Source organism: Notechis scutatus, chromosome 1, assembly GCF_049901735.1.
Source record: "Notechis scutatus isolate UNSWTSFEM ecotype Mainland chromosome 1, rNotScu1.2, whole genome shotgun sequence".
In the NCBI taxonomy this organism is placed as follows: Eukaryota; Metazoa; Chordata; class Lepidosauria; order Squamata; family Elapidae; genus Notechis; species Notechis scutatus.
The window spans coordinates 135709111-135997468 of NC_142009.1; the positions used below are offsets into that span (position 1 = coordinate 135709111).

Below are 288358 nucleotides of genomic sequence, written 5' to 3' on the forward strand. Positions count from 1 at the left end.
AGTAGCCACTGCCTCACTCACATCTGGCATTCAGGAGGTTAAAACTTCCCTTTCTAAGCAAGCTTTTCATATATAGCTCTATTAGGAGACCTTATTGTAATATTATCCATTTATCTTTAATTGCAGCAATTTTGGGATGCTCCCATTATGCTGTAGACTGCCCAGAAATTCTAGATTAGGCAGTATGAAAATCATTGCAATATATAATACATGTGGACTAATTTTTTTATTTCAAAAATAAAAGTTTACTGATGTGACTTATCCATTGAATGTTAGCCAGACCATATTCACTACTGATAGTCATGATAGCTCCCCCATCCCTAGCTGTGGACGCTATCATGTCTATCATTAAAGCAGTTTGCAGTTTTGTCTTAATTGCAGAGATTTCTTGGGCAAACATGAAATATAAATGATCACAATACAAATTTTTAAAAATCTTGGCTTATAAATCTATCAGATATTATGTAAAATAACAATGCCAAAATTTATCTATGGGGAACCAACATTATTAACTGTTGCTTATGGAATTGAATAGCAGACTATTCTGAAAATGGTATTTGGGAGAAACATGGCCAAAGTAGTTTACTGAACATTTCTGCACTAGCAATTTATAGAGTCACTCAGCCTTTCTGGTATAAAACCTGTCTTCATTGGTGATATATCTCCACAGTGATAACTGGATGATGCTATAAATTGCCAGTGAGGAAATGTTCACTGATTGCAACAGCAGTAGGAAAAACCTTAAAGATAAGGGAGAAAATAGTAGCAATTACAATTGGAACTATTTTTCCAAGGAAACCTCTGGTTTTAAAGATTAATAATTTCCTCAGTTCTGAAAAGTATTTCCAGAATCTCCAGCTCAATTCAAATGGGCATTTAAAATCACATTCTTGTTTGGGATATGAATCTGAACTAGCCATGAACTAGCCATGTTGATATGGCATCACATTCAACTTTTCAGGCTAATATATTGGAGACTTTATTGTGAACAGAATCCTCAAGAACTGAAGTCCCCTGGAGTCAAGTTTCCTACATGGACAAGAACGTGCAGACATTCTGTGGGTTTTCCATAGATTTCCAATTTCCAGGTTGTCTTTTCTTAATTTGGGAATAGCAGAAGCACAGCTGTACTGAGAAGTGAGCTCCTTTTCTAAAATAGGTTGCCCATAATCAATCCACCAATTCTAATAAAATATGCAGTGGGCAAAACTAACAATAACAAAGAATCATTATACCAAAAGAAACCAACAGGCAGTCTGAGTTGAAAACACAAGGGTAAAGCAACCCATAAGCAACAAATGTGAATTCCAGGAAACAACTGCTTTCAAACTGAGAGACTAGTACTAGGTATTTCACACTTCTGCAACTGATACCTTTTAAGCCTGATCTGGCTACAAGGCCATCCAAGTGTTAAATTAAGAGTTAAATTAATTCAGCTGGGACTGGCCAAACTTGATTTGCCTGCCAAGACATTCAATATGCTGGTGCCTTCTGTGAGTTTTGTGTCTATGTTCCCTTCTTTAGACACTTAGCTGTTTTTTAAAATATTCACCCTAGTGCCATTCTGGCTGTTTCTTGGCACCACTGAAGGATAAATACAGTGTATAAGATCCATATATTACAGGGTGTCGATGATGATTCCTAACAACAGTTTGGACTAGTTCCTGAAATTTTCTTAGCGAGATTTTGAAAAATATTTGCTGGTTAATTCAATTATTATCTCAAACAAGCCACCTATCAAACAAATGACTCTGGGGTATTTAATTTTGTACGATATTGTAATTGTTATTCATTGTTTTTTCCATTGTCTTATTATTGTTCAACCCCTGAGTTTCATATATAGGACTGAGAGAGACAGAGACTGGACCTAGCTGGCTATGTGCCTCAGGTGGGACTGGAACTCATAATCATCCAATTTCTAGTCTGGTGAACTAAACTAGACTGGCTCTCTAAACCCTAAAGCAGAGGTCTACAAACAGCATAGCATAGATGGCTGGAGAATTCTGGGAGTTGAAGTCCACAAGTCTTGAAGTTGCCAAGTTTGGGGACCCCCTGCCCTAAAGCCTATGTCTATTGAATCGTGTATATAGGGCATGCAAATCTCTATTGCATTCACTCTCTGTTTATCACATTTTAACTTTTCATAGTTTTATCATTTCCATTTAGTCACACTTTGAAGCTCAATTTCTTTGCATTCTAACTTTTTTTAAAATATTGCATTCTCTAAGAGTCACAATATGTATTCTTGGCTTGTCTGATCCTTTCCCCATTAACAGTGAAATGTTTAAGAATAGATGGATCAACAGCAGTACATTTATCTTAAGGATTGTATGATACTGTTGGCATCGGTGTTAATTGAGCTTATGTGAAGAAACACAATGGCATTCATAACCCTTGAAAAGATTCTCCATGGAGCAGGAAGCTATGTCAAATATGTTTGCCATATGGAAGGATCGCCTAAATGTCTTTGGAAGAATTTTGCTCCAGCAAAGATTCTATACAAAATGTTTGAGATTAGCATTACTAATACGAACTCTGTTGCTTTTATAACAATAGGGCATCAGGTTATATTTCTGGAAATTTATGTTACAAATCACTGTTTCTTGATTTCCCCTAACATCAGAGGTATAAATAAATGATTTTTATTGTGTTTGTATGTGTGTTTTAGTTTGATTTTGTTTGATTATTACAAATGGATATATGTCTTCTTAGTCAAAATAATATTCCAGTGTTGAAAATAATCAGTCATTGCAATTACTTTTTCACAGGTTTTCCATTACACCTATAACTTTAAGTTCTTGACATGCTAATTGCATTATTAAAAAAGCAATTGTTAATATCATGCCTTATTAGAACACTGTTTTAATTAACTAATGGGAGGGAATATATTGGCAACCTACTTTAAAGCCACCTAGGCCTGTGTTTGAAAGTTGAATTATTTCAATTATGAATGGGATACAAACCTTTTTGAGAGGCTTGATAAGTTTCAGTTCAGTGAACAAATAGTCCAAGTTCATAGTTCAGTGAAGAACATTCCAATTTTAGAAAAATAAACTGACTTTTTTTTATATAATCAAAGCATTGGAAAGGAAGGTATCTAAGATGAATTCATGGAATCTTCCAGAATTTGAAATGAGCAATAAAAGTCACCTTACTTTGGATAATTATTATTTTTTATCTCTTCGTTTTTTTAAAAAATCTCTTTAGATCAATTCACTTGCATCAGCCTCTGGAATTCTCCTTAGCTTAACCAAATAATTTGACTTTTCTAGGAAAAAAGAAGTAAAACTGAAGGAAAGTATGCTGATGGTTTTTAAACTGACATGAAGAGTGTATTGGGTTGTTTCCCCCCTATTTTATTTTTTAGTACTGCCTTAGGAAAACTATATTCTGAAATGAATGCTAACATGGATTTTAAAAAATCAATAACAAAAACATCTCACTGGATTTTGAATAATTCTGTTTTCCTCCCTTTTCTTTCCCTCCAGAAGTATTTAAATTCATTAGCAAGAATTAACAGCATTGTGCTGAGTAAACCAAAGTGATGAATGTTTAGGTGGTTTCAGTATAGATCCATGGTTTTATAATATTTTTATATGCACAGTTTTCCTAGCACATCAAGAAATTCTGGAACCATTATATCTAAACAAATCTGACAGGACATTGATTGTGTAGTCTTTCCCGTCATTTTATAACTGAAATGTGTGGCATTTATGTGGAGTGAAAGCCACCAAGCTGCTGAACTGCCAAACACCAGTTAATGTCTCTAGCAATCTAATTAGCAGTCTCTCTATGGGCACAATTTATGCCACAGCTCTGAAGCCTATTCCCCATTAACAGATACTCTGTTACTAAGAGGGTGAAAAAAGACATCTATAATTAAAAGTGGAGAGCTTTGGGAAGGCCTGGGTCATAACATTCCCTCTCTCTCATTTCATAGATAATTTACTCGCTCTCAAAAGAAGAGAAAGCTGTGATTTTTCTTGGTACCCAAATGTTCTCATTATGATGGAATTAGCCCAGAAAAAGCTAGGAGAATAAAGAGCCAAAATAAAATTTTAAAAAGCTTAACGGATACATATAGCTTAACATACTGTATATTTGTCTGTCTGATTAATAACACTGCTTTTTGCAAACGTCACCACAAACTTGACCTATTTCTTTGATTATTTACCATGTTACACTTACACAACATAATATATTCATAATTCAAGTCATAAAGCTTTCAACCTACAGCAATTTCAGTGAAGCATAAATGTATGTATATTATATTGCATTTCAAATATGATCTTTATTGGGAAAAAGTGGCCCAGAAACTCCCTAGTCAGCTAATAGCTCTTTTATGCATTACAACAGATTCTAGCTAAAATGGATATCAGCTCACAGAATCTTCAACCAAATGGCCAATTGCTATATTAGCTAGACATCATGGAAGTTGTAGTCCAGCATGGCAAGAAATCTCACAAATGAATGATGCATTATAGCATTCCCAGGGAGAACAAACTATAAATTACCAGATAGACAAAATACATCATGATATACTTTTTTGGGCCCCAGAGATTGCTCCTGTTGTACACCTGGATTTTGGTTACCATACACTGTTACCACCCCTGGAACGCTTCAAATCAATGGAGAAAACCTAAAGAAGATAGACATTTTTCAATATCAGGGATCCCATCTCCAAGGCAATGGTGACATCAGTGGTGAGTTGTGAGCAAAGGTGAATGCAGCCTGGATGTGTTGGCGAGAATTCACCAGTGTGTTATGTGACAGACGAATGCCAACCCATCTAAATCTAAGATTTACAAGACAACCATTCGCCCTGTTGCACTGTATGGCACTGAATGCTGGGCAGCAACAATAGGGACCGAAAGCTATCTCCATGCCAGGGAAATGTGAATGCTCTGTTGTATATCAGGGATCTCCCTTCTTGGAATGGTGACATCACAAATGACACCATTTGACAACATTTTGGTGTGGCACCAATTATAGAGAAGATGAGAGAAGGCTGGCTTCACTGGTATGGACATATCCAGCACCTGCCTACCAACTAGAAGTCCATAGCTGTCGACCTCGCAGGCATCCAAAACAGAGATGGCAAGACACTATCCACAAAGATATGCAAGCCATGGGGATGCATTTGACCATGCAAAGTGGCGTTCAGTGATCCAGAAAGTGGATCCTGCACCTGTGCAAATATGCTAGGAAGAAGAAGAACAACTGGATTTGGGTGGGACATTTTGTTACCAAAATTATAATTTTAAAGTAGCAACAAAACTTTCACTGGTTGAGGGGGCAATTATTAACTATGATAACTTTGAGAAACTAGGGAGTTAATGTTTTTATTTAAAAAATAAACAAAGCTATGTATAATTATCCCATAAAATGTCAACCAGTCAAACATCATCTATCTCTAAGGTGTCAATCAATAGTTTTAACATGGAGCTGATAAGTAGGAAGAGGGCCTATAGAACAGGGGTCCCCAACCACCGGTCCGCGGACCGGTACCGGTCCGCGGAACAACTCCTACCGGGCCGTGGCTTGCTGGGCGCCGCCATCTTTTTCATGAAAAAGTGCTTCCGGTGAGCTTTTCCGGGTAGAAAGCTCACCGGAAGCACGTTTTCATCAAAAAGATGGCGGCGCCACTGCGATGAGCTTTTCCGGGTGAAAGCCATTTCTACCCGGAAAAGCTCACCAGAGGCGCCGCCATCTTTTTGATGAAAACGCAGCTTCGGTGAGGTCACCGGAAGCACTTTTTCATCAAAAAGATGGCGGCGCCCAGCTGATGCCGTACCGGGCCGCGGCGCCCAGCTGATGCCGGTACCGGGCCGCGGCGTCAAAAAGGTTTGGGATCATTGCTATAGAACATTATTTCACCACAATCAGGAAGATGACCATGAGGATCAACTTTCATATCAACTTAATAATTCCTCAATTTTTTTTAAAAAAAAAGATAGGCATGGTTTTCAGTTATGTTTTATTGTTTCACCATGAAAATGTGCTTGTCTTAACCAAGTTCCACTGAACTGAAGAGCATATCTGCTTTATCCAATTATTCTTTCACCAGAATGGGCAGGTAACCATTTCTGGACAACAAAACCAGATGTGAGCTTTTCTCCTCTACTTGCAAAGATGCTTCTTCCTGCTAATGTTATGTATGTTGATGTAAAGCACTCCTCTAAGGGATGCGGTGGCTCAGTGGCTAAGACGCTGAGTTTGTTGATCAGAAAGGTTGGCAGTTCGAGCGGTTGGTTTGAATCCCTAGCACCATATAACGGATTGAGCTCCCATTACTTGTCCCAGCTTCTGCCAAGCAGTTCGAAAAATGCAAGTAGAAAAATAGGGACCACTTTGGTGGAAAGGCAACAGTGTTCTGTGTGCCTTTGGTGTTTAGTCATGCTGGCCACATGACCATGGAGACGTTTTTGGACAGCGCTGGCTCTTTGGCTTTGTAACGTTGATGAGCACTGCCCCCTAGAGCTGGGAAGGACTAGCATGTATGTGTGAGAGGAACCTTTATCTTTAAATCACTCCTGTCTGTTTGGGGTATAACATTTCAGCTTTACTGAAGGCTAATTTCATTGCTTACTTTGCAGACAAAGGACTTACTATAAAGGTTTGACACTTCCTTTTTCTCAATGGAACTGGAATACAGGTACCTTGAGGAATAGTCTGTTTTGCTGGAGTGGCTACTGGCTTGTCTGTAAGGGTTTGCCTAGTTCAATGATATGTATCCATGATAGTTTCTTTGAAAATGTTGAAAAGGCAATTCACTGAGTCCTAATAAACATCTGATCACGTCCTATATTACAGAAGATATCTGGCATGAATCTATATTAATCTTCCTGAGTTTTTTTTCTTTCATATTAAAACAGAATCTTCAAATGTTTCATCCAAAAATAGGAGCAATCACTACCTAGCAATTTTGCTTCCCCATCACCTTTACATGGATAGTAATTGAAAAACATCTCATAAAGGACTTCTTCAGAATCAATCCCTTTCTTCTTATTACACTTGGATAGGTTGAGTTCTTAAAAAAAAAAGAACCACATGTACATCAAGTAAAAATGTACATTCTTTATATTTATTTGTGACTGCAATCTTGGAAGGCAGAATTAGTTCCCATCAGTTGTTACTCATGCAGTTCTGCTAGAAGTATCTGTGACAGTCTTGAGACACATTATTGGGTAACTTATCTAAAATCATATTAAAGTCAGAAGCAAAGTCAGAGATACAGCCATTTGCTTTCTTTGCTGACTTTGGGAGGCAGGATTATCTATTTGGTCTACTGCAGAAGTTCAAATATCGATAAGGTAACAGATAATAGTAGTTTCCTGTTATTGCCCAGTAAATGGTGTTTGTTTTTTTTTTTTTTTTGGGGGGCTGCTTCCCACAGAATGCCAAGCAGGAATTTCCTACTGCTTCACCATTTTCACTGATGTGCCAGGAACTAATAAACTTATGTAAAATTCTGCTTATCAAATATTAATTATCAATATTTTCATATTTCTGTATAGGAAGAAATTAGAATGAACAATATTACCTTTTATGCCTTTTGGCACACCAAAATAATATTTAAAATAATAGTTTTACCCATGTGTCTTTCTTGTGCCTTCCTGCATTCTCCCATAATACTTTATTTCAAAATTGTTAGAAGCATTAGGCAAATAAAGGGAATATGAAGCAGTAAAAATACTTCTAGTCATATGATTTTTCTGTTCTATTTATTTCATCATTTATATATCAGGAAGTGTCATCTTTCTTTAAACAATAGACTGTCATAAGAATCTGAAATTTCTCAGTTGATCTGCTCCAACATAGTGCTACTTGCAAATTCAAGATATGTTATTTCCATTTATGTTATTAACATAAAGCAAATTGCAATAGGATTTAGCTGTAAGCGAATACACTGAGCTAGCATTTTCTCCTCCCCTCCAGAATCTTTCTGAGCTTTTCAGAAGATTCAAAACAGTGGTATTTCCTAGCATTTTCACCGGTTTTGAGGTCTGTTCTTCCTGCCTGAGAGAGCATTTCCCCTCCCTACATGGAGAAGAGGAAAATCCCTAGGAAAATGGACCTCAAATCCAAATGCCTTGGACATTCTCAGAGCTGATGACCTTGGGGATGGAACTGTCTCAGGCTTTGAAATGGCACACTTGCATTCTAGAATTTCCCTCCCAAACCATCCTCACACTCTGATGCCTTCCCTCCCCCCTCCGGTTATTTTTGTCTGGTTGTGAGCAGGCTGCGTAGTGAGTCAACCATGACAGTCCCCTCTACTTGCAACCTTTCCTATGGGCTTCCCCATTGACTTTCTGGGGGAAGCTGGCAGACATGATTGCAACCATCTGAATTCAGGGCACTTGGCAACTGGTTGTAAATATGAGCAAGTTGCCCAGTGTCTGAAATGTAATCTTGTGTTTCAGTGATGGTGGTTGGCCTGACATTGTATGACGGATGTGTTTTCCAGGCCACAAAGCACCCATTCCAAGGCCATTGTGACTGCTTGAATAACCTGTTATAAATCAAGGACTACATACATAAATCAGACAGGAAACACAAGCAGCTAAATTAATTCTACTTCCTCGTAAAGTTACACTAACAGAATCTTGCAATCTTGAAAGTAAAATTCTCCTGCTTTCACCTTTATTGATTGAGTATATAGGAAGGATCTTTTCTGAATTTCTTGCTCTGTCTACTGTACAGCTGCAGGTTATGGTGTCTCTTATTTGACTGTTCCCTAGGCAGCATCTCCTCGCCTCTTCTCCCAATGTCTTTCCCACATAGGTGTCTTAGGTCTTAGCAACCAGTATTATGACAACAGATTTTCAGTCTTGGTCTCTTTGTGATGTCAGTGCGCTAAGTCAATGGGAGCCAAAGAAACATCATTTCCCCCTCTCTACATTGTTCATTCCATTCTGATGCAAAATCAGAACAGCCATGCACTGTAATTTCAGAGAAGATTGTAGTTATCAATATATCTCTGTGGGGTTTCCACTATGTTGATTTTTTTTTCTCATTATTCCCTATTTTACCCCGTGAAATTCTTAAGTTTAGCTGAATAATTCAGAAATTCAGATTAAAAAAAATAGGAGTGGATGTGGAATGGATATGTTTGGGAGGAATAAATCAACATACTAAAAGCTCCCTAGATGTTTGTTTTAATGGTGGCTTGGTCTTTATTCTTCCTAAAAGGAATGGAGAAAATGAACCATAGCAGTATTACAGGTTGGGGGAAAAAGAGGTGTAACTTCTATCACAGTAACAATATAAAATACGAGAACCATATATCATAGGGATGACAAGAAAACAGAATCTGTGCAGGGAAAAAAGAATGAATCTGCTATCCAGCAGAGAGGTCAGGCAAAGATATCAGAAATGATGGAATCTGAAAAATATATGCTGACACTTTTCAGTCCCAGGGTACCAGAAGTATATTAAAAGACTGAGGATATCACCCCCTCTCAAGTGGTGCTTAAATGAAGCCAAATGAGGAAGATGCTAAATGAAACACCTGTGGTCTTGCCAGCTGAACTAATCTGAAAGCAGAGATGATAGGTGGGTGGATGGATGGATGGATGGATGGATGTTAGTGTGTGTGTCTGCATGTGTGTGTGCACCAAGGTAAAATAAAATGCTCTTGTAAAATAAAGACATACAGGAGATACCATAAGCTAAAAGTACAACATTATTAATATCTAATAAGGATGGATTATTTAAATAAAGAAACATTGGGGACTGTGATATTTCTTTTGGCCACAAGACTTCAGAGACAGCTTTCTAAAAGGCACCAATAAATTGTTCATTGTGTGTTTATAGAATCTTAATATTTCTCCAAATTAATGTGAGTTTTAAAAATGGATCAAGCATATAAAGGTACATTGAAATTTGGGATATCTTTGTGTTCCTTCAGAGAGCTTTTAAATACAAAGTAATTATTTTCACATCAAAAAGCCAAAGAGGGATCAATGGCAAGATAGATGACAGATGGATGATAGACAGACAGACAGACAGACAGACAGACATATATAAGACTTGCCTATATTTATCAGATATCATATTGGAGTCTCCACTCTCATTTTTAACCATTCCAGTATTCATGTTAGCAAAAACCCTTTAAGAATTTTATGTCATTGGGAAATTACATTTGACATTTCTTTAAATCTGGATTTTCTCCCAAATTTGTGTTATTATCAGTTTACTCCCTAATGTGATTTTCCATTACTCACATGTGCACACATGTCCTTATGTTTTTCAGCTATTATACAGATGGGTTCTGTTTGTTTTCGAAAACCTACTCCAAAGTGCCAATGTAATTAGCTGAAATTCTGTGAAGAATGTTTCAAAATACGGTTATTGATTCTGATTAAAATAAAAATAATTACATTGTGGGAAATTCTGGTGTTTTCATTTTTGTAATGTTTAATATTGGGAAGCTTTTCTTCTTCTTTTGTTTCCTACCTTGTTTGAGTGCTTATATTTAAGTGTCTGCTTGCTTATCTATTGTTCTCCTGTAAAATAGATACATAGGCAAATAAACCACAGCAATAAAAATCTACTTTACTACTTATCTACTTTAAGTCCTTGACATTTTCAAAGTAATGTTAAAATATCAACTTAGTTATAATTTGTAAAGAAAATAAATGCAACTATTTCCTACCTAGAAAATGGAAAGTATAGTAATGAATCTCAAGAAGACGTCTTAACCATCACAAATGAATCAGTGTGATGCACAAGATTTTCCACTTCTTTGCTTAAATCTGGGCCCCAGAAGACAAAGCTGAGGTTTTGTAATTGTAATTCTATTTGATAATAGCTGTCATGCAGGCAGAATGTATTAACCTCCAGTCATCTGCTGTACTATGCTTATGGGCCAGGATACTGATGCTGCTTTGACCTTCAACTTTCAATAGTCTGTTTAAGAAAGCTTTTCTTAATTTTGTAAATGGGGTCTGCTGGCAAAATATTCTCCTCATGGATCCCTTCTTTTGCATATATGTAGCATTGCTTCAGTTAAAGAAAGGGGCACAAAAATTTGTACAGTTAGCTTACTGATTTAAGAAGGCTGTAGGTTAAAATTAAGCAAAATTAAAGGTCTTGATTTACAAATATCATAGAACTCAAAGAGGTCAGTGTGTCAACAAATTCAGTCTCCTTCCCAGTGCAGAAAACTAGGTTAAAGCATTCCTGGCAGATAGATGTCTAGTCTCTATTTGAATATCTATAACTTACCTAAATAATCAGTTCCATGTTAAACTGCTCTTACGATTCAGAAGTTTCTCCTAACATTCAACTGGAATCTGATTTCCTGTAACTTTAATCCATTATTTCACCTTTTGAATTGTGGAATGAATGACCTTTTCTGTGATATCCTTTTCAGTATTTAACTGTGGTGGTCTCCCATGGAAAGAATGAGACACAAGCGTGTGTACTCAGGATGGGAGTCTAGAGCAAATTCCAGTGCTCCCTTTTATTGAGAATTTTGTACATAATAAGCATTCACATTGTGGATTACAATAATTAGATATAGTACAAAGAATTGTTTACAGTTGTCTGAGCTGCTTAATTGTTTCTGGTGTTCGCTTTTAATTTCCTTGCTTTATCTCAGTGACCTTTAGGCAGACATGTATGTATAAGGTTTTAGACTAATCATTATCCAATACCCAAGTCAAGGTTTTATTCCCACAATTTGACAACTGCTACTACAATCTCCCATCAGCCATCTCTTTTCTAAAAGCTAAACATATAGTATAAAGTCTCTTCAGTCTCCTTATAAGTCTTATTTTCTAGTTCCCGAAGTATCTTCACTGCCTTTCTCTTCAACTTTTTAAGTTTTTTTCAGTCCTTATTAAGGCGTGGTACTTAGAACCACATACAGTACTTGAAGTAGAGTCTGAGCAAAGGACACTATTATGCAGTAATTACTTCTCATTATTTTGAAATTAGTCTTCCTGCAGCTTATACTGACATTTTTCTTTGCAGCTCTACCATACACTGCTGACACCAAAAAGAGGACAAAAAAGCAATCTCATATGCATATGTTAATTAATAAATATGTCTGGATATTGGGTGGTTCCGGTTTGCAGCGCTTCGGCGGCAGGCAGGAATCCGCGATCATGCGCGGTTTCTGCCTGTGCTCGCCGCTGGAGTACCCCGAGCCAGCCGGCTTTGGGGCTAAGCCTGTAGAAGTGGTGAAGACAGGGGAGACCTGGCAGGGTCGAGGGGAGCCACACCTCTCCTCCTCAGCTGGCTAAATTCCCTTTCCCAAAGGCGGTAAGAGTGGCGGTCAGAAATGGCCGCCTCAAAGAAGCACTCAGCTGGAAAAGAAAGTGCAGGAGGAAGTTAAGAAGTGAAAGTTTTGGCTGACCAGGATAAGAAGCAACAACTACGGTATCCTGGAATTTAAATTTTTAAAAAAGATACATCGCTGCCAAGGAAGATTCGGAAGCAGCAAATGAAAGTGAAAAGGGAAAGGTTTTTTTTTTTTTCACTCTCCTTCCTAACATTGACAGCGAACAGAAATGAATGAGAAATCAGAAAAACCCTCTTTGGCATCAATAGGTAATTAAACTGGATAATTAAATGTCAAGGGGATAATAAGGATTTCTGAACACTAAAAAAAACAACACATTTTTTTCTTGCTGTAAGTGGGAAGGGAGAGGAAAAGAATAAAAGCAGGATTCAGAAGGAGGAGACTGCCTAGAATTTAAAAGAATCTGTTCAAATCCTAACAAGACTTCTAAAAGATACATTTTAACTGGAATTTTGTAACTAAACAGTAACCCCAGGAAGAGAAAGTGAAAAAAGAAAAAAGTGTCAAAAGAAACAGCTTGTATGTATCTGGATTGCTTGGTGACTTTGGGACTTTTGGAAATTATATTTGAATGACTAAAAACACTTGGGTGGTTGTTTGAAAAAAAAATTTTTGACAATGGCATCACTAGTGGATGAACTGAAAATGGAATTTAAAAAATATAAAGAAGAGGAACAAGAAGGAAAGGGCTCTCTTGGCTCTCTTTTTCAATTCTTAGAAATGGCGATCTGTACCTATGAAAAACTACAAGAAAGAACTGCGCAACAAGAGGATTGGGACAAAGAAGAAGTCATCTTTAACGAACAAGTAATTTTACTTGGGGAAGAAAGGGGAAAGGAGGGAAAGAAAATAGAGACTTTAAGATCTAAAAAAACAACCAAAAAAGGGAAAATAAGGTGAAAAGTGGATATAATGCTAGAAAGCAACAGAAATGGGGAATACAAAAGAGAGAAATGGAGGTGGAGAGACAAGGGGGTAAAAAGGGCAGAGAGAAGAAGCAAGGGAGGAAGGAAGGGAAGAGAAACTTCAAAGGTGTGGAGCAAGAGGTAAAGAAACAGGACTTATTTAGAGATAATGGGTAAAAACTTAACTGAAAAAGTGATTCTGCAAAGGTACATAAGATTGTATTGTTATATTTGTATTAGAAATAATGTTAGAAAATTGGAAACAACGTGTGATTGAAAAGTGGGATAAAATATTCAGTGTAATTCAGTGAAACTTTTGAGAACAAAATAAATGAAATGAAATAAATGAGAAATTGAATTAGGAAGGAATGGGAACATTTTAATGACACAATGTTTTAAAATACAAGTGAAGTGGGGGGGGGGGGGAATAATTATGGAAAGTTTATAAGTGTTCCCATAGAAGTATGATACTTATTTGAAAAGTAATGTGTAAAATGTTTAAGATTTAAATGAATATTAATATTAATGATAGATTTGAATTGGTATGGATTGTTGTTTTAATTATATTATATATTTATAATTTTTTCTCTTTTTAAAATATAGTGTGTAACTTTAGAATGTACTAAGCAGAATCCAAATGGAAGTTTATGTATTATACTAAGTGTTATAAATTTAGGGGAAAGAGATAAAGGCGTCATACTTCAATCAGTGATTACAGGAGAAATTTTGTTTAATGAGAAAAGATAATAGACAGCGGGAAATAGGACAGACAAAGAATATAAGTATAATGATCTGAACTGAGATGAGATAAATAAAATAAAACTAAGAAAGTTAAAAGAGGGGAGAAGCTATATAGAAAATGTAGAATGGCAATAAGATATGGAATAGTATATAAAATGAGCATGAATTTGAATTTGTGTCTGTACGAAGAGATGTAACCCGGGATCAAGCTGCTTTCAAAAAAGATGTTTTATGTTTTTATGTTTTATGTTTTGTTTGTTTGTGGGTTTTTTTGAAAATCAATAAAATTTGTTTAAAAAAATATGTCTGGACATTTAAAAATAATTGTAGTTCAATAATATTTATATTTACTATATTAACTATAATGGTAATAGAAATATGTTGTATCTCAGTACCATACCAAGAAAGACTATGAACAGGTGATGATCTGTGTGCTTATCAGTTTTTAGTCTAAGGTTCAGTGCCCAGAGACAATTTCAAGATCTTTGACCTCTCTTCTTGCTACTGGCAACTCAGGTGACTTCAAATAGTGACTTGCCAGCTACTATATCACCAGATTTGATTTAACCTGTCAAGTCATGGGCTTCAGATTTCTAGACTGAATATATGTGGGAAATTAAATAAATGCATTTAGCTTTGTTTAGAAACCATATTAGGTATCAACACAATCCAAGGAAATTGTTTTATGTTGCTTTTGCTAGTTCAGGGAGGCATGATGGCTCAGCGGTTAAAGATGATGAGCTTGTCAGATGATAAGCTGACAGCCCAGGTTTGAGACCTGAGCTTCACATGACAGAGGGAGCTCCCGTTACTTACCCCAACTCCTGGCCACCTAGCAGTTTGAAAGCATGTAAAATGCAAATAGATAAATAGGCACTACTTAGATGGAAAGGTAACAGCATTCTGTGAGCCTTGGTATATAATCATGCTGGTTATATGGAAGCATCTTTGGACAACACTGGATCCTTCAGCTAAGAAAAGGAGATGAGCACAGTTCCCTAGAGTCAGAAACGACAGGATAGGGGAATGAGATGCTTTGAAAGAGCAACCTCTGCCTATATGGCATATGGCCTCTCAAAACAACTCTTATTCCAGACCACTGCACCTGTCCAGTCTCGTGACTCGGAAGAAGCAGTCCCAGTATACCAGCCCATTCAGCAGGTGTGGTGACTTTTCTTAAGCATGTTCTGATTTGTCACTAACAGGCAGATAAAATAAAACTCTTTCATCTGGGTACATTTGATCTCAAATGCTGTAGTTAAAGAAAATGGGTCCCATTCTTAATTGACATAGTGGGTAGCTATGCTTAATAACCATTTATTGGAGACAAAAAGTCCCATCTGGCTGCAAGATGGTGAGGGGGAAAAGTCAACGTTGGGGAAGGATTTGCTGTGGGCTAGCATGCAGGAGTGAATAATCCTTGGTTTCTCCAGGGCTATTTTGGTACTGACTTCACTAGGAGCTTAGAATATATAATATAGACTAATATGGTTAGAAGGGTTTTTGGAGGTCTTCTAGTCCAACCGCTTGCTCAAGCAAGAGACCCTACACCATTCCAGACAAACAGCTGTCCAATCTCTTCCTGAAAATCTTCAGTGTTGGATCACCCACAACTTCTGGAGACAAGCTGTTCCACTGACTAATTGTTCTCACTTTCAGGAAATTTCTCCTTAGTTCTATCTTGGATCTCCCTTTAATGATCTTCCATCGATTATTTCTTGTCTTGCTTAAGACTGTCAACATTCTCCTTCCCTCTCTTCTGCCTCTTGCTGAGAAGGAAAAACCTTATTTTGGCAAGGCTCAACAAACACAGAATTTTCTCATGGAAAGGAAGGCCTCTAATTCAAGAGCCAAGAATAAAAACATCTATCTACAATACTACCAGGAATAAAGAGCTTGCTGCAGATAATAAAAGCTGTATTTAAAATGGTCTCTGCCAGCCTGCAAGACTGAGAATTGGAAAACAGGATTATTCCATGAACAAATACTAAAGACTAGCTGCCTTTGATTTCCTCCTCTCCCTATAGTATATTCATACCGGCTCATCATTATTAAGAATTTTGTAACGTTAAGAATTGATGTCTGAGCTTTTCTTCTGTCCTTCCCGTCTGTTTCCTTTTATGTCGTCTTCTGTATTGTAAGAATATTGGCCAGGATTATAATGATTGATGTATAAGCCCCTCAGGAGCTTTTTCAGTCGAAGAGAAGAGTAAAAACATTTTATAATCATTTTTGTTAATAAATAAATGAAAGCTGTGCAAAAGTATGTGAGAAGAAGACTATCACTCCTGAGTAACTTTTACCCTATAATGATATCTAACATTATCTGCTTGAGTGAATACAGATTCATTATAATTATGCAATATCATTGAATTTTAAGCAGAAATAATTCTACTGTACATGGAAAGAGAAGGTTTTAAGCCTATTATGAAGGAAAGAGAGGGGAAAAAAGATTATGTAATAAAACACAGGAGAAAATGGGCAAAATGAACAATTTGCTTGTTTTTGCTACAGAAGTGTGCCAAGTAAAAATTGTCACCCATCATATTTATGGCATTCATTAAGTGATTTGGTGGCAAAAGAATTCTGCCAAGAAGGACAAAATAAAATAAAACAAAATAACGTCTTGGCAAGATTAGCAGAGTAAACATAACACTGTTGTGTTGAAAAAGAAAGCCAACGCAAAAGCAGCAGTGTAACTCATGTATGCCAACTGGCCAGCTGAACAGTGCAATCCTAAATTTCTTTATTGCTTTTCACATAGTTCAGTGAGACTTAATCTTTGCAAGTGTCTATGTAGAAGTTATTTTTGGGGGGTACATGACAGTGGTGGGATTCAAATTTTTTTACTCCTGGTTCTGTGGGCGTGGCTTGGTGGGTGTAGCAGGGGAAGGATGCTGTAAAATCTCCAATCAAAAGATGGTATTTGCCGGTTCTCCGAACTACTCAAAATTTCTGCTACCGGTTCTCTAGAACTGGTCAGAACCTGCTGAATACCACCTCTGGTGCATGAATATAGTAATTGCTGGTTTTGCTTATACCAGCATGGGGGAAGGTAGAAAGGGTTTTGGTTTTTTTTTTTTCTGTTTTGGGGGGAAGCATAATATAGAAAAGCTTTTCTTTCTTTCTGATTTTAATGGAGAGAACATAAGCAATTGCAGTTCTTAGTTTGGTTAGGCTCTTCCATTGTAGAGATATACTTAGGAAATGGGGAAAAATATAATTAAATGCTGCCTGACAATGATTCTTACATTTTTAAAAGGTAAAAAGCAGCAAAAGACAAAGGAAACTGGATATGGACATGATAAACTACAATATACCCGACAAGATCTCAAAATTACTTTATTTCAAATCCTGGGGAAGACTCAGGTTTTTAAATGCTTCCAGAACATCATTAAAAGCCAATTTGGTCTAATAGTTAAGGCATCAAGCTAGAAACTAGGAGACTGTGAATTCTAGTCCTGCCTTTGACAAAAAAAAACTACCTCGGTGACCTTGGAGTCACTTTCTCTCAACCCTAGGAAGGAGGCAATGCCAAACCACTTCTGAAAAGGAAGGAAGGAAGGAAGGAAGGAAGGAAGGAAGGAAGGAAGGAAGGAAGGAAGGAAGGAAGGAAGGAAGGAAGGAAGGAAGGAAGGGCAAAATCAGGATAGGAGCTATGTAAATCTTATTTGGGGTGTGGGGAAATCCTATAGCGGGTAGAAGGTGCTATGATACAGAAGGCACATTTCCTGGGTCCAAGTGGACGCCATTCTTGAATAGATGTGACTTGCAGTGCATTGTTTCTGACCAATCTTACTGGATGGGCAGAAACCATGAGAGATTCTGATGCTACAGATTCAGAGATTCCACTCATTCTCTCCTCCCCACCTTCTTATTCTACCAAAGAGCTCTCCAGGCAAATGTGACCACTATTTTTTAAAGGAGATATTTCAAATTTCTCTCTCCAAGGGTGGACTTGCTCACACTGTCATGCAAGGGGGGGGGGGGCACCATGAAAAAATCTTACAATTCCTGGGACACCCTCCAGGGAACGAGGCTATCTAAAAAAATTAAGAAACCTCTTTTTGAGTCATAATTCAAATTATAGCCCTGTTAGTAGATCTAAAGAAAAGTCAAGGGTAATTTACGTTCCTACTACCTGAAATGTGTGGTGTCAGATAGATACAGATGGTAATGTAAATAATTATAGGCACTCTGTGCTTGAAAAGTTGGCTCAGCTTTTCTTGTCCTCCAAGGTGACATTCATCAGTTTCTCTTTTTCTGACAGTTTATGGACCCAAGAATTTTCCCCTGCTTTACAAATCTCCTTAAGAGAAAAAAAGATACATAAAAATGACCTAAGAAAGAAACTTTGAAATAGCATATAAAACATTTTAACATCTTTACTTTACCCTTGTTCTTAATTCTGTCTTTATTACTGTTTCTTTAATGGTGCTTTTTGTACTTCTGTATGTTTTATTTGAAAACTGCCCAGAGTCACTTTGGTGAAATGGACAGTGCAGAAATTTGATAAATAAATAAACAAATTTGATAAATAAAAAGATTTACCTAATCCTTCTACTATCAGAATATTGATGCTTTGTTCCCCTGCTCCTTTTCCTACCCAGTTTCATCTGCTGTTACTTAATTACTATTTTGGTCTTTGCATCTTCCTTTTTAATTCATGTCAGATTCCAGCAAATCATGCATCTTAAATGTACAGTAGTATCTTAGTACTCAACTGCTTTGAAACTCATCAAATTTGGTACGCAATGCTCTTTGGTACAAAGGTTTTGTCCTGATACTCATCATTTGTTTGATACTCAACAAACCAGCTAGAACTTGTTGATGTTTGCTGCCTTGTGACTCACTACATTATTCCTTATGGGAAAAATATGTTTGATACTCACCATTTTTGATAATCATCACGAGATACCACTGTATTTAATTGGCTTGGGGGTAGGGGAAGTGTATTCACCAACACAGCAAGAAGCTAGACCTTCAGTGTACACATATCTCTTAGAACAAGCATAGTTGACTGTCAGGGAATTGCACAGCCGGTGTCCAAATGGAGTCAGAAATGCTGACACAAACTTGTAGTTTTATATAAAGAAATACATTTTACAACTATATACAAAGTAAACAAGATAGTCAGGCAAACAGGAGCATCATGAGGTACAGAAGAAAAAGGTAGGGGTGGGGAATGGAAACTCCCCCTCCATACCGAAAGAAACCAATCATAGCAGAGATTGCCTCAGACAGGAGCCAGTAGTCTGGTACCAATCAACCACAACTGTGTGTTCTGGCTGACTGCACAACTCCATTGCTCCAGCTACTAAATTTAAATACCTTAACACCAACCTCCATCCATTCCACTGAGAGAAGTAGAATTCAGCAACAATAAAACTAATTTTTGGCACTATTTTGGTTTTGTGAAATAAGCATGAAATGGAAGTGAGAAGCTTTTAACAGACAAACCTTTACTTTACCCTTGCACTCCTTTCTAAAATGGCAGTTTTAGAATACTCCACCATTTCATCACTGAATGTTGACAGTACAATGGGTAATTGTGAAATTCAGAAGGTTTTTAAGATCAGTTTAGTTTATTTATTTATTACATTTTATGCTGTCCATCTCCTCTAGAAAGTCACTCTAATTAAAATACCAAAACATTAAAATGCTAGTGATTCACTTCTCAGTGGCTTGTAGTTATTTTTTGTACCCTTAAAAACCCAGTACAACACAAAAAGGAGTGAAAACCCTGGGAAGCTGCCATCATTCCATTGGAATTTAGATATGTACAGCCATATACAAATATAATTATGAGTATGTAAGTAACCAGGAACTACTGTTTTTATTTGCCTCAGACTGAGGCCAGCCCTCCCTACATGCTGTAAATCTGGTGCCCTCCATGTACCTATTTATTGGACTGGTTTATAGGAGTGAGATTTCCGATTATTCTTAACAGTGGCAACCCCTCATAAAATTAAAACCAGAAGACTGACAGTGATGTAGCTTCCTCCCACTCAGACATGATTGAATTACCATGGCACAAAGCAGAGACTTTTGGATGCTATGGAACACATTGTGGTGAGAAAGAAGTTTCCTGCGTTCCAAGTACAAGTCCGAAATCTCAGAAGACTAAACTTCTGGTCACCGTGACTGATCCAGACTGGATCGTGCTATGGAAGATGTTTGGAGACAAATAGACAGAAGCCTAATGAACATTCCTACCCTGACAATCTGAAAGTCCTTAACAGAGTATTTCTGATAGTCATAAAAGTGCTTGGCACTTCAGTGTTAACTGAGTACAAACACAAAGCTGAGTTTATTTCAAGGGTTCATTGTAGAACTTCTCAGGAAACCAATTTAACTTAATAAACATTCCCATAATGGCTAAGGCTAAATTATTATTTTTAAAAGAAACTATATAGAAGTATTTAATCAATTTTGACCATTGGAAGCCAATTAAGTGGTGACTTAACCAGGTATGACATGTGGAAAATATTACATTTTGGTTTTCCTGTTTTCCTCCCTTCTTTTTAATGGAAGATTAAAAACAAATGGAAAGTTAAATGAGGAGTGGTATGGAATACAGTTTTCATAGTTTATAGTGCCATCAATGTGCATACATTAGCACCATCAAGAAGTTTGATTTTAATGGCAGACTTATTACTTCTCACAATAAGATCATTTTAACACCTTGGTAGTTAAAATAAACAAAACACATAACAACAAAAGTCCCTTGCTGGTCAATTTGCTTGTTGTCTATTTGAATAGCAAATTACAAAAATGTAGCATTAACCAAAAGAATAGGAAGAGAGGAATGAAAATCAAGGCATGACTTATCTATTTGGTTTAAAATATTGTAATACAGTCAAAAAGTAGAATAAATATCAGGCTGTTTAAAGAAATTAGAATATGTAGAAAAATCTGTGGTGCTTTGTGTAAGAACAAAAAAATAACTAAGAAAAAAGTTTTTCTTCACGTAAGTTATATATCTGATTTTTCCCCCCTCTTTCAACCAAAACCATAAAGTGTCATTTATCTCCAACTAGTGAAATAGGCATATGCACGTGCTACATTCACCACAGGTGTTGGTAATGAGTTTATTATTTTTAATTATAATAATTTCCATATCATGGCCAGAGCCAAATAGCATTTTAACATCTCTGCTTGAAAAAAATATGGTAAGTGGAAAAGCTATCATTATAGCTTAGCAAGATAATCAAGTTTCTTTGCTCACATGTGGGGAAAAAAATCATTAAGTGCCTTTTGTGAGGGCTCAATATAAACCAAAATGCAACCTGGGCATTTATAGGGAGGGAATGTCCTCCAAGGTCAAGTTATTATAAAACACAGCAGGTATAGGATCATGGTTGTGGATCCCTAATGTTTGGAGATATGCACATCCCAGTATCTTTACACGAAAGTACAGGTAGAAGTGGGTAATTCATTTCATCTCCATTTCAACATGAGTTGATCTAATTTTGCATTTTGAAATAAAATGCAGATTCAAGTTTTTTAATGTTTGCAGTTCTGCCAAGTCAGTGCACCGGCAGTAATAACAAAAATGTATCCTAGAGGAAAGTCTTTTAAAATGCATATGTTCCTAAAAAATGTATAGGAAGGAAACATTTAGTAAAGTTATTGCAAAATATGTAAACATTGGGCAAAGGTGTACTAAAATACATAAGAAATATAAATATGAGTGAACATTTTTTTTACAAAAATATTCCAAATTTTACAGTTGATATTTTTTAAAGAATGAAAAACTGAAAAACAGAATTGACAGGTGTGCTCTAGAACAGAAGTATTGGACAGCTGTGAAACAGTCATTTATCACGTAGCCTGGATTTTTATGCAAAGATACCTCAGTAGGGCCAGCTGATAATCATTTGGGCCCAGGATCAAAACAGTATTTGTGTTTTTCTTATTGATATGGAATATTTATACCCACCAAATAAAGGCAGGACTAGAGATGATGGCTTGTTACAGACTGCAGATTTAACAATGCTCAACAGTTTCTGGGAAAAACAAACGTGATAGTCCTTGTTTAGTGACTGCCTTGTTTAACAACTGTTCAGTTTTAGCAATAGCACTTAGCACTTAGACATATATACCACTTTACAGTGCTTTACAGCCCTCTCTAGGCGGTTTACAGAGTCAGCATATTGCCCCCCATAATCTGGGTCCTCGTTTTACCCACCTTGGAAGGATGGAAGGCTAAGTCAACCTTGAGCCTGGTGAGATTTGAACTGCCAAATTGCAGGCAGCTGGCAGTCAGCAGAAGTAGCCTGCAGTACTGCATTCTAACCACTGCACCATCATGGCTCATTTTAATAGTGAGGTAATGATTCTCACATTTATGATCTTTACAGGTCTGTAAAATGAAGAAAAGAAGTAAAATCATAAGCATTGCCAATTTCACTTAGCAAACACTTTCTTTAATAATTTAGTTACCAATCCCAATTGCATATCTTCCCCCAAATCTTCAGAAAGAGCAAGATTTCTGTTGTCAACATCTCTTACAGTCTTGACTCTTCCTTGCTACCTGTCACTCCTTCTTGCTTCTTACTGCACCTGTTCTGTATCTTTGGCCATTATACTTTAAACACAGGCTGAATGCTCTTTCAAAAGATTGCTAGACTTGCATTTAGAAATAACTCAAGAGATATGTAGCAGGTGCCAAGGAGGAGTCATGAGAAACACTTCAAGAATTCCCTTCCCTTAGTGCAAGGGTCTTCAAACTTGGCAAATTTAAGACTTGTGGACTTCAACTCCCATAATTCTGGGCAACATGCAATAAAGCTTAAAAACAATAGTAAGAAGGGTCACCACTTAGGGCCTCCCAAATTTACCTCCTTAAATGACAGAATCTACATCATGACCTTTCTACTAGATCTAGTACAGGGGTGTCAAATTCATATCGTCACAGCGTCATCACGTGACGTATCATGACTTTTTCCCCCTTCGCTGAACCAGGCGTGGCCGTGGCCAGCATGAGACACATCCGGCCCATGGGCCATGAGTTTGACAGCCCTGATCTAGCAGGACAGGAAGATGTATTTGAGGAAAGACAATCCTTCAATCCAGTCTCAAACTATGTAGGGCAGGAGTATCAAACTCATGGCATCACAGTGGCATCACATGATATATCACAGCTTTTTTTCCCTTCGCTAAACCGGGTGTGGGTGTAGCCAGCATATGATGCATCTGGCTCATGGGCCACCAGTTTGTCAGCCCTGATGTAGGGCTTTAAAGTTCAAACCCAGTAAAGGTCAAAACCAGACCTGAAAATGAACTGGTAAGCAATGCAACTTTCCCTGGAGCTACAACAAGGTCAGGCTCCAACTGTGTGTACCAAGGCTCCAGAGTGAAGAGTAAAGACAAGTTGCTGCTAAGGGGTTGTGCTCTTTATTGCTGACACATGTGCTGTGGTTCTTCCCAGGGTCTGGCCTTGGACCTTTGAGAATAAGCCTTAAACATGGTTCTACGTTGTGTCTGGTTGAGTTTGTCCCCAGAACATCAGCAACATTCTAGATGTCCCTTTAACAACCTCAGTTCCTCCATACACCATAGGGTTCCATGAAAGCTGAAAGGCTGTGTAGAGAGAATCCAACCAGATCATATATATCTAAACTCATTTCATCTCACACTACTCCTCATTAAGGAGCATGATTGATATTTCCTTTTCTGTCCAGCAGGTGATCACATGTGTGTGTGTGTGTGTGTGTGTGTGTAAATTAGTAAATACAGTTACATTCTCCAGCTTTACCACTAAGGAAAGGTTGGGATTGGCAAAGGGTAACATAATTTATAATTGCATAACTTTCTGTTGGCTGAAGGACTGGCCGATAGCACTTTAACTTGGTTTTTGGGGAAAGCCTTACATCTCCTTGGTTGAACTTTGAAAATAATGTAAAGCAAAATGTCTCCATTAGTCCCAAGATGTGCCTGCATACTAAGAAGAGAGTAATTGTTCAGTCTTCCAAATATCTGTCAACTTTCTTTCTTTTCTAATTAGCCATTTATATGAAGCAACTAGTGCTATTGAAAGAATGTATTGTTACTGATAAGTGCTTGTGATTACCTCATCAGTAGTCATAATGAATCATCCCAGAAAGAGTACAGTTGTGCTCCCCTGGCTTCACGTTTGAATAATAGCATATTATAAGCACCTCTATTTGTAAAAGAGTGAAATGACTCTATAGAAACTTAAAAATATGAATGAGAGCTCTTTGACAATCAACTTTTCCCTTCTCAAAAATGATGGTGGCATAGGCTATCTATGGGTGAAGTTCTCTCAACATATATTGATTTCTTTCACAGGGTTATTCCTCTCTATAATCCCTCTGCCTCCAATAGAACATAGAAGAACCCAGAACCTTCAAAAAGCTGATTTTGAAGGCATGCTAAATTCTGCAGAGTAGTGAAGGAATTAGCCACATCAAAGGTAAATTGCACATGCATTTTGTCCTCTGTGCATTTTGCTGCAAGCCTGGTAAGAGTCTGGTAGTTTTGAGGTGAGGGACAATGCCAGGGTTGAAAAAAAAAAAGATGTGTCCAAACCTGTATCCCAAGCTTTGGACTAAAACAGGGATTCACAAACTACTTTTGTGTCATTCCCCAGCATAATACCAGTACAGGTAGTCCTCAAGCTTACATCCAAAGTAACCATTCAAATTTACAATGGTGCTGAAAAAATGGACGTATAGCCGATCCTTGGAATTGTGGTCATTGCGATACCCTTGAAGTCACATGATTGCAATCTGGACATGTGGGTCCCTGGCTCATCATTATGATGGTGCAGAGAGCTGCCGTCATTTGATTGCCATTTGTGACCTTCCTTGCCATGTTCCCACAAGCAAAGTCAATGGAGAAGCCAGCAAATTGTTCCAGTAAGTCCACCCTCCACCCAGCTTTCTTGCATTTGTTCAGCACCATGCCTTCCATTCCATGGCTTTATTGCACTTGTGCAGTATTGCAACTCCTGCTCTTCCAACCTCCCCAACTTGCATACAGATTGTGCGCTGGTCCCTTCAACCTACCACAGCACCTGGCACTCTTCACCTGGAACTCTCACCGCTTCCTGCTTAATGACGCATGCATCTTGTGGTTGCGACCATTTTCTGGGATTTGTCATTGCTAAATGATGGGGTCACCTGACATTGTGCATTACTTAGTGATGGCAATCCAGGTCTCAATTGCCATCATAAACCCAAGGACTACCTGTGCTACTACTAATATTTAGATAGATATCAAACGGAAGAATTAAGCTTTCTGTAGTTGAGTGGGGCTTTTTCACTGCTCTCTGAAAGCTGAAGAGGTCATTTCCCATCACTTCCAGTCAGTCCATTTGGGATGATAAAGCAGGAATTATTCCACACACCTAGAAGGGGGGGGGGGAATCTAATGCTGAAGTTCAGGGTGGGCCATTCCCAACATCTTGTGAGATATTCCCTCAAAAGCAGCACTTCACTAGCCTGCAACCTGCTGAGAATGAAAGAAAACAGGGGAAAGTGTTCTGTATTTGTATTCTTGTAATACTGTATTCCGATTGGCTAGGACGCACAGCATTCGGATTGGTTGAGTGTACAGCACTGATTGGCCGTTACGAATCGACCGCAATTGGTCTAGCCGATCGCGGGAGATTCGAACGGCTGTCATTGGCCGCGGTGCCTAGTGCAAGATCTATATAAGCCGCCGCCGATCCGAAGCCAGGTAAGCCGATCTACCGTATAATAAAAAGAGCTTGAAAATCACTAGTCTCACGTCTCTCCTTGGGACTGATCTACCAACATAACAGAAAGGGACCAAGGGAGGCGAAGCAGATGAACTGCATCCCTCCGCCCCCCCAGTCACTCCTGAGATTCAAATCATATTGTGGCTGTTTTCCTGGGTGGAATAGATTTCAGAAGGGCCCTGCAGTCCCATTTCAGGATAATCACTTCAGCATACAAGTAGGAAAGTATTTTGGAAATATAACTTGCTAACTCCCTTTAGAAACTCAGCTGGAGTTCTTCACTAAGGAGAACTTCAAAGACAGATAAGTACTTTTAAGAGCTTTCCTTGCCAATGTTATCAGCCTCCTCGGGAATGCACAGTTACTATTGGTATATTTTAATGTAAGCTTTCATGTCAATTTAGAATCAGGTAAAGCCGGCAATATTGTTGGGCAGATTCCCAAGAATGCTTTGCAACATATCAACGTATCAGTCATGGAGAACACACTGCAATTCGTTGGCAATAAATTTGATTGCAGCTCATCAAAGTACCCTTTTGAAGAGATGCTGTGAAGTATTGAGACTCTGTGTATCTATAGGATGAAACAGCTGCCATGCATTGTGTCAACAGTAGTGGTTTCTGAACATACACAAGGATTTTCATACATAAACAAGTGTATTGTTTATTGAATTAAAGCAGATCATTCAACTGGATAAGCAGCGCCTTGATCCTTTGTGGTAACAACAGAGTGGATTATAAAACACAGAGGCCTAGGAAAAAAAGACAATGTCACGTGAGTAAAACTAGTTTTATTATGGATTATACCATAGTAAGTTTCTATGTTAAAGAGACAGTTTTCATAAGATACAGCTGATCACAATCTCAAAAAACAGGTGAATGCAAGTGTTTAGCAATGGAAATCTATACAAACAGAGCTAAGATAAGTGTGGAAAACAGTTCCCAGTGCTGCCTTTTAAGCTTCTTGTGAAGAATTAAATCCACAGAGCATTACATCCCTTATTATTAATAAAGGAATCAATTATCACACACCATCAATTTACTATTCATATTCACTGTAGAATGCTTCACAGGTTTAATAACCATAAAGGTATGTGTGAGGAATTTAAAAAAAGAATAACTGTTTTTTAATTCCATGGTGTTTCAGTTATCTAACAAAACCAATTTTTTCATAACAAAAATTAACATAAATTCAAATGAAGGTTTTTGTCCCAATTCTTTTTAGGTTCTGCCTAAAGAGATTTTATCAGTTAATAGAGAAACCTCTTGAGCTTATACGTTTCATTTAATTTTATTTGTGGCATTTATGTCCTGCCTTGAATAAAATAGGGAGACTGTAAAATATATAAATTGAAAAATGTATGAGTTGATTTTGTTTCTCTATATTTTTAAATATGCAGACAAAACAAGCTAAAGTGATATATAATCAGGGGCAGACAGAAGATAAATCAGGATCTGTTGGCAGTCCTTTGGGTGATTTGCAGTAATTGGCAAGGATTTTTGAATTTGAATTTTCTTTTAGTAACAGTAGCAACTGCTTAATTTTAAAATCCATTAATTATATTTCTGGAAGCTCAACATAGCTAGGAACAGATCCTTGTACAGCCCTTTCTGCTAAAGGGGCACCAGTCCTGTTCAGAACTGCAATGCCCTCTTTCTATATATGTTCATTTCCATTATTAAATGCTTTAATTATGTTGCTATTTAAATCACAATTTTCATTGCTTCTATCTGTCCATCCATCTGTCTATCTATCTGTCATTCCTGCTATCTTATAATAATTAAAGAATTATTTTTATTCTAAAATAATAAAATTATTACTGTATTGTTTTCTTATTACTTATTTTGACAGCTAATTTGTTATGGAAACTAGTGTATAATCCCAGAAGAGCAATAGCATTTAGACCTATATACCGCTTCACAGTGCTTTGCAGGCCTCTCTAAGCAGTTTGCAAAGTCAGCATTTTGCCCCCAACAATGTGGGTCCTTGTTTTAGCCACCTCAGAAGGATGGAAAGTTGAGTTAACCTTGAGCCTGGTGGGAATAAAACTCCAGGCAATGAGCTGAATTAGCCTGCAATACTGCACTCTAACCACTGTGCCACCACGGCTCTGGATTTTGCATCATCTGACACTGTTGCAACTTACAGACGTATAAAGAAAAAGAAAATATCATTATTTTACTTTTGTTGCCCTTAAATCAATTTAGCTGCTGCTATAGAATATAATGCTGCCTTCTAAATAAATGGTGAATAGAAGATGAATTGCTTATTAAACAAACAACAGTACAAACCCCAGGAGATTAAACAATGATAGAGAACACTCCACTCTTGTAGATACCAAGTATATTAGAAGAGATAACCTCAGGTTAACATCGTAACATTTATTTGCTTATATCTTTAAATTGGTGATGAGAGAGCCAGTTTGATATAGTGTTAAGGCGCAAGACTTGCACTTGAATAGGGGGAGTTTGAGTTTCTCCTTAGGCACAAACCCAGCTGTGGGCCAGTTGCTGTCTCAGGTCAGGGAAGGATACAATGGCAAACCACCTCTGAAAATCTTGCCAAGAAAACTCCAGGAATTAGTCCACCTAATCACTAGGCGTGAAGACAAACTTATAAGCGCTACTCCCCCTCCCTAAACCCTCTAAATCAGAGTTCCTCAACCTTTCTGGCTTTGTGGACCACCCGGGAGCAAGTGAACAAGCATGCGTACCAGTGGTGGGATTCAATTTTTTTTACTACCGGTTCTGTGGGCGTGGCTTGGTGGGCGTGGCAAGGGAAGGATACTGTAAAATCTCCAGTCAGAGGTGGGATTTGCTGGTTCTCTGAACTACTCAAAATTTCCACTACCGGTTCTCCAGAACTGGTCAGAACCTGCTGAATACCCACCTCTGATGCACACATGCAGCTCCATTTGTGCATGCAGTAGCACATGCGCCCAGTGCTCGTGCAAATGGAAAACATCTGATGGGGATGTGCACATGCACTCACCCACCACTTCTGTGGCCCAGTTCCAAATGGCTCAAGGCCCGGAAGTGGGCTGCGGCATGAGGATTGGAGACCCCTGTTCTAAATATTCTTTTGACACTTAGCCATCTTCTTTCTTTTGAGGTATGGATTTGAAATGGATAAGGTAAAAAAAAAAAATCTCCTGAACAGGTTATGTAATAGCATTTCCAAATGACCTCATATTGAATTGTTAGAGTACAGTGCCCACTATCCCCAACACATTTAGAAGGTACAGATTGTGGCATAACGTTGCATTTTCTTGACATAATCTATGGTTAATATATTTGTCTTAAGACTGAAAACGTGTCGAGAATTTGTGAACTTCTGGATATTTTTGATCCCCATCTCTCAGGTTTTTTTAGTCTCTTCTACCAGTAATTGGGAATAAAAAGATTTTACTGCAAGGCCACCTAGAGGCCCATCGGTTCTCCAGTTCTAAAACAGTTTTGTTGCACTTGTGATTTCAGGTACCAATTTTATATTTTTTACTGGCACTGCCTGCCAGAAATGCATATTGACTGTGGTAGTTAACAAAGCAAACAAATAAACAATAGAATTGCATTAAAATTATATACAATAGGAAAATATTTTGTATATGAGGGTGGGGGAAATTCTTTTCTTATTATACATTAGCTGTCTTTTGTTAAATTCTAAAATAGCTTGCTGACTGAATGTCAAAATTTCTGAGGTCATCAGCACACAACTGAGTCAACATGTATTACAAGTCTTCCACACCTCTGCAAGCAGTCAGGTTCAGAAACCAAATAAATAACAAACAAAATGCATGTTAAAAAATGAAAACCAAACTCCTTCCAAATATGTTGAAGCAGCAGCCATGAAGTGCCTTGATATTCACTGTGTGCTTCTGTTGAAGTTATGTACTGGTCTTTATCTTGTAGTTAAAGATTAAAGGGTAGTGAAGTGAATTGTAGCATAGGACACATTAATTTTATCTTGCATTCATAGTTGACCTGCCTACATTTGCTTTCATTGAGTTTATTGAACTCTGAAGTGCTTGAAGATAGTATTGGCCAGCTGAAAAAAATAAGTTGCTCGTATTTAAGATTCTCCTCTTTCCTCCCAACAAATATACCATGTTTCCCCGAAAATAAGACCCTGTCTTATATATATTTTTGCCACAAAAAAGTCACCAGGTCTTATTTTCGGGCATGTCATCCACTGACTAACCTCACTTGTGTGCATCTCCCCAGCCTCCTTTTCACTATCAGAGGCCTTCAGGAACTAATTTTTCTGTGGCCGGCAAGACTTTCCTGAAGGCCTCTGCAGCTTTGTTATCAGCTACAGAGGCCTTCAGGAAAGCCTTGCCAGCCTTGCCAGCTGCAGAAGAAATAGTCAGGGTGTGTGAGGCCTGGCTACAACTGTTCAAAGGTAAGTAGTAGGGCAGCTCCACTCTCCCATCCCCACTCTAGCTTAATTTTTACCCATGGACTCTGGAGTGGGTGGGATCTTAATTAGGGCTTTTTGGGGGGGGGGGTAGGGCTTATATTGGGCTTGTATTACTTTCAGGATAGGTTGTATTTTTGGGGGAACAGTTTACTTGCTAAGGAGACATTGGGAAAGGAGAGAAGGTATAGTAGTGTAAATATGGATGTGTCAATGAGGTCACAAAATAAAATAGCGTTCATTAATTCTTCCAGCATGTGAGAAAGGAAATATGTATTTAATATATTAAAAATGAAGCAGGGCTTAATTCGTATCATTAAGATAAGTGGGAGCACTGCAAAAGTGAAACTGGCCAGAAGTTTGTCATTGTAGATGAATATTCTATAACTTGGATAATATGTCACTTAATCCTACTATCTAGTAGACACATGGCAATTGCTGGAAGGTCTTCTCTTCTAATTAAAAAACTCCTCTTAACTCTGTTGGGATTGTACAAGGCAGCTTCAGCCCCAGTGTCAAAAACTGGACTGTCACTTGGCTTGATGTTGGGTTGAGTCCATGCTGTTGTGTTGAAAAAAAAAATCTGCAGTTTCTATTGTTTACAGATTAATGCAATAGAATCTGCTTTAATTTCTTTTTTTCTGAGCAAAGATTTTTTTTCTAAGTGGGTGCCCAGTTCTTGCACCTACCTTATTTATGATTTGACCAAGGGGATTGAGAGAGTGTACAATCTTTCACTGAAAAATTATCTACAGATTGTCTGTCTTCTCCTGATAAGATATGGAAAGGAAGAATATGAAGCATTGTTCCCATTGTTCCCAAGTCCCATGGGACTTGAAACAAGTTTGGTAAACATGTGTGGCTTGTGTGAGGAAGCCTGGGATTTAGTTTTTGTCTAGGGAGGCAAAATGATCTGATGTAAATGTGATGTACCTCTTTTCATCAAGGTCTCATGTTCCACAAAGCACTTTGTTTCTCTACAAAGACAGGTTCCGACACAGCATTTATCTATCTCCCCTTCCTGGTAAGAACTCCCGCAGTGAAGGGAAAGATTACATCTCTCTGTCAAATTCTACAAGACTGACAGCTGTCATGTACTTGGGCCTTTTCCTGCCAAGTCCTAGCCAAATGTCTCAATTGCTTAGGCAGGAGCAAATGGCTTTAGTAACTCTTTTAGTGCCTTTAGTGCAATTAATAAGGACAAGCCTCCGTTCCCTACAATAGAAAATCCTTAAATCATGTTATTATTGGGCAAAACACTGCAGCTAGCATTTGAATGAATATATAAAAGGAAAAAATAATTTTGTGCACTAGTAACAGAAAGAAATGGAAGTGAAAATGAGCTTCTTAGAGATGATTAGATGGTGCTTGCAAATTTAAATTGGCTCCTTTCCACTTCTTCCATTTAATGCAGTATATCCACAAAGATACAGAATGCTTTCCTGCTAAATATTGTTAAAAAGAGCCTAGAAAGTTAGCAGCTTTATCAAAGAAGCCTAGTACCAAAAATAAATAAAAGTTCTTTCATGGACTTCTATTTTATTACATAATGTAATTCCATCAGGTTGACTTTTGGCATTAGATTGTTGAAAAAATTGCCTTGACAACCCACCTAGATATAATATGTAAGTACACTGCAACTGGAGGTATAAAATATTTCTAAGCCACCCTGTGCAAAGTGTTATGAACTAACAAAAACCATTTAATAACACTTATTAACATTATGTTAAGCAGGCTTGAAATCCTGCACTTTGGATTGGCCCTTGGATAGCGAACTGGGATTGGTCCTCACGGAGCAACCTGATTGGCTATTAGTTTAACATCTTTCATTGGGCAAAAGTTAAGCATGTGGACACAGGTCATTGGTTAACAGGTCATTAGATAGCTCTATAAAAGGGCTACTGCTGCCCAAGGGTTTTGCTCTCTGTTTCTGATCCTTAATAAAGAGTTGAAGTTCACTAAGTCACTGACTCGTCTCAGTTACTTGCACCCATGCCCAGAATATAACACTGGCGACGAGGGTGGGATGCAAGAGACGATAGAGCTGACTGAACACTAAAGAGCGCCAAACAGAGCACGTGGCTGAACACGCACCAACGACGGCAACATGGCCAGCGGTGCTATACCACCCGCTCCATTTGACCCGGCAAATGAAGACTGGGACTCATATATGGATCGGTTCCAGATGTTTTTGGAGACCAATAACTTAAAGGACGCGACACCAGGCAAGAAATGAGCAATATTCCTGACCCATTGCAGGCCAGCCGTATTTAAAATGGCGAAATCACTTGCAAAACCGGCTGAAGTGAAATCAATGGACTGGGACGCCCTCGCTCCTCTCCTAAAGGCCCACTATGCACCCGCAGTGCCCACACTTGTCTGAAGACATGAATTTTACCAGAGGGACCAACGGAAAAGCTAAAGTCTCACAGACTACATCGCTGACCTCCGGAATTTGGGAGGCCTCTGTGGGTTTTCCAACCTCGAAGAAGCTTTGCGAGACCGCATAGTTCTGGGATTAGATGACCAGACGGTGCAAAGCAAAATCATGGCCAAAGGGGACATTGATCTTGCCGATGCCATCGCAGACGCTACTGCAGCAGAAGCAACCAGGAAGTCAGCCGCTCGAATGCGCCGCACCAACGCACTGCTCCGTCAACTCGTGAATTACACCTCGCCTCGCCCCGAGAGGCACTCAACAACGGCGCATCATGAAGACCTGGAATCCCCATCAGAAAGTGATGAGGAAGAGGTCAACTGACTCCGGTCCGAACAAGACCAACAAAACCAACGATTCCCGCGACAATGCGCAGGTCGTGGGGCAAACCACCCACGATCCGATTGCAAATTCCTCGACGCACTCTGCCGTTCCTGTGGAAAAAGAGGCCACATTGCAAATGTCTGCAGAAGCACGCGAGGGTCCAGTCCCAAGCGCAGGGAGAATAACTGCAGCCAGTCTTCGGGATTTGCACCCGCGAATCGGAACCACCCGAACCACCAATGGAACAACCACTCCTACAGAAATAAAGCACCTGCCTCTTCAACGAGACGGGAAGAGGCACACCAAACCATTACCATCGGCCACGCTACATCCTTAGATGCAAGGAAGATCCGAGTGAAGGTCGCCATCGAGAACCAACCTTGCGTGATGGAAGTCGACTCGGGGTCGTCCCTCTCAATGGTTTCCTGGAAAACCTTCAAGCAACTAATCCCGGCCATCTGTCGACAGGACCTCAGCCCCCAAAGGATCATACTCAACGATTACCAGGGCAACAGAATCCCGGTCGTGGGTTCCAGCCAAGTCCAAGTCTCCTTCAAGAACCGTATCGCATCACTACCGCTGACTGTCGTCGATCGTGATCGGCCTAGCTTATTAGGCCTACAATGGTTCGCCCGCTCGGAATCGAGGTAGCCGGCGTCCACCGAGCTGAGAGCAACGACTGGGAGGAGTCTCTCATCCAAGAATTCCAGGACATTTTTTCAGATGGACTAGGCAAGTACAAGGGGACCCCAATATCGTTTAACCTCAACCCTGAAGTAGCTCCCATCCGCCTTAAGCCTCGTCAGGTGCCTTTTGCACTAAAACCAAAGATCGACGAGCAACTCGATAAATTAATAGCCCAGGGCGTTTTAGAACCAACCGACCACACCCGTTGGGAAACCCCAATTGTAACACCCATTAAACCAGATGGATTGTTAAGAATTTGTGGGGATTATCGGGCCACTTTGAACCACGCACTTCAGCAAAGTGCTTACCCAGTACCGGTGGTTCAACACCTTCTCCACTCCCTGGGTGGTGGGAAGATATTCGCTAAATTGGATTTGGCACAAGCGTACCAACAGTTGCCCGTTGATGCAGAAACTGCGGAAGCACAAACTATCGTTACGCATAGAGGCGCTTTTAAGTGCAATAGACTCCAATTCGGAGTGAGCGTAGCTCCGGGAATTTTTCAAAGTTTAATGGAGAGACTCTTACAAGGCATAAAAGGGGTCGTACCATATTTTGATGATGTGTTAATCACCGCCCCTAATAGAGACATCTTAGAAAAGCATCTCAGAATGGTTCTAAAGAAATTTAAAGACGCCGGCCTGAAGGTTAAAAAAAATAAATGTCAACTGTGTACCGAGAGGGTTGAGTTCCTGGGATACCTTCTCGATAGTCAAGGAATCCACCCCACTGATAACAAGCTAAAAGCGATTAAAAATGCCCCAACGCCCAAGAATAGAACAGACCTCCAAGCCTTTCTGGGGCTCATTAACTTCTACAACATTTTCTTGCCCCAGAAGGCGACTGTAGCGGAGCCCTTACACAGACTTCTTGATAAAAGAGCTACCTGGGTCTGGGGACGTCGAGAGCCTTCCAACAAGTGAAAGACTTGCTAACCTCCGACGCTGTTTTGATGCAGTACAACGAGACTTTACCTTTAACTATTACTTGCGACGCTTCACCGTTTGGAGTGGGAGCAATCTTAAGCCATGTACTTCCAAACGGAAACGAAGCACCTATTGCGTTTTTCTCACGAACATTATCAAAGGCCGAAAGGAACTATAGCCAACTCGATAAGGAGGCCCTTGCTGTTGTGTCTGCTGTGAAGCGCTTTCACGAGTACGTGTATGGACGAGCATTTACAATAGTTACAGATCACAAACCATTGCTTGGTATTATAGCGGGAGACAAGCCAACCCCCTATATATTATCGCCAAGAATGACTCGATGGTCTGAGTTCCTAGCTGCCTACAATTACGTGTTGCAACATCGCCCAGGGAAAGCCATTCCCCACGCTGATGCGTTGAGTCGTTCTCCACTTCCAGAAGCCGTCGACGACCCAGCTCCAACCCTCACGACGCTCCAAATCGAAACGCTGCACTCACCGCCACTAACAGCGAGAGACATCGCAATCGAGACAAAACGGGATCCTGTCCTGGCACGAGTCCTCAGCTGGGTCGAACGAGGATGGCCAGTCAACCAAATCCACGACGATTTCGCACCATTCAAGAATCGGCAGACAGAGCTTTTCTCCCAGAGAGGTTTCGTTCTCTGGGGGGATAGAGTAGTCGTCCCAGAGAGGCTACAACAGACTGTTTTAAAAGTATTACACGAGGGACATCCAGGCATCGTGTGCATGAAGGCGCTCGCACAAAGCTACGCATGGTGGCCAGGCATTGATAAGCAGATTGCAGCCTGGGTAACCACGTGCCAGAAGTGCCAAGACGTTAGCAACGCCCCACCTAAAGCGACGCCAACCGAGTGGGAAACCCCTCGGGGTCCGTGGTCCCGTATCCACGTTGATTTTGCGGGACCCACCAAAGGACACACGTTTTAATTAACAGTTGACGCCTATTCAAACTGGCTAGAAATCCAAAAGATGAAGACAACCACAACAGAGTCAGTCATTAATAAACTGAATAAATTATTCGCAACGCATGGGTTACCAGTCGTTTTAGTTTCTGATAACGGGCCCCAGTTCACGGCCCTAGCTTTTGAACAGTATCTAGTGGACCGGGGCATCCGCCACGCACTCACCTCGCCAGCGCACCCTGCGGCTAACGGAAGGGCAGAGCGAATGGTACAGTTCATCAAGAAAACCCTACATAAAATGGACTATGGGGACATCGACGACAAGCTCAACCGAATACTCCTGCTCCAACACATCACCCCACACAGCATCACGAATAAGACGCCTGCCGAACTGCTAATGGGGCGGAGACTTCGCTCTCACCTCGACCGCCTCCATCCCTCTTATTCACCAGAAAAACCCTTTGGATCCAGCGGGAAGTGCCGCGAATTCAAGGTAGGCGACTTGGTGTTTGCTAAAAACTTTTCAGGTGACCCATTATGGGTCCCTGCAACTATCACCCAACCCACCGGCCCCAGATCCTACCACCTACAGACTAACGACGGGAGACTTTGGAAACGCCATATAGATCAACTTCGATCCAGAATGGCACCCACTTCCCGTGACTTCCATAATTCACAAACTAAGGGGGGAGGAGATATCGAGGAGGCTGAAAACGAGATAGATGACGACGTAATCATGGGGACCCAGCAACCTAACCAAAGAAACGCGCAACCTGAAGAAGAATCAGGGAGCGGGGCGATATCTCCGCCCAGAAATAGCACGAGGGAGGCAAGCCCACGGGACCCGGAAGAAAGCCTAGGAGACTGGGATAACACCAACGAGAGCCGCGCCGAGTCCTCCCGCGCGGAAACGGAACTAGCCGCACCAGAAACCCTTGATAGCGTTCCACCGGAATCGGACTGCAGACAAAAACCGGTGGAACTGCAAAAATCAAACAGGCAGGTGAAACGACCTGCATATCTACGCGAATATGTTACCGCACCCCTCAAACGGAACCTAGAGGGGAGGGGTGTTATGAACTAACAAAAACCATTTAATAAAACTTATTAACATTATGTTAAGCAGACTTGAAATCCTGCACTTTGGATTGGCCCTTGGATAGTGAACTGGGATTGGTCTTCACGGAGCAACCTGATTGGCTATTAGTTTAACATCTTTCATTGGGCAAAAGTTAAGCATGTGGACACAGGTCATTGGTTAACAGGTCAGTAGCTAGCTCTATAAAAGGGCTACTGCTGCCCCATGGTTTTTGCTCTCTGTTTCTGATCCTTAATAAAGAGTTGAAGTTCACTAAGTCACTGACTCATCTCAGTTACTTGCACCCATGCCCAGAATATAACACAAAGTATTACTTGAATGCCTTGTGTCACCTTGTTTTAGAATAGTGAAGCTGATATACCTGTAGATGGTATGTTTTCCAGAAAATCTAGGAAGTATATTGAATTTTTTTTTACAGACCCTGAACAATGTTAATGATCCTTATGCACCAGCATTATATCCTCAGATCCCAGGCCTCTTTGGGCCTAATAAATATTTTTATTTAGTTTTAGCAAGAGATTACCCCAGCACACTAGAACAGTGGTCACCAACCAGTGGGCCGGGGAATCACTGGTGGTCTGCGAGAAAATTTTGGTGGTCCACAGAGAAATGTCACCCCCAAAGCTCCCCGCAAAGCAATTATTCCAGGCTGTGTGGGAATACAAGGCTGCACCACCCACATGGCATGCGGGAACACAAGGCTTGCGTTGCTTGCATTGTGAACAACATGAGGTAGTGAGTGGAGGGGGGAAAGGGCAGGGAGGGAACTTGCCCCACTCGCCCCACACACCTCGCCTGGCCACTGGGCTGCTTCTTTCCACTTCTTTCTTCTTCTGCTTTTGGCTGCACGCAAGGAAAGCAGCAAAAGTCTTTCTTTTTCTCCCCAAACTCCATCAAAAATGAGTCTTTGGGATCCTGCAAGGCATCCTGCTCCAAGAGGCTGCACCAGCATCTCATTTCTGGTGAAGTTTGAAGGAGAGAAAGAAAGACTTCTGCTGCTTTCCTTGCATGAAACCAAAAGTCTCTCTCTCTCTCTCTCTCTCTCTCTCTCTCTCTCTCTCTCTCTCTCTCCCCCTGAGAAAGGAGATGGAGACAGTATCCTGCGATCCCAAATAAAAAATGATTGATCAGTAGGAAAACGGGGTAGGGAATTTTCTTGCAGACTTTTTTCCTGCAGCCACCGTCAGTCAAAATTCATATTAGTGGTCCTCAGGATTTAAAATTATGAGTTTGGTGGTCCCTGAGGTCCAAAGGGTTGGTGACTGCTGCACTAGAAGTCAGAGTTTAAATGCATTCAGATTCATCAGCAAGATGGTGATTGGATTCTCCTCAAATGTATTTTTCAATTATTGAGATTTTTCAGAATGCATTTTAATTGCTTGCTTTTCTAAACAAACTTGATGTCTTCCTCAGTATGAATGCTGATCTGGATGGCTGGATCTTGGTTGATATATAAATTGTGGAGTGAGATGGGGAATCAATTTGCATTCTGCCTTTCCTCAGTCATATATAGCACCCCTTTGTTTAAATTTACCTTACCATAACAACCTTAAGAGGCAGGCTAGACTGAAAAAAAATCACAGGCCCAAATTGTCCCCAATCCCAGTCCAATACCTTAATCTTAATAATCAGATAATTGATTCCCATCTAAAAATGTCCAGGAATCAACAAAAAAAAGGCTGGATCAGAGTAAAGACTTACTTAGTTCTGCTTTCTCTTCCAGAAGTGCAGCTGCAGGCAGTATATTGGTGGCAGAGATGGGATCCGACCGGTATAACTACCGGTTCTGTCGCACTGCATCGTGCACGCAAGTGCAATTTACGACCTGCTGAGCTGCCTGGACAGCTGAGCAGCGCTGTATGCAAGTGCGCAGTGGTTGGAAAAGCCGTTTTTCCCTGCTTTTTCAACCGCAGCTGTGTCGCGCAAAGCAGCTGTGGTTGAAAACGCAGGAAATAAAGGTCAGCTAAGAGCCCGGGCGGACGGGCAGGCCAAAACAGCAGCAAACATAGAACCGGTTCTATGCATTCTCTCTGTTTGCTGCTGTTCAGAACAACCAGTTCTACAGAAGCGGACAGAACCGGTAGAATCCCACCCCTGATTGGTGGCCAGGAGGTATAGTTAATATAGGCAGCGGGGGAGGGGAGGAGGTTATGAAAAGTTTGATAGCTAGGAAGATAATATGTAGTTGGAGGCACTGCATGTGAGCAAGGTCAGAATCTTTCGCTTTTTCTCTTTATTTTTTTCAAGGGGACTTTTTAAAAACAAAGTTAGGCATCTTTTTTGAGCTTGCACTGGAGACTCCATGGACTTCCAAAATGGCAGAAAATCATGGGGCTCATATTTAGGCAGAAGAGGTTCTGGGGCACACAAATAACTCCAGATCACTCCTATTACAATAGTCAACCAAAAAGCCTCTGGAAATCCCACAAGAACAGAAGGCAGGAGCATGCATGCTGCCTTCAATAGGGAACATGCCATATCGACATCATAACTAATTGGCAGCTAGTGAAGCCTTATTCTTTGCTGAATATGTCTAAATGCGGTGCCCTTTTCAAATCATCAGCCCTCATTCCCCCCCCTTTTTTTGGCAGGGCATTTTGTAAATTAACTGGGTATTCTGTGAAATGCATTTGATTGCCTGCCAATAGTGTTCTGTAGGGGACACCTACAATCTATTATTCGTTTATGAGACAAGAAAACCCTTTCCTATCTATTTTCTCCACATCCTATTGAAGTTTATGTAGTTTTCTCAACCTTGCACATCCGTCTTTTTCTTAATTAAAAGAATTAAAAAACCCAAATGCTATAATTTGTGAGGAAAAGAATACCAAAACTGAACCCTATATTCTCATTCCTTATGGCCTACAGAATTGGAGGTTTGAAAGAAAAGTTTGGACATTTCTTGATATAAGTACCAGTCACAATTTTTTTTTTTTTAAAAAAATTCTTCTCAGAGATATGGAAAGAATAGGAGTCAAGACTGGCAGGGGTGGGAATCTAGAGGAGGGAAACAAGCGACAAAATCTGTATTGTGACATTTTAAGGCGAATTTTGCCTCTTACATGATGTGTGACATCATAGCCCAGGTACAAAGAGGCAGAGCTCTTGCATCACATCAAAACAGACATTTCCTCATTGTGGAAACTGATGCCTTTGCTAGGAATATGATCGGGGTGGGATTCAAAATTTTTAACAACCAGATCTGTGGGCATGGCTTAGGTGATGGACATGGCTTAGTGGTCATGTTATTGGCTGGGTGTGGCCAACTCAATATCCCTCACATCAAGGCACACATCTCCTCGCCTGGCCTCTCATGACTGTGGGGATGCTGCAACAGTCGTAAGTGTGAAAAACGGTCATAAGTCACTTTTTTCAGTGCCACTGTAACTTTAAATGGTCACTCCACACAAGCAAAGTACCAGCAAAGGAGGGGGAAAAAACTCCAGAGACGTTTCTGAGACAGGAAGTCTAGTCCTGCCAAGAATGTAATAAGGGTTAACGGAGAGGCAGTTTCTGTAAGCAACACCAGAATGTTTCCTTCTTGCCTTCCTTACAGGATTAGGCCAGTAATTTCTTCTAACAACCGGTTCTCCAAACTGCTTAGAATGTTAACAACCGGTTCTAACGAATAGGTGCGAACTGGTAGAATCCCACCCCTGAATATGACTTGAGATTGTATCTAGAGACCACAATCTGTCTCTTTTTCCATCAAGTCATTTATTTTCAATTATTCCCGTCTGTCCTACAGGATTTGAGGAAGGAACCTTAAACCGTTCAAAAGAAAGGCAGGATACTGATGTATATGGTGAAGAAATCCAAAAATAAAACTGCATTGCTAAAATGAGTATTACATGAATTGTTTTTCACATCTCACAAAAGGGTTGTGCAAACCTGGACATAAGTTGCAATAGTGGGGCTTTTTCTCCAAAATTGGATTGGACTGTAAATGAATGTTTATTATTCTAATTGAGTTTTATTGCCTAGGATTCATATGTTCACAGATCAGATCACTTAAATCTACAGTGGTTGTTACATTACATTGATTTCAGCAAACTATTTGTCCAAACATACAGGGCAGAACAATTCCACATTGTCCTCTGGAGTCCTCCAAGCTTGAATGCTCCAAGAAATCCAATGGCAAGATGACAATAGAAAGACAGGATGGAAAAATGCTAATTCACAGCTCTATCTTTTTACTGGCATCTCAGATTCTAATATAGGAAAGAACCAGCTTTGAAGGGGTTGCTAGAGGGTGAACAAAGGATTTCTATCTGTCTTACATTTGCTATAGCAGATCCACCCACTGCAAAGTTGCAAGCAATTTTTTTTCTTGCAAAATATTCGTGGCAACAGGTGTAGTTTTTCATTTGTTCTTCTAATATAGATTATTAATGCACAATAAGGGCTGGGGAATCTCTGATATGCCAAATTCCTTGAATTAAACTCCCACAATCCCTAATAGAGTGGAATGCTGAGAATGATTGTTCAGCAGCACCTAAAATGTCACACGTCATCTAATTCTAAATACAGCATTCTTAAAAAGGATTCCCCAAATAGATGCAAAGAAGTTGGCAGCCATTTCATAAAATTGAATTCTGAAATCATGTAGGAGTTGCCTGTCTGTTGAAGTGAAAATAGAGAAATCATAACTATGGGGAAGTTGCTTCAATCAGAGCAGACACCACTACTTTAGGCATTATTAAGTGAATGTAATAAAATATTCCATCAAGCATGTGCAACTGTGTGTGTATGTATGGATGTAGGCATAGGTGTAGGTGTAGAAAAATAAATAGATGATAGATTAGAAGATAGATAGATAAATAGATAGATAGATAGATAGATAGATAGATAGATAGATAATCTGGTTATGTTAGTTGTCAGTTTCCTATTTTGATAAATCTAAACTACCCAGGATCAGACATGCTAGCACTTGATTTCCTGAATCAAATTGTTCCAATGGACTGAAAATATTTTTCTAAATATCACTCAGCACAGAGGTTTGTGTAGTTCCATTTTTATTTGAAGATGAAAAGTGGGCATTCTTGAAATTCAGAGTTTAAGGTACTATTGTACATATTGAAGCTCTGTAAAAAATAACTTGGGCTGATTTTCATTTTTATATTATTTTATTATATTATTTATTAATAGTACAGAGTCACCTAGGTGAGATGGGTGGTATAGAAATTTGATCAATACATAAATTTATCACACAATGGGGCTTGATGATGTTATGAAGACAATTTGTTAAAACCATACTATATTTTCTTCATTTAGTGGAGGAATCCTTTTAAAAATTCTACCTTTTTCTTAGTTAATGAAGTATAATTTAAGTAAATGGCAGGTTTAGAATTATCCCTATATTCCTTCCAAATATCTACTTTATCCCATCTATATGTGTCTGTCAGTCTGTCTATATCAGAGAGAGAGAGAGAGAGACAGAGACAGAGAGACAGAAAGACAGAGAGAGACAGAGAGAGAGAGAGAGAGAGAGAGAGAGAGAGAGAACACACACTAGAAAGACAATTATAAGTCTTCCCTCTTTTCCTGCCCTGTCTGTGACTACCTCTGTAACTATTGATGGATTTATCTATATACTGTATAGGAAATCAGGAACAAGGAGAGAAGCATGCATTGAAATTCTCACCAGATCAGATTTCTGTCCTTTCATCTTGGAAGAAGACACTCACACATACCACACACACCATGTATGTGGTATGTCATTGATAAGACCCTTGTGCTAACATGGGTATCTTTGAGAGTTCCATAAAAATGTCCTATTGATATCAGCTGTTGAAGTTTACCTCTGTTGTAGATTTGGAGTTACAGTAATTCTACAGTAGGCATCTATCCTTCCGTCTGTATTCATAACAGCTCCTCTATTATCCGCAAAGCATTAGAGAAAAGGCAGGAAGAACCATCCTAAACTATCCTCTGACTCTTATTTCAAATCAGCTTGTAAAATGTAGCAATTTTATGAAATACCCTGCTCATGAAGCCAAATCAGCATGAATGTAAGCTTCAAGTGCTTAAATTAGGATTTAGTGGTGGGAATAAAAATTATCTCATCACCAGGACAATGCACAGAGAGAGATCAGCAGAAGGCATACATGGAAGTACTTGTGCATATACTTTAGGCTTCTTTACTGAGTGAAGAAGACAAATCTCATATGCACATAATCACGGTTTGCTTTTTGAATTCTTATCAGCAAAATAAAACATTCAAAAGTCAACTGACACTAATACCTATCTGATCAAAAAGTTATAGGACAATCCAAATTAAATAGTCCTGCTAAGTCTATGCTAACTTTGTTAAAAATAAATGAAAAAGAAAGCTCTGGAGAGGAATGCAGAAAGAAAGAAATTCACAAACGGTTATCTTAACTGAGAAAAAAAAATCTGGATTACAAAATACAACACCCACATTGTTATTATTTTATTGATTCTCTTGGAAACCTTGTGCAAACAGAATGGATAGATTCACCTTGATGAGTTTCCAGGTCAGTTTGCAATAAACAGCCCAGTACAAATCATTCTGCATGATAATCCTCACAATTTTCCTTTCTTTTTCTTTTTTGATTTGGAAAAAAGATTTGGGGCCCTTTTTCCTTGGGTTCCAAAACAAAAAGTTAATGTTCCACAAAATCAAAATGTATGTATTTATTCCTTTATTTATTTATCTATTATCTACCCCACACAATCAAATAACTCTCATGGCTTACACAGAATATAAAATAAATTAAAACAGCCATAATATTAAAATCCCAACAGTGTTCAAATTCAAATGTGTTGTTGCCCTAAAAGATTGCCAAGCTTTGACTCAAAATATACAACTAAATTAAATAAAAAGCAGTATTGAATAATTGACCATCTAGTTTAATAGCTAATGTAATTATTATAGGCAGGGCTGCCATCAGTGAGTTTTTGAGCCACCAAGTTGATGTCTACAGTAGTTTGTGATCCCTTAACTCAGCTACAGTGATGTCAAAATAGTTTTCAAATAAATTGGCCTTGTGTTTGAAAAAAATCTTTTGGGGAAACTGGAGAGTTGGGATCAGAGGTGGTTTTCAGCAGGTTCTGACCAGTTCTGGAGAACCGGTGGCGGAAATTTTGAGTAGTTCAGAGAACCGGTAGCGGAAATTTTGAGTAGTTTGGAATACCACCTCTGACTGTCCCCGCCCCCATCTATTCTCTGCCTCCTGAGTCCCAGTTGATCAGCTGGGTCTTCTTTTGTTGCCTAGCACAGGAGAATGGAGCCGGAAAGCAGGCTAGTGGGGTGGGTAGAGAATGGGGATTTTACAGTATCTTTCCCCTGGAGTGGGGTGGGAATGGAGATTTTAGAGTATCCTTCCCATGCCATGCCCACCAAGCCACGCCCACAGAACCGGTAGTAAAAAATTTGAATCCCACCACTGGTTGGGATGTCCTCTGACAGAACTTTACATTTCTTTTTTTTTTTCTTCACATCTTGAGGTATGAGAAGATGAGTGTGACTTCCGGTTTGTCGGCTTCGCCAGCGGCAGGGATTCGCGATCCTGCGCGATACCTGCAGCGCTATCCGTCTTGGTGCCTCCGATCCTGACGGATCTAGAGGCTAAGGCTGCCCCGCAGAGGCAGCCGAAGACAGGGGGGAGCTGGTGAGGGGTTTGGGGGTGTTGTAGACCCCCCTCTCCAGCTGGCAAAACCCCCTTTTCTCAAGGCGGTCGAGCGGCGGTCTGTAATGGCTGTCACAAAGAAGCCGGCAGCTGGGTAAGACTGAGCAGGAGGAAGAGGGGAGAAAGTTTCCAAGAGAAAGTTTTTTTGGCTGACCCAGGACTTTAGGAGACGTCTAATCCTGAAAACTATGACTCCTTGAATGATGCTTTGTTTCCAGAGGAGAGTTTCAAGTGGCAAAACTGAGGTGCTGAAAGGGAAAGTTTACTCTCCTTCCCTATGGAATCAACAAATTGCTATTGAGAAACCTGTTGTTTTTTATAAAAGGTAAAAACTTGGCTTCATGTTATGGGTGGGAAGGGAGAGGACAATATATATATGAAAGACATATATATGTCTTTCGAGACATGTTGGATAAGTTTGTTGTCATATATTTGGACGACATTTTGATTTATTCAAAATCTAAAGAGCAACATCTTCAGCAGGTGCGTCAAGTGCTTCAGCGTCTTCGGGAACATAAACTTTATGCTAAATTAGAAAAATGTTTCTTTTTTCAGTCGTCTATCGAATTCTTGGGACACATTATTTCTCCTGTGGGCATTGCTATGGACCCCAAAAAGGTTGAGGCGTTGTGTAGTTGGGAAGTTCCTCGTCGGGTTAAAGATGTGCAACGACTTTTAGGATTTGCCAACTATTATCGGACTTTCATTCCAGGTTTTGCGAAGATAATGGATCCCATAACCCAGCTTCTTTGCAAGAAGGTTCCATATGTGTGGGGGCTTCCACAACAACAGGCTTTTGACACTTTGAAAAAAGCATTTATAACTGAACCCATATTGAAGCATCCTGATCCGGATCACCCATTTGGGGTCGAGACAGATGCTTCTAATGTCGCTATCGGAGCAGTGCTGTTACAAGCTTCGGAGGATGGCGCTCTTTTCTTTCCTTGCGCTTATTATTCTAGGAAGCTTACAGCTTTGGAACGCAACTATACCATTTGGGAAAAAGAGTTGTTAGCTATTAAGGTTGCTTTTGAGACTTGGAGACATCATTTGGAGGGAGCTCGACACAAGGTGGAGGTTCGGACAGATCATAGGAACCTGGAACATTTGACCACGGCTAGGAAATTGAATCAAAGGCAGATTCGTTGGTCGTTATTTTTTTGCCAGATTTAATTTCTCGGTTACTTACGTTCCAAGTGGTCAGAACCGGAGGCGGATGCATTATCTCGAAACCGGAGTATACTTGTGCCGAAGATCCTCTTCCTTTACGGACAGTGTTACCACCGGAATCTCTAGCCGTACTGCAGGAACCGGTAGATTTACGGGCCCAACTACGAGAGGCGCAACGTTTGGATGCGTGGGCGCAGCAGAGACGGGAGGACATTGGCCCAACTTCTCCATGGTCTTTTGAAGACGATCTGCTTCGATATCGGGTTTATTATATGTGCCTACCAGACCGTTGAGGGCTCTCATCATGACACAATGTCATGATAACCCAGCCGCTGGTCATTTTGGATTACACAAGACCTTGCATTTGGTCACTCGGACTTTTTGGTGGCCTCGAGTTCGTCATGATGTGTCTTCTTATGTCGCTTCTTGCGTTCAATGTAGGCAAGCGAAAGCAGCATCCGGTGCACCTCCTGGACTTTTGCAACCCTTGCCGACTCCAAGTAGACCATGGGGAGCGATCTCTATGGACTTTCTGACACATTTACCGTCTTCATCGGGGTTCACAACAGTGCTTGTGGTAGTGGATATGTTGACTAAAATGGCCCATTTCATTCCCTGTCGGAAATTACCATCGTCCCGCACTCACGGCTCAGTTATTTTTGCAACATATCTTCCGTCTACATGGACTGCCTGATAGACTGGTTTCTGATCGTGGGGTCCAGTTTACGGCAGAATTTTGGAAACAGTTAATGGCGGCTTTACAAGTGAAAGTATGTTTAGCGTCAGCGCACCATCCGGAAACTGATGGCGGGACGGAGAAGGTGATTGGGATTCTTACTCAATATTTGAGATGTTTTGTTAATTTGCGACAAAACGATTGGGTGAAATACCTCCCGTTAGCAGAATTCGCGTTTAACAACTCGCAGCATACCTCCACCCGTGTCACGCCATTTTTTGCAAATATGGGTTATCATCCGCGTTTCTTCCCATTAACTATGATGGATTCCCCGGTTCCTGAGACCCGAGAGTTTTTGGAAGAACTACACGCAGTTCGCCGTCTACTGATACAACAATTGAACAAGGCAAAAGAAGATTATAAGCGGTTTGCAGATCGGTCCCGTCCGAGATACCCTCCGTTAGTTGTGGGTGATAAAGTGTGGCTATCTACAAAACATCTGAAGGTCGATCGCCCTATTAGAAAACTTGATCATCGGTTTATTGGTCCGTTCCCGATTGAGGCAGTTATTAATCCCGTGGCATACCGCCTCACTTTGCCACGATCCATGCGTATTCACCCGTCTTTCATCGATCTCTTTTGATTCCTGATTCTTCTGTTTGTCGATTACGTGATTCTGCTGAACCGGGTCCGTTATCATTGCCTTCTGAGGAGCCTGCTGTTGACGATACGGTGGTCGACGCCTTGATTCCCGTTGGCTCAAAGGTCGCTTCCAGTATTTGGTCAGGAGGAGGGTAGATGACTCGGAGGTTTGTTCCTGGACGGATGCGTCTACACTTCATGCTTCGGATCTGCTTCGAGACTTTCATGCACGCTTCCCTTCGAAACCGCATCCGGATCGCCAGACCCGGGGAAGGGCCCTGCGGTGAGGATAGTGTTGTGATTCCGGCATCTGCTACAGGTTTTTTGAATGACAGCTCCAGCGAGGAGGACTTATATGAATCAGCAAGTTCTAACGATGAGGAGGAGATGAATGCATTTGATTTGCAAGATCGGCTTGAACCTTCAAACTCCTCCACCCTTCAATTAGGTGGTCAGCCGGGAACGGGTGATAATGAGGAACCAATGATATCTTCAGGTGAAGAAGATGATAATTTGGATGATTGCTGGGTAGATGTCAGGACAAGACGTCTCCTGACAAGGAGGAACCAACGAGGATACAGTAGGAGAGCAGACCAGCAATTAGACTAATTAGTTACTCTATAAAGGGAGAGATATGACTTTGCACTTTGTCCGGAACAAAGTGTCTATTTGCAAGGAGAACTGAAGAGCACAGTTTGGAGGATTTTGATCTGAAATATCTTGTTGGGATTTGGATTTAATTCGTTGGAACTTCTACTTATTGGAATTACTTTGTGAAGGATTTTGATCTGAAGAATCTTGTTGAGTCTTGGATTTAGTTCGTTGGAACTTTTACTTATTGGAGCTATCTGTGAAAATTCCTGTTTGCTGCCTTTCTTTACAAGGACTGTTGCTTTCAGCCTTATCTGTTTACTTTAAAAGGTGGGACATAACATTTTCCTGTTTGCTGCCTTTCTTTACAAGGACTGCTGCTTTCAGCCTTAACTGTTTATTTTAGAAGGTGGGACATAACATATATATATAAAGATTTTGCTGGAGGAGATGTCTTGAAGATTTTGAGACTAAGAATTAGTTGCAACAAGGCTCTAAAATACAGATTGGGCTTTTTTTCTTTTCCTTGTTACTGATACCACCCCAAGGAGAAAGTGAGAACTTTGTGCTTTGTCTGGACTGATTGATGTCTCTGGGACTTTGGGGAATTGTTTTAACTTTTGAAACATCTTGGTTGCTTTAAGAAGAAGAACAAAGAAAAGATTTATAATGGCTTTACCTGTTGATGAACTTAGAAAGGAATATGAGAAAATAAAGAAAGAAAGCAAGGACGCTGTGAAAGAAGCCTTCCTTTTTTTAGAAATGGTGCTTGCTATTTATCAGCAAACACAACAACAGATGGAGGAAATAGAAGAAGAAGAAGAAGAAGAAGAAGAAGAAGAAGAAGAAGAAGAAGAAGAAGAAGAAGAAGAAGAAGAAGAAGAAGAAGAAGAAGAAGAAGAAGAAGACGCCATCTTCAATGAATTTAAAAATTTAATTAAGAAAGAAAGGAGAAAGAGAGGAAAGAAAATGAAGGACTTAAGACTTAAAAAAACATTCAAGAAAGAGAAAAATAAGATGCAAAATCAACACAATGTTATTAAGCAAAAGGAAAAAGGAATACAACAGAGAGAGGAAGCTAAAAAGGCGGAGGTTAGTAGAGGAGGGGGTAAAAAGGCCAGGTGGGATAAGAAAGGAAGGGAAAAGGGAGCAAAAAGCCACAAAGGTATGAAACAAGATGGGAAAAAATGAATTTTTTTTAGGGATAAAGGGTAATGTATAATTTCTTTAAAAAAGAAGATTCTGCAAGGTACATAAGATGGTATTGTAGTATTTGTATTAGAAATAGAAAACTAGAAGGTTATAAGAATTAATAAAAGGCTAAAATATTGAAATGTTTAGCAATGACAGATTTTAAAATCTAACAAAATATTAAAAGGAATGTTTAAAATATTGAGTTTAATTAAAAGGTTTAATTGACTATTGTCTTGATTCTACTATAAACTTATTATTGTAGCATTTGTTCTTTGAAATAGATAATTGGAATGTTATAAGATTCAACATTTAGATTTATTACCTAATTATATTAATTAGTATGGACTTATTTTTTTTTCCTCTTTTTAAAGGTTAGCAGGTAGAATGTACTAAGCAGAATCAGATTGGGTACTAGGCATTATTTTAAATATTAACTTAGGGGGAGGATAGAAAGGCATCATACTCTGATCAGTGATTTCAGGAGAAATCCTTTTTTTTCTTACTGTAGGGAATGAGATAAATGGATAATTTGGAAAGAATGGACAAAAAATACAAATATAATGATTTAAATTAAAATGAATTAAATAAAATAGAATTAAGAAGAATGAAAAGTGGTGAGAAGTTATATAGAAGATATAGAATGGTAAATAAGATAGGTAATGGTATATAAGATGAGCACGAATTTAATTGAAGTCCATATAAAGAGAGGTAATCTGGGGCCAAACTACTTTCTTAAAAGAAGTTTTATATTTTTGTGTTTTGTGTGTTCACGTTTGTTTGAGAATTAATAAAACCTCAGAGGAATGTTGGATGAGAATAATGGTAATTAAATCAGAGAGAAATGTAGATGATGATTATAAACTGGATAAATATAGAAAATAATAATAATAATAATGAAATTGAATACGAAAAGAGAAATAATGAGAAATTTGCTAAGAGATATTTATATGTCCATATCGAAATGGTGTAAAACAGAATTATGCTGTATAAAATAATATTTTACTTGATTTGTAAAATTAATAATGGAAAGAGGTTTTATGTATTCAATGGTTAATGATGGTTTGTTTGTCTTTAAAATCAATAAAAATTTGTTCCAAAAAAAAAAAAAAAGAGAAGAGAAGATGAGTGTATGTTTTTAGGGTACAGTGGAATCTTCACTGTACCCGTAAAAATGAACAAAACTGAGTTCATGAACATTTGCAATCATGGAAATTAATTTTCTGAGGCAATGATTAAATTATTTTTCAAAAGGAGGAGAACTGAGCAAGTCAAACATTAATAACAAAAACAATCTGGAAAACAGCATTATTTTGCTTTATATAAGAGCTCTCCTAGGGGAAGGGGGAGAAGGGTCTCAGGTGCCAAGGGAATAAACTGGAATTACTTGCCAGTTTCTTGTGTCTTAACTGAAAGCACAGCTGGCTACATGCTTTTAAGTTCCTGTCATTATGAAAGCTTTTTCTTAAAAGAATCTATCCACCCACATTTTTATGATTTTGTCTCACACATGCATTTCAGATTTTTATGCTTTCCATAAAAGAAAACAGGGGAGGTCAAGATCAAAAGCTTTGCTTATGCTTGGGTGGCACAGGTAAAATTTAACACATTTTCCACTTAAAATCCAGTGTACAACAATTCACTATCTCCACGTCTCTTTGTGATGATGGTTGATCTCCCAAGCTATAGCCATTACATTTTGCACTAAATCATGTTTTATTAGTCTATTTTTATGAAATGTTAACAGAAGATAGACAGGCATAATTCACACACACACACAAACACAGAGAGAGGGAGGTAGGGAGGGAGGGAGGGAGGGAGGGAGAGAGAGAGAGAGAGAGAGAGAGAGAGAGAGAGAGAGAGAGAGATGATTGAATGAAAAGTAACTAATGTTATAAATCTCCAATAGATGGCAGTGCTGACAGGCTAGAAATTCTGCCACCTTCTTTAGCATCTGATTTTTCACTCCTGTTGGTGGGAAATTGCTGTGAGAAAGGTTGGCTTGCTATTGTTCATGAAATTGAGGCCTGCAGTGAATATTCATCAATGCATTTTAAGCAACACACCATGATTGAATTTTGCCAGCCAAAAGAGTCCCTCCAATTGAAATTTACCACTGAATGCCAGCTGTTTTTGGTGGCAACTTGTTGATAAGAATACTGAGCCAAAAAAATGTAAAGATGGTGAAGCCCGAAGCAGTGATTTGTGCAGTTAAGCTTGGAGTTTCACTGGAACACATGGATTACATTATTGATGTTTTTCAAGGTTGGAAGATTTGTGGTAAGAGAAGTTGGCAGAGATTAAAGTTTCAAGAATTGAAATTTGACAGTAATTATTATCATACTATGAGAATATTAGAAATTTCTTCACAGCATTGTGACATGGGCTCATCTTTCTGGCTCAGAAATGACACATCACTGCATAACAAAGATTTACTTGTGGGGGGAAAATTTGAAACCTCTGCAGGAAATCTCATGGTTACAGATTTGGAACATGGAGAGGTACTGATGGTGTTATGGATTTTTTTGAACTAAAAGAACTCAGAGCTCTACAAGGCAACACACAAAACTTTAAAACAATGTTTAAACAAAGCACAAGAAGGCAATTTGGCCACACTGTGTCTCACCCATCATGAGACACCCAAAAGACAATTGCAAAGTTGGATTGCACTGTCTTAGCTCATTCACTTTACAGTGCAGGCTTGGTACCGTGAACCTACTTTTTTATCAATTGAAGGAACATTTTTGTGGGCATCTGCTTGACCTAAATGAACAATTAGCAGAATTCTGGTGATTATATGGAGAAATAGACATAAGTAACCTAAGAGCTCATTTCAAGGATTATTCTTGTTTTGTGTATTAAAATATTCTTATTTAAACTAATGAAAATGGAAGCAATACTTTTCATTCAATCCTCATGTCAGTGTATGTGTATAATGGTGCTTTTCCTCCCTTTCTCTTGTTTTTGACCTACAGAGATATAGATTCACATTCTCTGTATCTATAATCAGTATTTTTAATGAGTAACAGCACTCTCCTACATCAGACTGTTCAGAAATTATATTATTGATACTGCTACAAAGAAAATCATTTCATAAGTGAAATGATGGTAAGAATATACTGCATATCCGACTGTGGTGTTAATTCTAGGAATTATTTTCATAAGAGAAACTCAGATGGGTTACATGTTACCTTTGCTTTGCTTATTACCCTTTGCCTCTACATGGCTATGTGACAAATTCCACTGACGGTGTGCTCTCATGTTCACAGCTGCGTGCTCAGTTGTTAAATGCGCCAATTAAGAAAATGAAAAATCCTGCTTGCAATGCGCGTGTGTGGGATTATTTTATCTCATCCTCTTAGATATAGTCTGCCAAAGCAAATGTTAGTTTACTTGCTTTGAAATAATGCAACAGAGAAGATCAAGCAGCCATTTTTGTGTACAAACCCCCAACATTATTATATATACTCTCTCTCTCCCTCTCTCCCTCTCTCCCTTTCTCCCTCCCTCCTTCTCCTACTGCCCTCTCTCTTTCTTTCCCCCATCTCTCTCTGTCCTTCTCTGTGTGTGTGAGAGAGAGGGGGGGGAGAGAGGGGGGAGGGAGAGGGGAAAGAGGAGAGAGAGGGAAAGGGGAGGGGAGAGAGAAAGAGAGAAGGAGGAGGAGGAGGAATACAAGTCAGATTTTATTTGTGAATCATTTGAGGTGCCACAAATTGCCCACAGGTAAAAATCTGTAATCTCATCAAAGAGGAAATCCAAACATAATTCTTTTCTCTCACTACAAGCTACATTTTCAGACAAAACCCACCATGAATATAATTGGAATTCCATTAATATAAATGTTCAGAGGCTTTATTTCCTCAAATTACTGCAAATTATGGAAGTATTAGCTTGAGTGAAAGTAGAGGCAAAGGCCTTTTACCTCCCACTAGCTGATGTAAGCAATTGGGCATGTCTGTAAAATAGTTTGTGGCATGTGCTTACTCTTAATAACATTACTTTCAGCAAAGAGCAAACTCTTTCTAATTGCTCAAGTCTCAGCCCATTTAATCTTCATAAGCACTTGCTGACATTCAGCACGTTGTCTTTCCAAACAATAGTCAAATATGTTAATTAAAAATTACTTCAGGTATTCTGGAATAGGTTCCGTTTCCTCACTTAAGCTTTTCTTAAAGTTGGGATAGGAATTCAAAGGCTGGCTAATATATGCCTGTTACAACACAAGATTTAAAACCTTCAGAATGATTTCTTCCCACCCTTTCACCTAGCCCTCAAAGTCCACAATGTAAAAGATAATTGCAATAGGTTGCACAGTCAGACTGAAAATCCTACCTCATTTGTAGAGTTTTTAGCATTTCTACTTAAGACTTTTCCGCTCAGCCCAACTCTGGGAAAATTGAAAGAAAGGTGCCGGGAAATTTCCTGCCCTGAATTTAACAACTTTTGTTTCAATACACAACACAAAAATCAGTTGGATAACTGTGCGGTTCTGCATAGGGGGAATATGTGAATGAGAAATTTCCTTAGTGAACCAATGAAGCCCAATCTCAAGATGCAAAAAGGAGGTTGTTGGGAAAAGTGAAATATGATAAAAGCAAGAAGAGTGACCACCATCACTCATATGGAATCCCAGCCAAAACCAATACAGTGAGTCTAACTAAACTACTGTGTTTCCCCAAAAATAAGACTCAACTGGAAAATAAGTCCTAGCATGATTTTTCAGGAGGCTCGTATCCCAAAAATAAGCTCCAGTTAAGATCGTCATACATTTAGTCTCATATTTTCCAGAAAATAAGCCCTAACATGTCTATTGGAGCAAAAATTAATACAAGACCCAGTCTTATTTACAGGGAAACATGGGTAGATAGATTGAATAAATTGTTGAGTTTCAACACATATTCCTTGCAGTGAGGAAAGTTGAAGAGAGATTAATTATTTTTTTAATTGCAAAAACCTATGTTCTACTGTCCATTCGACCAGATTCTGGGCCTCTTGTTGGGATGTTGAAGGAAGACTTTTTGATTCCTATTCTTCCTTCCTTCTCCTTTTCCTAAACACAAGATCCTCAATTTGTTAGAAAATGGCAATTAAATGAGAGCCAGTTCCTTTGATGTCTTTTTCATATGAGGGCAATAAAGGCAGTCCTTGACTTATGGCCATATTTGAGCCCAAAATTTCTGTTACTAAGCCAGACTGTTGTGGAGTTTTGTTCCATTTTACAACCTTTCTTGCCACAGTTGTTAGGTGAATCACTGCAGTTGTTAAGTCACTAACACAGTTGTTAAGTGAATCTGGCTTCCCCATTGGCTTTGCTTCTCAGAAGGTTGCAAAAAGCGATCACATGACCCCGGAACATTGCAACGGTCATGAGTACAGGGCAGTTGCCAAGCTTCTGAATTTTGACCATGGGGATACTGTGAAAAACAGTCATAAGTCACTTTTTTCAGTGCCGTTGTAACTTGGAATGGTCACTAAATGAACTGCTGTAAATCGAGGACTACCTTATGCAGAATCAGAGGGGCATTTCCCTCTTTGCTTTTTTGCTTTTTTTAAAAAAATCGCTTAGTATTTTGCCACAGCTTTTTTAGCTTCCTGAGCCTAACTTCTATTTTCTAAAAGTTTTCTTGGTAAAAGTCTTCAGAAACAAATGAAATATGTCAGCTTCAATAGCAGGTCAACAAAAAGGGACTAGTGTGAACAGCTCCCAAACTCTGTCAATCATGTTGCATTTTCACTTGATAATAAATAATAGAACTGTGTGAAGTTAACCTTTTCCTGCATAAAAATGTCCTGATAAATATAAATCCTGCCCTAAATTTAAATCAGAGTATAACAAATCCTCGGCATCTCCTATCCAGGTATGGAGAGGATCCAAATCTGTTTTGCTTTAGGAAGGGTATAATTTCATATCCTTTTAAACTGTGTCCTCATATAATTCCCTGATTGGAGAGTCTCTGTACAAAAAAACAAAAACAGAATATTTACAGTACATTTTGCAGTGATAATGTTAAAAAAAAGTTGAATCGATAACTAAGCTTTAAACTCGGGCATGTCATCTATTTTTTTTTAGAGGAAGGGAACCTGTTTGTGGCCCAGTAGTGTTTCAAATTTATCAAGCAATTATGAACATTCAGGATATTGTAGTCATGTGATGCCTGAATTTGTTTTCTCCCTCTGAGGTTTTTCTACTTTGTTCTTATTCACAATGATGTCTTTGTCTCTCTGTCTGTCTCTGTCTCTGTCTCTGTTCTCTCTCTGGGTATGTATATGTTGTAGATTTCCTTGTTCTTCCAAGAGGAGTAAGGGGTATCTTCCTTCATGACACATCTCTCAGGGTCGACTACAAGTCCCTGGTTGACCTCTTTTTTCAGTGCAGAAAGGCCCCATTGATCTTGCTCCTGCATGATAATTTAATGGAAATATGAGCCACCACAAACAATATAGGGGTGTTCCTGGATTCCCACAGGTACTAGAGATATTTTAAAGGTAGACAATTTTCCCCAAATGATAATCAAAACAATTAGAAATTGGTGCCTTTTCTAAGAAGAAAAAAAAAGAAAAGAAAACCAGAACAATCCAAAGCATTCATTATTACACTTATGATGCAGAGGTGGTATTCAGCAGGTTCTAACCAGTTCTGGAGAACCGGTAACGGAAATTTTGAGTAGTTCAGAGAACCGGCAAATACCAGCTTTGACTGGAGATTTTACAGTATCCTTCCCCTGCCATGCCCACCAAGCCATACCCACAGAACTGGTAGTACAAAAATTTGAATCCCACCACTGTTATGATGTAACTAATATGAAGATGGATCAAGGTGTTACATTTATGAAGACAGGAGAAGATCCCTAGCTGAATGTTATTCTATTAATATATGCATAGATTCCGTTTTTTACCCAAATACTATTATAGATGTATAATTATGCATTTTATTTCTATTTACTTCTTCAGTGAGATTTATTTATCCATGAACTTGATGATTGGAGAAGACTGTGCTGACTATTCAAACTTTCTTCCAATTTATTAAACACTGATGCAAAAATATTTTTGGCATGAAGTTTAAAAATGATTATCCATGCTCTTAAATCTGGTTTCATAACGCTTTGCTAGAAGTCCACTCAAAGATCAGCCAAAGATCAGGCATCTCTCCCTGACTCCATTACCACAGTAAGAGACTATCATATTTACCGATCAGATCATGAAATTCGTAGAGGAGGTGGTGTTGCTATCTTCTATAAAAAGTCCTTACATCTAAAAAAAACATCCAAGTTACCCGGGAGCTTGCTCTTCCTGAAACCATCATCTGTGAACTATCCTTAAGTATCACATTTCGATTCTTACTATGTTACAGAGCACCTGATTATGACATCAAACATGTAAACAATCTAAATACACTACTAACATGGGCAGCATCCTGCCCACACACTTTTATCTTTCTTGGTGACTTCAATCTACCTCATATTGACTGGACCCTAAATGAATGTACAACTGAACCCATACACGCAACCTTCTACAATGCTGTTAAAAATCTGGGACTGGAACAACTAGTAACCAACAGCACTAGTCTAAACAACTGCCTCGATCTCATCTTCTGCAATAGTTTGAATTTAATTTACGGAATACAAACTAAAGAACCCTTTTCCAGCAGTTACCACAATATGATTGACTTTTGTCTCAACATACGCCCACACAAAAATCATCACAATGACGTAATCCCCAATTATAACTTCAAAAAAGGCAACTATGATCTTATAGACAACGATCTCTCATCCCTTGATTGGCAATTTCTATTCACTGGATGCAATACTGTTGAAGACCATTACAACATATTTTTACTTGAAGTCAAAAGAGTCATCAAACTATATGTACCAACAACAACTCCCAAAACAAAACAAAAAACAGATTCCCCATAACAATAAGAAAACTTCAATCCAAAAAGAGATCACTCTGGCGGAAAAACAAATTTGGTCACGTTGCCAATTTCAAAAACCGATACAAAAATTTATGCCTGAAGACTGAATGCACCAATTATCACATTACACAAGAGGAAATCCTTCTATGCACCAATTCCAGCCGTGCTTTTTACAATTTTGTAAACAACAAACTAAAAGACTCAAGGTCCATCCCACCCCTGATAGGACCTAATGGTAAAGACTGCAACGACGACACCATTAAAGCCAACATCTTTAACACATTCTTCGGCTCAGTATTTGTAAACAGCAATGGATCATGCCCAGTATTTCCTAGCCGAACCACAGACAACTACAATGATCTAATACATATTGATTTTACAGAAGACAATGTTGAAAATGCACTACGCAATCTAAAACCATCTCTATCCATTGGACCGGACGGAATATGTGCCTACTTCTTATAAAAGCTATCCACTGCCATAGCCGAACCTCTATGCATAATCTTCGAAAAATCTTTCAGGACCAGCTCCTTGCCTAACCTATGGTCACAAGCCACGGTCATCCCCATCTTCAAAAAGGGAGACCCCAGCCTAGTTGAAAATTACAGACCAATCTCTTTATGCTGCGTCACCTATAAAGTCATGGAATCAATTATTAACCAATCCATTATCCTCCACTTAGAGACAAAGAACCTACTCTCCAATAAACAATTTGGTTTCAGGAAAAAAAACTATCCTGTAATCTGCAACTCTTACACTGCAAAAACATATGGATTACACAACTCGATCAGGGCAAAGCAATAGACGCAATCTACATAGACTTCTGTAAAGCCTTTGATTCAGTGGTACACAACAAACTACTCCTAAAACTAAAATCTTATGGTATCTCTGGACAACTGCATAACAGCATTCCTGTCAAACAGACAACAAATGGTCAAAATTGGGAGTGTCCAATCAAATTCTGTACCTGTCAATAGTGGTGTCCCCCAAAGCAGTGTTCTAGGACCAACTCTCTTCATACTCTACATAAATGACCTCTGTGATCATATTAAGAGCAACTGCGTTCTTTTCGCTGATGATGTAAAGCTGTTCAATACCACAGACAATACTGCTACCCTTCAAAAAGATCTTGATTATGTATCAGAATGGTCAAACAAATGGCAACTTCAAATCTCAACAAATAAATGCTCTGTCTTACATATTGGCAAAAAAAAATCAGAAAATAAAATACAAGCTGAATAGTCAAGATCTTGTTGATGATCCAAGCTCTGTAAAGGACCTTTGAATACTCATCTCTAATGATCTAAGTGCTAGAGCCCACTGTAACTACATAGCCAAAAAGGCATTGAGTTGTTAACCTAATCCTACGTAGCTTTTTCTCTGGTAATATCACACTACTAACTAGAGCATACAAAACATTTGCTAGACCAATACTCGAATACAGCTCATCGGTCTGGAACCCACATTACGTATCTGATATTAGCACAGTTGAGAAAGTCCAGAAATATTTCACAAGAAGAATTCTCCACTCCTCTACTCATTGTAGAATACCTTATGCCACCAGACTTGAAATTGTAGACCTAGAAAACCTTGAATTATGCCATCTTCGGTCTGATCTAAGTATGGTATATAAAATCATACATTGCAATGTCCTACCTGTCAATGAATACTTCAGCTTCAACCATAACAATACAAGAGCAAGCAATAGATACAAACTCAAGGTTAACCGCACCAAATTTGATTGCAGGAAATACGACTTCAGCAACAGAGTGGTCAATGTCTGGAATACTCTACCTGACTCTGAAGTTTCTTCCCCAAACCCCAAAAACTTTAACCTTAGACTGTCTACTATTGACCTCACCCCTTTCCTAAGAGGTCTGTAGGGGGTGTGCATAAGCGCACCAAAGTGCCTACCGTCCCTGTCTTATTGTTTCTTTTATTTTTCTTATATGTACCCATTTCATGTATTCATAACTATGTATATACTTATACCTATTATCTTGTAAGCAATTGACAAATCAAATAAATAAAATAAAAATAAATATTCTGGATATTCTTTAGGAAATAGGAAAGTCAGTGCCGTTGGTTTCATTACATGCCAAAAGGGGCTTTGATATCATTGATTTGAAAAAAATTGAAGTAAGTTTTGTTTTGATACATAAATCTCCCTTTTTAAATAACTGGATCCATATTCTACTCCCCTTAACTGGATCCGTATTCTACTCCCCTTGCTACAATTATATTTTCATCTATTACTCTGTCAATGATGTATTTTATCTGTGCTTATTTTTAATTTAATACTGGAACAACTGACCTATTTTGTTTTTTAAAAATGTGGATATTTCAAGTGTAAAAATGGAATTGAACACAATATGTTATTATATGCTGATGATATATTCTGCCTTCTTGATAATTATATAGATATATTGACATTGTTCAAAATTATGATAATTTATAAAATTATTCAATTCATTGAAGTAACTCCTATACTTCTTAAATGTTATAATGTTTTTTGAAAACATATTACACATTTTTCTATTTTTTTGTTTGCATTATTTAAATATTTGGGTGTAATTATTCTAAGGGCACTTTCTTCATCTCCAGATGTATATTGTAAATTTGTACATTTATTATAATTGCTCTAATTCATAGACTAACAATACATCATTTCCTAAAAAGTATCTTAAATTATGACACAGTGAGAATTTAATACCTGTTACCCATGTTCTCTCCCAATTTTCCATCTCTGTTTTATATCTGAAAGTAATCGACCATCTTGTCATGCAATCTTTAACCTATTCTTCTTCTGTTTCAAATCATAACAAAGGTTTTTGCTACTGCATGTTCATCAGTTGTACATAATTTAATTTCAAATTCTGTTTTGTGTTTTACAATTCCAATTATCTTTTTATCCATATTAAATCTTTCTTTTAACTGAGCATATGAAAACTGTTGAAAACTATGTCCTTTTGCAGTCTATCATTCTTTGACTTCCTCTTAACCTCCATCCTTCTGTCTTGATATATTAGCCATTTTTGCTAAGGTGCTGTTTCTCTTCTATAAAGTTTGAAGGTCAATAAAGGTATCTTCAGACATATCCTGGGCTTATATATATTCCATACTTTCAGTATGGCACTTCTCAAATAATAATTTTAAAAATCTACATTAATTTTAATTTTATAGTACCATCAGAACTTGCCAACAAAAGCTCAGGATATTTTTCTCCAATTCTAATATTCTTTTATTTCCCAGCAAGATGCATTCTTTCATCCAAATTAAACAGCCAGTTGCAAAATACAACTTAAAGTCAGACAGTACTAGGGGACTTCCGGTTTGTCGGCTTCAAGCGAGCGGCAGGATTTGCGGTTGCTGCGATCCCTGCCGCGCTAGCGTTTTGGGGCTCCGACCCACACGGGTACGGAGCTAGCCAGCTGCCCTGCAGGGGCAGCTGAAGGTAGGGGGGGATCCGGAGAAGGGACTGGGGGTGTTTCAGACCCCCTCCCTGGCCAGCAGAACCCCCTTTTCCCAGGACGGTGCAGCGGCGGTCCGTAATGGCCGCCACAAAGAAGCTGGCAGCCGGGTAAGAATGCGCAGGAGGAAGTGGAGAAAGTGATTGAGAGGAGAAAGTTTTTCTTGGCTCCTAGGACTCTAAGACATATTTAATAAAATTCCTGAAAAGTATGACTTTCTGAATAATACCTGCCAGAAGAGGAAAAAAGCGGCTGCTGGAAGGTGCTGAAAGGATAGCTTTCCTCTTTTCCTACGGAATAAATAACTGGATATTAAGAAACCTATTTTTTTAGGTGGAAATTGGTTTTAAGCGATGAGTGGGAAGAGAGAGGATTAAAAAGAAAATATTTGTATGCTAAGATTTTGTTGGAGCAGATGCCTTAAGGATTTGAAGACTAGAATATATTGTAATAAGATTTTAAACAGATTTGGACTTTCTTTCTCTTTGATTGATATTACCCCAGAAGGAGAAAGTGAGAACTCTGCCTTGGTTTGGACTGATTGATAACTTTGGGACTGTTTTATCTTTTTTATTTTCTTTTGAATATTCTGGTTGTTGTAAGAAGAAAGAAGGAGAAAAGAAAAGAAAAGATTTATAATGGCTCTTTCTGTTGAGGAACTAAGAAAAGAATATGAACAAGCAAAAAAAATGGTAAAGATGGTGTGGAAGAAGCTTTCCTTTTCTTAGAAATGGCGCTTACTAATTATCAACAAAAATTACAACAGATGAAGACAGCAGAGGAACAAGAAAGAAAGGAAGGAGCCATCTTTAATGAATCTCAGAATTTGATCCAGAAAAAAAGGAAGAGAGAAAGAAAAGAAAAGAAGAGAAAAGAAGAAAACTAAAGGACTTAAGGACTTAAGATCTAAAAAAACATTTGAGAAAGGGAAAAATAAAGTGCAAAACCAATATGATGATTGTAAACAAAGGGGAAAAGAAATACGACAGAGAAGGGAAGCCGGTAAGGCAGAGGCTAGAAGAAGGGGGTAGAAAGGTTTGTTGGGAGAAGAAAGAAAGGGAAAAGGTGGAGAAAAGCTACAATGTTTTGAAATTAAATGGAAAAAAGGAATTTTTATGGATAATGGATAAAGTATAATTTTTTTTTTTAAAAAAAAAAGATTTTGCAAGGTACATAAGATGAGATGGTAGTATTGCAATGGTTTAAGAGTTGATAAGAGATTAAAATGTTAAAATGTTTAAAAATGATTGGCTTTAAAACTTAATAATAGGAGAGGTTTAGAATATTGTTTTAATTAAAGAGTTTAATAAAATTATGGTATTGATGTTATTATAAATTTTTTATTATAGTATTTCTTTTTAATATTTGGATTTATTGTCTAATTATGCACTTAATTGTGTTGGATGTATTAGTTAGATAGAATGTACCAAGCAAAATCTGATTGGGTATTAGATATTATTTTAAAGATTAATTTGATTAACTTAGGGGGGAGATAGAAAGGCATCATACTCTGATTAATGATTTCAGGAGAAACTGATTTTCTTTTTTTTCATAAGCGATGAGACAAAGGGATGATAAAAAACGGACAAAAGATACAAATATAATGATTTAAACTAAGATGATTAATTAAGGTAGAATTAAGAAGTGTGAAATATGTGGAGAAGTTAATATAGAAGGATTAGAATGGTAAATAAAATAAGTAATGATATGTAAGATGAGCATGAATATAATTGAAGTCCATGAAGAGAGAGACACCTGGGTCCAAGTTACTTTCCAAAAAGATTTTTTTATGTTTTGTGTGTTGTGTGTATATGTCTTTTTGGGGGAGAATTGGTAAAAACTTGTAGAAATATAGAATGAGAATAATGGTAACTAAGTCAGAAAGAATCAGATGAAATAATAATAATGATATTGAATAAGAGTAAAGAGAAGTAAAGAGAAATTGAATAAGAGGTTTTGGTATATTATATGGAAATGGTTTAAAACAGAATCACAATTTATCTGACTTGTTAAATTTACAATGGAAAAAGGTTTAAACATGTAATGAATAATGATAATTTGTGTGTTTTAAAAATTAATAAAACTTGTTTTTTAAAAAAAAAAAGTCAGACAGTACTAAACTTCCTCTATATCTTGCATCTTGCAGAATTTTGGTTTCTTATTTTGCTGTACTAATCTGGATTTCATCAATCTTTTTCATATCTACTACATATTTGAGATAATGTTTTAAAGAGTTGACTTCAGTCTCATTATGTTAGAAATATAAAATAGGTTTATGCAACAATATATCATGGGCTTTTCTCATTATTACCCATTTTGAATTAATATCAATAAATGTATTCGGTATTACAAAGAAAATTGATGAAGTGATTATAGCTTTGAATTGAGTATCCATATACTAAAAGCTACAGATTAATAAAGTTTGGGGAAAAGCAACTATTGCAAATAAACTTTATCAACACAATTGAGTGAGAAATCACTGAACATGCGTGCTTCAAAAAGCTTCAAACTAATTCAGATGGTCTCAGCACATTGGGTTCTAAACATATGACAATCATTAACTGATAATGTATTTGTAATCTGTCTCACATCTAACCTGTATTTTTATAATCAACATGTCTTCCACCCCCTTTCCCTCTCTCCCATCGCATCCCACTTTAAATCCTACATCAGTTTAGTTGCTTTCTGCATCTGTGTTCTGACCCAAACTCTTTTCCAATAAAACAAACACGAACCAAAGGGAACAGAAACCTTTTAATGATTCTTACGAATCCCCGGTTAAAAGGTTGCTGCAAACTAATTAACTTGGAAAAACACAAGCCTCTCCAAAACTGTGCGAGGCTTGCCAAGAATAACAGATAAGAAATATTTTACAACACAAGAGTCTTCAAATACCAACTTAAGATACTGCAATGTCCATGAGGTTGGAGTTTCAAAAACGTTTTTGCTTCCTACAAAGAACCTCTGATTCACAGCTTTTATCTTCTTGAAGGAGGGGCCATTACCTTTCAGCCTTACTCCCGAGTCGCCCGTGCTGCTGCAGCTGCTCTTTCCTACAAGCAACCCTGCATGCACGCACACTTGGCACAGGCTCCTTGGGAACCTCCTCATCGCTGGTGCCAGCCCCTACAATCTCTGAAGGCAGCAGTCCACTCCCTAATGGTCCTGGCCCCTCATATGAGTCCTCTCTTTCCTCAGCCATCCACACCTGCTGTCAGCTAATCACAACACTCTGATGAAAGCAGCTGTAACTTATAACAGCTTATGCCTTCCAATAAAATTTGTTAGCCTCCTTCTGATTTTTCCAAAGCAATTTTCCAAAAAGATCTTGGATTGCCAGTATGTTTCAATCCATCAATCAGAATAGAGGTGGAAGGGAACTTAGAGATCTTCTAATCCAACCCCTATACCGCTTCAGACAGGTGGCTGTCCAGTCTTTTCTTAAAAACCTCCATTGATGAAGCACCTACACCTTCTGAAGGCAAGCCATTCCACTGGTTAATTGTCCTCACTGTTAGGCAGTTTCTCCTTAATTCCAGGTTGCTTCTGCTTCCTTCCTTAGTTTTCATCCATTGTTTCTTTTCTTGCCTTCTGGTGCTTTGGAAAATAACTTGGCCCCCTTTTCTTTGTGGCAACCTTCAAATACTGGAATACTGCTATTATGTCACCCCTAAGAATACTTTTGAATTCCTTTTCTGCTTATACATTGGTCCTTTGTCAGGGTAATGAAAATCAATATTACTGCATGACATCAACATTTCATGGTCTGTCTGAATATTAGTCTGAATGATTTATTATATGTAATCTTTTACTTGAAGGTTTCCATCTTCCCTTTTTTCCCTCCCCTCTTTTCTTTTTTTTATACATCAAAGGTACACACATACACACGTACACACAGGAATTCAGGATTTTTTTTTAAAAAAAAAGCCTTTCTGTTATAAATAACAGGCTTTATTTTCTCCTATTCACAAAGATAAAAAGAATTATGTGAAAAAAAAGAAATAAGTGGGATAGTGGTAGAAAAGTCAGCTTATCCTTAAGTGGCTTGTGCATTTTTTTTTGAAGGGTGGGCAGCAAGTAAGGAGGAAAATTTCCGACCAATATTTGCCAACACTGGAAATGATTAAGCCATTAACTCGATTGATAGTTAGGGCGAGTTTAACTTTTCCACAGATCATGCAGTGCTGCCTTATCCACATTATTGGAAATAGGCAGTGGTGGGCTGCAAATTTTTTAACAAATGGTTCTCCGGCTGGGTAGGTGTGGCCAGTTGGCCATGTGATTGGGTGGGTGATGTCACTCATCACACCCAGCCCCACCTCCCAGCCACTCACCTCAAAGTAAGATGTGGGATTCAGCTGGTTGGGGTTAATCTCACCACTGGCTAAGCCTGACCCTGCCTGTTTTTCAGCCTGTTTTGGGGCAATTTTCAGGCCAATTTTGGGGGTGTTTTCGGGATGTTTTTCAGGCCATTTTTGGCTCCCAAAAATGGCCTGAAAATGGCTTGAAAAATGGGTGGGGATGGGGCCAGCCAGTGATGGGATTTGCCAGTTCGCCAAACTGTGCCTAATCTTAACTATAGAACCACTAAGAATCAGCGGCAGGCCACCTTTGGAAATAGGACCCCAAGACATAAGAAAAGTTTATTTTGGCAGCATTTCTTAATGAACAAGGCAAAATCAGGCAGAAATTATCTTCTAGTGCTGCATTATAATTAACATGCAAGAAGCATGAATCCTAACAATAAACTCATGCTTGAAGAAATGAGGTATTTTATCCAAAATGTTTAACTAATCCAGCATTTTCTTTACATGAATGATAGCCAATAACAAAATATAGGAAATGAACTGGCCCAGGATAAGTGGAATACTGTCTCTTGGTTCTATCTATAATTCTGCCTGTTTGTATCACATTCCTCATAGCAATATGACTATCATATACCCCTATTGGGTTTTTTTTCTTTCTATGAAAAAGAATTCAGCCCACTGAGTCTCATTAAGATTTAATGAGTACAGTAATTTCTTCGGTTGAATAAAGAGAGATTTATGTCTGGAATTTCATTGCTCATCTCTGAACTTTCATTTTCCTCTTTTTATTACCTCTTTGTCTTTGCCAAATATTTGTTGCATTTATGCATTGCTATATAGATTTTCATTTTGCAAATTTTCATGTCAAACATGAAGCTTCTGTTTCTATGCCTTTTGTGCAATGGAATGATTTTCCCCTGGGGTTGGGAGCTCATAAAGCCACCATATGTAACATAGTCTGCAAGAGAGAGAAGTTGTTCTTTTTGTTCAGTTTAGTTATTATATTAAAATGTATAAAATCATGAACCTCCCTGGGTTAAAAAAAATGAGGTTATTTGCATGTGGATGAGTTTTGTAATGTGCACAGAAGGAGACTGTTCATGCATCAGTGGTTGTTATTATGCTGAAAATACTCCTTGTCTTTACTGCAGATAATCTTTTGTAGAGTTGAGGTGGGAAGAACCTTAGTGTAAGTATAGTGAAGAATTTATGAATCTAATTTTTCTTTGCCAGACAAGTATATCTGCAGTATTTTGAAAGCTCACAGTCTGTTTCGATTAGTTTCCTTCCTTCTTTCTTGAAACTATGGAATATTAGGTTTGACAGCTTGCTGGGGTTTATTGGTGTAAGAATAGCAATAGCAATCATCCTAATCACTACTAATAGTAGTAATAATAATGGTGGTAATAGCAATCACCACATTTATTATTTCTAGAACATTTTCAAAAACTTGATGCTGTTCATCTCAGGTCCTACCTGAGGTCTTTAAGGAAGAGCAGAAAAAAAAAAGAGCATCCGTGCCATGTTTTTCAGAGATAACCTGGAAATTGAATCCCAGTGGAGGTATGTGCCAGTACATATTGCCTGACTGAAATTCTTATCAGCCTTAGCCAGCAAGACCAGGAACAAACAATATCTGATGAATAACAGGATTTAGAGGAACTACATACAGCCCCAGGATTTAGCAATAACAATAAGACTTATATACTGCTCCACAGTATTTTACAGTCCTCTCTAAGCGGTTTACAGAGTAAGCATATATTGCCCCCCAAAATCTAGGTCCTCATTTAACCAACCTCAGAAGGATGGAAGGTTGAGTCAACCGTGAGCTGGTCAGAATTGAACTCCTGGTAGTGAATAGTGAGTTAGCTGGCAATACTGCATTCTATTTATAACCACTGCACCACCAAGGCTCTTTGCACTTAAAATGGCTTGGAGAGAATTGGGAGGAAACACAAGTTACTTCTCTTACCTGAAAGTTTCTGCCCCATACACTCACTTTCCTCTGGATGATTCCAAGCAGTGATAGGATTCAAATTTTTTTACTACCGGTTCTGTGGGCTGGCTTGGTGGGCATGGCAGGGGAAGGTTACTGCCAAATTCCATTCCCTCCCTACCCCACTAACCTGCTTCCCAGCTCCGTTCTCCTGTTCAGGGCAACAAAAGAAGACCCAGCCAATCAGCTGGGACTTGGGAGGCAGAGAATAGATGGGGGCGGGGCCAGTCAGAAGTGGTATTTGCTGGTTCTCCGAACTACTTAAAATTTCTGCTAACAGTTCTCCAGAACTGGTCAAAACCTGCTGAATACCACCTCTGATTCCAAGATTTGTAAGGGAAATAATTTGCAAGCTGTTCCGAACTAGCAGGCTCGTAAGCCTGCAAACCTGACTGGCCGTTCCACAAGCAGGCTCGTAATCCTGCACATTTGATTGGTCCGTTGACAGCGAGTCGTGATTGGTCATTCTGGACTGGTCTGATTGGCTAGTTAACGGGCTGCTGCGATTGGACACTCCAAGCGCGGCAAACTTAAACCATTGGACGCTTTGACAGCAGCCAGCTCTATAAAAGGAGCTGCTGTTGCTATTCTCTTTGTTCTGTTCCTGAAGTCACAAATAAAGAGTTGGAGTCACTATTCGATGTCTCGTCTCCGTTATTGCACCCACTCTCTGAGATAGAACACTGGCAACGAGGGTGGGATGCAGAGATGATAAGAGCTGACTGAAACACTCGCGAAGTATTGGCAGAGCACGTGGCTGACAACGCGCAGAAACGGCAGAATGACCAGCAGCGCAATACCACCCGCTCCGTTTGATCCAGCCAATGAAGATTGGGACTCGTATATGGACAGGTTCCAAATGTTCCTGGAAACCAATAATCTGAAGGATGTGACGCCTGGGGAAAAACGCACGGTGTTCCTAATGCATTACGGACCCGCCATTTTCAAAATGGCAAAGGCGCTAGCGAAACCAGCTGAAGTCAAAACTATGGATTGGGACATCCTCGCTCCCATTCTCAGGGCTCATTACGCCCCAGCGGTTCCAACCCTCATCAGAAGACACAAGTTTTACCAGAGGGACCAACGGGAAAGCGAGAGCATCGGGGACTTTGTAGCTGACCTAAGAAATTTGGGTGGACTATGTGGCTTCGCGAATCTGGAAGAAGCCATGAGAGATCGGATTGTCCTGGGTCTAAGAGACCTCACCATCCAAAGCAAGATTATGGCAAAAGGGGATATCGCCCTCGCAGATGCCATAGCGGATGCTACTGCAGCAGAAGCAACCAGGAAGTCAGCGGCTCGAATGTGCTGAGCAAATGGATCCAGCCACCAACTCGCCAGTGACATCACAACACCCACAGAGAGACACACAACAACAGCCCACCACGAAGACATCAAGTCCTCATCAGAAGGAGAAGAGGAAGATGTCAATAGACTCAAATCAGAGTGCGACCAGCGAAACCAGCGAGGTCGTAAACCCAACTTCCAGTGCGCCGGATGCGGGGGAAACCACCCACGAGCAGATTGCAGGTTCCTAGACGCCATCTGTCGTACCTGTGATAAAAGGGGCCACATCGCCAAGGTCTGCAGAAGTAAATGAGTATCCAGCCCCAAGAGGAACGAAAATACCTTCCAGCAGACAACGGGCAACCACCCATCAAATCGGGACCGGCCAAACACCCAGTGGAGCCCATACAACAGAAACCGAATGCTTGCCACCAATACCAGACGAGAGGAGGCACATCAGACCATCATCATCGGCCACGCCTCATCAGTAGATGCAAAAAAAATCCGGGTAAGGGTCACCATCGAAGACAGACCGTGCATCATGGACGTCAACTCCGGGTCATCCCTATCAATGGTCTCCTGGAAAACTCTCAAGCAACTGATTCGTGACATCTGCCACCAGGATCTCCGCACCCAGAGACTCATATTAAAGGACTACCAAGGCAATCGAATCCCGGTTGCTGGTTCCAGTCATGTCCAGGTCTCGTTTAAAGACCACACCACAACTCTACCTCTCACCGTCGTTGACAGAGACCGACCCAGCTTATTGGGATTGTAGTGGTTCGCGCCACTAGGAATCGAATTGGCAGGCATCAACCAGACTGTAAGCGAAGACTGGGAGGCGGTCCTCATCCGGGATTTCCAAGACATTTTCACCGAGCAATTAGGCAAGTACAAGGGGTCCCCCATTTCGTTTAATCTCTGCCCTGATATCGCACCCATCCGTCTAAAGCCACGCTGAGTTCCCTTTGCCCTCAAACTGAAAATTGACGAACAATTGGACAAATTAATAGCACAGGGCGTGTTAGAACCCATCGACCATGCCCGGTGGGAGACCCCAATAGTAACCCCCATAAAACCTGACGGATCCCTGAGAATTTGTGGGGATTACAAGGCCACCCTGAATCACACACTTCAACAGAGCGCCTATCCGGTACCCGTGGTCCAACACCTTCTTCACTCGCTCGGGGGCGGAAAAGTATTCGCTAAGCTTGATCTGGCCCAAGCGTATCAGCAGCTGCCAGTAGACGCAAAGACCGCTGAAGCCCAGACTATAGTCACGCACAGGGGTGCATTCAAATGTAATAGACTCCAGTTCGGAGTAAGCGTAGCACCTGGCATTTTTCAAAGTTTGATGGAAAGGTTGCTACAGGGCATAAAAGGAGTTGTACCCTATTTCGATGATGTATTGATAGCCGCCCCTACACGAAGTCAATTAGAAAAACGCCTAAGAGCTGTCCTACAAAAGTTCCAGGATGCAGGACTCAAAGTCAAGAAGGACAAGTGCCAATTATGCACTAAGAGGGTTGAATTTCTTGGTTACCTTCTTGACAAGCAAGGTATTCACCCTACCGAAAAGAAATTAGCAGCTATTAAAAACGCTCCAAGACCCAGAAACAAGACAGACCTCCAAGCCTTCCTGGGCCTCATTAACTTTTATAACATCTTCCTACCCCAGAAGGTGACTGTTGCTGAACCCCTGCATAGGCTCCTCGACAAGAAGGCTTCCTGGTTTTGGGGACGTCGAGAGGAGCAAGCTTTCCAACAAGTCAAAGACCTTCTCACATCTGATGCAATGTTAATCCAATATAACGAGACACTACCCTTGACTGTGACTTGTGACGATTCACCTTTTGGAGTAGGAGCCATCCTGAGCTACATTCTACCAAACGGTATGGAGGCGCCTATCGCATTCTTTTCAAGAACTTTGTCAAAAACTGAAAGGAACTATAGTCAATTAGATAAAGAAGCCTTCGCTATTGTATCCGCAATTAAAAGGTTCCACGAATACTTATATGGACGATCCTTTTCCATAATCACAGACCACAAGCCATTGCTTGGCATTTTAGCAGGGGATAAACCAACTCCCCACATCCTATCACCAAGAATGACACGATGGTTGGAGTTCTTAGCCGCGTACGACTACCAATTAAGACATCGACCGGGGAAAGCCATTCCCCATGCTGATGCTTTAAGCCATTCACCATTGCCAGAGTTCCTAGATGACCCAGCTTCTACACTTTCCACGCTACAAATAGAGATGCTTCCCTCACCTCCACTAACTGCGCAGGATATCACGTTAGAAACAAAAAAAGACCCTTGTCTGGTGCGAGTCCTCAGCTGGGTGGAGAGGGGATGGCCAGAAATCGAACCCAACGACAAGTTCAAACCCTTCAAAAACAGACAGACAGAACTTTTCTCCCAAAAGGGGTGCGTGTTATGGGGAGACCAAGTAGCCATTCCAGAAAAACTTCAACGCAGAGTCCTGAAAGTGCTGCACGATGGACACCCGGGCATCATATGAATGAAAACACTGGCAAGGAGCTACGCATGGTGGCCAGGTATGGATAGACAAATCGAAGTCTGGGTTGCCACCTGTAGCAAATGCCAAGAAACATGCGCAGCTCCACCAAAAGCACCCCCAACGGAATGGGAAATGCCCAGGGGTCCATGGTCCCGCATCCACATTGATTTTGCGGGACCTACAAAAGGACATACTTTTCTAATAACATTAGACGCCTACTCGAACTGGCTCAAGGTGAACAAGATGAAGACCACCACCACAGAAGCGGTCATCAAAAAACTAAACAGACTGTTTGCAACACACGGATTTCCAGATGTCCTGGTCTCCGACAATGGCCCGCAGTTTACCGCCTTGGCGTTTGAACAATACCTAGTGGACCGGGGGATACGTCACGCCCTGACATCACCTGCTCACCTGGCGGCCAATGGCAGGGCTGAACGAATGGTTCAGTTTACTAAAACAACCCTACACAAAATGGACCAAGGAAACATTCACGAGAGAGTAGCCAGAATGCTCCTTCTCCAACATATTACACCGAACAGCACCACAAACAAAAGCCCAGCCGAACTTCTGATGGGCAGAAAACTTAGATCACACCTGGACTGCCTACACCCTGCTTACACCCCAGAAAAGCCCCTGGGTTCCAGCAGCAAACATCGTACATTCAAGGTAGGAGACCTCATATTCGCTAAGAATTTTACAGGTGACCCATTGTGGATCCCTGCCAAGATAACACAAATTACGGGCCCCCATTCCTACCGATTAGAAACCACAGATGGAAGATTGTGGAAACGCCACATCGACCAGCTGCGTTCAAGGCTGATAACTACCCCCTCTACGAACTCTGAAATCGGAACCAGAGGGGGAAGGGAAACCAAGGATTTTGAAAACGAAATAATACCTGCTCCAAGACACGCAAGCCCGCAGTTCACACAACCAAGCCCAGCATACTCACCTGATGGAGAGGACCCGTGGCAGATGATTGCTTCCCCAGGCAACAGCAGCCGAGCGGGGTCAGCAAATTCGGAGGACCCAGACGACAGGGACGAGGGTAACGTTGAAGGCATCCCCGAGTCACCTCCAAGGATACCCAGCATAGAAGCCAGGTCACCGTTAAACAATCCACCAGAACCAGAATCCGAGCTAAGGCAGGTTGAACAGCGCAAATCAGGTAGACAGGTGCGAAGACCTGCCTACCTGCGCGAATACATCACCCCACCCCTGAGACGGAACCTAGAGGGGAGGGGTGTTCCGAACTAGCAGGCTCGTAAGCCTGCAAACCTGACTGGCCGTTCCACAAGCAGGCTCGTAATCCTGCACATTTGATTGGTCCGTTGACAGCGAGTCGTGATTGGTCATTCTGGACTGGTCTGATTGGCTAGTTAACGGGCTGCCGCGATTGGACGCTCCAAGCACAGCAAACTTAAACCATTGGACGCTTTGACAGCAGCCAGCTCTATAAAAGGAGCTGCTGTTGCTATTCTCTTTGCTCTGTTCCTGAAGTCACAAATAAAGAGTTGGAGTCACTATTCGATGTCTCGTCTCCGTTATTGCACCCACTCTCCGAGATAGAACACAAGCAAAAGGAAGAAATAAGTTAAAGAGGCAAAAAGGGGAGTGGTATATCCTTTTAGATTTCCAAAGGCCCAGAAAGTAAGTATTGGGCTAGAATGGGAGTGGGGGTGATTAATCTATAAGGATTTTGATCTGGCACTTACCTGCAAAAATATACAGTACTTTATTTTTAACATTTTGAACCCAGTAGGAGCTGTTCTCTCCCATTTTAGGGTGAACAATTTCAATTCATATAAGTCAAATCATAAATATTAACAAATGCTGATATAAGTGGAATTGAACTTGTTTGGAGTAAGAGAAAATACATTATTTTTATTTATTTATTTATTTTTATTTGTCAATTGCTTACAAGATAATAGGTATAAGTAAAAACATAGTTATGAATACATGGATACATATAAGAAAAATAAAAAATATATAAAAGAAACAATAGGACAGGGACGGTAGGCACGTTGGTGCACTTATGCACATCCCCTACAAACCTCTTAGGAAAATTATGAAAGGGAAATACATTTTTCTTTCTTTCTTTCTATAAAAATTATGGTAGAGAAAGCACTAAAGCAAACATGTTACAAAATGACAGTGTGGGTAGGGGAATGGGTGACAAGGGAAAATGAGAATATTTTAATAATATTTCATATAATAACCAAGATTAGAGGAATTGATCTAATTCCCACAGCACAGATAGACAAGCGAGAGGATTGAATGATAATGAGTTTTAGAAAACAGAATTAAAAATTACAGGAATTTGGTTTGCTTTGAGAATTTTAATTGTATCAATTTGGTGTGAGATATTGGTGGATCACTAAAAGATTTTTTGTAGCTTGTATTGCACACGTTGTACACTATTTATTTATTTTTTTAACAAACATTCATATTGTAAATATGATTTGATTAATTTTTGGCTTAATGCTATGTATTATCAGGCACTGTGATTTCTGAACATGTCTTACTATAATCTGTGAACCTTGGGCATTGTGGCTTATTGAAAGATCATGGTTAATGCTCATCATGTCTTAACATGATAAATGAAGCCAGCAATTGAGCTGAAGCCAGATATAGTTATACTTAAAGCAAATCTGCAAAAATCAGTGGAACCTAAATTAGTTTTGACTGAATCTTCTTCTAAACCTGTGTGTGATGACCTGGGGCGTGGCACAAAGGCAACACAGTCAAATAAGCAAGAAGAGTCCCTTTATTATCTACAACTTTGCACCCAATGTCCAGGCTACCTTCAGCTGGAGAAAAACTCTCCCAGCTGCAGCTAATGAAGGGAATGAGGGCCCTTTCCTCCCCTGTAAGCCACACAACTCACGTTGCTCCCTTCTCTGTTCCTCCCTGCATGCCCTAGGATGAAGAGAGGGTGGGCCTGGGTTTTCCTCTGAATTCCCTCTCCCTTGCTCTACCTCAGCCCTGCTCTGCCCAACATAATTCTTTACATTTGTTATCAAATTTGGTAAGTCCTAAAAGTCATTATTGGGTAGTATTAGTCACATCTTCACTCATTATCACATCCTAAGCGCTAAATAATTCACAATATACTCTATTTATTTTCATGTTGGTTTATAACTACTCTTCTATTATGAATACATTCATGTTTTTAACTAGTAAACAAAAATATTATAAATGGCTAATAATAATAATAGTAGTAACAGATTCTGACAGGGGCATGACACTGTGTGTTTCTGTTTTCCAATTTATTTGTTTTCTTGCATTGTGCCATCAATTTCATGGAGAACGCAGGCATATTTTACACAGCAAACAAAGGCAGAATAATCATTTTTTACATTGGCTATATCCAATGAAATTAATGAAACAAATTGCTATTTATGTTGAGTTCTGGTAGAACATAAGTATAGTAACTGCTATGATTCAGTTTCAAAGGAATGGAAGCTAAATACAAATTGAAAAATAAGCAACCAAAATGCAGCATAGGAGATCAAGATTTGCAGCACATTCATTTCATGCATTTGTAAAAATCTGTCACCCGAAACTAATTTTTCCTCCAGTAGAGCATTTTCAAAGGCATTACTTCATCTGCCTCCTCTAAAGTATTGGGGGGGGGGATCCTTTATTCCATTATTTATTACTAAAGTATGGAAATATCTGCACCATAACTATAAATTTGAGATGTATAAAGCTCAGTCAAAATTATTTTGTGCTAAATGTAAAAACGAAACAGCCATCAAAATACTCACAAGAGTTTTCACAATACTATGGGTTAAAAGAAAATCTCATTAAAAAAAAAGCATTTAGATAATCAAATTCCCAGATAAAATATCTTAATATGTATTTTTTAAAATCTTGCAAATGCAAGTGGATTTCAGTTTAAGTACTGCATCAACTTTTCTGTATAATTTATGTATGTGTAGTATGTGTGTGTGTGTGACAGAGAGAGGGAAGGGGGAAAAAGAAAAGTTTAAATAAGTAAAGAGAAAAACAATTTTCGATGAATTTTGGAAACTATTCACTGTAACAGAAGGGAGGCAGGAATACATGTGTGAAGGGTTATGACAAATGTCATATATAATGCATACGGGGAAGGAAATCTTTTTAAAAACTGTCTTCATAGTAAAGTATACCTTATTGAAAACTGTAAGAGAAAATTACTAATGCATTATTAAAGGTCTTGTTCAAATGACTGTGAAATTATCAGAACAGAAGAGTTTATTGCTTGTCATTGAGAAACTGCAGTACGGTAAGAACTAGTCTTGCAATTCTCGGATTACAAATCATGAAATCCTGGACCATCTACATAAAAAAAATGGGCATTTTTTTTTTATTTTTTATTTTTATTTTAAAGACAAACATAGACAAACACAACATAAAAACATCAAGCCATCTTCCATATATATACATACAGTGTGTCGGTTGGTTTACAAATTGTTTTGTGCTTCCACTTCGTAGTCTTCAATTACAATTACATTGTATATGTTCTCATATTGTCAATCAAATATTCCTAAATACATTAATATCATTGTTAATCAATCATTTGACTATACTATTATTCATTCAAGTTTTACAAGATAATCCATATTTTACTTAATTTGTTACATTTACAATCAAATATTTTAATTCTTTACTATATATTTCAGATAAAATTCCCAATAAAAATATCTCTGGTTTCAAGTCTATATGCTTTTTTGTCATTTTTTCCAACCATGTGTGGATTTTAGTCCAATATTTTTTGGCATCCGCACAAGTCCACCACAAATGGTAATATGAGCCAGGTACCTGATGACATTTCCAACATTTTTCAGATTTGTTCTTGAACATTCTTGCTATTCTTGTCCGGGGGGAAATGCCACCTGTAAAACATCTTATACAAGTTTTCTTTATATGCAGTTGACATTGTCATTTTATAATTTTGAGACCACAATTTTTGCCATTTCTCTAGATCAATCCCATATCCAAAATTCTTCCCCCAAGCAATCATTATTTCTTTAACTTGTTCTTCTTCTAGTTTAATTTCTAATAAATATCCATACAATTTTTTAAATCACCTTTTCATCAGCACTTGTCAAAATCTTATCTAAATCAGTCAATTTATCATAGAAACCTTCTGTTTTAGAATCTTTATCATACCTTGAATGTATTTGCGCATATGAAAACCAATTCATCTTTATACCTTATTCCTCTAGTTTTTGCATAGATTTAACTTCACCCTTTTCATTCAATATTTCACCATATCTAACTGTTCCTTTTTGTATATTATAGGATACAAAAATGCTTCAATAGTTGATAGCCAGACTGGAATTTTCAAATAACATTGCCTTTTAGTCTTCTCCCAGTTTAACCACAGAGACTCCCGTATATAATGTCTTCTAAAATACCGCTGTGTTTTAGTTCCTTTATACCATAGAAAAGCATGCCATCCCAACAACAGATCATGTCCTTCTAATGTCAACAATCTAGCATTTCTTAATGTTATCTATTCCTTAACCCACATCAAATTTGTAGCTTGATAGTACAACTCCCAATTAGGCAAACCAAATCCTCCTCTTCTAGCATCTTACAAAAGTTTTAATTTTATTCTCGCTTTCTTACCTTGCCATATATATTTCAACACAATTTTATTTAAATCTTCAAAATAATCTTTTCCGAGCCTAATTGGAATTGTTTGGAACAAATATAAAATTCTGGGTAATATATTCATCTTGATTGTTGATATTCTCCCTGTTAATGACAGTTGTAAATTTTCCCGTTTCACCAAATCTAGTGCTATCTGCTGTTTAAGTTTGATATAATTATTTTCTTTTACTGTACTGCATCTTGCTGTCAAGTATATCCCCAAGTACTTGATCTTATTTGTGACCTGGATTTTCAATACATCATTTGTTGAATATTCTCCACCTTTTCATCAGTTTTTTCTATTCTCTTTTCAGTGTTCTCTGTTCTTGCTTGTATGCTTTGAATTCCTTGCATTATCATTTGCAATGTCACCTTTTCCTGTTCTTTTTCTTGTTGTAATATTGTCTTTATTGAGCATTGTCCTGCAGATGGTGAAGTGGAAGAAGTAGGAGTTGAAGAACCAGCCGCTGTTACTTTCATGCTCATCTCAGACAATTCAAGATCTTCAGGTTCTTCTAGACCTTAATCCACTTGTGAAATAACCAGTTGTAATTCCAAGTAAAAATAGGGGGGGGGGGGGGAAAAGAAGCAAGATAGAAAAAAAATATTTCTTCAGATTCTTGTATACCTTTATCCAATCGATTAGTTAAATAGCAGTAAAAACTCAAAAAAGGAAGAAAAAAACATAAACAGAAAAAGGGGAAAATTGTTAAATCCTATAGAAGGCAGAAAAATAAAAAGAAAAAAATTAAAGAAAAAAAAAAGAAGTTCTTCAGGTTCTTCAACACCTTAATCCAATTGAAAAGTCTCAGGTATGAAAAGGTATACAAAAAAAAGGAAGCCACAAAAAAAAAAAAAAAAAAAAAAACCAATTTGGAAAGTAAATAAAAAATGCAGGAGAGGGAGAGAGAGAAAAGAAAAAAGACTACTCCCTTAAAAAAGAAGAAGGAAGACATTAATACTAAGACTTTTCCTTTAAAAGAAAATGCAAAAGTAAAAATTAGGCTCCAAAAGCAAAAAGAAAGACAAAAGCCACTTCCAAAAGGCCAAAGATCCAAATGACTATTACAAATAATAAGCTGATAAGGAGGGGGTGTGAGGAATAGCGCAACTTAAAAAAGAGAAAAAGAACACACTGCACCTATTTAGTTATCCAAGGCTTTTGTTAAGTTTTATAGCTTTCTTCTCTAGAGTCTTATCGTCTTCTTTCTGTATACTTCAACATCAGACTTCAGGTACTGATAGAAACCCAGAAGAGCACCTGCAATAATACTCTCCCATGCTCTTCCCTCTATCTTATCAAACAGGCTCAAAGTCCTTGAAAAGAAGTCTGAATTCTTTCTCAGCTTTGTCTGGTCGAGAAAGAAAAAAAGAGAAACAATATTTCTAAGCCTCTAGTTGGCAGTGTTACAAAGTTTCCTCTGTTTTCACTTTCTCCCTCCTTTTCCAAATAAATTATTATAAAAAATAATTAAAAGGGAAAAAGGGTTTAGAAAAAAAAAGCTAAAAGGGAATCTCTAGCCTAAAATATTATAAAGACAAAAAGGAGAAGAGACAAAAGAAAAAAAAATAAGGTAGAAAAAAAAGACCAGTCCAGTTCAAAGTAAAAAATCATATATGAAGAGTCCAGCAAAAAATAATAATAATAATTTGACTTCCCATTTAAAATCACTACTTAATCACTTCTGTCTGAAATTTTACAGATTCTTTCTTTTCCTTAGGGTGTCCTTTTAAATCTTAAAGTAAAGAAAAAATTCTCAGCAAACTGGCACACTTTCTCTTTCTATTCTCTTCTGTTTCGGAGCTGTCCCAACTTCAGCAGCTTTAATGGCTGCCTCTTTGCCGCTGGCAAAAAGAGTTTCTCCTGGATCTACCAGGGACTTTGCGGTATCCCTGGGATTGACAGGATGCGCTCTTTACATTCACTGTCTCTTTGGGACAGTTTAGATCCATTTGGACCATCCAGAAGCAAAGATATCGGCAGCGATCTCAGACCACCAAGATCGCATACTGTATCATCACGATGCCAGCTCAGCCCTCTGGGCATTTATTTTCAATGTTCTCCTATGTAAAACATTTCCAGGCTGTAGTAAAAAAATCCGTTGTGGAAGGGACTATGTTAAATTTTTCTCTTTGATAAATTGATGTATTTCATATAGGGAGCATATTATTACTACATTATCACATAATGTGAGCCCTAGAACTGAGCCAATATTTCTAATAAAATTGCTGATGTAATGGTTGAGCTTCAATCCCCTGTTGCTATTAAATTATTGCATTATAAGATACATATACACGAGAGGTGGTCTGTTATTCAATGCATGAGAAATATTTTCTTAATACTAATAGATATCAGCAAAACTGTCTGGATCTAGGAAATAAATTATTGCTTGGGTTTATGTTTTTCTTTAGATATGTTGGACATCCATAATTCCTTTGTTGTTAGGAGCTATGGATCTTATAGTTTATCTAGTATGCCTGAAATGCTTGAGGTTGTTGAAAGCAGCTGTAGCATTTTTTGGATATCATACTTATGAGGATGTATGTAGTCCTTTATTTCTTCTGAGCCTCTGCTAGAAGCAATCTATTTAGCATCTCTAGGAATTCTGGGTGAGAACTGAAATAAGTTTACATAAAAAGGCAGGTTGCAGAGCAATTTATTGTGATTCTTGCTATTTGTTTGTCTGAAACACATCTCCCTCCAAATATTTCAGAAAAATAGAGAAGAAAAGCACATGTATTCTGCTACAGTAACTACTCTTTGGGATAAAATATACCCTCCTTCCAATTTAAAATCCTATCAGAGTATAGTGAAGACACTTACAGGTAAAACTCAAAAAAGTAGAATATTGTGCAAAAGTTCATTTATTTCAGTAATGCAACTTAAAAGGTGAACCTAATATACAAGATAGCCTCATTACATGCAAAGCAAGATAGTTCAAGCTGTGATTTGTCATAATTGTGATGATTATGGCTTACAGCTTATGAAAACCCCAAATCCACAATCTCAGAAAATTAGAATATTACATACAATCAATAAAACAAGGATTGTACATAGAACAATATCGGACCTCTGAAAAGTATAAGCATGCATATGTACTCAGTACTTGGTTTGGGCCCCTTTTGCAGCAATTACTGCCTCAATGCGGTGTGGCATGGAAGCTATCAGCCTGTGGCACTGCTGAGGTATTATGGAAGACCAGGATGCTTCAATAGCGGCCTTCAGCTCTTCTGTTCGGTCTCATGTCTCTCATCTTTCTCTTGGCAATGTCCCATAGATTCTCTATGGGGTTCAGGTCAGGTGAGTTTGCTAGCCAATCAAGCACAGTAATCCCACGGCCACTGAACCAGGTTTTGGTGCTTTTGGCAGTGTGGGCAGGTGCAAGTCCTGCTGGAAAATGAAGTCAGCATCCCCAGAAAGCTCATCTGTGGAAGGAAGTATGAAGTGCTCCAAAATGTCCTGGTAGATGGTTGCATTGACCCTGGACTTAATGAAGCACAGTGGACCAAAACCAGCAGATGACTGTGTGAAACTTCACACTAGACTTCAAGCATCTTGCAGTGTGTGCCTCTCCATTCTTCCTCCAGACTCTGGGTCCTTGGTTTCCAAATGAGATGCAAAAGTTGCTCTCATCAGAAAAGAGAACTTTGGACCACTGAGCAACAGACCAGTTCTGTTTTTCTTTAGCCCAGGTAAGACGCTTCTGAAATTGTTTGTTGTTCAGGAGCAGCTTGATGAGAGGAATACGACATTTGAAGCCCATATCCAGGATACATCTGTGTGTGGTGGCTCTTGATGCACTGACTCCAGCCTCAGTCCACTCCCTGTGAAAGTCCCCAACACTTTTGAATGGCCTTTTCCTGACAATCCTCTCCAGGCTGCGGTCATCCCTGCTGCTTGTGCACCTTTTTCTTCCACACTTTTTCCTTCCAGATAATTTTCTATTAATGTGCTTTGATACAGCACTTTGGGAACATTCAACTTCTTTTGCAATTACCTTTTGAGGCTTTCCCTCCTTATGGAGGGTGTCAATGACAGTTTTCTGTACAACTGTCAGGTCAGCAGTCTTTCCCATGATTGTGCTTCCTACTGAACCAGACTGAGAGACCATTTAAAGGCCCAGGAACCCTTTGCAGGTGTTATGGCTTAATTAGCTGATTAGAGTGGGACACTTTGAGCCTAGAATATTGAACCTTTTCACAATATTCTAATTTTCTGAGATTTATGGATTTGGGGTTTTCATGAGTTGTAAGCCATAATCATCTCAATTATGACAAATCACAGCTTGAACTATCTTGCTTTGTATGTAATGAGTCTATCTCGTATATTAGGTTCACCTTTTAAGTTGCATTCCTGAAATAAATGAACTTTTGCACGATATTCTAATTTTTTGAGTTTCACCTGTACATTTCTAAAGCCCTGCCAGTAGTAGGCAATTTGGCAAAGTGTTGAAGTGTTGTCACTATCAAAGAAAACACTTGGGAGGATTAGCTGAAGAATTATATTCAGCAAATAAATATCTCCTCTTACATACGTTCGACTCCCTGAGATCTATTTATGCATCCCATATCCAAGGAGATTTTTTTTGTACACTTATGGTTTTCACCAAACATTTGCTTAAAATATTTATAAGGGTCCTATACCCGAATCTCTTGAACAGCAAAGTAGACAGTAGCAAGTTCAACTGCCAAATGGTTGTACAGCAGTGATCAGATTTTGGTCTTGCCTCATGCTCATTTGCAAGGATGTGTAAGCATCCCATTGGCTATAAAGGCTTACCAGCCATACGCACCCTGGGAATGGGCTGATGAACAGCAATCATTTTGGCATAACTATCTGTGGGGCAAAGGAGATTTCTTTTTCAAGTTTGCAGTGGTAGCCTTCAGTCTTCTCTAAGAAAGACTCCAATCTTTTTGGTACAATTTAAAGAAAGGGTGATAATGCTTAGATGGCTCTGGGATGACTTAATAACTGTCAAAGGTAGTTTGACACTGAATACTAAATATAGAGAAAGTTATGCCAGTTTAGGCATAAGGAGTCCCCCCTGTGGATTTTACTCTGCTAGTCATTGCTGATTATAGGGGATGGAACTTATGTCCATTTCAAGGCCATTGAGCCAGCTGTGTTCAAAGACATTTCTGCAATCATGTAGCCAGCATGATGTCATAGAGTGCTGTTATCTTCTCACCACAATGGTACCTATTTACCAGGGCAGGAGCTTGGGCAAGGATGGGAATTCACCCTGTGGCATTTGGGTCTCAAATCAGGGTTGCAACCAACAAGCCCAGCACCTTAACTGCTGAGCCACCATGGCCCCAATTTAGGCATAGGATTTTTTTAAAAATAGGCGGCTTATTAGAATTAAAGAGACTGCTGAGTTGTGCAATAAGGCAAGTGCATAGAAAATAGAATAAGTGGGTGCAAAACTATTTTTGCCAATTTATTCTTGAGTGCTTTCCTGTTTCTTATTTCAGATAAATAATTACACCTATTCCATGGGAATGTTTCCTTGGGATTATATTTTCCAATATTCATGATGTCTATTGAGTGTTTTCCTGGTTTACTTGATCAACTGTATTTTCGCAGAGTTAATTAATTCCAGAATCTCTTAAATAATGTCTCTTGTAATTCCCAGAGCATATATGATCTTCTGCAGCTGTATAACCGTTCTGAATTAAAATCAATTCAAGAAGCCTTTAAGTGCATCCTTGCATATTTTTTTTGTAAAGTGCCACAAAAATATTTTTTGTTTTCCTACAAAAGACAACCTTTTTCAAACCTGTCTGAAACAGAGATTCTGTATTAGAATAAGGAAGAGGAATTCTATAGCCTATACAAATGCCCATGGGTCTTTCTGGACATATATTTAAATAAATTATATTTTTGAACACAGAAATGAATTGCAGCAGAGAAGTCCAAATTCTGATGAAGCTACCTTTTCATCTTTTGTGGGTGGGAGGAGTTGGGAGGGTGTTAGAAGATAGAGATCAAGTTAATTTGTACTGGAATTTACAAAGAAATTTGAATTAGTTTTGTTCAAAAGTTGAATATAAATAGATATATCACCTCTGAAACAGATGTGGTACTCAGCAGGTTCTGACCAGTTCTGGAGAACCAGTAGCGGAAATTTTGAGTCATTCGGAGAACCAGCAAATGCCACCTCTGACTGGAGATTTTACAGTATCCTTCCCCTGCCATGCCCACCAAGCCACGCCCACAGAACTGGTAGTAAAAATATTTGAATCCCACCACTGCTCTGAAACATTGGACACAAACAAATGTGTAAGTTTTTGTCCCTGATACTTCCAGCTCAAACACACCCCAACCAGATGAAACCTAGCTTCCTAATAAATGATAGCCATCCATTTACTCCAAGCCAAACTGCACTAAAAGCCTCCAGTACAGGAAACACAATGTTGCCAGCCAATCAAGACAAAAAAAGCCACAAAACAGACAGAAGATATTAGAAACACCAATCAAGCAGAACACAGCAAACTCCAAGACCAATAAACACAGACCAAGACTCCCAACCAATCAGGATGAAGAAAAAACCATTCTGGCACAGCAGTAGGCTAGCCCCAAATTTAAAACAGAAATGGCTGGGAAAGTCTGACTCACAGATGAACACAATACAGAAGCCTGATGATGGCAGATGAGATTCTGCTGAAACGTTGCTACAACTTTAAAAACACAACTATAATGACGTGGGAAAATACCCGAACAAAGCTGAATACCATACATGTAAGTACCCTTGAAAACTTAAGAATAGATAGATAGATAGATAGATAGATAGATAGATAGATAGATAGATAGATAGATAGATAGATAGATAGATAGGTTTGACCTTCATGGTGAATAAAATCCATATTATAAGAAATATAAGATAAATACTATTTTGTGATTAATTTTATTAATATGCAAATTTCATTGTGGAAAGCTTTACAATCCATGCTTATGCATATATATGTGAGTGAGTATTTATGCATACACACACACACACACACACACACACACACACACACACACGTAAGGCAACAATGAGGCCCATCTTCTTTCATTAAAGATATTCAAACTGAGCTTTGCAAAGTCACATTCTTGAAGGTTGTGACTGATGCTTAGAGGAATACAACTTTGGAACAATTAATGAGCTCTGTGCTGAGGATTAAGCCTGGATAATAAAAAATAATTAGGTATTTGAAGCAAATCTTAAGTGTATCAAAGCCGAGAGAAGCTCTGACATTTTACACTGCAGTTTAGAGGTAAGCAGAAAATACTGATAATCTAGATTGCAAATGATTATTTGCATAATAGCGATATAGTGTTAGTCATTTGGGAATTTCACAAATAATTCCACAGTTCACTATTCCCCTCTAAATATTCAATTTGCCTGAAGTCTTAACTTGTCCTTTTCCTTCTACCAGGTTTTTTTTTCATATCATTACTTATTTTATTTACCATTCTAAGCCTTCTATATTAACTTCTCCACATATTTCACACTTCTTAATTCTACCTTAATTAATCATCTTAGTTTAAATCATTATATTTGTATCTTTTGTCCATTTTTTATCATCCCTTTGTCTCATCCCTTATGAAAAAAAAAGAAAATCAGTTTCTCCTGAAATCATTAATCAGAGTATGATGCCTTTCTATCTCCCCTAAGTTAATCAAATTAATCTTTAAAATAATATCTAATACCCAATCAGATTTTGCTTGGTACATTCTATCTAACTAATACATCCAACACAATTAAGTGCATAATTAGAGAATAAATCCAAATATTAAAAAGAAATACTATAATAAAAATTTTATAATAACATCAATACCGTAATTTTATTAAACTCTTTAATTAAAACAATATTCTAAACCTCTCCTATTATTAAGTTTTAAAACCAATCATTTTTAAACATTTTAACATTTTAATCTCTTATCAACTCTTAAACCATTGCAATACTACCATCTCATCTTATGTACCTTGCAAAATCTTTTTTTTTTTTTTTTAAATTATACTTTATCCATTATCCATAAAAATTCCTTTTTCCATTTAATTTCAAAATGTTGTAGCTTGTTACAATATATTCTAGTCTTCAAATCCTTAAGGCATCTGCTCCAACAAATCTTAGCATACAAATATTTTCTTTTTAATCCTCTCTCTTCCCACTCATCGCTAAAACCAATTTCCACCTAAAAAAATAGGTTTCTTAATATCCAGTTATTTATTCCGTAGGAAAAGAGGGAAAGTATCCTTTCAGCACCTTCCAGCAGCCGCTTTTTTCCTCTTCTGGCAGGTATTATTCAGAAAGTCATACTTTTCAGGAATTTTATTAAATATGTCTTAGAGTCCTAGGAGCCAAGAAAAACTTTCTCCTCTCAATCACTTTCTCCACTTCCTCCTGCGCATTCTTACCCGGCTGCCAGCTTCTTTGTGGCGGCCATTACGGACCGCCGCTGCACTCCTGGGAAAAGGGGTTCTGCCGGCCAGGAGGGGTCTGCAGCACCCCCAAACCCTTCTCCGGATCCCCTACCTTCAGCTGCCCCTGCAGGGCAGCTAGCTCCGTGCACCGGCTGGGTGAGCCCCAAAAACGCTAGCGCGGCAGGGATCGCGCAGCTTCGCGCAAATCCCTGCCGCCGCGAAGCCGACAAACCGGAAGTCCAGGTTTTTTTTAATTGATTGCATTATAACCATATGAAATATAAACAAACAGAGCAACAAAGATGATTAGGGACTGGAAGCTAAAACATATGAAGAACGGTTGCAGGAACTGGGTATGTCTAGTCTAATGAAAAGAAGGACTAGGGGAGACATGATAGCAGTGTTTCAATATCTCAGGGGATGCCACAAAGAAGAGGGAGTCAAGCTATTCTCCAAAGCACCTGAGGGCAGGACAAGAAGCAGTGGATGGAAACTAATCAAGGAGAGAAGCAACTTAGAACAAAGGAGAAATTTCCTGACAGTTAGAACAATTAACCAGTGGAACAGCTTGCCTCCAAAAAATTGTGAATTCTCCAACACTGGAATTTTTAAAGAAGAGATTGGATAACCATTTGTCTGAAATGGGATAGGGTTTCCTGCCTAGGCAGGGGGTTAGACTAGAAGACCTTCCAACTTTGTTATTCTAATATATATTAGAATAACACATTGTTCTATCTAATATATCACATTATTTGAGGCTGTTTTTATGATTGCATGAAACAATATAAGGTATATGTGAATGCATACTGCAGTGCTTTAAAGAGTTTTATTCTAATTTGTGAAACTCTTGTTTAAAAGGTGGAGGGTAAATATATTGTTCTAAAAAAGAATGCAGGGACGATGCTGTTTTGAATAGTTAAACCTTTAAACTATCCTTTATCTGGGAATATAACTTTAAAAAAATGGGAGGGGGAGGGTCCATTTTATCCTTTCAAATAAGAGAGGAATCATAACGCTTGATATTGTGTGCCTGTTTGCTGTCAACTACCAGAGTGGAATACACTCACACACTCATAACCATTTCGGAAAACCAAGAGCAAATTTTTAAAACCACTTCCATTTACATGCATACTGCAAACTGAGACATAACAAACTATTTAATGTTCATGTATTCATCATCATGCAGTTTTTAGAAGTCTCTGTTTCAATAGGACAGTCACATTCACATACACACAGAAGTAAGATACATCAGTGAATTGAAACTCATTCCCAGAAAAATGAGTTAAGGATGGAAATCTGAAATATCTCTAATTATTTCCACTTCCAATGCACACTATAGATTGCGATTTTATGGATGCAACCCAGTTCTTTTCCAGCATTAGCAGAACATGAACAGAAACTGAATCTATGGACCTAAAAGAAGGATAATTTGTGCATCACTCTCATCTCAAGACTCACAGCATCACCAGTAAGGAATGTCTCAGATCATAGGCCAGGTCTGGGGCCAGAGAGACTAGCACTGTAGAGATGATGTTTGAAAACTTGAAAATGAGTTGAGGTTACTGAAGAAGAACAAAATCCATTTCATGAGATATGTTGAAAACCAATAACAACATTAATACAGGAAAGACCCCCCTGAAAGATAACAAAGAAAATGCAGAATTACTCAATTCCTATTTTGCTTCATTCTTCTCCAGTGAGGCTCATTTTTTTCATCAGGCAGCTGATAAATAAAGAAATAAATATTTAATAAATTATAAATAAATAATTTATAAAATAATATATACAATACAGGTGAAACTTGAAAAATTAGAATATTGTGCAAAAGTTCATTTATTTCAGGAATGCAACTTAAAAGGTGAAACTAATATAGGAGATAGACTCATTACATGCAAATCAAGATAGTTCAAGCCGTGATTTGTCATAACTGAGAATGATTATGGCTTACAGCTCATGAAAACCCAAATCCACAATCTCAGAAAATTAGAATATTGTGAAAAGGTTCAATATTCTAGGCTCAAAGTGTCCTACTCTAATCAGCTAATTAAGCCATAACACCTGCAAAGGGTTCCTGAGCCTTTAAATGGTCTCTCAGTCTGGTTCAGTAGGAAGCACAATCATGGGAAAGACTGCTGACCTGACAGTTGTGCAGAAAACCATCATTGACACCCTCCATAAGGAGGGAAAGCCTCAAAAGGTAATTGCAAAAGAAGTTGGATGTTCCCAAAGTGCTGTATCAAAGCGCATTAATAGAAAGTTATGTGGAAGGGAAAAGGGTGGAAGAAAAGGGTGCACAAGCAGCAGGGATGACCGCAGCCTGGAGAGGATTGTAAGGAAAAGGCCATTCAAAAGTGTTGGGGACTTTCACAGGGAGTGGACTGAGGCTGGAGTCAGTGCATCAAGAGCCACCACACACAGATGGATCCTGGACATGGGCTTCAAATGTCGTATTCCTCTTGTCAAGCTGCTCCTGAACAACAAACAACATCAAAAGCATCTTACCTGGGCTAAAGAAAAACAGAACTGGTCTGTTGCTCAGTGGTCCAAAGTCCTCTTTTCTGATGAGAGCAACTTTTGCATCTCATTTGGAAACCAAGGACCCAGAGTCTGGAGGAAGAATGGAGAGGCACACACTGCAAGATGCTTGAAGTCCAGTGTGAAGTTTCCACAATCTGTGTTGATTTGGGGAGCCATGTCATCTGCTGGTTTGCTTCATTAAGTCCAGGGTCAACGCAGCTGCCTACCAGGAGATTTTGGAGCACTTCATGCTTCCTTCCACAGACGAGCTTTATGGGGATGCTGACTTCATTTTCCAGCAGGACTTGGCACCTGCCCACACTGCCAAAAGCACCAAAACCTGGTTCAATGACCGTGGGATTACTGTGCTTGATTGGCCAGCAAACTCACCTGACCTGAACCCCATAGAGAATCTATGGGGCATTGCCAAGAGAAAGATGAGAGACATGACACCGAACAATGCAGAAGAGCTAAAGGCCGCTACTGAAGCATCCTGGTCTTCCATAACACCTCAGCAGTGCCACAGGTTGATAGCTTCCATGCCACGCCGCATTAAGGTGGTAATTGCTGCAAAAGGGACCCAAACTAAGTATTGAGTACATATGCATGCTTATCCTTTTCAGAGGTTGGATATTGTTCTATGTACAATCCTTGTTTTATTGATTGTATGTAATATTCTAATTTTCTGAGATTGTGGATTTGGGGTTTTCATGAGCTGTAAGCCATAATCATCACAATTATGACAAATCACGGCTTGAACTACCTTGCTTTGCATGTAATGAGGCTATCTCATATATCAGTTTTACCTTTTAAGTTGCATTACTGAAATAAATGAACTTTTGCACAATATTCTAATTTTTCGAGTTTCACCTGTATAATACAATATATCCATGGTGAAGAGGCAGCATAGGACTTGAGACTGATAGCATCCTGAAGAAACTTGCTGATGGCCTAGCCTGATGTATTATGCATGTCTTGTATTTGCATGTATATTATCATTGAGACATCTTGGCAGTTTGATGGAATGTCAAGTAAAGAAGTCAAAAGGGGGAAAAAGTAGATAGAGGAAACTACAGACCTGTCAGTTAATATTAATATTAAAACAGAGGATAAAGAGATCAGCTCACAAGCAGCATGAAAACAATGTGGTCATCATTAGAAGTCAGTATGGATTTTCCTAGTAAAAAGTTGATCAACTTAATGGTGTCTTATTTGTATTGGGTGTTTTGATTTGTAGAGTGTGAGAATGCTGTAAATGTCCCGACGCTCAATTTCAGCAAAGCATTTGAAAAGTTCCCTGGGATATCCTGATTAGCAAGTTAGTTAAGTTAGGCTAAATGACAGAACAGTTAAAGGGATGCCAACCTGACTCGCTCATATGCAAAGAGACTCATCCATGGTTCTTTGCGAGTTTGAAGTGAGTTCTTGAAAGGGATGCTACAGTCTTTAATCAAGAGCCTTATCCTCTTCAATATTTTTATGTGATTTGAATTTAAAAGATGGATCCTTATCAAATCTGCAAATATCACTAAATTAGAGAGAATAGCTAATGCTCCAGAACAGTGGTCTCCAACCTTGGCAATTTTAAGACTTTTAAGATGGCTGAGGAATTCTGGGAATTGAAGTCCATAAGTCTTAAAGTTGCCAAGGTTGGAGACCACTGCTCCAGAAGACAATGGGGAAAAAAAACCCCAATCTTGATAGTTTAGCAAAATAGATTGAACTCAACATAAAGAAATTTAACAGAGACCAATGGAAACTTCTTCAAAGTTCAGAAGAAAAATCAAATGAATAGAGAAAAAATGGAGATGCCCCGTAGTTGTGAAAAGGTTTGTGGAACAGAAGAACTATAAATCAGCAATGTGACGGAGCTGCAAAAAGGCAAATGCAATGTTAGTACTACATGAAAAGAAGTACAGTTCCCAAATTAAGGGAAGCAATCATTCCATTTTATTGATCGGATGCCTTTTGTGCTAGTTCATAATGTGACACTTTAAGAAGGAATTCAGACTAAGTTTCAAAAAAAGGCAATACGGGTAAGTGGGTACTCAAAACTAAGTTTTATTGAAGGAAATGGGAATGCTTTGTCATGAGAAGAAAGATGGCATATGATAGAATTCTCCAGATACCTGGAATAATGTCACATTGTGTCATTCCAGAGTAGAGAATGTGGAATCGGAAATTTGTTTTGGATATTAAAAGTTAGGAAGCAAACACTTTCTAACATTGCTTTTCAGCAATGAAAAACAATGACCTAGAGATATAGGCGACAGGTAGTCCTTGACTTACAACCACAATTAAGCCCACACTTTCTGTTGCTAAGTGAGACAGTAAGTAACCTTTGCCCCAGTTTTATGACCTTTCTTGCCACAGTTATTAAATGAGCGACACAGTTGTAAAGTGAATGGGGGCTTCTCCAGAGGTGGGATTCTACCAGTTCGCACCTATTTGCTAGAACTGGTTGTTAACATTCTAAGCAGTTCAGAGAACCGGTTGTTAGAAGAAATTACTGGCCTAATCCTGTAAGGAAGGCAGAAAGGAAACATTCTGGTGTTGCTTACAGAAACTGCCTCTCCGTTAACCCTTATTATATTCTTGGCAGGACTAGACTTCCTGTCTCAGAAACGACTCTGGAGTTTTTTTCCCCTCCTTTGCTGGTACTTTGCTTGTGTGGACTGAGCATTCAAAGTTAAAATGGCACTGAAAAAAGTGACTTATGACCATTTTTCACACTTACAACTGTTGTAGCATCTCCACAGTCATGAGAGGCCAGGCGAGGAGAAGCGTGCCTCGATGTGAGTGATATTGAGTTGGCCACACCAAGCCATGTCCACCCAGTCACATGACTACCAAGCCACAGCCACCACCTAAGCCACGCCCACAGAACTGGTTGTTAAAAATTTGAATCCCACCCCTGGGCTTCTCCATTGACTTCGCTTGTCAAAAGATTGCCAAAGTTGATCACATGATCCCAGAACATTGGAGCTGTCATAAATATCCCAGTTGCCAAAAGTCTGAATCCTGATCATGTGACTATGTGGATGCTGCAACAAATTTATGAAAGAGAGTCATGTCACTTTTTTCCACTGCTGTTGTAACTTCAAATGGTCACTAGATGCATATCTTAAAATGGAGGCTCAACAATCATTTTTTTTAAAAAAAATTTTTTTATTGGTTTTTAAAACAAACATAAACAAACAAAACATAAAAACATCAGGCCATCTTCCATATATGTACATACAGTGTGCCAGTTGGTTTACAAATTATTTTGTGCTTCCATTTCGTAGTCTTCAATTACAATTACATTGTATATGAACTCATATTTTCAATCCAATATTAAATACATTGGTATCATTATTAATCAACCATTTGACTATACTTTTATTCTTTCATGCTTTGGAAAATAATCATATTTTACTTAATTTGTTTTGTGACAATTCATATTATCATCCCAAATCTATCCTACAATCATTTTGTAGATATAATAAGAAAAGAATACATCTTTATATATTTAGTATTTTCTAAAAGTCTACATATTTCGTTACTATACTTTATTGTCTAACGATTGATAGAATAGATTCCAAACTTTATAAAATTGTTTATCATCCTGTTCTCTAATTTCAAATGTCAATCTGCTCATTTCAGCACATTCCAATATTTTCTTAATAATTTCCTCCTGTGATGGTATTTTCTCATTTTTCCAATTTTTAGCAAATACAATCCTAGCTGCTGTTAATACATTTACAATCAGGTATTTCAAATCTTTACTATATATTTCAGGTAAAATTCCCAATAAAAATATCTCTGGTTTCAAGTCTATATGCTTTTTTGTCATTTTTTCCAACCACGTGTGGATTTTGGTTCAGTATTTTTTAGCATCCGCACAAGTCCACAACATATGGTAATATGAGCCAGGTATCTGATGACATTTCCAACATTTTTCGGATTTATTCTTAAACATTCTTGCTATTCTTGTCGGGGGGAAATGCCACCTGTAAAACATCCTGTACAAATTTTCTTTATATGCTGTTGACATTGTCATTTTATAATTTTGACACCACAATTTTTGCCATTTCTCTAGATCAATCCCATATCCAAAATTCTTCCCCCAAGCAATCATTATTTCTTTAACTTGTTCTTCTTCTAGTTTAATTTCTAATAAATATCCATACAATTTTTTTATCACCTTTTCATCAGTACCTGTCAAAATCTTATCTAAATCAGTCAGTTTATCATAGAAACCTTCTATTTTAAAACCTATATCATACCTTGAATGTATTTGCGCATATGAAAACCAATTCATCTGTATACCTTATTCCTCTAGTTTTTGTATAGATTTAAGTTCACCCTTTTCATTCAATATTTCACCATATCTAACTGTTTGTTCCTTTTTGTATATTATAGGATAAGAAAATGCTTCAATAGTCAATAGCCAGACTGGAATTTTCAGATAACATTGTCTTTTAATCTTCTCCCAGTTTAACCACAGAGACTCCCATGTATAATGTCTTCTAAAGTACCCTTGTGTTTTAGTTCCTTTATACCATAGAAAAGCATGCCACCCCAACAACAGATCATGTCCTTCTAATGTCAACAATCTAGTATTTCTTAATGTTATCCATTCCTTAACCCACATCAAAATTGTAGCTTGGTAACACAACTCCCAATAAGGCAAACCAAATTTTCCTCTTATTCTAGCATCTTGCAAAAGTTTTAACTTTATTCTCGCTTTCTTACCTTGCCATATAAATTTCAACACAATTTTATTTAAATCTTCAAAATAGTCTTTTCCAAGCCTAATTGGAATTGTTTGAAACAAATATAAAATTCTGGGTAATATATTCATCTTGATTGTTGAAATTCTCCCTATTAGTGACAGTTGTATATTTTCCCATTTTGCCAAATCTAGCGCTATCTGCTGTTTAAGTTTGATATAATTATTTTCTTTTATTGTACTGCATCTTGCTGTCAAGTATATCCCCAAGTACTTGATCTTATTTGTGACCTGGATTTTCAATACATCCGCCAGTTCTTCCTTTTGTCTTGATAGCATATTCTTTGTCAAGATCTTTGTCTTATCTTTATTTATTTTCAAACCAGCCACCTTTCCATATGTCTCTATCTTTTCTATCAAATTTGATGCTGTTTCTAATGGGTCTTCTAGAATAAAAACCCGATCATCTGCAAATGCTTGCAACTTAAATTCTTCCTTTTTAATTTTCATCCCTTTTATATTCTTTTCATCTCTAATATTTCTATTTAGCTCTTCCAAAGTTAACTCAAACAACAGAGGTGACATTGGGCACCCTTGTCGTGTTCCTTTTCTTACATCAATAGAGTCTGTCAGTTCTCCCTCTATCATTACCTTTGCCATTTGCTTATAATATACAGCTTCTATTGCTTGAATAAATTTTCTAGCAAAGCCCATCTGTTCCAGCAGTAACAACATGAACTGCCAATTCACATTATCAAATGCCTTCTGTGCATCTAGAAATATCAAAGCCATTTGTTTTTCAGGATGTGCCTCGTAATATTCCAAAATGTCCAAGATTACTCTCATATTGTCTTTAATTTGTCTCTTTGGCAGAAATCCATTTTGATCAGGATGAATAAAATTATTTAGGTATTTTTTAAGTCTTTCTGCCAATATTGAAGCAAAAATTTTATAATCTGCGTTTAGTAGGGAAATGGGTCTATAGTTCTTGATTTGTAATGGGTCGGCCTCCTCTTTTGGAACAAATGTAATATAAGCTTCTGACCATGGTTTAGGTATCCTCTTCTTTAACATAACTTCATTCATACCTTCTAGCAATGGAAGATTCAACGATTCTTTTAATGTTTTGTAAAATTCTGCCAGAAGTCCATCTGGGCCTGGTGCCTTTCCATTATATTGCTTCTTGAGTGCTTCAGTTAACTCCATCATCGTTATATTGCTTTCTAACATTGTTTCAATCTCTTTAGATATCTGGGGTAACTTAGTATTCTGTAGGTACTGTTTGACTCTTTCCTCATCAATATTCTCTTGTGTGTATAGTTTCCCATAATAATCTCGAATGATTTCCTTCTTCTCTTTACTTCCATAGCAAACTTGGCCTTCGTCATCTATTAATTGCAATATTTTCCTTGATTCTTTCTCCTTTCTCAATTTATATGCTAACCATCTACCTGGTTTATTTGTATCTTCAAAGTAATTCTGCTTAGCACCTCTAATTTTCTGTGCTAATTCTTCTTTTTTTATTAGACCCATTTTATGTTTAGTTATATCCATTTTTAACAATGTCCTTTTTCTGTGGCATTTTCTGTAGCTCTTTTTCAAGTCCTTTATACTCATCCTCTAATGCCTTAGAGGCTAATCTTTTCATGGTATTTCTTTTTCTTATATAATCTATTATCAAGCCTCTGGCATATGCCTTCATTGTATCCCATACATTGTGCATTGATGTGTCTTCTTTTTATTTTCTTTAAAGAAAAAAGCCAGTTCTTTCTCCATTTTCTGTATGAAGTCTTTTTCTTTTAATGTCCATCTAGATCTTCTTCTTTGTCCTTTCCATTTAATTGTCATTGGATTATCTGCCCAAATACTTGTTTCAATATTTATTTCTTGAATATTAGCTAACAACTCTGCTGACATCCATATCATATCTATTCTGGACTATGATAAATGTCTGTTTGAATAGAAGGTGTATTGTTTAGTCTTAGCATTTCTTTCTCTCCATGTATCTTTTAAGTTTATTTCATCTACCTTATTAAAAAAAGATTTAGGGAGAGTCTTTCTGTTTTGCTTTATTGTTTTCTGTGCTGTATAGTCCAGTTTGTTGTCTACAATTCCATTAAAATCTCCCATCATAACTATATTAGCATAGTCCAGTTCAATTATTTTGATATGTAATTTTTTATAAAATTCTTCTTGTTTATCATTCAGGGCATAGATTGCAATCAGGAGTGTTTTTGTATTATTATCCATTATTTCCACCATAAGTATTCTTCCGTCGTCATCAGTATAAATCAATTTTGCTGAAATAGTCTCTTTAATATATAAAACCACTCCTTTTTTCTTGCATTGTGTCAAGGAGGTAAATATTTTCCCTAATTTTGGCTGTATCAACAATTGTTCATATTGCTTTTTAATATGTACTTCTTGGAGGCAGATTGTATCAAATTTTAATTTCTCTAATTTATGGAAAGTTTTTCTTCTTTTAACGGCTGAATTAAGTTCAATTATATTAATTGTAATCAATTTTTTCTCTTCCATGATTATATTTTATAATTAAGATTGGCAGCTCTCATGGATTTTGGTTCAGGTTGGCCTTTGGCTTCTTCCTTTCCACCTACTGCACCTTCCTCTTTTTCAGTCGTCCTTTGGCAGTCCTCTTGGAATTCAATTAATCAATTTCTTTTCTGCCTCTTCCTCTTTCCCTCTGAAAATTCATAAAATGATTCAGCTTTCTCAATTGAATCAATTCTGTATCTCTGTTCTTGCCATGTGAACATTAAAACTTCTGGAATCAGCCATCTATAATTCACCTCTTTTTAAAGTAACAATTTGGTCAAGAATCGGTATTCTCTTCTCATCTCTCTCACTCTTCTGGGTACTTGTTTCAAAACCACAATCTCCTTATCTTTATATTTCAATGTTTTCTCTCTTGCCACTTGCAATATTTGCGTTTTAATGGCTTTCTTTGTAAATCTGATGTGAACTTCTCTTGGTAGGCTATTTCTCATTGTGTATCTTGTGAAGACTCAATAAACCTCATCTATTCTATCCATCATCTTCTCTTCCGTTATTTCCAAAGCTTCAGCCAATATTTCTATCATTATCTCAGCTAGATTTTGTCCTTTTTCTTCCTCTTTGTTTTGGAATCTGAGATAAAATTCTGATCTGTCCATCTCCCATCTCAGCATACCACTTTTATCTTGTTCAACCACAGTTAATCTGGTATAAATGTCTCCAATCTTCTTATCTCTTTGTTTATCTTCTTCAATTTTTAATAGTCTCTCATCATACTTCATCATCATTTGTTGGATGTTCTCGACTTTTTCATTGGTTTTCCCTGTTCTTTGTTCAATTTTCTCTGTTCTTTGTTCGATGTTCTCTATTCTCTTTTCAATATTCTCTGATCTTGTTTGAATGTTTTGAATTCCTTGCATAATCATCTGCAGGGTCACTTTTTCTTTTTCTTTCTCTTGCCTTAACATTGTCTGTATTAAACATTGTCCTCCAGATGGTGTAGAGGAGGAAGTAGAAGTTGAAGAACCGGTAGCTGTTAATTTCCTACTCATTTCAAACAATTCAAAATCTTCAGGTTCTTCTAGACCTTAATCTGATTGTAAAGTAACCAATTGCGATTCCAAATAAAAATAGTAGGAAAAAGGAAACCAAATAGTAATAATAATAAAAAAAGAAAAAAGAATTTCTTCAGGTTCTTGTATACCTTAATCTAATCGATTAATTAGATAACAGTGAAAATTCAAAAATGAAGGAAAAAACCATAAACATACACAAAGGAGAAAAAGTTGTAAAATCCTAAAAAAGACGGAAAAGTGAAGAATAAAAAGCTAAAAGGTTCTTCAAGTTCTTCAACACCTTAATCCAATTAAGAGGCCTCAAATATAAAAGACTGCATAAGAGAAAAAGAAAAAAAAAAAGCCAGGAAGATAAAAAGAAAGAAAAAACCAGTATTGGAGGTAGATGGAAAAACAAAATACCAGAAAATCAAAAAGAGAACAAGAAAAAAAGGCTACTCCCTTAAAAAGAAAAGGAAGGGAATCATTAATACTAAAACTTTTCTTTTAAAATAAAAAACAAACATAAAAAATTAACTTCCAAAGACAAGCATAAAGGGAAAAAAAGCAAAGACAAGTTCCAAAGAACTAAAGGTCCAAATAGCTATTTCAAAAACTAAACTGTTGAGGAGGGGTAGCACAGCTTAAAAAAAATCAAGAAAACACACTGCACTTTGTTTAGTTATCCAAGGCTCTTGTTATAACACTCTTCTCCAGAAACTTATCACCTTTTCTTTTCTATAACCTTCAGCACCAGACTCCAGCTGTTGATAGAAACCCAGAAGAGCACCTGCAATAATACTCTCCCATGCTCTTCCCTCTATTTTATTGAATAGCAATGTCCTTGAAAAAAAGTCTCAGTTCTTTCTTTCTCAGCTTTGTCTGGTCACAAGAGAAATAAAATATTTCCAAGCCTCAAGTTGGCAGTGTTACAAAGTTTCTTTGCTTTCACTTTCCCCCTCCTTTTCCAAGCAAAATGCAATAAGAATTAATAAAAAAAGAAAAAGACATTTTTTAAAAAGAAATAACTAAATGGGAGTCTCTAGCCAAATTTAGTTACAAAATCAAAAAGGAGGAAAAAAAAATAGATGAAAAAGAAAAAAACAGTCCAGTTTCAAAATATAAGATCGTGTATAGAAAATCCAGCAATGAAAAAAAACCCATTACTTTGACATTCCTGTTTAAAATCGCCGCTTAATCACTTCTGTCAAAACTTTTACAGATTCTTTCTTTTCCTTAGGGTGTCCTTTCAAATCTTAAAGTAAAGAAAAAATGTTCACCAAACCGGCACACTCTCTCTTTCCGTTCTCTTTCCTTTCAGAGCTGTCCCAACTTCAGCAGCTTTAATGGCTGCCTCTTTGCCGCTGGCAAGAAGAGCTTCTCCTGGATCTACCAGGGACTTTGCAGTATCCCTGGGATCGACAGGATGCGCTCTTCACTTTCACCATCTCTTTGGGACGGTTTAGATCCAATAGGATCATCCAGGAGCAAAGATATCGGCAGCGATCTCAGACCTCCAAGATCGCATGCCCTATCGTCGCGACGCCAGCTCCCCCCCCCCAACAATCATTTCTTGTCGGCATGGATTCTTTGATATTTTTGGAAAACATTGAAGAAATCATTCTTCTGACTATGACATTGCTTGTTTGAATGGTTATAGCTTTTCTCAAATTCCTTTTACTTCATATGCCTTGCTTGCAAAGAAATTGCAACCATGTCTTTTGACAGAGGAGCAGTGAATTGTGAACCATGTTTTAAGATACTCAGACCTATCAGACTTTAAGGATAATGCCCTTAAAGTGGTCAGGAAACACAATTTGTATTTCAGGGTAGCTTTCCTGGCTTTATAAACTTGCCTGTGGGTGAATCCTTATTAAGCTTCTAAAGAACTGCCATGTTTCTTAGTACAGGATTTATTTACTGTCAGTAATAAAGAAGCAATATTTTGATATCATAGAAGCGAAGTCTGAAGATCTGCAGCAAAAACATCAATCAGTGGATGAAAATTCCCAAAGAGTTCCCATCTTCAACTTAATTCAGTCAGCTTTCTAACTGGGTCAAAATGTTATCTAATACGTATAAATTGATCGGCTTCTCTCGATGTTTTGGATGAAGAGCAATTGACATAGTGACATACAGCCAGGTTGCATGAATTGGTTGCATTAAACTCCCAGGAAATAATTTTTCTTCCTTGCTATTAACAATTTCCTTTATTTCACTAAGCTGTAATAGATACATATTTTCTTTAACCAAAGATGATAAAACATTACTGGTTTTCTGTTGGTTAAAATAATCCTTATAATGAATACAATTCCATACAATTCCATTCCATGTAATGCCATGCCATGCCATGCCATGCCATACCATACCATACCATACCATGCCATGCCATACCATACCATACCATACCATGCCATGCCATACCATACCATACCATACCATGCCATGCCATACCATACCATACCATACCATACCATACCATACCTTACCTTACCTTACCATACAATAATCTTTATTGGCTAAGCAAGATTGGACACACAAGGAATTTGTCTCTGGGGTATGAGCTCTCAGTGTACACACAAACAACAAAGTAATACAATCATAAGATACCAATATTAGAAGAAGAATAGTAATACACCCCTACTACATGGGTTAATATATTTAGACATAAGACAGTACTGTGGGAATTAGGTGTTCAGCAGAATAATGGCATGAGGGGAAAAAACTGTCTTTTTGCTTCAAATTGTTTTGCCATGTGCCTTATAGTGGCATCCTGAGGGAAGGAGTTGAACCAGTTTATGTCCAGGATGTCCAGGTTGTGAGGAGTCTGTAGATATGTTCTCAGCCCTCTTTTTAGCTCATGCAGTATATAGGTCCTCGATGGAAGGCAGGCTGGTTGCAACTGTTTTTTTTCCTCCAGTCTTAACTATCCATTGAAGTCTGTTTGTTGCTGTACGAAAACAAGACAGTTATAGAAGAACAAATGACAGATTCAGTGATTTCTCTGTAGAATTGTATCAGCAGCTCCTTGGGCAGTCTGAGCTTTCTGAGTTGACACAGGTAGTATATTTTTTTGTTGTGCCTTTTTAATGATGGCTCTTATGTATAGATGTATATAATGAATAATTGCTCACTTTTTGGTAGAGTTGCAATACATTCCCTCATCATCTTATTTTTCCCATAGCAGCTAATACTAGAGTCACTGCTATGAGATAGGTGGCCACATAAATTATTGAAATAAATAAGATAAATTAAAAATGTTTTCAAGAAATTGGATTGTAGGAGGGTGGATATAGAAACTGAACATTCGTAAAGCCCAGTTGTTTGTAATAAAAACTTTCATCTCTTGTTCTCTACTAAGGAACAGCAAGTGATTTTGAACTTTACATATCTATGCTTTAAAAATAATACAAGTCTTAGGAATTGATGTGAAAAAATTATTTCCTAACTTTACATTGCTTTTTTTGATCCTCATTATTATACTCTTATTGGTTTTGTTTGTATCTGGAGTGGTTGCCTACACAACTATGGGAAAAACCTGGACTTTTGTTAATTATAGTATTGATTCCAATGCAAAAAAAATGGACAGAATAATATCTGGGACCAATTTTTTTCAGTATGTGCAAGCAAAGAACTTTTTCATGTTCACTGAAGGAAAGTTGATGCCTGGCAATTTAATAATTGAAATATAAAACTTTCTGAACACATAGATAGAAGCCTCACCCTGAGATTCTACTTAGGCTTTCCCAGAAGCAATGTTATATACAGGCAGTCCTTAACAGTTCATTTAGCGACCATTCAAAGTTACAATGGGTTTGAAAAAAGTGACATGACCCTTTTTCATACTTATGACCACCGCAGCATCCCCATGGTAATGTAATCAAAATTCAGACGTTTGGTAACTGATTCATATTTACGATGGGTTTCATGTCCTGGGGTCATATGATCATCATTTGTAACCTTCAAAAATCAACGGGGAAGCCACATTCACTTAGTAACTTAAAAACTGCTGTGATTCATTTAACAACTGGGGCACAAGATGTCATAAAATGGGACCCACTTAGCAAATGTCTCATTTAGCAACAGAAATTGGGGGCTCATTTGTGGTTGTAAGTTAAAAACTACTTGTATTAGGCATATTTTCCTCATTGTTTTGCCTCCAAATTTTAAATTCCTTTAATACTTTCTTACTGCATTATGATATTCCAGATTTAAAAATATAGTTAAAAAAAAACAGATGAAAAGAATTTTGACCTATAGGATTAGTGAATTGTTTGTGTATAGTAACTATTTTCAGTTTATGGGAATCTCTCTCTGCAGTAGGATCATACTGTTTTGAGTGTTAGATGACAGTTTGTGATGTGACATAAATTATACATTTACTGGATAAAGTTATAAAATAATTCCAGGAGCAGATAGTCATAAAAGATATTATGGTTTTAAATTGATTTTTATAGGAAACATTTACATTAAAAATTAAAAGAAAATATTTGTAGATTTTAACATTTAATTTATACATGTTCTGATCTCCTTGTGAAGTAGAGTATTTATAATGAACAATCACCTTCATCTTTAAAAATGCACAATAAAAACTTTATACTAAATAAGAAAAGTATCCAAAATATAAATTAGAAAAGAATCAATAATGAATGCAACCAAAAGAGGAAATGTATATAATTAATTTCTTTAAAAAGAATAAAGCACTGTTCCTCTGAAAGTTTTGTAGAAAATGGAATACCACTGAAATGAGAAATAACCTTCAAAAGACAAAGATATTATAAAAGGAAAAAAATGAAGAAGGGACAATGAGAAAGCAGTAAGGTTTTTTCCAGAGTTGTAACTTGTGTATGGAACATCAAGAAATATAAATTTTCTATAGGTCAGGTTAATAATAGGGGTAGAGACATCATGTTCCTTGTTCTTCCTCCTTGCCTGGAAACCTACAGACTTCTACAGTGCCCATAAAAGGCAAATTTTCAGAGCTATGCAGTACTTTGGATTTCTCTAGAATTTGCTTCAGGAGGCTTAGGAGTGCAATCATAGCCTCTGTCTGCAGTTCCTGAAAGCAGCTATATTTTTTTTGATGTTTCAAGTGGCTGCCACATGGAAAAGTAAGGTTCAAGACTCAAAATGCTTAAAGCATCCATTGCTTAAAGCAGGGGTGTCAAACTCAATTTCAATGAGGGATGCATCAGGGCTATGGTTGACCTCAGGGGGGCTGGGCAGACATGGCCCACTGGGTGGACATGGCTAGCTTGATACCACTCACTGGGCGTGGCCAGCTTGGTGGGCGTGGCCAGCTTGACATCACTCCCCAAACTGTTGGCATGTTTTCTCTTTGCATTGGGTAGACTGAGATGAAGCCACGTTGGCCCAATGTTTCCTCTTCACATTGGGAAAAATGGGCCAAAGCAACGCGGGTAGACCGGGTTGAAGCGATGCAGGCCTGCCCCTTACATTTTCCAGGATGGCCCTGCGGGCTGGATCTGACCACATCACGGGCCACATCCGGCTTGCGGGCCTTAAGTTTGACACACCTGGCTTAAAGCATCTATTTCACTCCTTAAAGCCATTGTGCAGCTTTTACAATAGACACTCTGTTTTTTTCCACTTTTAAAGTCTGGAGATTGACAAACTGCAAAACCAAGTGTAACCCTTAGTTTGATGGAAGATGTGCACTCCTTATCTAGGCAAACACAGAGAGCCTTTTCCTAGTTTATATTCCTCCAAGGAAAAAGATGTTTCCCCCTTTCATTGGTTATAGTCATTGTCTATAATCAGCTGTTGTCCACACTGAGAAATGACGCTACGCCTTTGAGAATATTTCATCCACATCTTCAGTGGATTTTCTACCTATTCAAATTATGTGAGTCAGAAGACTTTAATAGAGCTTGGGGAATTACCTTTGTTGAAATGTATATGAACATAAATAGCTCAGGTTGGTAGTTGGTCTGAGCTCCAAGGTTGGCAATTTGATTGCAAACATTTTGTCACCATTCGAGGAGACATCGTCAGTGTGCTTTGAATTGTGCTCATCTGTCAGTTACCTTTGTCCTCACCCAAAAATTGCTGTAAAGAGTTGCACAGAGTACCTCCCTCTCCTTTCCTTCTTTTTATATATGGGAAATAGATAGCAAAAAAAAAAGAAATGATTAAAGGAGGGATGTGATGAGGAATGAGAAGGAAGGAAGGAAGGAAGGAAGGAAGGAAGGAAGGAAGGAAGGAAGGAAGGAAGGAAGGAAGGAAGGAAGGAAGGAAGGAAGGAAGGAAGGAAGGAAGGAAGACCAATCCTTATTGGTGTTAGAGAAAATTAACAGTAGCTTTTAAACACAACTTAGTGGTGGCTATTTCAATTGGCAGAAAAGGAATATGTCCATCTTATCAGCTCCTCCATTGATGCTAGAGCAGTAAAAATAAACTTTTCTTGTAACTCTTTCTACTTCCTATGAACTCCAAATTGAAGTTTATGTTTGAGAAATAGGTTTCCTTTTTTTTGGAAAGGAGCAGCTTTATAAGTTGAGATCCAAAATAAGCACATAGCTGACAGTGTTTTCTTATAGTGTGGTAATAAATATATGATCCTTATTATTAGAGGGAAATGGTTGCAATTTACTCATGACATCCTTCTTATATATTAATTAGGAAACAAAATGAGTACAACGTGATATAATATAGCCTCTTTGTGTACCGCATAAGAAATCTAGAATACATTTTGGCAATAGGAAATGAAGCCAAAACTGCTTTTATAAAACAAATAGTCCCCCATTTCACATACATACATGCATTACTTACATGCACACATATATGTACAATTTGTATAAATAAGGCAAAAATGCAAAAATGCATTTAACCTGTACAAAACACACACACACACACACACAAAAGCCAAAAGAAAACTTTTGCGCAGAATAATTTGTAATAAGTATTAGAGTATATACCTTGGGAACACTTTCCATATCAATAATTATCATCTGAAATACCCCAATAGAGCTGTAGAAAGGCACTATTAAAGCTAAATAAGGCAAACAGCTTGCAAAAGTTTAGGGGTGTGGGGGTGTGGCTGCTTGAATGCAACATATAAAGAAACACAAAGTCACATTATCTTGACCAGAGTTACCAGCAGGCCATCTCAAGGTATATATCCCAATTGTGAACTAATGTCAGCTACCAAGGGTCTGTATCAGAGGTGGTATTCAACTGGTTCGCATCTATTCGGGTGAACCAGTAGCAGTTATTTGGCGTGGGTCATCGAACCGGTGGCGACCCCTGGCTGGCCACTCCCCCAACCGGGTCTCCTGGTTGCTCACGGATCGCTCTCCTAGCTTTCCGTTCCCCACGTCCTCTTTCTTCCTGGGGGAGGAAGAAAGGCATGGACGCTGCAAGTATTGCTTTCCCCTTGTGAGTTAAAGTGCCTGGAGTGAGAAGGAGTGCGGGCTGACAGAGGGGGGGGGGAATCCGCTCCAGCCTTGGAGAAATTAAAAGGAGCTGCTTCAAAATGCATGTCTGTTAAGCTACAAAAGTGCTTCATGTGTGTGTGTGTGTATGAGAGAGAGAGAGAGAGAGAGAGAGAGAGAGAGAGAGAGAGAGAGAGAGAGAGAAAGAGGAAGGTAGAGAAAGAAAGAAAAAAAATAGGAAGAGAGAGAGAGATAAAACTCTGTGCTATTATTTTTAATTGTTCCATTATTTATCATGTGTTAATATTTTACACTGTCCCTACACCGTCCTAGAATGATTTTTCTGCCTTTCTTTTGCCCAGGGCTACCACATATTTTTCAGGGTTTACATGCATTCAATGTCAATAGCCCAGAGCATAAAATACACATGTGTTTAACAAGAGTTGAAAGGGACCTTGGAGGTCTTCTAGTCCAACCCCCAGCTCAGGGAAGAAAACTGAGGATGCCAAACTCTGAGTAGAAATCCTGGGAAAGGTGTCAGAATAACACTTAGAAAGGATCTTGGGGTGAACCCTATACCATTTCAGAGAAATGGCTGTCCAGCCTTTTCTTAAAACTTCCAGTGATTGAGCACCCAGAACTTCTGGAGACAGGCAGTTCCACTGGTTAATTGTTCTCACTGTCTGGAAATTTCTCACTGTCTGGAAGTTTCTCCCTAGTCTTAGGTTGCTTCTCTCTGTTCAGTTTCCATCCATTGCTTCTTGTTTGCATTCTGCTTCGTTGGAAAATACATTGTCCCCCTTTCTTTGTGGCAGCCCCTTAAAAGCCTGTTGCCTATCACACTCTTGAGTAAAGCATGGGAGCCATTTCCTCCTTTCAGTGGTCCATGAAAATACATCTATAGAATGCAAATAATAAAGTCAAAAAAGGTGAACAACATTTTTACAGAACTACAGATAAGTTGAGGCTGGGTGACAAGGAATGGCTGGGAGGGGAGGGGAGGGGCCAGGTGAGGCACCCCTTGATGTGAGTGACATTGAGTTGGCCACGCCCACCCAGTCACATGGCCACCAAGCCATGCCCACCCAGTCACATGACCACCAAACCACACCTACCAAATAAGCCATGCCCACAGAACCAGTAGTAAAAATTTTTGAATCCCACACTGGTGTGTATATGTTGTAGATTTCCTTGTTCTTCCAAGAGGAGTAAGGGGTATCTTCCTTCATGACACATCTCTCAGGGTCCACTACAAGTCTCCTGGTTGACCTCACTTCTCAGTGCAGAAAAGCCCCATTGATCTTGCTCCTGCATGACGATTTAATGGAAATATGAGCCACCACAAACAATGGTACCTGCATTCCCACAGGTACTAGAGATATTTTAAAGGTAGACAATTTTACCCAAATGATAATGAAAACAATTAGAAATTACCTTTTCTAAGAAGAAAAGAAAAAAATAAAACCAGAAAAATCCAAAGCATTCATTGTTACACTTATGATGCAGAGGCAGTATTCAGCAGGTTCTGACCAGTTCTGGAGAACCGGTAGCGGAAATTTTGAGTAGTTCAGAGAACCGGCAAATACTAGCTCTGACTGGAGATTTTACGGTATCCTTGCCCTGCCACGCCCACCAAGCCACACCCACAGAACTGGTAGTAAAAAAATTTGAATCCCACCACTGGTCTGCATGATTTTTAAATGATCTCAATGGATGTACCTTAGGGAATAGATGGCATTTTCTTATTTTCTTATATGCTTAATGGCCTTTGTGAGACAAAGTCTAGAGGGCACCCAATTCTTCAAATAATGAAAAGTTCCTGAGACAATGATAGCCAACTTGTCCATGAGGAGAGGTATTTAGGGTGGTTGTGCAATTCTTACCTGACTAGTACAAAGAATAAGGTTGTGCAGCAACAGGGCCCCATCTCTCCACATAAAGCCATAGTACTGAGAACCAATTCCACATAATGCCTAGAGCAGTGTTTCTCAACCTCAGCAACTTTAAGCTTTGTAAACTTCAACTCCTATGCTGATTGGGGAATTCTGGGAGTTGAAGTTCACATAACTTAAAAGTTGCTGACCTAGAGTGTAAGCATAAATCCTAGAGACCAGACATCCAGATTCAATCTCCCCACTCAGTCATTTCCAGAGTCTCTCAATGGATGACTGTGGAGGGCAACCTAACCAGTCTATCTCTTAAAAATTGTGACAGTAAAATGGCCGAGGGTAGAATGGTGTATTCAGCCATTAGCTTCTTAGAGCAGTGGTCACCAACCAGTGCACCGGGGACCACTGGTGGTCTGCAAGAAAATTTTGGTGATCCACAGAGAAATGTCACCCTCAAAGCACCTCCCCCAAAGCAATTAATCCAGGCTGTGCAGGAACAAAAGGCTGCACCACCCACATGGCCCATGGGAACACAAGGCTTGCATTGCTTGCATTGCGAACAACATGAGGTAGTGAGGGGAAGGGGGAAAGGGCGCAGGGGGGAACTTGCTCCACTCGTCCCACATGCCTGGCCTAGCCAGCAGATTGCTTCTTTCCACTTCTTTCTTCTGCTTTTGGCTGCATGCAAGGAAAGCAGCAAAAGTATTTCTTTCTCTCCCCCAAACTCCACCAGAAATTAGTCTTTGGGACCCGCAAGGCATCCTGCTCCAAGAGGCTGCACCAGCGCGACAAGTCTCGCAAAGACTCATTTCTAGCAGAGTTTGGGGGAGAGAAAAAAAGACTTCTGCTGCTTCTGCTGCTTTCCTTGTATGAAGCCAAAGTCTCTCCCCTCCCCCAGAGAACGGAGTTGGAGATGGTATCCTGTGATCCCAAATAAAGAATGATTGATCGGTAGGAAAACAGGGTGGGGAATTTTCCTGCAGACTTCTGGGAGGATTTTCCCAGGGTCTCTGGTCCGCGGGATTTAAAATTATGAGTTTGGTGGTCCCTGAGGTCCAAAAGGTTGGTGACCCCTGTCTTAGAGGATGGGCAAGATTGCTAGAAACTTGCACTGCAAGATTGTTAAGTCATTACAGAGTCCTTTCTGTTCTAATTCCTGTTTCTTTCTATTCAAAATGCCCATGAAAGTTGTTTCTTCTCACAGCCATTTCTCCATTCACCGTGGCAGATAAACGACCTATCCAAAGGGATATTGGGATGTTTCTTTAAAAAAAATATATTAACCTGCTTTCAAGTTCCTTCGAGCCTCGTAGTAATCAAGCTTGTAAGATTGTGAACATTTTTAAGGGGCTGAAGAACTCAGGGGATATCTCATCAAACCTTGAAAGAAAACAGAAAGAGGATGGAGACACCGTGTATAAATACACTGTGCCTCAAACAAAGTATATAAAGCTCTTCCATGTGGGAGGGGAATCTTGGCACACTTAGCCTGAAACCTATTCCCTCCCCATTTATTGCTTACTCCGGGGAGGGGAGGTGGCACAGGGTCAGGAACAGTAACACCGAAACATTAGACTACAGCTTCTATCACCCTTCATTCTGAGAAACAACAGGTAGAACCTCTTCATATTTTGAAGGTTACAGGTTCTTCATCATAGTAGTAGTTATCTATCCTTTCCATTCCATTCCATGATGGCCATTTTCTAGCATTGCCACCTGTGAACTGTGGTCGCTTAAATTTCTCTTGCTCCAGAATTGCACCGGCTGCAAGATTTTGCATGCGAGTCTTTCAATAAAAAGATATATAGCTAAACAGAAAAAAAAAATACTGAAAAAAGCAGATTTAAGCCCACACTGAGACCAACTAGACTTTGTGATAGCTCTGTTTACCATGGTAGTCATTTTGGGAATGAACCCATCATATTCTCTTCAAATTCCAAATATGCCTTTGCAAAATTTGGGTATTTATCCCTGCCTTAACGTTTTCCCCAAAGTGAGCTAATCATTGCTAACCAATCATTCAGTCAATCACATAAAGGCATTATTTGAGAGAGCTGCCATCTCTAATGCTCCACAGAGGGATTAGTACAAGGCATGAATTACTAACATTAATCTTTAGCTGACACAGCCTCACTTGCTATTAACCGTTCAGCAAAAGGGAGAATACAGACTGTCATAGGTTAGTGAGCCCATTTAATATAATGCAGCTTAATATAATGAAGAATTCTGTTCCTAAAGAGAGAAAGTTTTTATGAATCTTGAAGAAGGGGATAATTCCAAACTCCATTATGAAAAGAATTGGATCAGCCTTCTTAATCTGCTATGTTGATCAGGATATAGCCAGGCAGAATCTAGTAAAGATACACATATATGCATTCACAGCTGTATTTTGACAGGAAATGCACATTTAATGTGTACTTAAGTATGAATTTCAATGCAAAAAAAAAAATAGAACAAGACAACAAGGAATTTGCAAATGAATATGAAAATGGAACAGAATTTTGACTAAAAACCCATGAGGTAACAATCACAGAGACGAAAGGGATAGATTTGCCCGGTATTGCAGAGGGCACAAAGCCACACATACCATGCACCTGGCGCTTGGTTTGATATGTACCACAAATGCCCTTCATTTTTCAAAATAAATAAATAACATGTCAAAATGACCGATTGAAAAAAATAATCTATAGGATTGTCCCGATTACATTTTCAAGAAAAAGCATCAGTTAAATTTTGGACCGTCAGTTATTTGAGTTTCATGTTAACAAGAATGTAACATTTGATATTATCAAAGGATTTTAGCACTTTTCTATTTCTCTTCAAAGAAAAGGCAACACAAAAGATACACAACCAAAATTACGAATATGAAGGGTTAGTGTAAGAATTCTTCTGGATTAGACTCAGCTTCTCTATCTGAGTGCTGATTACTTTTTCTTCTTGTTAGAAACAGAAAGAAATGTGATGAAGGATTCATTTGGTCATTTTCAGATCCATTGGAAAAATTTAATGAAAAGTTGTCATAGTTTCAGCCACTGATGCATGGTGCACACTTGATATTATCAAAGGATTTTAGCACTTTGGGAGGCATAAACCCAGATCTATTTCATTTTATCAATCCAAAGAGTCTCAACTCTCTATTGGCAATCATCCAAACTGACAGGGCGATAGACTAAAGCATGGCATTAGCTTGGAGTCACTGTTCCTTTAAACTTTATTTACAGCATTTGCCTCAAGAGGAGGCTGCCAGTCTTGGGAGATTCCTATATTATAGGGAGAACATAATAAAGTAGTTAGCTTGAATTCTGCACATGTGGATCTAATTTTTTTCTGCCTGACGTTCTATATGGATAGCTGGTGTCATCATTTCATGCTAATGTGCTTCTGCTCTGATTAACATAGTAATCTTGGTGTAAGTAAGATTGATGTAAAGTTTGTTCTGATTTTATGGAACATATTTTATCTTGCTACATTGTGCTATTTAGTGTTATAATATTACTATTTTTAAATTGCTAAGTAGCTTGAGCTATTTTTTAAAAAAAATCAGGGGACTTTTTGACACTGATATTTTGCTTTATGTATCCAGCCTAAAATGGACCTATTGGCTGAAGACATTTCAGTCCAACCAGCTCAGTGTTCCAGATTGGCAAGGACAAGATAAATCTAGGCTATTTTAATTGATGGGGTTTGCAAATTCTCTTTTCACTGTTATCCTCAAATGAATTGTTTATATCAGTTTGTTTCAGTTTTTCCCAATTTGATGCCCTCTAGAACTTCCAGAATTCCTAGATTTGACACATCTGGAGAGCAGGAAATTAAGGAAGGTTATCGTATAAACGATTGGACCTATCCAGACTTAGAAAATAAAGGGCGATACTAAGAGGTTTTTTTTGCAGAAAATGCAATATCTTCATCTTACTTATAAAAACAATTGACTAAATGTATCTAGTAATTCTCCAATCTTTGTATTACATCTATAGAGATAGTCCACACTTAGCGACCACAATTGTCACTGGTAATTCCATCATTAAGCCCGGCAGTCACTAGGTGGAAAAACACATTACTCCTCACAACATGACTTCCCATTGGATTGTTGTGAATCAATGCAGTTTTTAAGCACACAACATCGCGTGACATGTGATTTTACTTCTGGATTCTCCATTAACTCTACTTGTCTACTCTACTAAGATAGTTGTGAAGTATGCACATGGCAAACATGTGACTATGGGACACTGCAACGATTGTAAAAATAAAGACTGTTTTTTTTTAAACACCATCAAAACTCTGAACAGTCATTAAATGAGACGATTGGTAAGCAAGGACTATCTATGTAGGAAAGTTTAAAAATCTTCTCGGGAGATTTCATCCATACAATAATAATTACGATCTACATTGTCATTTAGTTTTTCTTATCTCAGGTATTCTGATTTTGGATACCCCCCCCCATCCCTCTCTCACACACAAACACACTTATTTGTCCTGTGGGATAAAGTTTACTTGTACCATTTTATGTGTTGCCTGAAAAATTTATTTTACCTGAATTGCAAGGTTGGATACCTGAAATAACGGAGCTCCTCGTACATTTAGATGAGATTGTATTACTGCCACTATCTTTTAGAAAGACATATTTCATATAAACCAGGTCATTAGGAAGAGAAAGCAAGCATTCAGTGAAGGATGCTGAAGAATTAGGAACCTCTGAAGATAACCATGAATAGTGAAGGGAGAAGTTGCAGCCTAAAAATATACTGTAGAAGCCCATTCACAAAAACACTCAGGAGTGACTATTGTACATTAATAACAAGGAGACCTGGTGAGATATCTTCTAGGGCATTTATGCTTAGTAACCAATTACTAATACAATTAATTCAGCCTAAATGCAATAATTAGGCTCAGCATGGCACACATTGTCATCTAATCATTACATAACATAAATCAACTGTATGTTGATTCAAACTTATGCTTCAGGAAAAGAAATCAGGAACAAGCTTAGACAAATATGTGCCTGCTCAGAAATGAGCAATAATATTTTAATATTCAAAAAACAAATCTGAAGCAATCACATAGAACGGTTTATCACAGTTTAGTGGAACATGTATCATAGTATATTCAGTAGACATTAAAACAAAACAATAAATAATGAATCCAATAAATTGGTCCAATAAATCATAATGAGGGCAACAATGTAATATTTTAAGACTTGTATTATATACCAGAATTGGTCTGGGCTGGAAACTATGAGCTCTAATTCTGCTTTAGGCACAAAGCCAGCTGGGTAATTTGGGGCCAGTCATCATCTCTTACTCTAGGAAGGAAGGCAGTGTCAACCAATTTCTCAAAAGTGTTGCTAAACTGGATGGACTCACCCACATAATTGCCAGAGAACACAATAAAGACCATGAAATAATGTTAAAAAGGAAGCACAATGAAGCTAATAGGTTGGAATGTATGGAATCTAAACAAAAAAAAAAAAAAAAAATGGCAAGAAGGCATGTGTAATAATAATGCTAGAAATGCTAGAAACAGTGTTGAAGATTTGGCCCCAGAGTTCAATATTAAGAAAATAAAGACTAAGGACTTGGAGTGAATGTTTTCTGCAAGCAAAGGGAATAAAAATGTAATTATTCTTTAAAGAAAAAAGAAGACTTTCCTGTGCACAAAATCAAACTAACTGCCCAACCATTGATATTTATTTTTTCAAATATTTCTGGTTGCATGCCAACCAAAGTGAACAGTGGGAAAATACATTGTAACATTTATCTTCAAAATATATTTGCACAGTCTCTTTGGCCAATAAGAATGAAAAGTTTGAGAATTTCAAACTGTATTGTATTTATATAGAAAAATTGTTCCACAGAAAAATAAAGAGATTATACTTGATGAGGAGAAAGAATATTATACTTGGGAATTTGGGGGAGGGGGCGAAAGAACAATAAAGGCATACAACCTGGAAAGCAAATTCAATCAGAGCCCTGAACAAAACTCAGTTATAGAAAGAATCAATCAAAACCTGCTAAGCATTGCTATTGCTTGATGCAGGGTTAGTAGACAATTTCAGAAGAGAAACACAACTGCTATCTTCAAAGTTGCTTACCAACAAAAGGTGCAGATAAAACCCCACATGAGTTATGACATGGGAAAAAAAATCTAATGTATCACACCTGAAGATATTTGGATGTAGAGTTTATATATAGATCCTTAAAGAAAAAATTAAATTGCAGATCCCAGCTAGGAATAATGTTCAGCTATCAACTAGCTCAAGCTAGTCCTCAACTTACAAACATTCATTTAGTGACCTTTCAAGATGTCTAGAAAGTGCCTTTTATGGCAATGAAAAAAGTGAGATGCCTTTTGTCACACTTACGGCTGTTGCAGCATTCCCATAGTTCTGTGTTCAAAATTCAGGAGCTTATATTTATGACGGTTGCAGTGTCCCAGGATCATGTGATCATTTTGTGACCTTCTGAAAAGCAAAGTAAACAAGGAAGCCAGATTCACTTAGCAACCTTATTACTAACTTAACAACTGCAGCAATTCATTTAACAAGTGGTAAAAAGGTTATAAAATGGGATCACTGACCAACAAGTTATGGAGTAAAGAAGTTTAATAATCCCCAAAACATTCTTTACAAGCACTGAACTTAATGAATTTAAACAAGAATAAAATAATTGAAAATGAAAGATTTGAAACTGAAGAAGTAAATTGTGCTACAATATAAAATTAATATAAAAATTAATCTGAATGCAGCCAATGGAAATTCTGAACAACCAGTTTAAAATAATGAAGCAAAACCACAATATCAATGTCTGAATATCAACAAACAGATAACTTTCTGGAATGCATGAAAGAAACTGTGAAACCAAAATAACTTTAAATTGTAAAACCTCTAAACCTAGGTGATTTCAAAATACATTGTTCAATATTTGGAAGCACAACTATCCAGATTCATAAATACTCCTGGATCAATATAGAATTATCCTTAGAGTAATATCTTCTACAGATACCAATTTGCAAGAACTGGAAAAACTAGCTGAGAATACAAATAATACTGATAAATGACATTGGAGATCATCAAATGAATGAAATTTTGGAAGAGCAATATCTAATTTTATAGTCATTTGATTCAGATAACAATGATTAAAGACCTAAAAACATTGGGGAAAAGAATATTTAAGATCAGCTTTCTGACAGACAAATGGGATTGTCAGAAAAAATTATTGAAGTTATGAAAAGCTCAAATTATAAAGAAATCCTTTCACCATTGAAAGAGTCAAGAAGAAGAGAACAATTACAAGTTCTAAAAGTTGCTGGTTTAATAATAAAAATATTGAAACATATATTGATAGGTTGAAACTAATCAACTAATTTATAACACAGTGATAACATCTGAGTTGGAATACAAAGCTGTAAAACAAAAGTAACAAAATTCATCACCAATATGAAAATAATTGATTGAAAAGGTCAATAAATTATGACTGAATTGAAAAATAATAGGATAAAGAAAAGTTTACAAAAAGTTGTTATAAGGCAATTGAAGACAATAAGCACTAAGATAATTGATGAAGTCTCCGAAGAACTAAAACAATGAGTTATAAATATTTCAAACAAAACATAATTATATGAAGGCAATAAAACCATTTTTACAAAAGGTTTGAGCAAAACGGCATTTGTTTTAAAAACATTGCTAAAAAAATTCCAAGATTTAGTTCTAATATTTGCACTGTTAAAGATGAAAGTTAAAAGTATGGAATGACATTCGGGATAACCCAAAAGACTAGAACAAAGAATGAACATGAATAAAAAATATTGAGAAAAATTGGCTTTGACAAAATGGATTATATGTTCAAAATTTCAGAAATGATTAGGGTTGCACAATTTAAAGATAGAAATATCATGTTTGCCCATAAGGGAAATCTATAAATATTTAAGAGTACAAGATTTAAAAAGAAAACCAATTTAGAATATTTTTAAAAATGTATAGAATTATAAATTCAAAGATAATTGGTAGAAATATAATAAATGCCATAAATACATGGGTTTGATGATACTAGTGGTTGATATACTATTGATAAACTAAACTGGACACAGCCTGAATTTGACAACTGAATAAAAAAATCCTGGAGCACCAGGAAACTGCAAGAGGATTGGAAAAGAACTGATGTAGTTCCCATCTTCAAAAAAGGGGGAAAAAATAGATCAAGGAACCTATAGACCTATTGGCCTGACCTCAATACCAGGGAAGATTCTGGAAAAGATAATCAAGCAACGAATCAGGGAACACCTAAAAGCAAACAAAGTAATAACCAAAAGCCAACATGGGTATTTCAAAAACAGATCATGCCAGATTAATTTTTATTTTATTTATTTATTTATTTATTTATTTGATTTGCCAATTGTTTACAAGATAATAAGTATAAGTGTATACATAGTTGTGAATACATGAAATGGGTACATATAAGAAAAATAAAAGAATAAGAGAAACAATAGGACAGGGACGGTAGGCATGTTAGTGACAAAATTAGAAGATAATTTACTTGGACTTCAGTAAGGCATTTCATAAAGTAGACCATAACATACTATTTGATAAAATAGAAGAAGGTGGGTTTGACAGTATCACCACCTGTTGGATTTGTAACTGGCTGACCAACCACACTCAACATGTAGTCCTCAATGGAACTGCATCTATATGAAGGGAAGTATGCAGTGGGGTACTCCAGGGCTCTGTTTTAGGCCCAGTAGTCTTCAACATCTTCAGCAATGACTTGGACAAGGGGATAGATGGGAAACTCATCAAATTTGCAGATGACACCAAGCTGGCAGGAATAGGCAATACTCCAGAAGATAGGCTTAAGATACAGAAGGATCTTGACAGACTTGAATATTGGGTGCTATCTAACAAAATAAAATTCAATGGTGAAAAAAATAAGGTTCTACATTTAGACAAGAAAAACAAAATGCACAGGTACAGTATACGTGGTACCTTGCTCAATAGTAGTAACTGTGAGAGGGATCTCGGAGTCTTAGTGGACAACCATTTAAATATGAGCCAGCAGTGTGAAGCAGCTGCCAAAAAAGCCAACACAGTTCTCGGCTGCATAAACAGAGGGATAGAATACTCAGCTTTTACCCTCAACCACAACCCTACCTCAACCGATCCACCATCACACAAGACTAGGCACGCACGCCCCCAACTACCTCAATTCCAACTACTGCCGGCCTCAAATGCAAACTACTCAATGCAAGAAGCCTCGTGAATAAAATACCTGAATTTCTCATCCTCCTAAATATGGCTAACTTCGACATTATATTTGTCTGTGAAACATGGCTCAATGCATCTCTCCCTGACTCCATTACCACAGTAAGAGACTATCATGTTTACCGATCAGATCGTGAAAATCGTCGAGGAGGTGGTGTTGCTATATTCTATAAAAAATCCTTACATCTAAAAATATATCCAAGTTACCCAGGAGCTTGCCCTTCCTGAAACCATCATCTGTGAACTATCCTTAAATATCACAATTCGATTCTTACTATGTTACAGAGCACCTGATTATGACATCGAACATGTAAACAAGCTAAATACATTACTAACATGGGCTGCATCCTGCCCATACCCTTTTATCCTTCTTGGTGATTTCAATCTACCTCATATTGACTGGACCCTAAATGACTGTACAACTGAAATCATACACACAACCTTCTATAATGCTATTACAAATCTGGGACTGGAACAACTAGTAACCAACAACACTAGACTAAACAACTGCCTTGATCTCATCTTCTGCAATAGTTTGAATTTAATTTACGGAATACAAACTAAAGAACCCTTTTCCAGTAGTGACCACAATATGATTGACTTTTGTCTCAACATACGCCCACACAAAAATCACCACAATGATGTAATCCCCAATTGTAACTTCAAAAAAGGCAACTATGATCTTATAGACAACGATCTCTCATCCCTTGATTGGCAATCTCTATTCACTGGATGCAATACTGTTGAAGACCATTACAACATATTTTTACTTGAAGTCAAAAGAGTCATCAAACTATATGTTCCAACAACAACTCCCAAAACAAAACAAAAAAGCAGATTACCCATATCAATAAGGAAACTTCAATCCAAAAAGAGATCACTCTGGCGGAAAAACAAATCTGGTCACGTTGCCAATTTCAAAAACCGATACAAAAATCTATGCCACCAGATAAAGACCGAATGCACCAATTATCACATTAAACAAGAGGAAAACCTTCTAAGCACCAATTCCACCCGCGCTTTTTACAATTTTGTAAACAACAAACTAAAGACTCAAGGTCCATCCCTCCCTTGATAGGACCTGATGGTAAAGACTGCAACGACGACACCATTAAATCCAACATCTTTAACACATTCTTCGGCTCAGTATTTGTAAACAGCAATGGATCATGCCCAGTATTTCCTAGCCGTACCACAGATAACAACAATGATCTAATACATATCGATTTCACAGAAGACAATGTTGAAAAATCACTACGCAATCTAAAACCATCTCTATCTATTGGACCGGATGGAATATGTGCCTACTTGTTAAGAAAGCTATCCACTGCCATAGCCAAACCTCTAAGCATAATCTTTGAAAAATCTTTCAGGACCAGCTCCTTGCCTAACCTATGGTCACAAGCCACAGTCATCCCCATCTTCAAAAAGGGAGACCCAAGCCTAGTTGAAAATTACAGGCCAATCTCCTTATGCTGCATCACCTGTAAAGTCATGGAATCAATTATTAACCAATCCATTATCCTCCACTTAGAGACAAACAACCTACTCTCCAATAAACAATTTGGTTTCAGAAAAAAACTATCCTGTAATCTGCAACTCTTACACTGCAAAAACATATGGACGACACAACTCGACCAGGGCAAAGCAATAGACGCAATCTACATAGACTTCTGTAAAGCCTTTGATTCAGTGGTACACGACAAACTACTCCTAAAAATAAAATCCTATGGTATCTCTGGAAAACTGAATAACTGGATAGAAGCATTCCTGTCAAACAGACAACAAATGGTCAAAATCGGGAGCGTCCTATCAAATCCAGTACCTGTCAATAGTGGTGTCCCCCAGGGCAGTGTTCTAGGACCAACTCTCTTCATACTCTACATAAATGACCTCTGCGATCATATTAAGAGCAATTGCGTTCTTTCGCTGATGATGTAAAGCTGTTCAATACCACAGACAATACTGCTACCCTTCAAAAAGATCTCGACTATGTATCTGAATGGTCAAACAAATGGCAACTTCAAATCTCAACAAATAAATGCTCTGTCTTACATATTGGCAAAAAAATCAGAAAATAAAATACAAGCTGAATAGTCAAGAACTTGTTGATGACCCAAGCTCTGTAAAGGACCTTGGAATACTCACCTCTAATGATCTAAGTGCTAGAGCCCACTGCAACTACATAGCCAAAAAGGCATTAAGAGTTGTTAACCTAATCCTACGTAGCTTTTTCTCTGGTAATATCACACTACTAACCAGAGCATACAAAACATTTGCTAGACCAATACTCGAATACAGTTCATCAGTCTGGAACCCTCATTACGTATCTGATATTAGCACAATTGAGAAAGTCCAGAAATATTTCACAAGGAGAGTTCTCCACTCTTCTACTCGTTGTAGAATACCTTATGCCACCAGACTTGAAATTCTAGAACTAGAAAACCTTGAATTACGCCGTCTTCGGTCTGATTTAAGCATGGTATATAAAATCATACATTGCAATGTCCTACCTGTCAATGAATACTTCAGCTTCAACCATAACAACACAAGAGCACACAATAGATTCAAACTCAAAGTAAACCGCACCAAACTTGATTGCAGGAAATACGACTTCAGCAACAGAGTGGTCAACGTCTGGAATACTCTACCCGACTCTGTAGTCTCTTCCCCAAACCCCAAAAACTTTAACCTTAGACTGTCTACTATTGACCTCACCCCCTTCCTAAGAGGTCTGTAGGGGGCGTGCATAAGCGCACCAATGTGCCTACCGTCCCTGTCCTATTGTTTCTCTTATTCTTTTATTTTTCTTATATGTACCCATTTCATGTATTCACAACTATGTATACGCTTATACTTATTATCTTGTAAACAATTGGCAAATCAAATAAATTAAATAAATAAATAAATAAATAAATAAATAGAATCCATATCACGTAAAGTGTTAATAACATTTTATAATGCCTTGGTAATGCCACACTTGGAATATTGCATCTAGTTTTGGTCACCACAATTTAAAAAAGATGTTGGGAGTCTAGAAAGAGAAGAGAACAAAGATGATTAAGGGACTGGAGGCTAAACATACAAAGAACGGTTGCTGGAATTGGGTATGTCTAGTTTAATTAAAAGAAGGACTAGGGGTGACATGATAGCAGTGTTCCGGTATCTCAGGGGTTTCCCGAAAGAAGAGGGAGTCAAGCTATTCTCCAAAGCACCTGAGGGCAAGACAAGAAGCAATGGGTGAAAACTAATCAAGGAGAGAAGCAACTTAGAACTAAGGAGAAATTTCCTGACAGTTAGAACAATTAATCAGGGCAACAACTTGCCTCTGGAAGTTGTAAATGTTCCAACACTGGAAGTTTTTAAGAAGAGATTGGATAACCAATTGTCTATAGTGGTGTAGGATATCCTGCTTAAGGAGGTGGTTAAACTAGAACAGGGGTCCCCAACCGCCGGTCCGCGGACCGTACCGGCCGCGGAACAAGCCTTACCGGGCCGCTGGTTGCTGGGCGCCGCCATCTTTTTGGTAAAAAGCGCTTCCGGTGAGCTTTTCCAGGTAGAAAGCTCACCGGAAGCGCTTCATCATAAAAGATGGCGGCGCCATGCGCTCGGTGAGCTTTTCCGGGTAGAAAGCCATTTCTACCCGAAAAAGCTCACCGAGCGCTGGCACCGCCATCTTTTGACGAAACAGCGCTCGTGACGCCACCGGAAGCGCCTTTCGTCATAAAAAGATGGCGGCGCCCAGTTGACGCCGGTACCGGGCCGCGGCGCCCAGCTGATGCCGGAACCGGGCCGCGGCGTCGAAAAGGTTGGGGATCCCTGAACTAGAAGACCTCCAAGGTCCCTTTCAATTCTGTTATTCTATTTTATTCTATTCTAAAACCTAAAAACTGATGACAGTGCACCTTGCATTGCATCCACAAAATGATATTGATCAGCTAAGTACATAAAATTGGAGACCATGGTTTCCTGCAGATAAAATAAATAGCAGAAGAAGAAAAGCATGGATTAAATGACTACATCAAGGCAAGCAAAGAGAAAACAAATAGATTGGACTTTACAAAGAAAATATCCTGAAAGTGGTAGAAGCAAGAATATAAAAGAGAATGGTTGGAAAATTGTTTAGAACATTGGAAAAGTAAGCCATTACATTAAAAAAAAGCCTGAAAATAAGGTGGATAGGACCAGGAATTGATAATGGTTACAAATTGGCACCATCAGGAGGAAAAAAAAAGAATTATTTCTTTCAGCTTAAGAACTGGCATTTACAATCAAGGATCATATAATTAGTGGATGCAACAAAATTGCTCAAACCGTGTCATGTCAAAGTAACCAATATGATTCACTGGCATCTATGAAAAAATGATTTCTGAGTTTCTAAATGTGATAAAATCATACAACTAAATATATATTGAAATAAGTGTTGAAAATGATACCAAAGTTTTATCAGACTTTTGCATGTGATTTTGATTTGCTATTTAGAACATCAGATATACTAATAATTGAAAAGAAAAGAGTACTTTTCCTTTACAAGTAGGGCAAAATCAAAGAAAAAGAATGGGAGAGATCGCAGAACATAGAGACCTAACAATAAAAAATGGGTAGATTATGAAACAGATCTCATAAGACATTCCCTACAGTTATTGGGACTTTAGACAGAACAGAACAACAAAATTAAACCTTTTTATGGGAACTAAATATTTCAGCCAGGATTGGGATTCAAATTTCTTAACAACCGGTTCTGTGGGTGTGGTGGTCATGTGATTGGCTGGGTGTGGCTTGCTGGCTGGGCGTGGCTTGGTGGTCACTTGCCTGGCCCCTCCCCTCCCAGCCATTCCTTGTCACACCCAGTCTCAACTTATCTATAGTTCTGTAAAAATATTCACCTTTTTTTGACTTTATTATCTACATACTAAAGATGTACTTTCATGAAAGGAGGAAATGGCTCACATGCTTTGCTCAAGAGTGTGATAGGTAACAGGCTTTTAAGGGGCTGCCACAAAGAAAGGGGGACAATGTATTTTCCAAAGAAGCAGAATGCAAACCAGAAGCAATGGATGGAAACTGAACAGAGAGAAGCAACCTAAAACTAAGGAGAAACTTCCTGTGAGTGAGAACATTTAACCAGTGGAACTGCCTGTCTCCAGAAGTTCTGGGTGCTCAATCACTGGAAGTTTTAAGAAAAGGCTGGACAGCCATTTCTCTGAAATGGTATAGAGTTCACCCCAAGATCCCTTCTAAGTGTTATTCTGTTATTCTGACCCCTTTCCCAGGACCTCTACTCAGAGTTTGGCATCCTTCGTTTTCCTGCCTGAGCAGAGGGTTGAACTAGAAGTCCTCCAAAGTCCCTTTCAACTCTGTTAAACACAAGTGTGTTTATGCTCTGGACTCTGGATTATAGACATTGAATGTATGTAAACCCTGAAAAATATGTGGTAGCCCTCAGCAAAAGAAAGGCAATAAAATCACTCTAGGTGTAGGGACAGTGTAAAATATTAATATATGATAAATAATGAAAATTACAAATAATAGCACAGAGTTTTCTCTCCCCCCTTCCTTCCTATTTTCCTTCCTTCCTTCCTTCCTTCCTTCCTTCCTTCCTTCCTTCCTTTTTCTTTTTCTTTCTTTCTTTCTTTCTTTCTTTCTTTTCTTTCTTTCTTCTTTCCTTCTCTTCTCTTCCTTCCTTCCTTCCTTCCTTCCTTCCTTCCTTCCTTCCTTCCTTCCTTCTTTCTTTCTTTCTTTCTTTCTTTCTTTCTTTCTTTCTTTCTTTCTTTCTTTCTTTCTTTCTTTCTTTCTTTCTTTCTCTCCCTCCTTTTCTTTCTTGCTCTTCCTTGCTCTTCCTTCCTTTCTTCTTTCTTTTCTTCTTCCTCTCCCTCCCTCTCTCTCTCTCACACACACTCACACACATACCTGGTCTGGGACAAACTGAATAATCCAGTGAGCTCCAGTCAGCAGCGGCTGGCAGGAAAAGGAAGAAAGTGGGGTAGAACTTTGTAACTGGGTTGTAAGTACCTTTTCAGGGGAACCCTCGTAACATTAAGAGGGTCGCTAAGTAACCCATTGTAAGCTGAGGACTACCTGCACATGAATGCATGGGAAAATCCTACTGGCAGGATACTTTCCACCTAGGAATTTCTGCTTCAGTTTAATTCCTAGGCAACACATATGGCAAACGGCTGTAAGAATGTAAACTCCAGCTATGGGTAGGGTTAGGCTGCCTTGAAATTTAAGTGAAAAAGAAACATCATGGTCAGATTTGAGGAAGCAGTTTATGGGTAGAAGGCCTCTGACTTTTCTCTACTGCCTCAGTTTATACCTTGGCCAAAAGGATTGGAAATTCCATTCTGTTCCTTTTTTCAGGTGCTTGCCAAGTCAGTTTACATCAGCAATTTTGAGCAATTTAAACTAAACTTGGTATACAGATGACTTACCCTCTGGAAACAAATACTGTGGGGGGTAAGACACCCCTAACACCCCTCAGGGTGTGTGTGTGTGTGTGCCTTAAATTGGCTTCATGGCTTCTGTCATGGTAACGGCTTCACAGGGCTCTCTCTTGTGGGGGGAATAGAAGAATTGCAACGCTGCGTGACAGACAGTACAACAGTGTGAGTCCTGACTACAGGATTTTCCTGTCCAATACAGGATTGGGATAAATAAATACACAGGCAACGCCGGGTTATCGGCCAGTTTGCCATAAGACATGTGGACCAACAGAGAGACAGAGAGACAGAGAGACACTTTATTTCAGTTATTGACCAAAAAAAGTACATAAAATGAACAAAACAAACATATCCCCTATTAGCAGCTATTTGCGGGTGAAGCTTGTGCATAATGCAGCAAAATTTTGCCAGTTTTGGAGAAATAGATTTATCCTGATTGCCTGTCAATCAGATCGTGCAACAAAAAGTTATCAGAGTGATCCAGAAATTTAAATAAAAGAAGGGTAATCAAAGATCCCTGTAAGAACTTGCAATATTGAAGAACATGGGCTGTGGTTTCTATGCTACTAATGGGATTTCATATGGTGTTTTCCTATACAGTATTTCCCTTCCAAGACAGCTGTGGGAAGAATAAGTATAAAGCTCTCCTGAATTTGAGAACTTGATGTGGTATTAATGTTAGAATGATTTAAGCACTAAAATATGGTTATTTGCAATTATATTATGAAGGAAAGCAGCAATTTCTGTTTCACCTACTATATCTGAGATCCTTTGTCTTAGTATTCCTCTAGATCAGGGGTCCCCAACCACCGGTCCGCAGACCGGTACCGGTCCGTGGAACAAGTCCTACTGGGCCGCTGGTTTGTTGGGCCGCCATCTTTTGATGAAAAGTGCTTCCGTGAGCTTTTCCGGTAGAAAACTCACCGGAAGCACTTTTTCATCAAAAGATGGCGGCGCCAGCTGATTTTCCGGAGAAAGCCATTTCACCGAAAGCTCACAATGCCGGCACTTTCATCAAAAGATGCGCGCGACATAAAAAAGGTGCTCTAGATCAGGGGTGTCAAACTTGTGACAACACATTGTCGTCACAAGATATATCGACTCTTTTCCCCCCTTCACTAAAATGGGGATGGGCTTGGCCAGTGCGTGATGCATCCAATCCGGCCTGCTCTAGATTGATCTGACTTTAAGGTTAAAATAGCATCCCTGGAGAAGCTCAGTTTCTTTTGGATCACAATTTCCCAGAGAAATTTGTAGTTGTCTGCCAATATTAGATGGTCAATCCACTAGGTTTCTGGTGTACTTTTAACCAGTAAATAAACTTATTTATCCATAGATTAGATTCAAGTGTACTGAATCCTGATTCCTGTTAAAGTACAGTACTACATTTGGAATACAGCTAGTAATTTGGAAGATACTTCTTAGAAGTTTTGTTTGAATCCTTTGTGCTATTATATGTTCTTAATTTAGTCCCTTATAGTAACTGTGCTCAGTTTCGCTACAAACAATATTTTATTTTACTTTATTATTTTATTTTGTTATTATTTTATTATTATTATTTTAATATTTTATTTTAATATTATTATTTTTTATTTTATTTTAATATTTTTTAAATATTTTATTTTAATATTTTATTTTATTTCCTGTCTTTATTATTATTATTATTATTATTATACACAACTCCAGGTGGCAAACATACCTGATATTACTTCCTCCTTCTATTTCGCCATAATGATAACCCTGTAAGGGGAATTATGCCGAGAGACAATGACTGGCTCAATGCCACCCAGTTGGCTTTCATGGCTAAGGTGGGACTAGAACTCACAGTCCCCTGCTTTTTAGCCTTGGTGCCTTAACCACTAGACCACACTGGCTCTTTCTGCAGCAGTGATAAATTGTGCTCCTCTGAAAAAATAAGCTTGTAGATGCCAATGTAGATCTCTATGCACTGCAGGATACATAATCCAGGTAGACATTTCTGCTTCCTGAGGCTTGATGTGTAGCATATGACAAGAGGTAACTGGATATCTCAAGATGGCCAGGCAAGCACTGAAGATTTTGCTTCTGTCATGAACTCTATGGGGAATCATATAAAGAGCCTACTAAAGTAAATTCTTTTTATAAGGCCTGGGTGGGAAAGATATCACATGACCCTGAAAATGTCATTGATTTGTAACTCTCATGATCCCTTATCAGCTGTGCTGACTATCTCTGGTGGGAGTTGGAGCCAAAAAAAAACATCTGGTAGTCCACATGTTCTCTGAGTTAAAAGAGAACATATTTTCTTTTTTTAAGGCAAAAGTCTCCAGTTTTAAAGGAATGTAAAACTGACCTTTGAAAGCAAGAGCTGTTAAGGGAGCTGAAATGGAAACTCAAGATTGTTGTCAGACTTTTGATGTACATAAGGTCAGGAAAAAGACACTGCAGGGATTACAGGAATGCTACTTTATTTGTGTAGGGTATTATGGCAAGATCTCGAAAGCCTGTCAAAATTTCTTTTGCATCACCTTAGGCCAAACAGAATCACAATGTTGTTACAGGTAGGCCTCGACTTACAACATTTCACTTAGTGACTGTTCAAAGTTACAATGGCACCGAAAAAAGTAACTTACAACCATTTTTCACACTTATAACCATTGTAGCATCCCCATGGCCACATGATTAACATTCGTATTCTTGACAACCGACTCACATTTATGACAGTTGCAGTGTCCTGGGGTGATGTGATCTCCTTTTGGGACCTTCTGACAAGCAAGGTCAATGGGGAAGCCAGATTCACTTAACAACTGTGGCAAGAAAGGTCGTAAAATGAGGCAAATGTCTCACATAGCAACATAAATTTTGGGCTTGATTGTGGTTGTTAAGTCAAGGACCACCTGTATTTTCAGCTTGTTTCGCATTTTCCCAGGGCTGAGCTGCCGTTTCACCTCCCTTAATGGTTCCTCTGTTCTTAGGTCATCTCTCTGATCCTTTACACCAATTTAGATTAAATTATACAATTCTACTGAAATATCTAGAAGTGGAGGATGTGACCTTGTGCTGCCTGGAAACAATTTTTTCAAGATGGCTGATGAAATTCCTGGGATGCCTCTGTGAAAAGGTAAGCAGAAGGCCAAGACAGAAAGTCACTCTGGGATTGCAAGCAACTCAATTCCAAACCATTTTTGTCTATTTTTTTGCCCCTGATAAATTCAGCTTGAGGTAAATGAAGACTAACCAGGGGGAAATATTTCCTTGCATCAAAAACTGGGTTAACACTCCAAAGATGGAATGATTAACTGCATATAGATTATTGAATACTAGTGGATAGATGAGAGGTTTACAACCATTTTCTTCCTCTGGAAAGAAGAGATATGTCTTTCACATACTGAGTAGGAAGGGAAACGATGCTATATTTATAACAAGCTCTCTTCCTCAAATAACACAGATAACCCCATGAACTTGTATAATATGGTTTTCCTGCAAATGTTCAAGGGCCTGTGAGTTTTGCCCTCCATACTTTCATTAGTTGGTAGGAACTATTTGTATTTGAATGTGGACTGAGCAAACTGATGATTCTAATTACTATGATTTGCTTGGCTTTGTTTTAGCAACTGATATACAAGCCTAATTACTGGGGTTTGTAATCCATGAGTTTGGAAAATTCCCCCCAAAACATTGGGGGTTTAACCACTAAATTCTCAAAGTCGATGCTCTATTGTGATTTTGAATGTGGCAAAAGGGAAAAAATATGAATTATATGAAGAATAATTGCATTAATAGCAATGGATTTTCAAAGAAGACTCAGTCATCCAGGGCAAAGGTATCTAAAAAGTTGAATCATGGCAACTGGACCAAAATTTATTAATCTGAGATGTTGCATGGATCATTCAAGCAATTTTATCAATCAAAATAAAGAAATAGTTAGGCAGAAAGTCAGAGAGTCATTGGAATGTACCAACTCTTGCCACACCAACTTCAGGGTTTCTTCCCAAAATGTATTACAAAATTTCAAAGAAGACTCAATGAAATGTCTCAGATTAATACATTTTGGTCCAGTTGCCATGATTCAGCCTTTTAAATAACAATAGCCCTTATTATATACTATTTTATAGTGCTTTACAGCATTCTCTGAGCTGTTTACAATGTCAGCATTTTTGTTAGGAATGTAAGTAATCTAACAGCTATTTGGGATGGAAATATATAAACCAGGATAGACATTTTAATACTGTCTCTTTAAGAGCATGGTAAAAACTGCAATTGGGTATGGTTACTCAAACGGCCATAAGATGGAGCCAGAAACTTGAGTTGTTTAGTTTTTAGTCTTAGTCTCAGAAAAGTCTCAGTGAAGTGAGTGAGTCTCTGTTTTTCCTTCTGTTGGAGAGTTTTGCCGTTCTTCCTAATTGACTGATATTCCTGATATTCCTGTAAGTCTGTTACTGAACTGTTTTTGACACTGGACTTTGTTATTGCATTATCCCTGGACTGAAAACTGACTGATTTTACCTGTGAATGACTTTGGACTGCTTGTTTGAACTTTGCTTTAACGTTTCTGGAAGTAAAGACCTACATTTACTGTATAGTGTATCTGTGTGCTGTGTGTGTATTATTCAAACACTCCTCTCAAATACGTCTCCCTGTATGCACTCATTCTCCTAACGGGGAATTACCTCAACAATTTTGCCCCTGTTTGAAGAAATATCCATCTGGTTCAGTTCTAAACAGCGAGAAAGACATTGGAAACATGGAGGGTAATTGGAAAGATGGTTTAATGGAGCAGAACCACCAAGCACATGGTTCTGGTGCAGCTGACCACGTGGACTTGAGAGAGAGAGGTATTTATATTTTCTCTTGGACCTTGCCCTTGAGCTTCCTGTTCCTGTGCAAGAAAGATTGGTTGTCAGACTCCCATGGGGCTATGCAGAGGTCATAGCTGAGGTTGTTTGAGCTCCCAAGTTTGGTTGAAGTTTGTTGGGTGATGTAGTGTAATGAAGAGGCTTGTGTCCTGAAAAGGTGTTGGGCAATTCCTATTGTGTCTTAATGGCTTTGTCCTGCTTTGGGTCTTGAGTGAGGGCTAATCCCATCACCCTAAGGCTGAAGGTCTTTTGTCTTGTAGATAGAATGGCCCAGTCCTGCTGGGGCTATTAAGAAAGGTGGGGGCTGCTCTCCAAGAGCATATTTCTCCTTTAGGGAAATATAATACTCTGCCTTTTTTAATATTTCCCAAAATATTTCATTCTTCTAGGAGAGGGGTGGGTGCAAACTTTGTACACCCCAAAAAATTCAGGCCCTCATTTTACCCACCTCAGAAGGATGAAAGCTGAGTCAACCGTGAAGTGGTAGGGCTTGAACTGCTGCCTGTGGGCAGAGTCAGCCTGCAATGCTGCATGCTAACCACTGCACTACCACGGCTCTAAACATTAATGGTATTTAGCCAACTTCATAACATTTCAACTAACATGAAATGAATTACATTTATTTTCACCGTGATCAATCCGTTATGGTTAAACCACGGCTTAGCAAAATTGGTTAATGCAGCAAATACATCCCAGAAACTTCCCTGGAGAGCTAATTTGGCTTCATTCCTGAACTATTTCCCTCAGCAGTAATTGTCCTCCTTGCTTGCTTTCTGAAGTTCTGGAGGAAGTCAAGAGAAACTGGAATGGGAAAGCTTCCAATAAAAAGTCTGTCTCTCTTTGCTTCTATCCCAATATTTTAAGTGAGGACTTCCAGGAAAGACAGATGTTAAAGCAGCATCTGGAATGCAAAATAGTATCATTTGTCACAGAACTGTTCTTCATCCTAGAAGTAAATGCTTTCTTATTAAAGCAACAACAGTGTTAATAAAATGCAAGGGTTTTCAGGGCATTGGCTCATGTCGATTTTCAAGCTATTCGGAGAGAGCTTGGTGGTGTTTATAGCACCACCATCTATTATAATAAACCTTTGTCCTCCCCTTCACAACCCTCTCTTGGCTTCCTGCCTTTAATCACCATAAACCACAGGAAGCATCCTAGGAAATGTATTAGCTATCATTGAGCATGACATTTGTAAATAAAATATATATTTAATGAAATGTGCCTAAGGGAACACGTGTCAACTGTCTGTTGGTGGTGATTTTTTTCTCTCTCTCCCTCCTGCTTGCAGGAGACAGGTATTTTGTTTGTAGCTGCAACACACTGGAGCATCGGGGGAAACTGAAAAGATCGTTTGAAAGCAATGTCAAAGACCCTAGAACATTTGCAAAATGTCACAGGACAGTTAGACAAGTGGCAGTAGGCAACCATCCGTGACTGATCTCCCAAAAAGGAAGTAAGTTTGGATATGTCTGGTCTTTGATCAGATCATGTCAAGACTAGAGTGTGCACAGGAAAGTCAAAAGCATTGTGGAAGAAGGCAGAAGTGACTCATAACTGTAATGCTGCTAAAAGAACACCTTGGATGATCCACATCGCTCTCTGTCTGTCTGTCTGTCTGTCTCTGTCTCTGTCTCTCTGTCTCTCTCCCTCCCTCCCTCCCCCCCCAAACACAAACACACAAATACCAGGTTTTTAAAAATTAGTACTTACCAGTAAGTAAAATGATATCACAGGCGCACGCATCACGCCCATAAAAAGAAGTACTTACCAGTAAGTACCGTCCCTTCATCCTCCACTGGGGGGAACACAAATCACTTTGACCACTAGCTGTCTGAAAATCCAGATGTTGAGGACTTTCTTGAAAGGAAGCAAAGCTTCAAGGATGTAGGACAGGTATTCCAGAGACCACAGGCAACCACAGAAAACAGGCAAGATCATTTAATATGTTCTATATTGCTCTGTACCTTATTAACTTCAGTAAGATTTGCAAATATGCATTTGTCTGGAAATAAGGAGGATGAAGAATTGCTTTTGGGATAAAATGTTAGGCTTTTTAGTTTAATCATAAATGGGAAGCAGATGTTCTTATTGAAGCTAATGTTGGAGAAAGGAAATTGGATAGATTCATCTGTCCAGAGGACCTTGAATGTTTACTGTACTTTACTGCACCTGTGTATTAAAAGCAATCATATTTGTGAAGTTGAATTATCACCTTCCCCCACCTTTTCTCTCCTCTAATGCAGGCAGTCCTCGACTTATGACCACAACCCGAGCCCAACATTTCTGTTGCTAAGTGAAACATTTATCAAGTGAATTTGCCCCATTTTAAGACCTTTCTTGACACAATTGTCAAGTGAATCACTGTTGTAGTTAAATTAGTCAAACTGTTGTTAAGTGAATCTGGCTTGCCCATTCACTTTGCCCGTCAGAAGGTCGAAAAAAGTGATCCCTTGAGACGCTACAACCATCATAAATATGAGTCACCTGCCAAGCGTCTGTATTTTGATCACATGACTGTGGGAACGCTACAACAGTCGTAAGTGTGAAAACTGGTCTCAAGTTACCTTTTTTTCAGTGCGTTGTCACTTTGAAGAGCCACTAAACGAACTGTTGCATGTTGAGGGCCACCTGTAGTCTTCTCACATTTAAGAATTTCATGGTGGGCAGGCAGATACTGCAGGGCTGTGTAGATCTTCAGTTTTGTCATTCAGCATAGCGAAGCTTCAAACAAACTACAGACCCACTTCAGTGGCTTCCTGAATAAACAAGTGTGCCTTTACAGAATATCTTTTTATGAAAGTGAAGGGAGGGGGGATAACTCAATTTTCTGTGTTGATCTGCCATCATACCTGACTGATCCTCCCCTGTATGATCTGTGTGAACTGGTTTGGATAACATTGATTGGAACTGGCACTGCTCTACCCAGGCGAAGACATTTTAAGTGGCAAATGCTTAAGATTATGTTCGCAAGGCAGATGGAGGAAAATGTGATAAGTATATTGCATTAAAGAAAACCAGGGAGAAAATATTAGCTTTGTGCAGAATTCTCACAATGTACTGAACCAAACAGTGTTTTGGATAGATGAAATCAAATTGGTTTATATCAGGAGTGTCAAATTCAAGGCCCGTGGGCCGTATTCAGCCTATGCGGTGCTTAGATCTGGCCCACGGGGCCACACTGGAAACAATGAAGGACAGCCTGTAGTGCCTCTACCAGCAAAAAGGGCCATGAGCAGCCTTTCCTAGCTCCGTTTTTGCTGGCAGAGGGTTGCAGGAGACCGTCGCAGCTGGAAAATGGGAGCCCGTTTTCGCTGGCAGAGTGCTTGGGCCACCACAGGCGCCCCTGATATATGTCGACATCAAGCTGGCCATGCCCACTCCAGCCCTCTGAGGTCAAACACAACCCTTGATGTGGCCCTCAATGAAATCAAGTTTGGTACCCCTGTTTTATATTAAACCAATTGGTCAGGGTTAAAGAAACAGCAGAGAGCTAATTTGGTGTAGTGGTTAAGGCACCAGGGTTAGAAACTGGAAGACTGTGGGTTCTAGAGCAGTGGTCCCCAACCTTTTTGTACCAGGGACCGGTTTCAAGCAGAAACATTTTTTCAAGGACCGGGGGAGAGAGAATCGAGTTTGGTAGTTTGCTTGCAGACGTTTCATTACCTGACTAGGTAACATCTGATGTTGTTACCTGTCGGGTAATAAAACGCCTGCCAGCAAACCACCAAGTTCAGGGAGCGCCTCGTCCCTGCCTCCCTCAGCCCCATCCCTCAGGTGTCTCCCTCCCTCCCTCCCTCAGGTGTCTGCCTCGTTCCTCTCTCAGTCGCTCTCTCGCTCCTACAGCAGCCCAGGAAGAAACTGCTTCAAAGAAGCCGGGGTGGGGGTGGTGGCTTTTCCTGTCGCCACAGCTTCCCGAAGCGCCCGTTTCACCCCACCCGCCCGCCCGCCCGCTCGCGGTTCAATCCACAGTGCTCCGTTTCTGCCTGCCTGCCTGCCTTCTTCGCTTCGGAGCAGCTTCGGCTGATAAAAAGAGGCGAATAGTTATTATTCTCAGCCGAAGCTGCTCCCAAACAACCAGACAGGCAGGCAGGCAGAACGGAGCACTGTGGATTGAACCGCGAGCGAGCGGGCGGGCGGGGTGGGGTGAAACGGGCGCTGGGAAGCTGCGGCGACAGGAAAAGCCACCTCCCCCGGCTTCTTTGAAGCAGTTTCTTCCTGGGCTGGTGGAGGAGCGAAAAGCGACTGAGAGAGCTGAGCCAGAGAGCAGGACAGGCTTCGGTTGCTTCCTCCCTCCCCTTCTTTCATTTGTGTCCTTGATCCCCGATCCCAGCAGCATTCACCGAAGGCGAAGAAAGCCGCCATTTTTTTAAATTTTTTTTCTTTGCGGCCCGGTAAAGAGTGCTCCACGGCCCGGCACCGGTCCGCGGCCCGGTGGTTGGGGACCCTGTTCTAGAGAACCAGTTTGATTAGTGGTGAAAGTGTTATCCTAGAAATCAAGGGACAGTGAGTTCTAGTCCCACTTTAGACATAAAATCAGCTGAGTGATCTTGGACTAATCACTTTCTCTCTCCTAGGAAGCAGGCAATGGCAAACCACATCCGAAAAACCTTGCCAAGAAAACTGCAGGGATTTGTCCAGGCCGCCTCTGAGAATCGAACAGGATTAAATGAAAGAAAGAAAAAAGAAAAATAGCAATTATTAATCTGTATGTACATACAGTATTTTTACTAGGTGCTGGCTGCAAAGAACTCCTTACATTAGGTCTGCGGGCAGAAATAAATATGGAAAATAATATTACGGGCTATAGCACACACATTCTTCAGAGTATGTTTCGAAGGTGTTGCCCGTGGAACTTCTGGCTGGAATTGTTAACAATGTCAGTTCCCTGATGGTTCCTTGCTATGGTTGCTATGCTAAAGACAGATAACCTGCTTAGCTTCATGTTTGCATTAGGGATCTACTGTTAATAATTTGTTATTGTGGAGTTCCTCACTGTTAATAACAAACAAGAACGAGCCTCTTTTATAGCATTCTTCCAGGAAAGCTAACTTTCCAGAGTAGGCAATACAGCTCATTCTCGATATTGACCATTCATAGTTATGATGGTAATGACGAAGTAACTTTACAACCAATTCTTACGTTTATGACCTTCACAGGTCTGTAAAGCAAAGAAACTATGAGTCAGATTATAAGTAAAGTAATAATTTCCCTTAATGACTGCTTCACTTAATGACTGAATTGCTGGATGCTAAACAAAGACTACATGTAGTAAAAATTATTGATGAATTGTCTTCATGTGCACAGAAAATGGCTAACATTAGCTGTGGTAATCTCTTGGCAATTAGATTTATTTCAACTCTTCCACCCAGGTTCACAGAGTTAGAGGTCAGACCTCTATGTGAGTTTTAGTTCTGTTTTAGCCATAAAAGCCAGCTGGGTGACTCTCTCTCAGTTCAGCCCACCTCACAGGGTTGTTGTTGTGGGGAAAATAGGAGGAGGAAGATGTGTTGAATATGTTTGCTGCCTTCAGTAAAATAAAATAGAAAATAAATAAATTCATTGGTGAAGGCTGTTGGAAATTTTTCTCCCACAAGCCCCAGAGGGAGCTGTGGCACATAAGTTCCCCATTCCTATCATATGCCTCCTAAACATAAAGCATAAGGACGTATCTTTTAATACAACACACTGTCAACTCTGAAGTTGGCCTTACTGAAGCCATTTTGGCCACTTCAGTGTTGCCAAACTGGAGCTGAGGTTCAGGGAGGGGGGATTTGAGATAATGGGATTTTTGTAGCCAAAACAAAATACTTTCTCTTGGGAACCAAGGACATTCTCACACCTGGTTGGAAGGAGGCGGAGTGATGACATCCAGTTGTTGGATAGCATGGCGATTAGATCATGTCACTGTTTGTTTGAGAAGGTGGAAAATCTTTTACTTTTAATATGGTGAAAACTGCAGGAGTTTTCAGAGTCGGTTTTCACCAGATATGTGCCAATATGATATTTCCAATAGAAGTAATATCTGAAGAATTCAATTGCCTCTGAATTTTGCTTGCAATGGACTTATTACTTGGAACCCTGACACACATATTATACCCAAAACCTTGGATCATCTCCACTGGTTTCTGTTTTACTGTTTGAAGCCAATGGTTAAAAGATGAAAAGAAATATATGGAATTTAAAAGAAGGACTAGAAGAAAAAGAAAAAGTGAGCCTTTTAAATAAAGCTTGACATATGTTTAGCATTCAATTGTGACACTGAGAGGTAACACAGTTACCTCTCCAAAAACTATCATCCCACCAAAGTTAACAAAGACAGCTCAGATTGTGTGTATTAGTAGTGGAAGAAGTAATCAACCTCTTAAAGCAGATCTGTTTTGTTTGTAGTACTGCTGAATCTGTCTGCCTTTTGCTTTCTGCTTTGAACTGTGAGCAATGTCTCTGTCTTGGAACATGGCTAGCACTTCAGCTGCATGATCCTAGATACTTTACAAGACAGATAATGTAACACTGGTTCTGCAGTGATGTTGTGGGAGAATATTAAGAGTTATGGCTGCATCTTTCTGTTTAAGAACTCTGGGCGCTGCAGAATTGATTACTCAGAAGGTGTAATAACTTAGAGCAAGTTTGTCCAATCGATATATACTGTTGTCTTTTCTGGCCGGTTTCCTGGATAAAAGTGCAAAATTCTTCTTCTACATGAATCCGGTCATCAAACCTGATGGAAAGGGAAGAGGGTGAATTGGAGATCTCATCCATTCTGCTACCTCCAAAGTAGAGGAGATAACCTGCCGGTTGCATCTGTTATAACCACACTGCTGTCAAAAATAAAAGAGATGAAAAGATGGAGGAATTTACTCTTAAGCAGTCGAAATGGATAGAGTACAGCAAGGGTTAATAATAAGTGGCCTGTTAGTCAAATTTAAATTGCTGATGCTCCATAGCCACAATAAACAGCTAGTTTATGCCTGGGCCTCAGATGGCTGCCATACTGCCCCAGCTACCAAAAAACAAGCTGACTGGAGTATTTTCTTCACCTTCCCTTGCCCTCCCAGGAGATATTCAACTTCCTTTGGTACTTTTTGTTTTGTTTTGGTATTTTTGGGGGGAGAGGGGTATTGTGAACACTTGGTTGTAACCCCAGCCCTCCACCCCATTTCTGTTTTAGAATAAGGCCTATGACTGGAGTTTCTTGAAAATTTAGATACCAGTCCCTGGAGTCTTCCTTCCTTCCTTCCTTCCTTCCTTCCTTCCTTCCTTCCTTCCTTCCTCCCTTCTGAAAAAATAAATATATTAAACATATCTGAAGCAAGAAATTTGGTAGTGACCAAGCAAGGAATTCTCAGCCTATATGTAATATGTGACCTATCCTTGGTGTATAGAGTAGGGCCTCACTCTCTTTTCTAGAAACCAAACTTCATGATCACCAGGATTTGGTTAAGCACCCAGCTTAAAATATTTCTACAATATTTATGACATTCCCAGAAGCTTAGAGCCCCCTTGTTAATGGATAGATCAAAATTGTTGTTCTTTTTTTTTTTTAGTTGTTTGCTAGAAGTGCCCCAATACCATGAAAATCAGACCATATTTTTTTTTCTTGTTTAAGTCACCCCTTTTTCCTGCTCAATTACTTCTTCAAAATTAGGACTACCAGATCAGGGTTGAAAATATTTGGGCAACCAATAGGTGACAACAAAGAAAGAAACTCTCTCTGCTGCCATCTCATTCTTATCTGCTGAAAGGAACTCCGAGGACATGGCTAGGTCTGAAGTTTGCAATCCCAAACTTGGAGCGAAATCATTACAAAAAAAAGGTAGTCTTCAGCTGGAAGAACATTTTTCATTCCTGTAATAAAATATACATGTTTTTATTTTTAAAAGCTAGGGGAAGCTTTGGAAATAGTTACACTGATGACAAAAGATTGAAGAGCTTGATAGACCCATTCCTGTTGATGGTGGCTAGTTCTGGGCCTTAGGTTTGGATCAAGGATAGAGCATTTATTTATTTCCCCACCTTTATTTTTCATAAATACTGCAACTTAAGGTGGCAAAGATAGCTAATCCTTTCACCTCCTCCTATTTTCCCCATAACAACAGTCCTGTGAGGTGGGTTGGGCTGAGAGAGAGAGGGATTGGCCCAAGGTCACCCAGCTGGCTTTCATGCTTGAGGCAATATTAGAACTCATGGGTTACTGGACCAAACATGAACATCAGTGATAGTCATTCCCTTTTCTGAGAGAGGAGATCCAGAGTGAAACATCAGTTTACCATCACAAAGCTTTAACATTTTCTCCTATAATAACAGGATGCATGTGAGCTAATATAAATAAAGCTGCACAGAGATTACTTGTGTTCTTGGATACCTGCACCCTTTGCATTCCATGTGGCTTCTCTAACTCCAAAATATTTCATATTAGACATTTAGATTTTTGTATGCTGAAGAAATGAATGGATGTGTGTATGTTCTATTCTAGCCTTTGTATTCGTAGTGGGGTTTCAGAGGTGTGTGGAGAGAAGCAGTTGACCTCAGTAACACCAAGGCTGGAAGTAGATCCCATTTTGCAAGTTTTGCATGCCTTCCCTGTTAAGAATGTCTGTGCAGAGATACTTCTGGTCAGAAGTAAAACTGACAAGAGAAGGAAATGATGAATTATTAGGTTGTATTGAGCTCCCTATGAACAGGTGTGTAAGTGGAAACATTATGGAGGGGTTCTTAGGTACTTTCCTTGTGATACATATTATAGTTTAAATGATCCATCATCTGAAAATGTTTTGGAATGTGTTATGGTAACGTGGCTTAATCTTGAGAGGCTGGGACAACAGGTTTAAAAAAGAAATTTCTGCTGGTATTGTAGGTAGTGTTGCACACCAAGCTAGGGTCTTCCACACAGGTTCAAAAAGTCAAGCCAATCATAACCTAGCTTCTTTTTGATGTGCTTTTCATTTGTTTGACCATCATCTCCGCACCCCACCCCACTCCAATACAGTTGTCTCCTTAGGCCACCACCTCAGCAACCCAGAGGTGGTATTCAGCAGGTTCTGAAATTTTGAGTAGTTCGGAGAACTGGAAAATACCACCTCTGACTGGAGATTTTACAGTATCCTTCCCCTACCAGGCCCACCAAGCCATGCCCACAGAACCGGTAATAAAAAAAATTGAATCCCACCACTGCAGCTACCATAAAGCTTTTCAGCTCTTTAGCTCTTCAGCTCTTGTTTTCATAGAACTTCTGGAAGAAAATGGTGCATTGGAAGTTCTTCCACTAACACAGGGGTCTTCAAACTTGACAGTTTTAAGACTTGTGGACTTGAACTCCCAAAACTCCTCCTTCAGTCATGTTAGCTCAGGAATTCTGGGAGTTGAAGTCCACAAGTCTTAAACTTGCCAAGTTTGAAGACCCTTGCACTAACAGAATAACAAAATTGGAAGGGACCTTGGAGATCTTCTAGCTCAACCCCTTGCTCAAGCAGGAAACCCTACATCATTTCAGGCAAATAGTTGTCCAATCTTTTCTAGTAAGAAGCCCAATCCATTTTCTCACTTCAATGGGTGCAGATATGCTGCACAGACTTTCTGAAGATCTGGATGAACAAGAGGTTCATAATGGAATTTATTGGATCTGGCCATTTAAGGATCTGTAGGGTTTTAGTTTCAGTTTGTTTTTTTTGCTTTTTGCTACCAGTCATTCAGTTCTTTACAGATACAGAAAATCAGATTTGGAAGGGACCTTGTAGGTCATCTAGTCCAACCCCCCTGCCCAAGTGGGAGACCCTACACCATTTCTGACAAATGGCAGTCCAAACTCTTCTTGAAAGTCTCAAGTGATGGCGCTCCCACAACTTCCGAGGGCAAGCTGTTTCATTGGTTGATTGTTCTCACCGTCAGAAAGTTTCTCCTTGTACAACTGACTTTTCAAAAGCATCTGCAAATGTTGTTGCTTCTTACTTTTTAGCATAATTTGACGCTGTTGTGTTCATTTGTATTTGCCATTTTCTTTAGAAATGTGTGACTACTTAACATTTGACTGTAATATCCTTTTTGATTCTGTCGGATTAGATTCAGGCAGGATATAAAAATGCCAAATATAAATATCAAACAATCAATCAATTAGCACGATGATTTCCCACTTGGCAAAGTGCAAACGCCATCATTTTTCCTCGTGAATTGCCTGGCATTTGTGTGGAAGATGTGGCTGTGTAAACAGCACTAATCCCCTGAAGGAAGATCAGGTACAGCTGTAACCTTGTCTTAAAGAAAGAACTGTTGATTTTTCTAACTCATGAATAGATCTAAATGGTTTGGAAATTCTTCCACAAATATAATGAGTTTGGGGATCGATGATATTGTTGTGGCATATCAGAGAATAGGAAAATTATTAACTGCTTCAGAAATTGTTCTGTGGGCACATAAAGCAATAGATAGCACTCCCTAAACTATTTTTCTAGAAATAAAAGGTATTCTAAAATTAAAACTCTTTCATCCCCTTTGGTGAAATATTGATTGAATATTTAAATAAGGAAATGGAATGAATGTACTTTAAAAACCCCTTTGTGTATGTGCATGATCTCTTTTCCTCAAAAGCTCTGCGTAAATGCAACCAGCATTCGATTTTTATACAAGTGTTATTGCAGTATCATTGCATAAAATAGTAATTAAAAATACAGAATGGCATTATAACATCCAGAATCTATTGACCGAAAGGCATTTGAATGGTGGCAGTCATGGCTAGGAGGGCATTTGTTTAACTTGGCTTGTGTGCCAGTTATGCTCTTTTCTGGATCGGCAAGCCCTTCTTTCAGTCACTCATACCATCTGCATCTCCTTTATGGACTATTGCAATGTGCTCTACATGGAACTACCTTTGAATAGTATCTGGAAGCTGAAATTGGTGCAGAATGTGGTGGCGTGAACAGTCCCATTTAACACCTCTGCTACCAAGCTGCATTGACTTCAGTTTGCTTCTGGGTCCAATTCAAGGTGTTGGCTATCACCTTCAAAGCCCTACATGGCATAGGACCAAGTTACCTGAGGACTTATCTCATCCTAATTACATTGTTCCCATTTTTTTAAAATTTAACTTTGGATATTTAAACCCTAACATTAAATTCTGCTTTTAACCTTGTTGAAGCTTGTACATACAATATATTTTTTTTGTAAATCTCTCAGAATTATTTAGTTGAGATGGTTGATATAAAAATGTGATGAATAAATAAAAACGTATTTCCCAAGTTCAGAATTTAAGTAGATGGTAGATCTATGAGAATAAACCAATCTGATAGAAATATGGAATCTCCAAATCAATTTATTTTGTTTCCTCTAAGCTTTCCAAGCTGGTTTCTTCCATATGGAATTAACTTAATCCAATAGAAATATATGAATACATTAAGTTATTGTTGTTATTGTGGCAACTATTGTTATGTTTCAATAGCAGTTCTCAATATCTGTATTTATAGACATACATACACATACATACTTTCAATACAATAAAACTCCCCCAAAATAATATAAAAATAAGAAAAGGAAGGAAGGAAGGAATTATGATTTCTGCTCTTTTTCTATAGGGTAATTGCCATCTTACTCTTTATCTTCCCTCTTTGACCCTTTTAATCCCCATAGCCATAAATCACCCATTCAGTCTTTTCTTCTTTCCACAAAATGTTCATATTAGGCTTCCAGTCTTTTAAAAATATTTTTGTCATCTTTTTCCATGACCAAGCTGGTCAGGTTTGTCATTTCTTTAATTTTTCTCATTGCTATACTCCTATCTTCTAGTATGAGTCTGAATCAACTGATTGAGCAAGCTAATAAGATTTCCTAGTCAGATCTGATTCTAAATGTTTGTGTGCTTGTTTAAATGCAGACCAAACAAAGTGAAGTTATGTGATTTGATGATTTGAATCAATCTGGAGATTCAATTTCTAAATTCTGTTTAGAGATTTGTTTAAATCACCAAATCAGACCTCCAAGCTGAAGCTTCATACATCCATAAGAGGTGGTGTTTACTTCTTTCAACTATTTCTGTCCTACATTATCAGAGACCAAGGAAGTTATTTCTAATTCCCATTGGCTATGGCAAAACACTTTTTTAAAGTTTTGTTCCACTGAAATATGGTATATCAGAAGAATTCCCGTGGATTATTCTGAAATCAGATGTCAGCCCTACAGGGGAGATCAGACTAAGAGGCCAATGCATGTAGGTCAATACTTCTCTATTGTGACAACTATAGTAGCAGAATAGTGTAAATCTAAATGTGCTTCACGTGATCTAGGGAACTGCTTCTCAAGTTTATTTGCTTGGTCCCTCTTACTATGACTGATAGTTGTTTTGGTAGCAATTCTTTCTCCATTTCTTCAGGCCATGCCCTCTGTCCTCTGCATCAGAACAAACGACCCACTATTAATTTTTCATTTCATATATGTCTAACTCTTAGTCTCCAACAAAGAGAAGAAAAAAGAGACTCCTTTATATTTGGAAACCCTTACTAAGCAAGTAAGTGAGAAAAATAAAAAATAAAACTTTTAAAAACCTTATTAGAAATAGGAGCATGTGAGTGGATTTATCCTCTCAAGCGGAAAAAAAAGTCCCTAAGTTCAGAGTGAAGAGAAACTATTGTTCCTTTAGGGAACATTGCTGGAAATCTTTTGCAACAGAAATATATGAGTCTGTGCTTGTATCCTTGCATAATCTTTTTAAAATTATACAATTCTGAGCAGAACAATTAACACTTTGAAATAACAATCAAAATTTGTGTCAGGTGGTGGCCAATGTAATTAACTAGAGATGTTTTCAACTGAGTGCAGCACATGCCTTAATTCATTGTTGGAAAAGGTTTTTCCAGTAGTCTTTAAAAGTCTTTTTGTTCACAATAGTAATAATTTCTAATAATGTGCCTAATTAATAGCCTAGTGACATGATGTCATTACCCTAATTATATAATGCAAGATTGAAACTTCACCAAACATTAGATATTAATTTCTTGCAATTTGTAATTCTCTAGAATTAATGTCTTGATAGCATTTTGAAAGGGAAGGTTGCTTGAAACCTTGTTTGTCTGAGCAGGTGGGGAGGATCAGTAAAATCTAATAACCTTAAAAATATCTTGATATGTGGAAGCGTAAGAATTGTTCGACATTTCACAATATTCTACATTTTACTGTCCAGATGATGAGGGTAGTAAAAGCAGTGCAATTTGTGTCCTTACAAATCGGATAGTGTCAGGTTCAAATTTATTTTCAGGTCTTTTCATAAATACTTCCTGTTTAATGATCTCCATTCCTAGCATTCCATTCATCTCTTCAGGACTTTGCTTCATGTTCATCACATTGAAAGCCCCTGTTTCAAAGCCCCTTGGCATCTGATACTGCATGTCATTTTCTAAGTGAATTGTCATCTACAATTAATGATGGATAAATCAATTGTCTGTGCCTGAAAAGTTCTTTACAAGTAAATCCTCGGCTTACAACCGTTCATTTAGTAGTTACAATGGCACTGAAAAAAGGCACTTAAGACCATTTTTTTCCTACTTACAACTGTTGCAGAATCCCCATGGTCACATGATTGGCAACTGATTCACATTTATGACAATTGCAGTGTTCAGGGGTCATGTGATCCCTTTTTATAACTTTCTGACAAGCAAAGTCAATGGGGAAGCCAGATTCACTTAACAATTGTGGCAAGAGAGATCATAAAATGGAGCAAAATTCACTTAACTGTCTCGCTTAGCCACAAAAATTTGGGGCTCAATTGAGGCAGTAAGTCAAAGACTACATTTATCGATTAATTGATAATGATACATAATACACAAACTGGTATCTCCAAATATAAAACATTTTTGTGACACTATAGATTATATAGCTAACATGGCATTATTAAATAACTATCAGAGAGTTTAGTTCCAATATGCGCATTAGCCAAGTCTGCATGTGTGATTAAAGTAATTTTATGTAACATTTCACAAAGCTCAAATTGCTCAAATATTCCAGCTACAAATCCTAGGACCATTTCCTCATTGCAGAAGTAGTATCTACCTACATATGCCTATCAGGAAATTTAACAAATTTGGAACATCACCTTCAGTGGTGGGATTCAAATTTTTTTACTACCGGTTCTGTGGGCGTCAATTCTCCGAACTACTCAAAATTTCCGCTACTAGTTCTCCAGAACTGGTCAGAATCTGTTGAATATCACCTCTGATCACCTTGTTTAAATATATGTGCTGTTCAGAGATATATTGAGTATGTAGAATCCAGAAGATATGTCCATGCCCAAATTCATGCAATGTAATTCACATCTCAAAAAACATGGCCCTAAATGTATATGGTAAAATACAAAGATTTCCCACATAGAAAGTTATTCGCAATACACGTCTATGGAGATTCTCAGACATCCAGGTCATGATTGTCCCAAAGGTGCTTTTTCAAAAGGCAACTGGCCTTTTTTTTTTTTTTTTAGTAAAAGAAAAGTCCAGTTGCCTTTTGAAATAGCCCCTTTGGGACATTTGCAATAAATATGTAGAGGTACATACAAATCCATATAAAATAATTACAAAGGTATGCAAATATCTATGCAAAGGTTTTTTTTGGTAAATGTGTAAATGTGTAAACAAAGATTAATTGCAATAAGGATTCTTGCAGAAAGATTTTACAAAAATGAAGTTGACATAACCAATCTTTCCATGTCAAAAATTAAAAGACAATCTCTCTCATTACATCCATATGGCCCACCAGAGTGGGTAGGTAGGGTATGTCGCAGTTCTTATCTGTTAAGGAAGTACACTGGATGGGACCTGGAAGAAGGGCCTTCTCTGTAGTGGCTCCCACCCTTTGGAACATCATTCCTTCAGAAATAAGATTGACCCCTTCTTTATTACTTTTCTGTAAGGCCCTGAAGACATCGTTCTGTCAGTGGGCCTGGAGATCACAGGTTGGTTTAGAACCAGTCAAGTGGCTTGTTTGATCATGTTTGTCTCAACAATGGAGAGTGAGATTTCTAGAGGTTTATATTGTTTATATTGTTTATTTTTAATGTTGTACACCACCAAGAATCATCGTACAGGTGTATACAGTCTAATTTGACCTGAGAAATCCATGGTTCCATTTACCATTTCTATTACAATAGTATACCTAGAAATGTGGATGAAAAATAAAACCTTAAAAACATTTCAGAGGCAGACATACACATATGAGTCATACATCACTGTTTTCATATCCACAGGGCAGCTTCATGTGGAGGATTAAATTGTTGGCATAAGATAAGGAAAATATGGAATCTTCATATTAAACCTTTGAGAGATAGCCATAGCAGGCTCCTTAACAACAGAAAGACATTTATTTGGCCTCCAGAGGGATAGGAATAGTTTAGCTAATGGTCACCAACTAAAATAATAGATATATCTGTCCTCTGAACATGCTGTGAAATCATTTTTGAGCAGTTCTGATTATGTACTCGTGTCCAATCACATCAAAACATATGTTTTCATCAATAAGTCTCATATGAAATCCAAACTTGATCATTATCACTGCCCCTGTGTTCTCCTGAAAGTCTATTGGGGGAGAGCATGGATCCAGTAGATTTGCTGTATTCACAAATGAGATAAGGCAAAGCATTTGTACCCTCCTGAGTGCACACACAATGCTTTAAAATTCCCTCTTATTAGTTTTTAAAAGTACTTTTTTCCTTTGTTAATACAAAACTTATTTGAACACGAGATTTGATTAGTGATTTGATCAAGTGATTTTTATGAAACTTATTAATAAATCTGCCGTGCCATTCATGGTGGATCATTATGCTACCAGTACTACAATAAGGTATTTTCACCCTGTATAAAACAATGCATAGAATTAAACAAGCTGAAGATAAAACAATTGTTTGTACAGTGTTAAAATAAATTGGGTTGATTCAAATATGATTTTTGCTAAACACTGCAATTAAACAGAAACATGAATATTATCTGTTGGTGCAAGAAACTCTGATCTATAAAGATTAAAAGAAAAATATGAATGTAACTATAATGGATTCCCCCCACCCCTCAGATTCATTACTGAAAAAGCAAAAAGGAATGTAAGTATAAGAAAAACAGTGTTAGTGTCAACTTATTATTTCCTTGAGGATATTAAAGTGTTGAAAGATATTACAGTTTTTAAAGAATAACAGGGAGCTGTTTGGAAAACTAGTAGCAGTAGCAACAACAAAAGGAATTTCATATTTTGTTCTGACACAAAGCAATGAACAACTTTAAAAATAATTACAGGAAAATAAAAAGCAGGGAAAATTTTGCATGTGTTTAACAAAGCAAAGTCAAACAAATGAATCTTCCTTGTTTTAACAAGAAATGTCTTAAGGACATAAGAAAAGGGTTTCTGTAACAAATAAATTTTAAGCCTTTGATTCTGGAGATAAAAATATAACCAACCAGCTTGATAAGCAGCTATGTAAGTAGTCCTTAACATACAGCCACAATTGGACCAGAACTTCTGTTGTTAAGTGCTGTGATCATTAAATGAGTAGTGCCTGATTTTATTATCTTTTTTGTCATGGTTGTTAAGCAAATCACATGGTCATTAAATGAATCTGGCTTCCTCTACTGAGTCTGCTTGTCGGAAGCCCTCTGGGAAAGTTGCAAATAGCGACCACTTGTTCCTGAGATGCTCCAACCATTATAAATACTTGTTGGTTGCCAAGCAACCAAATTTTGATCATGTGACCATGGATGCACTACAACAATCACTTTTTTCAGCACTGTCATAAGTTGAATGGACATTAAACAAATGGTCATAAGTCAAGGACTACCTGTAGGTAGTCTTTTCTTCATGACTGTTGAGGTAATTCCCCGTTAGGAGAATGAGCGCATACAGGGAGACGTATAGAGAGTAGTGTTTGAATAATACACACACAGCACACAGATACACTGTACAGTAAATGTAGGTTTTTACTTCCAGAAACTTTTAAGCAAAGTTCAAACACAGTCCAAAGTCATTCACAGGTTAAATCAGTCAGTTTTCAGTCCAGGGATAGTCAATAACAAAGTCCAGTATCAAAAACAGTTCAATAACAGACTTACATCAAATCCAAGAATATCAGTCAATTAGGAAAAATGGAGGAACAGCAAAACTCTCCAACAGAAGGAAACAGAGAGACTCACTGAGACACATTCTCTTCTGAGACTAACACTAAGACTAAACAACCCAGGTTTCTGGCTCCATCTTATGGCCGTTTGAGAAACCACACCCAATTACACTTTTAGCATTCCCTTAAAGATACAGTATTAAAATGTCTGTCCTGGTTTATATATTTCCAACCCAAATAACTGTTAGGTGACTTATATTCCTAACATTGATTATATTATAGCTGCCTCTACTGTTTTGGTATTGGCTGTGTATAATATTCCCTGTTTTGTCTTGAATGTGCCACCATTTTCATTCCTGGAATTTGGGGGTGAGGGTGGGGAGTCCTCAGTTTCTTCACAGTATAATCATTTTACATTCAGGTGTGACATCCCTTGTTCAATGCTAATTTTGACTGTGAATTGTGCATTAGGAACTCTCCATCCCTCTGTCCTCCACTCAATACAGTTCTTCTCGATATCTGGAATGTGCTTTATATTAAAAATCATAAACTTAAATGTTAGATACATTTGGACAGTTGAAATCAACAGAGTATATAGTTATTTCTCTATCCTGGTAATGCATTTTTAAATTAAAAAAACAAAACAGAAGATCAATAGTGTTTGCAACTAAAGCATTCTATATTTGCAATCCTCATCTGGGAAGCAAATAAAACCAGAGGCATAAAGTATTAACTCCAGATGTGGAAAAGTGGGTAGGGTCAGAAGCAGGGTTTGGTGCTAACCTAAAATGACAGCAGATAGTATATGCAGTTCTTTTTTTTTTTTTTAATGTAATAGAATCCTCTTGTACACCCTCAGTAGAAAAATGTGCAGGTCCAGCATAGTGAGGCAGTCATCTCAGAAGGAAAATTGATTCCCAGGAGGGAGGGGCTGCATTCTAGAGGAGCAAAATATAGCAAAATTTAGATACTTTGTCTGAGAGGAAGAGAATGAAAACAGTTCCTCCCTAGGAGTCCTCCATGTATTTTTTTAATGGTGTAAGTAGTCAACTTTAGTTTGGCAAGATATTTGCCTATAGGTGAGGAACAAAAATGGAAACTGCTTAGAAAAAAACAAAAGTGTCTTTCTTGGTTTTTGGAGCATATTGTGCTGGAACACAGAAGGGCAGCCTGCTTTCAAGTGTAATAAAATATATTATCCCACTGTAAATGATGAAGAAGCATTCCATAATCAGAATATGCAATTGCATATGTCAGGAATCCCCAAACCTGGCAACTTTAAGACTTGCGAAATTCAACTCCCAGTGTGATGACCCAGGGCGTGGCACAAAAATAACAAAGTCACCAAAGTAGATAAATTCCCTTTAATGCCTCCAACTTGGCCCCCAATGTCCAGTTATCCTCAGCTGGAGATCAAACTCTTCCAAAAACAGTCTACAAAGGGAAGAAATGCAGTCTGAACCCAAAGTAAAGATACAGGTGAAACTCAAAAAAATAGAATATTGTGCAAAAGTTCATTTATTTCAGTAATGCAACTTAAAAGGTAAAAGTAATATATGAGATAGACTCATTACATGCAAAGCAAGATTGTTCAAGCCGTGACGTGTCATAATTGAGATGATTATGGCTTACAGCTCATGAAAACCCCAAATCCACAATCTCAGAAAATTAGAATATTGTGAAAAGATTCAATATTCTAGGCTCAAAGTGTCCCACTCTAATCAGCCAATTAAGCCATAACACCTGCAAAGGGTTCCTGAGCCTTTAAATGGTCTCTCAGTCTGGTTCAGTAGAAATCACAATCATGGGAAAGACGGCTGACCTGATAGCTGTGCAGAAAACCACCATTGACACCCTCCATAAGGAGGGAAAGCCTCAAAAGGTAATTGCAAAAGAAGTTGGATGTTCCCAAAGTGCTGTATCAAGGCACATTAATAGAAAGTTATGTGGAAGGGAAAAGTGTGGAAGAAAAAGGTGCACAAGCAGCAGGAATGACAGCAGCCTGGAGAGGTTTATCAGGAAAAGGCCATTCAAAAGTGTTGGGGACTTTCACAAGGAGTGGACTGAGGCTGGAGTCAGTGCATCAAGAACCACCACACACAGATGGATCCTGGACATGGGCTTCAAATGTCATATTCCTCCTGTCAAGCCACTCCTGAACAACAAACAACGTCAGAAGCATCTTACCTGGGCAAAAGAAAAACAGAATTAGTCTGTTGCTCAGTGGTCCAAAGTCCTCTTTTCTGATGAGAGCAACTTTTGCATATCATTTGGAAACCAAGGACCCAGAGTCTGGAGGAAGAATGGAGAGGCACACACTGCAAGATGCTTGAAGTCCAGTGTGAAGTTTCCACAGTCTGTGTTGATTTGGGGAGCCATGTCATCTGCTGGTGTTGGTCCACTGGGCTTCATTAAGTCCAGGGTCAACGCCGCCATCTACCAGGAGATTTTGGATGAGCTTTATGGGGATGCTGACTTCATTTTCCATCAGGACTTGGCACCTGCCCACACTGCCAAAAGCACCAAAACCTGGTTCAATGACCGTAGGATTACTGTGCTTGATTGGCCAGCAAACTTGCCTGACCTGAACCCCATAGAGAATCTATGGGGCATTGCCAAGAGAAAGATGAGAGACATGAGACTGAACAATGCAGAAGAGCTGAAAGCCGCCATTGAAGCATCCTGGTCTTTCATAACACCCCAGCAGTGCCACAGGCTGATAGCTTCCATGCCACGCCGCACTGAGACAGTAATTGCTGCAAAAGGGGCCCAAACCAAGTACTGGGTACATATGCATGCTTATACTTTTCAGAGGTCCGATATTGTTCTATGTACAATCCTTGTTTTATTGATTGCATGTAATATTCTAATTTTCTGAGATTGTGGATTTGGGGTTTTCATGAGCTGTAAGCCATAATCATCAAAAATTATGACAAATCATGGCTTGAACTATCTTGCTTTGCATGTAATGAGTCTATCTCATATATTAGTTTCATGTTTTAAGTTGCATTACTGAAATAAATGAACTTTTGCACGATATCCTAATTTTTTGAGTTTCGCCTGTAATTAGAAATGTTTTTTTTAAAAAAAAAAACCACGCTGAAGTAATTAACATGACAGGCCAGGATGATAAATTGCAGACTTCCACAAGATAACACAGCACAAACAGTTGGGAGGATGCCAAAACCCAGATAAGCCTTGACAAAGATAATGCTCCCTTTGCTTCCAGCAACTTTGCCATGCACAGTTTGCCCTTTTAAACAGTCTTCCCAGCTTCAGCCCATGAAGGGGATCAGGGCCCTTTCCTCTCCGTAAGCCACATTGTTCCCTTCTCCATTCCTCCCTGCATGCCCTAGGATGAAGAGAGGATGGCCCTGGGTCTTCCTCTGAATTCCCAGCCAGACTGTGCCCTTCCCCCATTTCTTCCACAACCACCGGATCCACATTCCCACTCCCTGTCAGCTGCTCAATCTCCCCCTCAGAATTGGACTCCAACAAGGGCATGACACCCAATATTCCACAGGTAGCCATGATGTCTGAGGAATTCTGGGAGTTGTAGTCCACAAATCTTAAAGTTACCGACTTTGGAGATCCCTGGCATATGTATTTGAAGGGAATGCCTACTTGTTCTTCTCCTCAAGCAGAAAAAAAATGTGTTGGATCTGTCCTAATGGTGTGCTTGGTCATTTTCATTTTGAGAGGCAGCTGAGTTGACAAGTTAAATGTTGGAATGACACAAGGGCTCCCAAACCGTGAGGGGTCCTGTGGTGCAGACAGAGTCCAGGAGAGGTGTGAAGTACCATGTAGTTCCAAAGTAAGTCCATCTTTCCCAAAGTTACAGTGGATTGTTTTCATTATTCATTTCAGGGGTGGGCTGCTGGGGGTTTGCAGGGGTTCATGAGACCTTCTAGCTGAGATTCTGCACAGTTCAGAGAACCCCCAAATCCCACTCCTGGATGGCCCCGCCCACCCCTCCTCTCCCCTCCCAGGAGTCCACATGTATCCCATTTTGGATTCAGGTAAGTGCACGTCACACGTGGAGGCTTGGGGAGGGTAAAAAACGGGCCTCCCAGAAGTTTGGGAAGGCTAGAAATGGGCCCTTTCCAGCTTCTGGAGAGCCTCCAGAGCCCAGGAAGGCTGTTGTCACCCTCCCGGAGGCTCTAGGAAAGCCTCCAGAGCCCGGGAAAAACGCACACACCCCCCAGCAGTGTTACAGGAGGCCGACTAGGCCATGCCCACCATGGCCATGCCTACCCAGCAACTGGGCAGGGAACCCATTGCTAAAATTGTTGAACCCCACCCCTGATTCATTTATATTGATGTTGGTATTTGGACTTTAGGGGAGGTATGGAAATTAGGATAACGCTATAGGGAGAAGTGATGGCAAAAAAATTACGAAGCCCAGCTCTAAAAAAAAAAAGAATTATGTTACAGTTTGCTGATACTTGCAGAGCGATGGTATTGCAGAGACCTTGGAATATGCTTAAGAGAGTAAGAGCTTCATTAATGGGTCCTAGCATTACCCTAAATGAAAAACCACTGATGCAGCTTTACAGCATTTCAGCTTCTATCTTAATGGTTCTCCAGGATTTCAAGCATTTGAAAAGAGGGTACCGAAGGCCTCCTACTGCAAAGGAAACAAACAAACAAACAAAGCAAACAAACCAAAACCCTATACTCTAAATATTATTCAAACCAAATGGAACGAGTGCATCTTGCACAACTGTTTTTCAGCTGATTATTTTGCTAAGTGGCCCTTTCAAACAGCAGGTGTCATAATGTGCTCGGCTAATTCTAGCCATTGATTTCTAGCTCCTGTGAAAGAGGTCCACTCAGCCCACTACCCTGAATAAAATGCTGCCCAGCAACCACTGTATCGCAAACAATCTCAAACGTGGGCTCAGCAAGGTGCGTTTCATTCATAGGCAGACCCATCTGTCAGGCGGACTAAATTAATATTCTCTGGTTTTTTTTCCTGGGGACTTAAAAGGACTTAATGGCCTTCACAAACCTCTATTGGTGTATAATTTTGACTGCTGAAAAACAGTTGGATTTTGATAAAAGTGCTTTGTTGTTTTGCAGAAGCATCATCAGAAACAGAGGCTAAAGAGGCCAAAGGAGAGACCCGAAGGAGTTTCAGGGTTTGCTCCAGTGTGGGATTCAATTTTTTTTACTACCGGTTCTGTGGGTGTGGCTTGGTGGGTGTGGCAGGGCAAGGATACTGTAAAATCCCCAGTCAGAGGTGGTATTTCCTGGTTCTCCGAACTACTCAAAATGTCCACTACCCATTGTCCAGAACTGGTCAGAACCTGCTGAATACCACCTCTGGTTTGCTCTATGTTTTTGGAACATTTGGAATGACATCAATTAGTTGGGGTGTTTTTTTTAGCCCATGGGGCGCCACTCTTCATGGGTAGAGCTTTGAACCACAACAATCAGCACCATGCTGATATTTGTAAGATGGTGTGTAGATGTGTGCAAGTGACAGTGAGGGAGGTAGACACACACAGAGTGAAAAATGTTAGATTTTTATCTACCAATCTTTTTTATTTTATCTAACAATTTTATTTTATCTAACAATTTTAATTTTAATTATTTTAATTTTAATTTTAATTTTAATTTTAATTTTAATTTTAATTTTAATTTTAATTAATTATTTTAATTTTAATTTTAATTTTAATTTTAATTTTAATTTTAATTAATTATTTTAATTTTAATTTTAATTTTAATTTTAATTTTAATTTTAATAATTATTATCTAACAAAAAAAAATATCTAACAATCTACCATGTAAGAATAAATCTCTGATGTAAATTGATTTGTATCATTAAAATTCTGCCTTGTTCATCTGCGTAGATTTTTTTTGCATTTATCCCTTGATTCTGTGAGAAACCATTGAAAGGTTATGTTTCTTTAAACAAATTGCCTTGTTGGGAAGTCCTGGAAAATATTATCTGAAAAAAGAGCAAAATTTGCTCAGGGCAAGCCACAGCTGAGGGTGTGCATTAGAACTGGAAAGACCTTTTCATAGTCAGTTGCAGTGAGTAGAACTAGAATCATCCCAAGAGGCCACTTGAAGTGCAGGGATGTGGCTTGCAATCAACTACTTTAAAGCTAATCAACTATTTTGACTAATGGTATGAAATAATCTTCTGGGACACCTATTTATATTTTGTATCTGTGCTGAAGAGATATAATGAAAGTTTCATATAGTGGGTTTGGTTTAGTCATTAAGGCATTGGATTAGAAGCTGGTAACTGTCTCAGCTCTTGGAACAAGGCAATGGCAAGACACCTTGAACATATGAAGAACGGTTGCAGGAACTGGGTATGTTTAGTTTAATGAAAAGAAGGACTAGGGGAGACATGATAGCAGTGTTGCAATATCTCAGGGGCTGCCACAAAGAAGAGAGAGTCAAGGTATTCTCCAAAGCACCTGAGGGCAGGACAAGAAGCAATGGGTGGAAACTAATCAAGGAGGGAAGCTACTTAGAACTAAGGAGAAATTTCCTGAGAGTTAGAGCAATTAATTAGTGGAACAACTTGCTTCTGGAATTTGTAAATGCTCCAACATTGGAAGTTTTTAAAAAGATGTTGAATAAACCTTTGTCTAAAGTGGTGTGGGGTTTCCTGCCTAGGCAGGGGGTTGGACTAGAAGATGTCCAAAGGCCCTTCCAACTCTGTTATTCTACTCTACTCTACTCTACTCTACTCTACTCTACTCTACTCTACTCTACTCTACTCTACTCTACTCTACTCTACTCTACTCTACTCTACTCTATTCTCCCTAAAAATGTTTCCAAGAAAACTATAGGGACTATTTGTGATACTGTGAAACTAGGCCAAAACCACCATAGCTAAAAGAGGTGTAAGCACCTAAGCAGGGTGGACAAAAGCCAGGAAAAGCTCCCTCAAGGAAAGGAACCAAGTCATTAAGAAAACAAAAGGGCAAAAATTGGGCCTGAGCACATAGGAAGCCCCTCTCCACCAACAAAGCAAGGACTTTAGGGGATACTGTCAAGCTTCAGCCATAACAATACAAGAGCAAACAATAGATACAAACTCAAGGTTAATCGCACCAAACTTGATTGCAGGAAATACGACTTCAGCAACAGAGTGGTCAATGTCTGTAATACTCTACCTGAGTCTGTGGTTTCTTCCCCAAACCCCAAAAACTTTAACCTTAGGGGTCGCCAACCTTTTGGACCTCAGGGACCACCAAACTCATAATTTTAGATCCCAGGGACCACTAACTGGTTCTATGGACATGGCCTAATTTGTGGGTGTGGCTTGGTGGTCATATGACTGGCTGGGCATGGCTTGTATGTAAATATTATAAATATTTATATAAATATTGATTTTTTTATAAAAAAGAGCAACTTTTACCCAAAATCAGGCAAAGGAGGCAGGCAGATTGAGTTGCTCACAGAATCACAGATTCATTCAGGAATCTATCTGCCATTGGCTAGCTCAGTCTGTCACATAACATTTGCTTGCAAGCAAACTCAAAAATTTTTAACAAGCAACCTCATAAAATTAACTCACAACACACCATGCATGTAAATATTGAATTTTTTATTTAAAAAAAGAGCAACTTTTACCCAAAATCAGGCAAAGCAGGCAGGCAGATTGAGTTGCTCATAGAATCACAGATTCATTCAGAAATCTATCTTCCATTGGCTAGCTCAGTCTGTCACATAAAATTTGCTTGCACAAAATTAACTCACAACACACCATGTATTGAATATTGAATTTTTTTTTATTAAAAAAGCAACTTTTATCCAAAATCAGGCAAAGCAGGCAGATTGAGTTGCTCACAGAATCATTCAGTGATCTATCTATCTGCCATCGGCTAGCTCAGTCTCTGAAATTTGCTTGCCGTGAGTCTGCACTGAATTTGCTTGCAAGCAAACCTTCGGTCCTAAGGGAGGTTCGGCTGTGCTTAGCTAGAAAGCAAGAAATCCATCCATTTCCTGCTTCCTAGCTAATCTAAATCTCCTGGCAGAGCAGAACAGATGATGGTCGGAAAAGGAAAAATAGCAACTTAGCAGACAAATTTGCCCGGTAAGGAGTGAGTGGGTGAGGAGGGTTCCCGCAGGCCATGTGGTCTGAGCAGCCTTGTGTTTCTTTGGAGCCTGGATTAATTGCTTTGGGGAGGGGGTGCTCTGGGGGTGAGATTTCTCTGCAGCCCACCAAAATTTTCTCATGGCCCACCAGTTGGCAACCTCTGCCTTAGACTGTCTACTATTGACCTCACCCCTTTCCTAAGAGGTCTGTAGTGGGCGTGCATAAGTGCACCAACGTGTCTACCGTCCCTGTCCTATTGTTTCTTTTTATTTTTCTTATATGTATCCATTTCATGTATTCATAACTATGTTTATACTTATGCCTGTTATCTTATAATCGCTTGGATAGATAGATAGATAGATAGATAGATAGATAGATAGATAGATAGATAGATAGATAGATAGACAGACAGTATGTATATATATATATATATATATATATATATATATATATATATATATATATATATATATATATATATATACACACACACACACACACACACACACACACACACACACACACAAATATATATATATATATATATATATATATATACATACACACACATACACATACACACACACACACACATACACATACACACACACACATACATACATACATACATACATACATACATACATACATACATACATATATATATATATAATTTAGTATTGGCCTTGAAGGTTTTCCAAAATAAGGTGGTAGGGATTTGTGCTTTGGTCTACAGCAAGGGTGTCAAACTCAAGCCCCACGGCCCAGATCTGGCTCACAGAGTGCTTAAATCTTATCGGTGGGCCCACCCTGGAAATAGCGAAGGACTGGCTTGTGGTGCCTCTGCCAGAGAAAATGGAGCTCAGGAGGACCATACGTGGGTTAGGGTTAGTCCTCTGCCAGTGAAAATGGAGTGATGTCGACTTGGCCATGCCCACCCTGCCCACGCCTCCTCCCCCCCCCCGAGGTCAAACACAACTCTGATGTGGCCCTCAATGAAATTGAGTTTGACACCCCTGGTCTACAGGATGCCAACTTGGGATTTTATACACTGTGTGTGTGTGTGTGTGTGTGTGTGTGTGTGTATGACATTTTTTAGAAAATCAGGAGCTTAATGATTGCAAGGGAGGTGATATTAGACAAACTGATGACTTATTATGTCACCATGTAAGCAGGGGTAGGATTCAAAAATCCTAGCAACTTATTCACTGCCCAGTTGCTGGGTGGGTGTGACCATGGTGGGCGTGGCTTAACAGAACTTCCAGTAAGGCTGTTTTTTGCCATCTCAGGAATCCTGAGGTTTCCCTCGGGCCTCTGGGAGGGCAAAAATGGCCTCTCCTGGGCTCTGAAGGCCCTCTGGAAGCTGGAAACAGGCCCATTTCCGGACTTCTGAAAGTCCCGTTTCCCCCCCTCCCTCCGCTTATCTGCATGGGCCACGTGGAGACTCCTGGGAGGGGAGGAGTGGGCGGGGCCAGCTGGTCAGTTCAAATACCTGTTTGGCCAACCAGATGCAAATTTAACATCTGGTTCACCCAAATCGGTCCAAACCGGTAGAATCCCACCCCTACCTGTAAGCAAGATTTTGATAACCTCACATTTCCTGTCTCTGGCTTAATAAAAGACTAAGAGGGGACCCAATAGGACCACAGTGGGACCATTCCAAAACATCCTGTCAGGGTTTGCATACATAAATCATTACCAAGATTACAAGTCATTATGTTTGGTTTGGATAGTACTTCTGTCTGATTTCCAGAGGAATCTATTCCCAAATTAATAGATTTGGGTTGTGATATGGATTAAAGTTAATTTTGTTTCATAAATCCTGGAAGAAAATAATGAATATGTCTGTGTGTAGCGAGGAGGGGACATCCGCATTAGAGTTAGCACCATCTTTTAATCTGGCACTGACAAATTCTTTTCCTGAACTTTTCAGTCTTTGATGGATGGGCTCTGTACTTTACATTCGTTATATTGCAGAGTTGTGCCATTGATTGGGAATATTGTAAGCTGAGCAAAATATATAGCCTGGTATTCTGACTAGGCAAAGATTATGCTGACACTTAGCTAGCAGAAGTGGCCAGTGATTAGTAAGGCAATTCCTAAAGCAAGGAAGAACCCTCCAATTTAATGTGTATGTTCGGAGAGGATGCTATTGACTGTTTCTATGAGCCTAGGCAGAGCAAAAGGTTGCAACTAAAGAGGAGTTTGTAGTGACTCATTCATTTTGTACTTTCCCATTTGCTGAGCTGAAATAATAAGCAGGAAGATTCAAAGCCCTTCGATGTTTAATATTGTTTTCTTCTCAACAGGTTTCAGTCAAGGCCAAGGGTCACCGGAGAACAGGAGAAAACTGAGTTGACTGATTTATTTTCTGCCAATGGAAGGTGGAACATTTGCCCAGAGCTTTGAGAGATTAAAAAAAAAAAAAAAAAAGATTAGATCTCTCTTTTCTGTGCCTCAGTGGCACCATGGGGCAAAGTGGGCTCCTGTTCCTATTCTCACAGAAGCTGCAGCAACTTGTTTCAATTTCACACTTGGTGTGCTATTACATTATTTTGATTCAGTTCCACTGTTCTCATTCCCTCCCTCTCCCTCTCCCTCTCCTCTCTCTCTCTTTGTCTCTCTTTGTCTCTCTCTCTCTCTCTCATTCTCTTTCTCTCATGCATATGCACAGACACACAGATACCCCTTTTGTGTAGGATTTTCTATTTATCACATAAATAAGTTAATTTCTGGGTATTCTATAAAAAGCAGATTCGATTACTGTATAATCACCACATTTGTTCTCTTATGGGTCACCGTACCTATTTGCACAACAACTCAGGTGACCCTGAAGACACAGATAAATCTCCAGTTGGCCACAACAGCTCTCTAAAAAGAATGCAAACGACCAGCTGTCTGCAGGGAGTATAAATCCTTCCGTTCCCCACCATCCAATTAGAGCTGAAGAAGCTTCTTGGATGAGAAGTGAAATGTCTTCAAAGTAAAACCAGAAAGCCCAGTTGCCTCTTGAAAAAGCACCTTTGGAACAACCATGACATGAATGAATAAGAATCTCCGTAGATATGGGTATCTGTTTCTTTTTAAATCACAATTGGACTGATCAGTGGTGGGATTCAAATATTGTTGCCACCGGTTCGGTGGGTGTGGCTTGGTGGGAACGCTTTGCGCGCGTGCACTCACTTTGCATGCACACACGTGCTAAACACGCACTTTGCGCAGAGGCGTTTGCACAGGCATAGAGGCGTTCTAACTCTCCTCCTGCAAGCCTGCACTCTCCCGGTCACTTCAGCAGCTGCCGCGCAACACTATTCTGTGCCACACAAAGCAGCTGCACTTCAAATTCAGAGGATAAAGGTGAGTATGGGAGCCCAGGCAGGCAGGTGGGCCCAACAGCAGAGTGGCAGAGAAAACCGGTTCGGTCTCCACCAGGGGTGGGATTCAAATTTTTTAACAACTGGTTCTCTGGGCGTGGCTTAGTTGGTGGGCATGGCTTGGTGGTCATGTGACTGGGCGGACATGGCTTGGTGGTCATGTTATTGGCTGGGTATGGCCAAATCAATATCACTCACATCAAGGCATGCATCTCCTCGCCTGGCCTCATGACTGTGTGGGGATGCTGTAACAGTCGTAAGTGTGAAAAATGGTCATGTCACTTTTTTCAGTGCCATTGTAACTTTGAATACTCACTCCACACAAGCAAAGTACCAGCAAAGGAGGGAAAAAAACTCCAGAGAGGTTCCTGAGACAGGAAGTCTAGTCCTGCCAAGAATGTAATAAGGGTTAACGGAGAGGCAGTTTCTGTAAGCAACACCAGAATGTTTCCTTCCTGCCTTCCTTACAGGTTTAGGCCAGTAATTTCTTCTAACAACTGGTTCTCTAAACTGCTTAGAATGTTAACAACCGGTTCTAGCAAATAGGTGCGAACTGGTAGAATCCCACCCCTGGTCTCCACTGCTCATCGCTTCTACCGGCTCGCCAGAACCAGATTGAACCAGTCGAATACCACCACTGGGACTGATACTTATAAGCAAAAGGGCAGGAGATTTACTCAAGAAAACACTGTGGGACAGGTTAAGGTTTTATCTCATGCCTGCTGAAATGATATTTTTGAAAGACCCCAAGAGACCAAACTTTGGATCTTTGATTACATATAGATCAGTTTTTCTTAGGCAGTACAGGTTGTCCTCGATATATGACCAAAACTGAGTCCAAAATGTATGTGTCTACGTGAGAAATTTGTTAAGTGAGTTCTGCCCCACTTTACCACCTTTCTTGCCACATTTTCTAAACGAATCACTGCACTTGTCAAGTTAGAAACACGGTTGTTAAGTGAATCTGGCCTCCCCATTGACTTTGCTTGTCAGAAGGTAGCAAATGGGGGAATCACATGATCCCAGAATGCTGCAACGGTCATAAATATGAACCTGTGTCCAAGCGTCTGAATTTTGATCGCATGATCATGGGGATGCTGCAATGGTCCTAAGTGTGAAAAATAGTCATAAGTCAGTTTTTTTCAGCATCATTGTAACTTTTAATGGTCACTAAACAAACTTGTAAGCTGAGAACTACCTGTTTAAGGTATCCAAGTGTATGGGAGTCTTGGATGAGACAAATTGTAAGTGATCCAGCCCATTGGAGACTGCACTAAAATCAAGCTAAAACCATATAGCTGGACAGAGCCCTTTGGTAAGGCATTGTATCAAAAACCTGTGGTATTATAGCATCCACAATGGCCTGTTTGTTGTGAAACTCATTGCACACTAAGAAGATCAAGTTTAAGAAATCTTTTCTAATATTGTATACTAGGTGCATATGTGTATGGGATGGCCTATATCAGCATAAATTAATGCTACATGGCTTGCCAATAGGCTATAGGTAAACAAAGGCTCCAATCCTTATATAGTGTGATAGGTCCAGAACTTTATGTTGGCATAAAGTCTAGGATGTAGGAAGTTTTTACAGAGCAGAGGAAGTTCTTGGAAGTTGGGATTTGTCACCCAGGCAGTTGCAAGAGGACAAAAAATTGCTGTAGTAATTGAGTTTACTTCCTAAAGACAACTCAGCATTTATTTCATTTCGTATTTTTATAAGGAGTTTCTGAAAGTTCACCAAGATTTTTATTATCAGAACGCAAAGAATTGAGTGCTTTTGTTTTAGAAAATAATGTGAGGAGCGGGGTGGGGGTGGGGTGGGGAGAAATTTGACAGATTCAACTGCTGTACCTTCACCCCAGTTGCTCTCATTGTCTTGAGTTCTCTGCAGCATTGACTCTTACCAGTGGTGGGATTCAAACGTTTTACTACTGGTTCTGTGGGCAGGGCTTGGTGGGCGTAGTAAGGCTTGGTGGGCATAGCAGGGGAAGGATACTGTAAAATCTCCATTTCCTCCCCACTCCAGGGGAAGGATACTGTAACATCTCCATTCCCTCCCTACCCCACTAACCTGCTTTCCAGCTCCGTTCTCCTGTGCAGGGCAACAAAAGAAGACCCAGCTGATCAGCTGGGACTTGGGAGGCAGGGAATAGATGGGGGAGGGGCCAGTCAGAGGTGGTATTTGCCGGTTCTCCAAATTACTCAAAATTTCTGCTACTGGTTTTCCAGAACTGGTCAGAACCTGCTGAATACCACCTCTGACTCTCACCCCTTAAATCTTTGAAGAACCAAAGCAAAGGATATTGCAAGCTACTCTTTATGCTGTTAACAGGGAGTGTAAAGTTGGATAATGTATATCCAAAGTCAACAATGTTTAGTAATTTACTATCAACAAAGCACTATTGATTAGACAAGACAAAGGAGAAAAAATGTCTCTAGGGAGGAAAATATCAGCTAAAAATAAAACAAAATTTGCTTTGTTTTTTGAAGATAAGGAATTAAGCAAATACAAATGAAACAGAGTCTCATAGGATGTTTATCTGGAAGATGCCGGAGGAATAACACAAAGTATTAAAAAGTTTAAAACTTTTAGGAATTGTTTAATACAATAGTACTTTGAGGACACTATGTCAAAAAGTTAATGCAGGAGAAGACCAAAACTGTGTTGATTTTGATTGAAACTGACCAGCCGTGACTGAAGGGCAACATCTGAGTGTAGGTGAAGGATAGGGAAATCACTGAGGCCAGAATGAGCTCAGAAAAGAATGGAGTGGAAAGGAAAACAAGAATTCCTAATTTATATGGGCTATTCTGGGCTTGCATCTTTGTCCTTCACCCCTTTTTATTGACTTGAACCACAAAGAAAGCTAGAGTATCACAGCCAATCCAATCTTCCCGTTGCATTATAGACAGGCTCTTCTCAAATCAATGGATAATGCCTTTTAATGCAGCCCTAAAATAACCCTGTTAAAGATAGAAGAGAGCAGAAACTTCCGGTTTGTCGGCTTCGCGAGCGGCAGGGATTCGCGATACTGCGCGATCCCTGCTGCACTAGCCGTTTGGGTGCTCCGATCCGGACGGGTTCGAGCTAAGGCTGCCCTGCAGGGTAGCTGAAGATAGGGGATCCGGAGAGGGTTTGGGGTGTTACAGACCCCCTCCCGGCCGGCAGAACCCCTTTTCCCAAGACGGTGCAGCGGCGGTCTGTAATGGCCGCCACAAAGAAGCCGGCAGCTGGGTAAGAATGCGCAGGAGGAAGAGGAGAAAGTCTTCTGAGAGTGAAAGTTTTCTTGGTTGACCCAGGACTCTAAGACACATTTAACACAATTCCTGGAAATTATAGCTTTTTGAATGATTCTTTCCACAAGAGAAAATAAGCGGCAGTTTTGAGGTGCTGAAAGAAAAGTTTACTCTCCTTCCCTACGGAATCAATAAGTGGATATTGAGAACCTGTCTTTTTCAGGTTAAAACTAGCTTTATGTGATAGGTGGGAAGGGAGAGGACAAAAAATATATTCATATGTTAAGATTTTGTTGGAGGAGATGCCTTAAGGATTTGAAGACTGAAATATAATTCCAATAAGGCTTTAAGATACAGATTTGGACTTTTTTTTTTTTTTTTTTTTGATTGATACTACCCCAGGAAGAGAAAGTGAGAACTTTGTCTTGGCTTGGATTGATTGAGGACTTTGGGATTGTTCTATTTTTTTGAAATATCTTGGTTGGTGCAAGAAGAAAGAGGGGAAAAAAAAGAAAAGAAAGGCAAAGATTTATACTGGCTTTTTTTGCTGAGGAACTGAGAAAAGAATATGAGCAAACAAAAACAGATGGCAAAGATGGTGTGAAAGAAGCCTTCCTTTTTTTAGAAATGGCGCTTGCTAACTATCAACAAACACTACAACAGATGGAGGCAGCAGCAGCAGCAGAAGAAGAAGCCATCTTTAATGAATTTCAAAATTTAACTAAGAAAGAAGGAAGAAAGGAAGGAAGGAAAATGAAGGACTTAAGATTTAAAAAAACACTCAAGAAAGAGAAAAATAAGGTGCAAAATCAATATAATGATAGTAAACAAAAGAAAAAAGGAACACAACAGAGAAGGGAAGACAGCAAAGCAGAGGCTAGGAGAAGGGGGTAGGAAAGTCTGGTGGGGGAAGAAAGAAAGGGAAAAGGTGGAGAAAAGCCACAAAGTTTTGAAATTAGATGGGAAAAGAGGAATCTTTTTAGGGACAAAGGGTAAAGTACAATTTCTTTAAAAAGATTTTGCAAGGTACATAAGATGGTATTGTAGCATTTGTATTAGAAATAGAAAATTAGAATGGTTTAAGAGTTAATAAGAGATTAAAATGTTGAAATGTTTAGTAATGATTGATTTTAAAATTTAATAAAATATTAAAGGGAATGTTTAGAATATTGAGTTTTAATTAAAGAGTTTAATATGACTATGGTATTGATGTTATTATAAAATTATTATAGTAGCATTTGTTTTTGGAAAAGGCAATGGGAATGTTATAAGATTCAATATTTAGATCTATTATTTAACTATGTATTTAATCATTTTGGATTTATTATTTTTCTTTTATTTAAAAAAAAAATTGTAGATAGAATGTACCAAGCAGAATCAGATTGGGTATTAGGTGTTATTTTAAATGTTAATTTAATTAATTTAGGGGAAGATAGAAAGGCATCATACTCTGATTAGTGATTTCAGGAGAAATTCTTTTTTTTTTATTATAAGGAATGAGACAGAGGGATAATAAAGAATGGACAAAAGATACAAATATAATGACTCAAATTAAGATGGATTAAATAAGATAGAATTAAGAAGAGTGAAATGTGTGGAGAAGCTAATATAGAAGATATAGAATGGTAAATAAAATAGGTAATGACATGTAAGATGAGCATGAATATAATTGAAGTCCATGTAGAGAGAGGTACCTGGGGCCAAGTTACTTTCCTAAAAGATTTTTATATGTTTGTGTGTTGTGTGTTTATGTTTCTGGGAGAATTAATAAAACCTTGCAGAAATACAGAATGAGAATAATGGTAACCAAGTCAGAAAGAAATAGATGAAATAATAATAGTGAAATTGAATAAGAGTAAAGAGAAGTAAAGAGAAATTGGATAAGAGGTATTTGTATGCTCATATGGAAATGGTTTAAAATAGAATTATATTGTATAAAATAAGGTTTTATTTGACTTGTAAAATTTATAATGGAAAAAGGTTTAAGTATGTAATGGTTAATGATGATTTGTTTGTCTTTAAAATTAATAAAATTTGTTTTAAAAAAAAAAGATAGAAGAGAGCAGAGGTAGCACTTTTCTTCCCAAAACAATAGAGGACCTGGAAACAATTATCCGTCCCTCTCAGTCTTTGCATCCCCAAAGTTCAGGAGAAGCAGACCAATACTTTGTGGTCTGAAAATGAAAGAATTATGGAAGATGACATTTAGGGAGTAAAAAACCAAACCAAAACCAAGAAGTCCCACTGATGTTACTGTTGACAATAAGCTGCAAGCTTAATTGCTATGTTACATTTGACATTGTCATGTCATTTTTTATTTTTTTTTGTAGCCCAGAATTGGTCTGGAAGTGGGTGAAAGAGAGGAAAGCTGCTGCTATGTCAAGCTATAACGGCATAAGTTTGGGAAAAATGTTCTTTATTCTCAGATTTCAATTACTGATTCTGTATGAATGGGAAAGGGTTACTTAGATTACTTTGCACACAATATTTTTTTACTTATTTATTTATTATATTTACTTATATTTACTTGTTTTATTTATTTATTATATTCATTTTATTTATTTATTTATTTATATTTCATATATTTAGTTTAGGATTAGGGTAGTTTACAGCATTAGGGATGGAGACATTCCTCTATTATGCGGGGAAACTCCTCTTTGAGGTAAGAAGTGCTCAAAGCAACAATCAACAAGTAAACAATACCACAATCAAGGAAGTGCCAAACAAGCTAACATAAATAGCCCAACAAAAAGACCCTAAGTCCTCTCCCTCCAACATTGACAGGGCAAGCCATTAGAATACACATTGAGAGCAAACACAAATATCCTCCTGTGTTCAAATCTGAAACATTTTGTTCAACATAAATGAGGAGTCATGTTGATTTTGAGTCAGTTTGACTCCTGGAATGATGGCAAAGCAAGTAAGCAAAGATGATCAGCTTCTTTGAAAACCTAATCCCAGGACATCCATCCCTTAACATGTGGACCCCATTATATGAATTATATGCAAGCTTCATGTTATTTACCAAGATCTGAATTTTGTCCCATCTACAAGTATTAACGTTTTGCTTAGAAGAGGATCATATAAATTCCACTGAAAACTGGTACATAATGAGGGTACAATGTAAACTTGATAATGGATTTATGTGGTTACCTTGCTTGTCAAAAAGTGGCTTTATGGTCCAAGCATTTTGCCAGAACTACTGTGAAGGACTTTAGAAAAAACAACTGGAATGCAGCCAAAGAGCATGGCAACTACAATAGACGTGACTCCAAGCAGTATGATTGTATCCACATTATGATTGATAATACTTAGTAAATTCGCCTCCTCCAGTTGGTTTGTCCTCAAGTGTTCGAAATGTCTTCTTTTGGCAGGTGTGTCTGGAGAAATAGTGACAACATCAGAGACCAAAGTAAGTAACCAACTATTTTGTTTGGGTGAGAATCTGTAGCACGAGTGGGGATACAAAAGCAAATCTCCCTCTGCATCACACCTGGCCCTTCCTATTTAATGGCCAGTCTTAAATTTCAGTGTTGTTAATATGTTAATATGGTTAATATGTAATGTGAATATTGTTTAATAGTGTTTTTCTATTAAAATACAGAAAAGAAGCAGATCGAAGAAATCAGATCCATGCAAGAAAAGGAGCTGGCAGAAAAAAGATCTTGCCATAAGAGCTGTAAGTCATTCATTTCCCTTATAATGCTGTTTTGTTCCTCTTTTTGTCCACGTATTTATATTATATGATTGATGTTTGCTTCTTGTAATTTCTGCATCTTAGTTGCAAGAGGAGAACGACTGTTTAGCCAGCAAAATAGCTCACCTTATGACGGAAAATAAGGAGCTGCAGGACAAAATAAAAGACAATCCAGAAAGTGAGCATCATTTTAACTTAACATTTAATTGCTTTCAATGGAAAAAGAAAAGTGATTTATTTCATCTTAAGTTTGACTGTAGAAGTTTTGCATACATATCCTTTTGCAACACCAAGCTAATGCGGTGGGCTGTTTGGAAGTTTTATGTCCTTCTGTGAAAGCAGTTGTCATCTTCATTTCTCACATAATGGTTGACAGATAGCATGATTCACATTTTTATGTGGATAAATGTCTTCTTATAAATGCCTGAAAAGTGAAGGATGTCAGGGTCAGGTTTAGTTTTGAAAATAACAAAGCAATTAGTATTCTTTGAAAGTTCACTTCAATAGACAATTATTATCAACTTTCAAGGCTGAAATTCTGTCATAAAACAATATTCATAAAAGAATAAAAGAATTGTCCCTTTCTCCACTTCCCTCCAAACAATTTTCTTAAAAACTGAAGCTATTAAAAGAGAACGTCTTGGAGACAGAGATGGTATTCAGCAGGTTTTGACCTGTTCTGGAGAACCGGTAGCAGAAATTTTGAGCAGTCCAGAGAACTGGAAAATCCCACCTCTGCCTGGAGATTTTACAGTATCCTTCCCCTACCACACCCACTAAGCCACGCGCACAGAACTGGTAGTTAAAAAAAATTGAATCCCACCACTGCTTGGAGAACATACAGTTTCCTCAACTAAAAATTGATGATTTTTTTCTGTATATATAGATCTCTGGTTTTTTTTTTTAAAAAAACCCTAACTACCCACAACTCATTTCAGGCATTTTTAAGGTAATAAACCTCTAGAAAGACTCCCAATTTTCTTCAAAATCCATGTTTTGAGCTTTAGCTCAAAGGAAGAAGACTTGTCTTAGGGTTTATTTTCTGAGGTGGTTGTGGTCTCAGACAATTCAATCAATTGAATGGTAAGATGATATCTTCCATTTTACTACCTCTGCATTGAAATTTAGAGCAGATGAAGGATGAAAATTTAGTTTAGTTTTTTGAAAAAAATTCAGTAAATTCAGATTTTTCTCCCCAATCCAAGGAGAAAAAACTTGGAACAACAATTAAAGCAACAATATTTTAATAGTGTAAGTATCACATGCTTAGCTCTGTAGTGTAAATATATCTTATAGAAGAATAGAATTTCATTGAATCTATCATTAGAGCTATCTTTAAGAAACAATCCAAAGCATATTGTGCATTTTTCTTTTTATCAGCTTTGCTTAGCTTTGTTCAAAATAATAAACAATGCTGAAATGTTGAATGTGTAACACCAAAGACAGTGGGATAATTCTTTCTGCCAGGACTTACCATCCTCTTAACCTCTATTTTTAATTGCTGTTATTTGACAAATCAAACATCAAAGAATAAATCAATTAACCCTTCTTCCTATCAGTCTGGGTTTTAGGGTTTTTTTGGTCTGCCTGCATGAGACATATCTTTTTCTCTGTATCAACACATCACTTCTGAGTTTTCTATCTGAAAGCTGCAATGATTGGAAGAAATTGCAGTTGGTATAACTTTCCCTTGAACATAGAAAATGCACCTGGCAGCCCAACAGTAAATTATGCCTTGTTCAACATTTATTTTTGATTTAAATGGCTTGCCAACAGTTATATAGAAATGGAAAGAGGGGGGACTGAAATGCGAACTGTGATGTTTTGTATGCTAGGAGTGGTTTTTGATTCATGCCATTCTGAATTGCATTTTTAGACCATGGATAAATGCAGTTTTGCTTAAGTGACCTCAAACAAAAAAAACCACCAGGAATTTCTACCTTTTAACTTTTATTTTTTTCCCCCTTGATTTTCCCCACTATTCTTTGGTCCCATTTCTGTTTTCAGTATCTTGCAGTGCTAAGGCTCGAGGATGTTTAAGAATCCTTTTGCAATTCCACAGGGTTGTATATTACATCAGCATGTCTACTTAAAAAAAACTTTCTATATCTTTTGAATTTTTTCAAAAATGAGCTCTTTCCATCAAATTTTTACTTCAGTTTGTGATATTTTTCTTTAACTATCTGTATTTTAAAATCTGCACTACTAATTACTGTTTTTCCTAGTACATATCCTTTGATTTGCAATTATCCTAATGTGTACCACTTGTACACACAATTTGCTGTAGTGTGCATTATTTTAATGAATGTTTGCATGCATTTTTACTCAGAACTGTTTCATAAGTTTCAGAGAAGTGTGAAAAATGGAAGGATAATTGCAATCAATGTCATGTATTAAACCAATTTCCCCTTAGTTTAGGACATGGTTTTCAAACTCAAACCCCACAGGAATTTGTGAGCTTGAGGCCCATATACATCAATAAAATTCTCTCATAATGAAGAAAATGAAGAGTTCCATAAAATGCCATTGAACATAAATTTATTAAATAAATGTAAAAACTTGATTGTCAAACAGCTTTTTTAACTATTTCACTTTGGTTTGTTATCTAGCATCATTTTTCGTTAATATTCAAATACCAGTATTTGAGTAACAACATAAAACCTTTGAATCTAATCATATGAAACTTTGCAGGACTTATTCCCTCAGAAGAGTCAATTATGCCTGAAAATTAGTTCACATTCTGCCAAAACAATTAGAATGATGTTGGCAGTAATCAAAGAGGCAAAAAAGAAATGTTTTGTCTTTAGTTTGACATGTGTCACCCTCTCATAAGAGGCTATAATTCCTGACAAAAATTAGCTCAGTTTCAAATTACTTTGAATGGCAGCAGGATAAAAAGCTGATGAAATAAACACATTTTGTCATTAAAGGGGGTGGGGGGGAGAGAAGCAAGTGTTTTCCAGTTTCCTGAATTAATGGAGAAGCATGGAGGCTTGGGGGTTTAATTTAAACCAAATTTAGGGTTTGAATAAGTCCCTGGCTTACCCCAGAGAAAAATGAAAACCGGATACATTTGGGTAAACACACACATACACACACAGAGGGAGGGAGGGAGGGAGGGAGGAGGGAAACGCCTCTTTAGGATCCTAGGAAGTGAGAAAGACTAGAAACGGCCAAGGAAGAACTTGTCGGGAAGGTTCTGTGGAAGATATCAATAGAAGAGAATATTTGTAGCTGAGGGATGAACTATAGGGTCCTTGGTACTCTCTGAACTTTCTTTCTTTCAAATGTTTCATTATATTAGCATTGATGATGTTATCTAGTTTGGTAATGAAACATCTGGGAGGAAAAAACAGAGCACCAAGGACCCCAAAATCTGTGGAACAGCTGCTTCCTCTCAGGCACCAGTGGCAGAGCATGGCTGGTGGAGCCACACCAAGAACAGACTTTTTCTCCATCTCCTCGAAATGGGATGGCTTCCCACCCTCTTTGCATTGGATGACATGTTCCCTCTTCTCTTTCCTCACACACCCTAACTAATGGCTGCTGCTGAGCAAAAGGAGGCCAGGAGAAACACTATCCTTGTGTTTGTTGGGGCAGCTGAGAGAAAATGTCACAACAGAGTTGTAAAGTGGTAGGTGGCAGGCAAGTGGCTACTAGAATTATTTTTCTATGTTTTAAAATCAGACTGATATAGCTATCCATCTCACAAATGTGATTGACATACAATACACCAATTAAAATATTTAAAAGCAATTAAACACAAATGTAAGTAAAGCTTCAGGAGAACAGACCAGCATTCTTCAAACCATGTAACTATCTTAGGTTCCCTATTTCTCTGGAATCTCCAAGTTATTAATATGGCCACCCATCCTACACAACCAATTTAGGCAGCTGCAAGATTAAAACAGATAAAACCCACCAAGCATAAATTACCAGTACCCAAGAATAAAGAATTGACTTCTCTCACTATTAGTGGTAACAGAGCCCATCTACTCGCTCATCCAAATGCATGAAGAAACAGTCTGCTGAGAATGCATAGATTTATGCTGTCTTTGAATGAGAAGATGGTGGATTAATCATATGCACAAAAAACAGCAGTGACTCTGTTATATGTAACATTTATAACAAAAAATACTGTTTGCCCCAGCATCACATTTCAGTTATGTTGATAACTGCAGTGTGTTCTGTGTCACCAAAACAATATTTTCTCTCCTTTTGGGAAAATATAGATTTGTAAATACAGTGGCAATCCCTTTTAATATAACACCAGTGCAGGATATTGTGCTGAAGGTGAAAAGAAGAATATGATTGCTGTTAAAGCTGTAGGGCTACATGAAATCCCATTCATATACCAGGACTCTCTCTTGTCCCCACCAATATACCAACCACCATAGTATATTGCAACCCAAACCTCTCCCCCCACCACACACACACACACACACACAGAGACATCCCTGCCAGTCCTTTGCAGCAGCTTTAGGTGATGTACAGAAGTGCAGAGGAAGAAAGATTTATTTCAATGGGGTAGATAAAATGCTGGTTCCAATCTGTAAAGTCTGCATTGAAAATGTAGGAACTGATTAGGGACTTTGTTAAGTTAAATGTTCTAGCTGTCCTGGCCAGGTAAACATGCAAACTGGATAGACAACAGGGTGGAGAGAGAGGGAGGGGGGAGGGAGAGAGAGGTGGGGGTAGGTAGGTAGGTAGGTAGGTAGATATAGATAGATAAATATAGATATAGATGCATCTTATTTTCAATTGGGAAATCTAAAAGACCCTTGTGTTAAGCTGAATGTGAATACAATTCTCTGTTACATGGCCTGCTGAACTCTAGATTCCAAAGTGTGGGTGTGAGCAGGCCAAATAATCTTTGTATTTACTGAAGCTTTGGGTAAATGAAAGACATGTGTCTCTTAATAGAAAGTCATCTTGAACATGGTAGTACTTCTCCTACCATGACTGACAATGTTTACTCCTCTCCCCTAAGACTACCAAGAAATAAGAACCAAATAAGTATTTTTGCCAACTGTCATATGATTATAATTTGTCACTTGTTTGAATTTGTATCAGAAGGTAGCAGTCAGTACAAAGGTTCCATGGCTGGTAGGGGAAGGCAACATTGGAAAGCATTTTTACAGGAACCAAAAAGAAATAGAAAGAGTCAATGGAAGCTGGGGAGGTTATAGAGTTGATCTTTCCAAGGAATTACTGGGAAAATAGAAGAGAAAAACAGGTGGTATTAGAAAAATCAGCAGTAGGGGAAATAATAACACCTCAGTTGAAGAACATGGATATAAAACTAAGACTCAGCAGAAAGAAGATGGGGAAGAAAGAATAGTCAGATAAGGTGAGAGGAGGCAGGGGAAGAAGAAAATGCACACTTTCCCTCTAATGAAAGGTTGATCAAGAAGTTGGAAAGAAAGGACAATAAAAGAACAGGGTAGGAATGATAGTGGGCATGGGAGGGCTGTGGGTGGGGACAAGGAATCTTGTGAGCTTCACCATCCTAACCCATTGATGTGGTATAAACAGCATGTTTTGCAATGCCATCTTACTCAATGTCTGGAGGATAACAGCATGCCAATTCTAGGGAAATAACCTTTCTCCCATTTTAAACTACTACACTTGTACAAGTAAGTTTGATCAAGTTAAATGACAAGCAGATAAAGCAGATCAGGCATTCATGTTGGCCTGTAAGAAGATTCTAAGATTAGTTAATGAGGATAGTTGCTCATTAATGTTTGATGCTGCCTTCTGGTTTCTTACAAGTCTTTCCTTTGGTGATCAACTTCATATGAAACCCTTGTTTGAGTTGGTTGCTATTTGTGTGAAAACAAACCTGAAATTTACAAAAAATGTTTAGCCATAGCTGGTGCTAGTGAAGAATAATTATAGTTCTTTAAGAACAGCAGAATAACAGAAACAGATAAACTTTAAGTATGTGAACTTGCATACACTAATAATTAAGGAAAAACAAGTATATTTGATTTTGCATCAAAGCTTTTCTAGGTCTATCAGTAACTCCAATCATGTGGAGTTGTGGGATCTGGCATAAATTCTTGTAGTCATTCTCAAAACCATGTGTTCATTCTTATCTATGAAGGCAGAAACTCATTAAAATTGGATTGTTTGCTTTTTTTTAATCTTTCTAATATGCACTGAGTTGCTGATTATATCACCAATATACCTGTTAATGCATTTCATTAGGGTCACACTTCTTTTAATGTAATGGAAACCCAGTTGCTAATTGACTTTTTGATAAATACAGACTTAATTTGGGGAAAGTGTCTACTGTATTTTAGATATTTTAATATATTTTTCTATACAAAGATTTTTTTAAAAAGGCAATAATCTTGAAACACAATTGTGTGTCTGAAATCAAATAGCTGAAAGAAGTGTGCAAAGGGAGCATGTATAGTTTCAAATTTGGAATGGTTGTTTTGAGTTGAAGCAGGTTATTCTGACCTTAACAGAAGTATTTCAACCAACCCAGAAATGCTTTGAAGTTAGAACATCTGTTTAAAATGTCAAATGGAGCCATTTCAAAGCTGGAACACCTCTGGAAATGTCAGAACATCAGATTCCCTAAAGTTGTTTCAGGCTTAACATCAGATTTTGGAGCTCAAATATTTTAGAATCTAAAACATTTAGATTGGGAAGGATAAATACAAAATAAAGATAAATGAGAATTTAAAAATAAAATAAAAAAAGGTAACAAGAAATTCTCCTTAGAGATTTTGTGAACCTTGACCTGCAGCCATGACTTTTGAGAAAGTGTAACCTTTGAGGTTTACCCTTGGATAAATAAATTTTTTATGTCAAAGAAACATCAGTTGAGATTTTAGCCATTATGCTTTTTGCTGAATAATTTATCCCTATAATACAGGAACTGCTTAAACAGAGACACACTTCCTTATAAAAGGAAGTAAAGAAAAATCATGGATTATAATGGCCACTTTCTGAAGATTTTGGTGGGCTTTTATCACCAAGAATATATGCATACTTATTTCTTTCCTAAAAGTAACAGAAATTGATGTGGAAGCAGAATTGCTCCCAGATCTTTTTATTCACAATTCTACAGACCCATTAATGCAATCCCAGGACAGACAGTGTATTTGATATGTGTGGAGAGTCTGGTCATGCTGCTGTCCAAGTAGAATCCTTCTATTTTATTCCAGCGATGGCTATCTTTGATGCAAAGGTGATATGACTAAAAATGGGCCATTTTTGCAAACTAGTGATAAACTAAGAAGACCACTTAAATTTGTAGCTTGATTTGATGTCCATGAATGTACTCCTTCATTCAAGGTCAGCTTTGGGGAAAGCAGAATTTTAATATTTACATTGTATGAGCTTTCCCTTGAGATTCATTGTTTTTGTAGCTATATTTACAGCTATGCTAACCAGACCTACATGTTATGATTTCAGAAGACAATAAAGAGCTACCTTGTGATTTACACAGAATAAGATCCCTGGTTTTTTTTTCCATGCAATATTACATCTAAGATTTTTTTTAGAAGTATTAAATTAAATGGTGGTGCCTCATGTATTATTTCCTCAAACAACAACTGAGAGTGGGAAACATGCTAGCTCAAACTCTATGGTTCACCACTGATGTAAAAGAACATCCTTAAAAGCAATCCATTGTGTTTCCTCTTGTAAGCCTCTCCCCATTATGTACACGACATTGAATTGCAACCCATATGCTGAGATTGTCCCATGGAAATGGTCCCAGATCATCAATAAGTCATAACTATGATAGATTTGAAAGGATTATATAATTATCTTAATATTTTGCTGCAGAAAGATAACATTTATCGGTGTTTTTAAGGCCACATAGTTAATCATAGGGTTATGTATGTGAGCTTAATGAGAAATTTCTTCATATTCCAAATGCAGATACAAAAGAAATACTGGCAGAAAATAATTTTAAAACAATTATGTTTGGTATAGTTTCTATAATGTTCATAAACAAATGTTTAATTGTTAAAAACTTGGATCTTGTTATATAACAATTAGATTGTTAAAGTAACAACATTATCAGCAGTTAAATAAATATTTCTTTGCGGTCTCCTAATCACAATTATATTTTTAAACTAGTTAATAGAACAATGTCTTAGCTAATGAAATATTTGGGCAATTCTTATTCTTTATCATTCTACTGATATTGATGTGTGTGGAAATTAGCATGTCAGTTGACAAAAGTATTGTCTATCTCCTCACCAACTATTCAGAAGAACCTATTTTTGAAACAAAGATTTTGTAAATATTCTGATTTTTTTAAAAAAATGTGAACATTTAAATAATTTCTAATGGAAAGGAGCTCAAGGCAGTGGCTTCATCCTCTTACATTTCTCCAGAACAGCTCTGAGAGATAAGCTGAACCCTAACCCTTTGTGTTTCCATGGCTGAACTAATCTCTGTTTCTCCCCACTCCTAGTCCAGCACCTTGACTTACCATTCCAGCTGGTCATCTTTCCCTACATTGCAGCCTTCAGTTGGACTTGCTGGTTAGGAATTATGGAGATGACATTCAACATAACTGAAGGACATCAGCCTAGGAAATCTGCTGAATTTAATAGCACTGGAATAATATATGATGGGGATAAGTTTTCAATATTTCTGCAGTTGTCAGCAAATAGATGCCTTGTGTACTAATGTATACTTTCCAAATGTATTGCTAAACACATCTCTGTATTCTCCTTTGCATGTCTCTGGGATATGCAAGGAACAATAACTGATGTACCTCAGAAGGAAGGGAAGAAGGCAATATTGGGCTGGTAGCAGATATGGTAATGTGCAAAAAACCATGTATTCTATGTTGCATTCCATTTTTGTGCCATTTGCTTTTTTTTCTTTGCTCCTTTTCCTTTCCCATATTGGAAAGAGTTTAATGAAAAGGGGCCCATGACTTCATTTTTCTGTCTACCTATCTGCCTGCCTGTCAGCAAGATAACTCTCTGAAAAGATAGAATATTGCTCTAGTGGGAAAAGTCACCAAAAGACTGATTGAGTTTGAAAACAGATCAGATCTGACTTGGGGTTGCAGAGAAGACGACTTCAGAAGACATCCCAGCCCAATCCACCTGCTTATATCTTCATTCTCACTCTTCTTCCTTCGGATCATGTGACCCAGAGAGGAGCAGAAGCAGTCTATTCCCCCTTCCCAGTTCACACCTACATTCCCAAATACATCAGGAGAGGAGAACAGAAACACACACACACACATTCACAGGCACAGAAAACAAGGTACTTTGTTAGGCAGAAGAGACCAGAGATGCCTCCTAGGTCCACTGCTTATAAAGAATTCCAGAAACCATGCTCCCCTTGCCTTGTTTATTTACAGGTTACCAACACACCTGAGCACAAGTGTGCGTGATGAAAATCCCACACAAAAACAGCTCTGACAAGGCTGCATGATTAAGGGTAAGGTAAATATAGTGACCAGCTATGGGAAATATGCTTTATTTGTATCTAAGTGTGTGATTGATTGTGATTGTATTATCTAGGTGTTCCTCTTAAATGTACCCATTAGACGTCTGCTCCAATGTTGATATCATTTTTTGAGAGTTGGTTTCACAGCTGGTATAAAATAAGTTTGGTACTGACTAAACCCAGTTCCTAGAGGACTAATATTGTATTTTCAATTCCAGCAACTTGGTGAAAGTTTGAAGAAGAATTTATGAGCTTATGTGGAGAAAACTGAACAACCATCTATCTAGTACTTTTCCTGGACATTGTGCTTTTAAAGGGCTGGGGCGGGGGGAGAGAGAAATAGATGGATGGCAAAGAGAATGAGTTTTTCAACTTGCCTCACAGAACAAGCCTAGACAAATGCAACTTAGTCACATCACACCAAGAACACTCTTGAATTCAATAGGACCTGTCTGAAGAAAAAAATTCCAGAGCATAAAATACACATGTGTTTAACAAGAGTTGAAAGGACCTTGGAGGTCTTCTAGTCCAACCCCCAGCTCAGGCAAGAAAACTGAGGATGCCAAACTCTGAGTAGAGATCCTGAGAAAGGTATAAGAGAATAACAGAATAACACTAAGAAGGGATCTTGGGGTGAACTCTATACCATTTCAGAGAAATGGCTGTCCAGCCTTTTCTTAAAACTTCCAGTGATTGAGCACCCAGAACTTCTAGAGACAGGCAGTTCCACTGGTTAATTGTTCTCACTCACAGGAAGTTTCTCCTTAGTTTTAGGTTGCTTCTCTCTGTTCAGTTTCCATCCATTGCTTCTTGTTTGCATTCTGCTTCTTTAGAAAATACATTGTCCCCCTTTCTTTGTGGCAGCTCCTTAAAAGCCTGTTGCCTATCACACTCTTGAGTAAAGCATGTGAGCCATTTCCTCCTTTCAGTGGTCCATGAAAGTACATCTACAGAATGCAAATAATAAAGTCAAAAAAGGTGAACAACATTTTTACAGAACTACAGATAAATTGAAGCTGGGTGACAAGGAATGGCTGGGAGGGGAGGGGCCAGGTGAGGCACCCCTTGATGTGAGTGACATTGAGTTGGCCACGCCCACCCAGTCACATGACCTCCAAGCATGCCCACCCAGTCACATGACCACTAGGCCACACCACCCAGTCACATGACCACAAGCCACGCCCATCAAATAAGCCACGCCCACAGAACCGGTAGTAAAAAAAAATTGAATTCCACCACTGAACTGGAGACAGAGCAGAAAGCCATGGTTACTAACAATATTTGATTTTAAAAGTTGAAAACTTATTTTAACAAAAAATCATTCAAAATTTTAAAAAGTACATTTAATTTCTGTCTCCCTCAGCACACTTTCAAGTCATGGCCTGTACTCCTTTGTCACTTGACTGAAATAAATAGCCGGATGAAATTGGATATGTTGATCATATTCACCTTCAGAAAATGCAACACCTATTAATCATACTTCTTTTGTAATGTTAGTAATGGAAATCTGATTTTTCTTTCTATGAAGATTAAGAATCAGACAGTATTGTAACAAAATTGCTAAAGAAGACTTATCTGGTAAACTTGAAAGTATAGACAAGGTTATCTCACTTGATTTGGGGAAAACTCTCATTGTGCTATTTATCTTGTTGTTGTTTTTTAAATTAGTAGTAGTGAACATTAGGTTATTGAAGCAGTACTGAACTTTAGGTTATTGCATTAATCTGAATATTTTCTTGATGGCTTCAAAATATTGTCCCAATGAAGACAGTATTTTGGGTTGGTGCATAATAAGGCAAGATAAATAAAAGTTTATACATAGAAAACATAGTTTGAATAAAGAATATTTAGACAATGTATTTTTGAATTGGCTCCTTCCATAGCAATCATTCAGGTTCTGTCAGAAATCAAGGTACTTATTAAAACCAGCCCCTCCCCCCAAAACCCCCCAACCCTCTTCAAAAATACATCAGCTTCTTCTGACTAGGCCCCAATCAAACTCACTCCATAAACATTACAACCGCCTTAAGAACAATATTTCTAATGACACCAGCACTTTACCACAGGAGATTAATATTACTTCTTGACAGTTTGGGACTGATGTAAATGTAGAGAGATTTTATTCCCAAAGATCAGACACTGCAATACTTTTTTGAAGTCCCTCTCAATTAAGCCTGCCTTGGCCTGCCAATCCAGGGAAAGAGCAGGCAAATCAAAGTCTAGAAAACTTAACTTAACCTTGAGCAACATAACAAGTATAAGGAAGTTTTCTCTCTCAGGACAACATTTAAAAAGGGAAGGGAGCCAGCTCCATTTTGGATCATGTTCTTTGTTCTTGTGTGGAGTTCTTACTAAGCCTCATTCTGGAAGTGAATCTAGCTTTAGACAGGCTGTGGAAGACATGCAAGGAAAGAGAGTGCCACCGTAGCTCTTCCTGAGACCACACATTTTATTTATTTCCTGCCTTTATTATTTTTTTTACAAATAACCGAAGGTGGCAAACACATACAATATTTCCTCCTCTTCCTATTTTCCCCACAACAACCCTATGATGTGAGTTAGGTTGAGAGTAACTGACTGGCCCAAGATCATCCAGCTGGCTTTCATAGCTAAGGCAGAACTTGAACTCATGGTTTCCCACTTTCTAGCCTGATGCCTTAACCTCTACACCAAACTGGCTTCTGGAAGAAATGGGTTTGTGGTACCATTACAAAATAGGCTTTTTTCCTGGAATTGTGGAAGGGAGTAATAGAGGTTATGGATGGATTTTTTAGAGATTCTTCTAAAATAAAAAGGGAAAGATAAATATTCTAAAATATTTTTTAAAAAACTGGAAGAGATACTATGGTGTACTGTATAAACTATGGAGCAGTACTTAATTGGTTAATGAAATGAAATCAGATAGATTTGATAGTAACAGCTTAAGATAAAACAACCAGGATGTGAGATAATAATTCCTGGTGAGCACCTGAATGGGGAAAACAGTGAAATGATGTGTTTCATGGTTTTAATTATTCCTTCAGCCTGTGTTCAAAAGGGATATTGTGGTATTTCCTTTCAGTAGCAGCTGTCAGGAAGGCATTGCATTTTACCAAGCCCTTTTAAATTTGGGGGTTGTTATGCTGCTAGGTATCGGCTGATCAGAGAAAATGTGCAGAATGGTTCTAAAAAGTTGTTTATAGAGAGGACTGATGAATCTGATTGCAGCTCTAATCAATGGTCCTTTTTTTCATATCAGCTAGTGCCCATTCATAGCCCATTAAGGCAGTGGTGGGATTCAATTTTTTTTTACTACTTGTTCTGTGGGTGTGGCTTGGTGGGCATGGCAGGGGAAGGATACTGTAAAATTTCCAGTCAGAGGTGTTATTTGCCGGTTTTCTCAAAATTTCTGCTACTGGTTCTCCAGAACTGGTCAGAACCTGCTGAATACTAACTCTGCATTAAGGTTATGTAACATTATAATCTAGCATGTTCTGCCTCGTACCGCGAACACTGAAAGCTATGGTCATAATAAAAAGGGCCAAGATGACTAGGAAAGAATAGAGCTTATTCCAGTAATAAAAAATGTAAATCCATTTAAATAAGCTAGCTTCACAATGAAGGACCACTTTTGGAACGCAGGAAGAAAAAATAGATTTCAAAAACTTGGATCTTCGCCAACAAAAGTTTAATCACTGAAGGTCTTTTTGAGAAGTAGAAAGCTTATAAAGCCAACACTTTTTTTTCTTTTGCACTTAAGTTGACATAATTGGTGTGGGACTTGCAATTTGCTAATAGCATAGAAAACAATCCCCAGACATTTAAAAGTCTTAACTTGCTCCATTGGATGATTATTGAGCAACCAGACATGTGCCTTAGGGTGCTTAGCAAAAACCGTAACTTTGGTTTTGAAGTAATTAATTTCTAACCATTCTTCTTGGCAGTGCTTAGCAAGTATATGAAGTACCCATTTCAGGCCAGTCTGTGTCTCAGAGAGCAACATCTGTATATAAAAGAAGAGAAATGTGTCTGTTTCCCAGTTTTGGTAGATGAAGAGATGGGCTATTCAGTTTATCTATGAGAGAATTAATAGATTACAGAGATTAAGAGCTAAAATACACCCTAGTCTTGCTCCTCTCTTAACTGAGATTTCCATGGTGCAGTGACCATGCATATGGCATCACACTTCCATCTGGGAGCTTTGATAGAGCTTGTATATAAGAACAAGTAATCTTCTATCACTTGAGGATGACTTCTATTTCTCCCATAGTTTGAATTTTGAGTTGAAATCAAAAGCACATCTAAGATCAATAAACTACATAGACTGTTGAGTGAGCTCTGGATAAATATTTCTCAACTAGATGTTGAAGAGTTAAAATGTAGTCAAAAATTGAATGGCCTTTTCTGACCCCTGCCTGCTCATCAGGCAAGATATGTTTTTACTGTAACCCAATCCAGGAGTTTATTGTACAAATGTCTAGCATATAATTTGCTAAACATACTGAGAAGGCTAATGGGCCAATGATTGGCAAGTAAACCTCGTATCTCTTTTTTAATGGATTGGGATGACCAAAGCTAGACTCCAATCATCAGGAACATTAGTATAATTATAAATAAAGGTGTTAGGGAAACCAGAACAGGTACCTATCTATCTAGGTGACTACAACTGGCCTCAGCTGAGATGAAGTCATATCCTGGAGCTTTGTTCAATTTCAAACGTTTGATCAGTTTTATAATCTCAGAGCATGACACAAGGGGCCAAGGGAGAAACAAGCGAGCTTTATAGTCTAATCCCCTCCACCTGTATGTATAGCAATCTGAACTAATTTTCCCAGAGTGAAGCAGGAATAAGAGATGGAAATTGTAAATTAGCAGAACCAGAATGGAGAGTTATACATTTCCAGAACATAGCTGAATCCCTCTCTTCAAATAATGAAAGTCCAAGTCCAGGCTTGTTGATAAAAACAATACATTTTGCCAGAATTAATTACTCATTATTTTTATATCAAAAATAATAACATAATTATTACAAATCGGTTCACTACATCCAATTAAACATCTGCTTTCACATACTCTTTAATCTCCTTTCTCAAAATCAATGTCATGTTTATAAGCCCTTTTGTAATTCCACTTTAGTAATACCAGTAGATCCCTTATATAATAATATTATATAATATAAGAAAATAATCCACATCAGTCTTTTAAATTTTTAAGTGACCATCCAACTTTATAAATGCAATATTTTCAAACCTTTCTTCTACGTTGTAATTTTTAAATCTACCTTAAAGTCTATTCAAAGGGGCTTGCTCCTCTTCAATAAAACTTTTGATTCCATTATAAAGAAGCTTGAAAACCTCTTGAACCAAACATTTTCTTTAAGGAAGCCATCTTTTGCCCTCTGGTGACCAGACTTTAAAGTCTTATTGTCAAGTAAAGTATAAACAAAAGAACTTTTCCCACAAGAAAGGATCCCTTTTAATGAACTTTTATTAAAGTCTGTGTTTAATTCAAATTCATCTGAACCCTTTTAATTCATTTTGAAATCAATAGTGTAATCACTTTTTGCTGTATATTGTAAAGAAGAAAATCTTACAAAACCTTAAACAACATCTTTCTTTCTTTCTTTCTTTCTTTCTTTCTTTCTTTCTTTCTTTCTTTCTTTCTTTCTTTCTTTCTTTCTTTCTTTCTTTCTTTTTTTTCTTTCTTTCTTTCTTTCTTTCTTTCTTTCTTTTTTTCTTTCTTTCTTTCTTTCTTTCTTTCTTTCTTTCTTTCTTTCTTTCTTTCTTTCCCTTTCTCTTTCTCTTTCTTTCTTTCTTTCTTTCTTTCTTTCTTTCTTTCTTTCTTTCTTTCTTTCTTTCTTTCTTTCTCCCCCCCTCCCTCTCTCTCTCTCTTCCTTCCTTCCTTCCTTCCTTCCTTCCTTCCTTTCTTTCTTTTTGTCAGAGAGAGACTAACCGAGCCAATGGAAGGAGTCCAATGAGGAATTAGTCTGGAATCACTGTAGCTCAAGAAGGATTAACTTTTAAGTACCTTGAGCTGATAAATTAATTATATTTTCATGGAATGAAAATTAATATGTTATTTACTGGATTTAATTAAAGTAGATATAAATCTCTTTTCTCCCTCCAAGCCCTCCAAATAATATGCATATGTGTTTTTTTAAATACAATAAAATAATTGCCAAATAACAGCAAAAAAGAAAACCCATTTGAAACCAAGAGAACAATATTAGAACCAAAGCCCGTAATACAATAAACTTATATTGTTTTAATCATCTATGTAAAATGCGGAACCCAAGATTTCTCCAGAATTTATTATATGTGCCAGCAATTACTTTTCAAATATTGCAATACATTACAGATTTGCCTTTGTTTGAAAGCTTCTTAAGTGAGAATGAGGGAATCAGTTGTGTTCTGAGATTGTCAAGGTTTGTATCACTCTTAAATCAATTTCTGAGAACAGGAGCAGATGTGGCAAGATCATTCATTTCTTCTACCCTACTCTCCTTCAAAAATGCAGCATAAAAATGCTTGAGGCACCCGTAGTTCCAATTATATGACTTGAAAATAAATAATGTGTCCCCTAAAGCTAATACTATGGTCCAAATCAGGAGCAATAGGAGTTCCAGTACTCTGTAGCGAAAGAAAGACAAGATGTACAGAATGCTATTTTTTTTTTAAAAAAAAAATGGAAATCACCAGTCAGGTTGCTGCTTATTTAAAACAAGAATATGCATAGAGAAAGAAAAAAAGGGTTTGTTCAGATTATCATTTTTCTGATGATAACTTTTTAAGTACTCTAAAAAATAGCTTTGGTTTTGAAATAAAAACTGGCTGCGAGATGGGAAAATAATGAAAACCATAAATATCTTAAAGACATATTATTTTTAACCTGCATATTTTTTAAAAGACTCTCACAGCTAATTTAGCAATGCACTTTTTCCATTGTAACCTGCATGTTTGATCATGGAAGCCCATAGTATTGACTAGCAAATTAATTAACAACATCCCTTAGGAACTGGTCCCCTGTGTTTGTTAACCTACTGGTTGACAGAACAAATCTGCTTACAGGAATGCAAAATGAATTGATATTCCTGTACAGGTCAGCAATTTCATTCCACCCAAACATTAATAACCTCCCCCCCACAACTATCATTCCTATTGAACTTTGTGATGGAAGTTAAATAATATAACATGTTCTGACTTTTCCTGAGAAGCATGAATTTCAACACATGTATTAGTAGGAAATTATAAAAACTATATCACAAAATATGTTAAGAAATAACTTATTTTTTTGTGCCTACTAAAAATTGTATGTTTATAAACCATGGTGTTAGTGACAATGTCCAATATGTTTTTAACCCACCAAAGAGAGACTGCAAAAAATAACTTGATATAATCAATCAGTGTACTATTCTTGTGTGATTTTGGTGTCAGTACATATATTTACAGGGGAACTGTTTGACCATCAATCGATCACCCTATTGCAATTACTGAGGTGGGGAAGTACAAGGCAGTCAAAATAAGTAGATTTAATCAATTGTATGCATGAACTCACTGGTCGGCAAAAATATTCTCATGGATAAAAATGGAACAAGAGCCATCCGTGCTTGTTTACCATTTCAAGGCAGACTACCTGGATCGACATTGCACAGCAATAAAATGTATCTTAGCTGCAAGGCAGTATAAGTTATACTGGTGTGCCTAGAGAAAATGTTTTTGAACCAACTTGTACAATTTTAATCTAGCCTTATATCCAGAGGGCTTGCTGTTGACAGTTGACAGATGTGGAAAGACCTGACCCATAGAATTGCCAACAGTCAAAGACAATTGAATGGATAACATCATCATCATCATCATCATCATCATCATCATCATCATCATCATCATCATCATTGTTAACTTTAGAAAGACTATCTTTTTCTGTCCTCATTTTATTTATTTCTATCTATCTATCTATTGTCTATTTTTTATAGTAAAGGCTTCAGTTCTATTTTTGTTTCACTTTGTTTCAAAAAAGGCTTTCAGTCTTACTCCAAACTGGAAATAATTACTTTTTTAAATTGATGATTTTATTACTGTTTTTAAACTGTACCATTGATCAATTCCTTTTTCTTCTGAAGTTATACCTTCCTTTTATTCCCCAATTCTTTTTGTGCACAGAAGAGTGTCTTAATAGATACTAAATTCTATTTATATTTACTTAGTTGTGCTTCTGTCCAGTATTGCTGTGGAAGATCAGTTGGTTTCCAATCTTACTTGTCAACCTCATTAAGATGCTTTTATCATGTTTTAAGAATAGCATTAACTATGGTGATGACTGTCATTTCCAGCTGATTATTTATTGTAAGTCACAAGGAGATTCCTTTCATCTGGCAGTTTTCATAATTCATGCACTCCTGGTTCAGCAAATTATCCTATAGCAGAGAGAGCCAAGATATTCTTAAATATTCTCGGCAAGATATTCTTAAACTTTGATTCCCATCAGCCATATTCATCATGCAAAATGAAAACAGTAATGGGAGGTAAAATTCAACAGTGTTTGCAAGCACATATTGTCATTGTTGCTCTAGAAATATTTTCAGAGTAACTATAAAATTGTCGGAACTAATCCTTCCATCACCGCCACCATGCTGCCAGAACCAATGAAGCTTCTTAGATGAGAAATGAAACATCTTCCCCAAGGAAAAAAACAGTCCAGTTGCCTCTTGAAAAAGGACTTTTGAGAAATAATTTCTTCCATGACATCAGATTGGATTCATCAAGAGGCTGGTTTGATTGTTATCACCAGGTGGTGAGGGTTTTTGTACTTGGTTTTTGTACTTGGTTTTTATTTTTGTAGGCTGCCTGGAGTCACCATGAGTGAGTTGAGCAGCCATATAATTTTTTTTAATAAATGATAACTAAATAATCTGTTCAATAAAACCTTCTTATATTACTTGTTGCTGATTTTGCAGAGTTGTCCAATGAATGTTTGAGAAAATAATTTGTATGTTGTAGACAGTTCATTTCAACACAATTTTGTACCAAAAATATAGAATGGTATTTTATTAAAAGGTTTCTTTGTGTAATTTTTCTTTTACAGCATGAAATACTGTTCTTTGATCTGTCATTCCCTTCATTAATGTGACTATTTTCTACATTTTCAAGGATTTGCTGGCTGTCATATTCAGCAATGAATAAATGCATTGATCAGGCTATGTTAATTCTTACTGTAATATAGATGTAACATACATTCTGTTGGACAGTTTCATCCCCAAACTGACAGGTGATTTGTGTTTATTTAGAAAGAAGTAAAAGCATATTCCTCCATTACATTCCTTTAAAAGACTGTTTCTGGCTTAGCATAGCATTGATCATTAATTTTTCATTAGTTGCCAAGGAGACACTTATTATCTCTTTCCTTGTGAAGGCTGAAGTTGGCAAAAGCAGAGCCCAGGCCAGAGATGGTAGCTATGCAATCAAGCAAAGAGCACTCAGTTTCAAGGTCTCCAAGTGCCACACCACTCTAAATTTAATTTAGAGGGGCTGGAAAAATAAGACATTGTTTTAAATCCCGAGAATATCAAAATCATTTATATTTTCTTAATGGCAATGTGCAAGATGACTTTGTTCCTGTCTGCAACAAAAATCCTAAACTATCTGACCATGTTTGCAAAGTTGGATGAAAACCCAAACCTAAGCCATGATGTATCAGGAGATTTGTGATTCACTGCTAAATCCTAGTCAAGGAATCCAGTATACCAAAACACAACGAAATGTCCTGGATTAGATTAAATTGAGAAAATCCAGAATCATCAGACCATTGATAAGCCTGTATGGCCCAGTAGTTGTTGAGCTGATACCCCACTCAGCATAGGGGATGTGAGAGTAGCAGTCTAAGTGCCTCTGAGCAGTTGCAGAGTCCATTTCTCTGCTTCAGGGGAATTTCTGGTTGGCTGAGCAGAAACCCATGGAACATCTCTATAGCTTGTGCATCTCTTAGCAAAGTATGAGGCAAGATGGATTATGCCTCCTAGTAACATCAGCAACCTCCAAATCAATTTGCCTTTGAGATATTTCTAGAAAGATGCCTTTAGGTTAGAATGAATAGAAAAAAAAGTCCCATTCATTTAAGTTTCATTTCTTTTAAATAAAATGCTCTTACGGAAGATAAAGACAAAGAAATCACTGCTATCAGGCACAATGACAAACGTGTTTTCCTGTTACATTTGCAGGAAGCTAATAGTGCCCTTTTCTTGGTTGATATCATTGTGCCGAAGAGAAATGTTGCAGTGTTTGGAGGAAAAAGCGATGAAATGGCTTTTCTTGAAGCCAGAAAAAGATACCAAAGATATTATCTAGTACTGCTTCATTTTTACTGCCAGCTTCATTTTTTTTCTCTGCAGCAAAGGACTGGAAGTCGTTTCTGAAGGAGAGCTATAATTGCCAATAGTGGGTTGCAATTCTGCAGGCTAAAATGTCTAAAAAGTGGACAGAAAGGTTTAAGTGGGTGAAGGTAAGGGAGAAATATTTCTCTAAGAAAAAAACGTTTGGGACATTCTGCTAAATTTATTGTTTTAGCTCTAGGATGGTTATGCTGGTGCTCCCTTCTATAAAGCTGGGGAAAGTTGTAACTGTCCATTCAGAGATACAGGTTCAAAATGATGAAATGGTAGCCTTGGGCCTACTTATTGTTGTTGCATGAAGTAGTATGACATAGATATTTGTATGACTAAGAAATTTCAGGCTAATCTAGGAATCTGTAAAAGAAATATCCCAAAAGAAGACAGTGACAAACCGCTGCCATACTTTGGCCAAGAAAATAGCTGGAAGTGAAATTTGATGCAAGGGAATGTTTATTTTTACAGTTTCTAACTGTGCTTTTTGAGTCCCTCTCGAGTGCTGCAGGAAAAAAATATCAAAACTAAAAACTCACTGTTGCATATAAACCATTCATTATGGTGAAATTATTTTTAACGTTCTTTGCGGGGTTGACATATAGTCCACAATTAAGATGGATCAGAACTTAGCATGGATGTTAGCTTTTTTTCCTTTGATAAAGGCTTTTGAACCAAACAGTTGGTCAAATATGAGCTAGAATGTGAGGCCATCTCTGTAATATTGATGGGAAAACTGGTTCTTGGGAATGATTATTAAAAAACAATTCATTCCATTTTCATATCTGCAAGAGAAGTTCTTTCAGTTTCACTTGGAACTACTGTAGTTGATAGAGATGGAATACTTTCATTTCTTTGAAGAACTGTGGTAAATATTGTCTATGATAGACTATGTAGAACTAATCACATTCATCCAAGAGTGAAGTTTTGTGGAGCGTTCATTTTTAAAAATGGAATTTGCCTGTTCTAGGACTTATTCTTTAGTTTCCCGCCTCAAAATGGCAGAAAACTGCCATTACTTTTCATCAGTTATGGTCAGAAGTAGCCCAGAAGTCTGAGGGGGAAAAAATGAACCAGGTGCTGCAGATAATTCCTGATATTCAAGAAGTCACTTTGGAAGCCAACCTCAGAGATTCAGTGTAGATCACAGCAGTAAATACACAAATAGACCTTGAGGTGGTCATCTTTACACATAATTCCAATATTGCTTTACTAGAACAGTGGTCGTCAACCAGTAGGCTGTGGCCCACTAGTGGTCCGCGAGAAAATTTTGGTGGTCCACAGAAGAATGTCACCCCCAGAGCATCCCCCAAAGCAATTAATCCAGGCAGCGTGGGAACACAAGGTTGTGCCACCCACATGGCTCACGGGAACCCTCTCCGCCCACTCACTCTTTACCTGGCAAACTTGCCTGCTAATTTGCTATTTTTCCTTTCTTTTTTTTTTCGACCATCAGCTGTTCTGCTGTGCTGGGAGATTTAGATTAGCTAGAAAGCAGGAAATCATTGGAGTTCTTGCTTTATAGCTAATCTTTAGATCTTCGGCTCTGTTTTTAAGCACAGCTGAACCTTCCTTAGGACTGAAGCAGTGCAGACTCAGATAGCCGATGGCTGAAACACAGATCTCTGAGTGAATCTATGATTCTATGAGCAACTCAATCTGCTTTCCTGCTTTGTCTGATTTTGCTCTTTTTTTAATAAAAAATTCAATATTTACATACATGATGTCTTGTGAGTTAATTTTGTGAGTTTGCTCGCTAGCAAATTTTATGAGTTTGCTTGCAAGCAAATTTTATGTGACAGACTGAGCTAGCCGATGGCAGATAGATAGATGTGAGCAACTCAATCTGCCTGTCTGCTTTGCCTGATTTTAGGTAACGTTGCTCTTTTTTTATAAAAAAATTCAATATTTACATAAATATTTATAATATTTACATACAAGCCATGCCCAGCCAGTCACATGACCACCAAGCCATGCCCACAAATTAGGCCACACCCAAGAACCGGTTGTTAAGAAATTTGAATTCCACCCCTGCCTCTGTGTGTGTGTGTGTGTGTGTGTGTGTGAGTGAGAGAGAGACAGAGACAGAGAAAGAGACAGAGAGAGAGAGAGAGAGAGAGAGAGTTTAGATCAGATCTCTCTCTCTCTCTCTCTCTCTCTCTCTCCCACCATCAGTCAAAATTCATCTTAGTGATCCCCGGGATTTAAAATTATGGGTTTGGTGGTCCCTGGGGTCCAAAAGGTTGGCAATCTCTGTACTAGAAGACCATTTTTTTTTCAATCACACACACAGTGTTTCAGATTATCTTTTTAAAATCTGCTGTTCATTATTTTATAGTTATCTGAAAAACTAGGCATAACTATATGTCAAATAAATCAGTAGAATCACACTGCAGCTTTTCTTCTCTTTGTTGATAAAGCAACAATAACAAAAATAACATGGAAACAGAGAAACAAGACTTTTATGATGCTCTTGATTTGAAATGTGTAAGAGAAGCTGATTGATGTCCTTCCATGTTGAGAAGGATTTACAGTTTGCATGCTTCATTTGAAAAGGTCCCACTCTTTTCAATTTTAGATAGAATAAACATTTTTTTCTGTCAACCAGGACTGAGATAACCTTTATGTGGATGAATTTCTAATGGAGTCTTGTTCTTTTTAATCTTTTCTCTCAGCTGAAGAGGATAAAAAATTGGTACACAATTTTTAATTTTTGCTTAACTTTTATCTAAGCCTACCTCTACAAAATCAAACATAAGCCATAAAGCATATTTACATTTTTGTTCTTTCATCTTAATCAGGTATTTTACATCAGAAATGGTGGCTGCCCAAGGTTATTTGGTAAATTTCCTGTTGGATAAGTGATTTGTATTTAATCTGGACAGTTGCTCTCCACATTCTCTCTAATCACATCCATTTAATTGCCATTAATCTTTCAGGCTGCCACAGGGTTGCATCTAGCCTTCCCATTTCCCAAAGTCATCAGTGCAAATGCCAGAGCTTTTCTGAAAGTTGCAGTGGCATCATAATTTTAATTCATGAAAGTGAGAGCTTATTAAATAAATAGGGAAATTATATTAATGGTATACAAGGTTATTGGAAATAGGCTTGAAATATTAACCAAATTAAATTTTATCCAGTCCAAAAGACTATCTATTTTTCATATTCTCCGTCATGCTGCTCTAGAGTCCAGCATTGGGTATAACTCCGCCCTCTTATGACATGAGCTGAGTCTGCCACTATAAAAGGTCCGCCTCTGTTGAGAGCCCCAGCTTTTTGACTCAGCTCTTGGACATATGAGCTATTGTCTCTGGAATCTGAGTTAATTAGCATTCCTCAAAACAAAAGCATTGAAAAAAAGAAAAAAAGAATCATCAAGACAAGGCGTAAACTGCCTAAAAGTGTGAAAGAATATGCTACTCACCTGCCAATACCTCAGATGGGTCAAAATCAATCAATCAATCAAACCAATCAATCAGAATAGAGCTGGAAGGGACCTTGGAAGTCTTCTAGTCCAAACTTCTGCTCTAGCAAGAGACCCTATACACCGGGGTCAAACTCACAGTGTCACATTTCTGTCACGTGACATTTCATGATGTTTTTCCCTTCACAGAGCTGGGGTGGGCGTGGCCTGCATGTGATGCATCCGGCCCATGGGCCACCAATTTGACACCTCTGTCCTATACCATTTCAAATAGGTGGCTGTCCAGTCTTCTCTTAAAAGACCTCCAGTGACAAAGCACCCACAACTTCTGAAGACAAGCTGTTCCATGGGTTATTTGTCCTCACTGTTTGGAAGTTTCTCCTTAATTCCAGGTTGCTTCTCACCTTGATTAGTTTTCATCCATTGTTTCTTGTCTTGCGTTCTGGTGCTTTGGAAAAATGAGTTGACCCCCTCTTTGTGGCAGCTCCTGAAATACTGGAATACTGCTATCATGTCACTTTTCTCTAAACTGGCCATACCCAATTCCTGCAACTGTTCTTCATATCTCCAGGCCTTTAATCATCTTAATTGCTCTTCTCTGCACTTTTTTCAAGTCTCAACATTTTTTTTTTGTAATGTGGTAACAAAAGTAGGATGCAATATTCCAGGTGTGGCCTTATTGAGGCTTTATAAAGCAGTACTAATACTTCACGTGATTTTGATTTTATGCCTCTGTTTATACAGCCATGGATTGTATTAGCTTTTTTGGCTGAAGAACTGTGAATGACTTCTCCAAAAGAAAGATGGAGGTTGGAATGGATTCACTTCCTTTCTTTCCCATCAAAGCTTTGTAACAGGAAGTGACAAGACAGGAAAGGAGAAATATGTAATAATCCCTGAACGCTTCCTTATGAAGCTGCACCTATTTTGACCATAAGGCCAAGTGCTATACTTTACCTATAAGCTAGTCAAATACAAAACTCCTTACTGTTTTGAAGGCTCAGTACTGTACACTTGAATGCAGAACAAGCAGTTACAGTGGAAAGAAATTAACCCCGTCCTGCCAGAACAGCAAATGCGTTGGGGACAGAACAGGTACCAAAATCCTTGTCTAGAGCTATCTTAGCTTCTATCTGCAGTAGAATATTTTGCTTAAATCACAATTTGTTACTAGGAAAACCTCATTGATTGGGGAAGGAGGAAGCAAAGATTTTATATTTGGATAAATTTTAATGTAATCTGTGTCTGTCTGTGTCCATACACTGTTCTGTTAATTATTTTCTAGCTTTGGGAAAAATGGGAAATTTCCATTGATTTTTATATTTTTGTCTATGGACATTTTAATCAGTGGTGAGATCAATTTTTTTTTACTACCGGTTCTGTGGATGTGGCTTGGTGGGCGTGGCAGGAGAAGGATACTGTAAAATCCCCATTCTCTCCCCACCCCACTAACCTTTCCAGTTCCATTCTCCTGTACCGGGCAACAAAAGAAGACTCAGTCGATCAGCTGGGACTCGGGAGACAGAGAATAGATGGGGATGGGACCAGTCAAAGGTGGTATTCCAAACTACTCAAAATTTCTGCTACCAGTTTTCTAGAACTGGTCAGAACCTGCTGAATACCACCTCTGATTTTAATGCATATTTTCCTCATGTAGATTCTTTATAACAATGTACTAAACATTTTTAACACTTGTTTTGTATACAGCTTTGCAGAATCTCTGCTTTTTCTTGAGAATTTGGGGTTTCTTCTTGAGAATGGATTCCTTTTCCTGCTGCCATGTCATGTTACAAAAATTAAACTTCACTTGGGAAACACATTTGCTGCCTTTCAACTTTATATAAGGTTTGTGATGATTGGCCACTTTGATCTGGAGAGACATGGGATCTTTGGTAAAGCATAGCAAAGCCAGTGAAGATAAGCAGGCATTGCAAGTAATTTAAAATAGGTATTCCATCATCTTTGAACAGGCTGTTCCCAATGCTTTATTCTTTGACTTTTAGATAAAACATGAGGTGAACTCAGAATTGAATGAACCAATAGTATGATAGTTATCCTTCCATGAAGCCCAGAAGCCTGAATAATTAGAGCAATGTTAACTATTAACTTTCTTGTTCCTGTCATTGAGCCAGAGAAGGTATATAGATAGATGAAAGGCTAGCTGTTCCAGGATGTTGAACCAAGTGACAATGGTTACCATGTCTTAAAGCTACATTATGTTTCCTATCAAATTTGCATCTTTCTCTTAAATTATCTGTCACAGCATGAAGTATTAAAAGCTGTCAAATATCAAGTAGGCCACTGAAAGTAGTCAGGTGTACCTGCTTCTATAACTGCAGGAATGTGGTTTGCTCAATTTTACCTGTCTTTTAAAGCATTCAATAGAGGCTAGTTAAACAGCTGTTCTTTATAACCGAAATGCTTCACAAACTAGAGCAAATTGAAAGTGCCTCTGGCAGATCACCTCTTATTGCTTGGTGCTCTGAGATTTTATGTGCAGAGGAAAGTGAAAGAGAAAAACACAGTGGTCTTAAATTAGCATCAGTATATTTTCTAAATATTGATAATTGCAGCTATAATAATTATTGTTTTAAAAAAAATCAAATTGCCTTTATCTTTGGACATACCAGGGTAGCAGTTCCCAACTCCTATGCTCTTCAGATTGTCATCTGCATTTTTATGTACAACTGAATTGGAATATCAATCTGAATATTTCTCCAATATTTATTATACAGATTTAAAGGAAATGTTTTTGTATAAGCATTTTGCTTAGTACAATGTTATATCTATTCGATCTTTTGTAATTAAATACATTAATTAAATACTGAGGGTTTTTGGAGTGGAGTGTGGTGGATGTGGGAGGCTTGACAAATGTTTATTTGTCAAGGTTGACTCAGCCTTCCATCCTTCCAAGGTGGGTAAAATGAGGACCCAGATTGTTTGGGGCAATAGGCTGACTCTGCAAGTGGCTTAGAGAGGGCTGTGAAGCACTGTGAAGCAGTATATAAGTCTAAGTGCTATTGCTATTTAGTTGAAAAGAACACCTTTCTGTCACCTAGTAACAACACCCATTGGACACCTAGCAATATTCAGCCACGATCTGCAATTAATATTTCCTTTATTCCTGTTCAGCATAATTTACCACTTCTGGTGGGCCTGGATATTGTTGAACTGCCCATCCCTCATCTCTGACATTCTATCCTTGTTATTGAAAACTATGATTCAGTTATATTTATAAGGGTACACATTCTCTACTATCCATTGTTATGAATGAGATTAACATAGGACTATGTTTGGATGCTAGGAATAGGAATAAGAATCTTTATTGGCTAAATGTGACAAGGAATTTGTCTCTGGTACATAAGCTCTCAGTGTGCATACAAACAACAAAATAATATAATCATAGAAGGTAATAGAAGAGATGAGAAGGATAATATTAATACAGCTCTACTACACAAGTAAATATCCTAAGTACATGTAAAAAATCTAAATACATGGAAAGCGGCATCCTAGCCCAGGCCCTCTGCCTGCTCTCATATTTTGGATGGCCCCCTCCTTTAATTTCATTCATATTAAAAGAGCAACTTTGAGGCTTTGAGTGTCCTCTCTTGCTGACTGGAATTTCCAGCCTTCCTTGCTTTTAATCTATGCTGTGATGTGCTTAATTAAAAGCTCAGCAACGCTCTGCTCTTCACCTCCTTGCACAGTGCAGCCCTCGGCTTCCCTGATTCAGATAGCTCCACTCAGACATGTTATTTACTCTTACTGATTATGCAGTCGCAGAGTCACAATTGATTAGGAGTCAATCAATATCACAGCAATTGTCAGAGACTGACTGAGTGTTAAACCATTGATTCACCTGCAGCTGCTGTTCACCCAGCTGGCTTTCTTTTAATCTCCGATTTTTAAGAAACAAGGAAAAATGGAAACATTTGTGTGTTTTTATTTGGTTGAGGTTTTTTTTTTTTTTTTTAATAATTAAAAGGTCTAAGGTCCAGCTTTCTTAGAAAAAAATAGTTGCAACGCCTTTTCTATCTTCCAGCAACAGGCTATAACTGGACCTGGCTAACTCACCATCTGGTTATCCATATAAAATGGGTGCTACTACTCTTTGGTACAGTGTGAATGAATGCTAGTTTTCTTGGGCTATATTTTGCCAATCAAACAAAATATTTTCTCTAGGCCACTTGGGTCTGTACTTTTGGGTCAGGTGAAGTTTCACCATGCAGTCCTAATAATAAACAGTTTCTGAGTTAGAAGCATATGTGAGTTGCAATTAAACCTTTTTTTTCTTCAGATTTTTATCCTGTGTTTTTTCATGTACAGCTCAAGGGGGAAAACACGAAATTATCCTTCCTCCTCCTATTTTTTCCACAATTACAACAAACCTGTGAGGTAAGTTGGGCTGAGGGAGAGAGTGACTGGCCCAAGATCACCCAGTCTGCTTTCATGCCTAAAGCATGAAATTGTAAGAAACTGTAACCATTGTAACACAAATTAATATTTTAAATTAAATCTAGAAGGGTCTTTTGAGGACTACAGTAAACATTTGCTAGGAATATGTCCATGTCAGAAACCCTTGAATATATTAAATATGACGGATGAGCAAAATGCCACTAAAAAGATAAATCAAAGGTCCATAAATCATTGATACATATATATTGCAATACTCTTCCTTAGTTTGGCAGATTCCGATATCTAGAGCATAGGTATGTGACTAAGAAGTCAAGAGGGCAAAGTTATAACCTGCAGGTTTATGCCTGAAAATAATATAGATTAATAATATATGTTAATGGACTATTGAATGAACTCCAATATTATACGTGTATCAATATGCCTGGCATTAACATTATATACACTTACATGTAAAAGTGGCTTTAATAATTACACCTACAATCTATTTGTCATGCCCTGGTCACCCAATGGACTACTCTACTTGAATCTACATGGAAGTGACCTTGAAAAGTATTTAGAAACTTCAAGCAGTACAAATTGTAGCAATGTAGAAAGTTATATATGTGTACCTAAAACAGCACTCTTTAAGTCTCTGCTACACAACCTGCATTGGATATCAATCAGCTCCAGGTCTAATTCATAGTGCTGGTTTTGATTTTAATGGTTTCATGGTGTGGGGCCGAGATATTTGAGGGATCGCCTCTTCCCAGTTATAGGAACCCATTCCATCTGATCAGATAGGAAGGGTATGTTATGGAATCCAGGAGATGAGCCTTTTGTATCATGATACACACTTTATAAAACAGGGAGAGAGACTAGTTCACAGTCTCTCAAGCCGTGGTTTTTCCATCTGGCCTGGGGATGCCTCAGAAACTGCAAGGTGGCTTTATGGAGTATAAGTTTTAAAATACTCTCTCATGTTGCATTACATATATGTTTTATGGTTTTTAAATTCAAAGTTTTGTTGTTCTTTTTACTATATGCTCCATAGAGACAGACAAAAATATAGAGCTGTATCCTATACTGAGTCATTCAGCATCTACTGTGTTTTCCTGAAAATAAGACCCTGTCTTATATACTTTTTGCCACCAAAAAAAGTGCTAGGTCTTATTTTGGGGGGATGTCATCCAGTGACTAACTTCACTTGCGCATGTCACCCCCGGCCTCCATTTCACTGTCAGAGGCCTTCAGGAACTTCTTGTCCTGTGGCCGGTAAGTGGCCAGATCAATCTGGAGCTTTGTTATCAGCTACAGAGACCTTCGGGAAAGCCTTGCCAGCCTTGCTGGCTGCAGAAGAAATGGGTCGGCGAGGCAGGTGTCAGGGTGTGCGAGGCCTGGCTACAACTGTCCAAAGGTAAGTAGTAGGGCAACTCCACCCTGCATCCCCACCCTAGCTTAATTTTTACCCATCCATTCAAGTGGGTGGGATCTTAATTATGGCTTTTTTGTGGGGGTAGGGCTTACATTGGGCACACGTGTAAAAATCAAGCAGAGGACTTACATTCAGGGTAGGTCGTATTTTCAGGGAAACAGGATAGTATACTTGTCAAGACTGCAAACAATATGCCACAAATTGTATCTAGATAGCAGAAGACTATTGTGCTTCAACCCTGCCTCAGGCATGAAAGCCAGCTGGATGACTTTGGACTAGTTACTCACAGCCCACCCAACTCACAGGGTTATTGTTGGGGTGAGGGAAGAGGAGGTGGGAATATTAGTTATGTTTGCTGCTTTGATTTATATATACACAATTATAAAAACTATAATCAATTATACACTGCTCAAAAAAATAAAGGGAACACAAAAATAAGACATCCTAGATCTGAATGAATGAAATATTCTTATTAAATACTTTGTTTCATTACATAGTTGAATGTGCTGACAACAAAATCACACAAAAATTATCAATGGAAATCAAATTGAGCAATCCATGGATGTCTGGATTTGGAGTTACACTCAAAATTAAAGTGGAAAAAAACACCACAGGCTGATCCAACTTTGATGTAATGTCCTTAAAACAAGTCAAAATGAGGCTCAGTAGTGTGTGTGGCCTCCATGTGCCTGTATGACCTCCATACAATGCCTGGGCATGCTCCTGATGAGGTGGCGGATGGTCTCCTAAAGGATCTCCTACCACACCTGGATTAAAGCATCCCCCAACTCCTGGACAGTCTGTGGTGCAACGTGGCATTGGTGGATGGAGCAAGACATGATGTCCCAGATGTGCTCAATTGGATTCAGGTCTGGGGAACGGGTGGGCCAGTCCATAGCATCAATGCCTTCGTCTTGCAGGAACTGCTGACACACTCCAGCCACATGAGGTCTAGCATTATCGTGCATTAGGAGGAACCCAGGGCCAACCACATCAGCATATGGTCTCACAAGGGGTCTGAGGATCTCATCTCAGTACCTAATGGCAGTCAGGCTACCTCTGGCGAACACATGGAGGGCTGTGCCACCCCACACCATTACTGACCCACTGCCAAACCAGTCATGCTGGAGGATGTTGCAGGCAGCAGAACGTTCTCCACGGCGTCTCCAGACCCTGTCACGTCTGTCACATGTGCTCAGTGTGAACCTGCTTTCATCTGTGAAGAGCACATGGCGCCAGTGGCGAATTTGCCAATCTTGGTGTTCTCTGGCAAATGCCAAACGTCCTGCACTGTGTTGGGCTGTAAGCACAACCCCCACCTGTGGACGTCAGGCCCTCATACCACCCTCATGGAGTCTGTTTCTGACTGTTTGAGCAGCCACATGCACATTTGTGGCCTGCTGGAGGTCATTTTGCAGGGCTCTGGCAGTGCTCCTCCTGTCCCTCCTTGCACAAAGGCAGAGGTAGCGGACCTGATGCTGGGTTTTTGCCCTGCTACGGCCTCGTCCATGTCTCCTGATGTACTGGCCTGTCTCCTGGTAGTGCCTCCATGCTCTGGACACTACACTGACAGACACAGCAAACCTTCTTGCCACAGCTCGCATTGATGTGCCATCCTGGATGAGCTGCACTACCTGAGCCACTTGTGTGGGTTGTAGACTCGGTCTCATGCTACCACTAGAGTGAAAGCACTGCCAGCATTCAAAAGTGACCAAATCATCAGCCAGAAAGCATAGGAACTGAGAAGTGGTCTGTGGTCACCACCTGCAGAACCACTCCTTTATTGGGGAAGTCTTGCTAACTGCCTATGCTTTCCACCTGTTGTCTATTCCATTTGCACAACAGCATGTGAAATTGATTGTCAATCAGTGTTGCTACCTAAGTGGACAGTTTGATTTCACAGAAGTATGATTGACTTGGAGTTACATTGTGTTGTTTAAGTGTTCCCTTTATTTTTTTTTGAGCAGTGTATATGATATTATTTATTTTTATTTCATTTTACTTGTATCCTGTCTTCACTACATACTCCAAGGGTGCTCTTTTGGTCTTCGGGAATCGGGGAGGAATCCATCTCATTGCCATCTTGGGCATTGCTCTCCATAAGGAGAATATGATCTACAAATTGGATTTTTATGTCTTCATGGAAGACTTAAAGACTCCAAACATCATATGGGAAGATGTTGAAATACTCACCCAAAACTGAAAATTCTGGAGATCTCTTGCTGCCCAATATGCTACATAGCATGGGTGGATCTAATGCTAATACTAATGCGTCACATCTTTATTATTTTTAGAAGTAACTCAAAGCAGTGAACTTATCTACATTCTTTTTCATAGTTTCTACACAATAACAACCCTGTGAGGTGAGTTGGGCTGAGAGAGAGTGACTGGCCCAAGTTCATCTATTTGGCTTTCATGACTAAAGCTGGACTAGAACTCACAGACTCCTTGCTTTCTAATCTGGTGCTTTAACCACTACACCAAACTGACTGAATGGCTAGATATCTATATATAGATCCTCCCCTCTCTCTGTGTGTGTATTGTGTATGGAGATAACAAATAATAATAAGCTTGGACAGAAGATAAGAAAAATAGTTGAAAATAAATCATGCCCTTTATCCATGCTGGTGATGTTGATAGACTCTATTTACCAAGAAAAACAGGTGAGCATGGAAGGTTGAAAGTGCATGTTTGAAAAAGAGAAAAGAATATTAGACGAATATCTGAAGGATGGTAAAGAAAAATGCACTGAAACTAGTCGACCATGAAGGCTACTGAATACCAAGAGTTCAAACTGACCCACAAGAAAGACTAAATGAAGAACAGAAAAGAGATATGGGAATTATCACATGGACACTACATAAAACAAAAATAGCAGGATAAACAGATAATAACAAGATCTGGCAATGGCTAAGACCAGGAAAGTTGAAGAAAGAGACCAAGGGGCTAATGATGGCTCCACAAGACCAAGCCTTATGAACAAATGCATTCAAAGCCAGAATTGAAAAGACAGCAATAAACAGCAAATGCTTCCTCTCCAGAGAAGCTGAAGAAACAGTGGATCACCTAGTTAGCTGCTGCAAGATGATCACACACACTGGCTTCAAGGACATGAGGAAGTAGCAACAACAATGCATTGGAGTATCTGCAAGAAAAACCATTTGCCAGCAAGTAAGGACTTCAACTAGAAAATACACATAGAAAATGAAGAAGCTAAAGTGCTCTGGGACTTTAGAATTCAAGCAGATAAGTACCTGACATATAACACTCTAGACTTAACTACTGTAGATAAGAAAGACAAAATGTCTGGATAGTGGATGTGGTAGTACCAAATAAAAGTTGAATGAATATGGCAAAAGAAAGCAAAGATAGTACCAAGAGTAATAGGCACCTTAAGAGCAATTCCAAAGCATCTGGGACATCACATGAACACCATCAACATTGATAAAATAACCATCAGTCAGTTGCAAAAGGCAGCTTTATCTGGAACAGCTCACATCCTCCAATAATACTTTTAATACCATCAAACATCCACATCTATCTGTCCCAGGTCCATGGGAAGGATTTGATAAAAATGTGAAATCGAGTCTAAATATCTGGCTGACTGTTCCACCAGCCATAATAAATATTATTATTTTGTACAAGCATGTCACTTGAGGCATCTTTAACTTTAATCCTGAGTTTTGTTTACGATAATTCAGTGAAGATTTTAATTTGGGTTTGGTAGAGTTATAGTAGATTCAGTGGACCTAGAATGTATGTGCATTTCTCAGTTCATAGTTTTGTCCTAAATTGGAATTATGGCTAATTTCAAAAGCACCATAGAACTTTGTGGTTTTCCAACATTACATCTTTTAAAAAGAGGAATAGTGAAATATCAAGGATCACTTACTCAGTACAGCAGTAATTATTACATTGTATAGATTATTATTAAGGTACAGATTATATGTGATCAATTTTAAAGGAACACTTTACCGTACAGGTGTAAGATGCTCTGTTTCTGGGAAGTCAGCTCTACTTTGACTCACTGGACTGTTTTGATTTAATGATACAAGAACAACAACAAACCATTACTACAACCTTTAACCCAGAGAACACAACATAGAAACATATACACCTTAAAATTATTTGATGATTAAAAATGGCTCTAAAAGGAATATCTCATTGGACATTTAATCAAAGCAACAAAGATCTTGAAAGATCTATTTGGCCATCATCCCATCATCACCATCATCACTCAGTTTTTCTAACAATTCAGCTCTTCATCTTCTTTATAATACAGGCAGCATCCTTTCATTTATGTTGTGGTACATTTACGTCTTTGCAATTATCTTTCACTTTTAATTGCTCTGTCCAAAAATGAATGTGGGCTTCTCAACAAAGTCAAACTATTGTCAGGATTAATTGAATAACCCCCTCATTTGCTTTACACTTGAGGCAGCTTCTAAGATTGCTCAATAAAACATTAGTTAGCTTCACAATGTCAATTCATATTTACTTGATCATTCATTACAACTCACAGACCTTCCCTTGGGTACATTGCCCTGTGGCTACTTCTCTATTTTCTCTCTGATTGTTTGATTATCCTTTACAATTTAGTCCTGCCTGTAGTGAACTTTTTATTGATTCTTTTTGTGAATGTATGGAGAAGATATCTGCTCCCCACCCCCAAAGATACACTATCCTGTAATTCATCAGCCTTGTTTTCATGGAGTTTATTTAGTTATTAGTACTCGTCTTTCTTCATATAGTCTCACAGAAAAATATTGTTAATAAAAAATAAAAAGAATTGAAATAATTCATAGGAACCAAAACAAGCCAAGGAAACACATACAATAAAAGTAAAACAGTTTTTTATCATATTAATTTACCAATTAACAATGAAGTTATCATAAAATGAAACACTGATAATATATTAATATTAAGCAATCTGTTCTAAGTATTAAGCTAAAATATTACAAACTATAGAATAAAAATACAAGTCACCTAAAAGAAAACAACACAGTTTGTAGAATCTGCACATTACATTTTAATCTTAAATAGTGAATAAAACAGAAGTGGTTATTCCTGTGACCAGTTATATCTGATTTTCATTGTGAATTACTACATCAAAAATGTTGTGATTTACCAGCACAAGGAAATTTATATGCAAATATCCAAATTGAATTAGCAATATACCAGGTAGTTAAGGGAGAAACATAAAAACAATTTTTCACTAAAAGCAATGTTTAAAAAAAAGAGAATGCTATGATTCAACAACACAGAATTTGGCTACTGAATAAGTAATGAAAGATTTTAATTCTTCCAGAGGATGATTCACACCAAAATTGTCTAGCCTTCCTAGAAATACATATATTGGGGCAGAATGTAAGTAAAGCTAATATATGCCTGTAGAATTTAAAGTGTAATAATAGATGGGGAATGGATTCAGTCTTCCTCTCACCTCTTTAGCAGGTCTGTTTAGTTAATGGGTAACTCCATTTACAAATAACATCAATTGCTTCACATACTGAATATTTCTCCAAGGAAAACTATTACACCTGCTCCTGAATGTTGAACATCTTTTTGATTAAAACATTAATCTCCACCAAAACTGTGAAATTCAAATTTCATTCTTTGCATACTGAAAATGTTATTTTTGCAATTTCAATAAACAGTTTGCTCTGGGTTTTATTACCAATTTTCTATCCCTAGAGCTTTACCTATTGATCAGGAGTTGTAAGATTTCCTTTTTTAAAATTAGCAGGTTCCACAATAGGAAAGTTTGAACTTGCTCTAGATCAGGGATGTCAAACTGGTGGCCTGTGGGCCGGATGCATCATGCGCAGGCCACACCCACCCCAGCTCCATAAAAGGAAAATCATCACGATACATCACATGACAGCAATGTGAAGCAGTGAGTTTGACACCCGTGTTCTAGATCATTAATATTATACTGGACATTTGACTCATTATTCTTTATTAGCAGAAGGGGTAATAAACATACAAGTTGCAAACATCTTTGAGAAAGTTACGACTTTCAAAGAAGAATTTCAAAGACAGAATGTTAGAGTTCAAAGAAAAGTTTCAGAGGGAAAGAGGATACTATTCATATTCATGTATGTATATTAATTTCCAATATATTATATGTTTCCTGGGCATACTCTGCATTTTTATATTGATAGATTTATTCCCAAAGTAGATATAGAACAGTGAGATGAAAAACTAAGATAAATCAAAACAGTCTAGTCTATATCTGTCTGGTCTAACGGAAGAATAAGTAGAAAGGTTAAAGAACCGATAAAGGAGAATATTTATAGCTCAGGGTTGAAATGGGGGTCCTTGGTGCTCTCTGAGCTTGGTTGTTTTCTTGTTTATTACCCAAACTAGGTAAAATCATCAGTGCTAGTGATGTGCTAAGCATATTGGAACAAGAGGATCTTTGCAGATTATCTTAACATTTTGATGTATTTATATATTATTTCCATCATATATCCTAAAATATTTATATGGAATAGAGTTTTTAAAAAATGACCCACCAAATGCTAGTACAAAGTCTAGCAATTCCAACCAGCATTCCCAGATTTAAGGAATAAATGGAAGTTAAAATTCAGATTTGGTATCTATGGAGATTCTCAGTCATACAAGTCATAGTTGTCCCAAAAGTGCTTTTTTAAAAGGCAACTGGACTTTGTTTTTCCTTGACGATGTTTCAGTTCTCATCCAAGAAGCCTCTTTGTTTCTGACTGAATGGTGGAGGGTGGAAGGATTTATATTCCTTGCGGTCATCTGGTCATTGGCACTCTTTCTGAGAGTCGTTGAGGCCATAAGTAAACCTCCAAGAGGTCTAACCTTTAGATCCATACCTGCTGTTTCCCAAGGGAAGGAGACATTATGGTGAGATTCTTATAATGTAGGTGATCAACAATAAATTATTTCCTTGGTCATATCCATATGTGGTTCTGGTTGCTTGCTCCTGACATCTCCTGAGATTCATGGGGCTTCCACCCGGGTGACATCTTAAAGACCTGGCTGTTCTTCCAGGCTTTGGGGTAGATCAGATTGTTGGATGTACGCTGTACATGTTTTGTATCTCTTTTGTTCTGTGTTTTTGTCTTGTTTTTTGCTGTAAAGTCAGCTGCATAGAGTTATTTCAGAATCAGGCAGTGCCTCAATCAATCAATCAAATGGAATTGAAGACACTACTTCTTTGGGAGTAGTTCTTAAACTCCCTTTAATGTTCTTCAAATATTGAGAACTGAACTTGCTCATGTCTAGTCATCTTCGTCCTTTCAAATAGGTCAGCTCCCTTGCCTATTGAATTTTAGCTTTTCTGACATAAATTGGCTTTTTGCTATCAGCATTTTACAAATGCAACTCTGATATCATTAACCTTAGAAACAGAAATAATATTAAGTGTCATTTTAGACATATATTTTGTGAGATGTAGATTATAAAAAACATTTGTCTATATGAAACATGGATTTTAGTTTCTATTTTCATCTTTATCAGTAAGTTAACACTGAAAGGTAATCTATACATTGTTTCATCAAATTTTAGGAAGTAGTGTGCTGGCTGTGATCCTCCTTCTCTTTCTCTAGTCTGTGCATCCTGATAAAGCTTCATAGATGCTTTAATGTCTATTAGTAGCAATACTAGATAGATAGTTCTGCCTAACTCAGATTATTCTGGCTTCATGGGAATATGTTCACCTCCAGTGGATTTATATTCTAGGCCGAAGGTATGTGGTGACAGAGCTACAGCTGCTAATAAATAAACGTTAGAAAAAGCCTCCTGTAAGTTCTGCTAGTGTAGTACCTTCATTTTCACACCCAGCTTGAAAATTTAATTTCAGAATGCAACTGCCATTCCTTATTATCTCAGCTAGCATGCTGGTCTCGCACAGAACATCATGTGAGCACCAAGGATATCTAAATAGGATTCAGGGGGAGCCAACAAAGTTTAATCTTTTGTCTTTTCTGGGCCTGTGCAAAGCAACCTATTGAAGTAATTTGACTTTCTCATACACGCTGAGAATTTTCTACATCCCAGAGAATGAGATCATATTTTGCCAACAAAGGACATGGAATATCATGATGCTGATAGTTGCCTGTGGAAACTCAGCTTATTTCTCAAGGGTTCCTCTCTTTTTTTCTTTTTTTTTTCTTTGGAGCAATGGACACATTTAGAATGTTGAGAACATGTCCTGGGTGCCCTCACAAAATAGTCACAGACAGTAATGGGCATTATAGAGAGCATTATCTCCTTTGGCAAAAGGCAAACAGTTGAGGTTCTTCCCCATCAGTCTCTTATCTCCCAGGATAACAGAATAATAGAATAACAGAGTTGGGAGGGATCTTGGAAGGAAACTCTATAACATTTCAGACAAATCATTGTCCAATCTCTAAAAACTCCAGTGTTGGAGCATCCACAACGTCTAGAGGCAAGTAGGATGTTCCCTAACACCTATGTATTTGTTTTTGTGGGGTGAACCTGGAGAGGAGAAGGTGGACACACCACCCAATAACACTAGACTGCCACCTCCTATCATTTTTATTTCTGCACAACACGTGGGAGTCAAAATATATACAAGTCTCAGAGGCATTATTGGAAATAAAAATGGTGCTTAAGGCTAAGATTTTGATTTGTAACATGCCAGCTTTATTTTTGTGCTAACTCCAGGAAAGGCAAAATCCTGGTGAGTCTTGAGAAAGATGTGCACTACAGTGGCATTGTGTTGAAGACCCAAGTTTTACCCAATTAAAAACATTCACACAGTGACAATAGGATGGCACTGGTTGCACCAATGCGCTGTTACATGCATATAGATAGATACACATACAGAGATACCTATTTCATTGATGGATGGGGATGACAATAGACATACCAACCATCTGACACTCTGCTTTGCTGGTTGCTTTAGCTACATCAATGAAAAGGTATATTATACTTTATACTTTAGGATTATATTATATTATATTATACTTCTCTGTTCAACTTTGGGCCGTGCTTCCAAATATAGGACATATAAAAAATAATGTTAAAGACAGAAGTCTGGGGAGGTTCTCAGTCATCCAGGTAATAGTCTCAAAAGTGCTTTTTTTCAAAAGGCAACTGGACTGGGTTTTTTCCTTGAGGAAGAAGAACAAAACATTTCATTTCTCATCCAAGAACCTTTCATCTGTTGTCACAGTGGGGGATGGAAAGATAGGTACTGATTGATCAAAATGTCCCTTGGTAGCTCTTAAGTTGCTCAAAAAGTCTTTTTAACAAATAACAACAAATCTCTCTCTCTCTCTCTCTCTCTCTCTCTCTCTATATATATATATATATATATATATATAGATAGATAGATAGATAGATAGATAGATAGATAGATAGATAGATATAGATATATAGATATATAGATATATAGATATATAGATATATATATATATATATAGATATATATATAGATATATATATATATATATATATATATAGATATATATATAGATATATATATATATCCTCCCCCCTCCCTCCCCCTCTCTCCAGAAGTTGACTTTTAATTTCAGGTTTGATAAAATTTCTGATTGATGAAAGCAATATTCTTGGTTTGTCGTTAGTCACTTGCTACTCAGGGGCTGAAGGAAGAATGAGCTTTAGATAAAATTATTTTAAGTGTATGTGAATGAGTGGTGGGGTGAAACCTCTTAAGGGCTGCTGTTCTGGGAAAATAGGAGGAGGAAATATTGTGTATGTTTGCTGCCTTGAGTAATAAAGGTGGGATAAAAAAATCTAAAAATGTTTTTTTAAAAAAACCTGCTTCATTAACTATCTATTACCAGTCATCACAGTTTTTTGACAAGGAATCTCTTAGCATTTGCTTTACTACAAGGAAAAGATAAACTTGAAATTCCTCAGCCAAACCTTGTGCATTATAAAAAAAAAAAGTAAAATCTTGATCTAATAGTCTACACGTAGAAGATTTAAAGTTAATAGTTTAATTAATTACTATCTCCAATATTTATATACAGTATTTGTAAAGGGAAAACAAGATAAGATTGGTGCATTTCAGATGTTCTGGAACTATATATGCTGGCCGGTTGTCTGACTGGCTGGAGTCAGTAAGACAGACAGACAGACAGACAAACACACACACACACACCTTAAGGCTTAAGTGATTCTTTTTCTCAAACTGTTCTCTCTTGAGAAAAGGTCTATTTTCTTATATACCTCTGAATATTGTCCATCTCTTTCTGTTTTCCTATAACATAAAATTGGAAGATATCTTAATACCTAGTTGAACCAAATTTCAGTCCACAGTTCAGCAACTACAAATATAATATCCTAGGCACTTAATTGCCCAATTTTGGTTAAGGTAATTTCTATGAAACAGAGTTTAACTTGTCCTGAGACAGTCTGTTCCAGAGACTATGTTATTAGCATGTTTCTCCAACATTAAAAGTTGCTATTGTGCTGACTAGCTATTGGTTCCAATATTGTCCTGTTTACATGATACCCCATCAGATATTTGGACACCACTCTCAAGCTTCTATATTTTTTTTTTTTTTTTTTGTACTTTTCCAGATTAGATATACATAGTTATTTCCAGGGGTGAAATTCTACCGGTTCTATCTGGTTCTATAGAACCCCTTGTTAACTTTCTAAGCAGTTCAGAGAACTGGTAGTTACAAGCAATCTTCCTTTTGTTTTTTTTCCACCCTTATTACATTCTTGGAAGTACACCTAGACTTCCTGTCTCTGGAACTTCTGAGACTTGGCTTTCTTAAAGGGGAAGGGTTGTTTTAAGATTTTTACACTGCTGTTGGGAGGAAATACTTCCCTGGACAATCAGCACTTTGAAGAAATAATTGAATAATGAAGCAAAGCTTTTAGTGACAGGGAACCAAGATGAGTGACATTCAACAAGGCTTCTTGGCTAGCTAAAAAGATTGACATTCAAATGTGAGTTTACATACCCTTTCTGAGTTTTGGTCTAAAACTGGTTTTTGGTAAAGGTTAATTCTGTGCTTGGTGACGTTTAATCCTGTGTTTATTGATGGGATAATTTTCCTTATTCAGCTTTAACAAGCAACAGCTACTGTTGTGATTTAATTATTTGTATTGTGTTTGAATTTTTTTCTGCCTCATGGTTTCTTTTTCTATCTGGGGAGGGGGTTTTCCTCACTGCTTTAGTACTATCTGGCACTGTCCTTTTAGGGTATACTTCCAAGAGGCAGGATGCAAGCTTGGCACTGATTTTTTTACTGCCTTTCTGGGGGCCATGTGACTTTTCATTAAATCTGAATGATTTCCTTAGGATATCTTGTGAGGTGAGTGAGACCAGCTGGTATTTTTAAGTGATGCAAATGGATCTAAGGATTGCTTCTCCTGGGTGTGCTTTTTCTGGAGAGCTTAAATGACTTCTCTGCTAAAGAGTTTCATTTTATGAGCAAGAGTTGGCTGCTTGATAGTTATCACTGCATTTTAACTATTTGCATTCCTCAAGGTGCTCTGGCACCCTGCCCGATTTGTAACTCTGGCTTGCAGGTATTTTTAATCTAATGATTGGTATTTAGGGCAGCTTTTTGCAAGCAAAAAAGCTTTCTGTATTTTTGTACAGGTAATCCTTGACTTACAACAGTTCATTTAGTGACCATTCGAAGTTACAATGGCACTGAAAAAAGTGACTTATGACCATTTTTCACACTTATGACCATTGCAGCATCCCCACTGTCATGAGAGGCCAGGTGAGGAGAAGCGCCCCTTGCCATGAGTGATGTCGAGTTGGCCATGTCCACCCAGTCACATAACCACGAAGCCACATCCAGTAACTAAGCCACACCCACAGAACCGGTTGTTAAAAAAACTGAATCCCACCCCTGGTTATTTCATAGGATATGATTTCCAGTTGTTCACAATTCTAGTCTTTCTTTCTTTCTTTCTTTCTTTCTTTCTTTCTTTCTTTCTTTCTTTCTTTCTTTTTCTTTCACCACATGATGATAGCAATAGCACTTAGACTTATATATCACTTTATAGTGCTTTACAGCCCTCTCAAAGTGATTTACAGAGTCAGCATATTGCCCCCAACAATTTGGGTCCTCATTTTACCCATCTTGGAAGGATGGAAGGCTGAGTCAACCTTGAGCCTGGTGAGATTTGATCTGCCAAATTGCAGTAGGAGTAGCTTGCAGTACTGCACTCTAACCACTGCACCACTGAGGCTCCTAATTATTAACTAATATATGTATCATATGTAGAGTAACTCCGAACATATTGACAGTACCTGAGAAATATTCACAGTTTGAAGGATCTTCCATATCTATTTCACTCTTCTTAGAAGGAATCAAACCCAGTTAACCCAAAGCCAACTTCCTGTCTGAAGAATGTTATCATATGATGGAGTTCGTTAAATTATCTTGTTCATTCCTGGATTCAACCCAAGCTCCCTGCTCTTATCTTCAAACCCTCACTTGAACTCTCCAATCTCTTTTGGTTTTGTAAACTTGACACATCCAAACCCTGCAAACATTTTTCTTTTACCATAGTTTCACTGTCCTATGATTCTCTGCTTCTTCAAACTGTTCCTCTATTTCTGCCTTGGTTCTCTTTATAGTTAGAAAGAGAAAGCTGGGGTCTCTTTTTCCACCTCAAAACTCTCTTGAAAACCAAACATTTTCTTTTAGCACCATCCTGCAAGAATTTTGTTGGAATTAAATTTGACTTGTAATCAAGCCTCTGCACCTAAAGCAATTCCATATAATTTCCTTTAGCTAGCACTGGACATGTCGTATTTTCTCATATATTCTATACAGCCTCAAATACAGCGATGGTACTGAATGAAGTGATTTCCGCCATCCCTTGAGAGAGAAGTACTATTAATATTGTCAATAGCTTATTGCTTTAATATAAAGGGCAAGATGAACATTGTCTGAAAAGCTCTTTTAAAAAAAACTACGTTTCCTTTCTCTACCTTCATAAAGTTATGCAAGGCAGGATGTAGAATCTCATTTTATATGCAGTTCTTTAAAAAAACCAAACTGATTTGCCTTTCATCTTTAACAATGTGGCTATTTATCTAAATGTTCTGTATATTTCTACAAAGAAAGCTTAGGCAAATCAGTTCGGTTTCATTCTCCCTACTCTTTTCTTCTTTTATTTGTATGATGTGCTTTGTACAATGTGTTTTTCTAAGGAGGCAGAAGTGATCTTTTCCGATCACATCAGTGATGATTATTTCCCTTCACTGAACAGAATAAATTGTTATGTAGTTTCTTTTGACCAATGTAGGTTACTTAATACTGTAGCTATGAATTAGAAAACTCATTGCACTGTTCCTTGGATAAAGGAGTGAGTTTAGGAAAGAGGATGCATTATCAAGGAAATGTTGGATGATCATACAAATATTTTATGGGAGGAGGTATACATACATACATACATACATACATACATACATACATACGGATCTTTGGTTATTCGGGTTTTCTCCCGCGTAAAATTGGAAGTATCTAGGTGACGTTTCGATGAAGTCTCATTCATCATCTTCAGGCTTGTGTCTTCAGCTTTGTGCTTCTCGAAGTAATGTGAGCTTGCAGCTGCTTCTTCTTTTTAACTGCTAGTGGGGTGTGACTTGATTGGGTGGGAGCTTGGCTGTATTCTGATTGGGTGGGGGGGTGTTATATATAATTTTTAAATTAATTTTCTAAATACATTTCTTAGTGCTTAGTGAACATCATGTTGTCTGGATATTTAATTTGCTTAACAATACAAATTTATAGGAGGGACGTGGTGGCTCAGTGGCTAAGATGCTGAACTTGTCGATCAGAAAGGTCGGCAGTTCAGCGGTTCAAATCCCTAGCACCATTTAACAGAGTGAGCTCCCGTTACTTGTCCCAGTTTGAAAACACGTAAAAAATGCAAGTAGAAAAATAGGGACCACTTTGGTTGGAAAGTAACAGCGTTCCGTGCACCTTCAGCATTTAGTCATGCCAACCACATGACCACAGAGACATCTTCTGACAGTGCTGGCTCTTCAGTTTTGTGAACACCACCCCCTAGAGCTGGAAATGACCAGCATGTATGTGCAAGGGGAACCTTTACCTTTATAAATTTACATTTTTAATCTCCACCCCTTTTTTCCAACCACTGGTAAAATAAATTCCATGTTTGATAATATTCTACATCTTCTTTCTGTTTAATTTTCAATGTCAATCTATCCATTTCTGCGCAATCTAGTATCTTCCTGACTAACTCTTCATCTTGCGGCATATATCTTCATTTTTCCAGTATTGTGCAAATATAGGAGGAGGTATATTTTTGGAAGGCATCTTTATGTGCACTTTAGAAGAGAAGAAGTTTCAGAATCTATGAGACCATGTTTTGCTCATACCTGCTGCGAGTGACATCAGCTTCCCAAAATTTTAGGTCAAGGTATCTTCCAGGCTTGTGATTTGAAATTCTTTCAACTATTTAGGGTTTAGCATGGCAAAACAATGGCGAAAACTTTGAGATTTCAGAATCTACTTTTAACCACTGTGCTGGAGCTTCTTTTCCATCTCTTCAATCACAGTAGACACTTCTGCTTTCCTCTGAGTAGCCTAGCACTACTTTATGATTTAGATATTTTTCAAGATTTTTTATAGTACTCTGAAGCTCTTTCGTTTGCTCCCTTCAATTCTTCATTTTCCCCTCAATACAGTGATTGACCTTGGGTGTGACACTGACAGAAATCTTTTGCCTGGTGCTGATTTTTGCCACCTCAGTTGCTTTATGTCCCATGCTGTTCAATTCTGATAGTGATATAGTACAATTGCACTCTCTGACCTCTAACTGACCAGCTAATTGGCAAATTGCTGGGAAACATGAAGTTGGATGGCACTTCTTATGATAGATCACATAGTTAGGTTCTCAGGATCACATAGCCACCCACTCTAAGAATGCAATTGTATATACCTCAGCATGCAGCTAGAATCCAGGAAATAAGACATTAGCAGGCCTGATACCAAAAAAGAGAGGGAAAATTTTCAGTTTATAATTCCTTAAACAGACCAAAAGGTAGAAATAAAGATCACATTTTGCAAATCTAGTTAATGCAGATGAAGCATAATGGTTCATTAACAGTATGGCTCTGGCAAGTCTTTATTGAAATGAGCTTCAAAGTGATCCTCCATGCCGCTGTGTAATAGTACATAGAGTACACAGGGGATAGGAGAGAGAAAAAAAGCAAATTAGCATCCATTCAGGGATGAGAAATAGTGCTGATGTTGTGGGAGAGAAGTCATTTCAAACACTGAAAGAGAGGAAACCGCATTTGTAGTACAGGTAAGAAGAGAAATGAGTCCCTTTGCGTTTTAATGCAATCTTACGTAACTCATATTTTCAAACCAAGATATGACCCAAACAAACTTTAAAGTTTCCACATTTTCAAATATTGTAAAACCATCTCCCAATTAAGAAATAAATTGAAGATGGGAAATTTCAGTCTTGGGAAGCTTCCCAACAGGTAACAGACAGATTAGCTATGCAGTGATTCATAAATGGCTTGCTTTGTTGAAAACCTGGCTGTAAAAAAAAGAATAGGATTTTGTATCAAATTGCTCTTTACTATTTAATTATTGATGGAATTTACATTCTGCTTTTCTGGCATAAAATGGCATATAATACAAGCTTCAATCTAAAATAAAGGGGATAAATTACACACACATATGTATGTATGTATGTATGTATGTATGTATGTATGTATGTAGAGAGAGACAGAGACAGAGAGAGAGACAGACAGAGATAGAGACAGAGACAGAGGGAGGGAGGGAGAATTTTCTGCAGGAGCAAAGATTAAGGGTATGATATAATTTTTGGGTCGCATGGAACTCTTCACAAAACAATTAAGGAAATTTACACACATGGATAAATTTAAAGTTGGGGAATAACTGCTGCTTGATATTAAGTGAAAATCTTCATTATTTAGTGCCAGAATTAATGACTTCATATCAATGGCATTGCAATGAAACCTACAGAAGATGGCAGGATTACTTTGTGTTCATGGGGAATGAAGATGCCAACTATTCTGGGGAATTTGCTTAGTAGCACTGTGCTGTGGTTCACCACCATATGCCATAAAATAATTTGAGATAGTGTTAGTCTTTAATGTACTCTTTATGGAGTATGGAATGCCATGTTCCCATAGACTCTTTTTTCATAGAAAAAAGGGGCTTTAGAAGCTTTCTTGGAAGGAATTTGCCCATTGGCTATCTTTTCCATTCCACTCATCCAATATACTTCCATCTTTTTTTTCCAGGGATTTGTTTACGTCCTGCCTGCTAGCCTTCCTTCCATAGCTATACATTGCCATTGGTTTTGCCTTCTGTCCTGAACACAATCCAATCCAATCCAATCTATTCTCTTGTTTGAAAATTACATTAAACATAAACAGAGGTTACCATTCTGATGCCCAATACCAATGAAATACTAGATGCATCCTAAAAGCAGTTGTTTTCAATAGGACCTTCCTTCCTTCTGCTTTTTTTCAGATTGCCAAAATCTTTTCAATCAGTACTTACCGCAAAAGCTGGAGGCAATTAAAACTAGAGAATATTTTGAAAATGCTGCTCTGTGCTGTGTATTTTGAAAGTTAGATATGGCAGACTCAATTAGCACCACATTAGTAATAAATAAGCGCACTTGGCAAAAAAGGAAAAATATCAATAATCCACTCACAGCCACTCCATAACTCAGCACCATGTTTTCACCTCACATAGGCACCTTAATTAGAAGTTTGCCCATGTGCCTGCTTTACTCATTAGCTGCCTCTTTACTGAAAAGGAATAATGAGCTGAGCTGCCTAATCTGACGTTAACAAATTGCCACCATTTGGGGAGGCATTTCAATGTAAAATGGTGATGTTCATTATCAAAGTTATGTTTGAAGAGCAGGTCTCATTTGAACTCGGTTTGTGAGATAGTTTCATTCTGGGAAGGGCTCCAGACCAGGAATGGAGGAACAGAGGAAAAGGAAAAAAAGAAACCAAGATAAACTGGTTGATGTTCCTCAAAATTTATCCCCCTCGCAGGAGGGTGGAGCTGGCGTCGTGGCGGTACAATAAAATAATGGTTAGAGAATCAATTTAGGACAGGTTGAAATTCCATTCATCTAAGAAGCTTGCTGAATGGTTTTAATTATCCCATTATATTCTACCTTTGGATGGCATGGTGGTTTAGCAGTTAAGATGCTGGGCTTATCAGCTGGAAAGATGATTAGCTTTCCCAGGTTTGAGACCCAAGCACCATGCAACAGGGTGAGCTCCCATCCTAACACCCAGCTCCTCCCAACCTAGCAGTTCAAAAGCATGCAAATAAAAGTACATAAATAGGTACCTCTTCGGTGGGAAGGTAATGGTACTCTATGATGTCACGATGGCCATGTAATCATGGAAATGTCTTTGGATCGTGCTGGCTCAATGGCCTTGAAATGGAAAGACTCTGCCCTTGGACATCCAGATGGAACTACTCAGACCTTGACTAGGCTTATGGTATAATAGAATAGTTGATGCCCCCAGTAAAGCAGCGTCTTCTCCATTCCATTATAGGATTGGATAAAATGTGAGTACTAACTATGGTAGTTCTTCTTACTGTCTGTGAAATATCAACAGTTTGTACCACTTTGAGTCCCTTGAAAGGATGCAAATAAAATGATGAATACCAGCCTGACTTACATATCAGATTTCTTGAGTTAAAATATGTGAAGAGCTGACAATATGCTGTGATGACAAAGCCCATAGACCAAGGCCATAGACTTAGACCCTCTCTTCTTGTGTGTGCGGTTGGGTTGCATTTGTGGGGTGGGGAGCGTCAGGGGACTTGAGACCAATGACACATTTTATCCCGAGCACAAGGGGTTGGCTTGACCTTGGTGGGGCTCCTTTGGGCTTATTCTGCTCAACTCTTACAACCTCCTTGTACCACTGCCCCTGGTTGTTGTTATCAGAATGGTGCTTCCACCATATTAATTGAGTCTGCATTTGGATTGGGAAAGTTCTTCTTCCACATGAACCTCTTGTGTGAGGTTAGGGGCCAGGCTGGCTTGACAGTTTTGAGAGTTACAAGCTTAGCACCTTGTGGTTGATTAATTGGGACAAGATTAGCTTAAGATATTGTACACCTTTTCAAAAACAGCTACTGTGTTTGTTGTCAGTTTTGACTGCACATCTTGTGACTCTCTTAGGAATCAACCTAATAAGATGATCTGTTGCCATTCTTAGCTGATGTTAAGACATTGTGTTTATATTTTAATGTAGTAAACCCAACTTGGTATGCATTTATGTATGATTTAATATTTGTGTTGAAATAAGTGCATATTCCACAGCCTTCCATTGCATGACCAGCTGTCTAAAAGAAGTATATAAATCCTTTAATTCCCCACCATCTAGTCAGAGCTGAAGAAGCTTCTTGGATGAGAATTGAAACATCTTCAAAGAAAAACCAGAAAGTCCAGTTGCCTCTTGAAAAAGCATCTACCCAACCATGACCTGAATGATTGAGAATCTCCATAGACACAGAAGGACAAGACATTCCCATGTTAAGTTGGCATAGCTGCAGATTGAACACTTTTTAAAAGTAACCTACACTTCCGTCAGGGGAGGGAAAAATCTAACAATCTCAGTCAGACAATGTCTGTATTAGAACAATCATAATAGCAAATTAGATTCACATAAGCTGGGTTTGCTGGAAATTGTGATACTAACAGATTTAAAAGGCTTCATGTTGGTCCGGCTGACTTAGATAATTCTACATTTTTTAGGATTCTTGTTGAAAATACAAGGGATTATATCAAATAACAGTAGTAAACATTGTTCTGAGCAGGGCTTAGAAAGATGATTAGCTTTCCTATTAGTCTTTGATATGCTCTTTTTATGGAGGTATTTTTTTTTAAAAAATGTTTAAAACAGTTGCTTCTCCGAATAGATGTATTTTATTGAACTATTATTTTATGCAGCTTGAACTCAATCTTCAAAAGAGGGAGTATCACTGTTTCTACCATCCTGGGACACTGTTAAAAATGATTAAGCTTCAACTAAGAGGTACTGTTGAAGCTTCTCACCATTTTATTGGTGTGTTGGTATTCAAGAGGCATTCGGGTTTTTCCCAGAATGGAATTCAGGACTGATTAGCTTTTATTCTGAAATCTGGATGCTTTTCACCAGAGAGAAGTATTACTCTTGAAGCAATGCACTGACAAATGAAATGAAAATGTCCAAGTACTTAGTATATCTGTGGTATTCCTTTATATATTGTCTTCCTGACTATAATAAGTCTAAAAAAAGGTCTCACAAAATGACCTTGAAATTGTTTCTAAACTAGCAGTACAGTATTATTTCTAACTTGTTCAAATCAGGTAGTGAGATTTCTCAAATCTGGTTGTTTCATTTATTGCTACTTATCCCTGCATATGATGATTCTAATTCACTGTATGCATGCAGCTAAATTGAGAAACTGGTCCATTCACTCTATACACTGACCTGTTTAACCAGTGAGGAAATTTTTTTGCTCTCTCAAGAACTATTCCCTTTTAATATTTAATTACAAGTCATATCTACTTTCTGAATGGATGAGTGAATAAGGTAGAGATTCAGTCACAAATCTCCAAAATGTATTATCTAATAGAGCCCCATATTATCTCTGACTGAGATAATATACAATTAGTCTAAAATAATTAAATCTCACTGGAACCAACAAAATATTAATCATGATTAATTCGTGGTATTTCAACCCAAAGTAACTTTTTTGCTGGGACAAGATCAGAATCCTAGATAATCTGTGGGACAATTTTCTACCCAAATTGTCCCTCCATGTCATTTTTTGCTCTGTTAACTGAACGTCCTTCCTATCTGCTCCTTGAGGCTGGAGAAAAAGGAGGCAGACAAAGGATAGGAAGGCCTTTCATTTAGTCTATAGGAGAGGTGGAAACTTGGCATTTTGCCATCCCCCTGTTCTTCCCATTATCATTCTTTCCCTTGCTGTGTTTGCTTTGGCTGCAAAGCAAAAATAAAATAAAATAAAATAAAATAAAATAATGCCTGACCACGCAAGCAAAATGGCAAGAATGCTCCTTAGATTCCTCCTAATAAGCAAGGCTCTATGGCAAGGCTCTATGGCAAAAAAACATCTTTGCATTGTTTCCTCTGAAGCAGCTTCTAGGCCTGGTAGCTAGCTAGCTCTGCATACAAAGACGTCCAGGTCAAAACATGGCTCTGATTCCAGATCAGCCCAGCCCTTGTATGCGGGAAAAATCCTAAGAAACCTTAAACCTTGTTAATTGTTTCATTTATCACTTCTAACACTGCTTAGTAAGGGTGATCTATTTTTGAAGACAAAATATCTTTTGTTGTCAGTTGTATAATAATTTGATACCAGTTTGATGCAGAGATGGAAAACCTCTGGTTGCATCATGACTTCCAGCCACCTCCCCCTTGACAGTTTTAGCTAGGAGCGCTGATGGGGAGGGGAATAATTTAGCAATTACTGAAAGATCTCTTAGAATGACCCCTAGGAACTATAAACCTGAACTATTCACTTCAGGTAACCACATGTAGTTGTTATGCAGTTGCATCAATTAATCAATTAATGGCTGTAATTGGAAGCAAAGTTGAAATGATGTTCCTTAATCCTATGCCTCCCAGATATGGTGCATCAATTTCCATAATTCCCCAGCCAGCATGGTTATTTGTCTTATGGAAGAAAATGTGGCAAGCTGTGATTTGTGTTAAGAAGAGTTTTAATATAAGACAAAATATTTGGGATTGGGGTGGGGTGTAAAAAACAGCACGAATCTAAGATTGAATTCCTACATGTAGCATCCTTCGATGCTAATCCTGAGATGATTAAACCTTGCGATGTGCATCTCTCGGCAAAAGGTTCTTAAGATTCGTTTTCTTCCTTTCAGAGCTTTTTACAAATGTAATTTCTGATCCATAGGAGCTCAGCACAGCTTTAGTCTAAAATGCTCCGAGCCAGGTTTTTCATCTTTAAAAGAGGGCGCTTCAGTGCCAAAGAACATAGGTATTGGCATCCTTGCTCTGGGAAAATGCCAGCGCTATAGAAATGGACCCACAAGGCTGTTCAGACATGCATAATGCTTATTTGTTGTTCCTACTAGGATCAGTGACCAAATGGATATCCATATTTGTGTGGAATGATACAGTCTAATTACAATGTTGAGATGGATCCAGTGTAAACTCTGCCTCTATCTGGCTGTGCTATATATTCTATACTGATGCTTGTTTTTAATATTCCAAAACGTCTTCCATTCACAGCACAGGATCCAATCTACAGGAGCATTTCAACTGTCAGAACTGAGGGGGTGAGGGAGCATGTTCTTTGTCCATCTTTTCTTTCTGATAATACCCTTATGTTCCCTGAAAATCTGTTCTGGAAACTTTTGGGGACATCCAGGAGAGGATATGGATGAAGAACATGAGTCTGCATTCAAAGAGGAAATTGAAAACATTTTCTCTCCATTCCACAGCCAAGACCATATGAAGAGGACACTGCTGCTTGGTGTACTGGGATGCTGGATTCAGGACTATTGGGTTTATTCAATATTTTATTATAGCTTTCCCTCATCTCCTATTATTCAGTGTTTTATTTCACTCATTGCCTAATATGATCCAAATCCATCACCCATGCAACATTCTTGCTGCTGAACATTGGAGAGTAGAAATCAATCAGCTTTCAGAAAAGTAGATTTTCTTATTCCACTGAGCTTCTTAATTAAGTCTCATTTTCAGACTTGATTTCAGAGTTTCATGGGTAACCAACTGAACTCTGCATAGAGGTCACTGAATTTTGGGCTTTTTCCCTCTCCTTCTGTTCAATCGCGTTGGATTCTCAGCGACTGTCTAGACCAGGGGTGTCCAACCTTGGCAACTTTAAGCTTTGCTGGCTGAGGAATTCTGGGAGTTGAAGTCCACAAGTCTTAAAGTTGCCAAGGTTGGACACCCCTGGTCTAGACAAATCCCTGCAGTTTTCTTTGCAAGGTTTTTCAGAAGTGGTTTATCCTTGCTTCCTTTTCTAGGGCTGAGAAAGAGGGGAACTGGCCCAAGGTCACTCAGCTGGTTTTGTGGTTAAGGCAGGACTAGAACTCCCAGTTTTAACCTGATGCCTTAACCACAATATACCAAACGACTAGCTCTCTAGATTAGACTCTTGGTCTCATCCAGTTCAAAACAAAGAAGATAGAGTTAAAGGAGACTGCAAAATAATACACATATTCTTTGTGTCCTTATAGTGTTTTATTAGGGAAGGAAAAGGAAGCTTTTTATGGGCCAAACCGTGCCAGTTGTTATATATAGCTGCTTCTAGTAGGTATTGTGAGTCCCTGTCTGCACTCCAGACGGATTGCTTGCCAGACATCCAATCAACATCTTCATGAGGAAGAGATGTCCTCTTTGTCAAGTAGTGGTTGCCTGGGCCACTTCTGCACTGTAAGAAGTAAGTGGATCAGATAAATGATTGAAAATCTCTGTAGAGAGTCATGAGCACATTTTCCTCCTTTTCTGCCAAAGTCTGAAACAACTGCAAGCATTTTGATACTCCCCACCAAGCTAAAGGACACCATGAAAAAGAGAAGAAGAAAAAAGCCAGTTAAAAAGAGTCTTAAATCCAATTGGCTCCATGTCAAAAGACACTCTCAAATGGAAACTTGTTCTTTTCCATCTCAAGACTTCAACAAAAATTAAAAGAAACCTTTTTTTTGCACAGACCTTGTCCGGATTTGGGAGAAGAATGTTGTCCGCCTAGAGCAGGGGGTGTTAAACTTGCAACGTTTTGTCATGTGACATATTGCAACTCCCCTCCTTTGCTAAACTTGGGTTGGGTGTGGTGAGCGCATGACATTTTCGGCCCATGGGCCGTGAGTTTGACACCCCTGACCCAGAGTCTCTTCTCAGAATGAGATGGTTGGCATATAAATGTAATAAATACATAAATAAATCCTACTGCTTACGAACCATCCGTTGATTCTGCCTCCTGGAGAAAAGCTGGGAAGGCACTGGGCTCACTGTTGCCTGAAAGTGTCACAGGGGAAGTTTTAAATAAAGACTATTTTTCCCCTTGACGTAAATATGGCCAACCTGTATTGTATCTCCTGCAGATGCCCTGGGAAGATGCTGCAGTCTCTGTGCCCTGGAAGTGAGGCTAGGAAAATGTCCAGGTAGGATATTGGGGAAAGTAGTAATTGCTTTTTAAGTACTATGAGATATTTTTTATTCTTTTAAAAGATTTTTTAAATCCCATTTTTATTATTTTTTTTATAACTCAGTCAGTGAACATACCTGATGTTCCTTCCTCATCCTATTTTCCTCACAACAACCTTGTGAGGTGAGTTAGGATGAGAGAGAGTGTCCTTAAGATACCCACCTTCATGCCTAAGGTGGATCTAGAACTCAAACCTCCTGCTTTCTACCCAGGTGCTTGACTAGAGCATTCCTTCCTTCCTTCCTATGCTATAGGGAGTAAAATATCAAATGTATTAGTGGATTACTATAATAACAGAGCAATGGATCAAAGATTTTTGGACCTTCACTGTTCCTTCAGGAAGAAGGTGAGGCTCATGTTAAGTTGAAAATGTTGATTAACAAATACAAATGTCTTTTTCAGGGATTACTGGACTAAATGTAAATTTGGGTCTCAAATATTTGAGGGTTGTTTTTTTTTTTGCAAGTAAAAAACATATCTTATTTTTATTTCATATTTTCATTCCACTCTGTCTACATTTTGAAATAGTTCCAGCTGCTTTAGCAATCTTCCTTTTACGGTTTAAGGACAAATCTTTTAAAAATAAATCTCAAAGCAGGTAGAATCAGTTAATTTGCTCTTAAATCCTAGTGTAAAATGAAAACATGTCCTCTTAAATCCCAGATTTCCAGTTTGAATTGAATCATGGTTGATTCACCTAGCCTAGCCAAGCAGGGCTTTGGGAGAAGAATATTAATGACTTCCTTGTTCCCTAGGCAAAGGAACGGTTTTACTGCCTCTGTAGAGATAGCTGGGAAAACAATGTGGTCATAGGGAAAGAGCCAAGGGGAAGGATTTGGATATTATTTTTCTTGTTAGATATGTGAGTTGTTCCTTTCTAAATGCAAATATAGTGCATCTGCTAAAGCTTTTTGGGACAATGAAGGGGTCATCGTGGCCAGAAAGGGAGGCTGAAAAAGTGTCAAGGTGGGTCTTTAAAATGTTGCAATGTATTAGTGTGTAAGAATATTTTTGGTTATACTGTACATGGGATAAATTGTAATAGTACACTACTGTTCGATTTACTTATATACCCACCCAATGGCTACTATAATACATACATTTATGTTGCTAGAGTAGGTGTTGCAGTTCTTTGGAGTAAATAGAATAACAGCTGAAAGGGATCTGTGACATCTTCTAGTCCAGCCCTCTGTGCAAGTAGAAGGCCCTATACCTGTGATAGTGAACCTATGGCATGCATGGTTGTTGGGGTGGGGTTCATGCATGGGGTGCATGTGTGCATGTGGGGGCGCAGGAGGCAAGGCGCATGCATGGGGGCATGCATATTACATTTTGGGGGTGCGTGTGTGCACTTTGGGCATGTGCTGCTGCCTCGGTCTGCCTTCTGATGCTTTGGTAAAAGGGTTGACCCCCTCTTCTTTATGGCAGCCCCTCAAATATTGAAACACTGCTATCACATTACTCCTTCTTTTCACTAGAGTAGATATACCCAATTCCTGCAATTCACATCCAGAACTCTTGGTTATAAGTAATCAGAAACACCAATACAGTATATTTATTAGAAGGTCCCCGATCACCCCTGCTAAAGAAGTCATCAGAATGTTCCCTCCATTTTTGCTGCTCTTCTTTATTTCAGGGATAAGTAAGCAAATTTCCAAACAAAACAGCTTTGACATCACATTTAGTTTTCTAATGAAAGTGTCATTCACTCTAGTTATCATGGATAGGCTTTTTAAACATCCCGACCTGTTCTCATTTCTTGGAAGAACTAAAGAGTGCTATATGGTCTATAATTCTGCTACACTCTACAAATTAATAGGATTACTAGAAAGAGTTCACACAAGGTGAAGTCCTCAAAGTTTCAACTAAGTGACAACCAGAAAGAGGCTGTTATTGACATAGAGCTAGTTTGCTCTACTGGTTAAGGCAGGGATCCCCAGCCCCCAGTCCATGGACCGGCATGTCAGAAATTGGGCTGCGCATTGCGCAAACAAGCAAAACCTCATTCGTGGGATCCAGGCAGCACACAAAACCATGTCCTTCTGGTCCACAGAAAAACCTCTCCACGGAACCGGTCCCTGGTGCCCTGGGTTAAGGCATCAGGCTGGAAAACAGGAGACTGTGAGTTCCAGTCCCACCTTAGCCATGAAAGCCAACTGGGTGACTTTGGACCAGTCATTCCCTCTCAGCCCAATTGACTTTACGCTGTTGTTGTGGTGGGGAAAATAGGATTAGGGAAGGCATGTTGGGTGTGTTTTCTGTCTTGAGTTGTTTATAAAAATAATTGTCAGCTTCTGTTGGAATACAATGAAACTTCCAAATAAACCAGTTTTACTCACAATTTGGTTGTGTCAGGCGCTGTATAACAGCGACGATGAAGCCCGACAATAATAAAGATGGGATTTGAATAAATAAAAATAAAATGATGCCAGATGGTACACTAGTGGGTTGATGGAAGACCACGGCAAAGCTAGAATTGTCAGGCTGGCCAAGTGTCTTTAGCTTCCTTCTGGTAGGAATGGAACATTTGGGTAGTTGTAATTATCAGCAACTTTACCTGAAAAGGATGGCTGGCAAAATGCCAAATGGAATTCTAAATTTTTTGTTCTTCTATATTGAACACACTGTTCCGATTCTCCATCATTAGTGAAGTTACTTTTGTTCCAGAGGGACTGAGAAAAATGTGAAGATGAGAATGGGTGGAAAGCATGTGAACTTCTGCTTAGCTTATCTCACTTTGGAGGTTCAAGGAGATGCCATTCTGGCTGTCACTTAAAGAGACAGCTGGAAAAAAGTAAACATCTGTTTAACGTCTTCAGGGAATATAATGCTATGGTTAATATAAGTTCAAGGTCTCAAACATTTGACCTACTTCTTTTGAGACATTTTCACTCTACTTTCCCCAAATTTGAAACTGATATGGGAGTTTCAATATCTTTATGTTAAAAAAAATGCTCCTCAACATTAGGCAAATCCAAAACATTTGTGTTTGAGAATGGGGTTGCAATTAGTTCTAGTCTAATTTTGGCTATAATGGAGGCATTTCTCAAAAAAGGCAACAGCAGGCCTGTTTCATCTACTAAAAGATTTTTGAGTGTCTGTTATATGAAAGACTATTACTTTGAAGGAACAGCTGGCAAAGATCACCATCAATTTAATGGATAAGATAAATTCAGGTCCCAAACATTTGATATCCTTCTACTGAAAGGAGCAAGGCATAGCTATCCAAAATCTGAAGGAGGAAAGGGTCAAAAAAATCAAGATGGTGGTCATAACTGGGTCAAAATTATGCCCCTTTATACATGCATGAAACATTGAGGCACATACAAAAAGGTGGATTTTGATTGCACAATTACAACTGCTACCTTGGTTTTGGACTCCCTCTTCATGCGTTTCAGTGATTAACCCTTCATTGTTTCCAGGTGTTTCAGTGATTAACCCTTCATTGCCAGAAACAATTATTTTTGTTGTTGCTGCTTTAAGAAATCCGAAAGCAGATTGAAACAAATTGGTTTGCCATCCGATCACAAAGTGAAATGCAAACATGCTATCCTCAGTCTCAAATCTTCAGTTCAAATTGACTGAAGGTTGATTTTCACAGGGCTTATCAAAGGGGAATTGGGAGAAATACATGGTCCCTCTTCCTTCTTCCATATGCAGATGAACAGCAGAGACATCTGAGAAAATGCACATGTCTTGCCAGAAAAAATACTGGGAAGGTATTAGCATGAACACTTCAGAAGAAAATTCATCCAGTAATCATTATTTGCTAAATAAGTGAATTACTTTCTCTTGTTCTCTAGTCCAGGGGTCTCCAACCTTGGCCACTTGAAGCCTGAAGGACTTCAACTCCCAGAATTCCCCAGCCAGCAGGGAGTTGAAGTCCTCCAGACTTCAAGTGGCCAAGGTTGGAGACCCCTACTCTAGTCAAAAACTCTGCAATCACTGTGGTTTGAAATAATGTCTGGTAAAGTAGGGTTTAGGAAGCAGAAAGTTAAAGGTGGATTTTATGTACAAGAATAATTCAGTGGGGGACCATGTGTTTGGGAAAAGGGAGTCCTCTATAAAAGGTTAAGTATAGTGAGAGAATAAGGGTCAATCTATAGTGGAAGTGAGGGTTCATATGAAAGGTTGGGTAATATGGCTTCCTTCTTCTTCAGTTCACCAGGAGTTTTTTTTAGTCTGGGCTTATTGTTTCTAGTGGTACCTGAAACACTTTTTTCTGATTATTTTTGGCTGTCAGGACCTTTTTATGCTCTTGAAAAACATGGTGTCAGTGTCAATGTTAGATTATGCTCCATCAGTTCAGCTGCTTCTAGGAACAGCAAGGCGGGACTCTTGCTTGGTTGAGCACTCAAAGCTGTTTTAGACCTTTTCCAAAAAAAAAAGGCCATGAGGGGATATGGGAAGGGCAGTCACTCCTGAGGAAAAAAAAATTGAAAACACAACCGAATATAATTTAAAAATATCTGAATCTCAAAGAAGGCAGAATTGAATCAAAGGGATATCTGCCCAATTCACTAAAACATTCAGTATAAATGAAAGTTAGGCTGGTCCGGTTCAGGAATTGCCAAATGGGGCTAAGGGTCTCTTAGGGGATATGCAAATGAGCAGTGTGCTCCACCTTCTGCAGAGAAGTCTGGGAAGACAACTTACTATCCTTATTTTATCCTTCAAAAGAATGAAGGCTTTTTAGACATTATGATACTTCTTTGTAGACAAAATAAGTGATTCCTTTTAACAAAATCTTGAAGTAATTGAAATTGAATCACTTTGTCCTCAAATACCAGACTCATGAATCATGCTTATGCTCAGCCATTCCTGATTCCAGTGCAATTATTTTGAGCAATTGTATTAATCAACTACGAGAGAACTGAATTTTGCATCCTTTTTATAATCCAAAAAAGGTTACATTAGATGGAAGATAACAGTAGCACTGGAGGGCTTTAATATTTTAGGCTGCTATTTTGCATATTTGGTTACAGGAAGTAATTTGTTTTTGTTGCTGTTGTTACTGATGCATTATCTTCATGTAGCAGAGAAGCTAATTGCAAATGAAGCCAACTTTTTTTTTTTAAAAAAAAACAAGTTTTATTAATTTTCAAAACACACAAATCATCATTATCCATTACATGTTTAAACCTTTTTCCATTATAAATTTAACAAGTCAGATAAACTATAATTCTGTTTTAAACCATTTCCATATAAACATACAAAAACCTCTTGTCCAATTTCTCTTTACTTCTCTTTACTCTTATTCAATTTCATTATTATTATTTCATCTATTTCTTTCTGACTTAGTTACCATTATTCTCATTCTATATTTCTGCAAGGTTTTATTAATTCTCCCCAAAAAAAAAAACCATATACACACAACACATAAAACATAAAAAAAATCTTTTTGGAAAGTAACTTGGACCCAGGTATCTCTCTCTTCATGGACTTCAATTATATTCATGCTCATCTTACATATCATTACTTATTTTATTTACCATTCTAAGCTTTCTATATTAACTTCTCCACATATTTCACTCTTCTTAATTCTATCTTAATTAATCATCTTAATTTGAGTCATTATATTTGTATTTTTTTGTCCATTCTTTATTGTCCCTTTGTCTCGTTCCTTATAAAAAAAAGAAGTTTCTCCTGAAATCACTAATCAGAGTATGATGCCTTTCTATCTCCCCCCTAAATTAATCAAATTAACCTTTAAAATAACGCCCAATACCCAATCCGATTTTGCTTGGTACATTCTATCTAAATAGTACATCCAGAGTAATTAAATACATAGTTAAACAATAAATCTAAATATTAAAAACAAATACTATAATAGAAATTTTATAATAACATCAATACCATAATCTTATTAAACTCTTTAATTAAAACTCAATATTCTAAACCTCCCATCATATTATTAAATTTTAAAACCAATCATTATTAAACATTTCAACATTTTAATCTCTTATCAACTCTTAAACCATTTAAGTTTTCTATTTCTAATACCATACTACAATATCATCTTATGTACCTTGCAAAATCTTTTGAAGAAATTATACTTTATCCTTTATCCCTAAAAAAGATTCCTTTTTTCCCATTTAATTTCAAAACTTTGTAGCTTTTCTCCACCTTTTCCCTTTCTTTCTTCTCCCAACAAACCTTTCTACCCCCCCTTCTTCTAGCCTCTGCCTTACTGGCTTCCCTTCTCTGTCGTGTTCCTTTTCCCTTTTGTTTACTATCATTATATTGATTTTGCACCTTATTTTTCCCTTTCTTAAGTGTTTTTTTAAATCTTTTTTTTTTTTTTAAACAAGTTTTATTAATTTTCAAAACACACAAGTCATCATTTTCCATTACATGTTTAAACCTTTTTCCATTATAAATTTAACAAGTCAGGTAAACTATAATTCTATTTTAAACCATTTCCATATAAACATACAAAACCTCTTATCCAATTTCCCTTTATTTCTCTTCACTCTTATTCAATTTTATTATTATTATTTCATCTACTTCTTTCTGACTTAGTTACCATTATTCTCATTCTATATTTCTACAAGGTTTTATTAATTTCCCCCAAAAAAACAACATAATCACACAACACACAAAACATATAAAAGATCTTTTTGGAAAGTAACTTGGACCCAGGTATCTCTCTTTTCATGGACTTCAATTATATTCAGGCTCATCTTACATATCATTACTTATTTTATTTACCATTCTAAGTCTTCTATATTAACTTCTCCACATATTTCACTCTTCTTGATTCTATCTTAATTAATCATCTTAATTTGAGTCATTATATTTATATCTTTTGTCCATTCTCTATTATACCTTTGTCTCATTCCTTTTAAAAAGAAAGAAATTTCTCCTGAAATCACTAATCAGAGTATGATGCCTTTCTATCTCCCCACTAAATTAATCAAATTAATCTTTAAAATACCCAATCCGATTTTGCTTGGTACATTCTAACTGAATAATACATCTAAAACAATTAAATACCTAGTTAAGCAATAGATTTAAATATTAAAAACAAAATACTACAATGAAAGTTATATAATAACATCAATACCATAATCTTAATAAACTCTTTAATTAAAGTTTAATATTCTAAATCTCCCCTCATATTATATTTTCAAACCAATCATTATTAACATTCCAACATTTTAATCTCTTATCAACTCTCAAACCATTTAAATTTTCTATTTCTGATACAATACTACAATGTCATCTTATGTACCTTGCAAAATCTCTTTGAAGAAATTATACTTATCCTTTATCCCTAAAAAAAATTCTTTTTCTCATTTAATTTCAAAACTTTGTAACTTTTCTCCACCTTTTCTCTTTCTTTCTTCCCCCAACAAACCTTTCTAGCCCCCTTCTAGCCCCCCTTCTTCTAGCCTCTGCCTTACTGGCTTCCCTTCTCTGTCGCATTCCTCTTCCCTTTTGTTTACCATCCTTATATTGATTTTGCACCTTGTTTTTCCCTTTCTTAAATGTTTTTTAAATCTTAAGTCCTTTATTTCTCTTCTTTTTCCTCTTCCTTCCCTCTTGGTCGAGTTCTGAGATTTATTAAAGATGGCTTCCTTTCTTTGTTCTTCTTCTGCTGTCTTCATCTGTTGCAATGTTTGTTGATAATTAATAAGCGCCATTTCTAAAAAAAGGAAGGCTTCTTTCAAACCAGCTTTACCATTTTGTTTTGCTTGCTCATAGTCTTTTCTCAGTTCCTCGATAGAAGAAGCCATTATAAATCTTTTCTTTTCTTTTCTCTTACAACAGCCAAAATATTCCAAAGGAAAAATAAGACAATCCCAAAGTTCTCAGTCAGTCCAAACCAAGACAGAGTTCCCACTCTCTCCTCCTGGGGTAGTATCAATTAAAGAAAAGGAAAGTCCAAATCTGTTTCTTAAAGTCTTATTACAATATATTTTAGTCTTTCAATCCTTAAGGCATCTCCTCCAACAAAGTCTTAGCATACAAATATTTTTTTTAAGTCCTCTCTTTTCCCACTCACCGCTTAGAGCCAGTTTTCACCTAAAAAAAATAGGTTTCTTAATGTTCACTTTTTATTCCGTAAAAAAAGAGGGTAAGCTATCCTTTCAGCACCATTAAACTGCTGCTTTTTTCCTCTTCTCGAAGGTATCATTCAGAAAGTCATACTTTTCAGGAATTTTGTTAAATATGTCTTAGAGTCCTAGGAATCAAGAAAGACTTTCTCCTCTCAAGCACTTTCTCCACTTCCTCCTGCGCATTCTTACCCGGCTGCCAGCTTCTTTGTGGTGGCCATTACAGACCGCCGCTGCACGTCCTGGGAAAAGGGGGTTCTGCTGGCGGGGGGGTCTGCAACACCCCAAACCCTTCTCCGGATCCCCCTACCTTCAGCTGCCCCTGCAGGCAGCCTAGCTCCGTACCCGTCTGGGTCGGAGCCCCAAAAACGGCTAGCGCGGCAGGGATCGCGCAGCTTCACGAATCCCTGCCGCTCGCGAAGCCGACAAACCGGAAACCCCCTAAGTGTTTTTTTAAATCTTAAGTCCTTTATTTCTCTTCCTTTCACTCTTCCTTCTTTCTTGGTCGAGTTCTGAAATTTAATAAAAATGGCTTCCTCTCCTTCTTCTTTTTCTGCTGTCTTCATCTGTTGTAATGTTTGTTGATAGTTAATAAGTGCCATTTCTAAAAAAGGAAGGCTTCTTTCAAACCAGATTTACCATTTTTTTTGCTTGTTCATAATCTTTTCTCAGTTCCTCAATAGAAAGAGCCATTATAAATCTTTTCTTTTCCCCTTCTTTCTTCTTACAACAACCAGAATATTCCAAAGAAAAAAATAAAACAGTCCCAAAGTTATCAATCAGTCCAAACCAAGGCAGAGTTCTCACTTTCTCCTCCTGGGGTAGTATCAATCAAAGAAAAAGAAAGTCCAAATCTGTTTCTTAAAATCTTATTGCAATATATTTTAGTCTTCAAATCCTTAAGGCATCTCCTCCAACAAAGTCTTAGCATACAAATATTTTTTTTTAGTCCTCTCTCTTCCCACTCATCGCTTAAAGCCAGTTTTCACCTAAAAGAAATAGGTTTCTTAATATCCACTTATTTATTCCGTAGGAAAAGAGGGTAGCTTTCCTTTCAGCACCACCAAACTGCCGCTTTTTCCTCTTCTAGAAGGTATCATTAAGAAAATCATACTTTTCAGGAATTTTGTTAAATATGTCTTAGAGTCCTAGGAACCAAGAAAAAACTTTCTCCTTTGAAAAACTTTCTCCACTTCCTCCTGCGCATTCTTACCCGGCTGCCAGCTTCTTTGTGGCGGCCATTACGGACCGCCGCTGCTGCATCTTGGGAAAAGGGGTTCTGCCGGCCGGGAGGGGTCTGCAACACCCCAAACCCCTCTCCGGATCCCCCTACCTTCAGCTGCCCCTGCAGGGCAGCCTAGCTCCGTACCCGTCTGGATCGGAGCCCCAAAAACGGCTAGCGCGGCAGGGATCGCGCAGCTTCACGAATCCCTGCCGCTCGCGAAGCCGACAAACCTCCAAATGAAGCCAACTTTTGAGATGGGCACACTATTGTTTTTTTCTTCCCCAATCCCTATTCAAGCATTTCTCAGTGACAAGAAATGAGAAACCCAGATTCTTTCATTTTCAGATCCTTGATTTAGAATTTGTAAGTTCACTGGACCAAAGAATATGTCTTTGTAGAAAACTATTATTGAAGTTCTTGGTTTCTGAAGCATAAACTGCTGACGATGGGAAGTTTTGGATGGTTTTATTTTTGGCCCTTCCATTTCCTTCCTGTTCATTTAGATGACATGAGCAATATTTCTTATTTTTAAAGGATAACTGTAAGCACAGAAAATTTTGTGTATTTTTTTTTAACAGAAGCACCCTCAGATAATACAGTATATCATACTGCTTGACACCCCAGCCCACCCCATCGAACTGTGAGTCATTTTATATGGACATTGTGTAGAATAGAATAGAATAGAATTCTTTTATTAGCCAAGTGTGATTGGACACACAAGGAATTTGTCTTGGTGTAAATGCTTTCAGTATACATAAAAGAAAAGATACATTCGTCAAGAGTCAAGAATCATAACGTACAACACTTAGTTATTGTCATAAGGTACAAATAAGCAACCAAATCATACTAGGAAACAGACAATATAAATCATAAGGATACAAGCGACAAAGTTACAGTCATTCAGCCATAAGAGGGAGGGGATGGGTGATAAGGAGTGATGAGAAAATTAATAGTAATAGTAGTGCAGACTTTAAATAGTTGGACAGTGTTGAGGGAATGATTTGTTTAGCAGAGTGATGGTGTTTGGGGGAAAAAACTGTCCCTGTGTCTAGTTGTTCTAGTGTGCAGTGCTCTATAGCATCATTTTGAGGGTAGGAGTTGAAACAGTTTATGTCTGGGTTGTGAGGAGTCCGTAAATATTTGCAGAGCCCTCTTTTTGACTCGTGCAGTATACAGGTCCTCGATTGAAGGCAGGTTGATAGTAATTGTTTTTTCTGCAGTCCTAATTATCCTCTGAAGTCTGTGTCTGTCCTGTTGGGTTGCAGAACCAAACCAGACCGTTATAGAGGTGCAGATGATAGCCTCAATAATTCCTGTGATGTGGGACTTCCGGTTTGTCGGCTTCAGCAGCGGCAGGGATTCGCGATACTGCGCGATCCCTGCGGCGCTAGCCGTCTTGGTGCCTCCGATCCCGACGGGTCTGGAGGCTAAGGCTGCCCGTAGAGGCAGCCGAAGACAGGGGATCCGGAGAGGGGTTTGGGGTGTTGCAGACCCCCTCCCCAGCCGGCAAAACCCCTTTTCTCAAGGCGGTGGAGCAGCAGTCTGTAATGGCCGCCACAAAGAAGCCGGAAGCTGGGTAAGACTGTGCAGGAGGAAGAGGGAGAAAGTCTTGAAGAGAAAGTTTTTTCTTGGCTGACCCAGGACTTTAAGATACACCTAACATCCTGAAAACTATGACTTTTTGAATGATACTTTGTTTCCAGAGGAGAACTTCAAGCAGCAAATTTGAGGTGCTGAAAGGGAAAGTTTACTCTCCTTCCCTATGGAATCAACAAATGGATATTGAGAAACCTGTCTTTTTGTAGAAGGTAAAAATTTGGCTCCTTGTTATAAGTGGGAAGGGAGAGGACAAAAAAAATATTAAGATCTTGTTGGAGGAGATGCCTTGAAGATTTTGAGACTAGAAATTAATTGCAACAAGGCTTTAAAATATAGATTGGACTTTTCTTTTCTTTTTATTGATATTACCCCAGGAAGAGAAAGTGAGAACTTTGTGCTTTGTTTGGACTGATTGATGACTCTGGGATTTTGGGGAACTGTTCTAACTTTTGAAACATCTTGGTTGTTTTAAGAAGAAGGAAAAAAAGAAAAGATTTACAATGGCTTTACCTGTTGATGAACTTAGAAAGGAAGATGGAAAAATAAAGAAAGAAGACAAGGACGCTGTGAAAGAAGCCTTTCATTTTTTAGAAATGGCGCTTGCTATCTATCAGCAAACACAACAACAGATGGAGAAAGCAGAAGAAGAAGAAGATGCCATCTTTAATGAATCCAAAAATTTAACTAAGAAAGAAAGGAGAAAGAGAGGAAGGAAAATGAAGGACTTAAGACTTAAAAAAACACCCAAGAAAGAGAAAAATAAGATGCAAAATCAACACAACGTTAGAAAGCAAAAGAAAAAAGGGAATACAACAGAGAGGGGAAGTTAACAAGGCAGAGGTTAGGAGAGGGGGGGGGGGGTAAAAAGGTCAGGTGGGATAAGAAAGGAAGAGAAAAAGGGGGAAAAAAGCCACAAAGGTATGAAACAAGATGGGAAAAAAGGAATTTTTTTTAGGGACAAAAGGTAATGTATAATTTCTTTAAAAAAGAAGATTCTGCAAGGTACATAAGATGGTATTGTAGTATTTGTATTAGAAATAGAAAACTAGAATGTTATAAGAATTAATAAAAGATTAAAATATTGAAATGTTTAGTAATGATAGACTTTAAATTTAACAAAATATTAAAGGGAATGTTTAAAATATTGAGTTTAATTAAAGAGTTTAATTGACTATTGTGTTGATGTTATTATAAACTTATTACTGTAGCATTTGTTTTTGAAATAGATAATTGGAATGTTATAAGATTTAATATTTAGATTTATTATCTAATTATGTATTTAATCACTTTGGATTTATTATTTTTTCCTCTTTTTAGAAGTTAGTAGGTAGAATGTACTAAGCAGAATCAGATTGGGTACTAGGCGTTATTTTAAATGTTAACTTAGGGGGACGATAGAAAGGCATCATACTCTGATTAGTGATTCCAGGAGAAATCCTTTTTTTTTTTTTTTACTATAGGGAATGAGATAAATGGATAACTTGGAAAGAATGGACAAAAGATACAAGCATAATGATTTAAATTAAAATGAATTAAATAAAATAGAATTAAGAAGAGTAAAAAGCGGGGAGAAGCTAAATAGAAGATATAGAATGGTAAATAAGATAGGTAATGGTATATAAGATGAGCACAAATTTAATTGAAGTCCATATAGAGAGAGGTAATCTGGGGCCAAGTTACTTTCCAAAAAGAAGTTTTATGTTTTTGTGTTTTGTGTGTTTATGTCTGTGTGAGAATTAATAAAACCTTGGAGGAATGTTGGATGAGAATAACGGTAACTAAGTCAGAGAGAAATGAAGATGATAACTATAAAGTGGATAAATATAGGAAAAAATAATAATAATAATAATGAAATTGAATAAGAGTAAAGAGAAATAATGAGAAATTTGCTAAGAGATATTTATATGTTCATATGGAAATGGTGTAAAATAGAATTATGTTGCATAAAATAATGTTTTATTCGACTTGTAAAATTTATAATGGAAAGAGGTTTTATGTATTCAATGGTTAATGATGGTTTGTTTGTCTTTAAAATTAATAAAATTTGTTTCAAAAAAAAAAAATTCCTGTGATGTTATTAAAGCTGTTGAAAAGCAGTAGTAGTTAAGCATTAGACCGGAAACTGGGAAAGTGCTAGTCCTGCTTGAGAAACAAAGCTGTTGGATGACCTTAACCATACTCAATAAGGAGTCCTTAATGGGTCCTTAATGGGTCTAAGTCTACATGGAGGGAAGTAAGCAATGTGGTGCCACAAGGTTCCAGTACTCTTCAATATCTTCATTAACGACATAGATGAGGGAATAGAAAGGGTACTTACCAAATTTGCAGATGATACTAAGCTGGCAGGAATAGCTAATACCCAAGAAGATAGGCTCAAGATCCAGATGGATCTTGATAAGACTAGAACACTGGGCCATATTTAACAAAATGAAATTCAATGTACAGTGCTTGGTCTCCAAACAAACTGACACGTGGTTTGTGGTCAGTCTCCAGGCAGAAATGCTTTCCTAGGAGGAAATCCTGAAATCTTTCACATGCCCAGGTTAGAGCCAGGCCTTCTTTCTCCACCTGTGCATAGCGTTGTTCAGTTGGAGTGAGTGAACGCGACACGTAAGCCACAGGCTTCCATTTATCTCCCCACTCTTGAAGAAGAACAGCGCCCATGCCATATGATGATGCATCCGCTGACACTTTCATCACTTTGTTCGGATCATACATGGCCAGCACTGGAGGGGAAGACAAAGCATCTTTCAATGTCTTAAATGCCCTGACCTATTCCACATCCCAAGCCCAACAGTTTTTCTTAGAAAGGAGAACACGAAGTGGCCTGTCTTTTTATGCCAATTGAGGGATGAACTTCCCCAGCTGGTTTATCATGCCACGAAAACTCCTCAGTTCGTTCACACTAGAGGGCTCCTTAATAGCTCTGATAGCCTCTGTTTTCCTTGGGTCAGGTCGTATCCCTGAATCAGAGATGATGTGACCCAAAAAGACCACCTCACTCCTGGAGAGTTCACACTTATTTACGTTCAGAGTGATTCCCACCTTTTCCAGTTTTTTTAGCACTGCATGGAGTCGATTGTCATGTTCTTCTTGGTCCCATCCCCACACCAGTAGATCATCAATTTGACAAACTATACCTTCCAGCTCCTGTGTAATTTCCGCCATCATACATTGGAAATGTTCAGGTGCTGAGGCAATGCCAAATGGAAGATGGTTAAAGTGGAACCGCCCGAAGGGTGTAATGAATGTGGTATACTTTGCTGAATCCTCGGTGAGCGGTATCTGCCAAAACCCCATGTTGGCATCTAATTTACTGAACATTTTAGCACCAGCCAGTGTTCCAAGACTCTGTTCTACTGATGGTAAAATGAATTTTTCATGACACACATACTTGTTCAAATCAGTCAGGTCCACACACAAACGCACCTTTTTGCTGTCCTTCTTGGGCACCACTACCATGCCTGCACACCAGTCCGTAGGGTCTTCCACACGAGTGATTACTCCCAAGTTTTCCATGAGTTGAAGCTCATCTTTGACTTTCCCCATCAATTGTAGGGGAATCCTCCTTGGGGTTTTCAAAGAGAAAGGCACAGCATCGGGTTTGAGCTTAATACAATAAGGATGTCGAACCTCCCCTAGGCTTCTGCATAATTTAGGGTAGCTTGACTTCAGGTTTTCCATGTCAATAGTGTACACACGAACCAACAGACCAAGAGCTGCAATAGCTGGCAGTCCCAGCAAAGGCATACTCAGGTTTTTGACCACATACACCTTCTCTGTAATTTGTTTTGCTCTTTCTTTTCTCCAACTTGAACGTGATGTCTTTATCCATCATTCTGATTTCCACAGTCCATGGATCAGCATGTGATGTCACAGAGCCGAGAAAGAAGCTTCTCTCCTCTTCCTCAATGCCATGCACAGCCTTGCTTGCAAAACATATACATTGATAGTGACCCTTTTTCCCACATATATGGCATTTAGCATTCTTAGCAGGACATTCCTGTCTAGGGTGAAGCATGCCACCGCATTTGTGACACTGGGGGTCTTTAGTGTTTTTGTTCTGCCTGCTTAGAGGCTTTGCTCCATCATTCTTTGATCTGCTGAATTTTTGCTCTTCTTTCTGATGCCTGCCTTTAAAGAGTCTGTCCAAAGAGTTCACATCCTTTAGGTTTACAGCACTAGCATCACTTCTCAATGTGGTTTGCTGTTTTTTAATCTCCTCTGAGTGTCTTGCCATATTAATAGCTTTATCCAGGTCTAGGTCTTTTTCCATTTGCATGTGTTCTGATAGCCGTGTATTGACCAAGCCTACTACAATCCTGTCTCTGATGAGCTTCTCATGTAGTGCTCTATAGTTAGTGTTCTGCTAATGCATACAGCGCTGTGACAAATGCATCAACTGTCTCATTTGCTTCTTGTTTGTGCATATTAAATCTTGCACGCTCATACACAATGTTCTTTTTTACTACAAAGAATGACTGAAAGCCATCTCTTACTTTAGTATACTGACACTGATTAGCTTCACTGAGTTTCAGGCCATGCAGAACATCATCTGCTTCGTCTCCTATACAGTAAATCAGAGTGTTCACCTGATTTTCTTCGGAGCTTATTGTGAGATTTCTTGCTTGCCTAAATCTCTCGAATCGCCGTATCCATTTTGTACACTCATTCGGTTTGGAAAAATCAAAGGGCTCTGGTGGTTGGATGTTAAAAGTAACGCTGGGTGTGCCAGCCATTCTGCTAACTCCTTCCTCATTCTGCTCATACCCATTGCTGCTCATTTTCCTCTTTTGGGTAGACCTTGTTGCTCAGTTACTGGGTTACAGAACTTCTGACACCATGTCGTATTTTGTAATAATACTCCTAACACGTGAGTTCTGTGCACACAAACTGCATTACTTTTTCTTAACTCCTCCCTTCCGGTTCCTTCATACTGTGTCACCTCAAAATATGTCCCTCACTACTCTCTGTCTAACATTGGTTCCTCTTCACAGTTAAACATCAACAGGTTCCATTTACCCTAGACCACAAGTACTGCATCCAGTTTTGTTCACCACATTATAAAAAAAATATTGAGACTCTAGAAAAAGTACAGAGAAGAGCAACCAGGATGATTAGGGGACTGGAGACTGAAACATGAAGAATGGTAACAGGAACTGGGCGTGGCTAGTCTAGTAAAGAGAAGGACCAGGGGAGACATGATAGCGGTCTTCCAATATTTGAGGGGCTGCCACAGAGAGGAAGGGGTCAAGCTATTTTCTAAAGCACCCGAAGGCCAGACAAGGAATAATGGATGAAAACTGAACAAGGAGAGATTTAACCTGGAAATAAAGAGAAACTTTCTGACAGTGAGAACAATCAACCAATGGAACAGCTTGCCCTCGGAAGTTGTGGGAGCACCATCACTTGAGACTTTCAAGAAGAGATTGGACTGCCGTTTATCAGAAATCGTGTAAGGTCTCCTGCTTGGGCGGTGGGTTGGACCAGATGACCTACAAGGCCCCTTCCAACTCTGATGATCTGTTAAATCTGTTACTTTCTCTCATTCCTAGGAAGGAGGCAATGACAAACTACTCAGTGTTACCCTATATGGAGATGGGGAGCATAAAAATATAATAATTTTTAAAAAGCCACTTCTGAAACACTTGTCCAAGAAAACTGCAGGGGGTTGTCCATCCATTGTCTGAAAATCAGACATGGTTGAGAAAAATAGCTGTTGAAGCCCTCTTTAGACTTATGAAAATGGTTGTGCTTGGAGTCATCAAATATGTGTCTCTGTGTGTCTGTGCTTGTTTATTTTTCTTTTAAATGACAGACCTTTCCTTGACACTGCTCTTTAGCTGCTTTTCAAGAAAAAACATATCTGAAGCTTCCTAGGATTCAAGGGAGAAGATTCAAAATTACTTGAGCCTCACCAATTGTTAGAAAATCCCATATTCCCTCATGTTTATCTCCTGCAAATAAAGAAATATAGATATTTTTTAACCTGGTGGTATTTGAAAGAAAAGAAAATGACACAAGTTTTGGCCTTGTTCCCAAAGTAGTAAACATTTCCAAGCTGTATAATTCCAAATTGCAGTTTCTACAATATAGATAACTATGTCAGCAGTACTTGTTTTTTTTCATGCTAATACATACTGTTTCAGTGTTCATTGTTTCAGTGAAATTAAGGTCTTGATTTTAGAATATTAAAAATACAATGTAAATCGGACTTATGCAGGGGTGGGCTGATGTGGGATTCGCACGGGTTCGGGTGATCCTCTAGCTAGGATTCTGCCCAGTTCGGTGAACCTGCAAATCCCACCCCGGCTGACCTGCCCACCCCACCCCTTCCAGGAGTCTCCATGTGGCCTGTTTTGGATGCCAGGTAAGTACAGGGCCTGCATAGAGGCTCGGGGAGGGCAAAAACCAGGCCTCTCAGAGGGCCTCCGGAGCCCGGGGGAGGCCATTTTTGCCTTCCTGGAGGCTCGAGGAAAGCCTCTGGAACCCAGAGAGGGTGAAAAACAAGCCTCCTGGAAGTTTGGGAAAACCAGAAATGGGCCTGTTTCCAGCCTTCTGAGGGTCTCCGGAGTCCAGGGGAGGCTGTTTTCACCCTCCCAGAGGCTTGAGGAAAGCCTCCAGGCCTGGGAAGGGTGAAAAATGGGCCTCCTGGAAGGTCCGGTAGGCCACACCCACCATGGCCACACCCACCCAGCAATCGGGTAGGAGAACTGGTTGCTAAAATTTTTGAAGCCCACCCCGGACTTATAAGATAAAAGGCATTTATTATGGGCAGTGAGGAAGTAGTATTTTTAAAAACCTACTTTTTTTCCTCTTCTTAGAAGAATATTTAGAGGACAAAACTGTCTCATGCACTATAACTTCCACATGTTTTGAACTATAAGCTGGTATTCCATCCTATTTCTGTTTATAAAGTTGCTAAAATTTCATTAAAATGTCAATATTAATATTCCGGTTTATGTTGGAGTTTCTTCCAATTACATCAACTTTGCATTTTTTTCAACAATATTTGTATTATTTATTCATTTATTATTTTATCTTACCTTGATTACAGTATAAGTAACTCAAGACAGTGAACATACCTAATATTCTTTCCTCCTCCTATTTTCTACACAACAACAACCCTGTGAGGTGAGTTGGACTGAGAGGGTGTGACTGGCCCAAAGACACCCAGTCTGCTTTCATGCCTATGGTGGGACAAGGTGCCTTAACTACTATACCAAATTGGCTGTCTATAAATTTATATATAGATTTCTTCTGATTTCTAGTTCCTAACTGGCTCTTATATCTTTATCATCATCAATTTAGAACAGTTCTATACTAGGAACCTTTGTTAATATTATAAAAATAGTATTTCTTATTTAGTGTTTTGTATGTCTTGCATATTTTGTAGAAATCTTGCATTGCTTCATGTTTCAGATCAGTTTTATCTATATGGGAATTTGCATGCTGGTGATGTTTTTCGATGTATTAAGCAATAATCATATGTTTCACAAACAGAATATTTGGAACTGAGGGTTGAAATGTGGAGTCTTTGGTGCTCTCTGAGACTGGTGGTTTTCTTGTAGACATTTCAGTACCCAACTAAATAACATGATCAGTTCTAGAATTGATGATGTTGTCTAGTTTGGTAATGAAATGTCTGCAAGAAAACTACCAAGCTCAGAGGGCACCAAAGACCCTACAATCATTTTATTTTTTTATTTTATTTGGTTTGTCAATTGCTTACAAGATAATAGGTATAAGTAAAAACATAGTTATGAATACATGGATACATATAAGAAAAATAAAAGAAACAATAGGACAGGGACGGTAGGCACGTTGGTGCGCTTATGCACGCACCCTACAGACCTCTTAAGAAAGAGGTGAGGTCGTATAATAATATATAAGCCACCTGGAGTCACTATGAGTGAATTGGGCAGCCATATACATTTTCCTAATAAATAAATGTGGTATGCGACTTATAAATTTGAAAATAAAATGCATTTATTTCCTGAAGGATCAATATATCAAGAATTGTCAGTAATGAGTAAAATGAGTAAAAGTGATATGAAAGCTGGCGAATCAGCTGTTTGTCTTAACACTGCCATCTGGAGAGATCTTAGAAATTAGGAAGTTTGCAGATGGCTTGCATGGTGGTCCATAAATGCTTTTGATAAATAAATATGTAGAACCCACCTTAAAAAAAAGATTGGGAACTAGCACCTTGATGATAGTGAGCATATTGTGATAAGTAACACATCTGTTCCTTGCTAATCTATCTAATTGTTTCTTCCTACTTGTGTCCCTGGCTTCTGCTGCTGCTGCTGCTTCTGACTTGAAAGAGGTGGTGAATTAGGATTCTTCAGAAACAGAGGACTTAAAAAATAATTTATACAAATGCTATCTCAACATGGCTGACATCAGAACTATACTGATCAATGTTCTTTAAATAAATTGTGTGTATATGGCTTAAGAATTAAACCAGGCTTACTCTTTCTTACCCAGAGATTATAAAGCTGAGCTTTCCAAGTCTGATTAAAATCCTATGCCCTAATCCAGGGAGGGAGAAAGGAGAGGCAAAGAAGGGAACTGAACAGGGCAGAGAGAAAGCCGTTCAAGATCTTTCAAAGACTGAAGACTGGTGTCAAGTTTTCACAACCAATTGCAGAATGTATTAGATAAAACCTGGAAGCAATGGATTGTCCTTCCAGGGAGACGGATGTCAACTTCCTTCCCAGGCATTATTCCCCTTTTAATTTTGGTTAGCCATGCTACAGTTTAAATCCTGCTGTCATTGGTTCTTTACCCCCGCTTCTCTGTACAGTGTGTATGAAGTGACCTTTCAAAACTTCATCTTTCTCTGTGTGCATAAGCACCTGTTTTGGTCCCTGTTGTGTCAGCTGTTTGCTTCCTGCATTAGTTTGTTATGGGAAGGAAGAGGGAAGGGAAGGGAAGGGAAAGGAAGGAAGGAAGGAAGGAAGGAAGGAAGGAAGGAAGGAAGGAAGGAAGGAAGGAAGGAAGGAAGGAAGGAAGGAAGGAAGGAAGAAAGAAAGAAAGAAAGAAAGCATGGAGGAAGCACAATAGGTCTGGGATCCCTATGTACTTTTTCAAAATTATGTCAAAGTAAGGCAACAATCCACACTTATGTGGGTTCTTTTCTGAGTGGTTTTTTTTGTGTGTGTATGTGTGTCTCCCATCAATGAAATAAATCCACCACAAAACTAAGGGGAGAAGACAGAACAATTTCACCAATAGAAAGTGGTCTTTAATAGCACTTGGGTTTAATGAAATCTAACCTGACACATCTGGTCCTTGACTCACAATATTCAATTTTATTATACTCTCGTGAGTAGGGTATTTGCCAGCTGTGCAAATATGTTTTAATCCTTGGCCATTTAGTTTCAAACAAATGCCTTGCAGAACAGCAAATTGTGAATCTCGATGGAGCAGTGGATTAAATATCTTGGCTAAGAGGAGAAGGAGAGCAAGACGAAGGAAGGAATTAGAGTGCATCGTTGTAACAGCAGGGCAGAATTTTGATTTAATGGTTTATTCTTCAGGGTCCTATTCAGCAGGTTTGCTGTACATCACATATCTCATTAGGAATAAATGTTTCAAAACCTGCATTTCCACTCCTCTTCCACTGTATGCTTTTAGCTACAGAGTGTAATTTGATGGCAATGCTATTGCTCTTGAATAACATATAATAGTCTGATGTCCATCTCCTGTGACTGGAGAGGGAAAATTCTCAGCTTAGATGGGGAAAATTTCCTCCTTCCCTCCCTCTTTCCCTCCCTCCTTCCTTCCTTCCTTCCTTCCTTCCTTCCTTCCTTCCTTCCTTCCTTCCTTCCTTCCTTCCTTCCTTCCTTCCTTCCTTCCCCTTACAAGGAAGGGGAAAGAAGGAATCCTATTGCGTCCTGCCAGAATGATACACAGAGCCAGGAATCCACAACACTACTGTAAGCATGCACTCGATAACCACAACACAACAGTAATTGCTGTTGGGCATCCTTATAAAAACGAAAGAAAAAAGAAAGTGAAAAGAATATATTAAAACAGTAGTAAATACCCCAATTCCTCAGTCTCCAAATACACTGTAGAATAATTCCATTTTTACTCTCTTCTGGGAAGCCAATAATGAGAGCAGGAAGCTGACCTCCAGAAGGATGCTAATATTAAGTACAGGGCTGCAATTAAAAAAACATTGTCTGTGCCCCTTGCCCCCTTATCTGACGAAACTATTAAAAGATTTTGTTGGGAGTGTATGTACTGGATGAGTCAGGCAGGTCACTTCCATGTGGAAAAGGTCTTGCAAACAGCTAAGAGCCAAGCCCTAGGACTTTCTAGATTTACACCAGCACTTTAAATTTACACTAGCACTTTGAATTGCACACAAAAACCTAGTGATGCTTACATTACAGGCACCCAATGCAAGCGCCTGCAATGCAAGCATAAACCTAATTATGGTGATTTCCATTTGTTATCAAAATGGCATTTTGATCCAATTGCAGGTTCTTGGGGGGAGGTGCTGTTTTTCAAGGGAAACATGTGTTCTTTGCATGTAGACCAGATGCGTCACGCACAGGCCACACCCATCCCAGCTCCACGAATGGGAAAAACAACATGAAATGTTATGTGATGGCAATGTGATGTGGTGAGTTTGACATCTGTGATGTAGACTTTTTAGGCTTGTTGGAAAATATTTAACAGGGTGTTCACATTTGCCCTCTTCATCTATTTTCCCAAAATTTATTTAGAAAAGAAGACTTCATGGCCAAACATTCATATGGGATATGTGGCTCCTTGTTTTAAATAAATCTTCTCTGCAGTGAGGGAGAGATGCTGTACGATGTTACCGCAATGTATGGAACGTATTTAATACATCCTCCAAGAACTTTAGAAGATAAATACGGACCTATACTTGCAGCAAATGCATGAAGAAAAAGAAAGAGAAAGTAAAAGAGAAAAACAAGTTTGTTGCTGACATTGTAAGCTGGCAGGAATTCAAGATGAGTTGACGTGTTTGGTTTTTTTTTAGGAAACCAGAGAAGCTTCTAGAGCAGGGGTGTCCAATCTTGGCAATTTCAAGACCTGTGGACTTCAAGTTCCAGAATTCCTCAGCCAGCCATGATGTTCTAGTGGGAATAGCAACTGCCAGGGAAGTGGAGAAACCTTCATTGCTTAGTTAACAACCATGAAGTAAAAGGTAATAAAATCAGACATATGAACCACCTTGCTTACCAGTGAAAATTCTGATCCCTGTTCTGGTTGTAAATCAAGAACTACCTGCATTTTCAAAAGAGTAGATGCAGATTCAGGAACAGCTATGAAAGATGCTCCTGACGGTTACTTTGGGAAACAACTGATCTGAAATATCCTACCCAGTTGCATCCTGGTTTCTTAAACTCATTCATCCATCTACACCTAGGTTTGCCTTAGTAAGACCACACCTAGAGTACTGCATCCAGTTTGTTTACCACATTATAAAAAAAGATGTTGAGACTCTAGAAAAAGTACAGAGAAGAGCAACCAGGAAGATTAGGGGACTGGAGGCTAAAACATACAATGAACGGTTGCAGGAACTGGGCTTGGCTAGTCTAGTGAAGAGAAGGACCAGGGGAGACATGATAGCAGTCTTCCAATATTTGAGGGGCTGCCACAGAGAGGAAGGGATCAAGCTATTTTCTAAAACTCCTGTAGGCCAGACAAGGAATAATGGATGGAAACTGAACAAGGAGAGATTTAACCTGGAAATAAGGAGAAACTTTCTGACAGTGAGAACAATCAACCAATGGAACAGCTTGCCCTCGGAAGTTGTAGGAGCACTATCACCTGAGACTTTCAAGAAGAGATTGGACTGCCATTTGTCAGAAATGGTGTAGGGTCTCCCACTTGGGTGGGGGGTTGGACTAGGTGACCTACAAGATCCCTTCCAACTCTGATTATCTGTTAAATCTGTTAAATCTGATCTGTTAAATCTGTTTGTATTGGTGTATCATCATGATACACTGTTGATGTGTTTTAGATTTTTAAAATTCACGCTATATGATACAATCTGAAAGATTACAAAACTGTGAAGCTATTTGTTTCAGTTGTGCTTCTTTTTTAAAAGCAGAGGAGCTGTTGCCTTTATTACGCTAAGTCTCTATCAAATCTTTGTGTTTTATGTCCTGATTCTTCAAAGAAGTTACAAAACAAGCACTGTGAACTGGATCTTCTTAGTAATATTTCAGTGCTGGCATTTCCTAGAAAGGTCAAAGTAAATTGTTATTGTAGCTTTTGTTGGCAATAAGCATGAGAAAATGGCATTTCTCCTTCCCCTCCCGAATAGGTCTTCTAATGTTGTTACGTGCATTTTTTCTCTTGTTTTAGCATCAAAAGAAGGAGGGGGGGAAAACCTACCCCAGAACTTGCATTATTTGCCACTTGAAGACATAAAGCTTTTATATCTGAAAGAGAGGAAAATCTCTTAAAAGTACATTTTGAAAGGTTAAATATAGGGCTACATGGCAAGGAAAAATGTGTTACCAAGCAATCCTGAGCAATGATTATTGTATTTGTTTTTTGGTTTTTGTTGGCTGTTTTCAATTTTGTGAGAAAGAACTTGACAATGCTTTTTATCTATTCTACATGAAGAAGAAAAAAACCAAGAATAGGGCGTATATATCTGGCCTTTCCATTGTAAGCCCTCTCCTTTATAAGGAAACTAACGAACGTGGCAATGTCTTGTCTTTCATTATACAATCTTCTCTCTAATAGCTCTGCCACCTCCTTGGGTTCTTCTGCTTTTATTAAATTAAAAGAAGACCCCCTTGTTGGTCATGGAGGCTTCAAAGTGATAAAAGATAGAAGTGAAATATCAGGAGCTTTCCACACAGGGGAACAATTAAAGTAAGGTCAAAAAACAGCATCAACATGTATTCTAAAGCACTCTTCTGAAGAAGTTCTGTTTGAAAAGTCTTGGAGGGTGAATTGAATTCCAGAATGACATACTTTAACCTCACAGAGAAAAGCTCCACATGTCGGGGAATATTAAAGAAAGAGAAAATTTTCTTTAGAGGCTTTCTGTTAGAAACCTGCCCATTAAAAATGTCTTCCCCTAAAATGGTGGACACTGAAAAGAAAGAAATGAAAAGGATCTGCATGCCTGTGCTGGAAGAAATGTCCATCTGAGTTCAGTTCTAAGTGGGGAGAAAGACACTGGAAACTTGGAGGCTGTTTGGAAAAATGGTTAGAGCTCTTGGATGAAGAAAAAAAGGGAAGAGATACTGAGAGTCCCTGGGTTTTATACCCTCTCTGGGGCACAGGAATAGTATTCTGATTGGTTGCTGTCAGAAGTCAAAGCTAGCTTTGTAGGTTGTCTGTGTGGTTGAAACTTGGTAGGTGGTACAGTGAAGGGAAATGAAATGGTTCAGCCTGAAGGAGGTAGATCTTTTTTATGTAGAATAGACTGGCCCAGGCCTTAATGGCCCATTAACAAAGGTGGGGGGGGGAGCTGAGTTTCTGCCTCTCTGAGTTTCTACTTCTCTTTTAGGGGAAATATTCTGTCTTTTTAATATATCCTAAAATATTTCATTTTTCTAGGAGAGGGATGGGTTTTAACTTCTAACACCTGCATGACAGCAGTGGGATCTGTGGGATGGATTGTGACTTTCTGTCCACCCTGAGGTCTGTGGTGGACTTGGCCAGCAAAGATTTGATATCAACACAATGGACAAGGACAGGTCTTCTCCCCATGCCTCCAACCCACCCAAAAGGATGGAGTGGATGTTTGACACCTCTGTAATTATAACTCTATTAATTCTGGCAGGGGGTGGTTTTGGAGAAAAAAAATGAGGCCTTGTGCACAACCGATTACCTACTTCTTATAGTTCATAGTGAGCATGCAACTTGATGATTCTGGCTATGCGGCAATTGTACACTTGTGTTTGTTAGCAAATCCCATTCCGGCTTGCTGCTGGAAAGACAATTCAGCTAGAAAATTGGAAGAGCTTAACTACTGAAGTATGGTCCAGAATCTTCTGCAACATTCAGTCCTGACTGAGAAGCCCACATAGTTGCTTGGCAACCATGGGATGTAATTGAGCCAAGTCAAAAGTGGCAAAATGGTTGTGGGTGGGCAAGTTTACTCATTTTCAGCAGTTAGAACCGCCTGCTGATCTCCAATTTGGCACCAAACCAGAGAGACTTTTTCAAAAACAGTTAACTTCCTGAGGTCTCTGTGTCTTTCAACTTCATCTCCCTTCTAAAGCTGAATGGCTTTCAACTTTATCTCACTCTTCTATTTGACTGCTACTGTAATCAAATCATGCTTGTCATTACAACATTTGTGTACATTTACGCACAGTACTTGTATTATGGAAGCTAGAATTTGTCACCGTGACCTCATAGCAAGAATTCAGTGTAATTATTACTTGGAACAGTTTCAAGATCTTACCTGCTAGTTAAATTACTGTATACTGGTAATATAAATGCTAGGTTTGTGCAGGTTGGACTGACTTCATCTCTGTGAGACATTTCACAACATGGAGATAGTGTGATTTTTTTTTATTTATTTTTTTGTTAAGATACTTTGTTTTACTCATGGAGCCTCTTCTGTACAAATAGTATCTGCCCTGTTTGGAAGGGAATATTGCTTTATGAAACAGCATGATTTCTTTCAAATTGCCATCAAAGTAAAGCATCCCATAAAAGTTTTGAACAGCCTTAGGACAGTAGATACCAAAAAAAGTAAAAACTCCCAGGCTGAAAACTAGACAGGAAGATGAGAAAGCATTTTAGAAAAAGGCAGTGGCAAATCACATGCCAAGAAAATTGCATCAATAGCATCCACATTGAACTCATTTGGATGGAGCCTGTATTTAATCAGTGCTAAAGGACTAGCTTTGGGCTTGTTCTACCTATAGAGGTGTTTTTCAATTTTAAGATCTGAGGACTTCCCGGAATTCTGAGATTTGAAGTCCACACATCTTAAATTTGTCAAGATTGAAAAACACTGGCCTAAAATGTACAAAATGTTCATGTGGTCTCAAATTCCGTTGTCTACTGTAGACAAAGAATGTTCAATACTTTCTTTGTTGCCTGTGCCAAACTTTTATCTTGCTTTCATTGTAAGTGGACAAACACATTTATTTTGGCAGGGACTTATTGGTAATCAGGTGGATTAATAATCTAGTCTGTAATTTGAGTGCAGAGACTGCAGCTTGTTAATGCTGTGCTGAGATAGGTATGTGCATGATACATATTCTTTAACCATTGCCCAACCATCTTGGCTCAAAGGCTCCATTTTATTATAGAGAGCCAAGTTAAACTGCTGCTGAAACCCTTTAAAGGACTACAGGTAGTCCTCAATTTACAACAGTTCATTTAATGGCCATTCAAAGTTATAAAGGCATTGCAAAAAGTGACATGACCATTTTTCATACTTACGACTATTTCAGCATCCCCATGATCACAGGATCAAATTCAGGTGCTTGGCAATTGGTTCATATTTATGATGGTTCCAATGTCCCAAGATCATGTGATCCAAGCAAAGTCAATGGGGAAGCCAGATTGACTTAACAACCGTGTTTATAATTTAACAACTGCAATTATTCACTTAATAACCCTGGCAAGAAAGATTGTAAAATGGGACAAAACTTACTTAACAAATGTTTCGCTTAGTAACAGAAATTTTGGGTTCAATTATGGTCATAAGTCGAGGACCACCTGTAGATGAATATTATATTCAGATGTTCCCATTGCTGGAATAGATGCTGCAGTATTAATTGGAACATGAATATTCAACGCTGGTCAGATGATGAAAAGATGCATTTTTAAAGCATAAAGCACTTATTTTGTTTTTCAAGTTACACACACAGACAAAAGGCAGAGTTTTGATTCCACCCACTCTGAAAATGCTTTCAGAGAATAATGTTGGTAGGCCATGCTTTTGGAATCCCTGGTCAGAGACTGACTGTGGACCTCTGTTTATTGCATACAGTAATTCCCCTTTTCATTCTAAGAGTCTGACCTTTTCATTCTAAGCATCCCAACCATGTGGTTTAGTTTGTTCCTGCTGTCCAAGATAATTCAGAGTTTTGTAGCCTTTGTTCAAAATTATAACTCTTATTGAGTCAAGGTGTGATAGCGATAGTGGTTGGCCTAGTCTTGTTTATCTAGTTGCTGCCTTACCTAGATTGTCTTTCCTAGATGTAAGGTTGACTCAGAGATCCTTAGTCTCAAGATTTGATTCTCCCTTTATCCTTTGAAAACATCCATAGTGTCCAAAAAACTATTTTCCCCTGTGATAACAATTGTGTTAAGAAAGCCAGAAGTGCTCTTTGTTTTATTGATTTACTTCTTTACTTATAGTATTTCTATTTATAAACAATAGAAACAACTCGGAGAGCACACAAAGAATATCCCAGACACCATGAGAAGGAAACACAGGTGCAAGCAAATGCAAAACCTACAATTTACATGATTGAAAATGAATTATGAAAGAGTATATTGATGTAATTGCAGTGAAAATTGAATCTTCATATTTAGAGAATATAGATGTTGGATTGTCAGACTATCAGCTGCTAAGAGCAAGGTTCCAATGGCTTTGTTCATGCAAACTATCTTGATATCATGATCAATATTTGAAGCTCATTGGGTTATCCTTGCAAATTAATTCCTTCTAACTCAAAAGTAGAATACATACTGATTACTGCAGTACCAAAAGATGGAAGCAGCATTTAGTTTGGTAATTCATATAACTTGGCATATATTCCCTTATGTCCATTCTGTCCCAAATTAATCTATGATGTTTAAAAATACATGTAAATTTATACTTAATTTAACTTTCATGAGATTATTTATTATTAATAGTGAAACAGAACATATATAAATAAATTAAAATTAGATATTTCCCCCAAAATGTATATTTTAAATAGTTATTGTATATTGCATGGAAATGCTTGGATACTGCATGAATTAGTAGATAACTACTAATTCTATTATCTATTATCTAACTATTAGTAGATAACTAGCAGATAACTAGTTCTGAAATACATATTAATTCAAAGATGTAAAACAAGTCAGCTGATATTTGGTTTACCAAAAATAGAATCTTCAAATCTCTCTACAGAAAACTAGCATATTTTCTCTTATTGTGGAACTGAAGTTCTCTTCATATATCCTTAAATTGTCAGAAAATGTTATCAGCATGAAATTGGCTGTTCCAATTACCTATAGACCTGACTTTTTCCAAGCAAATGGGAGATAAAACCTATATCATTTTATTAACCCAGAAGTTGTTCTTGAACAGCCTTGGAATAAGGAGAAAAACATTTAGTACTGGTGTAGCTAAAGACTATTTAAACTTATCTCTCTCATGAGTTGAGGATATAATGAAGGTGACATTGTGGAGACACGACTTGAAGTTGCCAGTGCATATTTCTGCCATGGTTAGATGCACATGGGGACATGGCCTTTCTGTGTCAGGGCTATTATTATGCATCTGTTCAGAATGCATACTCTTATCAGGGTAGTTAAATAATATAGACTTTTTTTTTCTGGTTAAACACAAGCAGTATAGTTTTTCGATTCAAATCGCATTACAATATTTTAAAACTTAGTTGGGCAACGAATGATAAATTAAGATTGAAGTGCAGGTCAGTTATCCTTGACCTATGTAATCTCCTGATTATTGCTGCCATCCATAATCCCCTATTTTGTCTCTGTCAGACTTTGTTTTTTTGCCAATTCTGGTGTATTTTTCTTTAAATAATCATACATTATTTATAATGGTGGAATATAACTTTTTTTCTTCTTTATCTGTTTCTTCTAAATAACTCATTGCCCTGGATAGGTGGGAGTAAACAAATTGTATTCTTCGTCTTATTCTTGTATATTGTAAACAAATGAGTTAATCAAATATGAATGGATCCAGAATATATTTATGAATAGTTGTTGACTACCTATCTACCTTCCCAAACAGTATGAATATATTACAGCCAAATAAGGAAAATTTGTATTATAGATTGATGCATTATGGGATAGTAGTTTGCACAAAGAATACACAAATAGGATAGGATTGGATTCTGTCTCTTCTAAGAAACCTTTCTGCATTTCTAGGGAAAGTAGATTAAAACCATAGGTGGTATTCATCAGGTTCTGACCAGTTCTGGAGAACCGGTAGCGGAAATTTTGAGTAGTTCGGAGAACCGGCAAATACCACCTCTGACTGGAGATTTTACAGTATCCTTCCTCTGGCAGGCCCACCAAGCCATGCCCATAGAACCGGTAGTAAAAAAATTTGAATCCCACCACTGGTTAAAACCTTTTACACCATAAGGGAATCCAGATTGGACCAGATTCCCAATCACATGAACAGTTGGAACAATATTAGCCAGACACTAATATTGCCATAGAATAGATTCCCTCCATAAACAGAGAAGATAGACTATTAACGCTCTGTTTATGAATATCCCCAGAGAGATAATTCTTTAAGTTGAATCAATGAAGTCCATCATTATATGCCAAAGGAGAAATCAAAAGGAAGTTTACCACAAATAATTCCACACCAAAAATAACCTTAGTGGGCGGGAAAGAAAAGAGGGAGGCCAATGCATGCAAAATGGACCATATAATATTACAAATTAATACTTTTTAAAAATAGAGCTTTTTTCTTCTCATTAAATATCTTGTCATTCCCACTCTGCCTTTATTCATTCAGAAAGCCAGGGATCCATATAAGACATCCAAAATGCCCTACTGGGTTTAGGAACAAAGCATTCCTGTTTTCAAAGTTTGTGGGTGATTCTGTGAGACATAGGATTGGAGAAAAGATACAAGACAAGGGAGAGACTGGAAGTATTGAAGAATGAGAAAGACTCCTTGGGCTGGATTAGATCCTTGTGAGAAACAGAGATCAACTGTCTTTCTTCTGAGACTTCTCTATCTGCACCAAAGTAACCATAGCCCCAAGAGGATAGGGATTCTGTGATTAGACATCCAACAATTGTAGAACCAACATCCAAACAATTCCTTTGCACTTGTTTATAATTAATATATGGGTCTCAGAAGATGCATCAAAGAAACAATCATGTTTGGATTAAGGCTTATATCATGATCTTGTGTGCATTGGATGACAGATGATCTGGGCTTTAGTCTGCATAGTCAGTATTTTAAAATATATAGTATGCTGTATATCTTTAGAGCAAATCTGTGTAATTGTACTCTACTCTTTATTTAATCTTTAAAAAGATGTATTAAATGTCCTCTATTCACTCTGAATATATGTGAGCTAGCCATCCATATGGAATTTAGTTGTCAAAGTTCAGAAACAATGGCTTGGATTCTAAATTGTCTTTCTGTAAATGGAAAATATTCTGGTCACTAGAGACTTATGTAGGAAGAAGTAGCTGATTACCGATTCTCCTCCACACAACTTTCTATACAATTTCTGATGGTACCCTCAACACTTTGGCACAGACTTCAGGAGGGACTGAGGGATGTAAGAGGCAATTGTCAAAAATAACCTCTAATTAGTCAAATGCAATTGGAATCTGAAACCACTGACTCATGCATTTTTGTATATTTAGTTAGTTGATTTCTATAGCTGACCATCTCATCAAATGACTTTGAGCAGCTCACAAATGCTCTCCCATTTGTTCAGTGAACCTATTTTGGCAAGACTCGGTTTACAAATAAACTCGGGTAAAAGATTAAAAATTCAGCATGTTGACAGCATTACACATAATGAGAATATTATTTGGACGTTAAATAGGTAGAACTGTAACTTATCCCAGCGTGCTGGGATGAACGAATAAATACAACCAATGAGACTTATAAGAGAAAACAAACATGCAAAAAGATTGGGAATGTCTATGTAGACTTCATTGTGCTGATACTTGGACAGTCAACTAATAAGGGTACAAAATGCATTTGAATGAAGCCAGCATTTATTTACTTGTTTATTTGTAAATCATATGGTCAACCACCTCACAATCAAGTGACTGTGGGTAGTAAACAACAGTTACAATCAAGATATACAAATTAATGTTATTAATATTATAAAACTTTAAAGTTATTTTAACTTAAATCAGAATAAAAAAAGATTAGGCAAACAGAAGTTGTAAATTACTCATCTCAATATTACTCCAGTCCCCTGGGATCACCAAGCCTGCTGATACAATCAGGTCTTGAGGAACCTCTAGAAATATAAAAGGGATGAAGCCAGCTTCACCTTGGTGGAAAGGAAGTTTCATAAAGCAGGGGCCACAGCAGAAAAGACTCATTGCCTAGGACCCAACAAATGAAGATGTCAATGTCAGTGTTCCTTTAAAGAAAAAAACTGTTGTCTTCCCAAAAATCCATTTTATTAGAGATATCACATTGGCACATCTGGGGAAAACCCGAATCTGAGAATTCTGGGTTATCCCTAGCCCAAAGAAAACCCAGAATCCAACCCCTGCAGCCAATCACCCATCACATGATCCAATCATTACTTCATTCCAACTGGGGACTACCCACAGTCACTCCCCTCCGGGTGCAGAGTAACTTGTCCTTGAGTTTCTGAGAAAGGAATGTTGTTGTGGCTAATCTTCCACCACTCCTTGAAATCCCCCCTCCCAAATTCCCAGGCACTGAATTTGGCAGCCCAGAAGCCTCAAATAAAAATGGCTTCCAAGCTGACAGAAGGTCCCTTATTGTTGGGACTGGTAGTATCGTCTCCTTGCTACAACAATAAGTCCTACTTTTTCTTAATATTATCTAATGATATCATTGCCTTGACTTTAAACTGCAATTTTGACTCCTTGGAAGAAAGACTATGATGGCTCTATCCTATCCTCTTTTAATTTTAAACACTATAGGAATCCATTCCAAAATTTTCTGGTATGTATTACTTAGATGTTTGTTATACTGCTATTCATACATGGAATTAAAGTCATATTTTATACATAGTTGATCTGTGTGAAACCTTGCAGGGAAAGTAAGCAAAGTCACATACAGCCTTCTCCAATAAAAAGAACACATTGATACAGGCTCTCCAAGTTGGAGTGGCCTCTTTACCTGGTTCCAGTTGGCCCACTGAAGCTTGAGTTAATGAGGGCTGGACTGCTTACCTCATGTGGAGACCAATATCCTAAAGTGAAAAGCAATGGTGGTTAAAAAAAAATACAATCAGTTCAAATTCAAGGCATAATGATTGCCAGGCACTTTTTTAAATGTAAGAAAATCTATTATACATTATATGATTTGGCTGTCTCTTTAAGCAAAATGGGAAAAAAAACACTTTTGGGTATCACTGCTTGCCTGTTCACAGGATTTGATTGGTCGAATCTTTTTAAAAATTCAAATCCCTTTCCTCAATATTAAAAAACAAAACAAAACAAAGTGGGGAACAATACAGTTTAGAATGTGACCAATTTTGCTTGTTAGCTTTTAACTTGTTGGAGTCTCAACTTTATTTCAGGAAATCCTTTATTTAAATCAACTTTATTTCAGGAACTGGCTTTTTTATAGCATCCTCTGTAGAAAATTAGAACATCTCAAAACTCCATGTTGTTATAATAGTGTTTGCCTCCAGAAACAAAGGACACAGTTAAAGGTTTGGATGGCAAAAGACTCACAAAGGAATAAGGCTATGCTGGGAAAAGTGATTTCTAGTTACACAAAGAGCCTATTATCTCATTCGTTCTCAAGGAACAATCTTCATTTTAGGTGAAGCCTCAAGTATTTCTTATAAAGATAATTAGAAGTTTAATAAGTGTACTTCTGCATTGTCCAATGCCCTACATTTGCATTGTCCAATGCCCTATATTTGCTTGAAAATAATAAGACTAGGCATCCTTTCCAAAATATATCTCATCTCAAGATTGTATATCTCATCTCAAGATTGTATATCTCATCTCAAGATTGGTGTATAAAATTCTGCATTTGGAAAAATTGAAAGTACATTGTGATTATTTGGGAAAATTCTTTATGAAAATGCACCTCTTTACTAATATGACTTAGAAAATGTGGTTTACAGATTGAATATTTCTGATTCTGTGCAAAGATACAGTTTAATTTCTTCATATCCTATTTAAGTAAGGATTTTACGGGAACCTAAAAAGATGGCACCATTTCCAAACTGTTTGGTTACAGTGTTTGTTTGTTTGATTGATTGATTGATTGATTTGATTTGATTTGATTTGAATTGATTTGATTTCTATAGCTGCCCATCTCAATAAGTGATTATGGACAGTGTACATCGTAAGAACAATATGGGAAGAAAAAGCAGCATGTCACTAATGGCTGAGCACCTTTTTTCCCCCTCAATAATGATTCTAATGGTTCATCCTTGACAAAGTAGATTGGTTGTAGTTAATATTTAGATAGGAGACCTGTAGAAAACCTTGGGATTTTAGGCTGGGAAGCTGTAAAACATCTTGAAAGAAGGCAATGATTAGGAACTTTTACAATACATTGTAGCCAAGAAAACTACCTAATGCGTCCATGGAATCAGGTCAAACTCCACTTGAGGTAGACTTTTCTAAAATGAATTTTATGGACTGTGCTGCCTGAGAACCCATCTAATACTTCCTCAGTGCACATGATGAAAATCATAAGTCTTGGGGAAGATGGGGGTTTACCCCATGAAAGACCTACAATGGACTGATAACCTGCTCCTCTACAGTCAGATTCCATCGATCAGTTTTTTTCCCCCTATCTATGGAGGTAATAATCCATAGATATTTCTATGGATTATTTTTTGCTTTAGTCTTAAATTGGCTGACCCATCACAAGTACCATTTCTATCCTCTTGCTATTTCATTTCTGAAGATGACTCCAATGCCATTTTTTTCATTGAAGCAATAAGTATGCATCAGTATTTGGCTCAGCTCCAATTAACACAACTCAAGTTATTAGTCAACAAATCAATAACAATTATCTTATCCTGTGCTGTGGTTCTCAAGAAGAATCAGCTAAAACGATCAACCTACATAGATGATGTACAACTGTGCTGCCATGACTCAATGTTTCAGAACATGCATGGTTTCCCCACCACCATTATCGTTATCATTCTAACATCTTTGAACATGAGTAAGCAAGTACATGTGTAAGTTAAGATTACATTAATTGAGGTTGGTTATGATAAACAGAGCCAGTGCTAATTTCAGTGGGATAAAAGGGAAAAATACAATGGATGCCAAACAAATCAACTCCCACTCATGAAAGCATAGCTGCAAGGAATAATTAACATTTTCAAGAACAAAGAAAATAGCCTTCATTTGTAAAGCTCAGCTAATTGTTTGGGTTCACTTTCCTTTCAGACTATTCACATTTCCACATGTATAATTAAACATACCTTTTATTTTCTGGCATAAATGCACAAAAGAATAAATTGACTTTACTATGGCAGGAAAAGGAAATAGGAAAACATGGATTATTTACCTCCATTTCTGGAAGATAATCAGAAGTAATAGATTGCAATGCCCTGAGATAAACAGAGGAACTGGTTTATGTCAAGGAAATGAAACTAACAACAAGCAAAAGATCAGCTACTGATTTCATTGTGATGCTTTTGTAAGTACCAGTCAGTACAGTACATTATTCAAGAGCAACCTATCCCCAAAATTAACACCCATTCAAAATGCTTTCAACCTGTATGAAAACAATGGCTGCCTTTGTAGATAGCAGTCCTGCTCTAAGAAACTAGGAAATTACTTTTAGAAACAAGGAAAATGGAATGGATTTGAAGCAGATAATGGTTCTTCTCTTCGCTGGCACCAACCTCTTTCAGAAAAGAAGCAGAATGAGATTCTAGCCATGAAACCAACAAGAGAGCCATTTTGAAAGTTAAAATATGAAATGTAGAAGTCATTAAGAGAAAGCTAAATTGTAGAAGAATCAGCAAGCAAGAATGGAGTGCCCAGAAGAAAGAGAATGAGGCATGCTGATTATACACAATAGTTGCATAGTGCCCCATATTAAAATCAGCAAATCATGCAATTGTTCAAAGGGATAGAATCAATGTCATGTGAAGTGTTAATGCCTTGGTAATACAACCCTTGGAATACTGCATCCAGTTTTGGTCATCACAATATAAAAAAGAAGTTGAGATTCAGGAAATAGTGCAGAGAAGAGCAACGAAGATAATTGGGGGTTAAAAGCTAAAATATATGAAGAATGGTTGCAGGAACTGGGCATGTCTAGATTAATGAAAAGAAGGACTAGGAGGTGACATGATAGCAGTGTTCCAATATTTGTGGGGCTGACACAAAGAAAAGAGGGTCAACCTATTCTCCAAAGCACCTGAAGACAGGATGGAAACTAATAAAGTAGAGAACCAACCTAAAACTAAGGAGAAATTTCTTGACAGTGAGAACAATACCAGTGGAATGGCTTGCCTTCCGAAGTTGTGGATGCTAAAAAAACTAGACAGCCACTTGCTTGAGCAGAGGGTTGGACTAGAAGACCTCCAAGGTCCCTTCCAACTCTGTTATTCTAAATCTTTAAAAAAATTGAAGAGAACTCCATTTACAGACCAGATCTGGCCCGAATGCTTACTGGGTCTTCCTCCTATATCCCTTGTGAAAAAGGATACTCACTTTCAATTCCAGAGACAGATGGACAGTGTGTGTGTGTGTGTGTGTGTGTGTGTGTGTGTGTGTGTTTCATGAGAAATCTATTTGAAGTGTTTTTTAAACCCCATATACAGCATTGATGGGGTCACCACTTGTTTATGCCTCTGGACACTCTCAAAACATTACAGAACAGGGGTGTCAAACTGCATCTGGCCCATGGGGTGCTTAGATTTAATCCACAGGCCTGCCCTGGAAACAGCAAAGGACCGGCCCACGGTGTCTCTGCCAGTGAAATGGAGCTCGGAAGGGCCACATGTGGCCCTCCCGGGCTCCATTTTTGGCCATGACAGCTTCCTGCAGCCCTCTGCAAGTGAAAACTGAGCTCAGGGAGGCTGTGCATAGCTTTCCTGGGCTCCATTTTATCTGGCAGAGGATTACAGGAGGCCGTCACAGCCAAAAATAGAGCCTCGAGTGACGTCAAGCTGGCCATGCCCATCCTGGCCACGGCCCCCATGGCCCCCTGTAGTCAAACAAAACCCTGATGTGGCCCTCAATGAAATCAAGTTTGACACCCCTGTTCCAGAGTGTTGGAAAGAAAGATTTACTGTGGCAGAATTCATTCTGGTTATCTTTTAGCAAGGCTAGTTCTTCTTTCTGTCCAGTTGCTGTTGTTCCTGCTATAACGTTGGAATACAATAACATTCACATCATAAACATGAAAGTATCCACAAATCTGCTGGAGATTTGTGTAGTTACAGATAAGACTTCAGTGGGTAAGCAAATCCAATGTTGGGGGTGTATTTTGAAAACTAATATTTTGGCTTATCTGCAAATATGTATATTACTTATGTATGTTACAATATTACTCCAATCAACACAGGGCCCCCCCAAGGCTGTGTGCTATCTCCACTTCTCTTCTCCCTATATACCAATGACTGTATCTCAAACAATCCATCTGTTAAAATACTGAAGTTTGCTGATGACACAACAGTGATTGGTCTCATTCGAGACAACGATGAATCTGCATACAGACAGGAGGTTATACAACTTGCCTTGTGATGTAACCGGAACAATCTGGAACTGAACACACTCAAAACCGTAGAAATGGTGGTAGACTTTAGAAGAAAACCTCCCATACTACCACCTCATACAATACTAGACAACACGGTATCAACAGTAGAGACCTTCAAATTTCTAGGTTCTATCATATCACAAGACCTAAAATGGACACCTAACATCAAAAACATCATCAAAAAAAGCACAACAAAGAATGTTCTTTCTGTGCCAACTCAGAAAGCTCAAACTGCCCAAGGAGCTGCTGATCCAGTTCTACAGAGGAGTCTGTTATCTGCACCTCTATAACTGTCTGGTTTGGTTCTGCAACCCAACAGGACAGACACAGACTTCAGAGGATAATTAGGACTGCAGAAAAAACAATTACTACCCACCTGCCTTCATTCGAGGACCTGTATACTGCACGAGTCAAAAAGAGGGCTGTGAAAATATTTACAGACCCCTCACATCCCAGACATAAACTGTTTCAACTCCTTCCCTCAAAATGACGCTATAGAGCACTGCACACCAGAACAACTAGACACAAGGACAGTTTTTTCCCCGAAAGCCATCACTCTGCTAAACAAATAATTCCCTCAACACTGTTCAACTATTTACAAAGTGTGCACTACTATTACTGTTACTCTTCTCATCACTCTTTATCACCCATCCTCTCCCACTTGTGATTATAGGACTGTAACTTTGTTGCTTGTATCCTTACAATTTATATTGACTGTTTCCTAGTATGATTTGATTGTTGATTGTACCCTATGACTATCATTAAATGTTGTACGTTATGATTCTTGATTCTTAACTAATGTATCTTTTCTTTATGGATACTGAGAGTATTTACACCAAGACAAATTCCTTGTGTGTCCAATCACACTTGGCCAATAAAGTATTCTATTCTATTCTATTCTATTCTATTCTATTCTATTCTATTCTATTCTATTCTATTCTATTCTATTCTATTCTATTCTATTCTAAAAAGAAACAAATAACATATATGATCAAATAGAATAAACATTTTCCCAAATTACTTATAGTTCCAGTGTAGAAAATCTACAGTCAATTCTTTTTGATGCATTTTTGAGGCATTCAATAAATTCTGAATAAAATGAATAAATTATGCAAGGAATCTCATTAAGGGACTTCAATGCATTAGGTCTAAGTTACATTCGGGCAATGTTTATGCTGACATAGTAAATTTGATTTTAAAGATATTAAAATATCAGAAATCTAATAAATAGTATATAATTTAAAACAAATGGAACAAAGATATAAAAGCTGAAAATTTAATAACTGAGCATTATATTTATTGAATCTTTAATTTACATTTTTTCCAATTCAATAAATATTACTACCATTTACTGACTACAAATAGCGAGGAAGAGAACGGATATCCACCAGTAAACTTCCTTTAACTATATTTTCTATGTATTTGTACCAAGGAGTGCTGTTTTTTCTTTTTTGCAGAAGCATAAGCAATACACACCTCATACTCAAGCTATATGTGGATTTCATACAACTTGTGGACTAATAGAATTTTGATTAAGTAAAAATACCCTGTTTGCCATTTAATGTAATCAGAAAAATGATCATGCTATTTTAAGAAATACTTAAAATAGTATTAACTACCACTAATTGAACATTTTTGAAATGAAATGTTAATGCAAGTGAAGAATGATCTGAGATCATGATAAGTTTCATTCTTGAATGAAAAAGACTATGAAGGGAAGAAAAAGAAGAAATTAAGAAATAACGCAATCTAAAACATATTCTGGGAACATAGAAAATAGAAGCATATTTTGTAGGATAGTGTAACCACAAAATATCCTTCAGGTTAGATTCTTACATATAAGTTTGCACCATCTTTCAATTTTGATTGCAAATACATTTGAGAAATAACATTTCTATCCAATTTAGAATCCATAACAAAAATTTAGATCTCCATATAGATCTCTCTTATATTGGTTTGGCTTGTCCCCAAATGTTCCCCAGTGCCTGAGAAACATCAAACCTATTTCCAGGCGCCACCATCTCAACCATAACAGATAACAGATAATCAGAGTTGGAAGGGACCTTGTAGATCATCTAGTCCAACCCCCCACCCAAGCAGGAGACCCTACACCATTTCTGACAGATGGCAGTCCAATGTCTTCTTGAAAGTCTCAAGTGATGGCGCTCCCACAACTTCAGAGGGTGAGCTGTTCCATGTCCTGAGACTTCTCAGCTGATCCTGTCTAGTTCCCCCTGTGTGTGGAAATTGTAGCATTCCTTAGAAGATGTCCTGCAGTTTCTAGGACAAATTGATCATGAAGCAGTTTTATCCAGATGGCATATTTGTTCTGCAGTCTTTGTAGCAGGCAAGGAAGTCACCATGAAGTTTTCACCTTGCTCTCACCATGTCTGTCACATAACCATCTGTCTGTTTTTCTAGTCATTTATTAAAGCCAATGGATGAGCTGGCATGTATACATTTGCCATTATAATTATTAGGCATGATATTAAAATAGAAAGACAAAACATATAGCATCAAAATTATACATTTCTAGAATTTCCACAATCCAGGTTGCAAATATGTCCTGAATGAATTCATGTAATGCCCAGCAAATGGTTGAGCACCAGCATTGGACTGCTTTAAATGAATCTCTCACAATTATTCATTTGTAACTTTTGTGTGCTGCCAACCCATAGTCACAATATTAAGAATATCAATGTTAATGTTTTGCTGAGAAACTTGGAAATAATAATAAATGAATGGGATGTGTAGTAGTTCTCTTTTATAAGCCCATTGTGATCACATTAGGAACATATAAAAGCAGCAGGGGCACAGTGGCTAGAATACAGTATTGCAGGCTACTTCTGCTGGCTGCCAACTGCCTGCAGTTTGGCAGCTTGGGTCTCACCAGGCTCAAGATTGACTCAGCCTTCCATTCTTCTGAGGTGGGAAAAATAAGGACCCAGATTGTTGAGGGCAATACTCTGTAAACTGCTTAGAGAGGGCTGGAAAGCTCTGTGAAGCGGTATATAAATCTTAAGTGCTATTGCTATTGTGATACTGAACCTCTAGCAATTCATTATCAGTGTGTGTGTTTTTATGAATGTTACTTTTCATGCTAAGATTTTTGGTCAGATGGAGAAATAATTTGATATAATGTAATATCCAATTTCAGGTAGTCAGCCACTTAAGCATTGAATGCTTAAAATTCCAAAGATATTAAAAATAAGTATTCATTAATTAAAGGAAACAATGGAGTTTTCATAAGAGCTTTGAAGACAAATCCTAAAACTAGATAAAGAGAATGCAGTTAAACAGTCAAATTATTACTTCTAATAATTTTGGATGGAAGGAAATGATCCAAAGCTACATATTTTTGTGTTGCAAAAGTGTGTAGACCTTTGTTTTAAATAATTGCCCTTGAGTAGCAATAACAGCAACTGAACATTTCCAATAACATTGATCAGTCCTGGAATTGGCATTTCACCTTACAGTGCACAGCAGCTTCAACTCAGGGTGGTTGTGGGCTTCCTCGCATGATTTGTCTGGTTCAGGTGTTTCCACGACATTAGGTCAAGATTTTGACATGGCCATTCTAAAACCTTAACTTTCTTCTGCTCCAACCATTATTTGATCATATGACTTGTCTTTCAGGTTATTGACTTATGATGCACTTTCTCTTGAGCAGACAGCAGACAGTTCACAGACAGCTATCCTGACTATGAAATTGGGAATTATATTGATTTAACTCGCCATCTGACTGAAGCATACCGGTGCATCAAGAGCCACCACACACAGATGGATCCTGGACATGGGCTTCAAATGTCGTATTCCTCTTGTCAAGCCACTCCTGAACAACAAACAATGTCAGAAGCGTCTTACCTGGGCTAAAGAAAAAGAGAACTGGTCTGATGCACTGTCTCCAGCCTCAGTCCACTCCTTGTGAAAGTCCCCAACACTTTTGAATGGCCTTTTCCTGACAATCCTCTGCTGCTGAACTGCTGGTATGCAGTTCCATCAGTGATACTACACTGTCCTGTCCCAGAGGCAGCAAAGCAGACTCAAACTATAATACTGGCACCATTATGTTTTACATGTAGCTCTACCCCCACAAAAGGGCTGCTGGAGTCCGGGTTACCCTGGCCCTCTTGGTTTGGCCACCAGTCCACACTGGTCCCTCACTCAGGCACCTCTAGTGGCCTGGGTCATGTAGTGTGGTGGTCACTCTTCACTCAGCAGGCAGGTCACATGGTGGGGGTGATGGTCAGTCTTTTCCCAGCAAAGGGGAGGTGTCACGTGATGAGATGGTATTCATGTGGCTTATCGGCCCTTTTCCCTCTTTCTCTCTCTCTTGAATTGCCTGTTGGGCTCTCCTTCCACCACCTCTGCTCCTTTGTGGATTCCTCTGCTTTTCTCACAGAAGCCTCTCTTATCCTATCTCCTTCCCTCCCTCAAGCTTGCCCCACAGAAACCTCCTCTGTCCTACCTCCTTCTCTCCCTCAGTCTTGCTCCTATCCTATCCCTTTCTCTCCTTCAGACTTTCCCCACAGAAACTATCCTCCCTGTTGCCTTCATTCCCTCTCCCTTTCCCCAGGCCTCTTTCTCCATTTCCCCCTTAAGCTTCCTTTCCTATCCATTCAGGCCTCCTTTTCCCCAGGCATCCCTTCCTACCCTTCCCTTCTGGCTCCCCTCCCCAAGACAAAAAAAATAAATCTTCCTCCTCTCGCATTCTCTCTGTCTCCTTCCTTCCTGCCAAAATCTCCTCCTTTTATTCCCCCCACCCCACCCCACTACATACATATTGGGACAAGCTTCTTATGTTAAAATGCAGTGTTTGTCTTTCATCAAACATAACATTCTTTATTCAAGCCAGAAGTTCTATTTTAATCTCATCCCTCCGTAGAACATCCCTCCAATAGCCTTCTGGCTTATCTATGTGAAAACTGTAAGTGGGCAGCAGTGTTCTTTTTGGAGAGTGTGGTGGCTTTTCCCTTGCAGCCTGTTATGTACTTCATCATTGCTCAGTGTTCTCCTGATGATGGCCTCACAAACACGGACATTTGCCAATTCAAGAAAGGCCCCTAGTGCCTTTGATGTTACCCTAGGCTTCTTTGAGATTTCCCAAAGTATTACACAGCTTAATCTTGATTGGTTGACCACTCCTGGGAATGTAACAATGGTATTGAATTGCCTCCATTTGTACATGATTTCCTAACAGTAGATTGGTGGAATCTTTGGGAATAACATTTTCCCAGCCTGGTTAGCATCAGCAACTAAAACACATTTGGAAGGTTTTTTGGGAAGTTGTTCTAAGAAATCTACTTTTTTTGAGCCATAACACATTTCTCCATACTGTGTTGTAAAGATCATATTGTGATAGTGCTTTTTTTTTTTTTAACATAAGACAGGAACTCTCACATTAATGATTATTGTTTGGAGCACCTGACTGATTTCTCCTTGAAATGAATCAAGAAGTTACATTCCTTTGACATTCACAAATATATCACTCTGGATCATTTTCTTCACTAAATCAATGAACAAATATAATGTCTTTCAATTGTGTTTAATTGGGTCCTTTTTATCCAGTTTGGAAAACAAATTGTATTTATATAAAAATATTGAATATTCAAAAATGTTTCGCAAACTTTTAAGAACCATTCTATTTACTATGTGATTATTGTAAACCATGGTAGTTAATAATTCTCCTAATCACAATGGCTGGTGAAATGTATGATGGTTAAAGGAAATTAAAATCAAAGGATAATGGATATATTATCAAGAAAATGTCAGTTATCACTGAATTATGTTTTGCCCAAATATATCAAATTTGGCAATGACTTATATTTATTTAATAATATGATTTTAGACCAGATTTGAGTGGAGTATGAGCCAAGGGCCATCTGTTCAACTTTGAGGGACAAGCAAATCAAAATGGTCTATTGATCTCCACCCTTATGCCTCCAGTTGATTAATGAGAGTTGGCAGTGCTTTGAAAATGGCAAAACATTAACAGTATTTGTACTTAGATCTGCTCTGATGTTCTGTAATTATTATTGTCTCCAGGGAGAACTCCTATTTCTGGCACTGGCTTCTAGTAATTTACCATTTTATTTCTTTTCTATACACTGGGGAGCCATTTGGGGGACAATACTTTACATATACACTCTGTTATGGACAGAGTATTCAGATGGGGCCAACATAATCTCTAGTTCCTGTCTCCTTTGTAAAGTTTTTTTTTCCCTGGCAACTTTCTTTAACTGCACCTGACTGAAATAATGCTGTGTATAATTTTGAATGAATAAAATATAATTATGGGTTGATCAGTGTTGTATTGCTATGTTCAGATTATCCTGCTTAATGCAGAAGAGTTAACAAATACAATATAGCTATTTGCCTTTTTTGTTATTTCCATGAGTATGCTTAACAGAGTGTCGTATTTATTCTTCCAGATCATCCTCCTAATTCTTTTCCTTCAGTCAGTAGTATTTCTTTCTTCTTTTTTTTTTGGCATTTGTAAGGTGACTGTGTTCATGATCATAATGCATGTTAACTATGCAGGCACGGAAAGAGCAAACTAGCAGTATTCATTTCATTACATTTTTACCGTGGGATTATTTCATCTACCAAGTAATCATTAAAGGTTGAAGAAAGAAGTTATGATTTGTGCAAAGCTATGATTCAGTCGAACTAATGTCTGGTCAGAAGCAGATCAGCAGAGGTGATCCCTGATGTTGTTATAACTAGGACTGGTCACTTTTCTTCCTGCTCTACACTCTAAAACTCGGACAAAAGCCAAGATTTTGAGATGTCAGTGCCTTGTTTTGAATGAATCTTCCTATCCAACTCCACACAATATCATTCTCCAGTTGAACTGTAAAATTGTTATGTGCAAATGTACCCAAACACTACAAACTAATTCAGAAGCCTTATTGGAGCAGCAAAAGTTAGCCTCTAGCACTAAGGTCTAATTCAGAATTTCTGTTCTTACCATGCTATCATACCGGAGATTCTCTTCTATTAGCTTTCAGAGATACACCTTCCGTTTCCGGTTCTCCCCCTATTTATCTGCATTAGTTATGCAAGATACTAATGGCTTATAGAAATGAAGTCAATGATACATTGCAACTATTTTAACAGCAGGTTAAGATTATCAATATTAATTGCACTGCCTCAGTTTTTCTAATGTTTTTCTACTCTGTCATTGCATTCCATACAGGGAAAAAACTGTTAGAAATGTTTTGTGGTATTGGAATTTTGGGAAATGTTCTGTCTTGGAATATTCTGAATATAATCTGAGTAGTTTCAACCTTTACAAGTAATTCCAAAGTCTTTTGGAGTCAAATCATTTCTGAAATAGAGTTATTTCAAGATTATGCATTCTCTCCTGGAAATTTTTCCTACCAGGAGTAAAACATAACTTTCAATTTTTTCTTCTAATTCAACCAGTCTTCAACTTCTATCTACTGCATATTTTCTGCATTAAATAAATGTCAGTCACAAAGAACAAGCAACTAGCTATCAGGCTGCTACATTTGACATTTTAATTTGTCCTGCAATGCCTCTTAGTTATGTTTCTTCAGAACGTTCAAAGGCATAAGAGGAATTATGTGAAGTAGTTATATTTTATTTCCAAACCAAGTGATAAGTTAGAGATGCATGGAGTAATTTGCTGGCTTTGTTTTTTGGGGTAAATTATGGAAAATCAATGAACAGTTTAAAGTTGTTTTTTTTTTAAATAATCTCCTGTGAACTGGGCTTTATTCCTTAATTATTGTCTTAAATTCATGCTGGAATTAATTGAAAGTTAGAATTGAAAATCACTCTGTCTTCAAATTGTGCAGGCATTTAGTTAAGAACGCTAATTCAGAATGAACCACTTAAGACAGAGGACGTATTTTCTAGATTTCTGGAATGGGTTTATTTGTTTTATTATACATTCATTATATATAATATTTCTAATCAATCACAATAGAACTGGAAGGGATCTTGGATGTCTTCTAATCCAATCTCCTGCTTAGGCAGGAGACCCTATACAGGTGGCTGTCCAGTCTTTCCTTAAAAACCTCCAATGATGAAGAACGCCCAACTTCTTGAAAGCAATTCAAGACCTAAATCTTTTTTATCGTCCTTTGAATATCAATAAGTACCAACATATGAAAATAACTTTTTTCTTGTGTGACAACATGCGCCAAAATTTTTAAGAATAGTAATTCTTTAAGAATAAATGATACTATCTTATTTCACACAAATAGGCTAAGCAATTATTTTGTTAGGAATTGATAAGTTTGCTATGGATAGTTCAACATAAATAACATTTATGGTTACAAACATTTGTTAGCGTCTTTTAATATAAACTTGCCAAATTCGATAAGAATAGGTTCAAGGTACAAGAGTAGCGTTTTAACCAGCTCAGAGGTTCAGAAAAGGGCATTTTTAATTTTGGCATGTTTCTCATGGGCAGTTTTGGTAAAAATGGCAAGTAAGGTAGAAGAGGATCTAGGAAAAAAAATCAGATAATCAATGCAATATTTTTACCAATTTATGTGACAGTGGCATATATTATAAAAAGTAAATGAGGTTAGAAGGATTATTGAAGGGATAGATAACAAGTTGTAGTCAACATACCTCAAGGATTTGTTGTTGTTTCCTTGTTTGTTTTGCATTCTGCTGTTTTGGTTTTAAGAAATTGCAATTGGGTAGTGATGAGTGATGGGTGTAAAGCTAGAACAGGCAAGAATCAATCTTTTACCCAACTAGCACTCTATATTATCATAATTGATATCCATCAGTAACATTTATTTGTCAATGAGCAGAATTTAAAAAAACAAAAACAAATAAAAACTGAGTGAAGTTAAGTAAATAAATCAGAAACAGCTAGCAAAATAAATCACAGAATATAACATTCACTCCTCTTACTATATTACTACAATGCTAATTAGTTGATAAGTTTGTTGCACACCACATTCTCATTCATGAGATAGGCAGCTATATTAAATTTGATGAATAAATAAAATAAGCAAACAACCCCAGGGTTAACAGGTCTGTGACTTATTCCATTAACATTTTCTCCATAGAAAGGACTCCTAAAATTGGAGAAACCCTGGTAAAGCCATTCATTGTAATTACAAATTAGACCTATTACAAACACCAAAATTAGGCAGCATGGTAGCTCAATAGTTAAGATGCTGGACTTGTCAGCTGGAAAGTAGGCAGCCCAGGTTCAAGACCTGAGCGTCACATGACAGTGGGAGCTCCTGTTCCTACCTCAGCTCCTGCCAGCCTAGCAGTTAGAAAGCATGTAGATGCAAGTAGATAAATTAGGTATCACTTCAGTAGGAAGGTAACAGCACTCTGTGACATCATGCTGGCCACCAAAATGTCTTTAGACAACACTGGCTTAAAGGCTTTGAAACCAAAATAAACACTACCTCCGATATCAGCAATGACTAATGGAGTGAAATCTGCAGGGATTCCTGTTACAAATCCACAGTCCATATCCTCCTACCTGTTACAAATCCACAGTCCATATCCACCTACCTCCTACCTCCAATCTACTTGCTATTGATACTCAGCTCTTCCTTTCTATTTCACACTTTTTCTTTCTATCCAGCCCTACATGACCAAATACTTGTGATATCAATAGTTTGCTGTGTTTTCAGTATGTTGAATTTAACTCTCCTGTTGCTTTGGGAGATAAATTTTGCTGCTTCTTCACCTCCATTCTCTTCATTGCCTTTCCCCCAGTTCATTCAGGTGCCAAACATTATCACTTTCTCTTTGCAACATTGCAGAATTAGATGGCATCCATAGTCCTAGGAGCATTTGAATGAATGGCTTCAACTCATAAGGCGTTTGTTTGCTTTAATTTTTATCACTCAAAGTCACAAATGTATCAATACTCCTTCTTCCTCCCACTTTCCCCACAACAACTAACCCTGTGAGGTGGGATGGGCTGAGAGACAATCATTGGCCCAAAGTTATCCAACTGGATGACCTGTCAGCCTAAGGCAGGATTAGAACTGACAGTCTCCTGGTTTTTATTTAGCCTGTGGCCTTTAACATTTGATCAAACTGCTTTATGTTTACACTTGTTATAGTTTTTTAAAAAAATTTATGTTTACACTTTTGAAGTCTGATCTTGATAGGCTATGAAATAAAATCTACATGTATGTGTATCTGCATATGTATGCACCTCATTGTTTTCCTGCCCATGGACAGTACTTGTTCAATGCTTACAATTCATGCTATACAAAGGAAAAGGTGAATATAATATTCACTTCAAAGAGTAGAGAAGAGATGGTGCAAGATAACATTGGCCAGCTGTAGTGACAGATGAAATCAGGGAACACAACACACATGCTACATCACATTCTCTGTAAGTCAATGGGCAAAAATAGATTTGAATTACTCTTCATCAACTTGATTTTGTCCAGAATGATAAACCATGATACTCATCATATCTGACTTGCATGGTACATAAACTTGTTGCTTTGGGTTAGTAGAAACTGTTAACTGATACTTCTCTAGGGTATTATGTTAGGGAAGATAGATGTGAGCAATTAACAAATTGTGTCTGGATTCTTGCTTCTTTTTGACACACATTCTGTCTATCTGAGGGCAAACATGCAAATACAAAATGGGGTCTTTCAAAATGTGAATGGTTCTTCATAATTCCTGCTTAGGCAAGTGTCTTTAATTGGAAGATTGGCTCTTTCCATTCCTGACATTCTTTTAAAAATGTATTAAGTAAAAATAGTATCTTGAAAAGAAGGAATTCCTTCCCTCCCTCCCTCCTTCCTTCCTTCCTGAGCTAAATTTAATTAAATTAAGAGTTTAATTAAACAGCAGTCCATGCATACATTCTGGAATTTGGAATGTGCTTACAAGAAAAAAGATCCATCAATTCATTCACAATAGTGGTGGTATTCAAATAAAGTTGCCACCGGTTCGGTGGGTGTGGCTTGGTGGCCGCGCTTTGCGCACATGCACACACTTTGCGTGCATGCGCGTGCCAAACACGCACTTTGCGCAGGCGCAGAGGTGTTCTAACTTGCCTCCTGCAAGTCTGCACGATGGTGGTCGCTGCAGCAGCTACCGCACTGCGCTATTCTGTGCCGCGCAAAGCAGCCATAAGAGTGAGTATGGGAGCCTGGGTGGGTGGGTGGGCAAAACACAGAGCAGTGAAGAGAACTGGTTCAGTCTCCATTGCTCATCTCCGCTACCGGCTCTCCAGAACTGGGCAGAACCGGTTGAATACCACCACTGATTCACAACTGCCAGGTGATATTTAGCAGCATCTATCATCAAATTATTATTTTTTTAAATTTTACAAAGATCAGATTTTGTTTGCACTAACATTTTTTTTCTTCCTTACACTTCGTCACTGCTGCTAAGGGAAGCAATAAACCTCCACTCTTCAGTGTTACTGGAGTCTTAATTAACGTTTTCAAGAACCATTGAAATCAGCTATATGGCTTCCCTAGTTAAAGTCTGAACTTGCCATTTTCTGACGCTTTAAATTAACATTTCATTTCAACAGATGGCAGATCAGCTAGTTGTTCATTCACCTCTGTCCCAACAGCTAAGTGGGGGGAAGTTTTCAATATACCCCCAACCTCCAAATAATTATGTGCCTTTTCTGCTTCTCCCTTCCATTTGGACAAAAACCTACCCTTACTTTGACTTTTCCAATGGAGAGTGCTGGAGTGGCATGTTGGGCTGAGGAAAATTTAGCAATCCTATATACAACTGTAGGCATCCTGCAAGCAATGCAAAATTACGAAGAGCTCTGCTTTGAGGAGATGGCCTATTTTTTCATTAAAGTTGCACCCTCGACTTTTGAGCATAATTAAAATGCAAGCTGGCAGTGTCAGTCATCTGTCCCAAATTTGCCAGCATTAAGCGGCAAATGCTCCTTTATTGCACAATGGGTACTATTTAAAAATATTTATCTCACCCCAAAGATTGGCAACCAGTTAAGTCTCTGCAGAGTCAGGCTGTCTTTAATGGTTTCTGCTCTTTAAAGAGTTCGAAGCCAACTAAAAGGAAAGAAAGAACACAAGGACCCTGAGCATTTTGCAACAAGCATTTGGGACACTACCTCTCCCATGAAGTCCTTAGTGCCGTATTTTAAATCTGAATGGCCTAATTTTAGACCTTGCCATAGTTATAGAAAGAAGAATATTTCATATCTGTACTCACCTATTGTCAGCCTCTCCCCAAGAACCAAGAAAGATATGCAGAGTTATTTCTTAGTCCACATAGTCCTCAATTTTCAACCATTCATTTAGTGACTGAAATTACAACAGCACTAAAAGAAATGGTGACACAGAACCATTTTCACACTTACGAAGCACCCTCATAGTCACTTGATCAAAATTCGGATGCTTGGCAACTGGTTTGTATTTATGACTGTTGCTGTGTCCCAGGGTCTTGCGATCACCTTTTATGGACCTTCTGACAAGCAAAGTCAATGGGGAAGCCAGATTCACTTAATGACCAGGTTACTAACTTAACAGCTGAAGTGATTCATTTAAAAACGGTGGCAAGAAAGGTTGTAAAATGGGACAAACCTCACTCAACAACAATCTTGCCTAGCAACAGAATTTTTGGACTCAATTGTGGTCGTAAGTCGAGTACTACCTGCAGTATGCTTTATTGTTCCTCCTCTATAGACAGAATCTTGCCCAACTAAAGGCATTACTTGCATAACTAGATATACTCTGGGAATTTCTAAGAAGGAACCTTCTTAACCCTCTCCTGACCAAATTCTCCATGCTTCACTGATGCTGCTCTCTGGAATTTCACCCATCCCTACTGGGAATCCAGACCACATCCCACCACGCTTCTCTGAGGGTGGGAATCCCATCAAACTCACCGGTTTCTTTCAGAACGAAGGCCAGTGAATTATACTTTCTGTAATTCCAGAACAGAGGTGGTATTCAGCAGGTTCTGACCAGTTCTGAAGAACCAGTAGCAGAAATTTTGAGTAGTTCGGAGAACCGGCAAATACCACCTCTGACTGGAGATTTTACAGTATCCTTCCCCTGCCACCCCCACCAAGCCACGCCCACAGAACCGGTAGGAAAATGTTTTGAATCCCACCACTGTTCCAGAAGCATCCCAGTTCTTTCAATGTCATTATCTGAATCTCAATAACAGAAAATATCTTACAGCTTTCATACATTGTTCCAGGGCACAGTCTTAATAAAGAAGTATAGATCAACATATCTAAAGCAGGAATAGCCATTAACACTTTTAAAGCCAAGATTTAGGAAATTTTATAATTTAGTTATTTTTTCTTTATAATGTTGGGGGAATTAGACATTGTGTTAGATGAGGTTTCAGCTTTGTATCTTTGAAAGCGCTCATAAGAAATTACTATATCTGTTACAACTTTATGTGGTCCACTAGAGTTTGGGACTTCATCTTTTTTTAAATGTAACTTTATTTCTGGCTCAAATTGATACCCACCACTATTAACCAGGCTCTCAGCTCTTTAGCATACATAAGAACATAAACAACATTGCCAGTCATACTCTGAACTATACACGATAAAAATAAGAACTCATGCGAGCACTAGAATAAAAATAAACATAATCACACAGCCGAGAGCACCCTATCACTTTCTATAAGTCCACTGCAGAAAATTCTATTTTAATAGTGTTTGGAAGACTAATAGTGTGGGTCAGGGATGGGATTCATTTTTTTTAACAACTGGTTCTGTGGGTGTGGCTTAGTTGGTGGACGTGGCTTGGTGATCATGTGACTGGCTGGGTGTGGCCAACTCAATATCACTCACATCGAGTCACGCATCTCCTCGCCTGGCCTCTCATGACTGGGGGATGCTGCAACAGTCGTAAGTGTGAAAAATGGTCATAAGTCACTTTTTTCAGTGCCATTGTAACTTTGAATGGTCACTCCACACAAGCAAAGGAGGGAAAGAAAACTCCAGAGAAGTTCTTGAGACAGGAAGTCTAGTCCTGCCAAGAATGTAATAAGGGTTAACAAAGGGGCAGTTTCTGTAAGCAATACCAGAATGTTTCCTTCCTGCCTTCCTTACAGGATTAGGCCAGTAATTTCTTCTAACAACTGGTTCTCCAAACTGCTTAGAATGTTAACAACCGGTTCTAGCAAATAGGTGCGAACTGGTAGAATCCCACCCCTGGTGTGGGTCCAAGTGTGATTTCCAGGAAATGCTGTGGCACAGGCATAGTGACTGAAAAATGGTGCCTTTCAGTCTTGCCCCCACATAAATGTGGCAGAGAAATATGTGCTTGCAGCAATAAAGGCTGATCAGTAACTGGACTGTTGAATTCTGGACTAGCTGAATCTTCCAAGTGGCTTTCAGGGACATTCCAATGAAGAATACATTGCAATAATCCAATGAAATCAAGACAAGGAAATAAGTCACTGTTATATAACATTCACATTCCGTGTAGGGCTAACCCCCAACTCCTCCACTTGTCCACAAAGCACTAACAAGTCCAGGTGGGCCCCCAAACCAGAGGCCTGCTTTTTAATGCCATTCCATCAAAAGACAACACTGCAGTTGTTTGAGAATCTTGAAGTAAGTCCATCTCACTGGGATTCAACCTCACCCTGTTGTCCCATCTGGATCCTATCCACCCACAGATAATGGATCATGACATTGCTGGTATGATCTCAAGCAATCCAGGGTATGTTTATATGTACGTGTTTATTTAATCAATTTACATAGCCATCCACAACATATGACCCAGGGCACAGTAACACAATAAAAACAAGCTGTCATAAAATATAATCACATAGAAAAGTGACTCTTGCCAATGAATAGAATTTAAAACTAAAACAATGATAAAATGCAACATATAACCAGAAAAAAAGTGAGAAAGAAATGGCAGTTGAAAATAAACACCTCCAAATAATAACAAAACATCTGAGCTTCACTAACTTCCCAATCCCTATGCCTGGGCAAACAGCCAAGTTTTCAGTTCTCATTCAGTGAAACCTTGATGAGCACTAACCAAAATGACACACAAAGTGTACAAACTCCAACTGGAATTAAGGTATCATCCAGCTATGGATTTTAATGCTGCAGAACTACTACTGTAGACCCTGGTGCATGTGATCCTTAGGAAGTATGGGACAGACAGCAGCAAACACCTGTCTAAATTGTGCATGTGCACAGGGGTGGGATTCTACCAGTTCGCACCTATTCGCTAGAACCAGTTGTTAACATTCTAAGCAGTTCAGAGAACCGGTTGTTAGAAGAAATTACTGGCCTAATCCTGTAAGTAAGGCAGGAAGGAAACATTCTGGTGTTGCTTACAGAAACTGCCTCTCCGTTAACCCTTATTACATTCTTGGCAACTAGTACCCCTTTGCTGGTACTTTGCTTGTGTGGAGTGACCATTCAAAGTTACAATGGCACGGAAAAAAGTGACTTATGACCATTTTTCACACTTACAACTGTTGCAGAGAGTATGCAACTGTTCCACAGTCATGAGAGGCCAGGCGAGGAGATGCGTGCCTCGATGTGAGTGATATTGAGTTGGCCACACCCAGCCAATAACATGACCATCAAGCCATGTCCACCTAGTCACATGACCACCAAGCCATGCCCACCAACTAAGCCATGCCCACAGAACCAGTTGTTAAAAATTTGAATCCCACCCCTGCATGTGCACTCCGAATGCTGGTTGCTGCAGTCCAAGTGTCTCTCAGAAAAATGGATAAGGACTGGTAAAAGCCATATTAGATGTGAAGAAGTACCTTTAATGGTTCTGTCTAAGAAAATGGTAAGCAAGCTGGTACTGTACTTTCTAGAAGTTTAGAATTTCGACTTCCATCAACCCAGATAAGTAGGGCCAATGGTAAGAAACTGTGGAAGTTAAACATTCAAAATAACTCAAGGACTGAAAAATTTCTAGTTCTATTATAATGATGCTAAGTTACAGATCTCTTCAGATCACAAGACCTTTAAAATGCAGAACTGGGTGGAAGGCTAGAGTTGCCCGAGTTGCTTAATTTTCTAAGAATTTGCTGTCTTCCAATCATGAGAGGGCACAAATTTCCACCAGAAATCCTGTTCAGAAATTTTCATTCTCCTACTTTCATCAACCATTGCCAATGGACTTCCAATAATAAGGATTTAATTCTGCAGGTAGTGTCATATTCTGCATATCTATGGTATGTCCAGGAACAAATGTGTCTTCTCCTTCTTTAATCTTGAGAAGATTTTATTTTATATATTGTCTCCTTTTGAAGTAAGATTATAAGTGGTAGTGGTGGTAGAGATATTTAGAGTTTGTTTTGTTTAAAAGTCTGGATCTGCTTTTCTCAACCAAAATAATTCTCAACCAATGTAGGGATTTTGCTTTCCTGAAATAGTAACAGCTAGAGAATACTGAAGTCTGCACACCTGGAGGAAGTCCAGTTTGGGGAAGTTTACACTAAAGGAAGGAAGGAAGGCAATAACAAATTTCACTTTTTACCTTCTCCCTGAAGCACTTTTTATGAAAAAGGTGTTCTGGAAAATCCTCCAGATGTGTGTGTGTGTGTGTGTGTGTGTGTGTGTGTGTGTGTGTACACACACGCACATATATTCGGTATCAGTATTCACTCATATTAACATAGTTTCTAATTATATAAGTTTCTATTCTAAATATTATATAGTTATTTCTACATTTAACTTGTAATAGTATTTTCCCATTTGACTATATCTCCTACATACTCTTCATGTAACAACTTTATGTCTGTTTTCTAACCAATTATACCATATATTCCAGATCTTATAGTATTCTGTTTCTTCTTTATCTTTTAATTCCATAGTTAACCTTTTTTATTATCATTACATCAGAAGGAGTGTTGTCTTGTTTTCAATTTTGAGCAAAAGCAATTCTGGCCAAGGATAACCAAATCTTGATCACAGATAATTTATCCACAGAAGATCTTTAGAAATTTAACTTTCCAGTTTGCTATTATTCAGATGACTGATACTGAATGACTAGATGAGATAGATGATTGACTGAGACAGATAGACATGATAGACAGGCAGACAAATGACAGATGAAGCCGCCCTGAGTTATTTGAGGTAAGGTGGGCAGCCTATACATTTTATAAATAAATAATAGCAATTGCACTTGGTCTTATATACTGCTTCACGGTGCTCTAAGCAGAGAGTCAGCATGTTGCCCCCAACAATCTGGATCATCATTTTACTGACCCTGGCATGATGGAAGGGTGTGTCAAGCTTGAATCCCATCAGGATGGAATTCCTGGCAATGAGTAGAATTAATCTGCAATACTGCATTCTAACCACTATGCCACCATGGAAAACTAAAGAAGAAAGAAGGGAGGAGGAGGAGGAAAGATGATAGATAGATAGATGATAGATAGATAGATAGATAGATAGATAGATAGATAGATAGATAGATAGATAGATAGTGTTTTTTTTTCCTGAACATTTTCTTGCTTGTTTCAAAACTATTTTACATACTGTCATCTTCAAAAATGTGTTTATGTTAGCCTTGGGTGTCTGACTGAAATGTGGGGAATGATTCCAAATAAAATAAAATTGCCTTGCATAATACTTAATTGAACTCAAAGTAAAACTGATAATTTAAAATGCAATATACATGGAAAATCAACATCATTTAGGCAGACTACTGTCGGTCTCTCAATGCCTAATATTTTGCTTCTACTGCTTTGAGGAAGCATAAATAATTAGAAATTAGAAATTGCATATTGAGTTGTGTCCTGAGGTCATTTTTCCAGTGCTGTTATTTTCCTTTTTTCATTCGTCAACAAGGGGAAATATATTCATATTTAAGAGCAATACTAAATATCCTTTTCTCCTGAGGTCTTTTTTCCTGGGCTGTTTATTTCTTTTCTTCATTTGTCAACAAGGGGAAATATTTTCATATTTAAGAACGGTGCTAAATATCCTTTTCTCCAGTTTGTTCATTCACTGACTTAGGAGAACCATAATCATTCACACATGATCTAGATAAAATGCCCCCTCACCTTCACTGTATTGCACCATGACAAATGGAGTCCAACCTCTCCCTATTTTTTTTTAAACAGACTGGGATTTGGTGTGGGGAAGCAATATTTTGAGATGGGGACACATTTGAAACTTTGAGGTGTGAAGTCACTCACCAAACAGCTATCATAAGAGCCATACCAGAGGTTTTCTGGCCAGGTTTTGACCAGTTCTGGAGAACCAGTAGCAGAAATTTTCAGTAGTTTGGAGAACCGGCAAATACCATCTCTGACTGGAGATTCTACAGTCTCCTTCCCCTGCCACACCCACCAAGCCACGCCCACAGAACCGGTAGTAAAAAAATGTGAATCCCACCACTGAGCCATACCTATTCACAAACTCACAGTTGACTTCCTTCATAAGGTATTTACCATAACTTCTATTTACCAAATAAGTGAACAAGAGCCCCAGGATATTCAGCCAGCCCATCTCACAGGATTGTTGACTTGGGAAAAATAGGAGGAGGAAGGTGTGTTGGATAGATTCGGTGCCTTGTGCTATTTGTAACAATAATAAAGGCAGGATACAAACAAGCAAACAATTCACCACTTCTCTTTGCCTCATGTGAGATAACTTCCAAAGCATGCAATTTTGGGGGGTGGGGAGAAGTAATCACACATTTTTGCTTGCAATTTCCATCATGATTAAATACAATTTAGAATGAATGACCAAGTCTTGGCTTTGTAGCACCAAGATTGGGGGAGGCATTAGTTTGGTGTGCAGAGCCTTGGTTATTCATTCTACATTATATTTAACTTTCATATGTAGCATACCCAATTCATGCCTCCTGGACCTGTGTTAAAAACAGTGCTTTAGTCTGAAAATTTTGTGGTGTCATTCAGGAAGCTATTAAAAGAGCTAGTTGTTCTCCCAGGCCTTCAGGACTGGCTTCTTGTGGAGCCCTCTTTTTTTCATTTTCATTTGTTTTGTTTTGATCTCTTCTGGACTGTTGTAACTTTTATATGTTTTCAAATAAGATATTTTGATTCTTAGTTGAAAGCTGCCCAGAGTCATATGAGGGGTGTAATGGGTTGTAAATTAAAGAAAAATCCTAAATAAATAAAATGTACTTAAAAGGTAAGGTATTCCATGAACTGGCACTGTGCTTAGCTCTATTTTGTAAGCTTAGCCAAAGATTTGAGGTGCTGAATAATAAATCAGAGTAGAAAGTCTATTAAAATGTGAGAAGGTATAGAATTCATATCAAACTCATTTGTCTTTTTAATAGTAAAACGGTCAATATCAAGGCTTTAGTAATGATTTGCTGCTTTCTTTGAAAATGTTGGAAAGGAGCTGCTCTACTGACTAATGGCCAACTATTATAGCAATTTGGATGAATATATGTAGTAAATGGGCCTTATGATTCCTGAGAGTTGAACCAAAATGTGGCTTGGCTTTAATTCTTGAAGCAGTGTGATTCCAGGCATTGAGTTATTGGCAGGAGGTTCCATGCTATACCAGAGTTAGTATTCCTACATAGTACAGATAGTCTTCGACTTACAACAGTTCATTTAAGTGACCGTTCAAAGTTACAATGGCACTGAAAAATGTACTTGATGACTTTTCACAGTTACGACAGTTGCAGCATATCCATGATCATGTGATCAAAATTAGGATGCCTGGCAACTGGTTCATATTTATGGCCATTGCTGTGTCTCAGGATTATGTGATCCCATTTTGCGACCTTCTGACAAGCAATGGGGAAGCCAGATTGACTTGTCAACCTAACTTACCAATTTATCAGTGATTCACTTAACAACTGTGGCAAGAAAGGTTGTGAAATGGAGCAAAGTTCATTTAACAAATGTCTCACTTAACAACATAAATGTTGGGCTCAATTGTAGTTGTAACTCGAGGACTACCTGTAATTAGCAACTTATTTCGGAAGTGCGCGTATTTATTATTATATAGGAAATCAACATTATTCATATGGCTGAAGGTAACTGATGAAATGATTTTGTCAATGAAACTCTTACCCCAAACTAAGAATCTATATGCAAATAATTACTTTATCAGTGTCCATATAATTGGTTATTTTATTGATAGTTGAGCCGACTTCATTTACTCCCTTTCTTCATTGAATTCTAATGAATGTTTCCTGATAATTTGATGGATGGTTATTATTAAGACACCAATGAAATGGTCATTAAATCAGAGGGAGAAATTCTCCAGGGCTTTTTAGCACATTACCTTGCAAAGTGGTTAAAAACCCACGACTGGCAGATAAAATTCCTATTTCTGTAACAAAAAGAGGGGTGTCTGTAGAATATAAACAGGGGACTTGTTTTAAACAAGCATATCCCAAAACATTTACAATATAGCACACAAACAGAATTAGCCTGTGTATGATGAGTTGAGAGGTGTACTTCAAAAGCAGTGAGCAAAAACTAAATTTGATTTATTTTAACTGACATTTAAATTAATAGATTTCACCTTACTGGTAGTTTTATACTGTATATCATCACTATAGCTCACGCGAGATGGTACTTTTATATAATTACATTTCTTCTAAAAATTTTATATATACTCTTTATGTGTATATGCTATGTTAAATAATTATATTTGTATAGTAAATATAAATTTATATTTATATTTAAATATATAAGAGCTCATATCTTGATTACTGAGTCTCTGTAGTGATGTGGTGATTTCCACTGTAAAACTGCAGTAAGCTCCCTAATTTTATATGTTAGCTGGTAAAAATTAGTAATCGTATTTTCTACATGCATCAGAAAAATCTCTTTCGAAGAAGGCAGAGCCTCCTCGCCGACGGGCGGTAGATCGCAACTCTCTGCGGCTATCGTTCGTGCTCTTTCGTCGGAGAGCCCCAATCATCCTGATTAGGGCTGAAACTGCCTTGGAGGGGCAGCGGAGTAAGAGGAAGCAACAAGCCTGTTTGTGGGGAGCCGCATCTCCCCCTGGGCTTGGTTTTTTCCTCCCGAAGACGACTGCAGCGATGGTCTAAAATGGCCATCCCGAAGAGGATGACTCAGCTTGACTAAGATTTGTGCAGGAGGGAAGAAAGAGGTGGATAACATCTGAACCGGGACAACTGGGCAACATAACCAAATAAAAGTACCCCGGGATTAAGGTAACATAGAACTTTTAAGAAAAGAAATGTGAGCGGCGAAATTACAAAGAGACAGAGAAAAAAAGGAAAATATTTTTGTCAGCTAAATGGGGCTTCGAACTGGGAAAGTAAGAAGCTGGAATTAAAGATTTTATGAAATTGGACTAAAATAATTTGGGAATAATCAAGTATAAAATTAAAGCTGGACTTAAGATTGTCAAAGAATAATAATAATAAAGTTTACAAATTGGAGACTGGATTGTGTTGGAATATTGAGGTTCGAAAAACCTTAAATAAAAATACAGGGGAAAAAGTGAAGACTTCGTATAATGGAGAGTGTCACCTTTTGATAAAAATTTAGTTCAAATAAAAAGGAAAACATTTTGTTTTTGAATGAACTGATATGGATATAACATTACAGAAATATTGAAACAAAGTAAGAATTTTGGAAAGTGAAAGCAGAACCAGAATAAAGGAAAAAGCAAGGAAGGAAAGATTGTTTGTGGGACTGATTGATGTTTTTGGTTTAGACCCTGGACTGGAATAGCTGAGAACTTTAAAAATTGAAAGAAGAAAGAAGGAAAGTAAAAGTGGTTTCTTTTGTGGACTTTAAGGATCATAAAATATAAGAATGATGATATCTCTCTGGGATTTAAAAATGGAACTTAAAAATATGAGAGAATTACTACAGGAAAGAGGCGAATCACTTTGCTCTGTGCTAGAAAAAATGGAAATGGCGATTGAAGAACAAGAAGAAAGATTCTCAGAGGAGCAGGAATTGACTCAAGGAGAAGACATTTTGAATGGACAATTAACACAAAGAACGTTACAAAGAAGTGGGGAAAGAAGGAAGGTTAAAAAGTTGAATTTCAGGAAAGCAATTAAAAGGGGAATAATTGTGAAGTTAGGAGACCCAGGAAGATTCAGCAGAAAAGGGGAAGGGAAGATATTAAGGAGATAAATTGGAATGAGAAAAGTTATGGGGAAAAGAGAGGGAGGAGAAGCAGTAAGAAACACGCATGTGAAGGGGAGAAACACAGAACTGGTAAAATGTTGAAAGGAAATTGTTTCTTTACAATTAAAAGAAGGAATACTTGTGAAGTCAGGAAATGCAGAAAGAATGAGAAAAGACATGGGCAAGAGAGGGGAGGAGAAGCAGTGGGAAACACGCGTGTGAAAGAGAGAAACACAGAACTAGTAAAATGTTGAAAAGAAATTGCCTTTTCAGAGATAATGGTTGATGAATTAAGGGGGATTCTGCAGGGTGACAAGGGGTAATAAGAATATTTCTGCAATTAAAAATATTTAGAAAATAGGGTAATATAGATACTGATAACTCTTATTAAAGGGGGAAATATGCTGTGGAATCCAATTGAGAAGATGTAATGACTAATGGTTTATTGGGAATTAAGATGAGGGAATAAAGGTATATTCTAATCATTAAGGTGGAACACTTAAAATAGTAAAAGGGGAAACTTATACTTGTTCTTTTTTCTTTTTGTGTGGGTGTGTTAAGATCTGTATTAATTTAGAATTTATAAAAAAAAAAGTGTAATGGAAAGGGAATGTGACAGACTAAAGAACCAGCTAAATTAATAAGCTTAATAAGTTTAATATAGATTATTAAAAGCAAGGAGAGACATTGAACTTCATTATTACCATTATTAGGCAAATATATATTGTTTATTTTTATTTTTAAAATAAATATTAAGGATTATACTTGAAATACCGTATTTATCGGCGTATAACACGCACAGGCGTATAACACGCATCTTCATTTTAAGAGGGAAATTTCAGGAAAGCGCCGTTTCACCCCCACTCCCACCCCCGCGCGCTTCAATCCACAGTGTCCCATTCTGCCTGCCTGCCTTAGTTTCTGGTTGTTTGGGAGCAGCTTCGGCTGAGAATAATAACTATTTGCCTCTTTTACTCAGCCGAAGCTGTTCCGATTCAACCATTAACGAAGGCAGGCAGGCAGGCAGAACCGAGCACTGCGGGCGGGCGGGCGGGCGGGGTGGGGTGGGGGAGAAATGGGCGCTTCAGGAAGCCCCCGCTTCTTTGAAGCAGTTTCTTCCTGTGCTGGTGGAGGAGCGAGAGAGCGACTGAGAGAGCTGACCCAGAGAGAAGGACAGGCTTCGGTTGCTTCCTCCCTCCCTTCTTTCATTTGTGTCCTTGATCCCCGATCCCAGCAGCATTCACCGAAGGCTTTCTTAACATTATATCGGCGTATAACACGCATACATCATTTGCCCCTATTTTCAGGGGGAAAAAGTGCGTGTTATACGCCGATAAATACGGTAATTGAAATGAAATTTAAAAATATTTAGATTGGGATTAATGAAAGAATTTAGAATTAAACCTTATTATTATTTATTAGGCAAATATATATTGTTTATCTTTACGTTTAAAAATAAATATTAAAGGATTATATTTGAAATAATTGAAATGAAACAAAATTGATTGAAATTAATGAAAGAGGCTAGAATTAATGTGTTTGTTTCTCTCCTTACTGAAAATTTGGAATGGAAAAGGTAATAATAGAATTAAGTATGCATATATCAATGTATAATTTCTGTCATATTTGTATGTAAAGATGATGACCCGGAAATATGTTGTCCACTAAAAAGAGATTTTTGTTTTTAATGTGAAAACTGAATAAAGTCTGTTTAAAAAAAAAAAAAGAAAAAGAAAAATCTCTTTCCTCTTACTTTCTAATCATACTTAGCTAGCAGACAATTCTGCATCTATACAGAATAGTGATCTGTATGAGAAAGCAAGGTTTGTTTGCATATTGTCTTGGAGATATTGTTTGGGTGAGTTGAGACTCTCCTTCTATTTCCTAAACTTTTCAGTTGGATATGCTAATTTTGTCCTTTTGTTTTACACTCTGTTTTTCAAATGGACCAATCTTCTAAAAGTAATCCTATTTCTATCACTTATGTTCTAAACTTTTCAAGGCTGGACCAACTATTAAATAATTATGCACTCAAAACATGATTTAAGAATCACCAAGGAACCAGCACTGGCATTCATAGCCTGGAATATGCTTTTCAGTCTGCCTAATATAGGAGTCCCTATGTGTTCACATTTTTGTTAATTAACTCCTGGGCAGAGACAAAGAAAAGGTAATGGGCACTGCCAATAAATGGTAGTATCTAACCTGTGATGCCAAGTTGCCTCTTTGATGTTGTGCAGAACTAGTCCCATTTCCATTTCTGGAAAAAGTATAGAGACAGGAAAGAAATGCAAAAATGTTGTTTCACAACAATCATCATAAAGATATTTGCAAAAAAAGAAACAAACAGAGCAGTTCAAAAGATGTTTTTATGGGAAATGTGTGTTTATGTTTATGTTTTAAGATGGAACTATTTAATTTGCTATCTAATTAAGCTTAAGAATTGCATCCCATTTTCTGCATTTCATTGACATAAACCTATGCCTACATAGCAACAATTATTTGAATGGATAATTGAGAAATCTCTTAGTATGTCCTGACTTGCATGAATAGTCCAACCTGAACTTCTAATTAACTGCTATTTAAAATATACCTGTTTTCTGATTCAAGAAAAGAATCATACAGATTTTTTGTTGATATTAAACACTAGAGCATAAATGAGCCAAGATATTATTTTTATGGTTAAAGAAGGCTTTGTTGCTAAGAGAAGGTGGAAAGGGAACAATTGGTGTTGTGAATAGCAGAAAAATGAAAGGAATCTACTTAGGTTGAGGCTAGCTTGCATTTTCTGGCTGAATATAATGTCAGCTTACCAGTAACATTTTGGGAATACTGAATATATCACCTCTAAGTAAAAAAAAAAAGTGGTCAGAATTGGGTGTTCTGTCATGTAAGTAGAGGAAATATTGACATTTTATGAATCCTTAGGGTTAGAAGTTAGCTTTCATGAGGACTCTGATTGAATTTTACTTCAGAATGAGGTTAAGGGTGAGTTTTTATATTTAATTAACGTTTCTTCACTAAGCCATTTGTAATCTGTGTTATGTCCTAAGGAAATATTGAAATTCCAATCAGAACCCTTAAAGTCACACTTCGTGCTGTCAGAATGAAGTGATGTCAAAATGAAATTCATTTTATGCTTAGACAAGGTTTAATCAGTGAGTTGCAGTGGAAAACTGAATTGCAATTCAGTTGAGCGAAATTCAAATTCTTGTTGTATTAACAGAGGAAATATAGAAATCCCCTTGAGGATCCATTTAAGATTAAAATTAGACTTCCTTGAAAATCTCTGTTTGAAAATGAGGTCTCCAGTGAATTTTTATGTTGAATGACTTTTCCCTTATGAAGTTATAGTTGAAATATATTTTATTTCTTAGATTTTTTTAAATCCCACCTTTATTATTTTTATAACAAACTCAAGGCAGTAATTAACCTAACATCCCTTCTTCCTCCTATTTTCCCCACAAATAACCACTCTGTGAGGTGAGTTGGGCTGAAAGAGAGAGGGTGACTGGTCCAAAGTCAACCAGCCAACTTTCATGTCTAAGAACGGGCTAGAGCTCACACAATCCTGGTTTCTAGCCTGGTACCTTAATTGCTAGACTTTTTCCTCACCACCTTTTGCTTCAGATAAGATATGTGTATAACACTGAAACAAACTGAAATGGTCTGAAGTATAAGAATGAAGATCAGTAGTGAATACCTTAGCCACTTACCTTTTGATGATTATATTGTCCTTTTCTCCAACAGCTTTGAAAAACTTTGAGTGCTGAAAACACTCAAAGATGATTGAGAAAATAAAATAAACACATCAAGTTATCAGGCATGACAAGGAACTTGAAGAGGATGTAAGTTATGTTCAACAACTGCACAGCGTAAGCCTATAAATGATATGTCAGTGGAATTGTAAAAGTAAGAATTTCTCAGGACAAGCTGAGGAAAGAAGCTGAGAGGCAGTCTCATCAAATTTCAATCAATTCAGATAAAATGGAGGGGTTATTCAGTAGCCAGGCAAACAATGCAGGGCTTCAACTTTTATTTTTATTTTATTTTTATTTATTTATTTATTTGATTTGTCAATCGCTTACAAGATAATATATATAAGCATAAACATGAGTAAGAATACAGAAAATAGGTACGAATAAATGGGGACAATAGGACAGGGACGGTAGGTACGACGGTGCACTTATGCATTTTACTTGTGAGTGGACTGTTTGTGCAATTTCCTGTACAGCCTCTATGAAAACTGAGCTGAAGTCTGGAGAAAGAGGCTATAATCCAAGTCACCATATGAACAGAACAAAATGCAGTTACCCTAACCTACGTTTAGCAAAGAAGGAAACCAATTGCTCTTGGTTATCCTTCTCCTCTCTTTTCCCTTCAAAGAACATACATTAAATAATTCAGATTAGCTAACCTTCCTGATGCGTGATTTTTTTTTTTAAATGACCATGGGAAATTAAACAAGAAGAAAATCCTCTTGATAATAAAGGATCTGAAATGTAACCCTGATAACAAATGCATTACTTTTGACGGCATTTTTCAATAACTCAATGATTTTTTTTCTCACTTATTTAGAATGTAGTGTTTGATAAATAAATAAGATAATTTTGCCTAGAAAATACTTATTTTCTGAAATGGTTTTTTTTTTTAAATCATGAAAACTAATTTTTTTCTTGGATTTCTTTTTGAGTCAAATAATTGAGTTTTACAATTATCACTTTTAGCTGTCTTTGCAGCAAAATTATACCTCTTCCGTTAAAATTATATCTATCTATCTAACCATCTATCTATCATCTTTCTGGACAATCACCTATCTGAAATAGTATTAGGTCTCCTGCTTGAGCTGGACTAGAAGACCTCCAAGGTCCCTTCCAACTCCATTCTGATTGATTGAAATCTATCATCTATCTATCTATCTATCTATCTATCTATCTATCTATCTATCTATCTATCTATCTATCATCTATCACCTATCATGTCTCTATTTCTTTCTATCTATCTATCTATCTATCTATCTATCTATCTATCTATCTATCTAATTATGCCAGGATGATAAAGTCAATTACTAAAAGATAAAGAATCTCATGTAATGATATATTATGATAGTATTTTTCTTGTCGTTCTGCTTATTCTTTATCTAATTCCATTCAAATGAAAAAAAAATGTTCATAAGCATACATGTCATCAACATTTTAGAAACTGGTAATTTACTGAGTTCATATTGTATTTATCATTGCTTGATAAAGAGAAAACTACATCTTTTCAAGCACAATGCATAATTAAGTGAAATCTAGTTTGTGTGTGTGTGCTCATAGAGGCTAAACTCTTTGAAAATTGTGTTTAAATAATTGTTCTTTTTTTCTATAACAATGCAAGTATGCACTTAGTATTATCTTAAACAAAGAGAGAGGCATCTCTGGTTCTACAGCTCCCAGAAAATACAGGTAGTTTGTCCAATACTGAGCAATATAGTAGTCCAGGAACATCTGCAAGTCCTTAGTTTCTCTACCATGATATACATCACAAAAAATTATATAAAGATATTTAGATTCTTTCCTCTATGAATATTAATAAATAGGCTGCTGTAAATTCTTCTGTTAAAAGAGGTATAAATGGTTTGTAGTATATTACTTCTTTAGAAGTTTTACCCTACCGAATGGGACTTATGTTCAAACTGAGTCTGGAATATTGGATGAATAGTAGGTGGCCAAATTTGCTTACGATGCCAAACTATTTATAAAAAGTATTGTGAAGAGTTCCCAAAGAACTTTTCTAAAGTAGGTGAAGGAACCTTAAAATGGCAATTGCAATTCAGTTATTTTACAATCTGAAAGTAATGCATGATAGCTTCGAAATCCCAGACTTCATGTATATATAAATGAGATTTGAGCTAACAGTAACTGATCATGAAATGGTTCTTGAATTCCTAGTGGATAGCCAAATGAAAATTCAATGCAGTGGCTGCGGAAAAGACAAATTCAATGCTTAGAAGCAATAGGAAGCTGACAAAAGAAATAAAATCAACACTATATAAACAAAGATATAGACAGGTGTGGGGAGACAATAGTCAACGTGCAGAGATCTGAATAATATCCCTTAACATAATTTTAGCAAAAAATTATGGCAGAAATGCAAAGAAAGGGGCACCCTAAATATTTTGAAAGTTTCTTACCAAAAAAAGGCTACAGTGCTTAGGGACCTTTAACTTGGAGCCAAAGGGCACATAATAAAGAGGGAATGAGGCAACTTGCCATACCAACTTGCTGCTGCCAATTCACCATGGCCAATTCACCATAGCCAACTCATCACAGCCAACTCATCACAGCCAAATCGCCATGGGACAACTTGATGTGGGACAATTAACAATTCTATTTCATTATTTAAAATAAATAAAAATATTTTAATTTTTGTAATTCACATTTTATTCTGTCCTTTTTGCATCCTCTCCTTAATAATTCTATTCCACCATTTCTTTGATATTACTGTAACTCTTGTCCTTCAGCAAGTTATCCTGTGGCTAGATGGTCATGGCGAGTTGTCCTGCAGCAAGTTGACTGTGGTGAGTTAGTCGTGGTGAGTTAACAATGGTGAGTTGGTCATGGCAAGTTGGCTGTGGCAAATTGTCATAGACCCTGATAGAGAAAGTTCATGCAACGTATGAAGGAATGTCCACTTGAAGAAGTTCTTGTCTTACTTGTCTTCTTCCCATTAAAAAAAATGTCATTTTCAAATCCTAGGGACTACATAGATAGATTTTCTCCAGACAAATTCTCCTTAACCTGGTCTTTTAGATCTTCCAATGTTGCACTCATTGTCATTGCAACAGAATCTATTCATCTTGCTACTGGTTGTCCTCTTTTCTTTCCATCCAACTTTGCCAACATTTTTTTTTTTCCAAGAGCAAAAACTTTGTATAATGTATCCAAAGTAGAATAATTTGAGCTGGTCAATTGTGCCTCAAGTGAAAACTCTGGCTTGATTTGTTTGATGATTCACTGAAGTGGAGATTTTTTGGGAGGAGAGGGCTGTCCACACTATTCTCAGGAGTCTTCTTCAGCACCAAACTTCAAAGGTGTCAATATTCTTCCTTTCCTGCTTCTTCAAAGTCCAACTTTCACTTCCTCAGGGGAAAATTAGGTTTGCATTATTCTGAACTTCCCATGAAAGTACAACCTGGAGTTTTAAGTCAATCACCGAAATTACATGATTGAAAATTCAAGATTAACAAAATAACTTTTTTACACACACAGTATCAAAAAAAAACAAAAAAACCCACCCTATGAAATTTGCTAGAATCACACATGATGAAAGATACCAATTTAGATGGGATTGTACCATCTGTGGTGATGGTGGTGGTGTTGAAAATAAGCAAGATAACCTTTGAACCAGCATGATATAAGCCCCATCATTTTGTACATGCATAATTAGATTAGATTAGATTCAACTTTATTGTCATTGCCATGGATACAGGCAACGAAATGCAGTTAGCATCCAACCAGAAGGGCAAAACAACAGTAAAATATAAATATATGTATGCAAATATGCAAGGCATCTATAAATATGTCAGTGGAAAACACAACAAAATGTATGTACACAAGCACACAAAAATAAGTGTGACTGCATATATATGAACATATACAACTGTACAAAATGTTTATGGACACATTGAATATAAATACAAATGCACAGAGAATTATACAAAATGCATCCTAATGTTTGTACAAAAGGGGTGTGGCTTGCATCCTGCCTACCTACCTATCATCTTCCTGTTTTTGCCATGGACACCAATGGACTGAGCTGGCAAAATCAGCTACCCAGAGACTATTCGCAAAAACAACTGCAGGGAGCTCAAAAAAGTCGACATGGCAGCCACGATCAAAGCCCTACCCCTTATTTATGTACAGCATGTGGCCATGTAACATACATAAAAGGGAGCAGGATCATGATCATGTGGTATGGCTGCCATCTGACTCAACCGTTTTGGTCACAGGTGGCATATCATATTATGCAGCAACAATAGAAGAAGTGTCTGTCCTGCCCATGTTTTTAAACTGCTTGAATGCAATTTAAGATTGGCTGTTATGATCCAGAATGGATTTATCTTATCCTATATTCTTATTGCGTTGGCATTCAACATTTCTATTCATTGATTATGTGCCATTGAATCAGATAGACTCTTAGATAGATTTGCTATATGAGAATTGGTCCCTAACCTGCTTTCTCTATATCGCTTCCCATTAAAGATCTTTAAGAACACTCGCTTCATCTTCACATGCAGATAATCCTCAGCTTATGACCACAATTGAGCTCAAAATTTGGGTTGCTAAGCGAGACATTTGTTAAGTGAGTTTTACCCCATTTTACGACTTTTCTTGCCACATTTGTTAAGCGAATCACTGCAGTTGATAAGTTAATCACACAGTTGTTAAGAGAATCTGCCTTCCTCATGGACTTTGCTTGTCAGAAGGTCGCAAAAGGGGATCACATGATCCCAAGACACTGCAACGGTCATAAATATGAGTCAGTTGCCAAGCATCTGATTTTTGATCCGGTGACCACGGGGATGCTGCAACCGTCGTATATATGGAAAATGGACATAAGTCACTTTTCTTCAGGGCTGTTGCAACTTTGAACAGTCATTAAACAAACAGTTGTAAATTGAGGACTACCTGTATTTCTGAGAGGCAGAATGGATATCATCAGTTGGTTGTAAACATAGGAAACATGACTGTCGCTGTTCAGATGCGGTTTGGTGCCAGGAAAGAAATACGATTCAAATATGTTCATCATGTCAAATAATGCAAAAAAGCAGCCCCTAATTAGAATTAATCCTCATTCCATTGTTCTAGTTGGGGCTTATTATTGCAACTAGCTTTACTTAGATTGCTCAGAGTTCAGTATAGCAATAAATTCTCCGAATAATCAGACTGCATTCAATGATTTAAGATTTCTTTTTAATGACATCTTCAGAATAAGAGTAGGATTTGGTGCTGAACAAAAGCCGCACAGTTGGTAGGCCATGCACAGCACAATGTATCAGAGAGCAGAAGTTTATAAATAAATAAGTAAGTAAATAAATAAATAAATAAATAAATAAATAAATAATTTTTTTTTAAAAAGCCCACATTTTCTCAGCTCTGCTCGGCTGCTAGGCAACAGGGTTGCAGTGCAGCTAATTATGTTGGTACTCTGGATAACCCTTAGTTTGCGCTTTCTTGATGGGATTCCCGGGCATCACTAATCCAATGCCATCGAGCTATGGTTTCTCACTTCATGCATTGTTTATGGCAGCTGTTCCTGGGGCATACCTCTCACACAGTATGACAGCCAGACTTGCTTTTCACACTGGGCTTGGGGGATGCCTGTGAATCAGACCTTAGCAATGGTGAAGGTACATTTTCCCATATTAGATTCCTTGTCCTGTCTTTTGTACTATGCTCAATCCATTTTGTAATGATGCATCTGTCTAGGCAATTACCTCCTGTTCTTATCCTCATTCTGTTTATTCTCCCCACCCTTATTGTTATGGCTTGCTCATTGCACCATATGCACTTTCTATTTTCTCTCTTTACTCTCTAGCCAGCAAATTAACATTTACCTAAGAAAGCTTTACAAACACAAAAGAACAAAAACTTGCTGCTAATAAAATTAACAAATGCTTCTGTATTAATAATAAATGTACTGGGAAAATATGCATAAATGGGTAAGAAAGGTCAGACGAAGGATGGAATTTATTTATTTAAACAAAACAAATGGATGGAGTGATGCGGAGGTGTTGGGAGGAGGAGGGCTTCCACACAGCAGAGAATTTCCAACATTTGGAAAGCAAAATATAGATTGTCAGTCTTCCCAAATAGAGTTAATTTTGTTTTTAATGTACCTGGAAGTCTACCAAGATTTCAAGCGGATGTCTAGGTTCAATTGGGATTAAGGAAAATGTTATCAACCAACTGTGAAATAATGGAGAGTCTGAAAAAGTTTTATTTGCTCATCCAAATATCATGTCATTGGTATGCAATATAAAATCCTTTCAAATAGAGTCCTTGGGCAAAAATCAGAAGATTTTCATATTTATGCAAGTGGCATAGCCACTAGAGGTAAAATATATGCTTCGCAATAACTGAGAGGGATTTTCTTTTTCTTTTTTTTAAAGCATTGTCTTCCCTTTTGATTAATCTTCTTGCTTATATCTCTCTCTTCTTCTCCTGCTTGATTAATTCCCTAGTCCCTTCCCTGATATCTTGGATTCCACAATGTGTTGCGATGTCCCATTTTAATGTGATTTTTGCTATTGGGTGCCACTTCCTCTTTGGGTGTTGTGCAGCCCTAATCTTGCCTGGCAAATAAACAATTCATTGACAGACAAGATAAGCTCCTTTGTAGAACAGTTGTTGTTAGGCTGTAACAAAAACTCATCTGTGCATTAGATGACCGTGCTGTATTTGGGCAGTTGCAAGATCCTTGTATGTTTTAGGTAAGCAAAATGTTTCCCTCTATAAGAGAGGGGGGAAGGGATAATTGGGGGGGAAATGTCACACTGTACACGTTAGAGGTGTAGTCGTGTAGACAACTGTGCTCAGATCTTCAGATTATATGAATATAATATGTAATCATGAAAACTCAGCAGCAGCTGGTCAACTCATCCATTTTTTATGAGTCCTGGTTCTTGAGCATGCAGATTAATGGAATGATGGATCGTATGGCAAACGTATGCAAGACTGTATTTCCTTTCATTCATGAGTATGAATTAGATGAGCTGCCTAGACAAAGCAGGATAAATAAGATGCGACTCTCAATCAACTGATAATGAATCAGATCAGTAGAATTTATGACCGAGCAGCTTGGATGGCCTGCAATTGTTATTCACCATGTACACCGTTCAAAAGGTTGACAAAGAGCCATTTGCATTATTTGTATTCTTTGCCAATTGTGCAGGGGGAGAAGGTCTGGTTCCAAAGCAGACCATTTATTTGTGCTCCTGTTGCACCCTGGTATTCAAAACTGATAGAAACCAATTGTCAGTCTTCAAGATTTTCTCCCTTTGCTTTGCATCTTTCGGCTGTCATAAGTAACGGGGGGAGGAGGGGGGGAAATTATGGGAAGTGAGCTGGAGGTGTTACAAACTAGAACTGTATAAACTGGGGAGGGGGAGTACATTCTTGCTTAGGTTTCTATTCCTTGCTTAGGTTTCTCCTCTATGCTATGCGCAGCTGCAAACCTTTATCAAAGTATGCCAAGGTCAACGGACAGAAGCCTCATCACCACCTGGAGATGTCCACATGATGATATTCACAACTTTTAATTGGAAGAACCATTTGAACTATTGGGGGTGGGAACGTTGCCATTACTTTGTATATGTGATTTACGCGCCCATTTTCTCAGATTCAGAATTCTTTTGTTGCTACCACTTGATTTCCAGTAAAAGATATCTTTTCTCTAATTAAAAGAGTCTAAGTATTTCTTTCTTGGATTTTGAATGGAGCACCAGCTGACACCAATAGATTGATCTGTTGATAGGTTACAAATGCTGAAGAAAGAAGACAAAATATCATTTCTGAGCTGTTGATGAAGATTAACCTGATGGTGGTTTCCCTGCTCTTAATTTCACTGTTTTTCAACAGTTGAAACTTGGATCTCTCAATATGTTACTCTCCAAAACATACACAATAAACACAGCATTTGTGTGTTGAATTATACAAATAAAGGAATGCAAACGTAGATTAGGTAGAGATTGGTAACAAATCCGTTATCTTTTTTTTTTTTGCTGGAAGAGATACTGATAAATCAGATGGGCGATTAGAATAGATTTTGTCACATTAAACAGACTTTGTCTATATTCCAAAAAGGTCTTGCCTGTTTTGACTGAAAAAAATATTTTTAAAACTTAAGGTGGCATGCTTTGCAAAAATATAAAGCGTAACTTTTTACCAATTCCCTGTATGTAAAACATATTTCAAAGCAGAATATTAGATCTGGATTAATAATGCGAGAACCTGCCTATCTATGTAGGACAGTGGTGGCTAACCATTTTGGGCTCCTGTGCCAAAAATTGTGCATGCGCTTGCATGCGCTCGTGTGCCAGCACCCAGAAGGCAATGCGCACCTCTCACACCCTCTGTGCATGTGCGCGCAATCCCCCCCTCCCCCCCTTGCCGCCCACTTACCTGCACTGCACCTCCCAGCTGATTTTTGGCCAGTTTGAGGCTTTTTTCAGCATCCCAGAGGTTTGAGGAAGGCCTTTGCAGGCTGAAAAATAGGCCCGTTTCGTCATTTCTGGTATTACAGGAAGTGATGAAACAGGCCTATTTTTCAGCCTGCAAAGGCTGCCAAAGGCCTTCCTCAAGCCCCTGGGAGGCCAAAAAAAGGTCTCAAAGTGGCCAAAAATCAGCTGGGAGGTGCACGCATGCGCAGTGAAGTAAGTTTGCCTGCAGCTCAAGTGCCAGCACAAATGGCTCTGCGTGCCACAGGTTCGCCATCACGGATATAGGAGGACCTTTGGGGTTGGCTGGAATCACATCAAAACATGTACCAAAATACCTTTGAGTGATAGAGGAATTATAAACTTGAGCCTACACTGAACCATCAAGGGAGTTATGTTAATAGTCTCCAGAAAGTTAGAAGAGTTTTATTGGGTTGAGAGGAGCGTACCTGTTGTAGATAGATCATAACCAAGATATAATGGTCATGTCTTCTCATTTCAAAACCTGTTCAAATCCTGATAGGGAAGACTTGCTTTGAAACCCTCATTCCTCAATAGCCTTAGGAGCCCTCTGGCCTCCTAGCTTTAACTTTTCATTGGTTATGTCTTTCTTATGCAAATGTAAAATTAGGGATGCCATTGTATTTTAGTTATTAATTAAAAATGCATTGTCCCCTTACATGCAGTTTGCTTTTTTCCCCCGCCTGTCCCTTTCTTACTGGAGCTCCAGTACCTCTCCTTGAATCTGCCTCCTGTCTCTTCTGGGCCTCTGCCTCTCTGTCTTCTCAATTCTCATTTTTGAATGAAAATTCATAGTAATAATAATTTTAAAAGCCTGCAGATTACATTAATGTCCTGCTGAATAAACCGATAATGTCTCCTTTGAGTCACACTCGACTCCTACTGACCCCATGGACACGATCATGGCATTTCCCCGACTCAACAAGGAAATATTTGGCTCTTATTTTCTTCCTGGATTTTATTTTAACTTCCCAAATCTGGTCTACAGTCTTCAGATGTCCATCTGTTATTCCAACCCTACTTAGCTTTTTGAAATCAGCCAAGATCAGCTAGAGATTTGCACAGAGCTGAGTCCTTTGCAAAACTCTGCTCAACAAAATTTAAACATCAACACACGTAGAGAATCATGAATGATGAATTAAAATTCAGTAGACAAAGAGATACATTTTTTTCTGTTTTGCAAAATTGGGATTATTTGATTTCCACTGCTGGATGAAATTTATTTTTTATTTATGGCTTACATCTACTTTCCAAGAGAGCTTATGATGCCTATTGCATTTCATTTTTGTAAAGCATATAAATAACATGGCAGGCATATTTCAGCACATTGGCTTGTCATAATTATTATTCTGCACCAGAAATGAGAATCTAAATCATCATTCAAGTGATTTCTCAAATATAGCTATCAGAACATTTGAATACAAGTTCATAACTGTTGGGCTTTTGATCCATGTATCATGGATAATTCTGTTTTCTCTGGCTATGTTTCACAAAGTAACAAATTTTTGACAGAGAGGACAACCTGTGATGTCATCTATTAATCATGTGTGTGATTATATTGTTGAAGTTTGTCATTAGATAATTTAAGGGACAAACCTATTATTTTTCTCAAATGGTAGTCAAAATGTGAGAGCCATTTTGGTGTTGTGGTTAAAGCAGCAGACTAGAAACTAGGAGAGTGTGAGTTCTAGTCCTGGGCACAAAATCAGCCAGGTGATTTTAAGCCTCTCTTTCAATTTTAGGAAAGAGGCAATAACAAACTACTTCTGGAAAACCTTGCCAAAAAAAAAAAAAACCTTCAGGAATTTGTCCAGGCAGTCTCTAAGAATCAGATACAATTGAGCAGAAGGGGAGGGAGGAGCCCAAAATATATTCTTCTCAATTACGGGACTGTTGGTTTTTTTTTTTTTAAGCAGCACCATCGATTACCTAAAACTTAGTGGAATCATCACCTGTACAGCTCATCTCTGTATTGTCTCTTTCTAATCTCTGAATTAAGTATATTCCAATTAACCTGGACCTATTTCTCACTCCCTCACTTTTCTTTTTTGAGGGACACAAGATTTTATTAAATACTAGAGGGTTATGATAAAGGGACCACATATTTAATTTTACATATACTGACAGCAGCAAGTATTAGCTTTGCAAAATACTGGAAAAATGAGAACACCTCACCAGATGAGGAGGTAATTCGGAAAATTTTAGGCTGTGCTGAAATGGACAGATTAACTTTAAAAATAAAAAATAAAGAAGACACAGAATACTATTTGATATGGAATACATTTTATGAGTGCTTAAGGACGAGGTAGAAATTAGAGGAAGAAAGATGATGAATATTTTTGATGAATGAATGCCTCAAAAATAGAGATGGTTTATAATTATAATCATTATAATTACTAAAAATGTAAACAAGCTAATATAAAAAGAAATTTCATTAAAAGTACCATACTTAGCGATATTATTACTATTATTATGGGTTATTATTAGCATTGCTATCACTTCATGTGTTAACATTTAATGTTGTATTCTTCAAGGTTTTTTTTCCCTTGTAAATAGTATACCCTGACAATACACTGTGTTCAAAAATATTTATGAATATATTTTTTAAATATTTTATTAAAAATATGAAAAGGTTGTACAGAGCCTCTTTAGGGTCAATTTTTCCCCCCGGGGGCTTTTTTTTTTTTTTTTTATTTTTTTTTTTTTTTTCCTCCCTTACATTTTCATGGCAGTTCCTTTTTAACAGGTACCCAGGGAGCTTATATGGCTAACATGGCCTAGCACCTCAATTCTCTAACACTAGCCCAACATCTAGTGCCACACCACATTGGCTGTCAGGTGAATAAAACACTATGGGCAATAAAATCCTTTGAGACCTGTCTCATTTAAAGTTTCCTCTACCTATAACAAAGACTTCCACCAAATAAATATGAATATGTTTTTAATGTATTCTGACCTTATTTTCAGGTGGGAAGGAGTAAGGAAAAGAGCTCTGGGCCCTATCAGGGGATCAAAGCTGTCAAATTGGCAATGCACATAAAGTGGTGAGGCTTTGAACAGCCAATTGTGGCACCTTAACTTTTTTTTTTTTTAGTAAGTTTTATTAAAAGTTTCAACAACAAACAGGTTCTTACATCTTATCTTGTTTTCTTTTAAATAATTCCCCTTCATAAAACACAGGCAAACCAACAGGTAAAAAAAAAAAAAAAGTACTGGCCCCAGTTACCTCTCTTTATATGGGCTAAAATAATAGCCTAGCACCTTCACTTTCTATCTATTTAACCATCTTAATTACATCTAAATTTGCCTTTGTCCCTTTATTAACCCTCTATCTTAGTAAAAGTTCTCCTACATCACTAATTATGATGGCTGTCATCCAAGTTAGTAAAATAACATTCAGCATAACAAATACCCATTTGAGTTCTGCTTGGACATTCTACAAAAAATGTTTAATACATGTATCCTCTTTCCTTGGTTTGTCGGCCTGAGGTAGGGTTAGGGGGCCCGCCCGGGGGGCAGTTTCCTGCCCTACGGCTGATCCAGGAGGGGGGGGGGGGGGGGGGGGGGGGGGGGGGGGGGGGGGGGGGGTTGGGAAAGACTTCCACCAAATAAGTATGAATATGTTTTTAAGTTATTGAAAGTGAAAGTTCTTCTTGTCGACCCAGGGCTTTGAGATTTATCTAATTTAATTCCTGGAAAAGATGGTTTTCTGATGATTTCTTCCACAAGAGAAAAAAAAAAAAAGCGGCTATTTTGAGGTGCTGAAGGGAAAGTTTACTCTCCCTCCCGACGGAATTAAGCCGGAAGGGAGAGGATAAAGAAAATATATAAATTTGGATCTTGTTGGAGGAGATGCCTTGAAGACTTGAGGACAGAAATATAATCTTAATAAGGCTTTAAAATATAGATTTGGATTCTTTTTTTATTTGTTTGATACCACCCCTGGAAGAGGAAGGGGAATTTTGGCTTGCTTGGATTTATTGAGGATTGTGGATTTTGGGATTGTTTTGCCTTTCTCTCGGAATATTTGGTTGGTGTAAGAAGAAAGAGGAATAAAGAAAAGAAAAGATTTATTTATAATGGCTTTCCTTTTGAAGACCTGAGGGATGAATATGAGCAAACAAAAGCAGCCTGCAAAGATGGCATGGAAAAAGCTTTTCTATTTCTAGAAATGGCGCTGGTCAATTACCAACAGACAATGGAACAGATGGAAATGGAAGAAGACAACAAGGAAGATAGCGCACCACCTCTTCTGGAATCCCAAATTATCTAAGGAAGAGCAAGTTTTTGGACTTAGATCTAAAAAATATGAAAAGGAAAAAGGCGGGGGGGGGGGCCCCGGGGGGGGGGGGGGGGAGGAGGGGGGGGGGGGGGGGGGGGGGGGGGAAAAAAAAAAAGCCAGTGGCTTCTAATTGGATGGAGATTTGAACAAGGATGAAATGTAAATGTGTTCGTGGTACAGAAGATGGTATTGTAACATGTATGTTTGAATGTAAATTAGTGTTTAATGTATGTATTTTGTGTTTTTAAAATGTAATAAAAGGGGGGGGGGGGGGGCTGGATGGTATGTGTGTCGAATGAAGATTTGTATGTCTGTTATGTAGGTGTTTGTTTTTATTTTTTTTTTATTTTTTATTAAATTAATATTTTTTTTTATTTTTTTTTTTTTTTTTTTTTTTTTTTTTTTTTTTTTTTTTTTTTTTTTTTTTTTTTTTTATGTACACAGTATATGTATATGTATATGTATATGTATATGATTGCTCTTAAAGCCTCTAATTTAGCTAATTTAGCTTCTTCATAAATCTTTTTTTTTTTTTGTGCATCATATTCAAATTATACATCTCAGCATAAAACTCCAGCAAAGAGCTGCCAAAGTAAATGTTGGCCAAATATTTATTTTCAAATGCTAGTTGCATTCCAGCAGCTTTTAATTCCCTTAGTCTTATTTAGTGTTTTTGGTCTTTTCCTTGAATTATAGCTTTGTTCCTGTGGTTCTGTGCTTTAAATTTGACATTGATTTCTTTCTTCAGTAATGGTAAATGGTGGGGTTATTTTTTGTGGTTTCAGACCTCAAAATTTTATTTTCTAAAGCTAGGCAGCTTATGGTCTAATGGATTTTTCCAGGTTTTTTTTTCCTGAATAACTTAGCACTCTGCTTACACAAAATACCTTTCTTGTTTCATTAGTTTTGGAAATTACTGGTATGCTTCTCATTTAGTGTCTTCATTTATATATGAAAATAGTTCATTAAAAAATACCCACCTTGAAATACTTTGTTTGGATTGAATTATTAACTTATTATTCGCCCTTCAGCTATTACATTTGATTTTCATTCCCCTTCC

General features: G+C 38.0%; 1 long non-coding RNA gene across 1 annotated transcript; it reads right to left on the minus strand.

The window, feature by feature from the left end:
• Positions 1-44234: 44234 nt before the first annotated feature.
• Positions 44235-223526, minus strand: LOC148133012 (uncharacterized). The gene is made up of 2 exons (XR_015747032.1): positions 223220-223526; positions 44235-44323 (listed from the first exon to the last, which is right to left on the minus strand). It is a non-coding gene; the product is annotated as an uncharacterized LOC148133012 (long non-coding RNA).
• Between the last annotated feature and the right edge of the window lie 64832 nt (positions 223527-288358).